The sequence below is a fragment of the Anolis sagrei genome, chromosome 2, assembly GCF_037176765.1.
Source record: "Anolis sagrei isolate rAnoSag1 chromosome 2, rAnoSag1.mat, whole genome shotgun sequence".
NCBI classification, from domain to species: domain Eukaryota; kingdom Metazoa; phylum Chordata; class Lepidosauria; order Squamata; family Dactyloidae; genus Anolis; species Anolis sagrei.
In genome coordinates this window covers 90883-376797 of record NC_090022.1, presented here as the reverse complement: position 1 = coordinate 376797, position 285915 = coordinate 90883, and the positions used below count along the sequence as shown (strand labels likewise).

Here is a 285915-nt window from a genome sequence, read left to right as displayed (position 1 = left end):
GTGCTGATCACGGTGGGCTAATGGCAGCCTTCCCCTTTGCCTCAGGCAGGCCAGGGTTCGTTTTTTCTTTCTTTATGGCTCCCTCCCTCCCTCCCTGCCACCCACCCGGGAAGGGCCTCCTTCCACGGGGATAGATAGAGAGGTCTCGACTGACCCCACCGGCCTCCCTCGCTCGCTCCCAGGGAGAGAGGCCCCTTCTCTTCCCCTCTGGAGCCGCCTGACTGCCTGATGGAGAGACATAGAATCCTAGAATCAAAGAGTTGGAAGAGACCTCGTGGGCCATCATCCAGTCCAACCCCATTCTGCCAAGAAGCAGGAATATTGCATCCAAATCACCCCTGACAGATGGCCACCCAGCCCCTGTTTCAAAGCTTCCAAAGAAGGAGCCTCCACCACACTCCCTCCGGGGAAGGCAGAGAGTTCCACTGCTGAACGGCTTTCACAGTCAGGAAGTTCTTCCTAATAATGTTCAGGTGGAATCTACTCCCTTGCGTCCTAGTCTCCAGGGAAGCAGAAAGGAAGCTTGCTCCCTCCTCCTCCTCCTCCCTATGACTTCCTCTCACATATTTATACATGGCCCTCATCATATCTCCTCTCAGCCTTCTCTTCTTCAGGCTAAATACACCCAGCTCCTTAAGCCGCTCCTCATAGGGCTTGTTCTATGTAGGCCAAGAAGCCTCAGGAGAGGAGAAGGCTTCGGGAAGAGCGTGGCCAAGCTGCCCCACGGAACACTCAGGAGAAGTCAGTGTGCACTGGGCAGGAAGGAAGGAAGGAAGGATGGAAGGCGCAATCCTCCTCATCCTCCTCCTCCTTCTTCCCCCTGACAGGAGGAGGAAGAGGGGCGGGACCAGGGGCGGCGGCGGCGCCAATCAGGGGCCGGGTGGCCAGCCGGGCCCCGCCCCTCCCTCTGTTGCCGGGCAGACTGCGCCTCAGGGCTCCTCCTCCTCCTTCTTCCTGCCCGCCCGCCATCTTGCTTCCTTCGGAGGGGCGGGGCCATGGGCAGCGGCGCCAATCAGGGGCCGGGAGGCCAGCCGGGCCCCGCCCACTCCCTCCCTCTGTTGCCGGGCAGACTCCGCCTCAGGGCTCCTCCTCCCGCCATCTTGCTTCCTTCCGAGGGGCGGGGCCAGAGGCGGGGCCAGGGGCGGCAGCACCAATCAGGGACCGGGAGGCCAGCCGGGCCCCGCCCACTGCCTCCCTCCCTCCCTCTGTTCCCAGGCAGACTCCGCCTCAGGGCTCCTCCTCACGCCCTCTTGCTTCCTTCCGAGGGGCGGGGCCAGGGGCGGCAGCACCAATCAGGGACCGGGAGGCCAGCCGGGCCACGCCCCCTCTTTCCCTCTCTCGCTCTTTTGCCGGGCAGACTCCGCCTCAGGACCCCCTCCTCCTCCTCCTCCTCCCTGCCCGGGAGATATCTTGCCAAGGGGGGCGGCGGCGCCAATCAGGGACCGGGAGGCCAGCCGGGTTCCGCCCACTCCCTCCCTCCCTCTGTTGCCAGGCAGACTCCGCCTCAGGGCTCCTCCTCCTTCCTTCCTGCGCGCCACTCTCTGACAGGAGGAAGAGGAGGGGCGGGGCCAGGGGCGGCGGCACCAATCAGGGACCGGGAGGCCAGCCGGGCCACGCCCACTCCCTCCCTCCTCCCTCTGTTGCCGGGCTCCTCCTCTTCCTTCCTGCCTTCCTCTGCTGCCGCCGCCGTCGCTCTTCTCTTGGTGAAACAAGGCAGCCGCCAAGGCCTCCCTCCCTTCCTCTTTCCTTCCGGCGAAGCTCCGTTGGGGCGCCAGGTGAGGAGGAGGAGGAGGAGGAGGCCTCTGCTTCGGGGGGGGGAGGGGAAAAGGGGGGGGTTCGCGAGGGGAGCCCTCCCTCCGTACCCCCCTCCCTCCCATAATGCCCGGCTTGGGTGGCGGGGAGGGGGAGGCCATAAAAATCTCCAGGGAAGAGGCCAAGAATGAGGAAGTAACAGCGCCCCTGGTGGCCAGAGCGCCTGCCTCTAGGTGTGGGGTGTTGTGCCTATGTGGAGTGCCTATGGCAGCAGGGGTCCCCAAACTTTTTAAACAGAGGGCCAGGCCACAGTCCCGCAAACTGTTGGAGGGCCGGATTATAATTTGAAAGAAAAAGCCATGAATGAATTTATTGTCGAAGGCTTTCATGGCTGGATTCACTAGGTTCTTGTGGTTTTTTTCGGGCTATAGAGCCATGTTCTAGAGGCATTCTCTCCTGACGTTTTGCCTGCATCTATGGCAAGCATCCTCAGAGGTGTGAGGTCTGTTGGAATTAGGACAATGGGTTTATATATCTGTGGAATGGCTGGGGTGGGGCAAAGAGCTCTTCCCTGCTGCAGTTAGGTGTGAATGTTTAGCTGATCACCCTCATTAGCATTTGAAGGCTTGCCTGAGCCTGGGAAAATCTCTTGCTGGGAGGTGTTAATCTGTGCCTGGTTGTTTCCTCTCTGCTGTTTTGCTGTTGTAATTTTAGAGTTTTTTAATACTGGTAACCAGATTTTGTTCATTTTCATGGTCTCTTCCTTTCTGTTGAAATTGTCCACATGCTTCTTGTGGACTTCAATGGCTTCTCTGTGTAGCCTGACATGGTGGTTGTTGGTGTGGTCCAGCATTTCTGTCTTCTCCAATAATATGCTGTGTCCAGGCTGGTTCATCAGGTGCTCTGCTGTGGCTGACTTCTCTGGTTGAAGTAGTCTGCAGTGCCTTTCATGTTCCTTGATGCGTGTCTGGGCATTTCTGCGTTTGGTGGTCCCTCTGGAGACTTGTCCACAGCTGCATGGGATACAATGGTAGACTCCTGCAGAGGTGAGAGGATCCCTCTTGTCCTTTGCTGAACGTAGCATTTGTTGGATTTTCTTGGTGGGTTTGTAGATTGTTTGTATGTTGTGTTTCCTCTGGGTGGATCTTCATGGGCAGGAAAAGTGTTCCTGCCATACATCAAGGGAACACCCAACTCCAGATACTTTTTTTTGTCATGACCCTGCTTCTGTCTTTTTTGAATGCAGCGATGTCTAGAGGCAGCTGATCCCATCTCCACAGAATGCCCGTTGATCTATCCATGGGTCATATCATCATTCTTAGTTTTGGCCCCAAAACCTGCCCTCAAGTTACACATGAACATATATGGTGTGTGTTTCTACAACATCCGGCTCAAACCCAAGTACCTGGCCCAGGTCTTACGGATACAAATTTATTAAGTGGATTTAAGGGGAAAAATTATTCTCCTTGCCATATTGTACAATCTAAGGGTGGTCACATCACTTATAGGAGAGACTGAGAAATGGCTGATTGCATTTTGAGGGTCCTTAAACAAACAGTCCCCAGAAATAACTAATTAGTTGTGATTAGTTTTTTTCCCCTAGTGACAGAATCAGATTTCTTCTTTTGCGGAACGCTTCTGGCTTCTTGGGACTTTGATTTTTATCCTGATTTTTCAGAGACCTTGGTTGTCTGTCATGTACGCTTGTTTGACCAATGCTAAGGGACTATGCTTCATATTATTTGCCTTTGGATCTTGGGAACTTTGCCTTTGCATTTGAGACTCTGTTTTGCCTATTGAACTTTTGCATCTTTATTCCTCTGTTTTGATTTTGCTTTTTCTCAATAAACTACAAAACTTACAGCCCTGGTGTGTGCTGGTGTCTTGAGCAAGGTGAAACTATCCTGAGTTGCGACAGAGAAGCTGTTCAGTAACACTCTCTGTGTCACTATAGTGTTCCTAGAGGCTGCTGCAAACTGTATTTGAATAAGGCTTTGACCACAAAGGTATTCACACTGAGGCTTGTATAAATTGGTAAAAAGAACAAGAACATTTATTTCACAGGCTAGAATTATTCAGGTAAAAAAGCTTAATGGTTGCTGTAATAGACTGGTATAGAACTTGTGGTTGCGTTTAGGGTCAAGATCTTAAAACTTCTGGGTTACCAGTCTTAGAAGTTTCAACACAGAAAATTACTTCAGGAAATGAATCTCTGAAAGTATAAATATGTGAGAGAAAGCCACAGGGAGGAGGGAGCAAGCTTGTTTTCTGCTTCCCTGGAGACTAGGATGCGGAACAATGGCTTCAAACTACAAGAAAGGAGATTCCATCTGAACATTAGGAAAAACTTCCTGACTGTGAGAGCCGTTCAGCAGTGGAACTCTCTGCCCTGGAGTGTGGTGGAGGCTCCTTTTTTGGAAGCTTTTAAGCAGAGGCTGGATGGCCATCTGTCAGGGGTGCTTTGAATGCAATATCCCTGCTTTTTGGCAGAATGGGGTTGGACTGGATGAAGGCCCACGAGGTCTCTTCCAACTCTTTGATTCTATGATTCTAAGTAACTCCCAAAAATCCGCCTTAGGAATCTAGCCAAAACCCCGAACAAGCCTTCCTTAGGAAGTGAACAGACCACTAACAGGGTTCTGTTCCACACAGTAGTCTAGCTGTATTCTCTATAGCTATTCTGAATACTCCTCAAAAGACTGACCCAAAATCCTTCTTCAAAACCCAAACTGCTCTCACTAACGCCAACACTTCTTCTCCAAACCCACACACTGGCAAACCGGAACCTCAAACCTCAGTTTAGAAGTCACTTTTTTCTTCATCCCACTTACGCTCCGCCCCCATCTTTCTAACCAATCCTAGCCTTCTAACTTTCCCCCAAGACTAGAACACGCCCCCTTGAGGCATACCTAACCTAAGATGGTGTCTCCCTGTCTCCCTTCTCTAAGATGGATGCCGTGGCTTCGGCAGGCCCACCTCCTTGGGCTTTTGCCAGCTAGTTAGTGTAAGGGAATCATTACGGAACACTTCTTATGTTGTTTTCCTGTCTCCATTTTAGGAGGTTGCAACTGAATGTTGGATTTCTTCTTTAAGCGCTTTTATCCCATCAATGTCGCATTTTGGTAAGTTTCCAAATGAATGTCTTTTGCAAACATGCTCCTATATTTGGCAATGCTTCCTCTTTTCTCTCTGATCCAGAAAATGACAAATCATGATTGCACTGAGACTGGGCCTCTTTCGTCACAAGAAGAACGGCACTTTTGTTTTCTATTTCAAAAATCAAGCTTGTCCATCCATTTCTTGTTTCTCCTCCTCTTCCTTCCTTCCTTTCTGTTTTCTGGGTTATCTCTTTGTCTATATCGGTTAGATATTCCTGCTTGTATGCAATAGGGTAACAGGGTGTATCATTATAATCAAAGACTTGCCGGTAGAGAGTCACTCCTTCGTTGTCTCCTTTCCTCCTCCTCCTCTAAATAGTCTTTGATTCCAAAAGGAGATCTTGAGGGAAGGTCATCAGGTTGGGAAAGTGGAGAGGAGAGAGGAGCTGCGTGCCGAATTCGGAGGGAGATCCGAAGACCTTGACTTTTTCCTGACGATAGTGAGAGGATACTTGGAGGACAACGCGCACGCTTTCAGGTCGGAGGCTAGCCGAGTGAGAGCTGTGGGCGCAACGCTGAGGGGAGGCGCAGCAAGCTGGTACGTCCAGCTCCACGCCCGGTGCGACCCATGCTTGGGGTCAGCGAGGGCGTTCTTAGCGGCCCTAGAAACACGCTTCTGGGACCGCTTAGAGCGCATCAAGGCGAGGGACAGGCTGAAAACAATAACTCAAGGCCAGAGAACCGTGTCGGAATTCGCCGAGGAATTCCAGTTGCTTGCCGAAAGAGTCCCGGAGTGGTCGGCCCAAACAAAGGTCGTGATCTTTAAAGAGGGCCTGAGGAAGGAGCTACTAGCCTGGGCGCTTCACCGCGACGACCCGGGGATGATCCAAGGGTGGATCCAACTAGCCGGGCGTGTCAAGACAACGTTGGCCCAGGTCAAAAGGCATCGAGGAGCGGCAGCGCAGCCCGGACCGCCAAGGACGGAGAGCCAGAAGCCTGGAGGGGAGCCGCCCGGGAAAGAACCCGCAAGCGGAGAGAGAAGCTGGCAAAACGGGTGCTTTATTTGCGGCCGTTTGGGCCACAGAGCATCCGGGTGTTGGCAGAGGAAAGGGGGGGAACCCCCGCGGCCCAAAACGAAAGCCGCTGCCGGAAAGAAAGCGGAGGAATGTTTCCCCCTTGAGGCCCCAATGGGATCTTTGGTGAGTCACAACCCTGGAATGTTAGTCTTCCCCATCAGGCTAGAGGGGAAGCCTTTGTAGACTGCGGGTGTTCCAGGAACATAATGACTCCTGAACTAGCAGAGGAATTAGAATGCGAGAAGATAACTTAGCAGACCCCCATAGCCTTCACTCAATTAGACGGATCAATGGCATCAGGCGCCCCAGCAAGGTTTGAAGTTAGGGGAGTGAAGTGCAAAGTGGGCGACTGGGAGGGTGAGATATCATTCGTTGTCTCCCAATTAGCAACATACAACGTAATCCTGGGCATGCCATGGCTACGAGGAGCAAACCCTTATGTAAATTGGGAGGAGAGGAGCCTGAGATTCCCAAAGACACCAACGGGAATGGGTGGCCGAGGTGAGGAAAGCAAGCCAAGGGATTGGGTGCAGGACATTCCCCCCCAATATCGAGACTTTGCTGATGTTTTTGATGAGAAGGAAGCTGACAGACTACCTCCCAAAAGGAGGGTTGAGGTGAAAATTGAACTGCACAAGGACGCTACACTCCCTAAAGCCAAAATCTACCCGATGTCGGCTAGGGAGATGGACGAGTTGAAACAGTATATAGACAAAAACTTTGCGCGGGGGTTCATTGAGCCTTCCGATTCCCCCCTCGGGGCCCCTGTGCTATTTAGACGGAAAAAGGACGGTTCACTACGGCTGTGTGTAGATTACAGGGGGCTAAACGCCGTGAGCACAACCACCTGTTACTCCCTACCCCTAACCAAGGACTTGCTGTCCAGACTGGCGGAGGGAAGGGTGTTCACGAAACTGGACTTGGTCGAGGCTTACCACAAACTCCGGTGAAGCCAGAGGATAGGTGGAAAACTGCATTCTCATGTGCGTTAGGACTATTCCAATTTTGTGTGTGTCCTTACGACCTAAAAGGAGGGGGAGGAGCATTCATGCAAATGATCAACGAAGTGTTACACCCACTGTTATACCGTGGGGTCTTTTGTTTTATTGATGATGTAATCATTTTTAGTAAAAATGAAACAGACCACATCCAATTGGTAAGGGAAGTGCTCCAAAGGCTAAGGGAGGCAAAATTGTTTGCCAAACTAGCCAAATATGAATTTAATAGGAAGCAAATTGACTTCTTGGGGTATAGGATCTCCCACAGGGGTATAGCCATGGACCCCACGAAGGTGGAGGATGTGAAGGTATGGGAGCCACCAACCACACGCAAGCAGCTACAGTCATTCTTGGGGTTCGCAAACTTTTACCGGACATTCACAAAGGACTTTGCCCAGCTCACATTGTCACTCACAGAACTGCTGAAAACAAAAGGGAGGGGGGAGACGGCCAAAACACGATCCCCGGGGGCTAAGCTAGTGTGGTCAGAGGAGTGTCAGGATGCCTTCGAAAAACTGAAGTGCAGATTCACAGAGGAACCACTTTTAATTCACCCAGATACGGCCAAGCAATTTGTGCTTCATTGCGACGCCTCCAATTGGGCATACGGGGCAGCGCTTATGCAAAGAGATTCTGAAGGAACCTTGAAACCTTGTGGGTTCCTATCCAAAAAATTTACTGAGACAGAATGCAATTGGCCGATTTGGGAGAAGGAAGCACTTGCAATAATGAAGGCACTGGAATGTTGGAGGCACCTGTTAGAAGGGAGCAGAGTCCCATTCGAGGTGTGGACTGACCATAGAAACATACAGTACCTAACATCTCCCCGCAAATTGTCAGCCAAACAAATTCAGTGGCCTCAGTTCTTCTCCTGTTTCCAGTTCGAATTAAAATTCCACAAAGGAAAAGTGAACGTGGTCGCAGACACGCTCTCTCGTATGCCTAAACAGGAGGGGAAAGAAGAGCAGGTGCTCGAGAGCCTCATATCAGTGCAGCGAGGGGGGATGGCAGTCGTGACCAGGGCACAAGCAGAGCACAGCAAAGAGCTTGTTGGAGTAGGAGGAGGGGGAGAGAGTTGGGAGGATGAACTGAAGCAAGCGTACAAGGAAGACAAATGGCTCCAGGAGAATAAGGAAAAGGTGGAGTGGAATGGCAGATTGGGGTTCGTGAACAGAAAACCATACATTCCCAAAGTCTTGCGGGAGGAGATGAGGAGGAGGTGTCATGACAATAAAAGTGCGGGTCATTTTGGGGTCACAAAAACTACCAAACTACTAGCACGGCAATGTTGGTGGCCAGGAATGAGGGGTGACACCAAATTATATGTTGCAAAATGCGACACTTGTGCTAGAAACAAAACCCCCACAACGAAGCCCTCAGGTCTGTTACAAAAGGTGGCTGACCCCACGAAACCGTGGAGCTCGATCGCCTTCAACTTTGTTGGGGAACTCCTACCCAGCAAGGGCCAACGGTACGTCTGGATGGTCCTTGATCTATTCTCCAAGCAGGCACATTTTGTTGCACTCCCTAAACTCCACTCAGCGGAGAAACTAGCGGAGTTGTTTGTAAAACATATTTACCGTCTGCATGGGTATCCAGAACAAGTGATCAGTGACAGAGGGGTTCAGTTTACTGCGAAATTCTGGAAGGAATTCATGCAACTACTAGGGGTGGAGAGAACGTTAAGCTCCGCATTCCACCCCATGACAATTGGGGGGTGGGGGGGGGGTGGAACGCACTCAGCAAACTTTAGGGACATTCCTCAGATCATACACCAACCAACGTCAGTCAGACTGGGTGGATCTTCTCCCTTATGCAGAATTGGCGTACAACGCAGCCCCGCACTCCACAACTGGGGAGTCCCCATTCAAAGTGGTTTACGGCCAAGAGGTTTCCCCCCTTCCAAAGTTGCCGGAATGGGAGGAAGGAGAGCAAAGGAGGGAGGAGGATTGGGCAGATAGAATGAGGGCCAGCTGGGAAGGAGTGGTCACATCACTGCGGGAAGCCCAAAAGAAACACAAACTATTCGCCGATCGTAAACGGAGGGAGGGGGACAAGTTAGAGAAAGGCGAATTAGTCTGGCTGTCCGCAAAAAACATCAGGTTGGACGCGCCGTCTAGAAAACTCACCCCACGTGATTTGGGTCCATTCAGAATTTTGAACAAAATAAATGATGTCATGTATAAGTTGAAGCTACCCAAGAGTTTGGGGAAAGTCCACCCCGTGTTCCACTGTGGGTTACTAAAAAAATATCACGGGCCTCTCGACCCAGAAAGCGTATAGAGATGTGTCCTATTTTCATTGCAGGAGGAAGAAGAGGAGGAGGACGTCATGTCAGGATCCAGTTTCCGGAGCCCAGACTTTGGCGCCGAAAACTAGACTCCTGGCGTCTTACCCTGATAAGGATCTTGCAGCTGGTGGCCTTGAAGGAAGGCAGTTGTGTGGTGGTGGGAAACTTTTACGCGGGATTCTGGCTTTGGCGGGAGTCTGCCTTTCAAACAAGTGGGAGTGTATATTTATTTATTTATTTATTTGCTATATGGCCACGGTGGTACACGCTTTGGTCACATCCCGCCTCGACTACTGCAACGCTCTCTACGTGGGGCTGCCCTTGAAGACGGCCCGGAAGCTTCAGCTAGTCCAACGCGCGGCAGCCATGGTGTTAACGGGAGCAGGACGCAGAGAGCATACAACGCCCCTGCTGTCCCAGCTCCACTGGCTGCCGATTCGCTACCGGGCCCAATTTAAGGTGCTGGTATTATCCTACAAAGCCCTAAACGGTTCCGGCCCAAAATACCTTGCAGACCGCATCTCGGCCTATGAGCCCACGAGGGCCTTGAGATCTTCCGGGGAGGCCCTTCTCTCGGTCCCGCCTGCCTCACAGGCACGTCTGGCGGGGACGAGAGAGCGGGCCTTCTCGGTGGTGGCCCCCCGGCTGTGGAACACCCTCCCTGTTGAAGTTAGACAGGCGCCCTCCTTGCTGGCCTTTCGTAGGGGCCTGAAAACATGGCTCTTCGAGCAGGCCTTCAACTGAGAGCATCTTGAACGACACTGGAATGGACTAGGATTACGAAATTTGGCTATGACCCCAGGACTTGACGAAGCGGATTTTTTAGTTTAAGTATATGTCATGTTGTATTGTCTAGGTTGTATTGTCTTGATTTATTGTACATTGTCCTTTTTGTTGCTGTTCACCGCCCCGAGTCGCCCTCGGGCTGAGAGGGGCGGTCAATAAATGCAAAAAATAAATAAAATAAATAAATAAATAAATAAATAAATAAATATATTTGTATACCGCCGTTTCTCAGCCTAGCCGGCGACTCAACGCGGTTTACAACATAATATAACAATCTCAGTATACGGTTACTGAGATTGTTATATTACTTTTTCTGTGTCTGAGTATCTGATAGTAAAGTTCTTTGTTTGATTACGATGGAAGTCTCGTGTCATCATTGAGCCCAGCTGTCGTGAGCTGACACATCTGTCTCCATTTTTGTGGTCTTGGTGTAGAAGTTCGCTTTGTTGTTGTTTTTTTTTTTTTGCAGTTGTTCTACCTGAGGTCAGGAAAAAAATTGCTTCAAGACTGACCACTTGGGATTGTCTGCCTGTACAGGTGGTCACTCACGTTCTGAGTTGGGATGTGAGGAAGCGGGATCTATGCAGGAAACGCTTTGCAACCTGAGCCCTTTCTGTGCTGACCGTATTGTTAGAGGTCTTCCTTTGCAAAGATTGGATCTTTACAAAGTTCTGAACACACTGCAGTGAAAGTAATCTCATGCAGAGAATCGTGGGCCACTCTCCCCTTTGCAGGGCTTGCTCTTTGTTGGGCAAGTGTTAAAGTACTTCTCAGCAGGCAGAGGCTCTTCTCAATAGGACCGCTCTTTCTCCCTTCTTCTCCGGCATTGGCTACAGCACCAAGCTATTCTTATTGTTCAAGGTGAGATTTCTGTGCTCTGCTCCTGATAAGTTTTCCCTCTTATTTCTCTGGCAGGTAACCTCTGAATGAACCTTCTGAAGAACACTTCCCTTTGGCTTAGGACAGGAATGAAATTACACAGCACTCACAAGAAATAAGTTGGAGAAATTATATTTCAAGCTCCATAGCTGTGTATTCAAGGAGGAAAGGGAGGATTGTGCTGTAAACAGTGGGGCTTGGTAATTTATTTATTCAAATGCACTAGAGCAATACAAAGACTGAGAAGAGGAAATCAGGAGAACATATCTGTGACCTTCTGGCATAATACTTGAATAATAAATTGAAAAGAATGGAAAATCTCAATTCCTTGTCAAAATCCCACACAGAGGAGAAGAGACATAACTGTATGGACTGTGGGAAATGTTTCTTTGAGAGAAGTTCTCTTACTAAACATCAACGAACTCACACAAGAGAGAAGCCATATAAATGTGTGGAATGCGGAAAGCGATTCAGTCAGAGTGGGACTCTGCATATCCATAAAAGGACCCACACAGGGGAGAAGCCATATAAATGCATGGAATGTGGAAAGAGCTTCAGTCACAGTTCGAATCTGCGTATCCATCAAAGGACACACACAGGAGAGAAGCTGTATAAATGCGTGGATTGTGGAAAGAGCTTCAGTCGGAGTGACAGTCTGCATATCCATCAAAGGACCCATACAGGGGAGGAACCACATAAATGCATGGAATGTGGAAAGAGCTTCAGTCAGCGTGAACATCTGCATAGGCATCAAAGAACCCACACAGGGGAGAAGCCACATAAATGCATGGAATGTGGAAAGAGCTTCAGTCAGAGTGAACATCTGCATAGGCATCAAAGAACCCACACAGGGGAGAAGCCACATAAATGCATGGAATGTGGAAAGAGCTTCAGTCACAGTGTAAGTCTGTGTAACCATCAAAGGACCCACACAGGGGAGAAGCCACATAAATGCATGGAATGTGGAAAGAGCTTCAGTCAGAGTGGGACTCTCCGTTCCCATCAAAGAACCCACACAAGGGAGAAGCCACATCAATGCATGGAATGTGGAAAGAGCTTCAGTGTAAGTGGGACACTGCGTAGGCATCAAAGAACCCACACAGGGGAGAAGCCACATAAATGCATGGAATGTGGAAAGAGCTTCAGTCAGAGTGGGACTCTCCGTTCCCATCAAAGAACCCACACAAGGGAGAAGCCGCATCAATGCATTGAATGTGGAAAGAACTTCAGTGTAAGTGGGACTTTGCGTAAGCATCAAAGAACCCACACAGGGGAGGAACCACATAAATGCATGAAATGTGGAAAGAGCTTCAGTCACAGTGTGAGCCTGCGTACCCATCAAAGGACCCACACAGGAGAGAAGCCACATAAATGCATGGAATGTGGAAAGAGCTTCAGTCACAGTGTGAGCCTGCATACCCATCAAAGGACCCACACAGGGGAGAAGCCTCATAAATGCATAGAATGTGGAAAGAGCTTCAGTCACAGTTTGAGTCTGCGTAATCATCAAAGGATCCACACAGGGGAGAAGCCACATAACTGCATGGAATGTGGAAAGAGCTTCAGTCAGAGTGGGACTCTCCGTTCCCATCAAAGGACCCACACAGGGGAGAAGCCTCATAAATGCATAGAATGTGGAAAGAGCTTCAGTCACAGTTTGAGTCTGCGTAATCATCAAAGGATCCACACAGGGGAGAAGCCACATAACTGCATGGAATGTGGAAAGAGCTTCAGTCAGAGTGGGACTCTCCGTTCCCATCAAAGAACCCACACAAGGGAGAAGCCGCATCAGTGCATTGAATGTGGAAAGAGCTTCAGTGAAAGTGGGACTCTGCGTAAGCATCAAAGAACCCACACAGGGGAGAAGCCACATAAATGCATGGAATGTGGAAAGAGCTTCAGTCAGAGTGGACATCTGCGTAGACATCAGAGGACCCACACAAGAGAAAACGCATTAGACATTAAAGAGCTCACACACAGTTAGAGGAGACCTTCCTGTATGTTTCCAAGGGTCCCAGGTAGACAAGAAATTGGGACGATGGACAGAAAAAGAAGGCTGCCAACTTGCTCTCTATCTGTCATGTGCAGAAGTTTGTGTGGTCTGGTTTACTGATTTTGTGTTCAGGACTCCCACAGAGAAGGATTCTTCTCTGTGTTGCAGCCAGTTTGGAAGGGGTTAACCTGACTTTTTCCTCCTCAAGAAAAGCATTGCAGGCTTCTGGGATGATCTGAGAAGGCTTTCTGAAATGAGCAGCAGCTGAGATCTCGTGACAAAAGGGTTCTGGAAAGGAGTTCCTTTTTAGTAGATAACATTGTGCATCTTGCCCTGGATCTTGGCTCTGCTCCCCTCAGATCTAATTCTGGACTCTGGTCTTGTTCCTATTATCCTGTTCTGGACTCAACTGATTGGTTGACTTCAAATTCTGGACTGACTAGTCGGCTTGATTTATGGACTTGGACTTCAGTTTGCATCTCTGCCTATCTGGCTTGACTTTGGAATTCTTCAGTTTGTAGTCTTGCATTCTTGGTAGTTATTTTATGAACTGTGGTGAATGCATTCCTGACATCTGACTATTGGACTGTGACCTTGGCAAGTATTTGTATATTTGTAAATTATGTGGTCATAGTTTTAATTGTAAGCCGCTTTGGGTCTCCTTCCGGAGAGATACAGTGGGGAGTAAATAAAGATAATAATAATAATAATAATAATAATAATAATAATAATAATAATAATGCCTGCTTAGAGTAAGTAAGGGAGCTGTGGGTGGTAACGGCCGACAGGGAGCTCTGGCGTGGGCTGGTCCATGAGGTCACGAAGAGTCGGAGACGACTGAACAAATGAACAACAACAGAGTAAGTCTCCTGTAATAACAACTACAACTTCTTTATTTTTATCTCACCCTATCTCTCCGAGGGGACTCAAAGGCAGTTTACAACAGGAAGATTGGCAACCAGTCAATGCCAACAAGATATAACAAAACCAATCTAATTATAAACAGTTAATAAATAGCATCAAAATATAATTATAAAATAACCAAAGAAATATGAAATAACCCAAACTAACAAGATTAAAATTTATACAACATAACATTTAAGACACATTTAATGAACAAATCAAATAATATTGAGGAATTGAATATAAAAGGTGTAAGCTGATTAGCGGCAAGTCAGCAGGGCTGAGGTAGAATTCCATTATCAGAATAGATTTAATAAAGTGCTAATAAGCTAGAGTACATAAACAAGTTTTAAAAGCTTCTTGAAGGAGAGGAGGAAAGGGGGCATTTTTAATTCTTTCAGGAGGGAGTTCCAGAGGTGGGGAATGGCCACGGAGATGACTCCTCTCTCATTCCCATCAGCTGCACTTGAGACCGGTTGGACCGAGAGAAGGACCTCCTCTGCAAACCGCAGCGCCCATGGGGCTTTGGGTTCGGAGATGCGGTTTTATAGATAGTCTGGTCCCAAACTGTTTAGGGCTTTGACCAGCACTTTGTATTTAGCCCAGAAGCAGGTTGGCAGCCAGTGGAGCTGCCGTAACATAGGAGTTGTCCGTTCCCTGTACAGTGCTCCAGTTAGTAGCCTGGCGACCAATCTTTGAACCAATTGCACCTTCTGAACTATCTTCAAAGGCAGCCCCACATTGAGTGTTGCAGTAATTCAGACGGGATGTAACTAAGATGTGTCCTACCTTGGCCAAATCTGGCGTCTGAAGGTATGGATGCAGCTGGCACAAAAGTTTTAATTGTCCGAAGGCTCTCCTGGCCACCCCAACACCTGGGGTTTCCAGGATCACCCCCAGGCTGCAAACTGTCTTCAGGGGGAGTGTGACTCCATCCAGCACAGGCTGTAATCCCACACCCTGATCCGCCTCCCAAATGACCAGGAGTACCTCCATTTTGTCTGGATTTACTCTCAACTTGTTAGCCCTCACCCAGTCCATCAGTGATGGCAGGCACTGGTTTAGGGGTAGGATGGCATCCTTGGCTTTGTGTGGAAAGGAGGAATGGAGTTCGGTGTCGTGGACATCGGGATGATCTCTCCCAGCAGTTTCATGTAAATGTTAATCAGCATGGGGTATAAAACTGAACCCTGAGGGACCCCACTGGCCAGGGAGTTGAACAGAAGTCCCCCAGCACCACCATCTGGATCCGATCTTCCAGGAAGGACCGAAGCCACTGTCAAACAGTGTCTCCAAGCCCCATCCTGGAGCGCCAGCCGAGGATACCATGGTATTTTTAAAATACCAGGGGAGAGTGAGGGATATTGGGGGGGGGGGGGGATATAGGGGCCCAAGAGGGGAAAGATATACGTAACTGTTGCAGTAGACAGCAGCCTGTCTGTTGGGACGCAAATGAGGTGGAAGAACGACGCCAGGCTAGAGCAGAGTTCCAAGTTCAAAACTTTCCTGTTCCAATGGAAAAGGGTGGGAAACCTCAGCCCGCAGCTGAATCAAGGGGTTTCCACACACCATGATTTGAACAGAGCACATATGTATATACAATTGCTTATATAACTTGATGACATTAATCAATTATTAATACATAGAAAGACATCTTAATCATCTTGATAACCATCTGGAAAGTCAGCGTGTTCAGGTCAGATTCTAATATCCCCTGTGACCTTATGCTGGTCAGCAGATCTGACGTATCCCGGGTTAAGTGATTCATTCTTCATATTTCTAAAGAATCGTACCTTCTATATAGCTTCTATTGTAATTACATTAAGACACCAGGTGGCATTCCAATATGACAGGTGCTACTCTGACCTTTGTTGGGGTCATAGGGCAGATCATGTTTATTGCCTTTTTTAAACCATCTCTTTAAAACCAAAACTTTATCATAACTTACTTTCTCAATATGAAATGTTTTCTTTTTCCAAAAAACATACATTGCCTGCTATTTACATGAAGTGGTTGGAAGATAAAGCTCTCTCACTGTATAAACATAGATGTTCTAAGTTATATTGACAAAGTTGATTTGATAAATCGATCTCTCAAGTTTGTAAGTTTACTTTGCCCGGCCAATCTGACTTATGTGTTCTATAAATACAAGCAGTTGAAACAGAACTTTTGTACCAAAAGGAGAAGTCAGTACATACTATTCTATTGAAATCGTCAGGGAGAAACGCTTTCAAGAAAAATCTGGTATTTTAAAATGTTTATATTTTAATTTTAATATTGTAATATTAATATATTTTTAAAATGCCCCCACAAAACAATAACAAAGAAGAAGAAAAAAAGAAACGCAGTAAACGCACACGCTTCGACTTCCATTCTTCTTCTTGGCGGTATTCTATACTTTGCTACGTTTTCTCCCTTCACTAATTTAGAGGATTTTTCTTTAAAGCTCCCCCCCCCCCCCCCGCCTTCATCTAGATACTGTTTTCTCTCTTACTGCTATTTCTGATATATTACATTTAAGGGTTACATATATTACATGTTTAATTGTTTTCAATGTACTCTTTGAATATTTTCCAGTCCAATTGTTTCAGTGGTCTCCCTGTGTTCTTCCTCAAAAAGTATGTTAGTTTGTCAGAAAGTTTGTCTAGCCCAGTGGTTCTCAACCTGTGGGTCCCTCCCCAGATGCTTTGGCCTACAACTCCCAGAAATCCTAACCAGTTGACCAGCGGTTAGGATATCTGGGGGTTGAAGGCCAAAACCTCTGGGGAGGGACCCACAGGTTGAGAACCACTGGGCTAGCCATTGCTCTATTTGTGGGATCTGTTCTATTTTCCAATATTTTGCATATATTATGTGTGCCAATGTAGTAATGTATGTGAATAAAATGTCCTTGTTTCTATCAAACTTTAGTTCCTTGTCTGTTATTCCTAATAAGAAATATTCTGGTTTCAGCAAAACTTTCCTTTTTAGACTCTTTTGGGCTTCTTCCTGTCTTGATCTCCAATACCTCGTGGCTTCTCTGCAAGTCCACCACATATGATATTAACTTCCTATATGTGATTGGCACTTCCAACCATTGCTCTGACGGTTTTTATACATTCAAGTAATTTTTTGGGGAGAGATATACCATCTATGGGATACCGTCATCCAGTTTTCTTTTAGGTAATATATGAATTTATTATTATTTATTTATTTACAGCTTTTATATTTGGCCCTTCTCCTCACCCCGCAGGGGACTCAGGGTGGATTACAGTGTACACATATATGGCAAACATTCAATGCCAGTTTTTGACATGCAAACATATACAGACATAGACAGAGGCTATTTAACTTTTTCTGGCTGCCAGGGGAGCTGTCGCTTTCATCGTCCATCTGCGACACTGATGAAGCACTTCCGCATTCCCCGCATGCTTCCCTGATGGAATGCTTTGCTGGAGTCTTCTTTATGGCCTCATAAATCAGTTAATTTAGCCTCCCCACACTTTTTAAGGTGGTACCTAATTTTCCTACTTGACAGATTGGTTGGAAACCCACTCTAACTCGGGCTGGCTTCGAACTCATGACCTTTTGGTCAGAGTGATCTTAATGCAGCTGACACTCAGCCAGCTGCTGGTGAATAGGTATATTTTAATTTTTTATCCAAATTTGCTGCCATTCCTGTATTTTTATTTGTCTGCCAACATTTTTTGCCCAGTTTAGCATACAGTTTTTAATTCCTTCCGTCTCTGTTGCCCATTTTAGAAGTTCATCGTATATTTTCGTGACATTTTAATTTTCTGTTTGAATCGGTGGGTTCCAAAATTCCCCCTTGTTGTTAAATCCAACGATTTTGTCCTGTTTATATATGTCCCTTATTTGTAGATATTGGAGCCACGTTAGGTTTTCATATACCTGGGCAAGTTCGTCTTGCGGTTTTAAATCGAAGTTGTCACTGCATTTTATCAGCAAATCCCTGAATGTCGGCCAGGTCCTCCGTCCCAAAAGTCTCCCTTGTTTTGCCTCTTATCGGGAGGAGTTTTTGTATTAAAAATATATATATATTTATCCCAGACTTTTATAAGGGATGATCCAATAAAATGATAACCTTCCCACCCCCCCCCACCCCATTTTTGTTTTCCCGTACCAGATATATGAGTGAGTTACCCAGTCTTTTACCCACATTAATGCACATGCTTCAAAATAGCTTTTTAAATCGGGGAGGCCAAAGCTACCATTACAATAAAGAAAAACCAAACACAAACTGAAAACGCAAACAATAAACAATAACATAAAACAAATGAATACATAACAATATACGAATTACAATATGCACAGGCACAGTAACAATAGACGGGCTACATGTAGTGATTAAAAGACAAAGTAATTAAAACTAATTAAAAACTCGGACAAGATAAAAGAGAGAAGCCGGTAGTTTACGGAGGAGGGCTCATTTTAGCGGGAGTTGTGGAATCAAGCTTTCCCACGAGGGGGAGGGAACGTCTACGCCAATGACAAAGCTCTGAGGTCGAGCAAACATGTGGGGTTATATACCTACTCATCAAAACCCTTCCTCTGGTGGACTGAAATTATACATATATATCAATATTTATATATGTATCTATATGTGTTCACCCGATGTCTGGAAGCTCTCGAACTGACTATGTGCTAGCAGACTGAAGGTGAACCCGGCGAAGACTGAGATTCTCTGGCATGGCCGCCCGGCAGGTCTGACTCCTCTGTTGCCCACCTTCGATGGTGCCGCCCTATCTCCATCGACCACTGTTAAGAGCTTAGGTGTCATCCTGGATTCGCACCTGACAATGGAAGCTCAGGTCGCTGCTGCCAGCAAACAGGCCTTTTTCCATCTACGACAAGCGAGGCAACGGGCACCCTCCCTATCTGACGAGGCTCTGGCAACGGTCATCCATGCCACGGTCACGTCTAGGCTGGACTATTGCAACACCCTGTATGTTGGCCTTCCGATGTCTACGACCCGAAAGCTTCGTATTGTTCAGAATGTGGCAGCCAGGCTACTCACAAGAACGCCCATGAAATGCCATAGAACACCAGTACTGCAACATTTACATTGGCTTCCAACTGAGTCCCGTGGCCTGTATAAGATGCTAGTTCTGACCTTTAAAACTCGTTGCGGCCAGGGTCCATCATACCTTAGGGTTCTCTCCTTCTCCCATCATCGGAGGTAGCAACGACCAGCCCAACGTGACTTACTCCATATACCGGGTCCTAGAGAAGTGCCCTTGGAAAGGACCAGGCGCAAGTGGGCTTTCTCCATTTCTGCCCCTGCCTTGTGGGATTCCTTCCCGCCCTACATGAGAGCCACGCGTGACTTCGGGCCTTTTACTCTCGCACTTAAGACACCTGGCTTTTTACTAGAGCATTCGATCTCTGTTGATTTTTAATTTTTGTATGTATGTATTTTATCTTTTGTAATTTAGCTGTAAATCGCCTTGAGCATTCTCGGATGGAGGGCAATTAATAAGTTATTAAATGATGATGATGATGATGATGTACACGATGTTTAATGAATTTATTTGCAGCAAATGTATACACACACACACACAAAACGGAGGGAAGCAGAGAGGAGAAAAGAGAAGAAGAAAAGGGTTATATCTCTCTATCTCTCTATCTAATTTCAGTCCACCAGAGGAATGCCTGGAGTGAGGCTGAAACCGGTCGTGGGCTGCGGATTTATGTTCAACTCGACGCAAGAACACACGGCGTTGATACTTTTTCGAGTGACTGTACCAAACGCATATAACATTGTTTTGTGAATGTTATGATTTTGAACTGTATAGTAAGTTTCACCAGTCACATTTTGGGCTGAACTGATTTCATTTTCCTTTTTGTGTACAAGTGGGCTATTGTGTTGTACGTATTAACTCAGGAACCCGTTCGTATTGTTCTTCTTAAGGCGCATGCCAGAAGGTGCCTGGGTCGATACCAAGGTCTCCCCGCTGGACCGTAGCTGTCTGCCAGCCTTGTACAAGGAGTCACGGTGTCTCAACAAAGCCTTTCTTCCTTCTATTATTGATGATATTTTTCTTCCCCCCCCCCCACCCTTCCTTCTTTTCTTCTTTCTTTATGGATTAATTCCCTTCTTTTAAAAATATCAGTGACTGCCATTGTTGGTGTCTGTATACGTGCTTGAGAACACATAGTATTTCCCAGGACTTGTGTTTTATGGCTTTTTTATTGTTTTATTGCTTTTATATGGTTTATATTTTATGTAATGTTTTTAACTATATTGTTTGGGGGCATTGACTGCTGACAGTAAACTGCCTCAAGTCGCCTCTGGGTTGAGGGGGGCAGTATACAAATATAGCAAATAGTAAATAAATAAATAAATTTCCATTTCCAGCATGACACATGAAGGGAATGTGAGTAAATCTTGGAGGTAAAAAAGCTTTTGGCCATCCATCCTTGACCTTTTGCTTCTTTCTTGATCAGGGAAATGAGGATTTTCTGGAACCTCCTCTTGGGCGCAGAAAGGAAACCAGGAGCATAGGAAGAAGAAGAAGAAGAAGTCCTCTCAAGGTGATGATCTTGCTGAATTCCTGACCTTACTTACAGATAAGAAAGGGAAAACAAAGAGTCAAGTATCTGTGTTGCAATTAGACACCCTCGTCACTGTTAACATGAAGGAGAAAGCATCTAAATGCCTGGTTTGTGGCAAGAGCTTCACTCGGAGGGTTCATCTGCAGCAACACGAGAGGACTCACACTGGGGAGAAGCCTTACGAATGCCTGGAGTGTGGAAAGAGCTTTGCGCAGAGTGGAGACCTACATAGACACCAAAGGACTCACACTGGGGAGAAACCTTATAAATGCCTGGAGTGCGGAAAGAGCTTCAGTGAGAATGGAACTCTCCGTTTACATCAAAGGACTCACACTGGGGAGAAGCCCTATACATGCCTGGAGTGCGGGCAGAGCTTCACTAGTAGTTCAGGTCTACGTGCACATCAAAGGTCTCACTCTGGGGAGAAACCCTATACATGCCTGGAGTGTGGTCAGAGCTTCACTGAGAGTGGAGGCCTACATTCACATCAAAGGACTCATACTGGTGAGAAACCCTATAAATGCCAGGAGTGTGGCATGAACTTCACTCAGAGTACAAATCTACGTTCCCATCAAAGGACTCACACTGGGGATAAGCCCTACACATGCTCGGAATGTGGACAGAGCTTCACCCAGAGAGTTCATCTACACAGACATCAAAGGACTCACACCGGAGAGAAACCCTATAAATGCCTGGAGTGTGGACAGTGCTTCACTGTGAATGGAAGTCTACGTAGACATCAGAGGATTCACACTAGAGAGAAACTCTCTGAACATATGTAGTGTGGAAAGAGTCTGGAGAGTTGGAATCTACGTAGACATAGAATTCACATTGGGGAGAACTGTGGTATTTGACCCCAGGCTCTCCAAGACAGAGCTTTCCAAGATTGACGTGTTGGAAACGCACTTTTTAGACACGTGGTAATTCAATTTAACTAGCAAACCGGAGGTTAAACTAACCCCATATACAATTTTCCATATATATAATATAATATAATATAATATAATATAATATAATATAATATAATATAATATACGGCGCTCCATGCAGTCATGCCGGCCACATGACCTTGGAGGTGTCTACGGACAACGCTGGCTCTTCGGCTTAGAAATGGAGATGAGCACCACACCCCAGAGTCAGACATGACTGGACTTAATGTCAGGGGACTACCTTTACCTAATATAATATAATAATATATAGAGATAAGTTTCATATAACTTTTACTGTATAAACAATTATTGTGTAGTTTCCTCTATGGGCTGCCTGGTGGTGCAGTGGATCCACTCAGTGATGTGGCGGATTTTGTCCTGCATCAATAGGAGGATAGTGTCTAGAACTAGGGAAGTCATGCGCCCCATGCTCTAGTCCGCTTTGGTTAGACCACACCTGGAATATCGTGGGCACCATAATTCAAGAGAGATATTGACAAGCTGGAATGTGTCCAGAGGAGGGAGACTAAAATGATCAAGGGTCTGGAGAACAAGCCCTATGAGGAACAGCTTAAGGAGCTGGGCATGTTTAGCCTGAAGAAGAGAAGGCTGAGAGGAGATATGATAGCCATGTATAAATATGTGAGAGGAAGCCACAGGGAGGAAGAGGGAGCAAGCTTGTTTTCTGCTTCCTTGGAGACTAGGACACAATGGAGCCATGGCTTCAAACTACAAGAGAGGAGATTCCATCTGAACATGAGGAAGAACTTCCTGACTGTGAGAGCCGTTCAGCAGTGGAACTCTCTGCCCCAGAGGGAGTGTGGTGGAGGCTCCTTCTTTGGAGGCTTTTAAGCAGAGGCTGGATGGCCATCTGTCAAGGGTGCTTTGAATGCAATATTCCTGCTTCTTGGCAGAATGGGGTTGGACTGGATGATGGCCCACCAGGTCTCTTCCAACTCTAGGATTCTATGAGTCTTTGTTCAGCAGTGGAACTCTCTGCCCCGGAGGGAGTGTGGTGGAGGCTCCTTCTTTGGATGGCCCAGGAGGTCTCTTCCAACTCTAGGATTCTATGAGTCTTTGTTCAGCAGTGGAACTCTCTGCCCCGGAGTGAGTGTGGTGGAGGCTCCTTCTTTGGATGGCCCAGGAGGTCTCTTCCAACTCTAGGATTCTATGAGTCTTTGTTCAGCAGTGGAACTCTCTGCCCCGGAGTGAGTGTGGTGGAGGCTCCTTCTTTGGATGGCCCAGGAGGTCTCTCCCAACTCTTTGATTCTAGGATTCTATGAGCGGAGGGGAAAAGAAACCCCGGAAGGAATCCATAACTTCAGTGGGGAGAGCTGAAGGGAGGAAAAGGCAAGCCGGTGCCGTGAAGTGTCAGTGAAGAAAAGAAAGATACGTTGCAGTGAAATAAGTTTAAAACCAGACTGGTTGAAGTAAAAGCCATACTGGGAGTTATATTGGAAACTGTTTAATTAAGGTAAACTGTAACCACATTTAAAGGAATGCAGAATAAATATCAAACGTGGTACCCTTGTGAATCCTTGAATAAATATTTCCTTGATCAGTTCTTTATAATTAAAGACTCATGTCCATTTATTGAAAAGAAGATTTACCTCAGAAGGTTAGCAGTAGACAATGGATGTGGGCGAAGGTATTGCAGATCCCATTCTCCATGGTCCATCCTCCCCCAAACCTCACCGTAAAGTGGGTCACGGGGGGGTGTGTTTGTGTCCCAAGTTAGGTCCAGCTCCATCAGTGGTGGGGGTGGGAGCCAATAGTATTTTGGAAACATACAGGTCTCCACACATACACATACAGACAAACATCAATGTCTATTACTACATACAAAGATTGACATTTATTACTATACTACCTTGGGGACGGGCAATATTTGAAAAAGACGTTTTTGTTTGGATGTTAGATAACATCAGTTTGGTAATCTGTCAACTCCCACATGGGTGGGTCAGTCCCCCAAACCCCTTCAGTATGTTCTCACGGCCCTGGGAGTTTTGTGTGCTAAGTTTGGTCCTGATTTGTCATTGGTGGGATTCAGGGTTCTCTCTGGATGCAGGGTAAACTACAACTCCCACGTGGGTGGAGTAGTCCCCCTACAAACCCCTCCAGTATGTTCTATTGGTCCTGGGAGCTCTGTGTGCCATGTCTGGTCAAGATACATCATTTGAGGCCTTCAGAGTGCTCTCTGGATGCAGGGGGAACTACAACTCCCACTTGGGCGGGTCAGTCTCCTCACAAACCCTTCCAGTATATTCTATTGGTCCTGGGGGCTCTGTGTACCATTTTTGGTCCTGGTCCATTGTTGGTGAATTCTGGATGCAGGGTGAACTACAACTCCCACACGAGTGGGTCAGCCCCCCTGTGATGTCTCGGCCTGTTTATTTCCTTGTTGCCTGTTGGACTGTTCCATTCTGTTAAGTTTTAGAGTAGGAGCTTAGGCTCCCCCATAGGCCGAGCTCTTTGGTTCAGCCCATTCGGCCTCTTTAGAGCCTGGTGAAAGAAGACTTTTTGGCTCCATTCCTTTTGGTCATAGTTTATAGATAGTTGCCAGAAAAGTGTCTGGTCTGGCTTGCAGTCCGTACAGGCCATCCTTATCACATATTTGCTTATAGACAGATAAATTATCGATAGATAGTTCATAGATAATATATATTTGCCATATATTTGCCTTATAGATAGATAGTCCAGATATACATGCCCCATATAGATTATAGTAAATGTTATATAGAATAGATAGTACATGCCATAGAGTATTTACCTCATAGAAATTATAGTTGTTTTTTTACCTCAGAGTTATACCATCATAATCAATCTACACCTTTGTACATTGTTGTAATTCATCTTGATTATTTAGTAAACAATTGTTGAATTTAGTTTTGTCTCTAGTGTTTATTTTTGGGGGCATTGAAGTAATTTAGGGCATACCGATGGTCACTGGGAAAATAGCCAGACACATTTAGTTTCTCATTAGATCTTCCTGGTGTGCCATCATAAACCCCAAAACCTTTCCAGTATGTTCTGCTGGTCACTGGGGCTCTGTGACAATTTTGGTCTAGCTCTATCATTCGTGGGGGGTCACAGTGCTTAGTAAAAGCAGATGAGGGTACTGCCAATCTCATCAACCGTGGCCATCCCCTCCAAAATTGCAGCAGGATGTAAAGTGGGTCACAGAGTGTCTGTGTGTCAAGTTTGTTCCAGATCCAACATTCGTGAGGTTGCAGTGGTTGTTTGAAGTCGGATCCAAAGAAGGTGAAAGTACTGCATATCTGATCAACTGTGATCCATCCTCCCCAAAACAACACCAGGATGTGAAGTGGAGCATGGGGGGGGGGGGGGGGGTTGTGTGCCAAGTTTGGTCCAGGTCCACCATTTGTGTGGGTTGCAGTGGTCTGTGGGAGCCAAATCGGGTAAAGGTACTGCAGATCCCATTATCCATGATCTGTCCTCCCCCAAACTGTACCAGGATATAAAATGGGTCATGGGGTGAGGGATGGCCTGTGTGCCAAGTTTGGTCCAGGTCCCCCATTTGTGGGGGTCACAGTGGCCTGTGGAATTGGGAGCCAATTGGAAAGCTGCCACACACACACATACATACAAACACTGACTTTTTATTATAGATTGATATAAACAATCCTAAAATTGTACAGCTCAGCAAGTGGCTCCCACAACAAACTACAAAAATAAATGAGAAAAAAACACACAGCAATAAAACACTCCTGTATAATACACAAAGTACACAAACAAATAAGCAAAAACAGTTGGGTCCAAATCTAAGAACTTCACATAGAATTGGTTGTCTTGTGGCAGCAAGTAGGAGAAAAATTATAAAAATGTATTTAAAATGAATATAGAAAAGCATACCTTGAAACACTGGCAAGAGAGATTTCTACACAAGAGTCAATAGGAGTGGTTTGTTCCATAGATGAAAGCAAATGTTGACTGAATAAGGCTTCACGGGTCAGAATCAAGGAAGTTAAATATTAATGGGACCTGACATTTGGAAACAATGGTAATTGATGTCTGATGTCATAAGCATTGTGAAGGGAATGTTCTTGGCAACGATACAGAAAGAACACCTGTGTACAAAGTAAATGTCAAGGCCACAATAGCAAGGCTGGAACAACTACAGGTTAGCACCACCTTCCGCTGCGTTGATGTAAATAGCAGGCAAAAGTTCAGACGTATTCTATAAGGAAGTCAATTCTAAGAAATACTTTGAATAAGTATGATATGAAGTTGTGATTAAGAAATCACGCACGTCATCTTGACGAAGTACTAAAGGAAAATGGGAAAACAATGCATAAATAACCTCTGTTAATAATTATTCTGTGTAAATGTCAAGACATTTCTGCGCATGCCCGCACCAGTGGATTTCTGCTATAAATAATTGTAGCCTGTCTGACTTCCAGTGCGCTTCAGATATTGCATTCGGTACGCCCTATCAACCTTGATAGTAAATTGCCTGGAATCAATTGCTGTCTCCGTCTCTTTGCCTCTCTGATTGAGCCCTAAATGATCTCGGGTAACGTATGTTCCGCAACAGTCTCTCTTACTGTTCTACTCCCCTTAGATAATTGTATGCAAATACCCTTCGGCTTTTAGCAAAACTCTTCGAATTCATAAATCCGTCAACAAACATTTGTAATCCCTTCCGTTGTAAAGCGTGATAAGGAAGTCCCTTCTTCTCTCTTGAAGGTGATCAAAGAGTTCTCTTTCATCGTCTGAGTCACTTTGTCCATCTCTGATCATTTGTGGATGTTCATCAGTCACTCTTCCTGTGGGGGGTAATAACTTCCTCCCATCTCTGAGGACAAATTATCACATATTCTAGGCATCTTCCCAATTTTTAAAAAATTATAACAGCTAAACAACAGAGAGGAAAAAACCAGGCACAGATTAACACCTCCCAGCAACAGATTTTCCCAGGCTCAGGCAAGCCTTCAAATGCTAATGAAGGTGATCAGCTAAACATTCACACCTAACTGCAGCAGGGAAGAGCTCCTTGCCCCACCCCAGCCATTCCACAGATATATAAACCCATTGTCCTAATTCCAACAGACCTCACACCTCTGAGGATGCTTGCCATAGATGCAGGCGAAACGTCAGGAGAAATGCCTCTAGAACATGGCTCTATAACCCGAAAAAACCCACAAGAACCTAGACTATACATTGTTTAGATTTAAAATATTCTTAGATAAATTGATTAAAGAAGAGCAGATGGGATTTCTTCCAAATAGACACCAAAGAGAGAATGCAAGAACAATTATTGATCTGATTGATTGATTGATTGAATATTATGAGATGAAAATTCGAAAAGAGGTATTATTTCTGGCCCTGGATGTTGAAAAGGCTTTTGATAATGTGAATTGGGATTTCTTTAAATTACTTATGAAGGAGATAGATCTGGGTTATTACTTTCAAAACATAATTGGAGCAATATATAAAAATCAGAAAGCAAAAATAATAATAAATGGTCAAGAAACTAAAACAATAGAAATACAAAAAGGAACAAGACAAGGATGCCCGCTGTCACCATTAATTTTTATACTAATATTGGAAGTCCTCCTGAATAAAATAAGAGAAGAAAAAGAGTTGAAAGGAGGAATGATAAATGGTCAATCATACAAAATTAGTGCTTTTGCCGATGACATAATATATATAATTGAGGATCCAAATATTTTTTTTAAAAAAAAATGGTTCGAGACAAACAAATTTGGAGAAGTGGAAGGATTACAATACATATGGGGAAAAAAACAAACAAATGCAATAACAAAAAACATACCAAAGAGGAAATTGGAACTATTAAAAGAAAATTGGAATATTATTTATTTATTTACGACATTTATATGTCGCCCTTCTCACCCCAAAGGGAACTCAGAGCAGTTTACAAGATATATATACATACAATATATACAAGATACATATACATACAATATATTATATTATTAGCATAGTACAATATCAGTATTAAATATTACTATTTAATATTCAGATAGTCTCCAAGATAAAATACATCGGCATCATAATTACAGCTAAGAACACACAATTACTACAGAATAAGCACGGGGAAAATTGGAATGAAATTTAAAAAGATTTGGAAAAATGGAAAAATCTAAAAATATCTTTCTTGGGTAGAATTTCAAGTATAAAAATGAATGTCTTACCCTATTTCAAAACCTATCAATAATAAGGAATCAAAAGAACCTAAAGGAATGGAATAAATATATCAAAAATATGCGTGGCAAGGTAAAAAACCAAAAATAAAAATTTTAAAAATATGATTGAGGGGGGTCTAGCTATGCCAGATCTAACCTTATATTTTGAAGCAAGCGCTTTAACATGGTTTACAGATTGGATAAAAAAGAGAATAAAACTTTTGAATTTGAGAAAAGGATGGCATGCGTATTTATGGTACGGAAAAACAAAACTGGAAAAAACACTTTGGAAACCATTTTGTCAGATCTGCCATTCTTATAGTTTGTGAGAAATATAAAAATAGGCTATGCAATAAAACCCCATTGTGGGTGTCCCCCTTACAATCCTGTCAACGAAGAGAATTAGGCTGGGATAATTGGCACACGTATAAAGATATATTAAAAAAACAAGGGAAAGAGGGAGTACTAAAGACACAACAAGAAATAAATGAGACACATAAAAACATATCGTGGTTTCAATATTGGCAAATAAAAACACTTTACTAAAGACAAAGAAGTATGCTTCTCAATGAAGGAAAACATCTAGGGGAAAATAAGGAAAACAGGAAAAAACAATAACCAAAATATAGAAAAAATTGCTAGAGTGGAGCACAAGGGAAGGAGTAAAAGAATGTATGATTAAATGGGCAAAAAACATTGGGAGATTGTGACGATGTGTAAATTTTATTCCTTTGGTTATGTGTAGTTTGGACAATGGTTTAGGGATGGTAAGTATGTAAGATTATGTTTTGTTGGAGAGAGAGTGGCTTGATGGTAGCTGAGTTGCCATAGCAACAGGGGCGGAGCCAACCGCCTCTTCAGGAGGCATCTGTTTTAAAAAGTCAGTCAGTGGCCAGAGAGCTACTGAGAGGACACTGAATCTTTTGGTGGAGATTCAGGGAATGTGTCTGTAGCCAGTGTGCTATAGGGAAAAACTGAATCTCTTGGAGATTCAGGGAATCAATTGGTGACCAAAGTGGTTGCAGAGAAGGACCCGGTACAGGGGGTTGTTGATTCTGAATTAAGAGTCCAGGTTTGGCTGGGTTTAAGCCTGTTGTGCCAGCTGTGAAACCTTATGAAGTGTTTGCCTGAGTTTACTCATGAAACCTTTCCAATGTATCCATCAAGATTTGTACCTCTTTTGAAGAACAGTTATACATTGTTATACTCCTGTTAAAATAAACTTGTTACTTTTTCCTCAAGCCTTGCCTGATACAGTTCCTTATAAGCTGAACAGCCTGCAATAGTAAAGTCAAGCCAAGACGCTATCAAGTAAATAAAGCCTTCTGTAATTAACAGTCCCTTTATAAAATAGCTCCTAGGTTGATATTGATAGTTGCCCGGCTTCCCTCATAGATAAGGTGGCAGTGGGTGCTTTACCATGCGCACCTTCACAATTGGTGGCGCGTGGTAAAATAAAATAAGAATAAAATAAGAGAAGAAAGAGTTGAAAGGAGGAATGATAAATTGTCAATCATACAAAATTAGGGCTTTTGCCGATGACGTAATATGTATAATTGAGGATCCAAATATTTTTTTAAAAAAAAATTGGTTAGAGACAAACAAATTTGGAGAAGTGGAAGGATTAAAATACATATGAGGAAAAAAACAAATGCAATAACAAAAAACATACCAAAGAGGAAATTGGAACTATTAAAAGAAAATTGGAATATTATTTATTTATTTATGACATTTATATGCCACCCTTCTCACCCCAAAGGGGACTCAGACCAATTTACAAGATATATATACATACAATATATTATATTATTAGCATAGTACAATATCAGTATTAAATATTACTATTTAATATTCAGATAATCTCCAAGATAAAATACCTCGGCATCATAATTACAGCTAAGAACACACAATTACTACAGAATAAGCATGGGGAAAAATGGAATGAAATTTAAAAATATTTGGAAAAATGGAAAAATCTAAAAATATCTTTCTTGGGTAGAATTTCAAGTATAAAAATGAATGTCTTACCAAAAAAGATCTCCCTATTTCAAAACTTATCAATAATAAGGAATCAAAAGAACCTAAAGGAACGGAATAAAGATATCAAAAATATGCGTGGTAAGGTAAAAAACCAAGAATAAAAATTTTAAAAATATGATTGAGGGGGGGTCTAGCTATGCCAGATCCACCCTTATATTTCGAAGCAGGCGCTTTAACATGGTTTACAGATTGGATAAAAAAAGAGAATAAAACTTTTGAATTTGGAGGGTGTGGATTTGAGAAAAGGATGGCATGCGTATTTATGGTACGGAAAAACAAAATTGGAAAAAACACTTTGGAAACCATTTTGTCAGATCTGCCATTCTTATAGTTTGTGAGAAATATAAAAATAGGCTATGCAATAAAACCCCATTGTGGGTGTCCCCCTTACAATCCTGTCAACGAAGAGAATTAGGCTGGGATAACTGGCACACGTATAAAGATATATTAAAAAAACAAGGGAAAGAGGGAGTACTAAAGACACAACAAGAAATAAACGAGACACATAAAAACATATCGTGGTTTCAATATTGGCAAATAAAAACACTTTACTAAAGACAAAGAAGTATGCTTCTCAATGGAGGAAAACATCTAGGGGAAAAATAAGGAAAACAGAAAAAAATCAATAACCAAAATATACAAAAATTTGCTAGAGCGGAGCACAAAGGAAGGAGTAAAAGAATGTATGATTAAATGGGCAAAAAACATTGGGAGATCAATTGTAATAGAAGAGTGGGAGATCATTTGGAATTTAAAAATGTACGTACAATCTAAAAGAAAACTGGGTAAAAATGATGTGCAGGTGCTACACGACACCACATAAATTAGAAAAATATTATAGAAATACAAATTCGAAATGCTGGAAATTTGGGGAGGTGGAAGGACCCTTTAGCACATGTGGTGGTCATGTAAAAAAGCAAACATATTTTGGAAGAAAATAATGATAATATACAAAAATGAAAAACTGTGGTTGCTTACCTGTAACCATGGTTCTTCGAGTGGTCGTCTGTGGAATCCACACAGAAGGTACTCTGATGCCTCGAGGCAGCAGGTCCAGAAGTATCTAGAAATGATTAACCTAATATGGCCCCACCCTTCTACTCCTAGCCACGTGCCCAGCGCTAGTTCCCTGCCCGAGAAGCGGCAGAGAAAAAAGGCATGAGCAATGTGGGGAGGAAGGGCGGGGTTGTGTGGATTCCACAGACGACTACTCGAAGAACCATGGTTACAGGTAAGCAACCACAGTTTACTTCTCGTGGTGTCTGTGGAATGCACACAGAAGGTAGATTAAAAAGCCACTCACCGTGGACGGAGGGAGTCATGCCACAGTCGAGAAGAGGACCACTCTCCCAAAGGCTGCCTGGCGCTTGGACAGGTCGACCTTGTAGTGCTGGACAAACGTCAGCGGCGAGGCCCATGTAGCAGCCCGGCAGATGTCGGCGAGGGAACGCCCCTGGCGAAGGCAGTGGAGGCCGCGACAGCCCGGGTGGAGTGAGCCTTGAGGCCAGGCGGAGGGTCCTTGCCAGCCAGGCGGTAGGCAAGGCGGATGGTCACCAGGACCCACGAGGCGAGGCGTTGGGGGATATAGGGGTTCCCCTGGTGTCCGACCTGTATTGGAGGAAAAAAGTGGGGACTTCCGAAAGCCCCTGGTGTGGTCCAGGTAGAAGAGGACCGCCCTCCGGACATCAAGGAGGTGGAGAGAGCGCTCCAGCGGAGGCGGGGTTGCGGAAGAATGTCGAGAGGACGACATCTTGGGCCGAGTGGAACAGGGAGGAGACCTTAGGGAGGAAGGCGATAGCTGTCCGCATGACCACCTTGTCGCTGTGGAACCGGATGTAGGGCTCATCGGAGCGGAGGGCGCAGAGCTCGCTGGCCCGTCAGGCAGTAGTGATGGCAAGGAGAAACGCCGTCTTCCAGGAGAGGTGGGAGAGGTCGGCGAAAGACATCGGCTCAAACGGGGGTTTGGTAAGAGCAGAGAGGACTAGGCGGAGGTCCCACGCCGGGGGAGGGAGCACCCAGGGCGGGAAGGCGTTCTTGTAGCCCTGAAGAAACAATTGGACAAGCGGGTCCTGGAAAGGAGAGGCGGTATCTCTTCCTATACGCCACAATAGCCGCCAGGTAGCACTTAAAAGACATAAGGGCGAGGCCCTTGTGAGCCAGAGAGGCCAGGAAGTCGAGGAGAACCGAGGCGGGGGCCATCAGAGGGTCCATTCCGCGGGCGGAAGCAAACGTAGTGAAGAGGGCCCACTTGCTCGCATAGGACCGCTGGGTGGAAGGACGATGGGCCGTGGCCAAGATGGCCCTCACCGCAGCGGGGAGCTCCGCGGTCAGATCCGCCAAGTGGTCAGGTGGAGCCAGGGGACGTCCGGGTGGCGGATTGTCCCGGACAACGTTGTCAGAAGGTCCAGGCACCCTGGTAGTGGATGATGGTGGCCGGACGCAAGTTGGGACAACAGAGGGAACCAGGGTTGCCGAGGCCACCACGGCGCCACTACAATGGCATCAGCATTGTCATGGTAGAGTTTGGACACCACCCGTGGGAGGAGAGGAATGGGCAGGAAGACGTAAAGGCGGGGGGCCCCCCAGTGGAACAGGAAGGCATCGCCCAGGCAGCCTGCTGTTGACGGCGCCGCCCCCCAGGCGCAAAAGAGAGAGCACTTCGCGTTGTCCAGCGCAGCGAAGAGATCGATCGCCGGGGCACCCCAAAGGGTGAAGAGGGATGTTGAGACGTTGGGGTGGAGAGACCACTCGTGGCCCGACGAGAGAGACCTGCTGAGAAGGTCGGCCCGATCGTTGGAGCGACCAGGGACATGGACGGCAATGATGAAAAGGCCGTTGGCGATGCACCACTCCCAGATAGACAGGGCAAGCTGAAGAAGGGAGCAAGATCTCATGCCCCCCTGCTTGTTGAGATACCACACGATGGAGACCTGGATGGTATGGTTGGAGAGGAGGTCGCGGAAGACCTTGAGGGCCTTGAAGAGGGTGGGCATCTCCAGGCGGTTGATATGGAGGAGCCGTTCTGCCAGGGACCAGACGCCGCGGGTCGTGAGGGGGCCAGTGTGAGCCACCCAGCCTGTCAAGGAGGCGTCGGTGGTGAGGGCGTGGGACAGGTGCTGAGGTCGGAATGGCATGCCCGTGCAGACCATCGCGCGGCGGAGCCACCACCTGAGAGAACGGCGGATGGAATCCGGAAGGACGAGGGAAGTCTTCGGGTTGTCCTGGAGCAGGTCGAAGTGACGGAGGAACCACGCCTGGAGCGGCCGCAAGCGCAGGCGCGCGAAGGGGGTCACCGCTGTTGTGGACTCCATGAGGCCAAGAACGGACTGGATGTGCAACACGGGAACCGACGGGAGGCGGATGGTGAGGACCGCGGTGCGGAGAGCCCGGAAGCGGTCCTCGGGGAGAAAGGCGGTGCTGGAGGTAGAGTCGAGAACTGCCCCAATAAACTGGATGGTCCTCGCAGGGATCGCATCGGCGCGGCCTACCCGGCAGGCGCCCATCCTGGGCCTCGAGGGCACAAAGGCCGGGCCCGCAAGATGGTGGCATGCGGCTGCCCCCGCATCGGGGGGCGGGGCGGGCCCGATGACCCCGCCAGGCTCGGCGTGCTCCGCGGCAGCTGGGCCGGCGTAGGCGGGTCCAGGGAGCCCTGCGCCAAAGGGGCGAGGCCAGCGGTGGCGGACTCCTCCTTCCTTCTCTTCTTCGGCTTCGCCGCGGCCAACCGCCCGGCAGAATCCTCCCTGGGCCGCTTGGAGGAGGAAGGCTGGACGGAGGAGGGCGACAGGCGGGGAGACGGAGGAGAGGTAACGGCGGGCAGAGCACCCTCAGCCGAGGGCGCCGCCGGGGGAGGAAGGAAAGGAGGCGCGGGGAAGAGTGCGCGCTCGTAAAGGAGCGCCTTGAGGCGTGTATCTCGCCACTTGCGTGCCTGGGGAGTCAGGGCCCTGCACGCCAGGCACGAGGCGACCGGGTGCCCCTCGCCAAGACAGAGAAGGCACTGGTCATGGGCATCGGAGTCGGGGAAGGACCCCCTGCACTCCGAGCACTTTTTAAAACTAGAGGCCATCATAGGCCAAAGGGAGGGAAAGGGGAGAGAAAACAGGGAGAAAAGGGACAAAAATGGATAAACTTGCGAAGAGAGACTTCGAGACGCTGCCGCTTCTTGAGGCGGAAAAAAGGGAACTAGCGCTGGGCACGTGGCTAGGAGTAGAAGGGTGGGGCCATATTAGGTTAATCACTTCTAGATACTTCTGGACCTGCTGCCTCGAAGCATCGGAGTACCTTCTGTGTGCATTCCACAGACACCACGAGAAGTAAATAAAGATACCACTCAAACCATAAATATTTCAATTAGGAATTAATGAACAAAAAGTAGACAGTAACATAGACAAACTCTATGTGAAACTCCTCTTCCTATCAACAACAGCAGCAAGAATATCCTATGTGAGACTATGGAGAAAAAGTGAAATACCTAAAATGGAAGATTAGGGACATAAGAAATATGGATAGACTAACCTACCTGATACAAAAAACTAAAGAAAAGACAGACAAAAAACAGACTGGACGTTGATAACTATTTAAAATAAATAATAGTAAGATAATTATAAGAAAGGAAAAATACTCGCCCACCAGAAGTAGGTTTTAAAGGAGAAAGGGAGATAAGGGATAAGAAGAAGGAAAAGAAAGAAGAAGAAGGAAAAGTGGGAAAAACTCCAGGAAGAAGCCTGGAAGTGGAATCATATATCTCACTTGTTATTGCACTTGTTTATTTATATACAGCATGTATATTCCGCCCTTCTCACCCCGAAGGAGACTCAGGGCAGATAACATATCTACGGCAAACAGGTTGTGCTCGATTCCGACTATGGGGGGTGGGGGGGTGTCGCTCCCTCCTCCGTGCCAAAGAGTTCACAAAAAGCACAAGCTTCCCCCTTTTTGATCACTGGCATTTTTCGGCTGTTACTAGAAAAATTAAGCGGTATCTATTTTATCTACTCACGGCTGTTTTCAAACTACTAGGTGGGCAGTGAGGTGGTCTGATAGTTAGGCGCTCACCCTGACCCGGACTTTGAACTGCCAGTCTTTCGATTGGTAAGTTTTATAGCAGCTGGTGGTTAACCAGCTGTGCTAATCTGATCAGCCCGCTCTCTCCTGTCCTTCAGAAGGATGGTCAAAACCTTGGCTGTGGGACCAAGCTTTTGGGACAGCGCAATAAGGTCAGCAAGAGGAGACGGTTTTTAACAGTGGAGTTTAATGTTGAGATAAATGATTTTATTGCTTATACATGTGTATTTCTGTCCCAGCATTGAATGTTTGCCAATTATATATTGTGCTCCGTCCTGAGTCTCCTTTGCCCCCCCCCCCTTTGGGGTGAGAAGGGCGGAATATAAATGTTTAAATTAATTAATCTTCATAAGCCATTCTTCTTGCATTGGAATAAGAAATCCAACTGACCTTAAGGCCCTGGTTGTTTAGTCTAGCCCACACACCGATGTCAAAGTCAATTCTTATTGTAGTTAGTAGGCTGGGCGGTTTCGTTTCATTAATTCGTAATTCGTTAATAATTCGTTAATTTTTCCAATTACAAAACGATAACGAACCATTCTGGTGCAATTATTAAAAAAAACGAATTTTTAAATGCGTTTTGTAAATGCTTCGTATTTCGTTATTGTATTCGTTTCGTTATTGTTCTGAGGTCGTTTCGTTATTATTTCCGCATGTCTGGGCCAGTTTTATGGTTTAATTAGTGAAAAAAAAATATAATATCACACCAACAGTCAAGAACAGAGGGAGAGGGAAGCTTCAGAAGTTTTTGGAGGTTTTTTAGCGTATTTCACGGTCGCGTCCACCATTAACAAATCGATTCGTTATTGTTTCGGAAATCGATTAGTTAATTTTTTACCATTTACGAAATTTCGTAAATATCGAACTTTTTAAAAGGAAAATTTTGTAATTATTTTAAATAACGAAACGCAAAACCCCCCAAAAAACGAATCGATTTTAGAAACAAATTTTTCCGTTGTTACCCAGGCCTAGTAGTTAGGTATTTCAGTAAGTATCCTTGTTTTCTTTCTACTTGATTGCCCAGCATTCTCAACAAATCAAACTCTGGTTTAATTTAACCCTAATTACTTCCAAGATAGAACGTGTTTTAGTTCAGTCTTTCTACAATACACCACATGTGATGAAATGTCCCAAATTTCCAAAATTTACAAGAGTTGTTTTTGTACCTGTTAGAAAGACACTCTGCTGTCAATTAACACCATTCTCTCCAATGTGGATTCTATGATGTCTATGTAGAATGTCGCTCCGTGAAAAGCTCTGTCCACACTCCATGCACTTAAAGGGTTTCTCCCCAGTGTGAGTCCTGTGGTGTGAATGTAAATTTCCACTATGAGTGTAGCTCATTCCACACTCTAGGCATTTATAGGGTTTCTCCCCAGTGTGAGTCCTCTGATGTCTACGTAGATTTGCAGTCTCACTGAAGCTCTGTCCACACTCTAGGCATTTATAGGGTTTCTCCCCAGTGTGAGTCCTCTGATGTCTACGTAGATTTGCAGTCTCACTGAAGCTCATTCCACACTCTAGGCATTTATAGGGTTTCTCCCCAGTGTGAGTCCTTTGATGTCTACGTAGATTTGCAGTCTCACTGAAGCTCTGTCCACACTCCAGGCATTTATAGGGTTTCTCCCCAGTGTGAGTCCTCTGATGTCTACGTAGATTTGCAGTCTCACTGAAGCTCTGTCCACACTCCAGGCATTTATAGGGTTTCTCCCCAGTGTGAGTCCTCTGATGTCTACGTAGATTTGCAGTCTCACTGAAGCTCTGTCCACACTCTAGGCATTTATAGGGTTTCTCCCCAGTGTGAGTCCTCTGATGTCTACGTAGATTTGCAGTCTCACTGAAGCTCATTCCACACTCTAGGCATTTATAGGGTTTCTCCCCAGTGTGAGTCCTTTGATGTCTACGTAGATTTGCAGTCTCACTGAAGCTCTGTCCACACTCCAGGCATTTATAGGGTTTCTCCCCAGTGTGAGTCCTCTGATGTCTACGTAGATTTGCAGTCTCACTGAAGCTCTGTCCACACTCCAGGCATTTATAGGGTTTCTCCCCAGTGTGAGTCCTCTGATGTCTACGTAGATTTGCAGTCTCACTGAAGCTCATTCCACACTCTAGGCATTTATAGGGTTTCTCCCCAGTGTGAGTCCTTTGATGTCTACGTAGATTTGCAGTCTCACTGAAGCTCTGTCCACACTCCAGGCATTTATAGGGTTTCTCCCCAGTGTGAGTCCTCTGATGTCTACGTAGATTTGCAGTCTCACTGAAGCTCTGTCCACACTCCAGGCATTTATAGGGTTTCTCCCCAGTGTGAGTCCTCTGATGTCTACGTAGATTTGCAGTCTCACTGAAGCTCTGTCCACACTCCAGGCATTTATAGGGTTTCTCCCCAGTGTGAGTCCTTTGATGAGAATGTAGAAGTTCCCTTCGAGTAAAGCTCTGACGACACTCTGGGCACGTATAAGGTTTCTCCCCAGTGTGAGTCCTTCGATGTGAATGTAGATGTCCCCTTCGAGTAAAGCTCAGACCACACTCAGGGCACGTATAGGGTTTCTCCCCAGTGTGAGTCCTTTGATGTGAACATAAATTTCCACTCTAAGTGAAGCTCCTTCCACACTCCAGGCATTTATAGGGTTTCTCTCCAGTGTGAATCCTTTGATGTGAACAAAGATATCCACTTGTAGTGAAGTTCCTTCCACACTCCGGGCATTTATAAGGTTTCTCCCCAGTGTGGGTCCGTTGATGTTTACGTAGTCCTGAACTTTGAGTGAAGCTCTTTCCACACTCCAGGCATGTGAAGGGTTTCTCCCCAGTGTGAGTCCTTTGATGTGAATGTAGATTTCCACTATGAGTGAAGCCCTTCCCACACTCCAGACATGTGTAGGGTTTCTCCCCAGTGTGAATACTTTGATGTGTCTTCAGATGTTCATGCTGACTAAAGCTCTTTCCACATTCAATACATTGATAACATTTCTCCTCCATGTCAACAGCTTTGGGTAAATATAATTGCAATATGGACACCTGAATCTTGTTTCTCCCTTTCTGATCCAAAGTGAGTTTAAGAATTTAGCAAGGTGAGCACCTGGAGGGGATTTCTTTTCCTTATTGCACTTTGGTTTTAAAATTCTTCCACATCCACTAGAAGCTGGTTTGTTTCTTGTCTTGCCGGAAGTGGCTCCATAAAACCCTCATGTCCCTGGTCAAGAAAGAAGAAGCAAAAGGTTAAACACGAAGCCCCAAGCCTTCTTTACCTCCAACATTATCCTCTTTTTCCCTCCATGGATCACGTTGAAAATGGAAATACCAAGAAATAGAGGCATGAATTGCCTCAAGGGTGTCTATAGAAACCAACAAACTCAATCACAAATCCATACACAACAAGGAACGGATTCAGATGCTCTGCATGAAAATAACAGAGACACATGTTCCTGGTCCAAAGGCGATTCAGCAAATGCAGAACGAGGAAGGAGGAAAGAAAAGAAGAGGGAGGGAAAGATAGATGGGTGGAAGGAAGGTGTGTAGGAGGGACAGAAGAAAGGAAAATAAAAGGACGATGAAAGGGTGGCTGGAAGGAAAGGCAAGATGGAGGTAAGGAAAGCAAAAATAAAAAAGACAGAAGAAAGAAATAAAAGAATGAAGGAGAGAGAAAAAGAGCAGGAAGGGGATCCAGAGGGCAGGGGGTAATCCAATGCTGACAGAGATGCGAGATGAGATCCTATCTTCTTTTCTTATATGTTAACGGTTTTCTTATATGTTAACAGTTCCGGCCCAAGCTACCTATCCGACCGCATCTCTGCCTATGAACCCACCAGGACTTTGAGATCTTCCGGGGAGACCCTGCTCTCGATCCCGCCTGCTTCTCAAGCTCGGCTGGCGGGGACGAGAGATAGGGCCTTCTCGGTGGTGGCTCCTCGGCTGTGGAACGCCCTTCCTACGGACAGTAGACTAGCACCATCTCTAATTGTATTCCGCAAAAAAGTGAAGACCTGGCTGTTTGAGCAGGCGTTCCAATAATTAGTGCAATGATTGGTTAATGAACACTGGAATAGAACAATGGACGACGAATTTGGAACATGTATTTGATGACGAGACGACAGTGAATGGGAATTGTAGTGACTGTTTATTAATTGTGTAATGTGTTAGGTTGTTAACTGTTTCTATACTGTAGCACTGGATTTTTGCTGTTCGTATTTGTTGTGAACCGCTGTGAGTCGCCTTCGGGCTGAGAACAGCGGTATATAAGTCAGGTAAATAAATAAATAAATAAATATGATGTTAGTGTTTCTTGGTTTTTTTTTTTATGTTAATATGTTATTGTTCGCCTTTTCGGTTTGTGTTTTGGTTTTTTCTTTATTGTAATTGTTGTTTGGGCTTGGCCTCATGTAAGCCGCTCCGAGTCCCCATCGGGGAGATGGTGGCGGGGTATAAAAAAAGTTTATTATTATGTAATATTATTAAAGGAGGAGGAGGAGGTGGCCCAGGTGTCCTGAGAGAATTCTCAGCCCTTGGGCCACCAGCAGCCACAAATAGTCTGCGTAACCAAGATGGCAGGTTGAAAGTCCTGCTGTTTAATGCCAGGTTGGTAAATGGGAAAACAACGACCATCCAGGATTTAATCCTGGATGAGCTCGCTGACCTGGCTTGCATTACTGAGACTTGGTTGGATGAAGGAGGGGAAGTGAATCTCTCGCAACTCTGCCCACCAGGTTTCAGTGTGCAGCAGCAGGCAAGACCCAGGGGCGGGGAGGAGGAGTTGCAGTGGTCTATTTGAGCTTCCATCCTCCTTATCAAGTGTCCCATCTCAGTCGACCACATTTGAGAGTATCTAAGGGTGAGAGGCTGGGACAGACAGAGATTCTGTTAGTGTACTGTCCACCCCGCAGCTCAACAGTATCCCTTCCTGAGCTAGCCAGGGTGGGCTTTGGCCAGATGTTGGAGTCCCAACGTCTAGTCATGCTGGGGGACTTCAACATCCATGCAGAGACCTCCCTGTCAGGAGTGGCTCAGGACTTCATAATAAATAATAACAACTTTATTCTTATAACCCGCCAACTATCTTCCCGATGGGACTCTGGGTAGCTTATATGTGGAACAGAATGCCCAAAAGGCATAACAGCAAAACAACCAAAACAAAAGAAAACACATCAAATGAGAACATAGTAAGTTGTTCAAATCAGTGGGGTCCAAAGAACTTCTGACTGGGCTAAGACTCAAAAGAGACATGCACAAGAAATGGAAAAAGGGAGAAATCACCAAAGAAGAATTCAAACAAATAACCAACTCCTGTAGGGAGAAGTTTCACAAGGCTAAAGTGCAAAACAAGCTCAGGTTTGCCAGGGACATTAAAAACAATAAAAAGGGCTTCTTTTCTTAAGTCAGTAGAAAAAGGAAGAACAAGGAGGTGACAGGGCCTCTTCGAGGAGAAGATGGGGCAATGCTGACAGGGGGTAGGGAAAAGGCAGAACTACTTAATGCCTTCTTTGCCTCAGTCTTCTCACAAAAAGAAAGCCAGCCACAACCTTGGCAACATGGAATGGATGAAGGATTAGGGGAAATCCAACCCCAAATAGGAAAACAAGACATCCAGGAATACCTGCCCGCTCTAAACGAAGTCCCCCAGGCCCAGATCAAGGACACCCAAGAGTATTGAAGGAACTAGCAGAAGTCATTTTGGAATCTCTGGCAATCATTCTACTGTTCTTGGAGAAAAGTAGAAGTCCCAGCAGATTGGAGTAGAAGTCCTAGCAGATTGGAGGAGGGCCAATGTGGTCCCAATCTTCAAGAAGAGGAAAAATGGACGACCCAAACAATTATGTCCGGTCAGCCTCACGTTGATACCAGGCAAGATTCTGGAAAAGATATTTAAGGAAGTGGTCTGCAAACACTTAGAAACAAAAGCGGTCATTGCTAATAGTCAACATGGATTTATCAAAAACAAGTCATGCCAGACTAATCTAGTCTCTTTTTTCGATAGAGTTACAAGCTGGGTAGATGCGGGGAATGATGCCGTGGATGGAGTGTACCTGGATTTCAGTAAGGCCTTCGACAACGCCCCCCATGACCTTTGGGCAAGGAAACTAGTCCAATGTGGGCTAGGCAAAACTACGGTTAGGTAGATTTGTAATTGGTTAAATGAACGAACCCAGGGGGTGATTCTCCCCAATGCTTCCTCTTCATCCTGGAAAGAAGTGACGAGTGGAGTACCATCAGAAGGGTTCCCTCCTGGGCCCGGTCCTGTTCAGGATCTTTATTAATGGCTTAGATGAAGGGTGAGAAGGAACGATCAAGTTTGCAGACAAGACCATATTGGGAGGGATACTCAATACCCCAGAAGACAGGAGCAGAATTCAAAACGATCAGAGAGATGGGCCAGAACTAACACAATGAAGTTCAACAATGACATATGCAAGATACTCTACCTAGGCAGAAAAAATGAAATGTAAAAATACAGAATAGATGATGCGTGGCTCAATAGCAGTACATATGAAAAAGATCTTCCTCGTGGACAGCAAGTTAAATATGAGCCAACAATGTGATGCTGCAGCTAAAACAGCCCATGGGATTTTGGCCTTCATAAATAGGAGTCTAGTGCCTTGATCCAGGGGAAGTCATGTTACCAATCCATAATGCCTTGGTTAGACCGCTTTACCTGGACTATTGTGTCCAATTCTGGGCACCACAATTGAAGAGATATTGACAAGCTGGAATGTTTCCAGAGGAGGGTAACTAAAATGATCAAGGGTCTGGAGAACAAGCCCTATGAGGAGCAACTAAAAGAGCTGGGCATATTTAGCCTGTAGAGAGAACATTGAGAGGAGACATGATAGCCATGTATAAATATGTGAGAGGAAGCCACAGAGAGGAGGAGGGAGCAAGCTTGTTTTCTGCTTCCCTGGAGACTAGGACGCAATGGAACAATGGCTTCAAACTACAAGAGAGGAGATTCCATCTGAACATGAGGAAGAATTTCCTGACCGTGAGAGCTGTTCAGCAGTGGAACTCTCTGCCCCGGAGGGAGTGTGTTGGAGGCCCCTTCTTAGGAGGCTTTTAAACAGAGGCTGGATGGCCATCTGTTGGGGATACTATGGATGACATTGTCCTGCTTCTTGGCAGAATGGGGTTGGACTGGATGGCCCAAGAGGTCTCTTCCAACTCTATGATCCCATGGTTTCTGGAAGCCACAAAATAGGTTTCTGGAGTAGAACAAATACTTTCAAGGAGGCACCACACAATTAAACAGAAAATAATACTTTCAACCCAGGAACAGGAAATGGTTACATCTATATCTATGTATATAATAAAAGTCAGTGTTTGTATGCAGAGGAAGGACAGGAGGTGTATGTGGCAGCGTTCTGATTGGCTGTTGCATATGGTCTCTGATTGGCCAGCCACAACACTCCAAGATGGCTGAGAAGGGGAAGGAAATTTGCATATGGTTTCTGATTGGCCAGCCTCAACAGGAGCCCGTGGTGGCGCAGAGGGTTAAACCCCGGTGCCGGCAGGACTGAAGACCCACAGGTTGCGGGTTCGAATCCGGGGGGAGCGCGGAGGAGCTCCCACTTATCAGCTCCAGCTCCTCATGTGGGACATGAGAGAAGCCTCCCACAAGGATGGTAAAAGATCAAAACATCCTGGCGTCCTCTGGGCAACGTTCTTGCAGACGGCCAATTCTCTCACACCAGAAACTACTTGCAGTTTCTCAAGTTGCTCCTGACACGACAAAAAACAAAACAAAACATCCTAACATTCTCAAGTGGATAAGAAGAGGGATTTGCCTAAGGGATTTGCAGTACCTTCACTCACTCTACATCCTACTGCCGGTTGGAGGAGGATGGGCCATGGACGATGGGACTTGCAGTACCATTACTCACTTTCTGAGACCGCTGTAACCTTCATCCAATCAAGACCAAACTTGGCACATAGACCTCTCATGACCCACTTTACGCCCTGGTTGATTTAGCCGGGGATGGACCATGGATTATGGGACTTGCAGTACCTTTCATCAATTCCTGAGATCACTGCAACCCCCATCCAATTACCGATAAAGACCAAACTTGGCACACTGAGTCTGCATGACGCACTCTACATACTGCTGCGGTTTGGAGGAGGATGCACCATGGACAATGGGACTTGCAATACTTACATTCCCTTCCTGAGACCATTACAACTGCCAACAATGATGGATCAGGATCACAATTCACACAGAGAGCCTGCATGACCCACTCTACATCCTGGTGCGGTTTGGAAGAATTTGGAGATGGATGATGGGACTTGCAGTCACTTCACTCACTTCCCGAGACCACCGAGACCCTCTCCAATGACTTATCAAGACCAAACTTGGCACACAGAGCCCCCATGACCCACTCTACATCCTGGTGCACTTTCGGGGAGGACAGACCATGGATGATGGGACTTCAACTACCTACATTTCCTTCCCAAGACTGCTGCAACCCTCATCTAATAACCGATCAAGACCAAACTTGGCACACAGAGACCCCATGACCCACTCTACATCTCGGTGCTGTTTGGAGGAGGAAGGACGATGGATGATGGGACTTGCAGTACCTTCACTCACTTCCTGAAACCACAGCGACACTCATCCAAATACTAATAAAGACCAAACATGGCACAGAGAGCCCCCACAGCTAACTCAACATTCTGGTGAGGTTTGTGGAGGACAGACTATGGATGATGGGACTTCAAGTACCTCCACTCACTTTCCAAGACTGCTGCAACCCTCATCTAATAACCGATCAAGACCAAACTTGGCACACAGAGCCCCCATGACCCACTCTACACCTTGTGCAGTTTGGAGGAGGATGGACCACAGATGATGGAACTCGCAGTACCTTCACTAACTTCCTGAGACCACTGCGAGCCATAAAACTGATAAAGACCAACCTTGATACACAATTCCTTTCTCAAATAACCCGGGCAGCGCCGGGTCCTCAAGCTAGTAGTGTTATATATTTTAGTAATCGTACACAGTTTCTTTCTAGATTATCTAGCAGTATTAAGACACAAAACTCTGTAAACTGAACCGTCTTGAGTCGCATTTAGGCTGAGAAAAGCAGTATACAAATATAGTAAATAAATAAACAAACCCTATTGTCGAAGGCTTTCATGGCCGGAATCACTGGGTTGTTGTTGGCTATATCGCCATGTTCTAGAGGCATTTTCTCCTGACGTTTTGCCTGCATCTATGGCAAGCATCCTCAGTGGTAGTGAGGTCTGTTGGGAGTAGTAAAATGGGTTTATATATCTGTGGAATGACCAGGGTGGGACAAAGGACTTTTGTCTGCTGGAGCTAGGTGTGAATGTTTCAACTGACCACCTTGATTAGCATTTAATGGCTTGGAAGTGCCTGGGGGAATCTTTTTTTGAGAGGTGATTTGATGTGCCTGATTGTTTACTCTCTCCAGCAGACAAAAGTCCTTTGTCCCACCCTAGTCATTCCACAGATATATAAATCCATTTTCCTACTTTCAACAGACCTCACTACCTCCGAGGATGCTTGCCATAGATGCAGGCGAAACGTCAGGAGAAAATGCCTCTAGAACATGGCCATATAGCCCGGAAAACCTACAACAACCCAATAAACAAACTATTTCCTTCCTGTCATTTATAAAGTTTCTTCCCAGTATGAGTCCTTTGATGTGAATGTCGATGTTCCCCCCGAGTAAAGCTCATTTCACACTCCAGGCATTTATAGGGTTTCTTACCAGTATGAGTCCTTTGATGTGAATGTAGGCTTCCACGCTGAGCGAAGCTCTTTCCACACTCCAGGCATGTATAGGGTTTCTCCCCAGTGTGAGTCCTTTGATGTGAATGTAGATTTCCACGCTGAGCAAAGCTCTTTCCACACTCCAGGCATGTATAGGGTTTCTCCCCAGTGTGAGTCCTTTGATGTGAACGTAGAGTTTCACCATGAGTGAAGCTCTGTCCACACTCCATGCATTTATAGGGTTTCTCCCCAGCATGAATCCTTTTATGTTTATTTAGACTTCCATTTTCAGTGAAGTTCAATCCACACTCCAGGCATTTATAGGGTTTCTCCCCAATGTGAATCCAGTGATGTTTACGTTGTGCTGAACTTTGAGCGAAGCTCTTTCCACACTCCAGGCATTTATAGGGCTTCTCTCCAGTGTGAGTCCTTTGATGTAAACGTAGAGTTCCACGCTGAGTGAAGCTCTGTCCACATTCCAGGCATTTATAGGGTTTCTCTCCAGTGTGAATTCTTTGATGTGAACATAGATTTGCACTACGAGTGAAGCTCTGTCCACACTCCAGGCATTTATAGGGTTTCTCCCCAGTGTGAATCCTTTTATGTGAATGTAGATGCGCACTCTGAGTGAAGCTCTTTCCACACTCCAGGCACGTATAAGGTTTCTCCCCAGTATGAATCCTTTGATGTTTATGTAGAGTTGACCTATGAGTGAAGCTCTGTTCACACTCCAGGCATGTATAGGGTTTCTCCCCAGTGTGAGTTCTTTGATGTGAACATAGACTTCCAAGCTGAGTGAATCTCTGTCCACATTCAAGGCATGTGTATTGTTTCTCCTCAGTGTGAGTCGCTTGATGTGAAGGTAGATGTTCACTCTGAGTGAAGTTCTGTCCATACTCCAGGCATTTATAGTGTTTCTCCCCACTATGAGTCCTTTGATGTTTATGTAGTCCTGAACTTTCAGTGAAGCGCATTCCACACTCCAGGCATGTAAAAGGTTTCTCCCCAGTGTGAGTCCTTTGATGTGAATGTAGATTTCCACTATAAGCAAAGCTCTTTCCACACTCCAGGCATGTAAAGGGTTTCTCCCCAGTGTGAGTCCTTCGATGTGAATTTAAATTTCCACGCTGAGTGAAGCCGTGTCCACATTCCAGGCATGTATAGGGCTTCTCTCCAGTGTGGATCCTTCGGTGTTTATGTAGACTTCCACTCTGAGCAAAGCTCTGTCCACACTCCAGGCATTTATACGGTTTCTCCCCAGTGTGAATTCTTTGATGTGAACGTAGACTTCCACACTGAGTGAAGCTCTGTCCACATTCAAGGCATGTATATTGTTTCTCCTCGGTGTGAGTCCTTTGATGTTTACGTAGTCCTGAACTTTGAGCGAAACTCTTTCCACACTCCAGGCATGTGAAGGGTTTCTCCCCAGTGTGAGTCCTTTGCTGTAAATGGAGAATTCCACTTGTAGTGAAGCTCATTCCGCACTCCAGACTTGGATAAGGCGTCTCCTCCATTCTGACAGTTATGTATATAATTAATTGCAATACGAAGACTTGAGTCTTCCTTTTTCCTTTCTGATCAATAGTGAGTTTCACAAGATCAGCACGTAGAGAGGATTTCTTTTTCCTCCAGGATTTCTTTCATTATTGCAGTTTGGTTTCCAAATCACTAAATCCCCACGAGATGCTGATATTTCCTTATCATGCCAGAGGTGCCTTCATAGGGTCTTCATTTCCCTGGTCAAGAAAGAAGCCAAAGATTAAACATAAAGCCACAAACCTCCTTTCTTTCCAAGATTATTCCCTTTTCCCTTCATGGCTCACGTTGAAAATACCAAGAAATGGGGGTATGAAGGGTCTCAAGGACAGGCACAGAAACCAGCAAAGGTGGTCACAGGTTTATAAACAACTAGCAGTCCCTTGCCACGCGTTGCTGTGGCCCAGTCTGGTGATCTGGAAAATAAAGGAACGAGAAAGTGTTGGTTTCTAATACATTTAATTTCTTTCTGCTTGTGGGTAAATAGTATTTCTTGCTTCTTTGTCAGTGTTGAAGTTAAGATTGTCTGATTTACCTATTCTAGAACATGCAACATACAATTGTTCTTCTTTAGGGGTCCCTTTCAAATCTATGATACTATATATATGTCTGTGTATGAATAATATATATATATCTCTATGGCTGGATGGCTCTTTGTCAGGAGGGCCTACTACAGGGAAAACCAGCTGATCCCTAATCCATCTAAAACACAGACATGTGCCTTTCATCTCAAGAACAGAGAAGCATCCCGAGCTCTGAAGATCACCTGGGAAGGAACCCCACTGGAGCATTGCAGCGCACCCAAATCCCTGGGAGTCACTCTGGACCGTGCTCTGACCTACAAGAAGCACTGCCTGAACATCAAGCAAAAAGTGGGCGCTAGAAACAATATCATAGGAAAGCTGACTGGCACAACCTGGGGATCACAACCAGATACAGTGAAGACATCTGCCCTTGCGCTATGCTACTCTGCCGCTGAGTATGCATGCCCAGTGTGGAACACATCCCACCACACTAAAGCAGTAGATGTGGCTCTTAATGAGACATGCCGCATTATCATGGGGTGCCTGCGCCCTACACCACTGGAAAAATTACACTGCTTAGCCGGTATTGCACCACCTGACATCCGCCGGGAAGTAGCAGCCAATAGTGAAAGGACCAAGGCAGAGACATCTCCAGCTCATCCCCTGTTTGGGTATCAGCCAGCACGTCAACGACTTAAATCTAGACATAGTTTTCTAAGATCGACAGAGACACTCGCTGGAACACCCCAGCAAGCGAGAGTCCAAAAGTGGCAGGCTCAAACCCAGAACCTCAACCAATGGCTGATACCAAATGAGAGACTCCCTCCTAGGCACACAGAGGACTGGGCGACCTGGAAGGCGCTGAATAGACTGCGCTCGGGCACCACGAGATGCAGAGCCAACCTTCAGAAATGGGGCTACAAAGTGGAATCCTCGACATGCGAGTGTGGAGAAGAGCAAACCACTGACCACCTGCTGCAATGCACCCTGAGCCCTTCTTCCACATGATGCACAAGGGAGGACCTTCTTGCAGCAACACCAGAGGCACTCCAAGGGGACAGGTACTGGTCAAAGGACATTTAATCAACTCTCATACTCACAAATTTTGTAATCTGCTTGTTTGCTTTGTTCTGTTAGAAATGTAATATAATTTGACTGATTGTTCTGACACGATAAATAAAAAGGAGGGCTTTGATTATGTTTTCTTGCCTTGGTGAAGGGAGTTGGACTGGGTGGCCTTCAGCACTTTCTGTTGGCCATGGGGGTTCTGTTTGGGAAGTTTGCCCAATTCCATCATTGGTGGGGTTCAAAATGCTCTTTGATTGTAGATGAACTCTAAATCCCAGTAACTCCCAAATGTCAAGATTCTATTTCCCCCAAACTCCATCTGTGTTCATATTTGGGCATATGGAATATTCGTGCCAAGTTTGGTCCAGATCCATCATTGTTTGAGTCCACAGTGCTCTCTGGATGTAGGTGAACTACAACTCTCAAACTCAAGGTCAATGCCCACCAAAACCTTCTAGTGTTTTCTGTTGGTCTTGGAAGTCCTGTGTGCCAAGTTTGGTTCAATTCCATCGTTAGTGGAGTTCAGAATGCCCTTTGATTGTAGGTGAACTATAAATCCCAGCAACTACAACTCCCAAATGACAAAATCATAATTTTTGGTCACTCCTTGTGTTCTGAGATGTTTTGTTGCCAAATTTGGTGTGATTTCGTTCATTGTTTCTTTTGTTTTTAAGGTACTCATTAGGCACAGAGCATTTTTATATATATAGATTGGGGATGGATTCAGAAGAGGAAAAGGGAGGGAGGAGGATTATTATTATTATTATTATTATTATTATTATTATTAACTTTATTTGCACCCCGCTAACATCTCCCGAAGGACTTGGTGCAGCTTACAAAGGCCAAGGCCCTCAATAACAATGATGAAAAGAATGAATAATGGAAAGAAGGACGAATGGAAGAAAACAGTCCTTTCATACCTCCATTTCTTGACATTTTCAACATGAGACATGAAAGCCAAAGAGGATAATCCTTGTCCAATACTGAACAGCTACATTGATTTTGTTAGCTTGAATCATAGAATCCTAGAATCAAAGAGTTGGAAGAGACCTCATGGGCCATCATCCAGTCCAACCCCATTCTGCCAAGAAGCAGGAAAATCACATTCAAAGCACCCCTGACAGATGGCCACCCAGCCTCTGTTTAAAAGCCTCCAAAGAAGGAGCCTCCACCACACTCCCTCCGGGGCAGAGAGTTCCACTGCTGAACGGCTCTCACAGGAAGTTCTTCCTCATGTTCAGATGGAATCTCCTCTCTTGTAGTTTGTAGTTTGACCCTAACTAAACATGACCATAGGGAGGGTGTCATTCACTCTGATTAATGGGTTTACGCGAATGACCAGTGTAAACTTAAATATTCCTTTATTGATTATTTGATGAATTTCTGGGTCCCCTTTCAGGTCACAAAGGATTCCAGGTCTGGTTCCTGGGCATTCCAAATTAGACCCGGCAAATTAGTGGCGGCAAAAAAAAGCCAATGGGATTTTGGCCTCCATCAATAGGAGCCTAGTGTCTAGATCTAGGGAAGTCATGCTCCCCATGCTCTATTCCGCTTTGGTTAGACCACATCTGGAATATTGTGTCCAATTCTGGGCACCACAATTCAAGAGAGAGATTGACTCTAAGCTGGAATGTGTCCAGAGGAGGGTGACTAAAATGATCCAGGGTCTGGAGAACAAGCCCTATGAGGAGTGGCTTAAGGAGCTGGGCATGTTTAGCCTGAAGAAGAAAAGGCTGAGAGGAGATATGATGAGAGCCATGTATAATAAATATGTGAGAGGAAGCCACAGGGGGGAGGAGGGAGCAAGCTTGTTTTCTGCTTCCTTGCAGACTAGGACACCATGGAACAATGGCTTCAAACTACAAGAGAGGAGATTCCACCTGAACATTAGGAAGAACTTCCTGACTGTGAGAGCCGTTCAGCAGTGGAACTCTCTGCCCCAGAGGGAGTGTGGTGGAGGCTCCTTCTTTGGAAGCTTTTAAGCAGAGGCTGGATGGCCATTTGTCAGGGGTGATTTGAATACAATATTCCTGCTTCTTGGCAGAATGGGGTTGGACTGGATGATGGCCCAGGAGGTCTCTTCCAACTCTAGGATTCTAGGATGCTATGATTCTATGACCCCAATTTTTCTACATTTCCCCAAGGAATCCCAAATTCCCAAATGCGTTGCTTTCCTGCCTGGCAAATTCAAAATTCAAGACACGCTTAGATGTTCATAGAACTGGTCTCTTCTGAACCAAGTCCCCGTTGGGCTGGCCGCTCCCTATGGTTGGGCCAAAGGGTGGTATGCCCATACAGGCACAGCCCAATCGGGACAGCCTCCTCCCTGCCCAGCCTTTTCCGCCCCAGTCCACTTCCCTCTCTTGCTCTCTGTCCTCTGTCACAGGGAAAGGGTTTTCAGCAGGTGAAGGTGATTGAGACAGACACAGGCAGAGCGCAATATTGTCCTGTCCCGTCCCCCCCACGTTGCTTAACATATACATGAAGTTGCCGGGGGAGATAATCGGGAGTTTCCATCTCTGGGAGGGTAGAGACTTTGGGCCAGGGAGATGTCAGGATTAATTCAGTTACATATGTGTTTTTCAATGTGTTTCTATGTATCACAAAGATGGATGCCACTGTTAATTGGAAATACTCTGCAAGATTGTTTACACTTTGAGGCCGTGATTAAGTGAACTTGAAAATGTGAGATAAGACAGGTTCTGCTGAGAACAGAAGGGAGTTACCAGTCTCAGCAGGAGAAGATAAGCAAATGTGCAGAGGCTTTCGGTTTTGTCTAAGTTTCCTGTTTGTAGGTCGCTGTAGTAAGACGTGTGTTTGATGTACTTAGTAAAACTTAGTTTATTTTGTAACTCAAAGCCTGCAGAGTCCTTATTTTTGCAACTCAGTGTCTGTGTGATCTGGCATTCCTTTCGCTGGCAACCATCAACACTCTGACAGGAGAGACCATCCAGGTAGTGTGGGGGAGAAGAAGATGTGGTCAAATTTATCAACCCAGGGAGAAGCGCAATAAAGTTCTTGTGACTCTGAGGAAGGATAGCTTAAGACAGACCCCCCTGGGCTTAAGGTTCTGCTGTTAAACGCTAGATCGGTCAATGGTAAAGCAACAGTTATCCTGGAAGAAAAGGCCAATCTTGCCTGCATTACTGAAACCTGGTTGGATATGCTGGGGTGTGTATGTGTGTGTGTTTAATCTCACCCAGCTTTGTCCACCGGGTTTCGGGTGCATCAGGAGGCCAGGCCTGGGGGACGGGGAGGTAGGGTTGTGGTAGTCTATCATGAATCCATCCCTCTGACCAGATGCCCCATTCCGCAGTCTGCTGGGTTTGAATGTGTCCACTTGAAGGTGGGTAACTGGGACAGTTTGCTTGTGTACCGATCATTCTGCAACACAGCAGTCTCTCTGCCTGAGCTTGCAGAGGTGGTCTCTAGCGTGGTGATGGTCTCTCAGCGACTGGTAATGCTGGGGGTCTTCAATATCCATGCAGAGGCCACCTTATCTGGCACAGCTCAGGACTTCATGGTTGCCATGACGACCATGGGACTGTCCCAAATGATATCTGGACCCACTCATCAAGCGGGACACACAGCAGACCTAGTGTTTGTAGTGAATTGAAATGATGTCGGTATGGAAGAGCAAAAAATTCTTCCATTGCCATGGACTGACCACCATCTGATCAGTGTTAGATTGACAGTTGCCTTCAAGCTTTGCAGGGACCTACAAAGATGGTCCGCCCCAGGAGACTTATGGATCCAGAAGGACTCCTGATGCCTCTTGGGGATCTTTCTGTCATGTTGACTGATGATCCTGTCGAAACCCTGGTTGATCTCTATAACAGGGCGTTAGACACGATTGCCCCCAAGCGTCCCCTCCCGTTGCGCAGTTAATCTGACTCCTTGGTTTTCTGAGGAGTCGGCATTGATGAAGTGTGCAAGGAGACTAGAGTGTCGGTTTCTGTATTTTGGGTTATGTAGTAGATTTCCAAAATGTGATTTAATGCTGTAAGCATGTGTATGAAATAATGTTCAGCAGGGATAGTGTTAAGTGCGTTAGTTCCTGCTTCCTGTATGGGATGTATAATGCCTTGTATGGAATGTGAATAGGCGTGTTCCACTGAGTATGAAGTATGGGCTATGATTTTCGGATTATGTGATTTTAATGTGTATATTAATATGTTTTTACTGCCACGATTTAATGTCTGTTGGAGGTGCTTTGAATGTGATTGTGCTGCTTCTTGGAAGGGCGTTGGACCAGATGGCTCACGAGGTCTCTTCCAACTCAATGAATATATGATTCTATGGAAAGATGGCCATGTTTAGGATGCCTCTGTTTAGGAGCCTCCAAGGACAAGTCTACATACGGAACCCGAAACACGGCAGCACTGCCCAAAACACGAATCAAGGAACATGAAAGCCATTTCAGACTAATTCAACCTGAGGAGTCAGCCATAGCAGAGCACCTGATGAACCAACCTGGACACAGCATATTATTTGAGAAGACAGCCACTCTCACAACCACCATGTCAGGCGACACAGAGAAGCCACTGACATCCACAAGAAACATGTGGACAATGTCAACACAAAGGAGGAAACTATGAAAATGAACAAAATCTGGCTACAAATATTTAGAAAATCAGGACAGGCTAATCAAGGTGACCAATTGCACCATTTGGACTTGCCTCAAACAGACAAGAGTTCTTTCTCCCACCCTGGACATTCCACAGATATATAAACATCACTTGCTTAGTTTCCAACAGACCTCACAACCTCTGAGGATGCCTGCTATAGATGTGGGTGAAACGTCAGAAGAGTCTGCTCCATAGCTTGGGGGTCCTCCTGGGCTCAGTGCTGTCACTTGATGCTCAGGTGTCGGCGGTGCCCGAGAGGGTCTTTGTACAATTAAAACTTCTGCGCCAGCAGCTGCCATATCTCGTGTAGTCTGACTTGGCCAGGGTGGTCCACGCCTTGGTTACATCCAGATTGGACTACTGCAACGCGCTCTACGTGGGGCTGCCCTTGAAGATGGCCCGGAAATTCCAACTAGTACAATGGGTGGCCCCTCATATCCAGGTTTGCACGAGCCCAGTCCAGCCCTTCTTAATTGCCTAGGCCCATTTCTGAAATCTTGGCCCTAATAGTATGCACGAAGAACAGGCGGTATTATTTTTTATATATATGTATCATTTTGACAATTTTATGGTGATGTTGTTTTGATAATTCTATGTTTATGTTGTTTATTTGGTATGTTTTGGTGTTTGTTACTTGAGTCCTTTTGGGGAGTTAGAGTGGTATATAAATACAATTTTATTATTATTTGAAACACAACAAGATGAGTCCACAGCAGACAAGATCACTCTGCTGGCTGTTGTACTGGATCACACGTCGGACCCTTCCCAAGTGTCTAGGACTGTGTGATGTATCGGCGAATAATGCGTGCAGATCCCAGTAAGGTGGCCTTTTGCACCTGGCAGGTGGTAATTTTGTCAGTGCTGATTGTGTTTAAGTGCAGGACAGGGTCTTTAGGCACTGCACCCAGTGTGCTGATCACCACTGGGACCCCCTTGACTGGCTTGTGCCAGAGTCTTTGTAGTTCAATCCTCATATTGTGTCAGCTTTTCCAGTTGCTTCTCTTCAATCCTGCTGTCACCTGGGATTGCAACATCAACAATCCATACTTTGTTTTTTAACACAATCATGAGCTGAGGAGTCTTGTGCTCCAAAACTCTGTCTGTCTGAATCCGGAAGTCCCAGAGGAGTTTGGTGTGTTCATTTTCTGTAACTTTTTCTGGTTGGTGATCCCATCAGTTCTTTGTCGCAGGCAGATGGTGTTTGTGGCACAACTTCCAATTAATCATACGAGGAACAGTGTTGTGCCTCTGCTTGTAGTCTGTCTATGTGATCTTCTTGCAGCAGCTGAGGATGGGATCTACTACTTCATCTGCTTCCTTGCAGAGTGCACACGTCGGATTTGTCATAGACTTTTCAATTCTGGTTGTGATGGCATTGGCTCTAATGTCTTTGTTGTCATTGTTGTTATTATTGTAGACTAGCCATCATGGAGGAGCCGCAGGATGTTCACAAATTTGCTTGGGCACCCGATGTTTTGGAGGATGGTCCAGAGAGCGCTGCGATTCACTGTGTCAAATGCCTTTGCAAGGTCGATGAATGCCATGTACAGGGGTTGGTTTTCCTCCCTGCCTTTTTCTTGGAGCTGTCGTGCAGAGAAGATCATGCCCACGGTTCCTCTGGAGGGGCGGAAGCCGTTCTGGGATTCTGGGAGGGGGTCTTCTGAGAGGGGCAGAAGGCAGTTTGCAAGGATTCTTACCAGGATTTTCCCAGCAGAGGTTAGAAGGGAGAGAACTCCATAGTTTCCGCAGTCTGTTCTTTCCCCTTTTTTGAAGAGGGTGATGATGGTGGTGGCATCCTTGAAGTCTGCCGGGTTTTTCTTGGTCACCCACACTTTTTCTATGAGCTGGTGGAGTTGGTGTGTCAACTCAGGTCCTCCCTCTTTAAAGATCATAGAATCCTAGAGTTGGAAGAGACCTGGTGGGCCATCCAGTCCAACCCCATTCTGCCAAGAATGAGGAATGTTGCATTCAAATCACCCCTGACAGATGGCCATCCAGCCTCTGCTTAAAAGCTTCCAAAGAAGGAGCCTCCATCACACTCCCTCTGGGGCAGAGAGTTCCACTGCTGAACGGCTCTCACAGTCAGGAAATTCTTCCTCGTGTTCAGATGGAATCTCCTCTCTTGTAGTTTGAAGCCATTGTTCTGCATCCTAGTCTCCAGGGAAGTAGAAAACAAGCTTGCTCCCTCCTCCTCCTCCCTGTGGCTTCCTCTCACATATTTATACAAGGCTATCATATCTCCTCTCAGCCTTCTCTTCTTCAGGCTAAACATGCCCAGCTCCTTAAGCTGCTCCTCATAGGGCTTGTTCTCCAGACCCTTGATCATTTTAGTGGCCCTCCTCTGGACACATTCCAGCTTAGAGTCAATATCTCTCTTGAATTGTGGTGCCCAGAATTGGACACAATATTCCAGATGTGGTCTAACCAAAGCAGAATAGAGCATGGGGAGCATTACTTCCTTAGATCTAGACACTATGCTCCTATTGATGCAGGCCAAAATCCCTTTGGCTTTTTTGAGATTTCATGATGGAAACAGTCTTGGACAGCAATGTTTATTTTATTTCCCGCATTTCTATCCCGTCCTTCTCAACCCCTGAGGGGACCCATTTAAGGTGGAATCGGGTGTCAAACAGGAATGATGTCTTATTATTGCCCCAACTCTATTCTCCATCTTCATCACTATGATACTTCACCTTGTTGATGGGAAGCTTCCCACCAGAGTGGAAATCATCTATCGGACAGATGGCAAGCTATTCAACCTCAGCAGACTGAAAGCCAAAACCAAGGTTACAACAACATCTGTTATAGAACTCCAGTATGCTGATGCATACTGGTGCAGTGGGTTAAAGCCCTGTGCCGGCAGGACTGAAGACCGACAGGTCACAGGTTTGAATCCGGGGAGAGGCGGATGAGCTCCCTCTATCAGCTCCAGCTCCTCATGCGGGGATATGAGAGAAGCCTCCCACAAGGATGATAAAAACATCAAAATCATCAGTGTCCCCTGGGCAACGTCCTTGCAGACGGCCAATTCTCTCACAACAGGACACTCCTGACATGACAAAAAAAGTATGCAGATGACAATGTCGTCTGTGCGCATTCAGAAGAAGACCTACAAGCCACTCTAAACACCTTCGCAGAAGCACACGAGAAGCTTGGCTTGTCACTGAACATCGAGAAAACCAAAGTACTCTTCCAACAGAAGGCACCAGCCATCCCCTCCCCAATGCAAGAGATACAGCTTAAAGGTGTAACATTAGAAAATGTTGACCATTTCCGCTCCTTTGGCAGCCCCCTCTCCACCAAAGTCAACATCGACACCGAAATACAACACCGCCTGAGCTCTGCAAGTGCAGCATTTTCCCGAATGAAGCAGAGAGTGTTTGAGGACCAGGACATCCGTAGGGAGACCAAGGGGCTTGTTTATAGAGCTATTCCCCTCCCAACCCTGCTGTACGCCTGCAAGACGTGGACTGTCTACAGACGCCACACTGGAACGATTCTATCAGCACTGCCTCCGGAAAATCCTGCAAATCTCTTGGGAAGACAGGCGGACAAATGCCAGCGTGCTGGAAGAAGAAGCAAAGACCACCAGCATTGAAGCGATGCTCCTCCGCCATCAACTCCGCTGGGCCGGCCACGTTGTCCAGATGCCCGACCACTGTCTCCCAAAGCAGTTGCTCTACTCCGAACTCAAGAACGGAAAACGGAATGTTGGTGGGCAGGAAAAGAGATTGAAAGACGGGCTCAAAGCCAACCTTAAAAATTCTGGCATAGACACCAAGGGAGAACTGAACGCATCTATCTATCTATCTGAATGCATCTCTCCCTACGAACCCCCCAGGAACCTAAGATCGTCTGGGGAGGCCCTGCTCTCGATCCCGCCTGCTTCACGGGCACGTCTCGCGGGGACGAGAGACAGGGCCTTCTCTGTGGTGGCTCCCCGGCTGTGGAACTCCCTCCCCAGGGATATTAGATCAGCCCCCCCCCCCTCCTGACTTTCCGAAAAAGAGTAAAAACTTGGCTCTTCGAGCAAGCGTTCGGAACCCCGGAGTAAACAGACAAACTAGAGTTGGCAATTGACCCAGTAATGGCCAAGACAATGTAAATGGATGAAGATTTGAACAGAGGACATCGTTTCTTTTTAAATTGGTATTATGCACTGTCGTTTATGTTTAATTGCACTGAATTATTATTATTATTAAACTTTATTTGTCCCCCGCTAGCATCTCCCGAAGGATTCGATGTGGCTTACAAAGGCCAAGGCCTCAAAACACAACACAACAATACAAAACCTGAAGCAAATTAAAACAATTAAAACAATATAAACAAGAAGCAATAAACAATACACTAAGACACAATAGAACTGGGCCGGGCCAAAGTAATGGGTACAGGATTAAAAGTGCTGCTGTGACAGGTGGGATATAAGGCATTATAGGGCAAGTGCAGAGTGCAATGTGCAGCAATCTTAGTTCCAGTGAAGTGCGTCTGGGACTTGGTATTGGAGATTTCCTAATCGGGAAAGGCACATCGGAACAGACAGGTCTTCAAGTTCTTTCTGAAGACTGCCAATGTAGGGGCCTGCCTAAGATCTTTGGGGAGGGTGTTCCAGAGTCGGGGGGCCACCACGGAAAAGGCCCTGTCTTGTGTCCCCACCAAGCGCACTTGCGACGCAGGCGGGATCACAAGCAGGGCCTCTCCCGATGACCGAAGTGAACGCGTGGGTTCGTAGACGGAGATGCGGTCACGCAGGTAGGGTGGTCCCAAACCGTTCAGGGCTTTGTAGGTGAGCACCTGCACCTGGAATTGGTCTCAGAAGATAAAGGGCAGCCAGTGGAGCTCCTGTCCCTTCGTCCCGGGGGCAGGTGGCCCCTCGCCCTCCCTCCTCCTGCCCTCCCTCCCACCCAAAGAGATCGAGACCTTACCTACCTACCTGCCTGCCTGCCTGCCTCTCTCTCTCTCGGCTTCAACGGCCGCTTTCCCTCCTCACGCAACAATGGCGGACGCAGAGGTTCTGGCTGAGACCGGCCGGACAAGAAGCCCCGCCTCCTCCTCCTCCTCTAGCCGGCCCTCGCCGTCCCATTGGCTGAGTGCCTCACGCCCCGCCCTCCGGGGGGCCCCCATTGGCTCTGCAGCTTTGACTGACAGATTGGCAACCCGTCAATCCGAGCCGGAGTGCGTCAGGAAGGCAGGCAGAGCAGCCAATGGCGGCCTCCGGTGGGCGGGGCGTCCCGGGCTCAGCCAATGGGAGAGCGCAGAAGGCGGGCTTCTTCTTCTTCAGAGCCTGTCCGTCCGCCATTGCTGCCTGAGGCGGAGGCTGAAGGACACGCACGCAGAGAGAGAGAGACAGAGAGAGAGAGAGGTAGGTAGGTAGGTCTGTATCTCGATCTGTCTCGCCTGGGGGAGAGAAGCGGGCGCGGCCGGCCTCCTTCCTTCCTTCCCTGGAGAGAGAAGGGCGAGGCCTCACTGGAGGCCCAGGCCCCACTCCTGCCCCGTTTCCCAGCATGCCCCGCGGGCCCTCCCCCCTCCCTCGGCCTTCCTTCCCTCCCTCCTCCCTCCCTCCCTTCCTTCCTTCCTTCCTTCCCTTCCCTTCCTTCCTTCCTTCCTTCCTTCCTTCCTTCCTTCCTTCCTTCCTTCCTTCCTTCCCAGCTCTCCCTGCCTGGCTCGGGGCTGGTGTTCCCCGCTGATAGTCTTCTACTTATGGGCTCCATTGGCCCTCTACATTGAACCTCTTGCGGGGCAGGAAGGCAGTTCCAACTGGCCCCCCCCCCTTCTTATGCTCATAACACACTTTATAGACATATAATGTTTATAATATAATCTAATGCAATATCTATCTATCTATCTATATGCATACACATGCACAGTTACATACACACATATATGCATATACACACACATATAGACATAGAATCCTAGAGTGGGAAGAGACCTGGTAGGCCATCCATCCAGTCCAGCCCCATTCTGCCAAGAAGCAGGAATATTGCATTCAAAGCACCCCTGACAAATGGCCATCCAGCCTCTGTTTCAAAGCTTCCAAGGAAGGAGCCTCTACCACACTCTGGGGCAGAGAGTTCCACTGCTGAACGGCTCTCACAGTCAGGAAGTTCATCCTAGAGTGTGAAGAGACCTCCTGGGCCATCATCCAGTCCAACCCCATTCTGCCAAGAAGCAGGAATATTGCATTCAAAGCACCCCTGACAGATGGCCATCCAGCCAGTGCTTAAAAGCCTCCAAAGAAGGAGCCTCCACCACACTCCCTCCGGGGCAGAGAGTTCCACTGCTGAACGGCTCTCACAGTCAGGAAGTTCTTCCTCAAGTTCAGGTGGAATCTCCTCTCTTGTAGTTTGAAGCCATTGTTCCCTTTCGTCCTAGTCTCCAAGGAAGCAGAAAGGAAGCTTGCTCCCTCCTCCTCCCTGTGGCTCCCTCTCACATATTTATTATACCTGGCCCTCATCATGTCTCCTCTCAGCCTTCTCTTCTTCAGGCTAAACATGCCCTGCAGCTCCTCAAGCCGCTCCTCATAGGGCTTGTTCTCCAGACCCTTGATCTGCTCCCTCCTCCTCCCTGTGGCTTCCTCTCACATATCTATACATGGCCCTCATCATGTCTCCTCTCAGCCTTCTCTTCTTCAGGCTAAACATGCCCGGCTGCTTAAGCCGCTCCTCATAGGGCTTGTTCTCCAGACCCTTGATCATTTCAGTCGCCCTCCTCTGGACACATTCCAGCTTAGAGTCAGCATCTCTCTTGAATTGTGGTGCCCAGAATTGGACACAATATTCCAGGTAAAGTGGTCTAACCAAAGCAGAAGAGAGCATGGGGAGCAGGACTTCCCTGTACCTAGACACTAGGCTCCTCTTGATGCAGGTCAAAATCCCATTGGTTTTTTTTTTTTTTTTTGGTTTTTTTTGCCACCACATCACATTTCTGGCTCATGTTTAACTTCCTGTCCACGAGGACTCCGAGATCTTTTTCACACGTCCTGCTTTCAAGCCAGGCATTGTCCCCCATTCTGTCTCTATTTCCCAGTTGTCAATCATTCTTGTTGCCATAATCTTGGTTTTATTTTTTTATGTTTAGCTGCAACCCAGCTTTTGCGCTTTCTTCTTTCACCTTGACTAGAAGGCTCCTCAGCTCCTCGCTTTCGGCCATCAAAGTGGTGTCATCTGCATATCTAAGGTTGTTCATGATTCTTCCAGCAGTTTTCACCCCAACCTTGCATTCGTCAAGCCCCGCATGTGTCGCATGATGTGTTCTGCATACAAGTGGAATAGGTTGGGGGAGAGTATACAACCCCGCCGGACGCCTTTTCCAAATCATCTGTCAGGGGTGATTTGAATGCAATATTCCTGCTCTTGGCAGAATGGGGTTGGACTGGATGGCCCATGAGGTCTCTTCCAACTCTTTAATTCCAGGATTCCATGATTCTATCTTCTGTCAATGAGGGACCAGTCTGTTGTTCCATGGTCAGTTCTTCCTGTTGCTACCTGGTCCTGCCTTTCTCCATTCTCCAGCATCCGGATATTGGCAATCTGGTCTCTCGTTCCCCTGCCTTTTCTGAACCCAGCTTGTGCATCTGGCAACTCTCGCTCCATGTCTTGCTGGAGTCTTCCTTGCAGGTATTATAATTATATATTTTATATTACATGTAATATTACTAATAATATTACAGTATAATGGTATAGTACAATATAGTAATATATAATACTGATATTGTGCTATGCTAATAATATTTGTGTATATGTGTGCTCATATACACACATACACACAATATACATATACACATCTAAACACACAAATATACGTATACACACATATATACATGCACACACATCTATACACACACACACATATATATACACACACACACATACATAAACACATTTATACATAGACTGTGCCACAGCAATGCGTGGCAGGGAACGGTTAGTAATAGTAATAATAATACGGTATTATAATTATATATTGTATACTACATGTAATATTACTAAGAGTATTACAGTATAATGGTATAGTACAATACAGTAATATATAATACTGATATTGTGCTATGCTAATAATATTTGTGTATATGTGTGTATATGTGTGTGGCCCTTCCAGACGATCTTAGTGGTCTTGATGGTTCGTAGGGGAGAATACGTTGGGAGAGGTAAACAGGGCCGGAGTCGTTTAGGGCTTTATAGATTAACACCAGCACTTTGAATTGTGCTCGGAAGCTAATCGGCAGCCAGTGGAGCTGGTGTAGCAGCGGAGTGGTGTGCTCCCTGTACCCAGCCCCGTTAGTAATCTGGCTGCCGCGCATTGGGCTTGCGGCAGCTTCCGGGCAGTCTTCAGAGGCAACCCCACGTAGAGAGCGTTGCAGTAGTCTAAGCGGGATGTAACCAAAGCGGGTATTACCATGGCCAAGTCAGCCTTCCCAAGGTACGGGCGCAGCTGGCGCACAAGTTTTAATGGTGCGAATGCTCCCCTGACCACCGCTGAGACCTGGGGTTCCAGGCTCAGCGATGAATCCAGGATCACTCCCAGACTGCGTACCTGTGCTTTTAGGGGGAGTGTGACCCCGTCCAGCACAGGCTGTAACCCCATACCCTGTTTGGCCTTACGACTGACCAGGAGGACCTCTGTCTTGTCTGGATTTAGTTTCAATCTGTTGTCCCTCATCCAGTCCGTCACAGCGGCCAAGCACCGGTTCAGGACTTCAACAGCCTCCTTAGTAGCAGGTGGGAAGGAGTGATAGAGTTGGACATCATCTGCATACAGATGACATTCAAGCCAACATTCATGAGCATTGCTATCTAAGTATTACTCCTATTTTGTTCAGCTACAAAATGCCTTGAGTTCATATTATCTTTTCATCTCCTGCAATTTAGATTGTAATCTAACACATCTGGGGAAAGTTGAATTGAGGAAGCCGATATACAGGGTGAGGCAGCATAACTTCCTTTTTAAAATGCGCGCCATTCAGTCGGTTGAAGACATAGCAGAGCGCTAGTGGTCTCGTTTGAGAGGCGGGAGGATAAAGTTTTGTCCCAACACAGTCCAGTCGCCATCCTGCGTTGGAACTGTGAGGAGTGTGCTTTTGCCGTTGTTCCGTGTCCTAATCTCCAGGGAAGCAGAAAACAAGCTTGCTCCCTCCTCCTCCCTGTGGCTTCCTCTCACATATTTATACATGGCTCTCATCATGTCTCCTCTCAGCCTTCTCTTCTTCAGGCTAAACATGCCCAGCTCCTTAAGCCGCTCCTCATAGGGCTTGTTCTCCAGACCCTTGATCATTTTGGCCACCCTCCTCTGGACACATTTGAAGACCAACATCCAGGAGGAAAGTGCCAACGTAATGCCTGCAATGCTGGCAAGAGTAATGACAAACGCCAGAAATCGGTTTACTCAGTGTATGGAGAATGGGGGACGTCACCTACCTAATTTGATCTTCAAAACTACGTAAAACAAAACTTTAGGTATGCGCCTACATTATTAAAAAAATCTGATTCATACAATGGGTTTTATTAAGTTTTGAAAAAAGGAAGTTATGCTGCCTCACCCTGTAGTATAAAGCAGGCAGTTTTCTTGGTAAGACAGTATTTGGCTCGGGTAAAACAGAGTGAGAAATCGGCTCCTTGCCCGGCCTACCATAAAACAATGCTGCTTCATGTTGAGTATCACTTATCTGCATTTCCAAAACCTGAAAATACTCATAAATCATCCACAGGGGTGTTGAGGTAGAAATACCTTTGTCTTGTGATGTCTCCATGTGCACAGACTTCGTTTCATGCACAAGATTATTATAAATATTGTTTCTAAAAAGTAGGTACATTCAAGCTACCGTATTTTCTGATCTATAAGACGACTTTTTAAACCTGGAAAATCCTCTCAGAAGTCAGGTGTTGTCTTATATGCCGGTATAAAAGTTGGGATACCTTATATGAGTCTACACTGACCATAGTTTGAGTCTACACTAACCAGACTATAGTTGTTGTTTTTGTTATGTGCCTTCAAGTTGTTTCAGGTTTAGGGAACCTCTTTCGCTTAATTTTCTTATCAAGATGGATTCAAAGGGGATTTGGCTTTGTCTCCATCTGAGAGAGAGTGTCTTGTCTAATGTCTCACATTGGGCTCAAGATTCAAACCATTACACCACGCTTTCTGAATACTTTCCCTCTTTTTCCTGCCTGCCTTTCTTCCTTTTCTCCTTGCCTCCTCCCGCTCTCCATTTTGGAGAGAGCAAGAATGGGGTGGAGAGGGTTCCCTCCGTTTTGGAGGAAAATAGGGAGAGGAAAACAAAGCAAAGGACAGTTAGCGCAAGAACGGGTGCAGAGGATCCCTCCATTTGGGAGAGACAGAGGAAAGCAATGCAATGGAGGGTTCTGGAGGAAGAACGGAGTACACAGGATTTCTTCATTTTGCAGTGAGATAGAGAGCAAAGCAAAGGAGGGTTAAAGAGCAAGAAGGGGTGGTGAATGGCAATGGTGTGAATGGCAATGGTGGTGTCAGGAGTCAATTTCTGAAGGCATGAAGACATCACAAATTCCCTCCATGACATCCTGACTGAATCATCCTGACTGAATCAATTCTCTCTGTGATATTCTGAAGCCAGCAGAGGCTTTCATATTATGAAACTGAGAAGAGGGAGAGATGGGCAGGAAAGGTGTATAAAAGGAAGTGATGGTGGGAAAAAGTCAGGAGTGTCTTTTTTGCTGCAGAGATACAAGCAATATATCCATTTCAAAGCAAGCCGGCTTGTGAGTGGTTATTTACTATTGCTATTTAGATCTTACAGTTTGACAGGTGGGGATCGACCCAATGAATTCAGTGTGATGTTTCAGTATTGGAAGCAGTTCTCCTTCCTCTTCTATCATTCATTCTTTTCTGTCTCCCACTGTCCCCCGCCCTCCCTTCTTTTCTTCCTTCTTTCTGGATTCATCCCCTTGTTTTTTGAGAATCAGTGGTTACCTTTACTAGGGGGGTTTTTTGTATGTGCTTGAGACCTTGATGCTTGCATTTCTTGATATTTCCATTTTCAACATGACCCATGAATGGTAAAAGGGGAAATCTTGGAGGTAAATAAGGTTTCCGGCTTTCATCCTTAATCTTTTCCTTCTTTTTTGACCAGGGAAATGAGGATTCTGTGGAGCCACTTCTTGGATGCAGCGAGGAAGCCAATAGAACAGGAAGACACAATCCTCTCAAGGTGATAATCTTGCTGAATTCAGATAAAAAGGAAGGAAGGAAGAAGAGTCAAGTATCTGTATTGCAATTAGGCACCAATATCACTGTTAACATGAAGGAGGAGGCATTTAAATGCCTGGTGTGTGGCAAGAGTTTCACTCGGAGGATTCACCTGCAGCAACACGAAAGGACTCACACTGGGGAGAAGCCTTACGAATGCCTGGAGTGCGGAAAGAGCTTTGCTCAGAGTGGGACTCTACATTCACATCAAAGGACCCACACTGGGGAGAAGCCCTATACATGCCTGGAGTGTGGACAGAGCTTTGCTCGTAGTACAGTTCTGCATAGACATCAAAGGATTCATACTGGGGAGAAACCTTATACATGCCGGGAGTGTGGACAGAGCTTCTCTCAGAGTTCAGGTCTACATTCACATCAAAGGACTCACAGTGGGGAGAAACCCTATACATGCCCGGAGTGTGGACAGAGCTTTGCTGATAGTACAGTTCTACGTTCACATCAAAGGATTCATACTGGGGAGAAACCCTATCCATGCCTGGAGTGTGGGCAGAGCTTCATTCAGAGGGGGCATCTACGTAGGCATCAAAGGACTCACACTGGGGAGAAACCCTATCCATGCCTGGAGTGTGGAAAGAGCTTCACTCAGAAGGGACATCTAAATTCACACAAAAGGATTCACACTGGGGAAAAACCCTATAAATGCTCGGAGTGTGAGCAGAGCTTCACTCATAGTTCAAATCTACGTTCACACCAACGAACCCACACTGGGGAAAAACCCTATACATGCTTAGAGTGTGGACAGAGCTTCACTTATAGTACAGGTCTCCGTTTGCATCAAAAGATTCATACTGGGGAAAAACCATATACCTGCCTGGAGTGCGGACAAAGCTTCAGTCTTAATTCAGGCCTACGTTCACATCAGATGACTCACACTGGGGAGAAACCCTATACGTGCCAGGAGTGTGGACAGAGCTTCACTAAGAATTCAAATCTACGTTCACATGAAAGGACTCACGCTGTGGAAAAACCCTATAAATGCCTGGAGTGTGGAAAGAGTTTCACTCAGAGTGGAAATCTGCGTTCACATCAAAGGACTCACACAGGAGAGAAACCCTATACGTGCCTGCAGTGTGGACAGAGCTTCACTGACAATTCAGGTCTATATAGACATAAACGCATTCACACTGGGGTGAAACCTTATACTTGCCTGGAGTGTGGACAGAGCTTCACTCGTAGTTCAAGTCTACTTAGTCATCAGTGGACTCACTCTGGGGAGAAACCCAATACATGCCACGAGTGTGGAAAGAGCTTCACAGACAGTGGAAATTTACATAAGCATCAAAGGACTCACACTGGGGAGAAACCCTATAAATACATGGCATGTGGAAAGAGCTTCTCTGAGAGTTCAAGTCTATAGACATGGAGTTCACATTGGAAAGAACAGTGGTATTTAACCCCATAGAGATTCTCCAAGCCAGAGTTTTCCAAACTTTTCATGTAGGTGACATACTTTTGCAGCACAATAATTCAGTTTGACTAGCAAACCAGAGGTTAAGACAACCTCATATAACATTTTCAATATATATTATATAGTGCAATATCATAATATAGAGAGATAAGTTTCATATGGTCTTTACATTTTAACTTGCGTATTGTCACGTTGCCAGGGCTCTGCCAATATTTAGGCAGAGATGAACCAAACTCCCAGTTTGTGTTAAACAATTTAATTAAAACAGCACTTACTTTCTGGATGTTTTAATAGTCCAAAACATAAAACACAAGGATAACACTCAGCCACAGAATATAAAACAAAAACAGCAAACACTGTTGCAGGTTCAAGATAACTCTGTAGTCAAAAGGTCCAGTCCAGTGGTCAGATGCTGAGAGTTCAATAAACTCAAGAGGACCAGGAGTCTATACTGTAGTCAAAAGTCAGTCCAAAGATTCAAGGTTCCAGGATTCCAAGGAGACAGGTCAGGACACCGAAAATCCACAAACCTGGGGGAAAACCAGCAGCATCTACCACCAAAATAAGACAAATACTTTTCTCCCGAAGATCAGTCCCAAGGTTTGCTCCTTATATCCAGAAAATTTCTGTAAATGCCAAAACACAAATTTTGCAAGCTTGGTAGTTGATTAAATGTCCTTCGACTAGTATCTGGCCCCTTGGAGTGCCTCTGGTGTTGCCGCAAGAAGGTCCTCCATTGTGCATCATGTGGCAGGGCTCAGGTTGCATTGCAGCAGGTGGTCAGTGGTTTGCTCTTCTCCACACTCGCATGTCGAGGATTCGCCTGTGTGGCCCCATTTCTTGAGATTGGCTCTGCATCTCGTGGGGCCAGAGCGCAGTCTGTTCAGCGCCTTCCAAGTCGCCCCGTCTTCTGTGTGCCCAGGGGGGAGTATCTTTCTACTAATCTCCTATGCTAGTTATTTGTTATGTATGTAATTGTGTTTGCTTACTATATTGTACGTATATGATTTAGTATGCAGTTTCCCTTAACTCTGTGTTGTTTGAGGTTGTGGGAGGGACTGCAGACCATGTGTCCAGATCTGGGACTATTCAGACTAAGACTCCATTTTAGAAGCCAGTTTTGTACCGTATGGTGTGTGTGTCAGAGTTTTACCCTTCAGAAGCAGTACAGTTTAGAAGTTACTCAGTGTCAGTATGCTGCAGGGTATAGTCAGTCTTTGTTGAGTCAATGTTCAGTAGTGTATTAGAACGAAGAGAGTGTTAGTCTGCATGCAACAATGCAATTGGACAATGATTTTAATAAGGAGATGTCCAAGATTTCATTTTTACAGGCTGTATTGTTTTTAGATCACATTCTAAATGTTTTAATTGTATTTATAATTGTTTTAACTGTATCTTTATGATGGTTATGGCATCGAATCGCTGCCGACTGTGAACTGCCTTGAGTTGCCTTTGGCTGAGAAAGGCGATATACAAATGCGGTAAATAAGTAAATAAATAAATAAGAGATTAAAACAGAATGCTTTAGAGAACGAGTTGTTTAAATTATTTATTATTTACAGTTTTGAAGGCAACTGTATGTGAACACCTGTTTTTCATCTGTTAATGATTATACTCAGTAAACCTCTAAACTTCTATAAATCCCTAAACGACTGTTAATGATTATACTGAGTACTTCTAAACTTCTATAAATCCCTAAACGACTCCGGCCCAGTTTACCTGTCCGAGCGGATTCTCCCCTATGAACCATCAAGGTTGCCTTGCTCTCGTTCCCACCTCCTTCGCAATCGCGTCTGGTGGAGACGAGGGACAGGGCCTTCTCGGTGGTGGCCCCTCGGCTTTGGAACTCTCTCCTGTTGGAGATTAGATCTGCCCCTTTCCTCCTGACTTTCAGAAAGCTGGTAAAATCTTGGCTTTGGAACATAGCATTTACAGAATGATAATTGAGTCAATAACCGCTGACCACACTGACGGATGGTGATGAATTTGTGATTTTACTCTGATGACCTGGCTTTTGTAATTGTATAATCTGTATTTTAATGTATTTTATGTATTAATGTATTATTATGCTATTACGTTTATTCTATGTGTGTCTGAATTTTCTGCTGTTAGCCAGCCTGAGTCCCTCTTCGGAGGTCGAGAAGACCGGGTTATAAAAGCTCTAAATAAATAAATAAATAAATGTCAGATACTATCTGCGCATGTGCGGGAAGGTTGATTCTCTACTATATATACTGGAGCGATTGAGACTTGAAGGCGTGACAGCCCTTTGTAAGCTGTTCACCCTATTTTTGCAAAACAGTAAAGGCCTGGAAATCGATCTGCTATCTCCATTCTCTTCCTTCCTGATGCACTCGAATGAATCGGGTAACGTCTGCCGCAACACTTTGACTATTGACTCTGGAGGTCAGAGTTTCAATCTGTTCAGCTAGGGAATCTCGGGTCTGACCTTGGCCCAGGCACACTCTCTCAGCCTTACAAGCCGGCCATCGGCAACCAATCTGCTTAATTAATTAACAAATCTATGGCTAACTCTTAAAAGGCTTTGCTGCTTCGTGGTTGATAGCAAGCTCTTATTTATTTATTATTTACAGTTTTGAAGGCAACTGTATGTTTTTCATCTGTTAATGATTATACTGAGTAAACTTCTATAAATCCATAAACGACTCCGGCCCAGTTTACCTGTCTGAACGGATTCTCCCGTATGAACCATCAAGGTTGTTAGGATCTTCTGGAGGGGCCCTGCTCTCGTTCCCACCTCCCACGCCTTCAAGTCTCAATCGCTCCAGTATATATAGTAGAGAATCAACCTTCCCGCACATGCGCAGATAGTATCTGACATTTATTTATTTATTTATCAACTGCCTCACTCAGGGCAGAAGCAGCATGGCTCTCAGTTCCCTTTTTATTGCTTAGATCTTATGACCCTGTCTCCCAAAGTTCACATGGCCAAAAATGATATCTTACCTGACATTAACAAAGCCAACATCTTGAAATATGTGGGTCTGCCACACTCAAAATGGCCATATTTTTCTCCTTTTGCTGTTTGACTTCTAATGTTCCTGCCTAACAACCCAGCGGAAGTTTGAAATCTTGCAGGGTGTAGCGAGGGAGAGGGCCTCCTCGGTGGTGGCCCCTTCCCCAGCTCTGGAATTCTCTTCCTATGGAGATCAGGATGGCACGCACTCCATCCATGTACCTAAAAACATGGATGTTCTGCTGTGCCTCTGATTAGGCAGTTTACCAGATAATTTGGGTCATAGAGGATGGAGCAACGGCACCCCCTTGTGGCTGGACCCAACCTTCCATGGCATTGAAACAACACACCTCCTTTCTGTTCTGTCTGTCTGTCTGTCTGAGTCCTCTCTATCCCAGTGTTTCTCAACCCTCCTAATGCCGCGACCCCTTAATACAGTTCCTCATGTTGTGGTGACGCCCAACCTTAAAATTATTTTCGTTGCTACTTCAAAACTGTAATTTTGCTACTGTTATGGCTCGTTGCGTAAATATCTGATATGCAGAATGTATTTTCATTTACTGGACCAAATGTGGCACAAATACCTGGTGAGGTTGCGGGGTGGTGGGGTGGTGGTGGTGATGTATTGATTTTGTCATTTGGGAGTTGTCGTTGCTGGGATTTATAGTTCACGTACAATCAAAGAGCATTCTGAACTCCACCAATGATGGAATTGAACTAAACATGACACACAGAACTCCCATGACCAAGAGAAAATACGAGAAGGGTTTGGTGGGCATTGACCTTGAGTTTTGGAGTTGTAGTTCATCTAAATCCAGAGAGCACTGTGGACTCAAACAATGATGGATCTGGACCAAACTTGGCACAGATCCTCAATATTTCCAAATGTGAACACTGGTGGAGTTTGGGAGAAATAGAGCTTGACATTTGGGAGTTGTAGTTGCTGGGATTTATAGTTCACCTACAATCAAAGAGCATTCTGAACTCCACCAATGATGGAATTGAACTAAACATGACACACAGAACTCCCATGACCAAGAGAAAATACGAGAAGGGTTTGGTGGGCATTGACCTTGAGTTTTGGAGTTGTAGTTCATCTAAATCCAGAGAGCACTGTGGACTCAAACAATGATGGATCTGGACCAAACTTGGCACAGATCCTCAATATATCCAAATGTGAACACTGGTGGAGTTTGGGAGAAATAGAGCTTGACATTTGGGAGTTGTAGTTGCTGGGATTTATAGTCCACCTACAATCCAAGAGGATTCTGAACCCCACCAACAATAGAATTGGGCCAAACTTTCTACACAGAACCCTCCATGACCAACAGAAAATACTGTGTTTTCTGATGGTCTTTGGCGACCCCTCTGACACCCCTTCGCGACCCCTCTGACACCCCTTCGCGACCCCTCCAGGGGTCCCGACCCCCAGGTTGAGAATCGCTGCTCTATACAAAGCGGCACTGACTGCTTGTTGTGTATGTGTGCTGTGATTCACCCTGAGTCCCCTTTGGGGTGAGAAGAGCAGAATATAAATAAAGTATGATGGTGATTATTATTATTATTATTATTATTATTATTATTATTATTATTATTATTATTCTGGTCGCTCTCCAAAGCTCTGGATGCTCTTGCTGCCTATTACAGGGGAAACCAGAGTCCCTAATCTGTCTAAAACACAGACATGTGCTTTTCACCTTAAGAACAGGCAAGAATCAGGAGCTCGGAGGATGACCTGGGAAGGAATCCCACTGGAGCATTGCAGCGCACCCAAATACCTGGGAGTGACCCTGGACCGTGCTCTGACCTACAAGAAGCACTGCCTGAACATCAAGCAAAAAGTGGGCGCTAGAAACAATATCATACGAAAGCTGACTGGCACAACCTGGGGATCACAACCAGACACAGTGAAGACATCTGCCCTTGCGCTATGCTACTCTGCTGCTGAGTATGCATGCCCAGTGTGGAACACATCTCACCACGCTAAAACAGTGGATGTGGCTCTTCATGAGACATGCCGCATTATCACGGGGTGTCTGCGCCCTACACCACTGGAGAAATTACACTCCTTAGCCGGTATTGCACCACCTGACATCCGCCGGGAAGTAGCAGCCAATAGTGAAAGGACCAAGGCAGAGACATCTCCAGCTCATCCCTTGTTTAGATATCAGCCAGCACGTCAACGACTTACATCAAGAAATAGTATTCTAAGATCTACAGAGAAACTCGCTGGAACACCCCAGCAAGCGAGAGTCCAAAAGTGGCAGGCTCAAACCCAGCACCTCAATCAATGGCTGAGACCGGATGAGCGGCTTTCCGCTGGGCAAGCAGAAGACTGGGTGGCCCGGAAGGCGCTGAAAAGGCGGCACTCTGGCATCACAAGGTGAAGGGCCAACCTTAAGAAACGGGGCCACAAAATGGGGTCCACGACAGGCGGGTGCGAAGAAGAGCAAACTGATGCATCAGCCAGGCTACAAGGCTTTAAATATTGATATATAAATATTGATGGCTTTGAGAGTATATAGACAGTCCAGGTGGTTACAGTGATGAGATTATTCCCTTACGAAATAGTACCTGTGTGACTTCCGTTTGTGTATTCCTTCCGCCTTCCCTTCACAAAAGGCTTTTATAATATTACTCCTAAAAACGGACTCCTGGAAGTGACCCTACAATCCTCAACCGGATGCTGCAATCCCGTCTATTCTGCACATTAAAACCTCTTTACGACTAACTGTACCACCCGAGCTCCTCGATACCAGCTAACTGCAGGAGCCACCCCAGCTAACTGAACTGCCACCTCTAACTGCCGTTCTTGACTCCGCCCATCTCTCGTGCCTCAGCACCTGCTCACTCGCATCTGGCCAATCAGGCCGCTCCTATGCAAATAGCTCCTTCCCCGGCTCTGCTGCACGATGAGAGCCACAAAAGGGCTGCCTAACTTCCCAGTTTTCAAAATGGTGCTCACATACTAACCCTTCGAGGTAGGTCACATACCAATTTTCCCACGTAAGTCAGATCCGTCACACTATCCCATATCAATTTTTTTCATTTGCAGTTGGAAAAAGTCCCAATTTATGTCTTCGAAGGCTTTTTCATGCATCTAAAGCTATCAAGGCCAATTCTTTCTGATTATTAGCCTCAAAATATTCAATTATAGCCATAATTTTATATGTTTTTAAGTGTTTATGAGAGAAATCCGGGACTGTGGCGCAGCTGAGTGGGAGTCACCTGCATCTTCGGAGTTGGCAGCTGAGTGGGAGTCACCCGCCCGGCAGGTCTGACTCCTCCATTACCCACCTTCGATGGTGCCGCTCTCTCTCCTTCGCCTACCGTTAAGAGCTTAGGCGTCATCCTGGATTCGCAGCTGACAATGGAAGCTCAGGTCGCTGTTGCCAGCAAACAGGCCTTTTTCCATCTACGACAAGCGAGGCAACTGGCACCCTACCTATCTGACGAGGCTCTGGCAACGGTCATCCATGCCACGGTCACGTCTAAGCTGGACTATTGCAACGCCCTGTATGTGGGCCTTCTGATGTCTACGACCCGAAAGCTCCGTATTGTTTAGAACACGGCAGCCAGGCTACTCACAAGAACGCCCATGAAATAATGCCACATAACACCAGTCCTGCAACATTTGCATTGGCTTCCAACTGAGTCCCGTGGCTTGTATAAGATGCTAGTTCTGACCTTTAAAACTCGTTGCGGCCAGGGTCCATCATACCTTAGGGTTCTCTCCTTCTCCCATCATCGGAGGTAGCAACGACCAGCCCAACGTGACTTACTCCATATACCGGGTCCTAGAGAAGTGCCCTTGGAAAGGACCAGGCACAGAGCTTTCTCTACTTCTGCCCCTGCCTTGTGGGATTCCTTGCCGCCCTACATGAGAGCCATGTGTGACTTAGGGCCTTTTACTCTCGCACTTAAGACACCAGGCTTTTTACTAGAGCATTCGATCTCTGTTAATTTTTAATTTTTGTATGTATGTATTTTATCTTTTGTAATTTAGCTGTAAATCGCCTGGAGCATTCTCGGATGGAGGGCAATTAATAAGTTATTAAATGATGCTGATTAAGATCACTACTGACCGAAAGGTCATGAGTTCAAAGCCAGCCCAGGTCAAAGTGAGTGTCCGGCCCATTTGTGTAGCTTGTTGTCGACCTTTGCAACCTGAAAGACAGTTGCATCTGTCAAGTAGGAAAATTAGGTACCACTTATGTGTGGGGAGGCTAATTTACGAGGCCATAAAAAATCTCGAGGAAGCATGCGGGGAATGAGGAAATACTTCATCAGTGTCGCAGATGGACGGTGAAGCAACAGCTCCCCGGTGGTCAGAAAAAGTTGGAATGTTAATATTACAGTATAATTGATATAGTGCAATATAGCAATATTTAAAACTGATATTGTACTATGTTAATAATATATTGTATGTATATATACCTTGTAAGCCGCTCTGAGTCCCCTTCGGGGTGAGAAGGGCGGCATATAAATGTCGTAAATAAATAAATAGCCTCTGACTGCCTGTCTATATGTGTTGTGTGTCTGTGGCATTGAATGTTTGCCATTTATGTGTACATTCTAATCCACCCTGAGTTTTATTTATTACTTATTATTGTAAATAATAAATAAATATAAATACTGTAAATAAATATAAATAAATAAATCTGGTTTGTTCACCCTTAATCCATTTGTTCAGAAAGACATTTTACCCATTTATCGTTCATGAACTGCCAACCTAGCAGTTTGAAAACATGCAAACATGAGTAGATCAATAGGGACCACCTTGGTGGGAAGGTAACGGCGCTTCAGGCAGTCATTTATTCATTAATTGATTTATTTATTATTCGAACTTATATGCCGCAACTCCCCTCGGAGCGACTTACAAGAACAGGCTAAAATCTAACACAATTTAAAAACAATTTAAAACAATTTAGAAACAGCAATATCAAAAATCAAAGACCTGTCAAAACTGGTATGTCTTACATGCCCTACGGAAAGCTGATAGGTCCCACAAGGCACAGACTTCAGGTGGCAGAGTATTCCAGAGCGATGGTGCCACTGCTGTGAAGGCTCTGCATCTGGTTGCTGTTAGGCACAAGGTCTTGACACTGAGAATTTCCAATAAGTCTTGGTCCTCAGAACGGAGGGATCTCTGGGGTTGTGAGGGGGTCCCTCAAGTACATTGGGCCCAGACCATGCAAGGCCTTCAAGGTGAGTACCATCACTTTGAAAGTGATCCGGTGCTCAATTGGTAACCAATGCAGCTGCAGTAAGATTGGGGTGATGTGGCATCTCATCGGAATTCCCGCAAGAAGCCGAGCAGCTGCATTTTGTACCAACTTGAGCTTCCAGACCACCAGTAGAGGAAGGCCAAAGTAGAGGGCGTAACAGTAGTCCAGCCTTGAGATGACCGTGGCCTGGATCACCGTAGCGAGGTTGTCCCTGGACAGGGAGGGGGCCAGCCGTCTAGCCTGCCGCAGGTGAAAGAAGGCAGGTCTGCTCACAGCAGAGACCTGGGCCTCCATCGTCAGCAGAGGGTCCAAAAGGACTCCCAGACTCTTGACCAATGGTGACGGGCATAGCGCCTCACCATCCAGGGTAGGCAGCTGGAGATCCCCACTGCCCGGGCAACCCAGCCATAGGATCTCAGTCTTTGCTGGATTCACCCTCAACCTGCTGGCACGCAGCGATCCACTCACGGCCTCAAGGCACTGATTTATTTTTATTTATTTATTTAAAAGTTTTGTATACCAGCCTTCTCACCTTTCTTGAGGGACTCAGACCGCTTAACAACCATAATATCACATACAATCAATAAAACATCATAATACATATTACAGTAAAATATTAAAATAGCAATTACACTCAATAACTATAATGGTCAGTCGTCACACTAAAATCGTTGCTCATCATCCTCCATCCATATCTCAGGGTGTTGGCTCTCTCGTCGAATGCCTGTCTCCATAACCAAGTCTTCACCTGTTTCCTAAATGTCAGGATAGACGGGGCGGTTCTGATCTCCAGTGGGAGAAGAGTTCCACTGGTGGAAACAATCGGGTACAGAGTCCGGTCGGCCTTCCATCTTCAGCACAAGCTGAGTGTCATCGGCATACTGATAACACTCCAGCCCAAAACCTCGAACCAGCTGAGCAGGTGGTCACATATAGATGTTAAACAACAGAGGGGAGAGAATGGCCCCCTGAGGAGGAACCCCACAAGAGAGAGAGAGGGGACCTCTCAGAGACCAGGCCTCCCCTCTCCACTCGCTGTCCACGGTTGTGAAGAAAGGAGGGGAGCCAGTTTAAAGCTCTCCCCCTGACTCCAGCAACAGCAAGGCGGTGGGTCAAAAGATTGTGGTCGACTATGTCAAATGCTGCTGTGAGATCCAATAACACAAGCAGCACTGACCCGCCCTGGTCAAGCTGGCATCGAAGGCGATCCGTGATGGAGAGCAGCACAGTCTCTGTCCCGTGCCCCGCACGGAAGCCGGACTGGAAGGGATCTAGTCCGGCTGTGTCGTCTAGGAATTGCTGCAACTGCTCCGCTGCTGCCCTCTCCATCACCTTGCCCAGGAGCAAGAGGTTCAAAACTAGGCAGTAACTGGAGGGAACCGAGCAATCTAAGTCTGGTTTCTTCAGCAGGGGAGAGAGAGACCACCGCCTCTTTTAAACCCTCTGGAAAAACTCTTTGCTCAAGGGAGCTGTTTATAATCTTCAACAGAGGGTCGCGTAATCCCTCCAAGCAGGATTTCACCAACCAAGAGGGACACGGATCGAGGGAGCAGGTGGTCGGTCTAGCTGCAGCTATGAGCCTATCGACAGCCTCTGTGTCCAGCGGGATGAACCGGTCGAGGATGGGCCCAGCAAGTGGCCACGGAGTCTCAAGTTCTCTCACTGTATCAATTGTGGCAGTGAGGTCCCGGCGAAGTAGCGAGATCTTGTCTGCAAAATAGCTCTGAAAAACCTCGGCTGGAGGGGCCTGATCACCGCTTTTTGGGCCGGTAGGAACCGTCGTTAGAGATCGAATTATTTTTTTGGAATTTTATTTTTATTTTATTTAAGTAAACATACATTTGCAAGTGTTTGTTGCATACAGTGCAATACTTTCTATCTATTAATGTTCTATAATCCTTTATCTCATAATGTATTTCTATTAAGGGTTCACAGTCTACTATCTAAATATTACATAGAAAGATATCATAGATTCTTCCTTGTCTACAGTCTTATAGGATCATCTATATACATTTTTAATTTAACTTTACATTGAGGTGTTGAATCATTGGTTGCCATTCATTAACGAAGTTGTCTAGTATTTCTCTTCTTAATAATACAGTTATTTTGTCCATTATCAGCATATCTATAATATATTTTTCCCATTCTTCTAAAGGAGGTATATCTGGGGTTTTCCAAGTATACACTATTCTAGCTGCCACTGTTGTGTAAAACAAATTTTTTTCCAAATTTTCTTTCTAATTCTTCCTCGGGCATATTCAAGAGGTACATTTGAGGTGCCATTTTGAAATTTGAATTATTTTGAACAGTTTTGCCGGGCGTGAGCTAGCAGACGCTATCAAAGAAGCATAACATACTCGCTTTGCCTGGGTGATAGCATGCTCATAGGACTCCCTAAATGGCCCATAAGCTGATCTCGATGCTCCGTCACGGAGTTCTCGCCACACGCCCTCCAGCCGTCTCTTTTCCCGCTTCATCGGTCGAAGTTCCTCGGTGAACCAAGGAGACCGATTTCGGTGGGGTCGGAGAGGGCGTCTCGTCGAGTGCATTGGATAGCCTGATGTTCCATGTGTCCACCTGCACATCGATCGAGTCGCTGGCAGGCTCCAGATCCCTCAGAGCATTCCGGAACCTACTGGGTTCCATAAGTCTCCTTGGGCGAGCCCAAATTTAAAACTTTTATATCCTGATCTTCTCGACCTCCGTAGAGGGACTCAGACCGACTCACAGCAAGGATTCAATGCAGTAATACAATCTAAAACATCATACGACAATAAAAAAGATTAAAATACAATTATATATAAAATACATGTAAGCCAAACTGTAAAAATAAAATCATATGCAACTCAGTCCGCATGTGATCGATAACTTGGTCTGTAGTCAGTCTCAGCCATTCTTCTAGAAATGCTTCGTTCCATAGCCAGGTTTTCACTAGCCTCCTAAATGTCAGGAGGGAGGGGGCAGATCTGATCTCAATTGGGAGGGAGTTCCATAGTCGAGGGGCCACCACAGAAAAGGCCCTGTCTCTCGTTCCCAGGGCCCCGCTCGAAGATCTTAACGGCCTTGATGTTTCATAGGGGAGAATACGTTCGGACAGGTAAACCGGGCCGGAACCGTATAGGGTTTTGTAGGTTAAGACCAGCACTTTGAATTGTGCTTTGAATTGTGAACTGGCAGCCAGTGGAGCTGGCGCGACAAGGGAGTTGTGCGCTCCCTGTACCAAAGGAAAACAATCAACTCCAAACCTTAAAAGACAAAATAAATGACACAATAAACCTCATTATGGCCTAAAACCAGGTCTATCAGTGACTCCAGTTTCAGCATTTTTAAGCTTTCTAAATTTGCCACCTTTTTAGAAACTATTTTAATTTTTTAAAGTAAAAAAGCAGTATCTAAATATATATATATATATATATGTTGTAATGCATAATGCTATAATAATACAGCTAACGGAGCCCTGTGCCGACAGGACGCAGGTCCAAATCCGGGGAGAGGCGGATGAGCTCCCTCTATCAGCTCCAGCTCCTCATGCGGGGACATGAGAGAAGCCTCCCACAAGGGTGATAAAACATCAAAATCATCCGGGCGTCCCCGGGCAACGTACTTGCAGATGGCCAGTTCTCACCTGACACTCCTGACACGACAATACAGCTAACTAACTCAATACTACAACAAAGTACAAAACTAAATTAGAAACAAACACACAAACAAAACACACAAACAAATTAGACATGAGTCTAATTCTACAAACCTTCGTTACTTTTTATACCTTATTATCTTACTCCATTTAGACCAGTGGTTCTCAACCTTCGTAATGCCGCGACCCCTTAATACAGTGCCTCACATTGTGGTGACACCCAACCATAAAATTATTATTATTGCTACTTCCTAATTATTATAGTTGTGTTACTGCTATGAATCATAATGTAAAAATCTGAAATGCAGGATGTATTTTCATTCACTAGACCAAATTTGGCATAAAAACCCAAAAATAGCACTCCATGCCGTCATGTCAGCCACATGACCTTGGAGGTGTCTATGAACAACACCGGCTCTTTGGCCTAGAAATTGAGCACCAACTCCCAGAGTTGGACACGACTGGACTTAATGTCAGGGGAAAACTTTTACCTTACGTTATCCAATATGCCCAAATTTGAACACTGGTGGGGTTGGAGGGAAAATTGATTATGTCATTTGGGAGTTGTCGTTGCTGGGATTTATAGTTCACCTACACTTAAAGAGCATTTTGAACTCCACCAATGATGGAATTGGACCAAACTTGGCACACAGAACTCCCTCAACCAACGAAAAATACTGGAAGGGTCTGGTGAGCACTGACCTTGAGTTTGGGAGATGTAGTTCACCTGCATCCAGAGAGCATTGCAGAATCACACAATGATGGATCTGGACCACACTTGGCACAGATACTCAATATGCCCCAATGTGAACACTGGTGGAGTTTGGGGAAAATAGACCTTGACATTTGGGATATGCAGTTGCTGGGATTTATAGTTCACCTGCAATGAAGAGCCCTCGCTTGCTCCGCACCCCTGCCAGCCGGCGGGAGAGTGGAGCAGGCGAGGGGCGCCTGGAGCAAGGCCTTGCTCCAAAGGCCCTCGCCTGCTCCGCACCCGCACCGGCCGGCGGGAGAGCAGAGCAGGCGAGGGGCGCCCAAGGAGCCCCTCGCCCATCCTTCACCTCCTTCTGCCATCAGAAGGAAGCGAGGGAGGGGTGGATGGCTTCGCGCGTGGCCTAGCCGCCCGCGGGGCTGCTCGCCCGTCCCTCGCCTCCTTCTGCCATCAGAAGGAGATGAGGGACAGGCGGATGGCTTCGCGCGCGGGAATGCCACTGGCGCAGGGGGTCGGCCGCCATTTTGGAGGGGGCGTGGCCAGCCAATGCAGCTTCGCGACCCCCAGAAAATGGCCAAACGACCCCCAAGGGGTCGCGACCCCCAGGTTGAGAACCGCTGATTTAGACAATCCTATATAAGCACACTTCTGCCTTTGTCACCACTCTTCTAATTCATAAATCCTACACTTGACATATACCCCAAAGGTTGTCATGAAAAAGTGATTTCAAAGTTCCAATGTTTCCTGAAAGGGGTCAAAGATCTCTCCTTAATTGGCAGACTCCGGTTTCCCCTATATGCTAGTCTGCGGTTCTTTATCGCTCAATTTCCTAGAGTTGGGATGCCTTCTTCCTTCTATCTCTGAGGATACAGGATTCTTTCTGCAATTATCATATATTTCAGTAATCGTTCAAATTTTCTTTCTAGATTACGCACCATTCTTAAGAAAGAAAACTCTGGTGTCACTGTAAATGTAACCTTAACAATTCCCTTCCAGGCGTGTATATGGTTTCTCCCCAGTGTGAGTCCTGTGATGTGAGCGTAGAGATGCACTCCATGTGAAGCTCTTTCCACACTCTAGGCATTTATAGGGTTTCTCCCCAGTGTGAGTCTTGTGATGGGAACATAGATGTGCACGCTGAGTGAAGCTCCTTCCACACTCTAGGCATTTATAGGGTTTCTCCCCAGTGTGAGTCCTGTGATGGGAACGTAGAGCTGCATTACAAGTGAAGCTCTTTCCACACTCTAGGCATTTATAGGGTTTCTCCCCAGTGTGAGTCTTGTGATGGGAACGTAGATGTGCACGCTGAGTGAAGCTCATTCCACACTCCAGGCATTTATAGGGTTTCTCCCCAGTGTGAGTCCTGTGATGGGAACGTAGCTCTGCACTCCAAGTGAAGCTCTTTCCACACTCTAGGCATTTATAGGGTTTCTTCCCAGCGTGAGTCCTGTGATGTGAACGTAGAGCTGCACTCTGAGAGAAGCTCTTTCCACACTCCAGGCATTTATAGGGTTTCTCCCCAGTGTGAGTCCTGTGATGGGAACGTAGATGTGCACGCTGAGTGAAGCTCTTTCCACACTCCAGGCATTTATAGGGTTTCTCCCCAGTGTGAGTCCTGTGATGGGAACGTAGAGCTGCACTCCAAGTGAAGCTCCTTCCACACTCCAGGCATTTATAGGGTTTCTCCCCAGTGTGAGTCCTTTGATGGTTCCGTAGTTTTGCACGCTGAGTGAAGCTCTTTCCACACTCCAGGCATGTATATGGTTTCTCCCCAGTGTGAGTCTTTTGATGTCTACGTAGATGTTCACTCCGAGCAAAGCTCTGTCCACACTCCAGGCATTTATAAGGTTTCTCCCCGGTGTGAGTCCTTTGATGCAATCGTAGACCTGAACTACGAGTGAATCTCTTTCCACACTCCAGGCATTCATACGGCTTCTCCCCAGTGTGAATCCTTTGATGTAAACATAGACTTGCATTCTGGGTGAAGCTCTGTCCACACTCCAGGCATGTATAAGGTTTCTCCCCAGTGTGAGTCCTTTTATGTGAATTTAGATGTCCCCTCTGAGTGAAGCTCTTTCCACACTCCAGGCATGTATATGGTTTCTCCCCAGTGTGAGTCTTTTGATGTGAACGTAGAGCTCCACTCTCAGTGAAGCGCTGTCCACACTCCAGGCATTTATAGGGTTTCTCCCCTGTGTGAGTCCTTTGATGTGAACGTAGATATTCACTCAGAGTGAAGCTCTTTCCACACTCCAAACATGTATAGGGTTTCTCCCCAGTGTGAGTCCTTTGATGTGAACGTAGATATTCACTCAGAGTGAAGCTCTGTCCACATTCCAGGCATTTATATGGTTTCTCTGCAGTGTGAGTTCTTTGATGGGTACGTAGATTTGCACTCTGAGTGAAGCTCTTTCCACACTCCAGGCATTTATAGGGTTTCTCCCCAGTGTGAGTCCTTTGATGGGAACGTAGACTTCCACTCTGACCAAAGCTCTGTCCGCACTCCTGGCATTCATAGGGCTTCTCCCCAGTATGAGTCCTTTGATGTGTACGCAGAACTCCACTATGAGCAAAGCTCTTTCCACACTCCAGGCATGTATAGGGTTTCTCCCCAGTGTGAGTTCTTTGATGTGAACGCAAATGTCCACTCCAAGTAAAGCTCTTTCCGCACTCCGGGCATTTATAGGGTTTCTCCCCAGTGTGAGTCCTTTGATGGGCACGTAGACTTCCACCTTGAGCGAAGCTCTGTCCACACTCCAGGCATTTATAAGGTTTCTCCCCAGTGTGAGTCCTTTGATGGGACCGTAGATGACCACTCTGAGTGAAGGTCTTTCCACACACAAAACATGTATAAGGTTTCTCCTCCATACTGACAGTTAATTGAAATATGGACACTTGAATCTTTCCTTTTCCTTTCTCATCAAAAGCGATCTACAAAATGAGCACCGTGAGAGGATTTCTTCTTCTTATAGGATTCCTTTCAGTATTGCACTTTGGTTCCCAAATTTCTAAATGTTCACTAGATACTGATATTTTCTTTTCATGCCAGAAGTGACTTTATGGGGTCTTCACTGCCCTGGTCAAGAAAGAAAAAGCAAATTAGACATAAAACTTTAAATCTTCCAAGATTATCACCCGTTCCCTTCACGACTCACGTTGAGAATGGAAATCCCAAGAAAAGGAGGTATGAAGGATGTCAAGGACATACACAGAAACTAGCAAAGATTATCACATGTTCATAAACAATAAGGGATGGATTCAGAAGGAAATAAGAAAAGGAATGTAAAGAATGAGTGCTAGAATGAAGGAAGGAATAACGGATGGAAGAAAAATAATGGACTTTTGTCCAATACTAAAGAGCCATATTAATTTTGTTGGCTTGACCCAAAACATGGCTAAAGAAACATTAAGACAGACAGTCATACAGACCATAGACAGGGCATAAGTTGTTACAGTAGGTTGTAGCAGGAATGTGTGTGTGTGTTTGTTGAAGAAAAACCTTATGGTGGTCATTATAATGTGCAGCTGGTAATGTAGGTCAACCAGCAATCTTGGACCACACCCGATAGGGTATGACTGTATGGGTTTTTGGAATACAGTTCTGGAGAGTTTTCTCCTACGAGGAGATCTATGCTCCAAGGCTCTGCTCTGAGGAGCAGGTTGGAGAGAAGCCGTTGTATGCTTTGTAATGTTGTTGTTTTCTGGCTTTTAAGTCTCTTCTATTGTGTTTTTCAGTGTTTTATGAGTGATGGTCGTTCGTTAGACTAATAGGTGTCTTGTGGCCAACTTTGGTGTCAATTTGTCCAGTGGTTTTTGAGTTATGTCAATCCCACAAACGAACATGACATTTTTATTTATATAGATTATGATGATGATGATGATGATGATGATGATGATGACTATTAAATACGTAGCCTTTGTACCAGTATCCAGGTACATTGCTTTTTGGTTCAAGGTCTCAACAGCCTGTTCTTTGGCCTTCCGTTTCAGTGTCTTCTCTCTCACTCCCGGTTCTGATGATGCATACGGCACTCCACTAACTTGGAAGGCATACTGACTCAACTATATACTGCACATACTGACTTCTATACGAGAAGGCAAAGCTAAAGGACATTAAGTCTAGTCGTGCCCGACTCTGGTGCTCATCTCCATTTCTAAGCCGGCGTTGTCCGTAGACACCTCCAAGGTCATGTGGCCGTGGGCAGGACTGTACGGAGTGCCGTTACCTTCCCGCAAAAGCAGTACCAAATTGCTCTACTCACATTTGCATGTTGGCAGAAGCTGGGGCTAACAGCGGGAGCTTACCCTGCTCCCCAGATTTGAACTGCCAACCTTTCGGTCAGCAAGATCCGCAGCTCAGCAGTTTAACCTGCTATGACACCAGGGCGCCCCAATACTGATTTCTAAAATGGAGTCTCAGTCTGAAGAGTCCCAGATCTAGTCCCCCCCGCCCACAACCTCAAACAACATAGAGCGAAGGGGGAAATTTCATATACATACACACAGAGAGAGAGAATATAATAAGTCATATGAAATATAGACATAACAAATAACGAGTATCGGAGGCTTGTAGAAGGTTGCTATTCCCAACAACCCCTTCTGCTTCCCAGAGACCCTGCTCGGTTTCCAAGATCAAATAGGACTTGTCTTGTCCCACTTTAAAACTTCCTGCAAAACTCGGGACTTGTAGTTTAGTGAGGCCCAGGACTTCCCTGGCCGAGAGGGTTTTTTTTGGGGGGAGGGGTTGTGTCAGGAGCGACTTTATTTATTTTATTTATTTATTATTCAAACTTATATGCCGCCACTCCCCTAGGGCTTGGAGTGGCTTACAAGAACAGACTAAAATCTAAAACAATTGAAAAACAATTGAGAAACTGCAAGTTGCTTCTGGTGTGAGAGAATTGGCCGTCTACAAGGACGTTGCCCAGGGACACCCGGATGTTTTTACCATCCTTGTGGGAGGCTTCTCTCATGTCCCCTTTGCATGAGGAGCTGGAGCTGATAGAGGGAGCTCATCCGCACTCTCCCCAGATTCGAACCGGGGGCAAAAGCCCGTCTCTAAACTACAAGTCCCAGGGTTCTGCTGGACTCAGCCACAGGACTGAAAGCAGGCACAGGCTCTAAATCCTTCTTTTTTTTTAAGTGGGATGACCTTTGCAGAACGGACTGGCCTGTGGCGCAGCTGCAATAAGTCACTACTAAGTTCGAAGCCAGCCCGGGCCGGAGTGAGCTCCCCATCATTAATAGTCTAGCTTGCTGTTGTCTTATGCTGCCTGAAAGTTGCATCTGTCAAGTAGGAAATTCAGGTACCACTTTATGTGGGGAGGCTAATTCAACTAATTTACGACATCATAAAACCTTCCAGCAGCATGCGAAAGAATGAGGAAGTGCTCCATCAAGAACTTGGTGTCACAAGTGGACGGTGAAGCTGCAGCTCCCCCTGTGGCCGGCATCGAGCATACCCTCGTGAAGCTGGGAAGCTGGAACATTGCCTCTGTGTCTGTCTATATATGTTGTATGTGTGACTGGCATTGAATGTTTGCCATGTGTATGTGCATTGTAGTCTGCCCTGAGTCCCTTGTGGGGCGAGAAGGGTGGAAGATAAATACAGTGTTCCCTCGCTACTACGTGGTTCGCTTTGAGCAGACTCGCTATTTCGCGGGGTTTTGGAAATATTCCTATAAAATATAAAATATTAACGTCCGGTGTATAAATATTGAAATTAATATGGTGCCCCTACTTTGCGGATTTTCACTTATGGCGGGTGGTCCTGGAACAGAATCCCCGTGGAAAGTGAGGGAACTCTGGACTGTAAATAAATAAGAAATACCCCCCCCCCCCACCCCACAATTACTTCCAGGAGGTCAGAGGAGTTTTTCATGCGTTTTGCTTGGGGGCAAAGGTCCAGGGACTCCGCACAGGTCGAAGGCTTGCAGGAATCTCAAGGGATCCATTCGCCTTGGAGAGTGGATCATATTAATAGGGTTTTCATCCTTGCGGGGGTCGGTTGTAGCCGTGACGCTAGCAGCACGGACCAGAAAGAGCTCTGCCTGGGAACACTCCACCCACAGGTCCAAGCCAAAAGCCACGCCAAGGGCATGATCTGCCTCGTGCATGGATCCAGAATGCAACTGGGACAAGCTCCAGGCTGTACCTGGCCAACTGGCCTCCACTGGTCCACCGAGGTCCCCCAAAAGCAAAAGCCCGGGCAAATCCAGCCATGCCTCCGACACCAGTCCCGTAAGGAGGAGTCTCTGCCAAGGAAGCACGGGAAGGGGAGGTCGCATTGAGCACCTTTCTCTAGATCAGTGTTTCTCAACCTGGGGGTCAGGACCCTGGGGGGGGGGTCATGAGGGAGTGTCAGAGGGGTCACCAAAGAAGATCGGAAAACACAGTATTTTCTGTTAGTCGTGCGGGTTCTGTGTGAGAAGTTTGGCCCAATTCTATCATTCGTGGGGTTCAGAATCATAGAATCATAGAATCATAGAATCCCAGAGTTGGAAGAGACCTGGTGGGTCATCCTCCAGTCCAACCCCATTCTGTCAAGAAGCAGGAATATTGCATTCAAATCACCCCTGGCAGATGGCCAGCCTCTGTTTAAAAGCTTCCAAAGAAGGAGCCTCCACCACACTCCCATTGGGGCAGAGAGTTCCACTGCTAAACGGCTCTCACAGTCAGGAAGTTCTTCCTAATGTTCAGATGGAATCTCCTCTCTTGTAGTTTGAAGCCATTGTTCCATTGCGTCCTAGTCTCTCTCCAAGGAAGCAGAAAACAAGCTTGCTCCCTCCTCACACCTAACTGCAGCAGGGAAGAGCTCCTTGCCCCACCCCAGCCATTCCACAGATATATATAAACCCATTTTCCTAATTCCAACAGACCTCAGTACCTCTGTGGATGCTTGCCATAGATGCAGGCGAAACGTCAGGAGAAATGCCTCTAGAACATGGCTCTATAGCCCGAAAAAACCCACAAGAACCTACAGTATTTTCTGTTAGTCATGGGGGTTCTGTGTGGGAAGTTTGGCCCAATTCTATCATTCGTGGGGTTCAGAGTGTTATTTGATTGTAAGTGAACTATAAATCCCAGCAACTGCGACTCCCAAAGGTCAAGGTCTATTTTCGCCAAACAACACCAGTGTTCACATTTGGGGCATATTGAGCATTTGTATGTTTGTATGTATGTTTGTATAACTGATATAGGCATTGTACTGTGCCTTCGTCTGTAAGCCGCCCTGAGTCCCCCTTCGGGGGTGAGAAGGGCAGGGTAGAAGTAACTAAAATAAATAAAAATAAATAATAAATTTGTGCCAAGTTTGGTCCAGATCCGTCATTGTTTTGAGTCCACAGCGCTCTCTGGATGGAGGTGAACTACAACTCCAGTGGGGCCCGTGGGGGGGGGGGCGGAGGGGGAGGGCTTCTGGGGGTGGGGGCTACTCTGTGGGTGCCGCCCCTCACCTCCCTCCCTCTGTCCTCCACCCCCCCCCCCCCCAATTATGGACATAGTACAGCATATGCCCACAGTGCTACAGAACTCGCTCCAACTTTCCGATGGAGAAGCCTTTGTAGGGCAGTCCACTCACACTGAAAGATCCCAGACTGATGGGGTTGGCGGCTACCTCTTTCCCGCTGCCCTTTGGCCTGGTCACTCTTCTGCATTTTCCCTGGTGTTGTCCTTATTTTATATATTTATATAAATAAAAATGTAACGTTCGTTTGTGGGATTAACAGAACTCAAAAACCACTTGATGAATTGCCGCCAAATTTGGACACAAGACACCTACTAACCCAACGAGTGACCATCACACACACACACACACACACAATTAAATTTGTCATTTGGGAGTTGTAGTTGCTGGGATTTATAATTAACCTACAATCAGAGAGCATTCTAAATGGAATTGAAATGGAATGGAATTGAACCCATGTTGACTCCCATGGTCGACATAAAACACTCAAAGGGTTAGGGAGTTGTAGTTCACCTACATCCAGAGAGTACTGTGGACTCAAACATTGATGGACCTGGATCAAACTTGACATGAATACTCCATATGCCCAAATATGAACACCGGTGGAGTTTGGGGGAAACAGACCTTTACATTTGGGAGTTGCAGTTACTGGGATTTATAGTTCACCTACAATGAAAGAGCATTCTGAACCTCACCAAGGAGAGAATTGGGGCAAACTTCCCAACGAGTGACCATCACTGATAAATAATAATAATAATAATAATAATAATAATAATAATAATCCTGTATTTATACCCCGCTAACATCTCCCGAAGGACTGGGTGCGGCTTACAAGAGGCCAAGGCCAAATACGTCAGTAAAACAACAAACATAACAAATACAACAATAAATAAACTCATAAAAACAAAGCAGTAAACACAAACCAATAACAATAAACATTACACATAAAAACACATAAAAACACAGAAGGAAACCTAAAAACTCAAAAAACAAAAAAACACATTACAATGAATGCACAAAGCCACATGCATATATACACAAACACACATATACACAAATATATACGCACACATATACACACACAAAACACATATACACAGACTGGGCCACAGCAATGCGTGGCAGGGGATGGCTAGTGTGTGTGCGTGTGTGTGTATCTATATAAATAAAAATGTCATGTTCGTTTGTGGGATTAACAGAACTCAAAACCACTGGACGAATTGACACCAAATTTGGACACAAGACACCTAAACAACCCCATGTATGTCCTTCACTCAAAAAAACTGATTTTGTCATTTGGGAATTGTAGTTTCTGGGATTTATAGTTCACCTACAATCAAAAAGCATTCTGGACTCCACCAACAATGGAATTGAACCAAACTTGGCACACGTTCTCCCATGACCAACAGAAAATACTGGAAGGGTTTGGTGGGCAGGGTTTTGGAGTTGTAGTTCACCTAGATCCAGAAATCACTGTGGACTCAAACAATGATGGATCTGGACCAAACTCTACACACATACTCAATATGCCCAAATGTGAACACTGGTGGAGTTTGGGGGAAATAGAATCTTGACATTTGGGAGTTGTAGTTGCTGGGATTTATAGTTCACCTACAATCACAGAGCATTGTGAACCCCATTGACGACAGAATTAGGCCAAACCTCCCACACAGAACCCCCACGGGGGCCACAGCAACGTGTGGCAGGGACAGCTAGTGTGTGTATATATATATATATACACACACACACAGACACAGACTAACGTTTTGTGATGGACGAATTGGACTTTGCAGGAATTGTGCCATGGGTGTAGAGAGATGCCACTGAGTCCAGGGATTCACTGCCCACCCCACCCCTTGGCAGCAAGTCCTATCTCTCACCAGCCCCGCATGCAGGCAGGCAGGGACCACGCCCGGGGGGGGGGGGGGGAGGAGGGTGTGGCACTGAAACAGGCATGGGGGGTGACCTGGTGTGTGACATGGACTTGAGGGGAAATGGGGCTCCTTCAGGCGCATGCAGAAACAGCTCCAGCCATTATTCATCATTATTCACCTGTTGATAGGCTCTACAAGCTACCTGGCATTGCCCCCCACCCCACCCCAGACGTGCGATGGGAAGTTTCCGCTAATTGGGAGAGAAATAAGGCTGAACCCTGTGGGAGCCCCCCTCTGCATGTCCTCCCCGTGGACTCAAATCAAGGGCCACCACCCCACTTAATGTTCTCCCAGCAACAGCAGCAGGAGTCTCCCTCTGGATGCCCACCCCCACCCCCCACCCCAATACGAGGGAGGGTCTGCCTCCCCTCCAAACCAAGAATGGGCAACGTGGATGCAGAGTGGGCAGATCAAGAAGGGAGCCTGGCAAAATGGCCCCACCTAGAAGGATCCCCCCCCCCCCCCGGCACCTTGTGTGACTGTGGAGCAGAACAGACCACTCTGCGCCTGCCTGCTTGCCCACGGCGCCCTGCCCCACGCACAGAGGAAGAACGGTTTCAAGCGACAGGCAAGGCCGTCCCCCATTTTTGGTCCAAAGATACTATGCCACTTGGGCTCCTTCTATTTATATCCTTTTATGCTAATTTATGCCACGTCATTATCAACAAGTCATTATCCTTTCCTAGGCCTATTCTTATTCTGTCCCGGGGGGGGGGGGGGGGGGGCTTTGAAGTTGATGTTCCTGTCCCTTGGCAGGAAGGGTTTGGCCTGAGGAATGGCACACTAGGGAGTCTCTTCCCACTCAAGGAGGATGATGACGATTACTATTATTATTATTATTATTATTATTATTTACGGTATTTCTATTTGGCCCTCCTCACCCCACAGGGCCAATAGTGAAAGGACCAAGGCAGAGACATCTCCAGCTCATCCCCTGTTTGGGTATCAGCCAGCACGCCAACGACTTAAATCTAGACATAGTTTTCTAAGATCTACAGAGACACTCGCTGGAACACCTCAGCAAGCGAGAGTCCAAAAGTGGCAGGCTCAAACCCAGAACCTCAACCAATGGCTGATACCAAATGAGAGACTCCCCCCTGGGCACACAGAAGAAGACTGGGCGACTTGGAAGGCACTGAACAGACTGCGCTCGGGCACCACGAGATGCAGAGCCAACCTTCAGAAATGGGGCTACGAAGTAGAATCCTCGACATGCGAGTGTGGAGAAGAGCCAACCACTGACCACTTGCTGCAATGCAACCTGAGCCCTGCCACATGAGGCACCAGGGAGGACCTTCTTGCAGCAACACCAGAGGCACTCCAAGGGGACAGATACTGGTCAAAGGACATTTAACCAGCTACCAAACTCACAAGTTGTGTATTTTTCTGTTTGTTTGCTTTGTTCTGTTAGACTGGTTGTTCTGACACGACAAATAAAAAAAACCCCACAGGGGACTGGGGGAGGGGGGGGGCACAATGCACATATAAATGGCAGACATTCAACGCCACAGACCAGGGGTCCTCACACTTTCTAAACAGAGGGCCAGGTCACTGTACCTCAAACTGTTGGAGGGACGGATTATAATTTGAAAAAAACATGAATGAATTCCTATGCACACTCTGCACAGATCTTGTTTGTAGTGTAAAAAAACACTTTAAAACAACACAATAAAATTAAGAACAATTATAACAAATATAAACTTATTAGTCTTTCAATGGGAAGTGTGGGCCTGATGAGATAGGGTTGTTGTTGTTGTTGCTGTTGTGTGCTTTCAAGTCATTTCAGACTTAGGTTGACCCTGAGTGAGGGCCAGGTAAATGACCTTGGAGGGCCGTATCTGGCCACCGGGCCTTAGTTTGAGGACCCCTGCCACAGACACACAACATAGAGAGACAGAGACACACAGGCTATTTAACTTTTCCAGCTTCATGAGGGTATGCTTCGAAGTCTGGCCACCGGGGGAACAGCTGCTTCACCGTCCACTTGTGACACCGAGTCCTTGATGGAGGTACTTCCTCATTCTTCTGCACAGTGCTGGAAGGTTTTATGGCGCCGTAAATTAGTCAAATTAGGGTTAGGTAAGTCCAGTCGTGTCTGACTCTGGGGTGTGGTGCCAAAGAGCTGGTGGTGTCCGTCGACACCTCCAAGGTCATGTGGCCAGCATAAGTGCACGGAGCACCTTTACCTTCCCGCTGGAGCGGTACCTATTGATCTACTCACATTCGCATGTTTTCGAACTGCTATGTTGGCAGAAGCTGGGGCTGACAGCGGAAGTTTACGCCGCTCCCCGGATTTGAACCTGTGACCTTTTGGTCAACAAGCTCAGCGCATTAACCCACTGCGCCACTGGGGGCTCCAAATTAGGAGTTAGGGTTACCTAAATTTCCTACAGGTGCAACTGTCTTTTGGGCTGCAAAGGTCGACAGCAAGCTAGACAAATAGCCGGGAGCTTACTCTGACCTGGGCTGGCTTCGAACTCATGACCTTTTGATCAGTGGCGATTTAGTGCAGCTGACTGTCAACCAGCTGCTAAACACTATCCCAGAATACTTGTAGGAGGTCAAAATAATCTATGTAAAGAAAAATCAATAATACTCAAGGTGCATAAAGTATATAACATTCAGCACATAGTTCCGTATATTCACATAAAGTGAAGAAAAAAGTAGCAGCTGCTCTCCAACCTCACACTTACAATGCAGTCTATAAAGTGTATTTTAAATACATGCGCTATTGTGGTTTTTAATGCTTATATTGTCTTGTTAATTCTAAGTTTGGCCGAAGGCTTTCATGGCCGGAATCACTGGGTGCTGTAGGTCCTTTCGGGCTATCTGGCCATGTTCGAGAGGCATTCTCTCCTGACGTTTCGCCTGCATCTATGGCAAGCATCCTCACCTCACCACCTCTGAGGACGCTTGCCATAGGTGGAGGCGAAACGTCAGGGCAGAATGCCTCTCGAACATGGCCAGATAGCCCGAAAAGACCTACAGCAATCCAATTTTAAGTTTGTGCTGTTTTCTTTGTATGTATTGATTATGTTAAGGGGAAACTGCTCTGAGTCCCCTCAGGGAGAGAGAGAGAGTGGTATATCAATGAAGTTTTGCTGTTGAAATCTGTCTACATTGGGATCTTACTGTTGTGATGTTGGAGAGCGGCGGTGGCTCCTTTTTAGGTCACTTGATGTGGATAGACTGCACTATGCACTGAATATTACACATTTTAGGCACCTTGAGCATTATTGTTTTTTCTTTACATAGACTATTTGGTGTGTCTCAACCAGCTGCGCCACAGCCCGTGGCCTAAGGGAGGGAGAAAGGAAGGGAGGGAGGAGATGCCCCCTGTGACGATGTGTAATTTTTATTCTTATGGTTATGTGTTGTTTAAACAGTGGTTAATAAATGGTAAGTATGTAGGATTATATTTTGTTAGAGTTCTCTCTAGTGGGAGAATCAGGGGAAAGTCTGTAAGCCGGTGAGCTACAGAGAACACTGAAATCTCTAGGTGGAGATTCAGGAAATTAGTCTGTGACCATTAGAGTTGCAGAAAGGACTGATTTCTCTAGTGGGAGAAACAGGGAAGAGTCTGTGACCAAAGAGTCACAGGAGAGGTAGTTGATCCTGTGGTGTGTGGGAAACCAGCAGGAATCCTATAGTTAGAGAACTATAGGGAAGACTGGTTATTTAATATTAAGAATCAGGGTTTGGCTGTGAGCCAATATAGTTAGATAAGTCAGGTGGCTTATTTGTAGTCAAAATACGCTAGTTGAAGAAAGATATATCTCTTAAAGTCTGTACTTAAAAGTTACTCATGAAACCTTACTATTGTAACCAACTAAAATTTGAAACCTTGGATTTGGGACCAGGCATTTGGACATTCTGGCAGCTAAAGAAAGGACTTGACGATGGAATTGACAAAATGGAATGGAACTATGGAACTCTGAACGCTGAACATGAGATTAGTTTTACTGATTGTGTCATGTACTGATTATTTTAATTCGCTAATTGTTTTAACTGCTGTTTTGTATGTATGTACCTATCTGTTGTTTTGCTGCTGTAATTTTTGAGTTTCTTTAATCCTGGTAGCCTTCTGTAATTAGTAGTCCCTTTATAAACCAACTCTTAAGCTGATACTGATCATTGCCTGGCTTCCTCACAAATTGGGTGGCAGTAATTTTACGCTCCTTTACACCCCCTGAACGGGAGGAGGAGGAGGAGCAGCCTGGCACTCTCTCTCTCTCTCTCTGCCTTCCCTGGAGGGAGGGGAGTGTGGGGGAGGCTTGGGAGCTGAGGCTGGCTGGCTGGCCATCTATTAGGGGGGCTTTGAAGGCCCGGAAGGGAACTCTCGCCAAGACCTTCCCCCCCCCCCCGGCCACCCCCTTCGAGGCCTGGCGTGCCCCCCCCCCCTCCGTCCCTTGCTGGCTTGTCCCCCTCCCCGGCCGGGCATTCTGGGAAAGGGAGGGAGCGAGGGAGGGAGGGAGCACTCACCGGAGGAGGAGGCCTCGGAGGAAGAGAAGACAGAGAGAGAGGGAGCGCCGGAAGGAGGGCTCCGCGTGGACACCCTCCTGCCCGGAAGAGGAAGGCCTTTCTCTCTGGACGGCGGGAAACGAGGGGCAAGAAGGCAGGGTCTGCCTAGCAACAGGGGAAAGGGGCGGGGCCCCGTGGCCTGCTCCTGCTCCCTGATTGGTGGCGCCTCGCTCCCTCCCTCCCTCTCTCCGGGGTCTGCCTGGCAACAGAGAAAGGGGAGGGGCCCCGTGGCTTGCTCCTGCTCGCTGATTGGTGGCGCCTCCCTCCCTGCCTGACCTGAGGCGGGGCTTCGGAGGGGAGGAGGGAGGAGAAGGCGGAGCCTGCCTGGCAACAGGGGAAAGGGGCGGGGCCCGGTGGCCTTCTCCTGCTCCCTGATTGGTAGCGCCTCGCTCCCTCCCTTCCTTCGGGGTCCGCCTGGTAACAGAAAAAGGGGCGGGGCCTAATGGCCTCCTCCTGCTCGCTGATTGGTAGCGCCTCCCTCCCTGCCTGCCCTGAGGCGGGGCTTCGAAGGGGAGGAGGGAGGAGAAGGCGGAGCCTGCCTGGCAACAGGGGAAAGGGGAGGGGCCCCGTGGCTTCCTCCTGCTCGCTGATTGGTGGCGCCTCCCTCCCTGCCTGACCTGAGGCGGGGCTTCGGAGGGGAGGAGGGAGGAGAAGGCGGAGCCTGCCTGGCAACAGGGGAAAGGGGCGGGGCCCGGTGGCCTTCTCCTGCTCCCTGATTGGTAGCGCCTCGCTCCCTCCCTTCCTTCGGGGTCCGCCTGGTAACAGAAAAAGGGGCGGGGCCTAATGGCCTCCTCCTGCTCGCTGATTGGTAGCGCCTCCCTCCCTGCCTGCCCTGAGGCGGGGCTTCGAAGGGGAGGAGGGAGGAGAAGGCGGAGCCTGCCTGGCAACAGGGGAAAGGGGAGGGGCCCCGTGGCTTCCTCTTGCTCGCTGATTGGTGGCGCCTCCCTCCCTGCCTGACCTGAGGCGGGGCTTCGGAAGGGAGGAGGGAGGGAGGAGAAGGCGGAGCCTGCCTGGCAACAGGGAAAGGGGCGGGGCCCGGTGGCCTTCTCCTGCTCCCTGATTGGTAGCGCCTCGCTCCCTCCCTTCCTTCGGGGTCCGCCTGGTAACAGAAAAAGGGGCGGGGCCTAATGGCCTCCTCCTGCTCGCTGATTGGTAGCGCCTCCCTCCCTGCCTGCCCTGAGGCGGGGCTTCGAAGGGGAGGAGGGAGGAGAAGGCGGAGCCTGCCTGGCAACAGGGGAAAGGGGAGGGGCCCCGTGGCTTCCTCTTGCTCGCTGATTGGTAGCGCCTCCCTCCCTGCCTGACCTGAGGCGGGGCTTCGGAAGGGAGGAGGGAGGGAGGAGAAGGCGGAGTCTGCCTGGCAACAGGGAAAGGGGCGGGGCCCGGTGGCTTCCTCTCTCTCCCTGATTGGTGGCGCCTCCCTCCCTCCCTCCAGCAGAGGGTTCTTCTGCCCCTGAGCTCCTCCTGAGGGAGGTCCAGGAAGGCCCGCTCCTCCTCCTCCTCCCCACGCTCCCTTCTCTCCTGCCTCGGCCTGGAATCACACTGCGTCCAGTTCTATCGAAGGGAGGCGTTGACTCAGATGGAAGACTGCTGTGTCCAGGGAAAGAGGGCGACACAAAGGATCAAGACTCTGGAGAACAAGCCCAGTGAGGAGCGGCTGAAAGAGCTGCAGAATCATAGAATCAAAGAGTTGGAAGAGATCTCCTGGGCCATCATCCAGTCCAACCCCATTCTGCCAAGAAGCAGGAATACTGCATTCAAATCACCCCTGACAGATGGCCACCCAGCCTCTGTTTCAAAGCCTCCAAAGAAGGAGCCTCCTTCCACCACACTCCCTCCGGGGCAGAGAGTTCCACTGCTGAATGGCTCTCACAGCCAGGAAGTTCTTCCTCATGTTCAGGTGGAATCTCCTCTCTTGTCGTTTGAAGCCATGGCTCCATTGTGTCCTAGTCTCCAAGGAAGCATGTTGAGCCTGAAGAAGAGAAGGCTGAGAGGAGGCAAGATGAGGGCCATGTGTAAATACGTGAGGGGAAGTCACAGGGAGGAGGAAGGAGCGAGCTTCCTTTCTGCTGCCCTGGAGAGAGACTAGGACGCCACGGAGCCATGGCTTCAACCTACAGGAAAGGAAGGAGATTCCACCTGAGGAAGAGCTTCCTGACTATGAGAGGCTGTTCATCAGTGGAACTCTCTGCCCCTTGTGGAGTGTGGTGGAGGGAGCCTCCTTCTCTGGAGGCTTTGAAGCAGAGGCTGGGTGGCCATCTGTTGGGGGTGCTTTGAAGGCCGAAGGGGGTTGGGCTGGATGATGGCCCACCAGCAGGATTCTAGTGAAGGAGATGTAGTTTCAAAAAGGAATTAGAATAATAGAATCCTAGAGTTGGGAGAGGCCTGCTGGTGGGCCATCATCCAGGCCCCCACCCCCTTCGGCCAAGAAGCAGGGAAATCACCCCCGAGAGATGATCATCCAGCCTCTGCTTCAAAGCCTCCAAAGAAGGAGACTCCACCGCACTCTGGGGAAGAGAGTTCCACTGCTGAACAGCTCTCTCTCACAGTCAGGAAGTGCTTCCTCATGTTCAGGTGGAATTCTTGTAGTTTGAAGCCATTGTTCCACTGCGTCCTAGTCTCCAGGGAAGCAGAAAGGAAGCTCCCTCCCTCCTCCTCCTCCCTGTGGCTTCCTCTCACATATTTATACATGGCCCTCACCCTATCTCCTCTCAGCCTTCTCTTCTTCAGGCTAAACATGCCCAGCTCCTTAAGCCGCTCCTCATACGGTTTGTTCTCCAGACCCTTGATCCTTTGAGTCGCCCTCTTTCTCTGGACTCTTTCCAGCTTGTCTACCTCTGCCTTCAGTTGAAGGTCCAGAACTGGACACATTGGCCCCGCAGCTGGCCTCGCTTTCTCCTTCCTAGCAGGAGGGTGGCCGTGTCTCCTGGGCGGCCCTTCTTCCTCTGCATCTGGGGCCTCTTCGCCCTGTCTGGGGTCAGAGGGAGCCCCCCCCCCTACACACCCACACACGCATGTTGGCAGCCTTGGGGGACTTGGCCACGGATGTGGGGTGAGCCCTACCATTGAGTCCCTCCTGGAGGCCCTTCCTCCCTGCCGGCCCCATGGCCTGAGAAGGGGCAAAAGTGCGGGAGAGGGTCCTTCCCAGGAGAGAGTCTGCCTGTGGTGGGGAGGCCCCTTCCCTTCCCTTCCGTGGGCCTTTCTGTGGCAAACCCCAGGCAGGGGCCGCAGTCGCACAGCAGGTCAAACCGTTCGTTGCAGAACACTTGCCGCTGCAGTTCAAAGCCGTGGATGGGGATGAGCTCCCACTGTTAGCCTTAGCTCCTGCCAACCTATGCATTTATTTATTTATTTGCTGTATTGACACCCGCCCTCTCTCACCCCGAAGAGGACTCAGAGCAGCTTACAAGGAGGCAACAGTCACTACCTCTGAGGATGCTTGTCGTAGATGCAGGCGAAACGTCAGGAGAAAATGCCTCTAGAACATGGCCATATAGCCCGAAAAAACCTACAAGAACCCAGTTGCAGCAACAGTTTGAAAACATGCAATGTGAGTACATCCATAGAGTGGCCACCGCCTCGGAGGGAGGCGCAATGCGTCCAACCCTTGTGCCGCCAGGACTGAAGACCAACAGCTTGGAGGAACGAATCCAGAGAGAGTATGGACGAGCTCCCTCTGTCAGCTCCAGCTCCCCATGCGAAGGGACCATGAGAGAAGCCTCCCTCCCACAAAGATGGTCAAACCTGAAAACATCCAGGCAACGTCCCCTGGGCAACCTCCTTGCAGACGGCCATTCTCTCACACCAGAAGCGACTTACAGTCTCTCAAGTCGCTCCAGACATGAGAAAACCAAAAACCCTCGGAGGGCAGGTGAAAGGCACCCACACAGCCATGCTGGCAAACATGACCAGAGGGTCGATGGACAAGAGGCCCTGACGGGACGGGACCGCCCCGACCCCTCCTCCTCCTCCTCCTCCTCCTTCTGAGCTGAGAATTAACAGACAAGCTGGGCACGGGGGGGGGGGGGGGGACAGGCAAGGAGGGGGAAGGGTGGGGCTTGTGCTGGCAGGGCTGCTGACTGAGTGGGGTGAGCTCCCACCTGCGAGCTCCAGCTCCCCGTGTGGTGGGACATGAGAGAGAGAAGCTGCCCTCCCACAGGGGGTGACCCATTCCTTCCCATTCCCAGATCTCACTGCAGAGTGTGTTCCATAAACGTGGGGGAGGGACCCCAAAAAGGTCCTGTCTCTCATCCCTGCTAATTAGGAGCCCCCGGTGGCGCAGTGGGTTCAACCCCTGTGCAGGCAGGACTGAAGACCGACAGGTCGCAGGTTCGAATTTGGGGAGAGGCGGATGAGCTCCCTCTATCAGCTCCAGCTCCTCATGCGAAGGAGACATGAGAGAAGCCTCCCACAAGGATGATACAAACATCAAATCATCCTTGCAGACGGCCAATTCTCTCACAACAGAAGCGACTTGGGCTCCTGACACGACAAAAAAAAAATCCCCGCTAATTGCGCTTGTGAGGGTGACCAGATTGAGAGCAGAGCCTCCTCTGATTATCTGAGGTGGATCACAGAGGGAGATACGTTCAGACATGAGAGACGCTAACCACAGCATGGTAACCCATGGGGGCCCATTCTCTCACACCAGAAGGAGTCACCCTGGTCTCACTGGGGGGGAGTGCGCTCCATAGACTTAGGGGGGCCACCGCCAAGAAGGCCCTCTCTCTCACCCCTGCAAATTGCGCTTGCGAGGGTGGCTGGATCATAGAGGGAGGTAAGTTGACCCTGAGAGAAGCCTCCCACAGGATGGGAACCCATCGGGACCCATTCTCTCACCCCAGAAGCCCCCCCCCCCCCCACCGCAGTTTCTCCACTTGCTCCTGACACGAGGGAAACAACACTTCGGGCTAGTTTGAGGGAGGTGGAGGGCGGGCGGGGCTAGGGGGAGGGCGGGCGGGGCTAGGGGGAGGGCGGGCGGGGCTAGGGGGAGGGCGGGCGGGGCTAGGGGGAGGGTGGGCGGGGCTAGGGGGAGGGTGGGCGGGGCTAAGGGGAGGGTGGGCGGGGCTTCTTCCCCGACGGAGTGACAGAGAGAGAGAGAGAGAGAGCGAGGATGGAGGGCACGGTGCGGGCTGCGTGGGTGGTGCTGGGCTTGTCCCTGGTGTGCTGGGGGCCGGGACCCTCGGGGGCTTCTGAGGCCGGAGAGGGTAAGGCCGACCTCCCCCCCTGTCTTCCCCTTCCCCTCCTTGACCCTTCGGTGCCCCCCCCTTGCCTTCTTCCTCTGCACCTGGAAAGGAAATTGGGGGGGGGGGGGGGGGATAGAGTCCCTGGCTCCTGCCTCAGGGGGAGAGGGTTGGAATGGGGGGGCTGGGGGCAGGTGCCTGTAGGGCGCGAGGAAGGAAGGGATCCCTTGACAGGCCCTGCAGCCCTTTCTCCCGTCCTTCCCCACTCCCCTCCCCCCAATTCATTCCTTCCTCCCTCCCCCCTCCCCTGCAGGCAGAGACCCCTCCCCTCCCTTCTCTCTCTCCCTGGGAATCTTTTGGGTTTCATCCCTGGGCTGCGGGGAGGGGGGGCTGGGTCCTGCCTCCCTCTGGGGTGGGAGGGGGGAGGCAAGGGGGCAGGTGCTGTGGGGTGAGGGGGGGGGGCGAAGAAGGAGTGGGTCCCTCGCCAGGCCCTGCAGCCCTCCCTCCATGGCCCCCCTTCTTTCCAGACCCCCCTGCTGTCTGAGACCCACCCTCCACCCCCTCCCCCCCCCCCCCCCCGGGAGCCTGCCCTCTCGGTGCCTGGGTCCTTCCTTCCTTCCTTCCTTCCTTCCTTTGGGACTGGCCTCCCCCCGCCCCCTCCTTCCATTACCCAGCCGGGGGGGCCCAAGTCTCCCCCACCCCTGGGCGCAACTGGGCAGGGCAGGACCCATTGCCCAGCACGGAAGCGGAGGACAGGGCATTTGGGGGAGGGGGAGGCGAGGGACAGGGCATTTGGGGGGTGGACCTGCCCCTCCAGCCAGACCCTCTTCCTTCTTTCTCCCCAGGGTTCATCCCAGGCCAGGGCCAACTTCAGCCCTCCCTCCCTCCAGGTGTTTGGACTTCCATAACTCCTAAGGGCTGGGAGGCTGTGAGGAATTCTGGGAGTTGAAGTCCAAAACACCTGGAGGGAGGGAGGGAGGGAAGGCGGGAGAGAGGGCCCAAGTTGGCCCCGGCCTGGTTTACGGGGATTCAGAAGCCAAGCCTTTCAGGTCTGCCATTCTGCACTTGCTGGAACCTGACCACAAGCCTGGTGGGCCAATATGTGCCGGGTGGGGCCAAAGAAGTGTGGCCTGTGATTGACAGCAGCCCCGCCTGACACTCCTTGCAAAGTTTATCACCTTGTTACCCAGGGCGGGAGCTCGACCTTGACGGTTGTGCTGGATACACAAAAGACTTATTTATTTACTTCTTTATTGCCCTTCGAGGCGGCTGGTGGGGGCTCAGGGCGGTTTGCAACATCCTCAATGGCCAGATTCATTGCCGCCCATCAATAAAACGTCCCGTATCAGACGGACATCATAGGGCAAGAGATTAGGACCATTCAAGCGATGGCACTCTGACAACAACCACAGGCCCAGCGCCAAACCTTTGGACTTTGCCTCGATCCCGGGGCGCCTTGAACTCCTTCCTTATCCAAAGGCTCCCTCTTGCCTTCAGCCTGGGGGTGCAGGGGGAGTCAGGCCGGGCCAGGAGGCGAGGGAGGGGCGGCCCAGGGCCCAGGCCGGGAGGGGGTGACCCTTGCTCCCTGCCCCCTCCCACCCCCACCCCCACCCCTGGTCGTGGCCCCATGCTTTTTGGAACCAGGTCCTTCCTCTTGCAATTCCCCAGTGAGGGAGAAAGGGTGGGTCAGAACTTTTGCAGAACTTTTTACTTTTACAAAGAATGGCATTGGACAGACAGGCAGGTTCTGCGTAACTACATTGGGTTCAAAAACAGCTTACAGCTACATTGCCTAACAAACAACAACGGTGGTACCTGTACGCAGATGACGTCCAAATCTGTCACTCCTTCCCACCTGTTGGTCAGAGCACAGTCCTTGAACCGGTGCTCGGCTGCTGTGTCGGACTGGATGACGGCAAACAAATTGAAATTGAACCCAGACAAGACAGAGGTCCTCCTGGTCAGTCGCAAGGCCAAACAGGGCATCGGGTTACGGCCTGTGTTGGATGGGGTCACGCTCCCCCTGAAGACGCAGGTTCGCAGCTTGGGAGTGATCCTGGACTCATCGCTGAGCCTGGAAACCCAGGTCTCGGTGGTGGCCGGGAGAGCTTTCGCACAATTAAAGCTTGTGTGCCAGCTGCGCCCAGAGTACCTTGGTAAGTCTGATCTGGCCACAGTGGTCCACGCTCTGGTTATGTTATGAACCCAAAGAGGTTCCTGTTCTCTTGCAGAGTGTTCAAGGATAGTGGGGCAGTTTAGATCAATAAGACACCTTAGAGACCAAATTTGGCTTTGACACTATTCATGTAACTTTTATTGAAATGCAATCATCACAGAATCACATCAAGGAGAGCTCTCATACACACACACATTGACACACATTCACGCATACACAGGCCTTCTCCAGACAGAGATGATCAGCTTTCCTCTGAGAAGGTGTGGACGTTCCCGTTGCCGCGGATCAGGAAGCGTGCATGTTGTCGGGGTCCCCTGCATTTACAGGCCAAAATCCATTTTTCTTCGTTTCAATAATCAGGTTGTTCTGTTCTCTTTCAAGTCCTTTCAAGTCCTTGTTCTCCCCAAAGTTCAGGACATTGCATTCCAGGCCTCATGACTTATGGGGTACCTCCTGCATGCATCCTGCCCTCCTTACATGCTTGGCCGCACACCTTATTGTGCATTGTCACTCAGTTATGCCTTCCTGCCTCCTCGCTTCAACGGCCAAGGCCGTCCCACATAATGCTTTGCGAGAACTCCATGTTGGTTTTCTTCAGGCCTGTTTCTTCTCTTCTACATGCATTCAAAACATTCATTCTTTACAGTTACATCCCGAATAGACTACTGCAATGCACTCTATGTGGGGCTGCCTTTGAAGACTGTTCAGAAACTTCAACTAGTCCAATGGTTGGCAGCCAGATTACTCACTGGAGCTTCGTTCAGGGAGCATACCACCCCCCTGTTACATCAAATCCACTGGCTGCCGGTCCATTTCCGAGCACAATTCAAAGTGCTGGTCTTGGCCTATAAAGCCCTATACAGTTCCAGCCCAGCCTACCTGTCCAGACGTATCTCCCTCTACATCCCGCCTCAGAGTTTAAGATCATCCGGAGAGACCCTGCTCTCGATCCCACCTTCATCACAAACACATTTGGCAGGGATGAGGGACAGGACCTTCTCAGTGGTGGCTCCCTGCCTGTGGAACACCCTCCCCAGCAAGATTAGGTCAGCTCCATCCCTCCTTCCCTTTAGGAAGAAGCTTCAATCATGACTTTTTGTAACTGTCTTTTATGTGTACTGTACACCGCCATGAGTCGCCCTTATGGGCTGAGAATGGCGGTTAATAAGTGCATCAAATAAATAAATAAAATAAATAATTCCGGGGCCAGGCATTTGGGGAGCAGATTTGATAGCGACTGCAGTGTTGACGTGAAGTGCCAGTGGAGAGGCTCTGACAAAGTCTTGGGATGCTGAAGTGGATTGGATTTGGCCACATGGTTGTTAGTAATGTTTTAAAATGGATTTTAACTTGATGGTTTTATTTAATGTGTAATGTTGTGATGTATTGTGTATGTGGCATATTGTGTATGTATTATGTGTGTGTTGGCATCGAATTGTGGCTGTTGTAAGCCGCCTCGAATCCCCCTGTTGGTAACGAACCATTGTGTTCTGGGTTTGGCTTGAAAGAGCGTTCTCTTGGGCGAATGTAAGCAGAGACCATTTTCTGTTGACAGATGTAAACATTTCTCTTATCACTGTCACAGTTCTTATCACAGTTTCCCATTTCAGTTCTCATTAGCAGGTTTTAATTACAGTCCACGAAACAGGCAGTTAAAGATTTAGACATTGAAAGCCTTGATCTTTAGAACGGTGTCTCCAAAATAACTAACTGTGATTCATTGATCGTTCATACAATTCCATTCATACCCACACATATCAATTCCACATTTGTCGAATCTGCGCATTGTATGTCATCGTGTCATCGTGACCTCTTGCCTCCAGGTCCAGAGAGCGCCCGTCCAACGGTCTCCACCCGACTGGGGCGCCTGCGTGGGACGCTGATGAGCGTGGAGGGCGCCTCGGCCCCCGTGAAGGCCTTCCTGGGGGTCCCGTTCGCCAAGCCCCCCCTGGGCGCCCTCCGCTTTGCGCCGCCTGAGCCGGCCGAGCCCTGGACCCACCTGAGGGAGGCCGCTTCCCTGCCCCCCATGTAAGCAGCCCACGAGTGGGTGGTCCTCTGTCCACCAGGGGACACCTCACCCCCACTCTCCCCCTGAAGTCCAAGGGTTTTGAGGGGCACCTCAAGGCTCCCCACCTTGGCCTGCGGAACAGGAGCCGGGTGGGCAGCAGGGCCAGGAACCCACACATTTGGGGTGCCTTTTGTGGGGACAAGGGAGCCATTTTGAGGGCGGTGGGGCGGTTGGGGTCGAGCCAGCCCCCAAAGCGATGCAATGGGTGAAGAAGCTGCAGGAAAGCCACAGTTGGAACTCCACAAAGAGCCTTCCCTGTAGTAGGAGAGCCATTGCGTGCTTCCTTCAAGGTATCAAAAATGGACTCATGATGATTAGGTGTGCTGAATCGGGAAAGAATACAACAAACATTAAGCTGAACTATTATCCCGAGATATCCCATTGCTGGACATGATGCAGTTCCTTGCTTGTTGTCTTTCAAATGAGGGAGTGTGGCCCTCCCTCGGCTGACCTCCCGTCCCCTGGGAAGAAAGGAAGGGTCACTCCAGGCCAGCCGGCCATTAGGCCTCTTCCTGTTCTTCAAGAGGAGTGGGCAAGGTCGCCTTCAGCCCTGGGAGCCACTTTCAAAGGATCCATTCACAGCAGCGTTTCTCAACCTGGGGGTCGGGACCCCTAGAGGGGTCACGAGGGATGCCAGAGGGGTCACTAAGGACCATCAGAAAGCACACTATTTTCTGTTGGTCATGGAGGTTCTGTGTAGGAAGTTTGGCCCAATTCCATCGTTGGTGGGGTTCAGAATGCTCTTTGATTGTAGGTGAACTAGAAATCCCAAATGACTAAATAAATCCCCCTCCCCAACCCCAGCAGTATTCAAATTTGGGCGTATCGAGCATTTGTATCGAGCATTTTTTAGTGTAGTCTGTAATTGTTGTATAGTTTAGATGTTGTTGAAACTGGCTTTTTGTAATTGTCTTTTATGTGTACTGTACACCGCCATGAGTCGCCCTTATGGGCTGAGAATGGCGGTTAATAAGTGCATCAAATAAATAAATAAATAAATAAATTTGTGCCAAATTTGGTCCAGGCAATGAAAATACATCCTGCATATCCGATATTTACAATTAATAACAGAAGCAAAATTCCAGTTATGAAGTAGCAACAAAGAGAATATTATGGTTGGGGGTCAGCACAACATGAGGAACTGTGTGAAGGGTCGTGGCATTCAGAAGACGGAGATACACTGACTGACCGGATGCCTCGCTGGAAGGAGAACGGAAGGGGCGAGGAAGGCCTGGGGGAGCAGGGCAGGTTCCTCCGGGTGGCTGGCGAGACCGGGCCTGTTCTTCTTGTGGCTCCTTGTGTCACGGGGCCTCAGCAGGAGGAACATGGAGAAGTCCTGAGTCCCCCTCCTTCGGGGAGAGCCTGGCCCGCTCTGCAGGGAGCCAAGGGTGGGAAGGGCCTGGCCGGCCTCACCGGGCCCCTTTCTGCCCTGTTTGCAAGGTGCCTGCAGGACGTGGCCTGGCTTCAGGAGCTGAATGTGACGCTGCCCAACGTGCCCGTCTCCGAGGACTGCCTCTACCTCAACGTCTACACGCCGGACACAGAGGCCAAATTGCCGGTGAGGCAGGCACTGCTCCCCTGACCACCGCTATGGCCTTTTTGGGAATGGGTCACCACTGGTCCTTGGGGGTGGTGTTGGGGCTCCTCTGTTTTGATCCTGCCCTTTGGCCCCAAAGAGCTCTGGCCCTTCGTCCGTTTAGGGACCCTGCAGCCTTAGGGCCGAAGATGGCCAGGAGGGCAGGAAGGTGCTCGGTAAGGACCGCCTTGTTTGGCCGCAAGCCCCATCCTCATCCTCCTCCTCCTCCGCTGTGCCCTCTCCCTCCGCAGGTGATGGTCGGGATCCATGGCGGGGGCCTGGTCTTGGGCTTCACCTCCCTTTACGACGCGCCCGGCCTCTCTGCCCTCGAGAACGTGGTGGTGGTGATCCTTCAGTACCGGTTGGGGATCCCAGGCTTCTTCAGGTGAGAAAGCTTTGGACCCTTCCACTGGCCCGTTGCCTCTTGGCCATTCCCTGGCCTCAGGTGTCTCTGAGAAAGGCCTTCCGGTTGCTCTTTGCTTGACCGGCCGGTCTCGGCTCATTCTCGCCTTCCGCTTCTCTGTGGCTTTTCGGAAAGAGCTCGTAGTGCTCACTTACCACAAGTATTTCTAAAATATCTTTGGATGCTTCACCTTCTGAACGATGAAGATGTTGCTAGAAGGTTTGGAATTGATTAATTCCGCTTATCCTCATTACCAAACCCTCTTTTTGCTTTCCAGGAGAGTCTCGCTTAACCGACCTTCGCTTTTCCGACATTGTGTCTTCTCTGACAGATATGGAAGGCCTTATTCGAAAACTTTGGGGAAAAGGGAATGAAGGGGGTCCTCCTGGAGGGAGGGAGGGCCCCCCTTGTCTTCTTGCCCCCTCCCCAATTGTTAAGCCCCTCCAAAAGCTTGCAAACCCTTCCCCAAAGAGAGAGACCCACACACTTTCCCTTGGTGCGCCTTCGGTAAAAGGATGGCGCATGGCTTTCAGATGGAAGAAAGAAGCAGGAGGGATCCAGGAGGGGACCTGGTCTCCAAGGGAGGGGGCTCCTGACCGGGGGTGGGGCCCACTTGGGCGTCCATCTCTGCCGCCATTGTTGCAACCCAAGGAAGGAGAGCGAGGGACCGGCTTCCCATCCGCATTGCAAGGAAATCCCAGGCTGGAGAGGCCGGGAAGGGAGGCAGAGGAGGAAAGGAGCGGGGCTGCCCTTCGGGGAGGGCGTGAAGCCCCCACCGGCGGGCCAGGAAGGAGGGGAGAAGGGGAGAAGAGGGGAGACGAAGTGGGGTCAGGCAGGAGGCCCCTCTTTAGCCCCCCCAAAAAGAGAGGCGCACGCGTTTACTATCTCTCCGTACTATCCCAACATGCTTGTTTATTCGACGTTCTGTCGGCCCATTTATGTCGGATAAGCGAGACTCTCCTGCCTTCTGCTAATCATGGGCCTGTTTTGGCTTCAATTTAGGAGTATTTTTCCCAGCTTCCTCATCCCTCTGCTTCAGATCCGTTCTCTCTTCAGAAGTCATCATTTGGTGTTGCTAATTACCTGTTGCAACAAAACAGCGGAGGCAAACCTCCAGGCCCCACAATCCCTGCCTTCCTCCCCCTTTCCCCACTGGACTGTTGCACTGACTTGGTCTGGTCACTCCTTGACCGTCCCTCCTTGGCACCATGTCTTCCAGCACCGGGTCCAAGGAGGCGCCTGGCAACTGGGGCTTGCTGGACCAGGTGGCCGCCCTCAGGTGGGTCCAGGAGAACATCGCGGCCTTCGGAGGAGACCCCACTTCGGTGACCATCATGGGAGAGTCGGCCGGAGGGTTCAGCGTGGGGGTCCAGGTGGGTCAGGAAGTTGCAAAGGTCTTGGCCAGAGAGAAGCCCCGGGGACACCTTCTCTGGGGTGCCTCTGACACCTTGCTTCTGTCTACCAAGACAAAAACAGAAACTATAAAACAGCAAAGGCAAAGGCGGTCACACTCTCTGCAAGACCCCATTGGGTGCCATTGTCATTTTGGTTTGTTTCATGCCTCAAGGTGGGAAGGAGACACCAAGGAGCTCTAAGGCACAAGCCCACCCGCCCTTCCCTTCCCTTGCCCCACTCTCTTCCCTTTCTCCGGTGCAGGTTTTGTCGCCATTGTCCAGGGGCCTCTTTCACAGAGCCATTTCCCAGAGCGGAGCCGCCCTCCTGCCCTACATCTTTGTGAGGAGCCCTGGAGCCATGGTCCAGGTGAGTTCCATGCTCCAGGTGAGTCCATGGCCCAGGTATGTTCATAACCCAGGTGAGACTATGGCCCAGTTGAGTCCATAGCCAAGGTGTGTCCATGATCCAGGTGAGATTATGGCCCAGGTGAGTCCATGCCCCAGGTATGTTCATAACCCAGGTGTGAGATGTATTGAGAGGTGGGTAGAGTGTACGAGAAGCTGTGCTGAGGACATCATCAAGGGATTAAAAACTATTGAGTTTCCATGGATGAGTCCTGTCTATATGAGACACAAACCCCTGATTGTGGAGGAGATGGTTTGAGATGAGAAGGAACCTGAGATGAGGGCTCCTGGGCTGAGCAGGTGTCGGGGAAGGATACGGCCTGCCATCGATACAGCTTCTGCTGAGGCTTCCCATTGTACACAGTGGTTGTTGTTGTTCTTGTCTGTCTCCTTGAAGACGGTGGCCAATGTCTCTGGCTGTGAGTCCAGCAGTCCAGCTGCCCTGGTGCTTTGTCTGAGGAGCAAAACGGAGGAGGAAATGGCCGCCCTGAATATCCCGCTGTGCCGGGTAAGGAGCCAGGGGGCCCAGGAGCCACGGCCCTGACATTTTAGCCCACTTTTGGGGCAAATGGGATGGGGAGGAACTATGGAGGTCACTGGAGGCGACAAGGCCCCAACCTTCTGCCCATTGAATGGCCTCCAGACCCTTTCCACTCCCAAGGGATGGCTCCCTAAGACACCCTGCGCATGCCTGGAGACGGCCCTGCAAGTCCACTCTCTCGGCTGACCCACCAAAGCAGACTCTTCTTCCTTGGGATTCACACTGGTGAACGCTTCCAACATTCCCAGCTTGGCTTCATGTGGCCACCTTGCCATTCATTTTAGGAAGAAACCACAAGTAAAAGATTATATCTATCTATTTATCTACCTATCTACCTTGAACCCAACCCAACAGGCCTTTGGAGCTGTCCCTGCGGTGGTGGACGGGGAGTTCCTTCCAAAGGCACCGGAGGAGCTGCTGGCCGCCAAGGAGTTCAACCACGTTCCGTATCTGATCGGCATCAATAACCACGAGTATGGGTGGGTTCTCTCTAAGGTGAGTGGGACAGTCGCCATGTTTACATTATGCTTATGTTTTGGGCCAAGGGTTCAGATTCCTTCACTTGGCAATGGAAACCCACTGGGGGACCTTGGACAAGTCACACTCTCTCCGCCTCAGAGGAAGGCAAGGACAAGCCTCCCCTGAGCAAGCTGCTGAGGAAACCCTGGGAGAGGGTTGCGAAGAACCCTGACCTTAGTGACAGCCAGGATGCAGGGCCAGGAAAAGCCTGCAAGCCTAGAAAGATAGGGCATGGGCAAGGCGAAGCATCAGCAGCCATTTTGGAGAAGGGAGACGCCATCTTGAGTGTAGTTCAGAGCAGGGGGCGTGTCTTAGGCATTAGACAGCAGGGAATGGCAGGGATTGGTGTAGAGAAAGGGGGCGGGGCTTAGGAGCAGCTGAGAGGAAAAGAGGGGCATTTTGAAATCCTGAGGAGAGAGTTGGGATGAAGAGTTCGAGAGAGCAGTTGTAGCTGAAGAAGAGCAGTGAAGATTTAGTGAGAAGTCTAACTTAGAAATAGATTTAGGTAGTTACTTCAGAAGAAGAACTGGTTCTAGACAGACCCTGTCTATTGGGCTGTTTGGAGGGAAGAATCTATTCTAGGAGAAGATACAAACTCTCACTTTGAAAGTTACAACTGGAACTGAATACAAGCACTGTACGATTTTCAACGAAACCAATAAGCACTCTGTGCCTGAAGATTTCTTTCAAGATTGTTTAATAAACGTTTCATTCTGTGTTCACACTACTACAGACTGTGTGTGAATACTTTAGTTAAGCATTTAATCTCTCTGAAGAACAAACTACATTACAACACCAAAGATTGTGTTGCTGGGTTTCCTCAGTTCTAAAGGTAGAAAAGCGTCAGCCAAGCAGAAGAAACAGTTTCAACAACTCTGAGTAGTTGTACAGCCTTAGCTTACTCAGTTTATGTTTCTCTCTATTAAACATACGAAGAATTAGGTTCTTGTGGGTTTTTTCGGGCTATAGAGCCATGTTCTAGAGGCATTTCTCCTGACGTTTCACCTGCATCTATGGCCATGAAAATGAACATAATCTGGCTACCAGTATTAAAAAAACTCTAAAATTACAACAGCAAAACAGCAGAGAGGAAACAACCAGGCACAGATTAACACCTCCCAGCAAGAGATTTTCCCAGGCTCAGGCAGGCCTTCAAATGCTAATGAAGGTGATCAGTTGAAACATTCACACCTAGCTCCAGCAGAGAAGAGCTCTTTGCCCCACCCCAACCATTCCACAGATATATAAACCCATTTTTCCTACTTCCAACAGACCTCACAACCTCTGAGGATGCTTGCCACAGATGCAGGCGAAACATCAGGAGAAATGCCTCTAGAACATGGCTCTATAGCCCAAAAAAACCCACAAGAACCTAGTGATTCCAGCCATGAAAGCCTTCGACAATACATACGAAGAGTTCTTTCATGAATAAAAAGCCGAATAAATCTGGTTAGCCCTTACAAATTAGTGGCTGCTCTACACATTGGTGTCCATCTATTGAACGGTGATCGTTACATATTTGATTTGGCAGCTGGTGAAATCCTTTATTGATCCGGTCTAAAATATTGGTGGCAGCTTGAGTGATCGTTTGACCAAAACGTTATAGTTTGAACGGTCATTTGATTGCCCCGTTCTTTATAATTGGTGGCAGCGATGCGGGATTGATTTATCGGATTCATTATAAGGGTCAGCTTAGGCCCGCCATAAACTGGAAAGGACTCAAAGCACACAAACTGTGTGCTAAATTTGGTCCTGATGCCTCATGTGTGGCGGTCGTAGTGATTTCTGGAAATGAGTGCAGATCCCATCGTCCCTGGTCCATCTTCTCCCAATCCCCACCAGGTCAAAAAGTGCATCATGAAAAGTCTGTGTGGCAAGTTTGATCCAGGTCTATCATGTGTGCGGGATTGCAGTGCTCTGTGGGAGCTGAATTGGGTGAAGGTACTACAAATCCCATAACTTGTGGTCTGTCCTCCAAACTTCACCAGGACTTATAGTGGATCATTGGCGGGGGGGGGGGGTGTCTGTGTTCCAAGTTTGTCCTGGTCCATCATTCGTGGCGGCCGCAATGGTCTCTGGAAGTGCGTGAAGGTACTGCAAATCCCATCATCCATGGCAAGTTTGGTCCAAATCCATCGTTGGTTGGGTTCACCGTGCTCTCTGGCTGTAGGTGAAGAACAACTCCTATCAATCAAGGTCAGTTCCCCCCAAATCTGGTCATGGGGGTTCTGCGTGCCAAATGTGGTTCAGGTCCATTATCGAAGGGGGTCACAGTGCTCTGCCTTGATGCAGGGTGAACTACAACTTCCATCCTGTTGAGTGAGTCCCCCAAACCCCTCCAGTCTGTTGAGTTGCTGATCAATTCCTCTCTGTTTGCTGTGTGCCATAGGAAAGGGTTAACAGAGAGGCAGTGGGTGGGGTCATGCAAATTCCACACAAGGAACCCTGGGATGCCTGCCTGTGGTGGAGCTGACATGTCAAATCTAGGGCGGAACAGTCCCCGAATGGAAGCATTCCTTGGGAGGTGGCCCGTAGTGTTTGGGGAGGACATCGGCAGCGTTTGGGCTACACCAGTGGTTCTCAACCTTTCTAATGCCGTGACCCCTAAATAAAGTTCCTCATGTTGGGGTGACCCCCAACCATATTTTCGTTGCTATTTCATAACTGTCATTGTGCTACTGTTATGGATCTTAACGTAAATATCTGATATGCAGGATGTATTTTCATTGTTATGAATTGAACATAACTACAGCACAAAAACAATATGTTTGGGGGAGTCTGGACAATGGATGGTGGGATTTGTAGTACCTTCAACCAATTCACCTCTGGCTTCCACAGACCACTGAGACCCCCAAGAATTATAGAACTGGAACAAACTTGGGACACAGGACCCCAGTGACCCATAGAAAATACGGGAGTTGCTGGGAGTGATTGACAGTGATTGACGGGTGATGTAGTTCACCTATATACGGAGAGCACTGTGAACCCAAAGGACTGTGCATTTGGACCAAACTTGGCACAAATATTCAATATGCCCAAATTTGAACACTGGTGGAGTTGGGGAAAATAGACCTTGACCTTTGGGAGTTGCAGTTGCTGGGGTTTATAGTTAACCTACAATCCAAGAGCATTCTGAACTCCACCAGCGATGGAATTGAACCAAACTTGGCACACAGAACTCCCATGACCAACAGAAAATACTGGAGAGGTTTGGGGGAAAATACACCTTGGCATTTGGGAGCTGCTGGGATGTGTAGTTCCCCTCCCATCAAAGAGCATTCTGAACTCCAACAATGGAATTGAACCAGATTTGGCACACAGAACTGCCATGACCAACAGAAAATGTTTGGGGAAAATATGCTTCGACATGTGGGAGTTACAGTTCCTCCTGCAATCAATGAGCATTCTGAACTCCACCAAAGATGGTATTGGACCTAACTTGGCACACAGAACCCCCGTGGCCAGCAAAAAATACGGGAGGTCTTGAGGGGAAATCACCTTGACTTGGGAGTTGTAGTTGGCCTACACCCAGGCAGCACTGTGAACCAGAACACGGATGGATCTGGGCCAAACTTGGTACACATACCTGATACGCAGACACTGGATTGCTGGAGGGCTTTGGGGGGAACTGACCTCTGTTTCTGGGAATTGTAGTTCACCCACAAACAAACCGGCCTCCAGCGATGATGAGCAGCTCTGCAAGGGGTGAGAGCTGGGAGGCAAAGGCCCATGCGGGAGTCCTCCTCCTGGCTCTGCCCCTCCTGAGCTCAGCAAGGGGTGAGGGCCTTGCAGCCCTCCAGGCCAGTCTTCTTGACCCCTAAGCGCCTCCTCCTGACTCCCCACAGCCCTGGGGGAAGGGCAGGAGGGGGGCCGACCAGGAGGGCCTAGCGGTTTGGCTGGCACAGGAGGTCGACAGCCATTTGGGAGAGGGCGGGGCCAACCAAGGTGGTTTCGCGACCCCCCAAAAATGGCCCAACGACCCCCCGGGAGTCGCGATCCGCAGGTTGAGATACACTGGGCTACATGTTCATGCTGCTCGCTGTAACCTGCAATGGGAGGCTTCTCAGCCTTTGGAACTAGAGCCTGTTTGTGGAGTCGGGAGGCTGTCTGCGTAAGTGGCACCTCCGCCACAGACACACATTTCCACTGTTATTGCCTATAGATAGAGATGTAGAGGAGTTCATGATGGTGAGGGCTGGACCCCGCAGACTGGAAGCAAGCCCATGCGGTTGGCAACCACTGGCCCATCAGATTGATGCCGAAATGGGAATGTTCTGGAGAAGGCTGTGAATCCATCACTCAAGAGATGTTCAGGAGAAGCTGGCTTTGAAGCCTGTGTTAGGAGGGCAGGAAGCGTGAAGTGTGAAGTCACCCCGCCAGAGGCCCAGCCCTTTAGCTTCCCGCTTATGAACTGTGTCTTGCAGATATGTTGAGATATGTTTGATTTATTGGGAGATTCCAAAGTGTATGTTTTTAAAGCTGTGAACATGTGTTTGTAAAACTGCCTAGCATGTGTAGAGTTCACAGACCACAGAGGACAAATGTGAAATGATTTCCTACTTCTTCTGACGATACCGGACTTTGGTCACCAGAAAACTCTTTGAGAGGCGTGCCGTTACTGATAAGGAGAAGACTGTAACCGCCATCTTGCCGAGATGTTTTGCCGGAGCAGACAGGCTTGCTCTGAGATGTGTTGAGCTTTGTGTATATAGTGTAAATAAAGCTAGTTACTTTATGGCTGCAATCCATCCAAGTTTATTACCACACGGTCATTTCCTCTCTCAGTCAGGTATCTTCCTTCCCATCATGGAAAGCATGGACCGGCCGGCCGTGACGGCTGCCTTCCGGAAATCAGCTTCCGTCCTGGTAAGAGGGCGCTTGGACCCTTCTGCTAGGCTTAGGGATCCTCCATCCTGGAGTGGGAGGACTCAGGCCCACTCCTCCCCAAAGAACGATTGGACACAGTGACCCTCCCTTGAGCCAGACTTCAGTGGCCTCCTGCCAGGAAGACCACGGCCACTGCGCCACAGCCGTGGCTGTCAACAGGAGGCCAAAGGTGAAGGGGGCGAGGGGCGGGGCCCGTGGGGCAGTGGGTGAGGCCTCCGCTTCTCTCTCCTCCCACAGAAGCTGCCAGTGGAGGCCACGCAGAGGGCCCTGGAGGAGTATGTCGGGGAAACGGAAGACCCCCAGGAATTAAGGGGGCAGTTTCAGGATTACATGGGGGACGTCCTCTTTTTCCTTCCTGCTGTTCGGGCAGCGAGAGCTCATAGAGGTGAATCCGCACACAAAGCACATGGTACTGGTGTGGCATCTGATGTTGGAGAGGGAATCTATCAGACCACAGCGGGATAGGGGCAAGGGCTGTGAGGAAATAGGTGCTTGAACTCCCTGAATGCCTACAAAGGTGACCCCCAAGGACCGGATCCCATGGGGCTCCAAAGAGCCCCCTTCAGTGGCCGGGAGCAGAGAAGGCGCCTGGGGCCAGGCCTTGTCTCCCTGAGGACGTGGGGCATCCCTGTCTGAGGTGGGAGCCCAGAGATCTCACCCAAGGAACGCGTCCAAGGAAGCTTCCTCCTGCTTGTTTGGATGTTTGAGGTCTTCTTAACTCCAGGCACTGACTTCCCCTCTACCTCTCGCTTTCCTCTCAAAAAAGACTCGGGTGACCCCGTCTACTTCTACGAATTCCAGCATCGCCCTTCCATCTTCAGAGACACCAGGCCGGCTTTTGTGAAGTCCGACCACGCAGACGAAGTCATCTTTGTTTTGGGAATGCTGTTCTCAAGCAGCAAGGATTCCCCGCTTGGTGAGGCCTCCGCAAGGGAACGAGTGCCTTTTGGGTGGGTGGGAGCAGCAGCGAGGAGGTTTCGGACAGTGGTTCCCAACCTATGGTCTGTGGGCCACCAGTGGTCCACAAGAACTAAAATATGGTCCATAGACTCACCGCTACTACACCGCTCCAACGAGAGGGACTGGTCTTGTGAAACCCTTCTGTAGTGCCGATGCTGATTAAGTATGGTTTTCTGCAGGACAGCAGATGGCGATTACTGGGAGGCCTATGTTCTGTATCAGAAACTAGAGCTGATGTGGTCTACCCGATGCAGTTTTCTGAATCAGCACCCCAAATAACCAAACCAAATCTAAAGTTGACCACAAGCTGATTCATAACCCTTTTGGTACTAATGTTGGATAGTGGTCCCTGGTCAAAAAAGGTTGGGAACCACTGGTTTAGGGGGTCTCTCTTCCGTTTTTGGCTTGAGAGGAGGCAGGTAAGCTGAATGGCTGCTCCACTTCACGAAGGAGCATTCAAAGGTTGACAAGACACCAGCAAGCACAGCCTATGCCACAGGTCCCCCCACCAAGTCATTGGGCGCAAGGACTCCCAGCAGCCCCTTGATGGCCAAGGGTCCCAGAGAGAAAGGGCCCCGCAAACACTGGGTCGGAGTGCCTTGGGCCCCACAAAGCAGCCAAAGGGGCCCCTCCCGCCCTGCTCCAGAGCGGCCCGTGCCAAGGCAATCCAGGCGGACCCTGTGCCTGTTAGGGAGAACTACCCTAAAATATGGCAGAGCACCCAAAACTCAAACAGGATACTAAGAGTTGAGCATTGGCTCTTGAGCTAGCAGAGCTGTAAAGAATTCAGAGCTTAGGCATCCAAAGACACAGAGCCCAGTCTTAAACATCACTAAGGTTTATTTGCAATAGTAATAAGCCATAACCTCGTTTCCTGAGAATGAAGGAACTGGGTCTGAGCCACTCCCACGCCCATCTCGTCTTCGGTTCCAAAGAGAGGGGGAAATCCTCCCAGACATACACGCAGAGAGAGAGAGATCTCTAAGCACACAGCACATACTCGGGAGGAGGAAACAGGAGTCAGATTTCAGAAGGGTTGCAGTTGAAGAGTGTCCATTGTACACAACCAATCCAAAGGAGAGCAGACACAAAGAGGAGAGAAGAATCCTGAGATGCACGCCAACTGTCATACGGGAGACATGGAGGAAGGACAACCCTTGGCCTATTCTTACTAGCTAAACGGTTCCTCATTGAGACTTGGGCAGTGTGGGGGTGAATTCCAATGATGCCACGCGGGCCCTGAGCAGGGGCAGGCTCCTCTCCCATTCTCCTCCCCACATCTGTGGGTCCCCCTTGGCCCCCCACTCCCTGAGAAACATGCTCAGGGCCCCTTCCTTCTTTCCTTCCTTCTTCCTTCTGGCCTTTTCAGGGGGATACACTGAGGAGGAGAAGCGGCTGAGCAAGATGGTGATGCGATACTGGGCCAACTTTGCACGCAGCGGGTGAGGCTCCCTCTTGGCTCCGCGCGGCCCTGATGTTGTGGTGAGCCAGGTTGCGCAAGGCCTCACCTCTGCCTGCCTCTGGTGCTTCCAGGAACCCCAACGGCCACGGGCTGGTGGAGTGGCCCCGCTACGACCAGGAGGAGGGCTACCTGGAGCTGGGCTTGGAGCCGAGAGGAGCCCACAAGCTGAAGCAGAGCAAAGTCGACTTCTGGCTGAAGACCCTGCCGGAGAAGATGAGGAAGGAGAAGGAGGAGGAGGAGGAGAGGAAGACACACCAAGAGCTGTAGGCAAGGGAGGGGTGGCCACAGAGGAGAACATGGTGTCTCTAGAGAGAAGGAGGAGGAGGAGGAGGAGGAGGAGGAGGAGGAGACAGCAGCTTCAACAGCAGAGCAGATCACCTGCCTCTCAGTCTCAAGGAAGCAGAGCCTGGTGATGTGATGGGGAAATTGACGTTGAGCAAGAATTTGGGGGTCTTTGCCAGGAAGCAGAGACCAATAACACCCTGGCGAGACAAGCGAAGCACCCCAGATTTTTCCCTAATTTTTCCCAAATAAAGTCTCAAAGTTGAACAAAGTTGAAGAAAAGCCACCGCGTTGTCTTTATTTCATCCCAGCTGGTACGGATGTCAAACCTCAATCCCTTGCCAAAGTCGACATGCTTGGCAGGGCAGAAAAGGGTACGTTTTACAGAAAATACAGAACAACAAATTCAAACTCCCCCCCCCCCCCCGCCCCTTTGCCAGCTTCGAGCTGATTGGCTGGAGTTGTCAGCTGAAGGGAGGTGCGGTTGACTCAGGCGCACCTCAGCCAATGGGGAAGCCAGTGCCGCTTCAGCTTCTTACCCAATGGGAATCGAGGAGGCGGTGCAAGCAGGAAACAATGAATCGAGAGGATAAATGAGTGGATTATTGTGACTTAATGTGTTGTCCGATGGCCGGTGATAATCCGGAGATTTCTCAAGCTGTCCTTGCACTGTCTTGAGAGGTTGAAATATGCAAAAGTGGCTGGCACGGCTGCCAAGCCTTGATAATCTTCAGTTCAGGATATGGGATCAATTGATACTATCTGTGCATGGGTTTCAGCCGAAGGTGTAAGACAACGAGTGAGGCGGATGGGACATCCCAATCTTCCCTGAAGGCAGGATGTCCCATTGTTGACAAGTGACCAGGTTCACCATGAGGTGCCTTTCTGTGTGGTCATGCTCCGAGACCCAGGATGCACCGCTGTTATTATCATGCAATAAGTCTTTGTTGAGAGTCCTTATGTCAATGGGGAATTCACCTCAGGAAATAGGAAATAATTTCCCAAGGGTTTGTCATGCTGGGGTCACGAAAAGGTGGCTTTCCATATTTTTATACATAGACACACATGTGGGGTTCATAAAGCATGCACAGGGGAAAAGGGGCAAAAGGAAATTCATATAAACCCATCCCACCCACCAAAGTCCATAGAGAGTCCAATGTCATGAAATCATATAGTCCCTAACTAATAAAAGGGAGTCCATGGGGATTGGGGAAAGAGTTCCAGAAAGTTTCCAAAAGTTCTTAAAAGTTGTCAATAGCTGATAAAAGTTGTAAAATCCATGGGAGGCAAGTTGGAAAAGGTGTCCAAGAGTCCATAGAGTTCTTATGAGGTGACTGCCAGCGCTGGAGATCAAGATCCATGGAGAGAACTACAGATCCCTCCTCACCAAGGTCTAAGGCAGCCCACCAACATCTTGGGGATCCTATCGGGTGACTGCGACAGTTTCCCAGGATCGGCAGGCTCCCTGGGCATCTACAAAATGGTGGCGATGAGGCAGTATCTTCAGGGAAACAGGTGGGCTCCAGTTTGAGGTTTTGGAGGCAAAAATGGTTATTCCCGAAGCAGAGAGGTTAGGGGAATGAAACTGAGATAGCCATTAGACTTAGAATTCCCCCAGGAGAAGAATGGCTTCGATTTTGGAGCGATGCGTTGCCTCGCGGATACGGAGGCCCAATGGGTTTCTGCATCCGCAGTTCAGAGGAGGGCAGTTTTGGCCCCCCCGGGACACAAAAATCGCATCCCGGGCAAGCCAGCAGCCATCTGCAGCCTGGGAGAGGAAAGATTTATGCAGAGAAGAGTTTGGAGGCAGTAAAAGACACAAAGTAACACTAGTGAGAGAGAAAAGTTACAGTTAATTGATACTTTATTGGGGGGACTAGTTACAACGTTAGGAAGGGGAAGAAAGTGAAGTAATGGAGAACTGAGGAACTCCCTGCTGCAGGTCAGATCAGCTTGAAAGCAGGGAGTTCTGGGTTCAACCTTAAAATAACTGGCAATGCCTTGGGTGCAGAAGAGTCCTGGGCCTACCGGGAAGGGGGTCCACCAGAATACCCTTCTGTTGCTTGGGAAGCCCTTCCTTCCTTCCGGTTGGTCAGGCAGCACATTCCCATCCTGCATGTCCTTCGAAGCCGACTGACCCGTGACCTCTGCTGCCCGAGAAGGCCAAAGGGAACGCTTCCCCCTCTGTGCCCTCATGGAACCCTAGACGAGGTGGAAGAGACCTGGCGGGCCATCGTCCAGTCCCACCCCCTTCTGCCAAGAAGCAGGGAAATCACATTCAGAGCACCCCTGACAGATGGCCAGCCAGCCTCTGCTCCAAAGCCTCCACCACACTCCCTCCGGGGCAGAGAGTTCCACTGCTGAACAGTTTTTCTCTGTGTCGGGAAGCTCTTCCTCATGTTCAGGTGGAATCTCCTTTCCTAGACTTTGGAGCCTTTGTTCCATTGTGTTCTAGTCTCCAGGGAAGCAGAAAAAGAAGCTTGGTCCTCTTCTCTGCCCCACACGGACTGGCCCCTGGGGAAGCCCTTTCCCTTCCAGGGCTCTGTCCCACCTCGGGCCCACTCCTCCCCAAAGAATGACAGGACACAGTGACCCTCCCTTGGGCCAGACTTGAGTGGCCTCCTGCCATGAGGACAGCGCCTGCCTGTGCCGCAGGTGTGGTTGCCAAAGGGAGGCCAAAGGAGAAGGGGGCGAGGGACGGGGCCCGTGGGGCGGCTGGCGAGGCCTCCCCTTCTCTCTCTTCCCACAGAACCTCCCGGTGGAGGCCACGCAGCGGGCCCTGGAGGAGTATCTGGGGGAGATGGAAGACCCCCAGGAACTACGGGAGCAATTTCAGGATTTCATGGGGGACGCCATCTTTCTCCTTCCTGCTCTTTGGGCAGCGAGAGCTCATGGAGGTGAATCCTCACACAAAGCACATGGTACTGGGGTGACAATTGGTGTCTGGGAGGAGCAAGGGCTGTGAGGAACTAGGTGGGTGAACTCCCCAAATGCCTACAGAAGTGACCCCCAAGGACCGGATCCCGTTGGGTCCCAAGGAGGCCCTTTCAGTGGCCTGGGAGCAGGGAAGGCACTTGGGGGCAGGCCATCACCCTCTTCAAAAAAAGGGGGGAAAGAACAGACTGCGGAAACTATCGAGATATCTCCCTCCTAACCTCTGCTGGGAAAATCCTCGCAAGAATCCTTGCAAACCGCCTCCTGCCCCTCTGAGAAGACCCCCTCCCAGAATCCCAGAATGGCTTCCGCCCCTCCAGAGGAACCGTGGACATGATCTTCACTGCACGACAGCTCCAAGAAAAATGCAGGGAACAAAACCAACCTCTGTACATGGCATTCACCGACCTTGCAAAGGCATTCGACACAGTGAACCGCAGCGCTCTCTGGACCATCCTCCAAAAAATCGGGTGCCCTAACAAATTTGTGAACATCCTGCGGCTCCTCCGTGATGACATGATGGCAACAGTCTTGGGACAGCAATGGCTCCCAAAGTAACCCATTTAAGATGGAATCGGGTGTCAAACAGGGGTGTGTTATTGCTCCAACTCTATTCTCCATCTTCATCGCTATGATACTTCACCTTGTTGACGGGAAGCTTACCACCGGGTGGAAATCATGGCAAGCTATTCAGCCTCAGCAGACTGAAAGCCAAAACCAAGGATACAACAACAGCTGTTATAGAACTCCCGTATGCTGATGACAATGTCGTCCGTGCGCATTCAGAAGAAGACCTACGAGCCACTCTAAACACCTTCGCAGAAGCATACGAGAAGCTCGGCCTGTCACTGAACATCGAGGAAACCAAGGTGCTCTTCCAGCAGTCACTGGCCAATCCCTCTCCAATGCCAGCGATACAGCTTAATGGTGTCACACTAGAAAACGTGGACCATTTCCGCTCCCTTGGCAGCCACCTCTCCACCAAAGTCAACATCGACGCCGAAATACAACACCGCCTGAGCTCTGCAAGTACAGCATTTTCCCGAATGAAGCAGAGAGTGTTTGAGGAGGGATACCAAGGTGCTTGTCTATAAACCTCTTCCCCTCCCAACCCTGCTCTATGCCTGTGAGACGTGGACTGTCTACAGACGTCACATGCAGCTCCTGGAATGTTTCCATCAGCGCTGCCTCCGGAAAATCCTGCAAATCTCCTGGGAAGACAAGCGGACAAACGTCAGTGTGCTGGAAGAAGCAAAGACCACCAGCACTGAAGCCATGGTCCTCCGCCATCAACTCCGCTGGACCGGCCACGTTGTCCGGATGCCCAAAGATCACCATCTCCCAAAGCAGTTGCTCTACTCCGAACCCAAGAACGGAAAACGGAATGTTGGTGGGCAGGAAAAGAGGTTGAAAGATGGGCTCAAAGCCAGCCTTAAAAACTGTGGAATAGACACTGAGAACTGGGAAGCCCTGGCCCGTGAGCGCTCCAGATGGAGGTCAGCTGTGACCAGCAGTGCTGCAGAATTTGAAGAGGCACGAATGGAGGGCGAAAGGGAGAAGAGTGCCAAGAGGAAAGTGTTACTTTGTGTCACTTACAAAGATTACGTCGGTGTCTTTCACTGTTCGTTTTTTGTGTGCAACATGGCAAGTGTGTGTTTCCTCTCTGCGATGAGGAGCAAAGATGTCTCTCTGTCCATTTCCACTCTGGTCTGTGTGTCTTGGGCACGGGGCGCGGAGAAGGTCCACTGGCTGCGCAACGAAGGAGACCTCTGGCGTCTTCAGTGGCGGGACCCCCGGACCCCCAAACCCCCCCCTCCTCCTCGTTCTGAGCCCAGAATTAGACAAAGGAGGAAAGGGAGCCCCTGGGGGGGGGGGGGAGAGGTGAGGAGGGGGCAGGGCTGGGGGGAGGGGAGGGCAGAGCTTGTGCCAGCGGGACTGCTGACCCGAGCAGGGTGAGCTCCCACCTGCCAGCTCCAGCTCCCCGTGTGGTGGGACATGAGAGAGAGAAGCCTCCCTCCCACAGAGTGGTGACCCATTCCCTCCCATTCCCAAATCTCACTGTGGAATGTGGGGGGGGGACACCACCGAGAAGGCCCTGTCTCTCCCCGCCAATTGCGCTTGCGAGGGTGGCCGGATTGAGGTGGATCTTAGAGGGAGATAAGTTGGCCCTGAGAGAAGCCTCCCACAGGGTGGTGGGAACCCATCACGCCCTTTCTCTCACACCAGGTGGGGGCGGGTTCAGGGCCAGGTGAGGGAGGGAGGGAGGGAGGGAGGGGCCAGAGGGAGGGGCGGGGCTTCTTCCCCGACGGAGTGACCCAGAGAGAGAGAGAGAGAGAGAGCGAGAGAATGGAGGGCGCGGTGCGGGCTGCGTGGGTGGTGCTGGGCTTGTCCCTGGTGTGGGGCTGGGGGCCGGGACCCTCGGGGGCCTCCCAGGACGGAGCGGGTAAGGCCGAGCCCCCCCCTGCTTCCCCTTCCTCCCTCCTTGACCCTTCGGTGCCCCCCCCCCTTGCCTTCTCCCTCTGCACATAGAAGGGAAATAGGGGAGGGTCCTGCCTGGAGGGGGAGGGCAGGGGCCTGTGGGGCGCGGGGGGGGGTCGAGGAGGGAAGGGGTCCCTTGCCAGGCCCTGCAGACCTTCCTCCCTCCCTCCCCCCTCCCTTCAGCCAGAGACCCCCCTTCTCCCCCCCCCCCCCGGGAATCTCTGGGGCTTCCTCCCTGGACTGCCCGAGTCTTGGTGCCGCCAAGTTCCCAGTCCTCAAGGAGGAGCCGGGCTGGGTGGTTGTAGGCTGTCCGGGCTGCCTGGCCATGTCCTTCCAGAAGCATGCCCTCCTGACGCTTCGCCTGCATCCTCAGGGACGGTGAGGTCTGTGGGAAAAGGAGGCAAAGGGGGTTTCAATCTCTGTGGAATAACTTCCCGGGTGGGAGAAAGAACTCTTGCCTCTTGGAGGGAGGGGTGGATGTTGGCATTGGCCACCTTAGCTAGCATTTGATAGCCCGACAGTTTTTAGGTGTGGGTTGTCATAAGGTTTTTCAGGCTACATGGTCATGCCCTGAGGCATTTTCTCCTGACGTTTTGCCTGCATCTATGGCAAGCATCCTCAGAGGGAGTGAGGTCTGTTGGAACTAGGGAAATGGGTTTATATATATCTGTGGAATGATGTCCAGGGTGGGACAAAGGACTCTTGTCTGTTGGAGCTAGGTGGGAATGTTTCAACTGACCACCTTGATTAACATATAATGGCCTGACAGTGCCTGGAGCAAACTTTGGTTGAGAGGCGATTAGACGTCCTTGTTTGTTTCCTCTCTGTTGTTGTGCTGTTGCAATTTTAGAATTTTAGAGTAATTTTTAAGTCTGGCTTCTTGCTGCCCGGGGGAATCCTTTGTTGGGAGGTGTACAGGGTGGGAGAAAGAACTCTTTGTCTGTTGGAGGCAAGGGTGAATGTTGCCATTGGCCACCTTGGTATGCACTGAACGGCCTAACAGTTTCAAGGTCTGGCTTCTTACTGCCTGGGGGAGTCCTTTGTTGGGAGGTGATTAGCTGCCCCTGGTTGTTTCTTGTCTGGAGTTCCCCTGCGTGTAGCTAGGCTGGAGGCAGGGCCAAGCTCAGGGGCGCCCTTCCTGCATGTTTGTCAAGGACATGGCCTCCCCCCCCCCCCCCGTCCCCCTCCGCTTTGATCAGGTAGCCACGCCGTTAAATGAATTTATTAATGAATGTTTATAATGTTTTAAGTTGAGTTTTACTGTTTGAATTGCAACCTGTGTGGGGCACGGGGGGGGGGCAAGGAAGGGGTCCCTTGCCAGGCCCTGCAGACCTTTCTCTCATCCTCCCTTTCTCCCCCCCCTCCCCTGCAGACAGAGACCCCCCCTCTCTCCCTGGGTTTCATCTCTTTGTTTTCTAAGTTCCCAGTCCTCAGTGAGTTGCTCACTGGGATGAAGGCAGGGCTTCTGGGACTGCCTTCCCCCCCACCCCGGGTGCCACCCAGGGCCAGCCAGGGGTCCCAAGCCTCCCCCACCCCCACTCTTGGGCAGAAGTGGGCAGGGCAGGACCCACGCCCAGCATGAAAGTGGAGGACACGCGGGGGATTGGGGGGGGGGGGCTTTGGGAGGTATATCTTGTTGCGCTTAAGCGGAATGTAGTCTGGCCCAAAGCAGAAGACACCATAGCATTGCCCCCAGGCAAGAGGACAAAGAACAGAAAAACTTGACTCTTATCAGCAGAGATAAAACATAAATGTTGTCAACAAAAACAAAGAGTGCAACAGACTTACACAGTCCTTGCGAGCACTGCAGAGTAAGGCTTCTCATCTTTGTCCAAATGAGAGAACAGTAGAGCAGAGCAAAAGCCGAACTGTATTCCTAAACCCATACAGTTACACCCCACCCGGTGTGGTCCAAACTTACTTGCTGACCTACATTAGCAGCTGCACATAATAATCAACAGTATACGGTTTTCTTTGACACACACACACACACACACACACACTTGATCCTGTTACGACTTACTGTAACATATCTGCCCCTCAAGCCAGGCCCTCTCCCTTATTTCTCCCCACTCTTTATCGCAGGCCTGGCCCAACTTCGGCCCTCCTTCCCGCCCTCCCTCCCTCCCTCCAGGTGTTTGGACTTCAATAACTCCTAAGGGCTGGGAGGCTGGAGATTCCATCTGAACATGAGGAAGAACTTCCTGACTGTGAGAGCCGTTCAGCAGTGGAACTCTCTGCCCCGGAGGGAGTGTGGTGGAGGCTCCTTCTTTGGAAGCTTTTAAGCAGAGGCTGGATGGCCATCTGTCAGGGGTGATTTGAATGCAATATTCCTGCTTCTTGGCAGAATGGGGTTGGACTGGATGAGGGCCAAGGAGGTCTCTTCCAACTCTAGGATTCTGTGATTCTAAACCCTCCGATTCTTCTCCCCCTCCAGTCTCAATCTTCCACATTAGGAAGATCCTGACTGTGAGAGCCGTTCAGCAGTGGAACTCTCTGCCCTGGAGCGTGGTGGAGGCTCCTTCTTTGGAAGCTTTTAAGCAGAGGCTGGATGGCCATCTGTTGGGGGTGCTTTGAATGCAATATTCCTGCTTCTTGGCAGAATGGGGTTGGACTGGATGATGGCCCAGGAGGTCTCTTCCAACTCTCGGATTCTAGGATTCTATGAGTTGAAGTCCAAAACACCTGGAGGGAGGGAGGGAGGGAGGGAGGGAGGGGGGCCGAAGTTGGGCCAGGCCTGGTTGATGGGGGTCCGGAACCCAAGCCTTGGGGGTCTCTCATTCTGTGCCTGCGGGAACCTGACAACCAGCCTGAAAGAACTTCAGGGCCAAGCCGGGCCAAAGAAGCCGGGCCAAGGATTGACAGCAGCCCCGCCTGACCCTCCCCGCAAAGCATATCTCACCTTCTTAGGCAGAGCGGGGGGGGGGGGGGGGGGCTTGGCCTTGACAATCTGGAAAATATTTGCATGAGACTGATGGTCATTGCATGGAAGGGAAGAAGGGGGGGAGGGGGCCCTGGGTCCTGCCTCTGGGGTGGGAGGGGCGTTGGAAGGAGGGCAGGTGCCTGTGGGGCGCGGGGGGGGGGGCAGGAAGGAAGGGGTCCCTTGCCAGGGCCTGCAGGCCTCCCTCCCTTCTTCCCCTCAGAGACACCCCCCCCTATTTCTCCCCTCCCTCCTGGGCCTCTCCCCCCCCCCCCCCCGATACCACCCAGGGTCCTTCCACTGCCCACCCAGGACCACAACATCCTCAATGGCCCAATTCAACGCCTCCCGTCTATCAAAGTCACATATGAAATGGTCGACATGGGGCGAGAGATTAAGACCATTCAGAGGAGAGCACGATGACCACAGTCTCAGACCCAGCGTCCAACCTTCGAACTTTGCCCCGATGGCGGAGTGTCTTTGCCGGCTTCCTTCTTCCCTCTCTCCTGTCTCATAGAATCATAGAATCAAAGAGTTGGAAGAGACCTCATGGGCCATCCAGTCCAACCCCATTCTGCCAAGAAGTCTCTCCTTCCAAAGACTCCCTGTTGCCTTCAGCCTGTGGGGAGTCAGCAGGGGGGAGTCAGGCCGGGAGCTGAGGGAGGGGCGGCCCTTGTCCCCTCCCTCCCCCTCCCCCTTCTGCTCTGGACCCCCAAGGGTGTGTGTGGGGGGGGGGGGGGCTCGGGGCTCTCCTTTCAGAACCAGGGTCTTCCTTCTGCAGTTTCCCAGGTGAGAGAGAAAGGGTGCATCAGAACTCTGACAGAACTTTTGCACAAAGAATGACACTGGACAAACAGGCAGACACATTCGATGTACCTCCATTGGATTCCAAAACAGCCGACAGTGACATGGTCTAACAAACAAACAACAGAGGTGTTATCTGTACGCAGATGACGACCAACTCTGTCACTCCTTCCCACCTGCAACCGAGGAGGCTGTCCAGACCTTGAACTGGTGCTTGGCAGCAGTGACAGTCCGGATGAGGGCAAACAAATTGAAACTGAATCCAGACAAGACAGAGGTGCTCCTGGTCAGTCGCAAGGCCAAACAGGGCATAGGGTCACAGCCTGTGTTGGACGGGGTTCCGCTCCCCCTGAAGACGCAGGTTCGCAGCTTGGGAGTGATCCTGGACTCATCGCTGAGCCTGGAACCTCAGGTCTCAATGGTGGCCAGGGGAGCATTCGCACAGTTAAAACTTGTGTGCCAGCTGCACCCGTACCTTGGGAAGTCTGATCTGGCCACGGTGGTCCACACTCTGGTTACATCCAGGATAGACTACTGCAACGCACTCTACATGGGGCTGCCTTTGAAGACTGTTCAGAAACTCCAGCTTGTCCAACGGGCAGCAGCCAGATTACTCACGGGAGCGACATACAGGGAGCATACCACCCCCCATTGTGGCAGCTCCACTGGCTGCCGGTCCACTTCCGAGCACAATTCAAAGTCGTGGCCTATGAATCCCTATACGGTTCTGGCCCAGCTTACTTGTCCGAATGTATCCCTCTATGGTCCACCTTGGAGTTTACGATTGTCAGGGGAGACCCTGCTCTCGATTCCACCACCCTCACAAGCACATTTGGCGGGGATGAGGGACAGGGCCTTCTCGGTGGTGGCTCCCTGACTGTGGAACACCCTCCCCAGCGAGATTAGGTCAGTTCCATCCCTCCTTCCCTTTAGGAAGAAGCTTAAATCATGGTTCCGGGGCCAGGCATTGGCATTGGGGGAGCAGGCTTGATAGCGACTGCAATGTTGACGTGAAGTGCCAATGGAGAGGCTCTGACAAAGTCTTGGGATGCTGAAGTGGATTGGATTTGGCCACATGGTTGTTAGTAATGTTTTAAAATGGATTTTAACTTGATGGTTTTATTTAATGAGTAATGTTGTGATGTATTGTGTATGTGACATATTGTGTATGTATTCTGTATGTGTGGCATCGAATTGTGGCCGTTGTAAGCCGTCTCGAATTCCCCTTTGGGGATTGAGAAGGACAAAGTAGAAATATTGGAAATATTAATATCAATTAACGATAGACGTCTTCCATCCTGGCTCCATCTCAGTTTCTTGGCAGATGTTGACTCTGCGTCATTGGTGTTGGTAACGAACCATTGTGTTCTGGGTTGGACTTGAAAGAGCGTTCTCTTGGGCGAATGGAAGCAGAGACCATTTTCTATTGACAGATGTAAACATTTCTCTTATCACTATCACAGTTCTTATCACAGTTTCCCATTTCAGTTCTCATTAGCAGGTTTTAATTACAGTCCATGAAGCAGGCAGTTAGTGATTTAGTCATTGAAGGCCTTGATCTTTAGAGCGGTGTCTCCAAAATAACTAACGGTGATTCATTGATCTTTCATACAGTTCCATTCATTCCCACACAAATCAATTCCACATTTGTCGAATCTGCGCATTGTATGTCATCGTGTCATCGTGACCTCTTGCCTCCAGGTCCAGAGAGCGCCCGTCCAACGGTCTCCACCCGACTGGGGCGCCTGCGTGGGACGCTGCTGAGCGTGGAGGGCGCCTCGGCCCCCGTGAAGGCCTTCCTGGGGGTCCCGTTCGCCAAGCCCCCCCTGGGCGCCCTCCGCTTTGCGCCGCCTGAGCCGGCCGAGCCCTGGACCCACCTGAGGGAGGCCGCCTCCCAGCCCCCCATGTAAGCAGCCCACGAGTGGGTGGCCCTCTGTCCCCCAAGGGACACCTCACCCCCACTCTCCCCCTGAAGCCCAAGGGTTTTGAGGGGCACCTCAAGGCTCCCCACCTTGGCCTGCAGGACAGGAGCCAGGTGGGCAGCAGGGCCAGAAACCCACACATTTGGGGTGAGCCATTTTGGAGTGGTGGGGGGTGGTTGAGATCAAGCCCGCCCCCCAAAGTGATGCAATGGGTGAAGAAGCAGCAGGGAAGCCACAGTTGGAACTCCACAAAGAGCCTTCCCAAGCTCTGTAGTAGGAGAGCCATTGTGTGATTCCTTCAAGGTATGAAAGTGGAGTCATGAAATATGTGCTGAATCGGGAAAGAATACAACAAACATTAAGCTGAACTATTATCCCGATATATCCCATGGCTGGACATGATGGAGTTCCTTGCTGGTTGTCTCTCAAACGAGGAAGTGCGCGCACCCCCCCCCCCCTCGGCTGACCTCCCTTCCCCTGGTCAGCTGCCAGGCTGGGGAGAAAGGAAGGGTCACTCCAGGCCAGCCGGCCATTGGGCCTCTTCCTGTCCTTCAAGAGGAGTGGGCAAGGTCGCCTTCAGCCCTGGGAGCCCCTTTCAAAGGATCCATTCACAGCAGTGTTTCTCAACCTGGGGGTTGGGACCCCTGGAGGGGTCGCGAGTGGGGGGGGGGTGCCAGAGGGGTCACTAAGGACCATCAGAAAGCACACTATTTTCTGTTGGTCATGGAGGTTCTGCGTAGGACGTTTGGCCCAATTCCATCACTGGTGGGGTTCAGAATGCTCTTTGATTGTAGGTGAACTAGAAATCCCAGCAACTACAACTCCCAAATGTTAAAGTCTCTTTCCCGCAAAGTCCACCAGTGTTCACATTTGGGCATCTTGAGTATCCGTGCCAAGTTTGGTCCAGATTGGCTCCACAGTGCTCTCCGGATGTAGGTGAACTACAACTCCCAAACTCAATGCCCACCAAACCCTTCCAGTATTTTTTGTGTTGGTCATGGAGTTCTGTGGGCCAAGTTTGGTTCAGTTCCATCGTTGGTGGAGACCAGAATGCTCTTTGATTGTAGGTGAACTATAAATCCCAGCAACTACAACTGCCAAATGACTAAATCAATCCACCCCCCAGGCCAACCACACCAGTATTCAAATTTGGGCGTATTGGGTATTTGTGCCAAATTTGGTGAATGAAAATACATTCTGCAGATCAGATATTTACAATCAATGACAGGAGCAAAATGACAGTTGTGAAGTAGCAACACAAATAATATTATCAGCACAACATGAGGAACTGGCCGGCCTCACCGGGCCCCTTTCTGCCCTGTGACCAGGTGCCTGCAGGACATGGGCTGGATCCAGGGGCTGAATGCGACGCTGCCCAACATGCCCGTCTCCGAGGACTGCCTCTACCTCAACGTCTTCACGCCGGACACGGAGGCCAAATTGCCGGTGAGGCAGGCACTGCTCTTCTGACCACCGCTATGACCTTTTTGGAAATGGGTCACAACTGGTCCTTGGGGGATGGTGTTGGGGCTCCTCTGTTTTGATCCTGCCCTTTGGCCCCAAAGAGCTCTGCCCCTTGGTCCATTTAGGGACCCTGCAGCCTTAGGGCCGAAGATGGCCAGGAGGGCAGGAAGGAAGGTGCCCGGCAAGGACCGCCATGTTTGGCCGCGAGCCCCATCCTCCTCCTCCTCCGCTGTACCCTATCCCTCCGCAGGTGGTGGTTGGGATCCATGGCGGGGCCCTGATCGTGGGATTCGCCTCCCTTTACGACGCGCCCGGCCTCTCTGCCCTCGAGAACGTGGTGGTGGTGGTCCCTCAGTACCGGTTGGGGATCCCGGGCTTCTTCAGGTGAGAAGGCCTTGGGCTGTTTCATTGGCCCGTTGCCTCTCGGCCATTCCCTGGCCTCAGGTGTCTCTGAGAAAGGCCTTCTGGTTGCTCTTGGCTTGACCGGCCAGTCTCGGCTCGTTCTGGCCTTCCGCTTCTCTGTGGTTTTTCGGAAAGAGCTCGTAGTGTCCGCTTACCACAAGTATTTCTAAAATATCTTTGGATGCTTTACTTTCTGAACCATGAAGATGTTGCTAGAAGGTTTGGAATTGATTAATTCCTCGTTACCAAACCCTCTTTTTGCTTTCCAGGAGAGTCTCGCTTAACCGACGTTCGCTTATCCGACATTTTGTCTTCTCTGATGCATATGGAAGGCCTTATTCGAAAAATTTGGGGGAAAGGGAATGAAGGGGGTCCTCCTGGAGGGAGGGAGGGAGGGCCCCCCTTGTTTTCTTGCCCACTCCCCAATTGTTAAGCCCCTCCAAATGCTTGCAAACCTCTCCCCAAAGAGAGAGAGAGACCCACACACTTTCCCTTTGGTAAAAGGATGGCGCATGGCTTTCAGTTGAAAGAAAGCAGGAGGGATCCAGGAGGGGACCTGGCCCCCAAGGGAAGGGGCTCCTGACCGGGGGTGGGGCCCACTTGGGCGTCCATCTCTGCTACCGTTGCTGTAACCCAAGGAAGGAGAGTGAAGGATCAGCTTCCCTCCTTGACGGGGGCCCCATCCGCATTGCAGCGAAATCCCGGGCTGGAGGGGCCGGGAAGGGAGGCAGAGGAGGAAAGGAGGGGGGCTGCCCTTTGGGGAGGGCGTGAAGCCCCCACCGGCGGGCCAGGAAGGAGGGGAGAAGGGGAGAAGAGAGGGGACAAAGTGGGGTCAGGCAGGAGGCACCTCTTTAGCCCCTAAAAAAAGAGAGGCGCACGCGTTTAACATCACTCCCTATTATCCAACATTTTGTTTATCCGACATTCTGTCGGCCCCTTTATGTCGGATAAGCGAGACTCTTCCGTCTTCTGCTAATCATTGGCTTGATTGTATTCTTCCTTTGGGCTTTATTTTCCCCAGCTGTGTAATCCATCTGCTTCAGATCCGTTCTCTCTTCAGAAGTCTCCATACTGTGTTGCTAATTGCCTGTTGCAACAAAATGGTGGAGGCAAACCTGCCTTCCTCCCCCTTTCCCCACTGGACTATTGCACTGACTTGGCCTGGCCACTCCCTTGACCGTCCCTCCTTGGCACCATGTCTTCCAGCACCGGGTCCAAGGAGGCGCCTGGCAACTGGGGCTTGCTGGACCAGGTGGCCGCCCTCAGGTGGGTCCAGGAGAACATCGAGGCCTTCGGAGGAGACCCCACTTCGGTGACCATCATGGGAGAGTCAGCTGGAGCGTTCAGCGTGGGGGTCCAGGTGGGTCAGGGTCAGCCGGGCCACAGAAGTTGCAAAGGGCCATGGTTTTGGCCAGAGAGAAGCCCCATGGACACCTGCTCTGGGGTGCCTCTGACCCCTTGCTTCTGTCTACCAAGACAATAATAGAAACTATAAAACAGGAAAGGCAAAGATGTCCACACTCTCTGCAAGACCCCATTGGGTGCCATTGTCATGCCTCAAGGTGGGAAGCAGAAACCAAGGAGCTCTAAGGCACAAGCCCACCCGCCCTTCCCTTCCCTTGCCCTGCTTTCTGACCTTTTCCGGTGCAGGTTTTGTCCCCGTTGTCCAGGGGCCTCTTTCACAGAGCCATCTCCGAGAGCGGAGCCGCCGTCATGTCCTGCCTTGTTGTGGAGAACCCCAAAACCATAGTCCAGGTGAGTCCATGGGTCAGTTGTGTCTATGGGCCAGGTATATTCATAACCCAGGTGAGACTATGGCCCAGTTGAGTCCGTGGCCAAGGTGTGTCCATGATCCAGGTGAGATGATGGCCCAGGCGAGTCCATGCCCCAGGTATGTTCATAACCCAGGTGTGAGATGTATTGAGAGGTGGGTAGAGTGTATGAGAAGCTGTGCTGAGGACATCATCAAGGGATTAAAAACGATTGAATCTCCACGGATGAGTCTTGTCCCTCTGAGACACAAACCCCTGATTGTGGAGGAGATGGTTTGAGGTGAGAAGGAACCTGAGATGAGGGCTCCTGGGCTGAGCAGGTGTCGGGGAAGGATACGGCCTGCCATCGATACAGCTTCTGCTGAGGCTTCCCATTGTACACAGTGGTGGTTGTTGTTCTTGTTTGTCTCCTTGAAGACGGTGGCCAATGTCTCTGGCTGTGAGTCCAGCAGTCCAGCTGCCCTGGTGCTTTGCCTGAGGAGCAAAACGGAGGAGGAAATGGTCGCCCTGAACATCCAGCTGTGCCGGGTGAGAAGCCAGGAGGCCCCGAAAGCCCCATGGCCCTGACATTTTAGCCCACTCAGGACCCAACTATCCAAATGGGATGGGGACAAACCATGGGGGTTGTTGAAGGCAAAAAGGCCCCAACCTTCTGCCCATTGAATGGCCTCCAGACCCTTTCCACTCCCAAGGGATGGCTCCCTAACAGACCCTGCGCATGCCTGGAGATGGCCCTGCAAGTCCACTCTCCCGGCTGACCCACCAAAGCAGACTCTTCTTCCTTGGGATTCACATTGGTGAATCCTTCCAACATTCCCAGCTTGGCTTCATGTGTCCGCCTTGCAAATCAATTTAGGAAGAAACTACAAGTTTCCTCTGAAGGGTTTCCACTTAGTGAACTGTCCCAAAGGCATTGAGTGGGGGATCTGAGTGGCCAATGGAAGATATCTAACCCAACCCAACAGGTCTTTGGAGTGGTCCCTGCGGTGGTGGACGGGGAGTTCCTTCCCAAGGCACCGGAGGAGCTGCTGGCTGCCAAGGAGTTCAGCCACGTTCCGTATCTGATCGGCATCACTAACCACGAATATGGGTGGGTTCTCCCTCAGGTGAGTGGGACAGTCACCATGTTTACATTATGCTTATGTTTTGGGCCAAGGGTTCAGATCCCTTCACTTGGCAATGGAAACCCACTGAGGGGCCTTGGGCAAGTCACACTCTCTCAGCCTCAGAGGAAGGCAAGGACAAGCCTCCTCTGAGCAAACCACTAAGAAAACCCTGGGAGAGGGCCAGCTTAGGGCCACCATAAACTTGAAAGGACTCAAAGCACACAAACGGTGTGCTAAATTTGGTCCTGATGCATCATGTGTGACGGTCGTAGTGATTTCTGGAAATGAGTGAAGATACTGCAAATCCCATCATCCCTGGTCCATCTTCTCCCAATCCTCACCAGGACAAAAAGTGCATCGTGGAAAGTCTGTGTGGCAAGTTTGGTCCAGGTCCATCACAAGAATCCAACGCTGTGGGCAGGGCCAACTGTCATAGATTAAAAATTTAAAACACTGGGTGTGAGCAGAGATGGAGTATATCTAAGCCGGGGTTTTAGGGGGTAATATAGGGCAGTTACTCCAACGGGCTTGTCAAGTGCTTCAGAGGACCGATTGCAGATGTTGGTCAGATCAGGGCGTTGTTTCCTCTATTCAGGGAAGGCACACTGGACAGCCATGTTTTCAGGCTCCTCCTAACGACTGCCGATGTGGGGGTGTGGTGAAGTGTAAATTTTAATCTACTGTTGTGTATAGTTATACACAACTATACACAACAGGAGCCCCCATAGAAGTCGTGGTGGGGAGGGGGAGAGGCGGAAAAAGGAGACCATTAATTCGGCCTAGGGATCGTATAACTACACTAGCAATTCCAAACAGGTCTCCCAATATGGTAAATTGGTGTAACCGGGGTGGCGGTCCCTCTGGATTGAGGGTGGTGCTGTTGAACGCCAGATCTGTCAACGGGAAAACCACTGCCATCCAGGATCTAATCCTGGACGAGCGGGCAGATCTGGCGTGCATCACGGAGACCTGGTTGGACGAAGCTGGAGGCATGAATTTGACCCAGCTTTGCCCACCAGGTTTTTCCGTGCAGCATCAGCCGAGATCCGGAGGGCAGGGAGGTGGGGTCGCAGTGGTCTATAGAGATTCCATCCCTCTGACCAGGAACCCCATCCCGCAGTCAACAAATTTTGAATGCGTTCACCTGAGGGTGGGTGACCGGGACAGAATAGGAATTCTGCTAGTGTACCGTCCACCTCGCTGCACTACAGTCTCCCTACCTGAGCTAGCGGGGGTGGTCTCGAGCCTGGCATTGGAGTCTCAACGGCTCCTCGTGCTGGGAGACTTCAATGTCCATGCAGAGGCGACCCTCTCAGGAGCAGCTCAGGACTTCATGTCTGCCATGGCAACTATGGGGCTGTCCCAACAAGTATCTGGCCCCACCCACTGTGCTGGACATACATTGGACTTAGTTTTCTGTCAGGGATGGGAGGAAGGTGACGGTGTGGAGGAGTTGACGATCTCTCCGTTGCCATGGACTGACCACTTCCTGGTGAGATTTAGGCTCACTGTGCCCCCCAACCTCTGCAGAGGTGGAGGACCCACTAAGTTGGTCCGCCCCAGGAGGCTTATGGATCTGGATGGATTCCTGACGGCTCTTGGGGATTTTCCCGCCACTTCGGTAGGTGATCCTGTTGATGCCCTGGTGGCTCTCTGGAATGGGGAGATGACTAGGGCAATTGACACGATCGCTCCGTAACGTCCCCTATCAAGTAGCCGAGCTAAACCAGCTCCTTGGTTCTCTGAGGAGCTGGCAGCGATGAAGCGAAGGAAGAGGGAACTAGAGAGCGTGTGGCGATCGGATCCGAGCGAGCCAAATCGAACACGGTTTGTGTCCTTTTTAAGGGCATACGCCGCGGCAATAAAAGCCGCAAAGAAAACTTTCTTTGCAGCCACTATTGCATCTGCAAAGAACCGTCCGGCTGAGTTGTTCCGGATTGTCAGAGGCCTTTTAAACCCCGCCGCTCTAGGCGGGGTCCCTGACAACTCGGCAGCCCGCTGCGAAGCTTTTGCTCGGTTCTTTGCAGACAAAGTCGCTTTGATCCGTTCTGGTCTGGACACCATATTAAGGGCAGTCTCTGAGGATGTAACATGAGCACCTGCTTGTCCTATTTTGATGGATTTATTTCAATTGGTGAAACCCGAGGATGTGGACAAGGTACTTGGAGGAATGAGGTCTACCACATCCATCCTACACCCCTGCCCATCCTGGCTTCTAAAGGAGGCCAGAGGGGGATTGGCTGAGTGGGTTGAGGTGGTGGTTAACGCCTCCCTTCGGGAAGGCAGAATTCCAGCGAGCTTAAAACAAGCTGTAATAAAACCGCTGTTGAAAAAACCATCACTGGACCCCACTAAATTTGACAACTTTCGGCCAGTTTCCAATCTTCCCTTTTTGGGCAAAGTCCTGGAACGCGTGGTGGCCTCACAACTCCAGGTATTCTTGGGAGACACGGATTATCTGGATCCGGCACAGTCTGGCTTCAGACCGGGACATGGTACCGAGACAGTCTTGGTTGCCTTAGTGGATGATCTGCGTGGGGAGCTCGACAGGGGGAGTGTGTCCCCTTTGGTGCTGCCGGACCTCTCAGCGGCCTTCGATACCGTTGACCACGGTATCCTTCTGGAGCGCCTTGTAGGGATGGGTCTCGGGGGCACTGTTTTACAGTGGCTCCGGTCATTCCTGGAGGGTCGCTCCCAGAAGGTGTTATTGGGGGACACCTGTTCAACCCCACAACCCTTGTCGTGTGGGGTTCCTCAGGGCTCAATACTGTCCCCCATGCTGTTTAATATCTACATGAAGCCGCTGGGTGAGATCATCCGGAGTTTCAGGGTACAGTGTCATCTGTACGGTGTCATCTGTATTGCTTATATGTGAGTTATATTAATTGTACTGTTTTATTTGCTTGCTGTCTTGTTGTTTTACTGCTGCATTGTTCGGCTTGGCCTCGTGTTAGCCGCCCCGAGTCCCCTTGGGGAGATGGTGGCGGGGTATTATTATTATTATTATTATTATTATTATTATTATTACATCAGATGGATGCCCATCAGATGGATGCCAAACCTGGGAATGTTCTGGAAAAAACTGTGAATCCATCACTCAGTGGATGCTTCGGAAAAGCTGGCTTTGAAGCCTGTGTTAGGAGTGCGGGAAGCGTGAATTCACCCCGCCAGAGGCCCAGCTGACCAACGGGAGCCCTTTAGGTCCCCGCTTATGAACTGTGCCCCAAAGGCATTGAGTGGAGGGTTTCAGTTCTCAATGGAGTCTTGCATTTCCTCTCTCAGTCAGGTCTCTTCCATCCCGTCTTGGGAGGCGTGGACCGGCCAGCAGTGATGGCTGCCTTCCAGAAATCGACTTCCCTCCTGGTGAGAGAGCGCTTGGACCCTTCCGCTAGGCTTAGGGCTCCTCCATCCTGGAGTGGGAGAAGGGGGGAAGGAAGAGGGGGCCAGGAGGTGGGAGATCTCTATCTCAAATGCTATCTTAAATTGTAAGTCACTTGGAGCACCTTGGTGGAGAGCGACTAATTAAGAAATAAAGTGGAGATCTCCCTGCGAGGAGGAGGAGGAGGAGGAGGAGGGCTCTGGCCTGAGGCTAGGCTATGGGCTCCCTGCATCTGCACCTGGCGCCAGGGGGGCCCTTGGGAGCCCTTTGGGAGCCCTTTGGGGCGTCCGGCACATGAAGGACAGTCCCTCCCCAAGGCGCAAGGAGGGCATCCCGCCTGGAAGAAGGAGGGCACGGGCGCTGCCTGACTGGGTCCCCAAAAGGTGTCCCAGAAAGCTCTCCAGAGTGACAGAATGCGGCGTTCCTTTCCAACTCAGGTGAGAATGGCAGGGAGAGGTCTTCCTTGGTTTTGCCTTTGTTACGGGAAGCAATGGTCTCCTCTTGGCGGCCTTGGAAACGTCCCCCCTCCACCAGGATTAGCGGAAGGAAGGCCGAGCAGACCAGGTTTGAGGACCGGAGAGACCCGGGTCCACTCCTCCCGTGGCCCTCCCAGGGCTGGGGGCCTTGCCTGCCCCGCTCCCCCTCCCAGGCCCCTCCTCTTCTGGGGGATTCTGGGAGAATCGTAACATCCTAGAGTTGGAAGAGACCTGGTGGGCCATCATCCAGTCCAACCCCATTCTGCCAAGAAGCACCCCTGACAGATGACCACCACCCAGCCTCTGCTCCCAAGCCTCCACCACACTCCCTCCGGGGCAGTGAGTTCCACTGCTGAACAGTGTCTCTCTGTGTCAGGAAGCTCTTCCTCATGTTCAGGTGGAAGCTCCTTTCCTAGACTTTGAAGCCATTGTTCCATTGTGTTCTAGTCTCCAGGGCAGCAGAAAAATAAGCTTGCTAGAAGAAGGCTCCTCCCTGGTCCTCTTCTTCAGTGTCCCATTGCTCTGCCCAGGCCCGTAGCCAGGATTTCGTTTCGGGGGGGGGGGGGGGCTGAATTTTTTTCAGGGGGGTTTTTGGGGGGGGGGCTGAGTTTTGGGGGGGGGGCTGAGTCTGAGTGAAAGAGGGTCTAGCCTAGCAAACCTTTTGTATCATTACCCCAATACGCCCATGCATATGGGGTATATTGAGTATGGTGATCAGATCATGATATGAATAAACATAACAGTTTAAATAATGCACCAGGAAGGCCTTTTCGCGAACCACCATGAGAATTTCGGGGGGGGGGGGGCTGAAGCCCCCCGAGGCCCCCCCCCCCCCCCGGCTACATGCCTGGCTCTGCCCCACGTGGATTAGCGCCTGGGGAAGGCCTTTCCCTTCAAGGACTCTGTCCCAACTCGGGCCCACTCCTCCCCAAGGAATGACAGGACACAGTGACCCTCCCTTGGGCCAGATTTCAGTGGCCTCCTGCCATGTGGACAGTGTCTGCGCCACAGCTGTGGCTGCCAAAGGGAGGCCAAAGGAGAAGGGGGCGAGGGACGGGGCCCGTGGGGCGGCTGGCGAGGCCTCCCCTTCTCTCTCTTCCCACAGAACCTCCCAGTGGAGGCCACACAGAGGGTCCTGGAGGAGTATCTGGGGGAGACGGAAGACCCCCAGGAACTACGGGAGCAATTTCAGGATTTCATGGGGGACGCCATCTTTCTCCTTCCTGCTCTTCGGGTAGCGAGAGCTCATAGAGGTGCATCCACACACAAAGCACATTGAACTGGTGTGCCATTTGGTGTTTGGGGGAAAACATCAAATGGGGGAGGGGCTGAGGATGTGAGGAAATAGGTGCTTGAACACCCTGAATGCCTACAAAGGTGACCCCCAAGGACCGGATCCCGTTGGGCCTCAAGGAGCCCTCTGAGTGGCCTGGGGGCAGGGAAGGCGCCTGGGGCCAAGCCTTTTGCCCCTGAGAACATGGGACTTCTCTGTCTGAGGTGGGAGCCCTGGGATCTCACCCAAGGATTGGGTCCAAGGAAGCCTCCTCCTGCGTGTTTGTTTGTTTGGGGTCTTCATAACTCCAGGCACTGACTTCCCTTCTACCTCTCACTTTCCTTTCTTCAAAGACTCGGGTGCCCCCGTCTACTTCTACGAATTCCAGCATCGCCCTTCCATCTTCAGAGACACCAGGCCGGCTTTTGTGAAGTCCGACCACGGAGACGAAGCCATCTTTGTTTTGGGAACGCTGTTCTTAAGCAGCAAGGATTCCCCGCTTGGGAATGAGCACCTTTCAGGTGGGTTGGAGCAGCAGCGGGGAGGTTTCGGGGGTCTCGCTTCAGTTTTTGCCTTGGGAAGAGGCGGCTCAACTGAATGGCTGCTCCACTTCACGAAGGAGCATTCAAGGGTTGACAAGACACCAGCAAGCAGAGTCTATGCCACAGGTCCCCCCACCAAGTCATTGGGCGCAAGGACTCCCAGCAGCCCCTTGATGGCCAAGGGTCCCAGATAGAAAGGGCCCCTCAAAGACTGGGGCGGAGTGCCTTGGGCCCCACAGAGCAGCCAAAGGGGCCCCTCCTGCCCTGCTCCAGAGCGGCCCGTGCCAAGGCAGGCCAGGCGGACCCTGTGCCGGTTAGGGAGAACTACCCTAAAATATGGCAGAGCACCCAAAACTCAAACAGGATACTAAGAGTTGAGCATCAGCTCTTTAGCTAGCAGCGCGTGAAGTGCCATGTGATGTGGCTGTAAAGAACGTAGAGCTTAGGCAGGCAAAGACGCAGAGTTCAGTCTTAAACATCACTAAGGTTTATTTACAAGAGTAATAAGCCATAACCTCATTTCCTGAGAATGAAGGAACTGGGTCTGAGCCACTCCCACGCCCATCTCTTCTTAGGTTCCAAAGAGAGGGGGAAATCCTCCAAGCGCTGCATCTCCCAGACACACACGCAGAGAGAGAGAGATCTCAAAGCACACAGCACATACTAAGGTGGAGGAAACAAGAGTCAGATTTCAGAAGGGTTGCAGTTGAAGAGTGTCCATTGTACACCACCAATCCGAATGAGAGCAGACACAAAGAGGAGAGAAGAATCCTTAGATGCACGCCAACTGTCATACGGGAGACACGGGGGAAGGAAACCCTTGGCCTATTCTTACTAACTAAACGGTTCCTCATTGGAGGACTTGGGCAGTGTCGGGGTGAATTCCAATGATGCCCCGCGGGCCCTGAGCAGGGGCAGGTTCCTCTCCCATTCCCCTCCCCACATCTGTGGGTCCCCCTTGGCCCCTCCCTCCCTGTGAAGCATGCTCAGGGCCCCTTCTTTCCTTCTTCCTCTTAGCCTTTGCAGGTGGATACACCGAGGAGGAGAAGCGGCTGAGCAAGACGGTGATGCGATACTGGGCGAACTTTGCACGCAGCGGGTGAGGCTCCCTCTTGGCTCCGTGTGGCCCAGATGTTGTGGTGAGCCAGGTTGCGCAAGGCCTCACCTCTGCCTGCCTCTGGTGCTTCCAGGAACCCCAACGGCCACGGGCTGGTGGAGTGGCCCCGCTACGACCAGGAGGAGGGCTACCTGGAGCTGGGCTTGGAGCCGAGAGGAGCCCACAAGCTGAAGCAGAGCAAAGTCGACTTCTGGCTGAAGACCCTGCCGGAGAAAATTAGGGAGGAGGAGAGGAAGACACACCAGGAGCTGTAGGCAAGGGAAGGGGGGGGGGCACAGAGGAGAACATGGCACCTCAAGGCAGGAGGAGGAGGAGGAGGAAGAGGAGGAGGAGGAGGAGGAGGCAGCAGCTTCAACAGCAGAGCAGATCACCTGCCTCTCAGTCTCAAGGAAGCAGAGCCTGGTGATGTGATGGGGAAATTGATGTCGAGCAAGAATTTGGGGTTCTTTGCCAGGAGGCAGAGACCAATCAGGCCCAACAAGGAGAGTCTGGAACCCTGGCGAGACGAGCGAAGCACCCCAGATTTTTCCCTAATTTTTCCCAAATAAAGTCTCACCAAAGTTGAAGAAAAGCCACCGCGTTGTCTTTATTTCATCCCAGCTGGTACGGATGTCAAACCTCAATCCCTTGCCAAAGTCGACATGCTTGGCAGGGCAGAAAAGGATACATTTTATAGAAAACACAGAACAACCAATTCAAACTTCCCACCCTCCGCCCTTTTGCCAGCTTCGAGCTTATTGGCTGAATTCGTCAGCTGGGGTGAGATGCGGTTGACTCAGGTGCGCCTCAGCCAATGGGGAAGCCAGTGCCGCTTCGGCTTCTTAGCCAATGGGTATCGAGGAGGGTAACAATGAATCGAGAGGATAAATGAGTGGATTACTGTGACTTAATGTGTTGTCCGATGGCCGGTGATAATCCGGAGATTTCTCAAGCTGGCCTTGCATTGTCTTGAGAGGTTGAAATATGCAAAAGTGGCTGGCACGGCTGCCAAGCCTTGATAATCTTCAGTTCAGGATATGGGATCAATTGATACTATCTGTGCATGGGTTTCAGGTGTAAGACAATGAGTGAGGCGGATGGGACATCCAAAGGTGTAAGACAATGAGTGAGGCGGATGGGACATCCTAATCTTCCCTGAAGGCAGGATGTCCCATTGTTGACAAGTGACCAGGTTCACCATGGGGTGCCTTCCTGGGTGGCCATGCTCCGAGACCCAGGACGCAGTGTTGTTATTATCATGCAATAAGTCTTTGTTGGAGTCCTTATGTCAATGGGGAAATCACCTCAGGAAATAGGAAAGAATTTCCCAAGGGTTTGTCATGCTGGGGTCACAAAAAGGTGGCTTTCCATATTTTTATACATAGATGCACATATGGGGTTCATAAAGCATGCACAGGGGAAAAGGAAATTCATATAAACCCATCCCACCCACCAAAGTCCATAGAGAGTCCAATGTCATGAAATCATATATTCCCTAACTAATAAAAGGGAGCCTATGGGGCTTCGGGAAATAGTTCCAGAAAGTTTCCAAAAGTTCTTAAAAGTTGGCAAAAGTTGATAAAAGTTGTAAAATCCATGGGAGGCAAATTGGAAAAGGTGTCCAAGAGTCCATCGAGTTCTTATGAGGTGACTGCCAGCGCTGGAGATCAAGATCCATGGAGAGAACTACAGATCCCTCCTCACCAAGGTCTAAGGCAGCCCACCAACATCTTGGGGATCCTATAGGGTGACCGTGACAGTTTCTCAGGATCGGCAGGCTCCCTGGGCATCCACAAAATGGTGGCGACGAGGCAGTATCTTCAGGGAAACAGGTGGGCTCCAGTGTGATGTTTTGGAGGCAAAAATGGTTCTTCCCGAGATGGAGAGGTTAGCGGAATGAAACTGAAATAGCCATTAGACTTAGAATTCCCCCAGGAGAAGAATGGCACCGGTTTTGGAGAAATGTGTTGCCTCGCGGATACGGAGGCCCAATGGGTTTCTGCATCTGCGGTTCAGAGGAGTGCAGTTTCGGCCTCCCTGGTACACGAAAATCGCATCCTGGGCAGGCCAGCAGCCATCTGCAGCCTGGGAAAGATTTATACTGTTTGGAGGCAGTAAAAGACACAAAGTAACACTAGTGAGAGAAAAAAGTTACAGTTAATTGATACTTTATTGGGGGGACTAGTTACAATGTTAGGAAGGGGAAGAAAGTGAAGCAAGAAGAAGGCTTCTGGGGTGCAGCTGCTGCTGTGGCCACATTCATGGAGGTTGGCCCAAGCGGGACAATGGAGAACTGAGGAACTCCCTGCTGCAGGTCAGATCAGCTTGAAAGCAGGGAGTTCTGGGTTCAACCTTAAAATAACTGGCAATGCCTTGGGTGCGGAAGAGTCCTGGGCCTGCCGGGAAGGGGGTCCACCAGAATCCCCTTCCATTGCTTGGGAAGCCCTTCCTTCCTTCTGGTTGGTCAGGCAGCTCTTCGGGCAGCGAGAGCTCATAGAGGTGAATCCTCACACACAGCACATGGAACTGGGGTGACAATTGGTGTTTGGGATGAGGGGCAAGGGCTGTGAGGAAATTGGTGCTTGAACTCCCTGAATGCCTAGAAAGGTGACCCCCAAGGACCAGATCCCCTTGGGCCCCAAGGAGGCCCTCTGAGTGGCCGGTGAACAGGGAAGGCACTTGGGGCCAGGCCATCACCCTCTTCAAAAAAAGGGGGGAAAGAACAGGCTGCGGAAACTATCGAGGTCTCTCCCTCCTCACCTCCGCTGGGAAAATCCTGGCAAGGATCCTTGCAAACCGCCTTCCGCCCCTCTCAGAAGACCCCCTCCCAGAATCCCAGAATCTATGAGGTGGATCATAGAGGGAGAGAAGTTGGCCCTGAGAGAAGCCTCCCACAAGGTCGTGGGAACCCATCTGAGCCAATCTTCTCACCCCAGGAGTTACCCTGATATCACCTGGGAGTGCATGCCATAGACGTGGGGAGGGGGGGGCACCGCCAAGGAGATCCTCTCTCTCGTCCCCGCCAATTGCGCTTGCGAGGGTGGCCGGATGGAGGTGGATCATAGAGGGAGAGAAGTTGGCCCTGAGAGGAGCCTCCCACAGGGTGGTGGGAACCCATCAGGGCCCATTCTCTCACCCCAGAAGCCCCCCCCCCCCGCAGTTTCTCCACTCGCTCCTGACACAACGAAGGGAAACAACACTTCGGACAAGTTTGGGGGCGGTCAAGAGGGGGCGGGGCTAAGGGGAGGGGCGGAGCTTCTTCCTCGACGGAGTGACCCAGAGAGAGAGAGAGAGAGAGAGAGAGAGCATGGAGGGCGCACTGGGGGCTGCGTGGGTGGTGCTGGGCTTGTCCCTAGTGTGGGGCTGGGGGACGGGACCCTCGGGGGCTTCTGAGGCCGGAGAGGGTAAGGCGCCCCCCCCCGCTTCCCCTTCCCCTCCTTGACCCTTCGGTGCCCCCCCCCCAGCCCGCTTGCCTTCTTCCTCTTCCCTTGAAAGTGCCTCTGCGCCTAGAAAGGAAATGGGGGGGGGGGGAGCGGAATAGAGATGGGCCCTGGGTGCTGCCTCAGGGGGAGGGGGGGTTGGAATGGGGGGGCAGGTGCCTGTGGGGCGCCAGGAAGGAAGGAAGGGGGGCCTTTCCACCGTCCTTCCGCACTCCCCCCCCCCCAGTTAATTCCTCCCCTTCCTTCCTTCCTCCCCCCTCCCCTGCAGGCAGAGACCCCCCCCTTCTCTCTCTCCCTGGGAATCTCTTGGGTTTCATCCCTGGCCTGCGGGGGGGGGGGAGGCTGGGTCCTGCCTCCCTCTGGGGTGGGAGGGGGGAGGCAAGGGGGCAGGTGCCTGTGGGGTGAGGGGGGGTGAGGAAGGAGTGGGTCCCTTGCCAGGCCCTGCAACCCTCCCTCCATGCCCCCCCTTCTTTCCAGACCCCCCTGCAGTCAGAGACCCACCCTCCACCCCCATTTCCCCCCCCCCCCGGAACATGCCCTCCCAGTGCCTGGGTCCTTTCTTCCTTCCAGGACTGGCCTCCTCCCCCTTCCATTGCCCAGCCAGGGGCCCCAAACCTCCCCCACCCTTGTGCGCAACTGGGCAGGGCAGGACCCATTGCCCAGCATGGAAGCGAGGGACAGGGCATTTGGGGGGTGGACCTGCCCCTCCAGCCAGACCCTCTTCCTTATTTCTCCCCAGGGTTCAACCCAGGCCAGGGCCAACTTGGGCCCTCCCTCCCTCCAGGTGTTTGGACTTCCATAACTCCCAAGGGCTGGGAGGCTGTGAGGAATTCTGGGAGTTGAACTCCAAAACACCTGGAGGGAGGGAGGGAGGGAGGGAAGGAGGGAGGGAGGGCCCAAGTTGGCCCCGGCCTGGTTTACGGGGATTGGGAACCCAAGCCTTTCAGGTCGGTCATTCTGCACCTGCCGGAACCTGACCGCAAGCCTGGTGGGACAATATGTACCGGGTGGGGCCAAAGAAGTGTGGCCCGTGATTGACAGCAGCCCCGCCTGACACTCCTTGCAAAGTTTATCACCTTGTTACCCAGGGCGGGAGCTCGACCTTGACGGGTTGCGCTGGATGCACAAAAGAGTTATTTATTTGCTTACTTATTTATTGCCCTTCGAGGCGGCTGGTGGGGGGGGGGGGCAGGGGGGACTCAGGGCGGTTCGCAACATCCTCACTGGCCAAATTCAGTGCTGCCCATCAGTAAAACGTCCCGTATCAGATGGGCAACATAGGGCAAGAGATTAGAACCATTCAAGCGATGGCACTCTGGCAACAACCACCGAGCCAGCGCCAAACCTTTGGACTTTGGATCGATCCCGGAGTGCCTGGAACTCCCTCCTTATCCAAAGACTCCCTCTTGCCTTCGGCCTGGGGGTGCAGGGGGGAGTCAGGCCGGGCCAGGAGCCGAGGGAGGGGCGGCCCAGGGCCCAGGCCGGGAGGGGGTGACCCGTGTTCCCTGCCCCCCACCCCTGGTCGTGGCCCCGTGCTTTTTGGAACCAGGTCCTTCCTCTTGCAATTTCCCAGTGAGGGAGAAAGGGTGGGTCAGAACTTTGACAGAACTTTTCACTTTTACAAATAATGGCATTGGACAGACAGGCAGGTTCTGCATAACTACATTGGATTCAAAAACAGCTTACAGCTACATTGCCTAACAAACAACAACGGTGGTACCTGTACGCAGATGACGTTCCAATCTGTCACTCCTTCCCACCCGTTACCAAGCAGGCCGTTCAGACCTTGAACCGGTGTTTGGCGGCTGTGTCAGACTGGATGACGGCAAACAAATTGAAATTGAATCCAGACAAGACAGAGGTCCTCCTGGTCAGTCGCAAGGCCAAACAGGGCATAGGGTTACAGCCTGTGTTGGATGGGGTCACACTCCCCCTGAAGACGCAGGTTCGCAGCTTGGGTGTGACCCTGGACTCATCGCTGAGCCTGGAACCTCAGGTCTCAGCGGTGGCCGGGAGAGCTTTTGCACAATTAAAACTTGTGCGTGAGCTGCGCCCGTACCTTGGGAAGTCTGATTTGGCCACGGTAGTCCACGCTCTGGTTATGTTATGAACCCAAAGAGGTTCCTGTTCTTTTGCAGAGTGTTCAAGGATAGTGGGGCAGTTTAGATCAATAAGACACCTTAGAGACCAAATTTGGCTTTGACACTATTCATGTAACTTTTATTGAAATGCAATCATCACAGAATCACATCAGAATCACATCAAGGAGAGCTCTCATACACACACACATTCACACATACTCACGCATACACAGGCCTTCTCCAGACGGAGATGATCAGCTTTCCTCTGAGAAGGTGTGGACGTTCCCGTTGCCGCGGATCAGGAAGCATGCATGTTGTCGGGGTGCCCTGCATTTATAGGCCAAAATCCATTTTTCTTCATTTCAATAATCAGGTTGTTCTGTTCTCTTTCAAGTTCTTTCAAGTCCTTGTTCTCCCCAAAGTTCAGGACATTGCATTCCAGGCCTCATGACTTATGGGGTACCTCCTGCATGCATCCTGCCCTCCTTACATGCTTGGCCGCATACCTTATTGTTCATTGTCACTCAGTTATGCCTTGCTGCCTCCTCGCTTCGACTGCCAAGGCCGTCCCACATAAAGCTTTGCGAGAACTCCATGTTGGTTTTCTTCAGGCCTGTTTTTTCTCTTCTACATGCATTCAAAACATTCATTCTTTACAGTTACATCTCGAATAGACTACTGCAACGCACTCTATGTGGGGCTGCCTTTGAAGACTTCAACTAGTCCAATGGTTGGCAGCCAGATTACTTACTGGAGCATCGTTCAGGGAGAATACCACCCCCCTGTTACATCAAATCCACTGGCTGCCGGTCCATTTCCGAGCACAATTCAAAGTGCTGGTCTTGGCCTATAAAGCCCTATACAGTTCCAGCCCAGCCTACCTGTCCAGACGTATCTCCCTCTACATCCTGCCTCAGAGTTTAAGATCATCCGGAGAGACCCTGCTCTCGATCCCACCTTCATCACAAACACATTTGGCAGGGATGAGAGACAGGGCCTTCTCAGTGGTGGCTCCCCGCCTGTGGAACTCCCTCCCCAGTGAGATTAGGTCAGCTCCATCCCTCCTTCCCTTTAGGAAGAAGCTTAAATCATGGTTCTGGGGCCAGGCGTTTGGGGAGCAGGCTTGATAGCGACTGCTCTGACAAAGTCTTGGGATGCTGAAGTGGATTGGATTTGGCTACATGGTTATTAGTAAAGTTTTTAAATGGATTTTAACTTGATGGTTTTATTTAATGTGTAATGTTGTGATGTATTGTGTATGTGACGTATTGTGTATGTATTCTGTATGTGTTGGCATCGAATTGTGGCCATTGTAAGCCGCCTCGAGTCCCCCTTCGGGGGTCGAAAAGGACAGGTAGAAATATTTGAAATATTAATGTTTTCTGTTGACAGGTGTAAACATTTCTCTTACCACTGTCACAGCTCTTATCCCAGTTTCCCATTTCAGTTCTCATTAGCAGGTTTTAATTACAGTCCACGAAACAGGCAGTTAAAGATTTAGACATTGAAAGCCTTGATCTTTAGAACGGTTTCTCCAAAATAATTAACTGTGATTCATTGATCTTTCATACAGTCCCATTCATACCCACACAAATCAATTCCACATTTGTCGAATCTGCGCATTGTATGTCATCGTGTCATCGTGACCTCTTCCCTCCAGGTCCAGAGAGCGCCCGTCCAACGGTCTCCACCCGACTGGGGCGCCTGCGTGGGACGCTGCTGAGCGTGGAGGGCGCCTCGGCCCCCGTGAAGGCCTTCCTGGGGGTCCCGTTCGCCAAGCCCCCCCTGGGCGCCCTCCGCTTTGCGCCGCCTGAGCCGGCCGAGCCCTGGACCCACCTGAGGGAGGCCGCCTCCCAGCCCCCCATGTAAGCATCCCACGAGTGGGTGGCCCTCTGTCCTCCAGGGGACACCTCACCCCCACTCTCCCCCTGAAGCCAAAGGGTTTTGAGGGGCACCTCAAGTCTCCCAACCTTGGTCTGCAGAACAGGAGCTGGGTGGGCAGCAGGGCCAGGAACCCACACCTTTGGGGTGCCTTTGATGGGGACAGGAGAGCCATTTTGAGGGTGGTGGGGTCGGTTGGGGTCGAGCCAGCCCCCAAAGCGATGCAATGGGTGAAGAAGCAGCAGGAAAGCCACAGTTGGAACTCCACAAAGAGCCATTGCGTGCTTCCTTCAAGGTATCAAAAATGGACTCATGAAATATCTCTTGGTAAGATCGGGCGTGCTGAATCGGGAAAGAATACAACAAACATTAAGCTGAGCTATTATCCCGATATATCACATTGCTGGACATGATGGAGTTCCTTGCTGGTTGTCTCTCAAACAAGGAAGTGCGCGCACCCCCCCCCCCTCGGCTGACCTCCCTTGCCCTGGTCAGCTGCCAGCCTGGGGAGAAAGGAAGGGTCACTCCAGGCCAGCCGGCCATTGGGCCTCTTCCTGTCCTTCAAGAGGAGTGGGCAAGGTCGCCTTCAGCCCTGGGAGCCCCTTTCAAAGGATCCATTCCCAGCAGCGTTTCTCAACCTGGGGGTCGGGACCCATGGAGGGGTCGCGAGAGGGGTCACTAAGGACCATCAGAAAGCACACTATTTTCTGTTGGTCATGGAGGTCCTGTGTAGCAAGTTTGGCCCAGTTCTATTGTTGGTGGGGTACAAAATGCTCTTTGATTGTAGGTGAACTAGAAATCCCAGCAACTACAACTCTATTTTCCCCAAAGTCCACCAGTGTTCACATTTGGACATATTGAGTATCCGTGCCAAGTTTGGTCCAGATCCGTCACTGTTTGGCTCTCTGGATGTAGGTGAACTACAACTCCCAAACTCAATACCCACCAAACCCTTCCAGTATTTTTTGTGTTGGTCATGGAGTTGTGTGGGCCAAGTTTGGTTCAGTTCCATCGTTGGTGCAGACCAGAATGCTCTTTGGTTGTAGGTGAACTACAAATCCCAGCAACTACAACTCCCAAATGACTAAATTGGGTATTTGTGCCAAATTTGGTCCAGGCAATGAAAATACATCCTGCCTATCCGATATTTACAATTAACAACAGGAGCAAAATTCCAGTTATGAAGTAGCAACAAAGAGAATATTATGGTTGGGGGTCAGCACAACACGAGGAACTGTGTGAAGGGTCATGGCATTCCGAAGACGGAGAAACACTGACTGACCGGATGCCTCGCGGGAAGGAGAACGGGAGGGGCGAGGAAGGCCTGGGGGAGCAGGGCAGGTTCCTCCGGATGGCTGGTGAGACCGGGCCTGTTCTTCTGCCCCAGAGGCACAGGGTGTGGTCAGAGGCGGCCCTAGGTAATTTTCAACGGTAAGCAAACAGTATTTTGGCACACCCCCCCCCCCCCCAACCAATCATTGATATATATTTTCTGTTTATCGTGGGAGTTCTGTGTGCCATATTTGTTCAATTCCATCATTGGTGGAGTTCAGAATGCTCTTTGATTGCAGGTGAACTATACATCCCAGTAACTACACTTGCCGCACTTGCTCCCTTGCCTGCCCACTTTGGGTCTGGAGGCGTGCCTGAAGACCCCGGCGTGTGCACCAAAAGTCACCTCTTCTCCTGACTTTCTCCTCAGCCATTGGGACCAAGAGAGAGAGAGAGAGAGAGAGAGAGGTGATGCCCACCTTTCCTGAAGGTAGGCGCAAAAACAAAGGAGGGAGCGGAGGTGGGAGATACCTCCAGCCGGAGGGTCTCTCTCTCTCTCTCTCTCCCTCTCTCTCTCTCTCTCTCTTGGTCCCAATGGCTGAAGAGAAAGTCAGGAGAAGAGGCGACTTTTGGTGCGCACGCTGGGGTCTTCAGACACGCCTCCGGACCCGAAGCGGGCCAGGCACGGCGGCTCCGCCCCTTGGCCCACCCGAATGGGGAGAGGAGAGGAGGCGAGTGGAGCGCCGGGGGATCGGGAAAGGGAGCCGGTCATGGGGAAGGGATCAAATGTGGAGAACGATTGAGCGCCGGCTCTGCTCGCACACCCGGTGGCCGGGTGGAGCAGGAACGAGAGGGGCGAGGCGAGGCTCAAGGGCCCGGCCCCTTTGGGAAGAGGATCGCCCGGCAGCGAGGCAAGAAAGCCGAGGCTCCCCCCAGACTGCTAGGGCTGTTGTGAGCTGAGGGGGGGGGGCGCTCCTCAAGTGGCGGTCGAGGGGCATTAGCAGAGGCGCCCCTGCGCCCCTGGCAAAAAAAAAAGTGTTCTGCGACCGCTTACTTCGCGTAATGGACGAGCCGCCCATGGGTGTGGTCCAGATCCATCTCTGTCATGGGGCCTCAGCAGGAGGAACATGGAGAAGTCTTGAGTCCCCCTCCTTTGGGGAGAGCCTGGCCCGCTCTGCAGGGAGCCAAGGGCGGGAAGGGCCTGGCCGGACTCACCGGGCCCCTTTCTGCCCTGTTTGCAAGGTGCCTGCAGGATGTGGCCTGGCTTCAAGGGCTGAATGCGACGCTGCCCAACGTGCCCGTCTCTGAGGACTGCCTCTACCTCAATGTCTACACGCCGGACACGGAGGCCAAACTGCCGGTGAGCCAGGCACTGCTCCCCTGACCATTGCTATGGCCTTTTTGGGAATGGGTCACCACTGGTCCTTGGGGGTGGTATTGGGGCTCGTCTGTTTTGATCCTGCCCTTTGGCCCCAAAGAGCTCTGCCCCTTGGTCCATTTAGGGACCCTGCAGCCTTAGGGCCGAAGACGGCCAGGAGGGCAGGAAGGTGCCCGGCAAGGACTGCCATGTTTGGCCGCGAGCCCCTTCCTCATCCTCCTCCTCCTCCGCTGTGCCCTCTCCCTTTGCAGGTGATGGTCGGGATCCATGGCGGGGCCCTGATTGTGGGGTGCGCCTCCTTTTACGATGCGCCCAGCCTCTCTGCCCTCGAGAACGTGGTGGTGGTGGTCCCTCAGTACCGGTTGGGGATCCCGGGCTTCTTCAGGTGAGAAGGCCTTGGACCGTTCCACTGGCCCGCTGCCTCTTGGCCATTCCCTGGCCTCAGGTGTCTCTGAGAAAGGCCTTCCGGCTGCTCTTGGCTTGACCGGCCGGTATCGGCTCGTTCTGGCCTTCTGCTTCTCTGTGGCTTTTCGGAAAGAGCTCGTAGTGCTCACTTACCACAAGTATTTCTAAAATACCTTTGGATGCTTTACTTTCTGAACAATGAAGATGTTGCTAGAAGGTTTGCAATTGATTAATTCTTCTTATCCTCGTTACCAAACCCTCTTTTTGCTTTCCAGGAGAGTCTCGCTTAACCGACCTTCGCTTATCCGACATTCCGTCTTCTCTGATGGATATGGAAGGCCTTATTCAAAAACTTTGGGGGAAAGGGAATGAAGGGGGTCCTCCTGGAGGGAGGGAGGGAGGGAGGGCCCTCCTTGTCTTCTTGCCCCCTCCCCAATTGTTAAGCCCCTCCAAAAGCTTGCAATCCCCTCCCCAAAGAGAGAGACCCACACACTTTCCCTTGGTTCACCTTCGGTAAAAGGATGGCACATGGCTTTCAGATGGAAGAAAGAAGCAGGAGGGATCCAGGAGGGGACCTGGCCCCCAAGGGAGGGGGCTCCTGACCGGGGGTGGGGCCCACTTGGGCGTCCATCTCTGCCGCCGTTGCTGCAACCCAAGGAAGGAGAGCGAGGGACCGGCTTCCCTCCTTGACCGGGTTCCCGATCCGCATTGCAAGGAAATCCCGGGCTGGAGGGGCCGGGAAGGGAGGCAGAGGAGGAAAGGAGGGGGCTGCCCTTTGGGGAGGGCGTGAAGCCCCCACCGGTGGGCCAGGAAGGAGGGGAGAAGGGGGGAAGAGGGGGGACGAAGTGGGGTCAGGCAGGAGGCCCCTCTTTAGCCCCCCAAAAAAGAGAGGCGCCCGCGTTTACTATCTCTCCGTACTATCCAACATTTTTGTTTATTCGACGTTCTGTCGGCCCGTTTATGTCGGATAAGCGAGACTCTTCTGTCGTCCGCTAATCCTTGGCCTGTCTGTATTCTCCCTTTCGGCTTCAATTTAGGAGTATTTTCCCCAGCTGTGTAATCCCTCTGCTTCCCCTTTCCCCACTGGACTGTTGCACTGGCTTGGCCTGGCCACTCACCTGACCGGCCCTCCTTGGCACCATGTCTTCCAGCACCGGGTCCAAGGAGGCGCCTGGCAACTGGGGCTTGCTGGACCAGGTGGCCGCCCTCAGGTGGGTCCAGGAGAACATCGCGGCCTTCGGAGGAGACCCCACTTCGGTGACCATCATGGGAGAGTCGGCCGGAGGGTTCAGCGTGGGGGTCCAGGTGGGTCAGGAAGTGGCAACGGTTTTGGCCAGAGAGAAGCCCCGGGGACACCTGCTCTGGGGTGCCTCTGACCCCTTGCTGCTGTCTACCAAGACAATAACAGAAACTCTAAAACAGCAAAGGCAAGGACGGCCACATTCTCCTCATTGTGTGCCATTGGCATTTTGGTTTGTTTCATGCCTCAAGGTGGGAAGGAGACACCAAGGAGCTCTGAGGCACAAGCCCACCTTCCCTTCCCTTCCCTTGCCCCACTCTCTTCCCTTTTTCCGGTGCAGGTCTTGTCCCCGTTGTCCAGGGGCCTCTTTCACAGAGCCATCTCCCAGAGCGGAGCTGCCCTCATGTCCAGCCTCTTTGTGAGGAGCCCTGGAGCCATGGTCCAGGTGAGTTCCGTGTTCCAGGTGAGTCCATGCCCCAGGTATGTTCATAACCCAGGTGAGACTATGGCCCAGTTGAGTCCATGGCCCAGGTGTGTCCATGATGCAGGTGAGACAATGGCCCAGGTGAGTCCATGCCCCAGGCATGTTCATAACCCAGGTGAGACTATGGCCCAGTTGAGTCCATGGCCCAGGTGTGTCCATGCTCCAGGTGAGACTATGGCCCAGGTGAGTCCATGCCCCAGGTATGTTCATAACCCAGGTGAGACTATGGCCCAGTTGATTCCATGGCCCAGGTGTGTCCATGCTCCAGGTGAGACTATGGCCCAGGTGAGTCTATGCCCCAGGCATGTTCATAACCCAGGTGAGAATATGGCCCAGTTGAGTCCATGGCCCAGGTGTGTCCATGCTCCAGGTGAGTTCCATGCTCCAGGTGAGTCCATGCCCCAGGCATGTTCATAACCCAGGTGTGAGATGTATTGAGAGGTGAGTAGAGTGTACGAGAAGCTGTGCTGAGGACATCATCAAGGGATTAAAAACGATTGAGTTTCCACAGATGAGTCCTATCCCTATGAGACAAAAACCCCTGATTGTGAAGGAGATGGTTTGAGGTGAGAAGGAACCTGAGATGAGGGCTCCAGGGCTGAGCAGGTGTCGGGGAAGGATACGGCCTGCCATCGATGGGCTTCTGCTGAGGTGGTGGTTGTTGTTCTTGTTTGTCTCCTTAACGCTGGAAGACGGTGGCCAATGTCTCTGGTTGCGAGTCCAGCAGTCCAGCTGCTCTGGTGCTTTGCCTGAGGAGCAAATCGGAGGAGGAAATGGCTGCCCTGAACGTCCAGCTGTGCCAGGTGAGAAGCCAGGAGGCCCACGAGCCACGGCCCTGACATTTTACCCAATTGTCTCCCGCAGTCACTGCACTACGGTCTCCCTACCTGAGCTAGCAGGGGTGGTCTCGAGCCTGGCATTGGAGTCCCAACGGCTTCTTGTGCTGGGGGACTTCAATGTACATGCCGAGACTACCCTAGTAGGAGCGGCTCAGGACTTCATGTCTTCCATGGCAACCATGGGGCTGTCCCAACAGGTATCTGGCCCCACTCACAGTGCTGGACACACATTGGACTTGGTTTTCTGCCAGGGATGGGAGCAAAGTGGCGGTGTTGAGGAGTTATCCATCTCTCCGTTGCCATGGACCGACCACTATCTGGTCAGCTTTAGACTTGCTGCACCTCCTAACCTCTGCAGAGGTGGAGGACCCATTAAGTTGGTCCGCCCCAGGAGGCTTATGGATCCGAATGGATTCCTGACGGCTCTTGGGGATTTTCCCACTTCCTCGGTTGGTGATCCTGTTGATGCCCTGGTGTCTCTCTGGAATGGGGAGATGACTAGGGCAATAGACACGATTGCTCCAGAGCGTCCCCTCTCAAGTAGCCGAGCTAAACCAGCCCCTTGGTTCACCGAGGAGCTGGCAGCGATGAAGCGAAGGAAGAGGAGACTAGAGCGCGTGTGGCGTTCAGACCCGAGCGAGTTAAACCGAACACGGTATGTTGCCCTTCTTAGGGCATATGCCGTGGCAATAAAGGCGGCAAAGAAATCTTTCATTGCGGCCAATATTGCGTCCGCAAAGAACCGTCCGGCTGAGCTGTTTCGAGTTATCAGAGGTCTATTAAATCCCACCACGCCGGATGGGAACCCTGACAACTCGACGGCCCGCTGTGAAGCATTTGCTCGGTTCTTTGCGGACAAAGTCGCTTTGATCCATTCTGACCTGGACACCATGTTAACGGCAGTCTCAGAGGATGTAACACGAGCATCTGCTTATCCGATTTTGTTGGATTCATTTCAATTGGTGAAACCTGAGGATGTGGACAAGATACTTGGAGGAATGAGGGCAACCACATGCATCCTAGACCCCTGCCCATCCTGGCTTCTAAAGGAGGCCAGAGGGGGATTGGCCGAGTGGGTGAAGGTGGTGGTTAATGCCTCCCTTCGGGAAGGCAAAATTCCAGCCAGCTTAAAACAAGCTGTGATAAAACCGCTGTTGAAAAAACCATCACTGGACCCCACTCAATTCGTCAACTATCGGCCTGTTTCCAATCTTCCCTTTTTGGGCAAAGTCCTGGAACATGTGGTGGCCTCACAACTCCAGGTATTCTTGGTAGACACTGATTATCTAGATCCGGCACAGTCTGGTTTCAGGCCGGGGCATGGTACCGAGACAGCCTTGGTCGCCTTAGTGGATGATCTGCGCAGGGAGCTAGACAGGGGGAGTGTGTTCCTGTTGGTTCTGCTGGACCTCTCAGCGGCCTTCGATACCGTCGACCACGGTATCCTTCTGAGACGCCTCGCGGGAATGGGCCTTGGTGGCACTGCTCTGCAGTGGCTCAGGTCCTTCCTAGAGGATCGTACTCAGAAGGTGTTGCTGGGGGACAACTGCTCTACCTCACAACCATTGACTTGTGGGGTTCCGCAGGGCTCAATATTGTCCCCCATGTTATTTAACATCTACATGAAGCCGTTGGGAGAGATCATCCGGAGTTTCGGGGTGCGGTGTTATCTGTACGCAGATGACGTCCAACTCTGTCACTCCTTCCCACCTACTACTAAGGAGGCTGTTCAGGTCCTGAACCGTTGCTTGGCCGCTGTATCGGACTGGATGAGGGCGAACAAATTGAAATTGAATCCAGATAAGACAGAGGCACTCCTGGTCAGTCGAAAGGCTGAACAGGGCATAGGGTTACTGCCTGTATTGGACGGGGTTACACTCCCCCTGAAGACGCAGGTTCGCAGCTTGGGTGTGATCCTGGACTCTTCGCTAAGCTTGGAACCCCAGGTTTCGGCGGTGTCCAGGGGAGCATTTGCACAACTCAAACTCGTGCGCCAGCTGCGCCCGTACCTTGGGAAGTCGGATTTGGCCACGGTGGTCCACGCTCTGGTTACATCCCGGATTGATTACTGCAACGCGCTCTACGTGGGGTTGCCCTTGAAGACTGCCCGGAAGCTCCAGATGGTCCAGCGCTCGGCAGCCAGGTTGCTAACGGGAGCGGCACTCAGGGAGCACACCACTCCTCTGCTGAGCCAGCTCCACTGGCTGCCAATCCGCTACCGGGCACAATTCAAGGTGCTGGCTTTAGCCTATAAAGCCCTAAACGGTTCTGGCCCCGCTTACCTCTCCGAACGCATCTCCACCTATGAACCGACTAGAACATTAAGATCGTCTGGGGAGGCCCTGCTCTCGATCCCGCCTGCGTCACAGGCGCGCTTGGCGGGGACGAGAGACAGGGCCTTCTCAGTGGTGGCCCCTCGGCTATGGAATGCCTTGCCGGCAGACATCAGACAGGCACCTTCGTTGCTGACGTTTCAGAGAATGGTCAAGACCTGGCTTTACGAACAAGCGTTTGGCTAAGCAATGCAACTAATTAAGGAAGTCGGTAAATGGAACATAGGAACGGCACAACGACTATGAGAACGGATCTGATTTCAATTGAGACGCTATGTATGTTGTTTGTTGATTTGTCCTGTCTGATTGTTAATTGTTGTGGATCACCGTCGCCGATCCTGTTGTTGTACTGTCGTGTTTTAATTGCACTGTAAACCGCATTGAGTCGCCTGCTAAGGGCTGAAAAATGTGGTATAAAAATGAAGCAAATAAATAAATAAATAAATAAAAAGTGGGGGAAGGAACCATGGAGGTCACTGGAGGCGAACGTTGCTTCCAACGTTCCCAGCTTGGCTTCATGTGGCCGCCTTGCAATTCATTTTAGGAAGAAACCACAAGTAAAAGATTCTATCTATCTATCTATCTATCTACCTGGAACCCAACCCAACAGGTCATTGGAGTTGTCCCTGCGGTGGTGGACGGGGAGTTCCTTCCAAAGGCACCGGAGGAGCTGCTTGCCGCCAAGGAGTTCAACCACGTTCCGTATCTGATCGGCATCAATAACCACGAATATGGGTGGGTTCTCCCTCAGGTGAGTGGGACAGTCACCATTTTTACATTATGCTTATGTTTTGGGCCAAGGGTTCAGATCCCCTCACTTGGTAATGGAAACCCACTGGAGGGCCTTGGACAAGTCACACTCTCTCAGCCTCAGAGGAAGGCAAGGACAAGCCTCCTCTGAGCAAGCTGCTGAGAACACCCTGGGAGAGGGCCACCTTAGGGCCACCATAAACTGGAAAGGACTCAAAGCACACAAACTGTGTGCTAAATTTGGTCCTGATGCATCATGTGTGGCGGTCATAGTGATTTCTGGAAATGAGTGCAGATCCCATCATCCCTGGTCCATCTTCTCCCAATCCTCACCAGGACAAAAAGTGTATCATGGAAAGTCTGTGTGGCAAGTTTGGTCCAGGTCCATCATGTGTGGGGGGCGCGGTGGTCTGTGGGAGCTAAATTGGGTGAAGGCACTACAAATCCCATAATCTGTGGTCTGTCCTCTTCCAAACTTCACCAGGACTTATAGTGGGTCATGGGGGGTGGTCATCTGTGTGCCAAGCTTAGTTCTGATCCATCATTTGTGGGGGCCACAATGGTTTCTGAAAGTAAGTGAAGGTACTGCAAATCCCATCATCCATGAACCCACCGTTGGCCGCATCTCCAGTCGCCACCATCATTACTCTAGCTCCGGCAAAGTCCGACGCTCCACCACCACGGCGTCCTCCTCTGCTGAAACCCCCTCTGGCGTGGCTGCCTCTGGGTTGATTCCTCCTTGCCTTGCAGTCTCTGGCCAGATGACCTGGTTTATTGCAGGCATAACACCTCCGTACAGCCGCGGCTGCTCGCACGCGTGCAGGGACAGGCTCTGTCTGTGTGGGCTCCCCCTCATCCCTGCAGCCTCCATGCTGTTCTTTCTCAAACGACCGACCGTCTGTCTTCCTCCTCCAGGATCCCGGAACAGACTAAATACAACGTGAGATCTTGAGCTCTCACAGCTTGTAGAGAAAATAACAAATGATCCCATTCATCACTCAGTGAGGACATCATTATGTAACTTTGATTCTCACTGCTGATCACGACGCCTCTGGTTTGGCATTCCAAGAACAAGTCTTTCATCCTTTGAACATGTGCTCTTACATCTCCGCCTTCCTCCAGCTTAGCACGATACAGCCTCTTAGTCCAGATCATCTTGCCAAGTGTGCTCTCTCTCTGATGCACATTGCGAAGAGCATCCCAATCTTCCTTGGCAGTTTGCAGATTTTGCACATGAACCAGTTGGTCCGGCATTAAGCAAAGAATCAGCCTCGCTAGCTCCCTCTGATTCTTATCCTGGTCCACTTCTGTGCCCAAAATAGTCCTTTGCAAGCCAGCAAACGCTGCATAAACACAGACCATTGTTTATAATTATGGTCATTGAGTTTTTCAATCACCGTCAACGGACTTGAAGCAGCCATTCTCACCTCAGGAGACCCTCACAATCCGAATGTAAGCCCAGCCACTGATTCACACCGTCAGTGGCATCCGACAGTCTCCCCTCTGGTTTCCAGCTTGATGGCTTTACGGCTTCATGCTTCCGATCATCAAACTGGGTCCAGCACGCCCTGCTCACAACTCTGCTTACTCCCGGAATCAGTCTTCCACCGAAGACACTCACCAACTCTCAGTAGAAGCAGGCTCTCCAGTCCAAACACAGAGCTTCAATCGCAGCCTCAAGCCTGGTCAGCAGCTCTGCAGTTCAGCAGGACCAGGTCAGCAGGGCCGGTCAGCTGGGCCCATAACCCTATTGTCAGCGATAGCAGAGTACAGCAGAAGCTTTCAAAGCTCAGAATAATGGACTCTGGAGTCTCCGGTAAAAGCAGGTTCTCAGCTTTACTAAAACAGCTCAAACAACACACCATACACGATCAGCAGACAGACACGAAGAACAAACCAAAAGAGAGAGGAACGAATACACAAACTGTAGCTGAAGAGAGTTATCTCTGTTCACTCCCTAATCTCTCAAGGCAAGAACTCAGGGTCACATTTTCACAGCTTGCGAACTCTGCTGTTTAACCCTTTTGAGTAAAAATACATTCTGGCAATACAATCCTTTCACAATCACAATCCTATTACATAAAATTACATTTAACACTCATCATACATAGAATCATAGAATCATAGAATCCTAGAATCAAAGAGTTGGAAGAGACCTCATGGGCCATCCAGTCCAACCCCATTCTGCCAAGAAGCAGGAATATTGCATTCAAATCACCCCTGACAGATGGCCATCCAGCCTCTGCTTAAAAGCTTCCAAAGAAGGAGCCTCCACCACACTCCCTCCGGGGCAGAGAGTTCCACTGCTGAACGGCTCTCACAGTCAGGAAGTTCTTCCTCATGTTCAGATGGAATCTCCTCTCTTGTAGTTTGAAGCCATTGTTCCATTGCGTCCTAGTCTCCAAGGAAGCAGAAAACAAGCTTGCTCCCTCCTCCTCCCTGTGGCTTCCTCTCACATATTTATACATGGCTATCATATCTCCTCTCAGCCTTCTCTTCTTCAGGCTAAACATGCCCAGCTCCTTAAGCCGCTCCTCATGGGGCTTGTTCTCCAGACCCTTGATCATTTTAGTCGCCCTCCTAAATCATAAATCATACACTGACAGATTTCAGTTCTCAATGGAGTCTTGCATTTCCTCTCTCAGTCAGGTCTCTTCCATTCCATCTTGGAAGGCATGGACCGGCCGGCCGTGACAGATGCCTTCCAGAAATCGGCTTCCATCCTGGTGAGAGAGCGCTCGGACCCTTCTGCTAGGCTTAGGAATCCTCCATCCTGGAGTGGGAGAAGGGAGGAAGCGGGTGCCAGGAGGTGGGGGATCTCCCTGCGAGGAGGAGGAGGAGGAGGAGGAGGAGGAGGAGGAGGAGGAGGAGGAGGAGGGCTCTGGCCTGAGGCTAGGCTATGGGCTCCCTGCATCTGCACCTGGCACCAGGGGGGCCCTTGGGGGCCCTTTGGGGCGTCCGGCGCGTGAAGGACAGTCCTTCCCGGAGGCCGCAAGGAGGGCATCCCGCCCGGAAGAAGAAGGGCACGGGTCTCTCCTCCCTCCCTCCTGCAGCCGATGAGGGGTCAAGGGACCCTGGGCCAGAGGGCAGAGGAGCCTCCCAGGCAGGCAGAATGGGGCACAAGGGAGGCCTTCCAGTTTGGGGGTGCAGAGGGGGGCCCGTCCTGGTACCAAGCGCTGCCTTACTGGGTCCCCAAAAGGTGTCCCAGAGAGCTCTCCAGAGTGACAGAATGCGGCGCTCCTTTCCAACTCAGGTGAGAATGGCAGGGAGAGGTCTTCCTTGGTTTTGCCTTTGTTATGGGAAGCAATGGGCTCCTCTTGGCGGCCTTGGAAACCTTCCCCCTCCACCAGGATTAGCGGAAGGAAGGCCGAGCAGACCAGGTTTCAGGGCTGGAGAGACCCGTGTCCCCTCCTCCCGTGGCCCTTCCAGGGCTGGGGGCCTTGCCTGCCCCGCTCCCCCTCCTAGGCCCCTCCTCTTCTGGGGGATTCTGGGAGAATCGTAGCATCCTAGAGTTGGAAGAGACCTGGTGGGCCATCATCCAGTCCAACCCCATTCTGCCAAGAAGCACCCCTGACAGATGACCACCCAGCCTCTGCTCCCAAGCCTCCACCACACTCCCTCTGGGGCAGAGAGTTCCACTGCTGAACAGTGTCTCTCTGTGTCAGGAAGCTCTTCCTCATGTTCAAGTGGAAGCTCCTTTCCTAGACTTTGGAGCCATTGTTCCATTGCGTTCTAGTCTCCAGGGCAGCAGAAAAAGAAGCTTGCTAGAAGAAGGCACCTCCCTGGTCCTCTTCTCTGCCGCACACGGACTGGCCCTTGGGGAAGGCCTTTCCCTTCCAGGGCTCTGTCCCACCTCGGGCCCTCTCCTCCCCCAAAGAATGACTGGACACAGCGACCCTCCCTTGGGCCAGACTCCAGTGGCCTCCTGCCATGAGGAGAAGGGGGCGAGGGACGTGGCCCGTGGGGTGGCTGGTGAGGCCTCCCCTTCTCTCTCTTCCCACAGAACCTCCCAGTGGAGGCCACGCAGAGGGCCCTGGAGGAGTATGTGGGGGAGATGGAAGACCCCCAGGAACTACGGGGGCAGTTTCAGGATTACATGGGGGACGCCATCTTTGTCCTTCCTGCTCTTCGGGCAGCGAGAGCTCATAGAGGTGAGTCCGCACACAAAGCACATGGTACTGGTGTGGCATTTGATGTCTGGGAAGAAGTCTATCAGACCGCAGTGGGGTAGGGGCAAGGGCTGTGAGGAAATAGGTGCTTGAACTCCCTGAATGCCTACAAAGGTGACCCCCAAGGACCGGATCCCGTTGGGCCCCACGGAGACCCTCTGAGTGGCCTGGGAACAGGGAACAGGGAACAGGGAAGGCGCCTGGGGCCAGGCCTTGTCTCCCTGAAGACATGAGACATCTCTGTCTGAGTTGGGAGCCCAGGGATCTCACCCAAGGATTGGGTCAAACTAAACTTCCTCCTGCTTGTTTGTTTGTGTGGGGTCTCCATGACTCCAGGCACAGACTTCCCCGCTACCTCTCGCTTTCCTTTCTTCAAAGACTCGGGTGCCCCCGTCTACTTCTACGAATTCCAGCACCGCCCTTCCATCGTCAGAGACATCAGGCCGGCTTTTGTAAAGTCCGACCACGGAGACGAAGTCACCTTTGTTTTGGGAACGCCATTCTCAAGCAGCAAGGATTCCCCGCTTGGTGAGGCCTCGCAAGGGAATGAGCGCCTTTCGGGTGGGTGGGAGAAGAGGCAGGGAGGTTCTGGACAGTGGTTCCCAACCTATGGTCTGTGGGCCACCAGTGGTCCGCAAGAACTAAAATATGGTCCATAGACTCACCGCTACTACACCGCTCCAACGAGATCGACTGGTCTTGTGAAACCCTTCTGTAGTGCCGATGCTGATTAAGTATGGTTTTCTGCAGGACAGCAGATGGCGATTACTGGGAGGCCTATGTTCTGTATCAGAAACTAGAGCTGATGTGGTCTACCCGATGCAGTTTTCTGAATCAGCACCCCAAATAACCAAACCAAATCTAAAGTTGACCACAACCTGATTCATAACCCTTTTGGTACTAATGTTGGAGAGTGGTCCCTGGTCAAAAAAGGTTGGGAATCACTGGTTTCGGGTGCCTCGCTTCCGTTTTTGTCTTGAGAGGAGGCAGCTCAACTGAATGGCTGCTCCACTTCACGAAGGAGCATTCAAGGGTTGACAAGACACCAGCAAGCAGAGCCTATGCCACAGGTCCCCCCACCAAGTCATTGGGCGCAAGGACTCCCAGCAACCCCTTGATGGCCAAGGGTCCCAGATAGAAAGGGCTCCGCAATCACTGGGGCGGAGTGCCTTGGGCCCCACAAAACAGCCAAAGGGGCCCCTCCTGCCCAGCTCCAGAGCGGCCCGTGCCAAGGCAGGCCAGGCGGATCCTGTTCCTATTAGGAAGAACTACCCTAAAATATAGCAGAGCACCCAAAACTCAAACAGGATACTAAGAGTTGAGCATTGGCTCTTGAGCTAGCAGAGCTGTAAAGAATGCATGGTTTAGGCAGGCAAAGACTCAGAGTCTATCATAAAAGGTTATTTTCAATAGTAGTAAGCCATAACCTCGTTTCCTGAGAATGAAGGAACTGGGTCTGAGCCACTCCCACGCCCATCTCGTCTTCGGTTCCAAAGAGAGGGGGAAATCCTCCCAGACATACACGCAGAGAGAGAGAGATCTCTAAGCACACAGCACATACTTGGGTGGAGAAATAAGAGTCAGATTTCAGAAGGGTTGCAGTTGAAGAGTGTCCATTGTACACAACCAATCTGAATGAGAGCAGATACAAAGAGGAGAGAAGAATCCTGAGATGCACACCAACTGTCATACGGGAGACATGGAGGAAGGAAAACCCTTGGCCTATTCTTACTAGCTAAACAGTTCCTCATTGAGACTTGGGCAGCGTGGGGGTGAATTCCAATGATGCCCCGCTGGCCCTGAGCAGTGGCAGGCTCCTCTCCCATTCTCCTCCCCACATCTGTGGGTCCCCCTTGGCCCCTCCCTCCCTGTGAAGCATGCTCAGGGCCCCTTCCTTTCTTCCTCTTAGCCTTTGCAGGGGAATACACCGAGGAGGAGAAGCGGCTGAGCAAGACAGTGATGCGATACTGGGCGAACTTTGCACGCAGCGGGTGAGGCTCCCTCTTGGCTCCGTGCGGCCCAGATGTTGTGGTGAGCCAGGTTGCGCAAGGCCTCACCTCTGCCTGCCTCTGGTGCTTCCAGGAACCCCAACGGCCACGGGCTGGTGGAGTGGCCCCGCTACGACCAGGAGGAGGGCTACCTGGAGCTGGGCTTGGAGCCGAGAGGAGCCCACAAGCTGAAGCAGAGCAAAGTCGACTTCTGGCTGAAGACCCTGCCGGAGAAGATGAGGAAGGAGGAGGAGGAAGAGGAGGAGAGGAAGACACACCAAGAGCTGTAGGCAAGGGAGGGGCGGCCACAGAGGAGAACATGGCGTCTCTAGGAAGGAGGAGGAGGAGGAGGAGGAGGAGGAGGAGGAGGAGGAGGAGGCAGCAGCTTCAACAGCAGAGCAGATCACCAGTCTCTCAGTCTCAAGGAAGCAGAGCCTGGGGATGTGATGGGGAAATTGATGTCGAGCAAGAATTTGGGGGTCTTTGCCAGGAAGCAGAGACCAATCAGACCCAACAAGGAGAGTCCGGAACCCTGGCGAGACGAGCGAAGCACCCCAGATTTTTCCCTAATTTTTCCCAAATAAAGTCTCACCAAAGTTGAAGAAAAGCCTCCGAGTTGTCTTTATTTCATCCCAGCTGGTACGGATGTCAAACCTCAATCCCTTGCCAAAGTCGACATGCGGATACGGAGGCCCAATGGGTTTCTGCATCCGCGGTTCAGAGGAGCGCAGTTTCGGCCTCCCTGGGATACGGAAATCACATCCCGGGCAGGCCAGCAGATATCTGCAGCCTGGGAGAGGAAAGATTTATGCAGAGAAGAGTTTGGAGGCAGTAAAAGACACAAAGTAACAGTATTGAGAGAAAAAAGTTACAGTTGATTGATACTTTATTGGGGGGACTAGTTACAATGTTAGGAAGGGGAAGAAAGTGAAGTAATAAGAAGGCTTCTGGGTTGCAGCTGCTGCTGTGGCCACATTCATGGAGGTTGGCCCAAGCGGGACAATGGAGAACTGAGGAACTCCCTGCTGCAAGTCAGATCAGCTTGAAAGCAGGGAGTTCTGGGTTCGACCTTAAAATAACTGGGTGCAGAAGAGTCCTGGGCCTGTCGGGAAGGGCCGGGCCTCCTGGCGATCCAGCAGAATTATTATTATTATTATTATTATTATTATTATTATTATTAACTTTATTTGTACCCCGCTAGCATCTCCCGTAGGACTCGATGCGGCTCACACAGGCCGAAGCCCCAAAACACAGTACAACAGAACATAATACAACAGCAATACCAGAAGCAAATCAAAACAGTTAAGCAAAATAAACAACAACAGTAACAATACATCAGGACACTTTAAAACTGGGCCGGCCAGAGCAGTGGGTACAGGAATTAAAAGTGCTGAAGTGGCCGGAGGAACGTAGGATTATAAAATAAGTGCGGTGTGCAGCGATCTTAATTCTACTAAAGTGCTTCTAGGACTTGGTGATGGGATTCCTAATCTGAAAAGGCACATCGGAACAGCCAAGTTTTTAAATTCTTTCTGAAAACTGCCAAAGTAGGGGCCTGTCAGATCTTTTGGGAGGGCGTTCCAAAGTCGGGGGGCCGCCACAGAAAAGGCCCTGTCTCGCGTCCCCACCAAGCGTGCTTGCGACGCGGGTGGGATCACGAGCAGGGCCTCTCCAGATGACCGGAGTGAGCGTGTGGGTTCGTAGACAGAGATGCGGTCACGCAGGTAGGGTGGTCCCAAACCGTTCAGGGCTTTGTAGGTGAGCACCTGCACCTTAAATTGTGCTCGGAAAATAAATGGCAGCCAGTGGAGCTCCTTGAACAGAGGGGTAGACCTCTCTCTATAATGAGCACCGGTTAGCATCCTAGCTGCTGCCCGCTGGACCAATTGGAGTTTCCGAGCCGTTTTCAAGGGCAGCCCTACGTAGAGCGCATTGCAGTAATCCAATCTAGAGGTGACCAAGGCATGGACCACCCCGGCCAGATCTGCCTTCGTGAGGTACGGTCACAGCTGGCGCACAAGTCTCAGTTGTGCAAAGGCCCTCCCGGACACCGCCGACACCTGAGCCTCAAGTGTGAGCGATGAATCCAAGAGGACTCCCAAACTGCGGACCTGTGGCTTCAGGGGGAGTGTAACCCCGTCCAACACAGGTTGCCACCCTATACCCCGATCCGGTTTGCGATCGACCAGGAGGACCTCTGTCTTGTCGGGATTGATCTTCAGCTTGTTCCTCCTCATCTAGATAGACACAGCAGCCAGCCACTCGTCCAGCACCCGAGAGGCCTCCTTGGAATTAGATGGAAAGGAGTAGTAGAGTTGTGCGTCATCTGCATAGAGATGGCACCCAACTCCAAAACTCCGGATGACCTCTCCCAGCGGTTTCATGTAGATGTTAAAGAGCATGGGAGACAAGATAGATCCTTGCGGGACCCCACAGGTCAAAGGCCAGGGGTCCGAGCAGGCGTCTCCCAGCTTCACCATCTGGGTTCGTCCCTCCAGGAAGGACTGGAGCCATGACAGAACCGTGCCCCCAAGGCCCATCCCAGAGAGACGACCCAGAAGGATACCATGATCAATGGTATTGAAAGCCGCTGAGATGTCCAAGAGAACCAACAGAGTCACACTCCCCCTGTCCAGCGCTCTGCGGAGGTCATCCACCAAGGCGACCAAGGCTGTCTCGGTGGCGTGACCAGGCCTGAAACCAGACTGTGACTGATCTAGGTAGTTGATATCATCCAAAAAGCCCTGGAGCTGGGAGGTGACCACCCGCTCCAGCACCTTACCCAAAAAAGGGAGGTTGGAGATTGGTCTGTAATTGCTCAGCACCGTGGAGTCAAGGAAAGCCTTTTTGAGGAGTGGGCGAACCACAGCCTGTTTCAGATTAGATGGAAAAATCCCTTGCTCCAACGATGCGTTAACGATCAACACAAACCAACCAGCCCCTCCTTGGCCGATTTAATGAGCCAAGATGGGCACGGGTCTAGAGACGAGGTGGTCGCCCTCACAGCCCCAAGAACCTCTTCCACAGTTTCAGGAAGAACAAGCCTAAAAGAATCCCACAAAATTGGACAAGCAGATACCTCCGTCACCTCTTCTGGTGCTGCGATGAAATTGGAGTCGAGCTCAAGGCGTATCTGAGCAACTTTGCCTGCAAAATGGTGTGCGAAATCGCGACACCGAGCTTCTGGGTCGTCAAAGACCTCCTCCGCCGCAGGTGGGTGAAGGAGTTCTCCCACAACCCGGAACAGCTCCGATGATCTATTTGCTGCAGACGCTATACGGGTGGTCGTGAATGATTTCCTGGCCACCCGTATAGCCACGGAGTATGCCCTAAGAGAGGCTTTAGCCCGTGCTTGATCAGACACGTCCCGAGATTTCCTCCATTTGCGCTCTAGCCCCTTCTCGTATGCTTCATCACAGCCAGCTCCCCGGTGAACCAGGGAGATGGCCTGTCATGACGCAACGAGATGGGGCGTTCGGGAGCGATCGTATCTATCGCCCTGGACATCTCCCTATTGTAGAGAGTCACCAAGGCGTTGATAGAATCGCCAGGCTCCAAGGCAGGAAGAACCCCAAGATTCCTCAGGAATCCATCCGGATCCATCAGTCTCCTAGGGCGGACCATTTTAATCTGTCCTCCACCCCTGCGGAGGTTAAGGGTCGCAGTGAGTCTAAAACTGATCAGATAATGGTCAGACCATGACACCGGAAGGATATTTTGTTCTTCCACTCTGATCATTTCGCTGTCCGCCACGAAAACGAGGTCAAGTGTATGTCCAGCCTGATGGGTGGGTCCAGATATTATTTGTGACAGTCCTATGGTCGTCATGGTGGCCATAAAGTCCTGAGCTGCGCCAGAGAGGGTGGTCTCAGCGTGGATGTTAAAATCTCCCAGCACCACCAGGCGCTGGGAAACCAAGGCCGAATTAGAGAACACCTCCGCTAGCTCAGACAGGGAAGCTGCTGGGTCGCGGGGTGGGCGGTACACCAGCAGGAACCCCACACTGTCACGGCTCCTCAGGTGGACACACTCAAACCGAGAAGCTTGCGGGACAACGCATCTGATCACGGCGATGGATTGCCGAAAGACTACTGCGACCCCTCCTCCCCGCCCCCCCCGTCTGGCCTGCTGATGCACTCCGAAACCTGGTGGACACAGCTGAGTGAGATTTACTCCCCCCAGCTCATCCAACCAGGTCTCAGTAATGCACGCCAGATCCGCCCTCTCATCCAGAATCAGGTCCTGAATGGCCGCGGTCTTACCATTAACGGATCTAGCATTAATCAGCAGGACCTTGAGACCGAGGGGACTGCCATGGAACCTACCACTTCCCACCTTCTCCAGGGTCGCAAGAACTCTGTTGCGCTTCTCCCTGGTATGTTGGTGACCCGCAAATCTCCTCCCCCACACGACCTGGATGGCACCCCCTTCCTCCGGGACCCCCTCCCCCCCTACATGGTTGGGATCTATGGCTAGTCAGCTCTCAGAAGAAATAGGGCTGAGGAATAATCTCCCTTGGGCGTCAGGTAGGGATGCTTCTGATGTTGAGGTAGACAGTGAAACATCAAGGGAGCTGAGTGGGCTGAACAGGGGAAGTGTTCTCGAGCGGAGGAGTGTGGCTGGTTGAGTGGGGGCGACCGGGGCAGATGGGGTCTCAAAATGATACGAACCAGGAGGGGGGGCCCTAACCGGGGAGCTGTCTGTGGAATTCTCACAGGGACCTGATGGAGTAAGGCGGGAAGGTACCCCGGAGTCAAAGAGGGGGCGTATATGAGGGTCCACAACTACCCTTCTGATGGTAATGCCCCATTTCTTTAGGCAAGATCGCATTGCCATTAGCTCGCCAAGCCATAAGTTGTCTTCTGGTGTAATTAGAAGACGAGTGGAGCGGTCAGATGACTGATAGTCCCTCCACAGCCATACTATGGCTTCCAGTCTTATTTCCTGTGATCTTTTACCTAGGATTTGGGCCAAGGAGTTACAAACCGCCCTCTTAGAGGTCCATCTGCCTCTGTTTACCATTAGGTCAGCAATGTCCACCGCAAAATTGTCTGTTTGGAGATGTTGGTCTTGGGCGCAAACTGCGGTTGGCTGAACCATAAGATCTGATGTTGTATTTTTGGTCGTCCTCTGAGCAGCCATCACAGTCCGCTGCCACTCCAAAAGAAGCCCCTTCCGTTGCCTGGGAAGCCCTTGGCCAGGCAGCACATTTCCATCCTGCATGTCTTTCGAAGCCGACTGACCCGTGACTTCTGCTGCCCGAGAAGGCCAAAGGGAACGCTTCCCCCTCCGTGCCCTCATGGAACCCTAGAAGAGGTGGAAGAGACCTGGCGGGCCATCGTCCAGTCCCACCCCCTTCTGCCAAGAAGCAGGGAAATTGCACTCAGAGCACCCCTGACAGATGGCCAGCCAGCCTCTGCTCCAAAGCCTCTTCTGGGTCATGGCTCCTGGCCCAAGCAACCAACCCAGAGACACTAGGGTGGAGGGTCTTTGTTCTGGGGAGTGGGGGTGGGGGTGGGGGCCTCTCGGGGATCTTTCCATGGTTCTGCTGCATTGTGTGCTGAGTTCCTTTCCCTCCCTGAAGGCATGTTTGTACTCGCGAAATGAATAAACACCTTTCCTCTTGGCTGGCAGGAGAGTCTGGGCACACAATGCTCCGTCCTGCGGAAAAACATGCCTGCAAACACAGGGCTATGCACACACACACACACACACACACACACCCCGCCTCTAGAGCCAAAGTCCCGAATGGCTGAGCAGGGATGGGGCGACCCCAGGGAGAAGCCGGGCGCCCCTGATGGTGCCGGCAAAGGCCAAGGTCCTCTCCCATTGTGTTCCCGGCTCCACCCTCTCTGCCACTCTTTGATGACAAGGGGGGGGGGGGGTGTCCCTCCTGGCCGGCCTCGCCTTCGGCCCCTCCCTCCTGAGTGTTCTCTGAGAGCTGCCTGGAGAGCAGGCCCCTGAGCATGGGCAGAGTGCTTGGCCAGCCCCCTAGGAACAACACTGTGCGCAAGTGCGGCCATTCATCAGCCGAGAGGCTCCTCCAACCTGGTCTTGTCTGCGGATGGCGCTCTTCCAGCAAAGCTCCAGGTGTGTTTCTCGGGGGGGGGGGGAGGTGTAGAATGACCTTGGGGGGTGCCGGGCTTTGTAGTTCCCGATGAAGGTGGCATTCCCGAGGGCGCATGGGGTGCATTTATTTCATTATTGATTTATTTCAAATATTTGTACCCCGCCCTTGTCTATCCGTGAAGGGGGGGGGGCCTCAGAGCGGCTTACAGCCGGCAACAATTTCATGCCCCCCAGATACAAACAACAGTGACATAATAAGTAAAACATTAAAATTAGATTAAAAACCATGGAAAATAGTGCAAATTGAATTAGGTGTGTGGGGGCAGTTTAATATATATATATATAGAGAGAGAGAGAGAGAGAGAGAATATTAATATTACAATACTAAAATTACAATATAAACCTTTTACTATACCTGATTTTTTTCCTGCAAGGGTTTCTTTGTGGAAAATTTCAACAGAACAGCATGTATTGATTTTTCCTGCGTGAACTGCCCGTGTACGTCAGATCTGCCGACCGGCACAAGGTCACGGGAGAGAGGACCTGAACACGCGGACTTTCCAGGTGATTAAGACGTTTTCCTATGTATTCATAATTATTTATTTATCATGTCAGGGCAACCAGTCAATTATATGACATTTCTAACAGAACAAAGCAAACAGACAGACAAAATACAAAATTTGTGAGTTTAGTAGTTGATTAAATGTCCTTTGACCAGTCTCTGGCCCCTTGGAGTGCCGCCTCTGGTGTTGCCGCAAGGAGGTCCTCCCTTGTGCATCATGTGGAAGAAGGGCTCAGGGTGCATTGCAGCAGCTGCTCTTCTCCCCACTCGCATGTCGTGGACTCCACTTTGTGGCCCCATTTCTTGAGGTTGGCTCTGCATCTCGTGGTGCCAGAGCGCAGTCTGTTCAGCGCCCTCCAAGTCACCCAGTCTTCTTCTGTGTGCCCAGGGGGGAGTCTCTCATCTGGTATCAGCCATTGGTTGAGGTGCTGGGTTTGAGCCTGCCACTTTTGGACTCTCGCTTGCTGAGAGTCCAGTTTTTTTATCTTGTTTGATGTATTGTTTATTGCTTGTGGTTCTTGTTGTTTAATACTGCTTTAATTGTTTTTAATTTGCTTTTAGTGTATTGTTATGTTGTGTATTGAGGCCCTAACCCTAACCCTAACCCGAGTCCTTCGGGAGATGCTAGTGGAGTACAAATAAAGTTTAATAAAAGGCGTTCCAGTGAGTGTCTCTGAGCATGGGCAGATCTCTAAGATCTAAACAGCCTTGCTCTCACAGAGGCTCCTCTCACACCAAACTTACACAGGAGCTTCACACAGTAGCTTCACACCTGAGGCCTTCAACCTGGGGTTTCTCTCACACTGAGGCCTTCTCTCACTGAGGCGTTCTCTCACTGAGGCCTCCTCACACTGAGGCCTGCTGAGCTTCAGGCAGACCTAGAATCATAGAATCAAAGAGTTGGAAGAGACCTCATGGGCCATCCAGTCCAACCCCCTGCCAAGAAGCAGGAATATTGCATTCAAATCACCCCTGACAAATGGCCATCCAGCCTCTGTTTAAAAGCTTCCAAAGAAGGAGCCTCCACCACACTCCGGGGCAGAGAGTTCCACTGCTGAACGGCTCTCACAGTCAGGAAGTTCTTCCTCATGTTCAGATGGAATCTCCTCTCTTGTAGTTTGAAGCCATTGTTCCGCGTCCTAGTCTCCAAGGAAGCAGAAAACAAACTTGCTCCCTCCTCACTGTGGCTTCCTCTCACATATTTATACATGGCTACCATATCTCCTCTCAGCCTTCTCTTCTTCAGGCTAAACATGCCCAGTTCCCTAAGCCGCTCCTCATAGGGCTTGTTCTCCAGACCCTTGATCATTTTAGTCTCCCTCCTCTGGACACATTCCAGCTTGTCAATATCTCTCTTGAATTGTGGTGCCCAGAATTGGACACAATATTCCAGATGTGGTCTAACCAAAGCAGAATAGAGGGGTAGCATGACTTCCTTAGATCTAGACACTAGGCTCCTATTGATGCAGGCCAAAATCCCATTGGCTTTTTTTGCCGCCACGTCACATTCCTGGCTCATGTTTAACTTGTTGTCCATGAGGACTCCAAGATCTTTTTCACATGTACTGCTCTCGAGCCAGGCGTCCCCCATTCTGTATCTTTGCATTTCGTTTTTTCTGCCAAAGTGGAGTATCTTGCATTTGTCACTGTTGAACTTCATTGTGTTAGTTTTGGCCCATCATCTCTCTAATCTGTCAAGATCCCTTTGAGTCCTGCTCCTGTCCTCTGGAGTCTTGGCTCTCCCTCCCAATCTGGTCCCGTCTGCAAACGTGATGATCCTGCCTTCTAGCCCTTCATCTAAGTCATTAATAAAGATGTTGAACAGGACCGGGCCCAGGACGGAACCCTGCAGCACTCCACTTGTCACTCCTTTCCAAGATGAAGAGGAAGCATTAGTGAGCACTCTCTGTGTTCGTCCACTTAACCAATTCCTGATCCACCTCACCGTAGTTTTGCCTAGCCCACATTGGACTAGTTTCCTTGCCAGAAGGTCATGGGGGACCTTGTCAAAGAAGGCCTTCCTGAAATCCAGACACGCTCCATCCACGGCATCATTCCCCGCATCTACCCAGCTTGTAGCTCTATCGAAGAAAGAGATCCGATGAGTCTGGCATGACTTGTTTTTGATAAATCCATGTTGACTATTAGCGATGACTGCATTTGTTTCTAAGTGTTTGCAGACCGCTTCCTTAACAATCTTTCCCAGAATCTTGCCCGGTATCAACGTGAGGCTGACCGGACGGTAGTTGTTTGGGTCATCCTTTTTTCCCTTCTTGAAGATTGGGACCACATTGGCCCTCCTCCTGCTTCTATTGAAGTGCACCCATTTCACCTTTTCAGAGCTTGGCTTGCATTTTTCTCATTAAGTCTGCCTAGTGAATGTTTGATATTTCTGACACACACAGAGAGAGAGAGAGAGAGAGAGAGAGAGAGAGAAGGGGAGCGGAACAGAAGCCCAACAGGCAGGCAGGCAGGCAGGGAGGGGGGGCGGGCTGGCTTGTGGACTGGGTTGAGGGGTCCTTGGGTGAGAGTGTGGCCAACATCCGGGAATGGCTGCCTGGCCTCCCTCCCTCCCCCCCTCCCTCTCTGTCTCTCTGAATGGCAGGAATGGGAGAGGGAGCCTCAGCCCGGGAGGCCGGGTCTGCCTGGAGACTGGTGACGCCGCCAGCGGAGGCCCATTCCCATTGGCGCATCCCAATGGGAGGGAAGGAAGGAAGGCCCTCCCTCTCTCTCGGAGTGGCAGAAGAAAGAGGAAGGGCGGAGGAAAGCGCTCGGGGCGAGTTTCTGCCCGGAGACCGGTGACGCAGAAAAGGAGGCGAGTTCCTATTGGCGGGCGGGCGCTGAGCCTTTCAAAGAGAAGGAAGGATGGAAGGGGGCGCTCTTGCTCCTGACTGGCCAGCGCTGCCAAGAAGCCCCGCCCCTCTCTGGGCACCCAGCCCCCGCGCGGCCGCCATGGCCATGTTTGGCCTTGGCGGAAGTGCAGCGAGAGGGGCCGGCCTGCGTGTCCTAGAGAGGCGGGGAGGCTGGGGCTCGGCCTTCCCCCGTGAGGAGCCCCCTTCGAGTGCGGGTGAGTGGCGCAGGCCTGCGTGGCCCTTGGCGTGGTGGCCTTCTTGGGGGCGGCCTCCCCCTCCTCCCCCTCCTCCTCCTCGGCCTCCTCTCAGCCCGCCCCTCCCTCCCTCGCCCCCACCCCACCCCCCGAGGAGGAGGAGGAGGAGGAGGAGGGAACCCAGGCTGCGAGCGAGCGAGCGAGCGAGAGAGAGAGAGCGGCCTCCTCCTCCTCCTCCTCCTCCTCGGGCTGGGCCCTCCCGTGGCAAGCAAGGGAGGCTCGCCTTCCCCACTCCACAGCACGGGCCAGCCTTCTCTCTCTCTCTCTCTCTCTCTCTGTGCCTGGTGGGGTCAGGATGGATGGCCTTTGGGGTCCCCCCCCGACTGCCTGGGAGTTCGGAGGAGCTCCCTTCCTTCCTTCCTTCCTTCCTTCCTTCCTTCCTTCCTTCCTTCCTTCCTTCCTTCTCTGGAGGTTTTAAGCCGAGGCTGGATGGCCATCTGCGAGGAGGGATCGGGTGGTGCCTTCCTGCTTGACAGAAGGGGGTTGGGATGGATGGATGGCCTCGCGGGTCTCCTGCCCTGACCACCCTGGACACTGGGGAGGCTTTCCTGGGGGTCTTCTCGGGAGGTCTCTCAGCAGAGGCTGGGTGGGCATCTGCCGGGAGGGCTTGTGTGGTGTCCTCCTCCTTCCTGGGCTGGGGGACCTTTGGCGTCTCTTCCAACTCTATGTCTCACCATCTATTCATTCATTTACGACATCTCCATGCCGCCCTTCTCACCCCGAAGGAAGGAAGGAAGGAAGGAAGGAAGGAAGGGGACTCCTCAGAGCGGCTCACAAGAGGCATTTACATGCAATATATTATATTACTCACATAGTAAAATATCAATATTACATTGTATTGTAATATTATTAGTAATATTACATGTCCTATAACATATATATTTACAATATCTTATTATTAGGATTATATTGTATTACATTATAACATTATAAATATTAGATGTATACACAATATGTTACATTATATTATATTATTCGCATAGTACAATATCAGTATTATATTACTAAATTGTACTATCCCAATGTATTGTAATATTACATGTCCTATAAAATATGTATTTATAATACGTCATTAGGATTATATTGTATTACGTTATAATGTTATAAATATTATACGTATTCACAATATATTACATTATATTGTGCCCTAAACATAGTCTGCCTCACTTATCCCTGACTGGACTGCAGAAATGATCTGATGAAACATCTGTCCGAAGCACCCACTGGCATCAACGAACGACTCTCCACCCTCCGAATTGATCTTGCCAAAAACCAACGGGCAACCATCATAAGTGCCTATGCACCAACACTAGATGCTGATGAAGACATCAAGGAGAAATTCTACTGTCAGCTGGACACCGTCCTATCGGGGATACCTAAGGAGGACAAAATCATCCTCCTGGGGGACTTCAATGCAAGAGTCGGGCGGGACTTCGACCTGTGGCCAGGCACCATAGGAAAAGACGGGGTTGGAAACAGCAACTCAAATGGCATCCTGCTTCTCACCAAATGTGCGGAGCACAACCTTGTCGTCACCAACACGCTCTTCCGCCAGAAAAACAAGTTCAAGACATCATGGAAGCACCCCCGGTCAAAGCATTGGCACCTCTTAGACTACATAATCACACGTGCCAGGACCGCCGTGACGTGCTCCTCACAAGAGCCATGACAGGTGCTGACAATTGCTGGACCGACCACAGGCTAATCCGATCCACGATGGCTATCAAGATCGCCCCCAAGCGCAGACTCCAAGGAAGGAAGACAAGGCACAAAATGAACAGCCAAGCCCTTCAGGAGCCCTCCAGACGAGCCCATCTCCAAACAGCACTCAAGGACCATCTACCCACAGAACACCCCGAAAATGTTGAGGAACATTGGAACAAACTGAAGACCTCCATCATCCAAGCCTGCGAAGAAACTATTGGATACCAAGCCAAGAAACATCAAGACTGGTTTGATGAAAATGACATCGAGATCCAACAGCTAATCGACAAGAAAAGGAAAGCCTTCCAAACATGGCAGAGAGACATCAACTGTGCTGCTAAGAAAAAGATCTACGCCAGTGCAAAAGCTGAGGTCCAGAGAAGGACAAGAGAACTCAAGAACATCTGGTGGACAAAGAAGGCTGAAGAGATCAGGGAAAATACACAGACCAGTTAGATATGATCTCACCAACATTCCTAGCGAATATACAGTGGAAGTGAAGAACAGATTTGAAGGACTAGATTTAGTAAACAGAGTCCCAGAAGAACTATGGACAGAAGTCCGAGACATTGTTCAGGAGGCGGCAACAAAGTACGTCCCAAAGAAAAAGAAAACCAAGAAGGCAAAATGGTTGTCTGCTGAGACACTGGAAGTAGCCCAAGAAAGGAGGAAAGCAAAAGGAAACAGTGATGATAAGGGGAGATATGCCCAGTTAAATGCGCAATTCCAGAGGTTAGCCAGAAGAGATAAGGAACTATTTTTAAATAAGCAATGCATGGAAGTGGAAGAAGACAACAGAATAGGAAGGACAAGAGACCTCTTCCAGAAAATTAGAAACATTGGAGGTAAATTTCAGGCAAAAATTGGTGTGATAAGAAACAAAGATGGCAGGGACCTAACAGAAGCTGAAGAAATCAAGACAAGGTGGCGAGACTATACAGAAGATCTGTATAGGAAGGATAATAATATTGAGGATAGTTATGACGGTGTGGTGAATGAATTAGAACCAGACATCCTGAGGAGTGAGGTTGAATGGGCCTTAAGAAGCATTGCTAACAACAAGGCAGCAGGAGACGACGAGATCCCAGCTGAACTGTTTAAAATCTTAAAAGATGATGCTGTCAAGGTGATGCATGCCATATGCCAGCAAATATGGAAAACACAAGAATGGCCATCAGACTGGAAAAAATCCACTTATATCCCCATACCAAAAAAGGGAAACGCGAAAGACTGCTCAAACTTCCGTACAGTGGCCCTTATTTCTCATGCCAGTAAGGTAATGCTCAAGATCCTGCAAGGAAGACTCCAGCAATACATGGAGCGAGAGTTGCCAGATGTTCAAGCTGGGTTTAGAAAAGGCAGAGGAACCAGAGACCAGATTGCCAATATCCGGATGCTGGAGAATGGAGGAAGGATGGGAGTTTCAGAAAAACATCTACTTCTGCTTCATTGACTATTCTAAAGCCTTTGACTGTGTGGATCATCATAAATGATGGCAAGTTCTTGGTGGGATGGGCATCCCAAGCCCCCTTCCCTCTCTCCTGAGGAACCTGTACAAGGACCAAGTAGCCACAGTCAGAACTGACCACGGAACAGGAGACGGGTTCCAGATTGGGAAAGGCGTCCGGCAAGGCTGCATCCTCTCACCCAACCTTTTTAACTTGTATGCAGAACACATCATGCGATGTGCGGGGCTCGATGAATGCAAAGCTGGGGTGAAAATTGCTGGAAGAAACATTAACAACGTCAGATATGCAGATGACACCACTCTGATGGCCGAAAGCGAGGAGGAGCTGAGGAGCCTTCTCATCAAGGTGAAAGAAGAAAGCGCAAAAGCCGGGTTGCAGCTAAACGTCAAAAAAACCAAGATTATGGCAACAAGAATGATTGACAACTGGGAAATAGAGGGAGAAACCGTGGAGGCCGTGACAGACTTTGTATTTCTAGGTGCAAAGATGAGTGCAGACGCAGACTGTGGCCCGGAAATCAGGAGACGCTTCCTTCTTGGGAGGAGAGCAATGTCCAGTCTCGATAAAATAGTGAAGAGTAGAGACATCAGACTGGCAACCAAGATCCATTGCGTAGTCAAAGCCATGGTCTTCCCTGTAGTCACCTACGGATGTGAGAGGTGGACCTGAGGGAAGGCTGAGCCAAGGAAGAGAGATGCTTTTGAGCTGTGGTGTTGGAGGAAAGTGCTGAGAGTGCCTTGGACTGCGAGAAGATCCAACCAGTCCATCCTCCAGGAAAGAAAGCCCGGCTGCTCACTGGAGGGAAGGATACTGGAGACAAAGTTGAAGTCCTTTGAATGCCACATCATGAGGAGACAGGAAAGCCTAGAGAAGGGAATGATGCTGGGGAAAGTGGAAGGCAAAAGGAAGAGGGGCCGACCAAGGGCAAGATGGATGGATGGCATCCTTGAAGTGACTGGACTGACCTTGAGGGAGCTGGGGGTGGTAACGGCTGACAGGGAGCTCTGGCGTGGGCTGGTCCATGAGGTCACGAAGAGTCGGAGACGACTGAACGAATGAACAACAATGAACAACAACATTCACAATATATTACATTATATTATATTATTATTTATTTATTTATTTATTTATTATTTGCATTTGTTAACCGCCACTCTCAGCCCGAAGGCGACTCGTGGCGGTGTACAGAACATAGAACATAAAGACAACAATTACAATAGATTAGGACCATAACACACATCTTACTAACACACAGCTAATTAAGGATTATATTGTATTACATTATAAATATTATATGTATACACAATATATTACATTATATTATATTATCTGCATAGCACAGGAGACAAGGTGGAGCTGTCTTCTGGCCCCTCTCTCTTCACTCTGGCCCAGAGCAGCGGTTGGGGCCCTGCGGTGATCGTGGGGGCCAGAGGGCAGGGCCAAAGGGGCCCCCTCCCTCCCTCCCTCCCCCCTCCCCCCCCCCTCAGGCAGGCACTCACTCGGCAGGCCTTCATTCCTCCCCCTTGGAGCCCCCCGCCCTCCCCTCCTTCCTTCCCTGCCCAAAGCAGACCCTTCAGGGAGGGGGGGAGAGGGAGGAGTGGACCCAAGGAGGGAGGCTGGTTGCGGGGGAGGGAGGGAGCCCCTTCCCCCAATTAGGGGGCCAGGGCAAAGTCGCCCCAGGCTGAGAACAGCGGTATATAAGCAAAGTAAATAAATAAGAGTGAGGCCTGCCTGGTGTGCCCACAGAGAGGAGACAGGGAGAGGCTGGCCTTCCACTCTTCAAGGAAACCATTGGGAGCCCTGTCGCTGGAACCGAGGCTCACGGGACTGGCTTTGCCCAGCTTGGAATGCTGAAGCCTCGGCCTAAATCCGCACTTCCTTCTCTCCCAGGATCTGGCGCCACATCCTCTGCCTTGAACTGGATTCTGTGAGTCTGCGCAGCCAAATCACCCGGGATCAGATCCGGAGAGACAGGGCGTGTGGACGTTGCCTGAGACACGCAGCTCGAATTCTCCGCCCTGGGAAGCCAGAACAGCCCTCCTCCCCCCCCCTCCCTCCCTGTTGTCCTTCTGGCTAAAACTTCTTCATTCGGACAGGCTTTTGAGGATGGAGGTTTTGAAGATCAAGTCAGGGAGTGTTGTGGTGTTTGAATATTTTTAATGGATGTTACTTGTGGATTTTTTGAGTGCTGTTTGTGTCTAATTCTGTTTTGATGTTTGAATATTTCTATATTTTGAATTGCATACTAATGCTTTCATGTCAAGCCGCTTTGACTCCCCTTTGGGAAGATACGGCAGGGGAGAAATGTAACCACAACAAATATCTCTAAGCGGTTTTGGTACTTGGTTAGTGGACGGAGTGATTCAAGCCCAGCATTCACCTCTTCCAAGCAGATCTGGTCCTTTTCCCTCCCTCTCTCAGGCCGGTGAGAGAGAAGCCCAGAGCTGAGCGAGAGATTCTCCTGACTGGACTGACCGGTCCCCTCTTTCAGGACGGAAATGGCAGGCCTCTCGCGCCTTGACTGGAGGCCTCTCTTGTTCCAGCTGGACTTCTGCCTGGCGTCCGTTCCGTCCTGGTTCCCTCTGGATTCCTTCTTCATGGCCCTTTGTTGACCTTCCGTTTCTCCTTCCGTTTTTCCTTCTTCCTTGGCCCCCCCCCCCTCTTCTCATCCTGCTTTCCCAGTTTCCTTCTTTGGGGGCCGCTAGAGATCTCTTCAAAATGGCGTTTAGTTGATCCAGCTTGCCATTGGCACTAGGGATTAATCCATTCAGAATTTCCAGTGGTTTCATAACTTTTGTACCTCCAGCCAAGATCTTCTTATGTTGTTTTCCTTTCTCCATTTTAGGAGGTTTTGACTGAACGCTGGATTTCTTTAAGCGCTTTTCAATGTCATATTTTGGTAAGTTTTCAAATACATGTCTTTTGCAAACAAGCTCCTATATTTTGATAAATCAGTATTTCTTTATTGTGTCAGGAACAACCAGACAGTTGTATTACATTTTTAACAAAACAAACAGACAAAACACAAAGTTTGCAAGCTTGGTAGTTGATTAAATGTCCTTTGACCAGTCTCTGGCCCCTTGGAGTGCCTCTGGTGTTGCCGCAAGAAGGTCCTCCATCGTGCATCATGTGGCAGGGCTCTGGTTGCACTGCAGCAGACGGTCAGTGGTTTGCTCTTCTCCACACTCACATGTCGTGGATTCCACTTTGTGGCCCCATTTCTTAAGGTTGGGTCTGCATCTCGTGGTGCCAGAGCGCAGTCTGTTCAGCGCCTTCCAAGTCGCCCAGTCTTCTGTGTGCCCAGGGGGGAGTCTCTCATTGGGTATCAGGCATTGGTTGAGGTGCTGGGGTTGAGCCTGCCACTTTTGGACTCTCGCTTGCTGAGGTGTTCCAATGAGTGTCTCTGTAGGTCTTAGAAAACTATTTCTTGATTGAAGTCGTTGACGTGCTGGCTGATACCCAAACAGGGGATGGGCTGGAGATGTCTCTGCCTTGGTCCTTTTACTATTGGCGGCTACTTCCCGGCGGATGTCAGGTGGTGCAATACTGGCTAAGCAGCGTAATTTCTCCAGTGGTGTAGGGCGCAGGCACCCCGTGATAATGCGACATGTCTCATTAAGAGCCACATCCACTGTTTTAGCGTGATGAGATGTGTTCCACACTGGGCATGCATACTCAGCAGCAGAGTAGCACAGCGCAAGGACAAATGTCTTCACTGTGTCTGGTTGTGATCCCCAGGTTGTGCTAGTCAGCTTTCGTAGGATATTGTTTTTGGCACCCAGTTTTTGCTTGATGTTCAGGCAGTGCTTCTTGTAGGTCAGAGCACAGTCCAGAGTGACTCACAGGTATTTGGGTGCGCTGCCATGCTCCAGTGGGATTCCTTCCCATGTAATAATCCTCAGAGCTTGGGATGCTTGTCTGTTCTTGAGATGGAAAGCACATGTCTGTGTTTTGGATGGATTTAGGGATCAGCTGGTTTTCCCTGTAGTAGGCAGTAAGAGCACCTAGAGCTTCGGAAAGCTTCTGTTCTACCATCTCAAAGCTCCCTGCTTGAGCAGTGATGGCACGATCATCAGCATAGATGAAGCTCTCTGTCCCTTCTGGCAGTGGCTGGTCATTTGTGTAGATGTTGAACATGGATGGAGCAAGCACACTCCCCTGAGGCAGGCCGTTCTTCTGTTTCCGCCATCTGCTTCTCTGGTCCTGGAACTCAACAAAAAAGCTCCTGTTTTGTAGCAGGTTTCCTATGAGGCGAGTGAGGTGGTCGTCCTTTGTGATATTATACATTTTTCTCAGAAGGAGGCAGCGGTGGTTCACAGTCTCATAAGCCGCTGACAGGTCTATGAAGACAGCTCCTGTGATCTGCTGCCTTTCAAAGCCATCTTCTATGTGCTGAGTGAGGTTCAACACTTGCGATGTGCAGCTTTTGCCTTTCCTGAAGCCAGCTTGCTGTGGAATCAGACAGGGGTCTATTTTTCTCCATAATTCTATGCAAAATAAGTCTCTCCAGAACTTTGTAGAGGTGGCACAACAGGGAGATTGGTCTGTAGCTTTTTGGATCATTACGGTCTTTGCCTGGCTTCAAGATGGCAATGACTCTTGCTTTCCTCCAGATTTTGGGGATCTGACAGGATGCAGTGCAGTTGTGCATCAGCTCCAGCAGCCAGCGCCTTGCTTTTGGGCCAAAGTTCTTGATTTGTTCCATCCGTAGATCATCCAGGCCAGCTGCTTTGCCATTCTTACTTTTCTTGAGAGCCATGTCCAATTCAGTAGATGTAAAGGGTTCGTGAAGGTTGTTGTTCTCAATCTCTGGTTGTCTGGCTGTTGGTTTCTTTCCTACTTTGGTGGCAAGGTTGGGTTTCCCGTTCTTCAGGAGTTGGTGTGCGATCTGATCTGCCTTTATGTTGGCATGGGTATTAGGTAAATCAGTGAGCTGCGTTGACTTCTCTTCGATTCAAGGCCACACTGAAATCCCTTCCTCCTTTCCTTCCTCTTTTCTCTCTGATCCAGGAAATGACAAATCACTAGCCGTCCCCTGCCAGGCGTTGCTGTGGCCCAGTCTGGAGATCTGGAAAATAAGTTAGAAAGTATTGGTTTCAGATCTATGTAATCTCTTTCTGCTTGTGGATAAACAGTATTTCTTGCTGTTTCTTTGTCAGCGTTGATGTGGAGAGTGTCTGGTTTGCCCACTCTGGAACATGCAACATAGAATTCTCCTTCTTTAGGGGTCCCTTTCCAATCTATGATACTATATCTTCCTGTGCGTGAATCATATAGATCTATCTATATCTATGGCTGGATGGCTCTTTGTCAGGAGGGCTTTGATTACAGTTTTCTTGCCCTGGTGAAGAAGGGAGTTAGACTGGATGGCCTTAAGTATGGGGGTTCTGTGTGGGAACTTTGCCCCAAGGCTGTTGTTTGTAGGGTTCAGAATGCTCTTTCACTGTAGGTGAACTATAAATCCCAGTAACTGCAACTCCCAAATGTCAAGGTGTATTTCCCCTAAACTCCACCAGTGTTCAAATTTGGGCATATTGAGTTTTCACACCAAGTTTGTCCAGATCCATCATTGTTTGAGTCCACAGTGTTCTCTGGAAGTAGGTGAACTACAACTCTCAAATGCAAGGCCAATGCCCACCAAACCCTTCCGGTATTTGCTGTTGGTCAGGGGAGTTCTGTGTGCCAAGTTTGGTAGAATTACCGTAAAAACCGGGGTAATAGACAACTTTTTAAACCTTTAAAATCCTTTGAAAACTTGGGGGTCGTCTTGTCTTCCGGACATATTAGATGACGGATGGCAGCGGAGCCGAGGCAGCGGAGGAGAACATCCTTCCTTCCTCACGCTGCCTCTCTCCTTCCGGGACCCAATTGAGGTCAATGGAGCATCTGGCCCATGCCGCGCTGCTGCAGGAGCCTGTAGACATGCTGGAAGCCTTTCCGGAAGCAGCAGGGGTGAGCGCGCCCACCAGCGCAGGTCTCCCTCCTCCGCCCTCGCCCCGCAGATGCCTTCCTTGGCGGCGGAGGCGCACACGGGACGAGAGAGGAGGGAAAGGTATGCGCCAGCTGCGGAAGTCAGCGCAGGCCTCCGCAGGGTGCATCTTTCCCTCCTCTGACGTCGCTCCGCAGATGCCTTCCTGTGGTGGAGGCAGGAAAGGCGCGCGAGGCAGGAGGGAAAGGCGCGCACCTCTCCCCCTTCTCTCTCGCCCCGTGCGCGCCTTTACCACCGCCGCCACCAAGAAAGGTGCACACAGGATGAGAGAGAAGGGGGAGAGGTGCGCGCCTTTCCCTCTTTCACCCCATGCATGGCTTTTCTGCTCCTTGCACCACTGCCCCGCGGCCGTGCGGGGGCCGAGGGAGGAGGAGAGCAAGGCCATGGAAAACCCTGCCACCGGGGCTCCCTTCTCCTCTGCCGTCGCTGCCGCCGCCGAGGAAGGCAAGGGGGGAGCAGGGAAAGACAGAGGGGGTTGGACTAGATGGCCCTTGGGGTCTCTTCCAACCCTTTACTAGCATGAATCTTATAATTGTTTATATTATTATTGAGAATGGCAGTCTGTCCGTCAGGGGTGCTTTGATTGTGCGTCTGCTGCATGAAGGCAGAAGGGGGTTGGGCTAGATGGCCCTTGGGGTCTCTTCCAACCCTTTACTAGCATGAATCTTATAATTGTTTATATTATTATTGAGAATGGCAGTCTGTCCGTCAGGGGTGCTTTGATTGTGCGTCTGCTGCATGAAGGCAGAAGGGGGTTGGGCTAGATGGCCTAAAGGATATCTTCCAACTTTTTATTATTATTAATGTTATTGTTGTTATTGAGGCTGGGTGGCCATCTGTCAGGGCTGCTTTGATTGTGCTTTCCCTGTATGAAGGCAGAATGAAGGGGGTTGGACTAGATGGCCTTTAGGGCTCCCTTCCAACGCCATTATTAATATTAATAAGACTAGATAGCCATTTGTCGAGAGTGCTTTGATTGTGCTTTCCCCGCAAGAAGGCAGAATGAAGGGGGTTGGACTAAATGGCCTTTAGAGGTCCCTCCCAACCTTAGGATTCTGTGAAAGGAATCTTTGTCGAACATGAGCCAGTAGGATGATGCTGCAGCTAAAAAGGCCAATGCTGTTTTAGGCTGTGTCAATAGGAGAAGCCTGAGAGAAGGCAAAAGGGAACTGATATGACACTTTACTTTGGCTGGTTTTTATAATTGCTTTAAATGAGAATTATTTCATGCAACAGTTTATTTTAACTTGTTGCCAGCATGATGTAAAGGACCCGGAGTGTAAATGAAATTCAAGGGAGAAAGAGCAACTGTAATGTAAGGTACCATGTCCCTCTCAGGGGAACCTGCATGTCAGAAGCATTTGAATTCAAATCTGATTTTTAATTTTTTTTCTTTAGTGTGCATTGGAAGAGGGGTGGTCTTATACGGCGAGTAAATCCCAAACTATATTTTAACTGAAAAAATTGGGGGTCGTCTTATACGCCCAGTTGTCTTATATGCCGGAATATACGGTATATCATTGGTGGAGTTCAGAATGCTCTTTGATTATAAGTAAACTATAAATCCCAGAAACTACAACTCCCGAATGACAAAATCAGGGTTTTGTTTTGTTTTTTTGTTTTTTTGAGTGATGGCCACTCCTTGGGTTAGTAGGCGTCTTGTGGCCAAATTTGGTGGCAATTGGTGCAGTGGTTTTTGAGTTATGTTAATCCCACAAACATTACATTCGTACTTATATAGACTAGCCGTCCCCTGCCACACGTTGCTGTGGCCTAGTCTGGTGATCTGGGAAATAAAGTAGTGACAAAGTGTTGCTTTGACCACAGAAGGGGGCCTTGTTTTTTAAAAATTTGTAGGCAACTCTACAGATGGCAGAGGGTTCAAATCCCCCTTTGCCCCTCTTTGTCCCCCTGCGTGCCTTCTGCCGGTCCCTTTGCCCTGCTCCGGTGCCTCTTCCGTGCGAGGCCAGGCATGGCGGACCCTCCGTGCCCCATCTGGCCGTGCCAGGGGTCAAAGGGGATAGTCGCAAGGGTCAGCAAAGGCCAAAGGGGTTCAGAAGGCAAGGGCCCAGCCTTGCAATTTACAGGGTTATCATCATCATCGTCTCATCTGTCCTGCTTCCTGCTAACAATAAAAGCAATACAGGATATAATTTAAAGCCAAAAAACGCACACATTAAAATTAAAGATTGACACTATTTAAAGTAAACAGTGAAAACCAATTAGAAGCCTATTCTGAGCCATTCCAAGAAAGGCAATCAGGCCCAACCCGTCACCTTGTTGGCCATTAAAGCCGTAATCCAGGTGTTGCTGAGGCACCTGCTGGACGCTCTCAGTTGGGCCAAGACGTTGGAGGGCAATAATAAGCAGGACTCAGAGGTGGCCGTACTCCCAGGAGACTGAAGAGCCCTCCCCAAAACTAGGAGGCAAAGTGGGCCCCGCAATCTGCATTTACTGTGATGAGAAAGCCATGGTAGTTGTGGATGTGATCAATAAACTCTCTGGTGAATTGGGGGACCGTTTACCTGGTGGCACAAGCTATGCAATGTCCTGCTTGGGAAACAAGCCTGGCACTACCCAGGAGACAGCCTCAGCTCACCTGGCAGGTGATCCTCAATGAAACCCCTACAAAAGGGCTCCGCGGGCCGAAGAGGGGCACGTAGTGGATGCGGTGAACTGGATGGCTTCCCTCCTCCCCCTTGAGCCAGAGCAGAAGCATCATCTTTAGCACTGGGAATCCACCTACCCACCCTCCCTCTACCCCTTCTCTCGTGTCCTGCTGCTAGGCTGAGTGCCTCCCACCCTGTGTTCTGCATCCCTATCTCCGTTTTGTGGTCTTGGTGTAGAAGTTTGCTTTGTTTGTTTCCTTTGCATTTGTTCTGCCTGATGTTTCACACCTTTGTGGTTTAGGTTTTGTAAGAATGCAATATGTCAAGGGACTTTGTGGCCGAATGTGCTCTCCATGTGTCCAGGTTCCTCGCTTTAGAAACGTGGGGCAGGGATCGCACTGCAGGGAAAGAGAGGGTCAGGAAAAAATGTGCTTCAGTTGGAAGAAATGAAGTATTTTTCTCACGAGACTGACCACTTGGGATGGTCTGCCCATACAGGTGGTCACTCAAGTTCTGAGTTGGGATGTGAGGAAGCGGGATCCAGGCAGGAAACGCTTTGCAACCTGAGTCCTTTCTGCGCTGACCGTATTGTTAGAAGTCTTCCTTTGCAAAGGTTGGATGACACTCTGAACACACTGCAGTGAAAGTAATCTCATGCAGAGAATCTTGGGCCACTCTCCCCTCTTTGCAGGGCTCGCTCTTTGTTGGGCAAGGGTTAAAGTTCTTCTTGGCAGGCCGAGGCTCTCCTCAATAGGACCGCTCTTTCTCCCTTCTTCTCCGGCATTGGCTACAGCACCAAGCTATTGTTCTTGTTGTTCAATGAGGTATTTCTGTGCTCTGCTCCTGATAAGATTTTCCTCTCATTTCTCTGGCAGGTAACCTCTGAATGAACCTTGTGAAGAACACTTCCCTTTGGCTTAGGACAGGAATGAAATTACACAGCACTCACAAGAAATAAGTTGGAGAAGTTATATTTCAAGCTCCATAGCTGTGTATTCAAGGAGGAAAGGGAGGATTGTGCTGTAAACAGTGGGGCTTGGTAATTTATTTATTCAAATGCACTAGAGCAATACAAGGACTGAGAAGAGGAAATCAGGAGAACATATCTGTGACCTTCTGGCATAATACTTGAATAATAAATTGAAAAGAATGGAAAATCTCAATTCCTTGTCAAAATCCCACACAGAGGAGAAGAGACATAACTGTATGGACTGTGGGAAATGTTTCTTTGAGAGAAGTTCTCTTACTAAACATCAACGAACTCACACAAGAGAGAAGCCATATAAATGTGTGGAATGCGGAAAGCGATTCAGTCAGAGTGGGACTCTGCATATCCATAAAAGGACCCACACAGGGGAGAAGCCACATACATGCATGGAATGTGGAAAGAGCTTCAGTCAGAGTGGAAGTCTGCGTACCCATGAAAGGATCCACACAGGGGAGAAGCCACATAAATGCATGGAGTGTGGAAAGAGCTTCATTCACAGTGGAGATCTGCATACCCATCAAAGGATCCACACAGGAGAGAAGCCACATAAATGCATGGAATGTGGAAAGAGCTTCAGTCACAGTGGAAGTCTGCGTACCCATCAAAATACCCACACAGGGGAGAAGCCACATACATGCATGGAATGTGGAAAGAGCTTCATTCACAGTGGGGCTCTGCATACCCATCAAAGAACCCACACAGGGGAGAAACCACATAAATGCATGGAATGTGGAAAGAGCTTCAGTCAGAGTGGACATCTGCGTACCCATCAAAATACCCACACAGGGGAGAAGCCACATACATGCATGGAATGTGGAAAGAGTTTCAGTGAAAGTGGGACTCTGCGTAAGCATCAAAGGATCCACACAGGAGAGAAGCCACATAAATGCATGGAATGTGGAAAGAGCTTCAGTGAAAGTGGGACTCTGCGTAAGCATCAAAGGATCCACACAGGAGAGAAGCCACATAAATGCATGGAATGTGGAAAGAGCTTCAGTCAGAGTGGAGATCTGCGTAACCATCAAAATACCCACACAGGGGAGAAGCCACATAAATGCATGGAATGTGGAAAGAGCTTCATTCACAGTGGGGCTCTGCATACCCATCAAAGAACCCACACAGGGGAGAAACCACATAAATGCATGGAATGTGGAAAGAGCTTCAGTCAGAGTGGACATCTGTGTACCCATCAAAATACCCACACAGGGGAGAAGCCACATACATGCATGGAATGTGGAAAGAGTTTCAGTGAAAGTGGGACTCTGCGTAAGCATCAAAGGATCCACACAGGAGAGAAGCCACATAAATGCATGGAATGTGGAAAGAGCTTCAGTGAAAGTGGGACTCTGCGTAAGCATCAAAGGATCCACACAGGAGAGAAGCCACATAAATGCATGGAATGTGGAAAGAGCTTCAGTCAGAGTGGAGATCTGCGTAACCATCAAAGGATCCACACAGGGGAGAAGCCACATAAATGCATGGAATGTGGAACGAGCTTCATTCACAGTGGGGCTCTGCATACCCATCAAAGAACCCACACAGGGGAGAAACCACATAAATGCATGGAATGTGGAAAGAGCTTCAGTCAGAGTGGAAGTCTGCATTACCATCAAAGGGACCACACAGGGGAGAAACCACATAAATGCATGGAATGTGGAAAGAGCTTCATTCAGAGTGGAGATCTGCGTACCCATCAAAGGATTCACACAGGGGAGAAGCCACATAAATGCATGGAATGTGGAAAGAGCTTCAGTCAGAGTGGAGATCTGCGTACCCATCAAAGGGTCCACACAGGGGAGTAGCTACATGTCGTATATACTTGAGTATAAGCTGACCGAATATAAGACGAGGCACCTAATTTAGCACAAAAGCTGGGAAAACGTATTGACTTCAGTATAAACTGAGGGTGGGAAATGCAGCAGCTCTTGATCAATTTCAAGAATAGAAATAAAAATAGATACCAATAAAATTACAATAATTGAGGCATCTATAGGTTAAAAATATTTCTGAATATTTGCATAAAACGGTAATTTGAGATAAGAGTGGCGAACTCTGATTAAATCATTATTTTAACCTACTTCATTGTAAATGTGCTTACGTATCCTTCCAATAATAATAAATAGGGTAAAATATTAAATGTATTATTAATAATAAATAGGGTAAAATAATAAATGTAATAATCTTTATTTATCGTGTCATCTGCCACCAGAACATTGTATTACATAGCGACAGAACCGGCTGTGAGAATGTATCCAAGTTAGAGAAGCCAAAGGGGCGGAGCTAACTGCCACTCGGCCGGGGCAGGCGTTTGGAAAGAGCGCGTTCCTTTTAGTCAGCGGACAAGAGTGGAAGTTGGGTTCTGGTGTGTGGAGACCCTGAACCCGGGGGTTTAAGTCTTCAGCCTGCGTGTTTACAGAGTCAATTGGGCCTCTTTAAATTAGGAATTGGCTTGTGAGCTCAGGGGAAAGCGGAAGGGAGAAAAAGGCAAGTGAGTGAATCCTTAAATAAATATCTCCTTGATTGGTTCTTTATAATCAAGACTCATGTCCATTTATTGAGAAGAAGATTTTCCTCAGAAGAAGGCGGCTGAAGATACTAGAAGAAAGGATTCTCGTTGGGGTAAGAATGAGTTCCTCCTTTTTGTAAAAAAGTGCCTCAAGTAAAGACATTTTAAACGTCAAACCTCGGCTCCACGCACCATCACGACTTTAGTCTCCTCGTTGCCCTGGTTATGTATTTGTTTATTTCGAACACTTTTACCCCGCCCTTCTCAACCCGTTGGGGGGGGGGGAGGGGAATCAGGGCAGCTTCCAATTGGCAACAATTCAATGCCGCATAATAAAATACAAAACAGCAATTATAACAGTTAAAAGCATAAACATTAAGATATAAAGATTAAAATAGTATACTTACAGTCCACTGAGCTATTACCAGTCTGGTGGCCATTTATCTAGCCGTATACTATGACTGAGTACTCCGTTTAACTTACCCATAATCTGCTTCCAAGCCATAGTCAACATTGTCAATTGTCCTTTTAACCTAATTGCCCGAAGGCCTGGTCCCACATCCACGTTTTTACCTTCTTTCTAAAGGTGAGGAAGGATGAGGGAGAATGTAACACGAGCATCTGCTTGTCCAGTTTTGATGGATTCATTTCAGTTGGTGAAACCCAAGGATGTGGACAAGATACTTGGAGGAATGAGGCCAACCACATGCATCCTGGACCCCTGCCCATCCTGGCTTCTAAAGGAGGCCAGAGGGTGATTGGCCGAGTGGGTGAAGGTGGTGGTCAATGACTCCCTTCGGGAAGGCAACATTTCAGCGAGCTTAAAACAAGCTGTAATAAAACCGCTGTTGAAGAAACCATCACTGGACCCCACTCAATTTGTCAACTATCGATCGGCCTGTTTCCAATCTCCCCTTTTTGGGCAAAGTCTTGGAACGTGTGGTGGCCTCACAACTCCAGGTATTCTTGGAAGACATTGATTATCTGGATCCGGCACAGTCCGGCTTTAGACTGGGACATGGAACCAAGACAGCCTTGGTCGCCTTAGTTGATGATCTACACCGGGATCTAGGGGGAGTGTGTCCCTGTTGGCTCTGCTGGACCTCTCAGCGGCCTTTGATACCGTCGACCACGGTATCCTTCTGGGACGCGTCGCCGGAATGGGCCTGGGGGACACTGTTTTACAGTGGCTTCGGTCCTTTCTTGAGGTTCGCACTCAGAAGGTGTTGTTGTTTTGTGGGGTTCCTTTGTCTTGTGGGGTTCCTCAGGGATCAATACTGTCTCCCATGTTGTTCAACATAAAGCCACTGGGGGAGATCATCCTGAGTTTTGGGGTGCGGTGTCATCTGTACGCGGATGATGTCCAACTCTGTCACTCCTTTCCACCTGCTACTAAGGAGGCTGTCCAGGTCTTGAACCGGTGCTTGGCCGCTGTGACGGTCTGGATGAGGGCGAACAGATTGAAACTGAATCCAGACAAGACAGAAGTCCTCCTGGTCAGTCGCAAGGCCAAACAGGGTATAGGGTTACAGCCTGTGCTGGATGGGGTCGCACTCCCCCTGAAGACGCAGGTTCACAGCTTGGGTGTGATCCTGGACTCATCGCTGAGCCTGGAACCTCAGGTCTCGGTGGTGGCCAGGAGAGCATTTGCACAGTTAAAGCTTGTGCGCCAGCTGCGCCCGTACTTTGGGAAGTCTGATTGGCCTCGGTAGTCCACACTCTGGTTACATCCCGTATAGACTACTGCAACGCTCTCTACATGGGGTTGCCTTTGAAGACAGTCTGGAAAGTTCAGCTAGTCCAACGCTCGGCAGCGAGGTTGTTAACAGGAGCAGCGTTCAGGGAGCATACAACCCCCTTGTTGCGCCAGCCCCACTGGCTGCCAGTTTGCTACTGGGCACAATTCAAAGTGCAAAGGGCCTATAAATCCCAAAACGGTTGTGGCCCAACTTACCTGTCTGAACGTATCTCCCCTTATGAACCATCGAGGCCTTTAAGATCATCTAGGGAGGCCCTGCTCTCGGTCCCGCCTTTGTCACAAGCACATTTGGAGGGGACGAGAGACAGGGCCTTCTCAGTGGTGGCTCCTTGGCTATGGAACGCCCTCCCTGGGGAGATGGGATCTGTTCCCTCCCTCTTGACATTTCGGAGGCAAGTTAAAACGTGGCTGTTTGAGCAAGCGTTTACAAATACAGAGTAGCTAATACAGGGAATCGAATGACCTGAAAATGGAATTGGACAATGCTTGAGAATAATGAGATGCTGATGATGTTGTTTTTATTGCTTTTGTGATGTCTTATACTGATTAATGTTTTATGTATACTGATTTGTTGGAAACCGCCTTGAGTCGCCAATTGGCTGAGAAGGGCGGTATACAAATACAGTAAGTAAACAAACAAACAAATAAATAAAATGGGCCGAATTGAGCAGAACTGGGTAGGAATCGTGCCTCCCATCCCACCCCAGTGTTGCTGGACGGCAATCCCCAGTATCCCTGTCTTTCTGTGTGGGAAGGGTGGATGGGAGTTGGAGTGCAGAACATCTGGAGGGCATCAGGATTCCCGCTCACCCTGGGGGTCCGTCCGTCTGTCTCCTCCCCAGCCGCCCCCTCCTCTCCTCCTGCCAGGCCGAGGGCCTCCCACCCTGAGCTTCTGCCTCCCTTTCTCTGATTTCTTGGCGTCAGCGGAGACGTTGGCATTTCCCTTTCTTTTTCTCTTTGCATGTGTTCTGCCTGAGGTTTCACACTTTTCTGGTCTAGGTTTTGTAAGGATGTCTATGTCAAGGAACTTTGCCGCCCAATGTGCTCTCAGTGTCTCCAGGTGCCTTGCTTTAGAAACGTGGGCAGGGATCACGCTGCCAGGAAAGAGAGGGTCAGGAGAATGTTTTTTTTCCTGAGTTGGAAGAAATCTACACAAGACACTGAAGTATTTTTCTCCCAAGACGGATCACTCGGGATAGTCTGCCCGTACAGGTGGTCACTCAAGTTCGGAGTTGGGGTCTGAGGAAGCGGATCTAGAGTTAAAACGCTTCACACAGTAGCTTGACACCTGAGGCCTTCCAGATGGGTTTTCTCTCATTGAGGCTTTCTCACACTGAGGTCTTTTCACACTGAGGCCTTCTCTCACTGAGGCCTTCTCACACTGAGGCCATCTCACACTGAAGCCTGTTGAACTACAAGTACTGGTGCCTATATTGAACTGCATCCACGTAACCTTTTCAGAGCTTGACTTACACTTTTGTCATTAAGTCTACCTAGTGAACATTTAATATTTCTGAGACACACACACAGAGAGAGAGAGAGACTGAAGGGGAGCAGAACAGATAATAATAATAATAGTAATAATAATAATAATAATATAATACAATAATAATAATCTTTTATTCATACCCCTCCACCATCTCCCCCCCAATGGGGACTTGGAGCAGCTCACATGAGGAGGCCAAATCAGAGCAGCAGAACAGGGAAAAGGCAGGCAGTAAACAAGAACAGAAGCCCAGGACGACAGGCAGGGAGGTAAGGGAGGGAGGGCCAGGCTTGTGGATGGGGCTGAGTAGGCCTTGGGTGAGGCTGTGGTCCATCTCTAGCCTGGCTGGCCTCTCTCTCTCTCTGAATGGCAGGCATGGGCAGCAGCAGCAGCAGCAACCGCCAGAGGGAGCATCCTCCCAGGAGGCCGGGTCTGCCTGGAGACTGGTGACGCGGAGAGCGGAGGCCCATTCCCATTGGCGCATCATCCCAATGGGAAGGAAGGAAGGAAGGAAGGAAGGAAGGGCGGAGAAAAGCGCTCGGGAGGGGGAGTTTCTGCCCGGAGACCGGTGACGCTGGAGAGGGAGGCGAATTCCTATTGGCGGGTGGGTGCTGGACCTTTGGAAGAGCAGGAAGGAAGGAGGCGCTCTTGCTCCTGACTCGCCAATGCCGCGAACAAGCCCCGCCTCTCTCTGGGCAGCCAGCTCGCGGCCGCCATGTTTGGTGTTGGCGGAAGTCCAGCGGGAAGGGCCGGCCTAGAGAGGCTCGGGCGAGGCCTTTCCCTGTGAGGAGGGAGAGAGAGAGAGAGAGAGGAAGGGGAGGAGCCAAGGGCGGCGTCTAAGGGCCTGTTGACGAGGGAGGGAGGAGGAGGAGGAAGCCTTCTTCCGGTCAGAGAGAGAGGGACGGAGGTGAGTGTCCGTGGGGTCAGCCTGGGGCCTTCTCGTGGCCCTTCCTTCCTTCCTTCCTTCCTTCTCGGCCTGGACTCGGCCTCTGCTCGCAGGCAGGCAGGCAGGCAGGCAAGCAGGACTTGGCGGGCGGCCTGCCCGGAAACGCCGCCGCCTCCTCCTCCTCCTCCTCCTCCTCCTCCTTTTCTGCGTCGGCGTCCGAGCCCGCCTCTCCCTCAAGATTTCCCATTCATTCTTGTTTCTCCCCTCCTTCCTTCCTCCCTTCCTCCCTTCCTTCCTTCCTTCCTTCCTCCCTCCCTTCCTTCCTTCCTTCTCTGGAGGTTTTAATCGGAGGCTGGATGGCCATCTGTGAGGAGGGATTCGGTGGTGCCTTCCTGCTTGACAGAAGGGAGTCGGGATGGATGGCCTCGAGGGTCCCGCCGGACTCCCTCCTGCCCTGACCACACTAGACGGGGAGGCTTTCCTGGGGGTCCAGCGGGGGGGGGGGGCTCCTTCTCGGGAGGGCTCTCAGCAGAGGCTGGGTGGACATCTGTCGGGAGGGCTTGTGCTGTGTCCTCCTCCTTCCTGGGCTGGGGGACCTTTGGAGCCTCTTCCAAGTCTATGTCTCTCCATTGATTCATTGACGACATCTCTCTGCCGCCCTTCTCACCCCGAAGGAAGGAAGGAAGGAAGGAAGGAAGGAAGGAAGGGGACTCAGAGCGGCTCACAAGAGGCATTGACACACAATAGATTATATTATTCACATAGTAAAATATCAGTATTACATTGTATTGTAATATTATTAGTAATATTACATGTCCTATAAAATATATATTTATAATATCTTATTATTATTAGGATTATATTGTATTACATTAGAACATTATAAATATTATATGTATACACAATATATTACATTATATAATTCGCAAAGTACAATATCAGTATTATATATTCCTATATTGTACTATGCCGTTGTATTGTAATATCATTTGTATATGTGTATACACAATGCACTACATTATATTATATTATTAGGATTATATTGTATTACATTATGATATTATAAATATTAGATGTATACACAATATGTTACATTATATCGTATTATTTGCATAGTACAATATCAGTATTATATATTACTATATTGTACTATACTATTCCATTGTAATATTATTAGTAATATTACACGTACTATAAAATATATATTTATAATACCTTCTGATTATTATGAGGATTATATTGTATTACACCAGTGGTTCTCAACCTGGGCTCCCCAGATGTTTTTGGCCTACAATTCCCAGAAATACCAGCTATTAGGATTTCTGGGAGTTGAAGGCCAAAATATATATTTATAATATGTCATTAGGATTATATTGTATGACGTTATAATGTTATAAATATTATACGTGTTCACAATATATTATATTATTAGGATTATATTGTATTATAATATTATAAATATTATACGTATACACAACATATTACATTATATTATATTATTCGCCTACCACAGGAGACAAGGTGGGACTGTCTTCCGGCCCCTCTCTCTTCACTCGGGCCCAGAGCAGCGGTTGGGGCCCTGCGGTCATCATGGGGGCCAGAGGGCAGTGCTGAAGGGGACCCCTCCCTCCCTCCTTCAGGCAGGCAGCCCTTCATTCCTCCCACCTGGAGCCAGCCTCCCCTCCTTCCTTCCCTGCCCAAAGCAGACCCTTCAAGGGGGGGAGGGGGGTGGCCTCAGGAAAGGAGCCTGGTTGGGAGGGAGGGAGCCCCTTCCTTCAATTAGGGGGCCAGGGCCAAGAGTGAGACCCGCCTGGTGTGCCCACAGAGAGGAGACAGGGAGAGGCTGGCCTTCCACGCTCTTCAAGGGAAACATTGGGAGCCATGTGGCTGGAACCGAGGCTCACGGGACTGGCTTTGCCCAGATTGGAATGCTGAAGCCTCGGCCTGGATCCGCACTTCCCTCTCTCCCAGGATCTGGCCCCACATCCTCTGCCTTGAACTGGATTCTGGGAGTCTACACAGCCAAATAACCCGGGATCAGATCCTGAGAGACAGGGCGTGTGGACGTTGCCTGAGACACGCAGCTCGAATTCTCTTCCCTGGGAAGCCAGAATGGCCCCCTCCCTCCCTCCCTCCCCCCCCCCCCCCCCCCGTTGTCCTTCTGGCTAAAACATTTTCCTTCGGACAGGCTTTTGAAGAGGGAGGTTTTGAAGATCAAGTCAGGGGGTGTTGTGGTGTTTGAATATTTTTGATGGATGTTACCTGTGAATTTTTTTAGTGCTGTTTTGGTCTAATTCTGTTTTGATGTTCGTATATATCTATATTTTGAATTGCATACTAATGCTTTTATGTCAAGTCGCTTTGAGTCCTCTTTCGGGAAATACCGCAGGGTAGAAATGCAACAACAACAACAACAAGCAGCTCTGAGCAGTTTTGGTACTTGGTCAGTGGACTGAGTAATTCAAGCCCAACCTTGCCCTCATCCAACCAGATCTGGTCCTTTTCCCACCCTCTCTCAGGCCGGTGAGTGAGAAGCCCAGAGCTGAGCGAGAGATTCTCCTGAATGGACTGACCGGTCCCCTCTTTCAGGACGGAAATGGCAGGCCTCTCGCGACTTGACTGGAGGCCTCTCTTGTTCCAGCTGGACTTCTGCCTGGCGTCCATTCCGTCAGGGTTCCCTCTGGATTCCTTCTTCGTGACCCTTTGTTGACCTTCCCTTTCTCCTTCCATTTTTCCTTCTTGCTTGCCCCACCCCCCCTCTTCTCATCCTGCTTTCCCATTGTCCTTCTTTGGGGCCACTAGAGATCTCTTCAAGATGGCATTTCATTGATCCAGCTTGCCTTTGGCACTAGGGATTGATCCATCCAGAATTTCCAGTGGTTTCATCACTTCTGTCCCTTCAGCCAATATCTTCTTATGTTGTTTTCCTTTCTCCATTTTAGGAGGTTTCAACTGAACGCTGGATTTCTTCTTTAAGCGCTTTTATCCCATCAATGTCGTATTTTGGTAAGTTTTCAAATAAATGTCTTTTGCAAACAAGCTCCTCTATTTGGCAATGTTTCTGGAGGATGTTTGATAAATCCGTGAGCTGTGCTGACTTCTCTTGGATTCAAGGCCACGCTGAAATCCCTTCCTCCTTTCCTTCCTCTTTTCTCTCTGATCCAGAAAATGACAAATCAAGATGGCGCTGAGACGGGGCCTCTTTCGTCACAAGAAGAACGGCACTTTTATCTTCTGTTTCAAAAACTAAGGTCTCCCATTCATTCTTGTTTCTCCTCCCCTTCCTGCCTTCCTTCCTTCCTTCCTTCCTTCCTTCCTTCCTTCCTTCCTTCCTTTCTGTTTTCTGGGTTATCTCTTTGTCTATATCGGTTAGAGATCCCTGTCTGTATGCAATATGTTAACAGGGTATTATATTGTTATAATCAAACACTTGCCGGTAGAGAGTCGCTCCTTCGTTGCCTCCTTTCCTCCTCCTCCTCCTCTAAATAGTCTTTGGTTCCAAAAGGAGATTTTGAGGGAAGGTCATCAGGTTGGGAAAGTGGGTCGGGGGTTGGCAGTAGAGATGAAAACACCTTCAGCTATTATGTGCGTGCACGTCTCTCCTCCTTGCTTCCCCCCAGTGGCCATCCATCTAGGGCAGTGGTTCTCAACCTGGGGGTCCCCAGATGTTTTGGCCTTCCACTCCCAGAAATCTTAACAGCTGGTCAACTGGCTGGGATTTCTAGGAGTTGTAGGCCAAAACACCTGGAGGGACACAGGTGGAGAACCACTGATCTAGGGAGCGGGAATCCCCCAGGAGACCCCCAAAACATCACGCCTTCCCCCATCAACACCACTGTTGCCAAGTTTGCAAAGGTCCACACTTCTCCTGGGCTTATTTTTGTGTAGCCAGGTGAACTCCTGTCCTCATTTTGAGCTCGTTGGAGGCACTAATCTTGCTAACAACTACGGACAGAACTTTTCATGATTTAGTCTGCCGCCATTCCTAAACTGAAAGTCTAAGTTGAGGTCTTTGAATATCGAATGTTTCTAATTAGACATCCACACATCAATATTTTTTACTAAATTGGATGCGCAGAGGAAGGCCACGTGACTTGCAGGACTGGTGCCACATGTGGCGTCAAGCCGGGCTGCGCACTGGCTAAGTCGTGTTCTCGTTTTGTAATTGCACAAGGGGGAGGAGCTTCCAGGGCCCCTTTCTCCCTCGTTTTTTGAGCTGTCAGGATGAAACTTGCAACAATGGAAGAACACATTGACCACTGTTAGCCCCCCCCCCCCCCCCAAGTTTCAGAACGTTCATCTCATTCATTGATTTTGGGGAATGTTAACCAACATAAACTTAACAATACTATTTCACTGGAAGACCCCAGAGGCCATCCAGTCCAGCCCCCTTCTGCCAGGAAGGAAAAGCACACTCAAACCACTCCCAAAGATGCCCATTAATTTATTTATGACATTTATAGCCTGCCTTCTCACCCTGAAGGAGACTCATTCAGTCTTTGAAACAACAGCAATAATAGAAAACCTATTGGGTAAACTTTGGAGTTAGTGCCCCTCAACTTTGTTTACCGCACAGAGTTGATTCAACCCCCAGCAATCCCTTTCTATCTCTCAATCCCTTTACAGAATGAACACGATGGTTGCTAATTAGACATCCATACATCAATATTGTTTACCAAATTGGATGCCAATGTCCTGCCAGATGGAAATCCAGTTTGATCTGGATCAGAGAATGGATTGCGCTTTTGACCAATATATTTGGGGGGGGGGGGGGTGGTTTTTTAAAATTTGTAGGCAACTCTACAGATGGCAGAGGGTTCAAATCCCCCTTTCCACCTCCTTCTCCCCCTGCGTGCCTCCTCCCAGTCCCTTTGCCCTGCTCGGGTGCCTCTTCTGTGCGAGGCCAGGCATCGTGGACCCTCCATGCCCAATCTGACCATGCCAGGGGTCAAAGGGGATGGTCGCAAGGGTCGGCGAAGGCCAAAGGGGTTCAGAAGGCAAACACCCAGCCTTGCAATTTACAGAGTTTCATCATCATCTCATCTATCCTGCTTCCTGCTAACAATAAAAGCAACACAGGATATCATTTAAAGCCAAAAAACGCACACATTAAAATTAAAGATTGACACTATTTAAAATAAACAGTTGAAGCCAATTAGAAGCCTGTTCTGAGCCATCCCAGGAAAGGTAAGCAGTCCCAACCCGTCACCTTGTTGGCCTTTAAAGCAGTAATGCAAACGTTAATGGATCACCTGCTGGACGCTCTCAGTTGGGCCAAGACGTTGGAGGGCAACAAGCAGGACTCAGAGGTGGCCGTACTCCCAGGAGACTGAAGAGCCCTCCCCAAAACTAGGAGGCAAAGTGGGCCCCACAATCTGCAGTTATTGTGAAGAGAAAGCCATGGTGCTTGTCAATGTGATCAATAAACTCTCTGGTGAATTGGGGGACCATTTACCTGGTGGCACAAGCTATGCAATGTCCTGCTTAGGAAACAAGCCTGGCACTACCCAGGTGACAAATTCAGCTCAACTGGCAGGTGATCCTCAATGAAACCCCTGCAAATGGGCTCTGAGGGCCAAAGAGAGGCCTGTAGTGGATGCGGTGAACTTGATGCCTTCCCTCCTACCCCTTGAACCATAGCACAACATCATCTTTAACACTAGAGGTCCATCCATCCGTCTCCTCTACAGCCGCTCTCTCATGTACTGCTGCTAGGCTGAGTGTGCTTCTGCATCCCTATCTCTGATTTATTGGTGGTCAGTGTAGAAGTTTGCATTTTCCTTTGTTTTTCTCATTGTTTCTTCTGCCTGATGTTTCATACCTTTGTGGTATAGGTTTTGTAGGAGTGCAATATGTCAAGGTACTTTGCAGCCTAATGTGCTCTCAATGCCTCCAGGTGCCTTGATTTTTGAAACGTGGGGCAGGGCTCGCACTGCAGGGAAAGAGAGGAGCAGGAACATATTTTTTCCTGCGTTGGAAGAAATGAAGTCTTTTCTCCCAAGACGGATCACTTGGGATGGTCTGCCCGTACAGGTGGTCACTCAAGTTCTGAGTTGGGATGTGAGGATGTGGGATCTAGGCAGGAAACGCTTTGCAACCTGAGCCCTTTCTGCGCTGACCGTATTGTTAGAAGTCTTCCTTTGCAAAGATTGGGTAACACTCTTAACACAGTGCAGTGCAAACAATCTCCTGCAGAGAATCGTGGGCCACTCTCCCCTCTTAGCAGGGCTTGCTCTTTGTTGGGCAAGTGTTAAAGTTCTTCTCAGCAGGCAAAGGCTCTTCTCAATAGGACCGCTCTTTCTCCCTTCTTCTCCGGCATTGGCTACAGCACCAAGCTATTGTTCTTATTGTTCAAGGAGAGTTTTCTGTGCTCTGCTCCTGATAAGGTTTTCCTCTCATTTCTCTGGCAGGTGACCTCTGGATGAACCTTGAGAAGAACACTTCTTAGGTCAGGAATGAAATTACACGGCACTCACAAGAAATAAGTTGGAGAAATTATATTTCAAGCTCCATAGCTGTGTATTCAAGGAGGAAAGGCAGGATTGTGCTGTAAACAGTGGGCCTTGGTAATTTATTTATTCAAATGGACTAGAGCAATACTAAGACTGAGAAGAGGAAATCAGGAAAACATATCTGTGACCTTCTGGCATAATATTTGAATCATAATTGTAAAAGAATGGAAAACCTCAATTCCTTGTCAAAATCACACAGAGGGGAGAAGTTACATAATTCTATGGACTGTGGGAAATGTTTCACTGGGAAAAATTCTCTTACTAAACATCAAAGAACTCACACAGGGGAGAAACCACATACATGCATTGAATGTGGAAATAGCTTTGGTCGCAGTGCAAATCTGCGTACCCATCAAAGGACTCACACAGGAGAGAAGCCGTATAAATGCATGGCATGTGGAAAGAACTTCAGTCGGAGTTCACATCTGCATTCCCATCAAAGGACCCACACAGGGGAGAAGCCACATAAATGCATTGAATGTGGAAAGAGCTTCAGTCAGAGTTCAAATCTGCATACCCATCAAAGGACCCACACAGGGGAGAAACTACATAAATGCATTGAATGTGGAAAGAGCTTCAATGGGAGTGGAAAGCTGCGTTCCCATCAAAGGGTCCACACAGGGGAGAAACCACATAAATGCATGGAATGTGGAAAGTGCTTCAGTGAAAATGGGACTCTGCGTAACCATCAAAGGATCCACACAGGAGAGAAGCCACATAAATGCATGGAATGTGGAAAGAGTTTCAGTGAGAGTGCAAATCTGCGCAATCATCAAAGGACCCATACAGGGGAGAAACCACATAAATGCATGGTTTGTGGAAAGAGCTTCAGACTGAGTTCTCATCTGCATTCCCATCAAAGGATCCACACAGGGGAGAAGTCACATAAATGCATGGAATGTGGAAAGAGCTTCAGTCAAAATGGGACTCTGCGTACCCATCAAAGGACCCACACAGGAGAGAAACCACATAAATGCATGGAATGTGGAAAGAGCTTCAGTCGAAATGGGACTCTGCGTGACCATCAAAGGACCCACACAGGAGAGAAACCACATACATGCATGGAATGTGGAAAGAGCTTTAGTGAAAATGGGACTCTGCGTAACCATCAAAGGACCCACACAGGAGAGAAACCACATAAATGCATGGAATGTGGAAAGAGCTTCAGTGAAAGTGGACATCTGCGTACCCATCAAAGAATTCACACAGGAGAAAAGCCACATACATGCATGGAATGTGGAAAGAGCTTCAGTAAGAGAGGACATCTGCATATCCATCAAAGGACCCACACAGGGGAGAAGCCACATAAATGCATGGAATGTGGAAAGAGCTTCAGTCAGAGTAACAGTCTGCGTACACATCAGAGGACCCACACAGGGGAGAAGCCACATAAATGCATGGAATGTGGAAAGAGCTTCAGTGAAAGTGGACATCTGCGTACCCATCAAAGAATGCACACAGGAGAAAAGCCACATAAATGCATGGAATGTGGAAAGAGCTTCAGTCACATTGGACATCTGCGCACCCATCAAAGAACCCACACAGGGGACAAACCACATAAATGCATGGAATGTGGAAAGAGCTTCAGTCAGAGTGGACATTTGCGTATCCATCAAAGAACCCACACAGGGGAGAAGTCACATATCACATATACTTGAGTATAAGCTGACCAAATATAAGAAGAGACACCTAATTTTACCAAAAAAAATTGAAAACTTATTGACTTGAGTATAGGCCGAGGGTGGGAAATGTAGCAGCTATTGGTAAATTTCAAGAATAAAAATAAAAATAGATGGCAATAAAATTACATTAATTGGGGCATCTATAGGTTAAATGTTTCTGAATAATTGCACAAAACTGTAATTTAAGATAAGACTGTCCAACTCTGATTAACTCATTATTCTAACCTTCAGTGCTTATGTATCCTTCCAATAATAATAAATAGGGTAAAATAATAAATGTAGTAATAATAATAACAATGGAATGATGTATTACATGTTTTAATAATAATAATAATAATAATAATAATAATAATAATAAACTTTGTACCCCGCCACCATCTCCCCAGTGGGGGCTCGGAGCGCTTTACATGGGGCCAAGCCCGGACAACATATTACAGCAAAATAAAACCAAAACATAAACAACAAGCAACATCATCAAATTACATAGAAAAAAAGAGAGATAAACACAGTAGCAAAATAACATTCCAATAAACACAATCACAATAATAATGGGCGGGTCACATGTACAGGATAAAACGATTAAAAGATTCTAATGAGATAAAATGTATCCTTCCAATAATAATAAATAGGGTAAAATAATCAATGTAATAATAATAATTGAATAATTTATTAAATGTATTAATAAATAGCGTAAAACAATAAGTGAAATAATAACAACAATGACAGCGTAAAATAATAGATGTAATAATAAGAACACACACTCTACGCGGGGCTGCCTTTGAAGACTGTTCGGAAATTACAACTAGTCCAACGGGCGGCAGCCAGATCATACACCGGAGCATCGTACAGGGAGCATACCATCTCCTTGTTGTGCCAGCTCCACTGGCTGCCGATCCACTTCTGAGCTCAATTCAAAGTGCTGGTTTTGACCTATAAAGCCCTGTACGGTTCTGGCCCAGCTTACTTGGCCGAACACATCTCCCTCTACGTCCGCCTCGCAGTTTAAGATCATCGCAGTTTAAGATCACCCTGCTCTCGCTCCCGCCAGTGTTGAAAATACGTCTGGCAGGGCCAAGAGACGGAGCCTTCTTGGCTGTGGCCCCTGCCTGTGGAACTTGCTTCCTGCTGAGATAAGATGGTCTCCATCCCTCCTCTCATTTAGGAAGAAATTGAAGTCGTGGTTCTGGGACCAGGCTTTTGGACAACAGGCATAGATAGCATTTTAGAGATAAGATTGGATATGGAATTGACTGGATACGGCTATCAATGCTGTTTTTTACTGTTTTAATGAATGTTTTACTTATTGTTTTAATTGTTATTATATTTCTTTGTTATATGTAGTGGCATCAAATTGCTGCCAAATGTAAGCGGTCCTGAGAAGAAATGGGATAGAAATACCGGAAATAAATAAATAGAGAAAAACAGTAGTATTAACAGAATAAAATAAATGTAGTAATAGCTATAGAGTAAAATAATAAATGTAATAATAATAACAGAGTAAAAGAAATATAATAATAATAGAGTACAATAATAAATGTAACCGTAACAACAAATACAACAGTAATAATCAACTTATCGCCATAGTTTATTGTAACTACAGTATACATTTTTGGGGAAATGCTGTACGTATATGAATAATAAAAAGTGGGAAAGACTGACTTGGGAAGAGGGTGAGAAAGAAGTCCTGGAAGCGGGAATAGTTGGAATGGGAAGGAGTGTTTGGAAAAGTGGGAAAGTGAGGTGGAAAGGGGGTCTCTGGAAAAGTAAGACTGAATGGGATAGGAAGGGGGCAACTAGAAAAGGGGAAGATTGGAGTACGAAAAGTGTGTGGGAAAAGTGGAGGAAAGACTGAGATAGGAAGGGAGGAAGGTGTCGCCTGTCCCATCCAAGGAGGGACGAAGCCCTGGGTCCCCTCCTCCTCTCCACCTGAGCACTGGAGTCCTGGCCATGGATATACAAATAAGACATCCCCTGAAAATAAGCCATAGCATGTCTTCTTGAAAAAGAAATATAAGACAGTGTCTTATTTTTGGGAAAACACGGAAGGAACAACTTTGTTTACTAGGACGCAGTGGAGCCATGGCTTCAAACCACAAGGCAGGAGATTCCACCTGAACATGAGGAAGAACTTCCTAACTGTGAGAGCTGTTCAGCAGTGGAACTCTCTGCCCCGGAGGGAGTGTGGTGGAGGCTCCTTCTTTGGAGGCTTTGGAGCAGAGGCTGGATGGCTATCTTTATGGTGTGCTTTGAATGCAATGTTCCTGCCTCTTGGCAGAATGGGGTTGGACTGGATGATGGCCCAGGAGGTCTCTTCCAACTCAAGGATTCTATGAAATGAGATTGGGACCCACTAATAATTCACAAGTTATAACAATGAGGGGACATTTGTTTATTGTGGGTTTTAGGAATGAGTTTATTTAGAAACATTTACTATATTTAGTTTACTATATTTAGAAAGAGTAAATATAGAACAACATTTAAAGTGAGTAAATACAGGTAAAAATCCCTGTGCGGCAAGAGTTGTGTTGATTGGTTGTTATATTAGTTTTCTTACTATGTCGTTGTGTGTTGTTCAGTCTTTCATGTTTGTTAAGGATTCCTTTCCAAAAATCCCAATATTGTAATTTGTATAGACATGCCTTTCTTTCTTGCCTTTGAATAAAAACTATTTTGAAAAACCAGAGTGTGATGTGGCAGCCACAAAAGCCAATGTGATCCCAGGCTGTGCCAAGAGGAGACGTGGTGTCTTCGTCCAAGGAAGTCACAGCCTCCTTTCTCCTGCTTTGCTCAGACCTCACCTGCAATCGCTCTGTCTCCCGTTCTGGGCAGCACAACTCAAGGCGGATATGGACAAGCCAGAATATCTCCAGAGACGGGCTGTAGGGAATGTCTCAAAAGAGCTGGGTGTGTTTAGCTTAGAGCAGTGGGTCTCGCCCTGTGGGTCTCTCCCCAGGTGTTGTGGCCTACAACTCCCAGAACTCCCAGCCAGTTGACCAGTTGTGAGGATTTCTGGGAGGTGAAGGCCAAAACGCATCTGGGGAGAGACCCACAGGTTGAGAAGAGAAGGAAGGGCTTCTTCCTCGGCAGGGAGGGAGGGGAGGGGGCAGCCACAGAATGGTTTTTTGGGGTTCATGTGACCCCACGACTGTCATGTAGAAAAAGATGGAATGCATGACACTCACCTCCAATGTCTCATGAGACAGTTCAGAATAGACACGTGTTCACAGCAGAACAATCTAAAGGGTTAAGAAAACAGAGAAGATGGCGTGACAGGGACGGAATCTGGAGAGAAGGATGGGAGCGGCTTGTATGTGCCCGTCCTTCTCTGCCACGCGGCTTGCTATCTGCCATTGGTTAGAGGCTGTAACGATATAGCTAATTATAATGTATGTTTCAAAAATGTTGATTAATGTTACGATGCAAGTGCAGGCCAGGTGATGTGTCGCCTGAGCTGAGGCGTTGCCATAGCGACGGAACCGGCTGTGAGAATGTATCCAAGTGAGAGAAGCCAAAGGGGCGGAGCTAACTGCCACTCGGCCGGGGCAGGCGTTTGGAAAGAGAGCGTTCCTTTTAGTCAGCGGACAAGAGTGGAAGTTGGGTTCTGGTGTGTGGAGACCCTGAACCCGGGGGTCTAAGTCTTCAGCCTGCGTGTTTACAGAGTCAGTTGGGCCTCTTTAAATTAGGAATTAGCTCGTGAGCTCAGGGGAAAGCGGAAGGGAGAAAAAGGCAAGTCAGTGAATCCTTAAATAAATATCTCCTTGACCAGTTCTTTATAATCAAGACTCATGTCCATTTATTGAGGAGAAGATTTACCTCAGAAGAAGGCGGCTGAAGATATTGGAAGTGGAGGGGACATGATTTTAAAAGGGAATTTTCATATATTTCCCCAATGCCCATATGTCATGATTTACTGCCATATTGGCCTATTTCTGCAGTAGGCCTTTGTTCACAGAAAATGCTGATTGTTTGAGAAATCAGTGCTCCGAAGAAGAAGTTACTATTCAAGGGTAACAACATATCTGGACAAAACCAGGTAGCTGTTGGCTAGATAGAACCCCCCAGTTTCCCAGTCGCTCTGAAGCCATGTTTGCAACAGACTCACAGATAAGATACAGTCATGGTCAGAGAACAATGGACTAGAGTTATGTTATAGTTGTGCCATTGTTAGGATCCCACGTGTGCTATAATGTCAATCAAAATCATAAACAACTAATGAACAACTGCATAGCTAGCTTAGACCAATGAAATGATTTGTCCTTGGGAACCAATGAGATGATTGATTTCTATGTACCAATCAAACTGTTTTAATGAAAGTCATAAATAATCAATGCAACCAACTTTAGGTTGGACAAACCCCTTGATTGCATTTCCATGTGCATGTTTGTCACTATTGCTTCAGCTATTGCGCAATAAATAGCATTTTGCAGTTTTAAAGATTCAACTTTCGTGGTGTCCTTCCTCGCCCTCCTTGGGAAGGGGCAATCTGCTCTTGGATTTTGGATTTGTGGATTATCTTGATCGCTTTTGCCCCTACAGAAGAAAGGATTCTCGTTGGGGTCATCATGAGTTCCTCCTTCAAAAAAGTGCCTCCAGTTAAAACATTTTCAACGTCATATCTCGGTTCCACATACCACCACAACTTTAGTCTCCTCGTTGCCCTGGTTATTTATTTGTTTATTTCCAAAACTTTTGCCCCGCCCTTCTCAACCCCTCCGCGGGGGGGGGGGGACGGGGGGGACTCAGGGCGGCTTCCAATTGGCAACAATTCGATGCCGCAGAATAAAATACAAAACAGCAATTATAACAGTTAAAAGCATAAACATTAAGACATAAAGATTAAAACAGTATACTCACAGTCCATTGAGCTATTGCCAGTCTGGTGGCCATTTATCTAGCTGTATACTATCATCATCATCATCTTTAATTACTTATTAATCGCCCTCCATCCGAGATGCTCCAGGCGATTTACATAGCAGAAATTATACAGGATAAAACACAAATGCTAGGAGGATGAAATGCCCTGAGTCACGCACGGCCCATCTCAAAGAGGGAGGCCATAAGGAATTCCGCCATAAGGCAGGAGGGGCAGGAACAGGGAAGGCCCACCTGCGCCTGGTGCTTTCCAAGGGCACTTCCCGAGGACCCGGTATTTAGAGCAAATCGTGTTGGGATGGTCGTGGCGACCTCCGATGATGGGAGAAGGAGAGAAGGAGGTCTCTAAGATACAATGGACATCCCTGGCCATATAAGGTTTTCAAGGTCAGGACCAGCATCTTATACAAACCACGATGCTCAATTGGGAGCCAGTGTAGATGCCGCAGCACTGGTGTTATATGGCATTTCATGGGCATTTTTGTGAGTAACCTGGCTGCAGTATTCTGGACAATACGAAGCTTTCGGGTCGTCGAAATAGGAAGGCCAACATACAAGGCGTTACAATAGTCTAGCCTAGCATGGATGACGGTGACCGTGGCATGGATGACGGTTGCCAGAGCCTCATCCGACAGGTAAGGTGCCAGTTGCCTCGCTTGTCGTAGATGGAAAAAGGCCTGTTTGCTGGCAGCAGTGACCTGAGCCTCCATCGTCAGCTGCGAATCCAAAACGACACCCAAGCTCTTAACGGTAGGCGATGGAGATAGAGCAGCGCCATCAAGGTAGGTAACGGATGGGTCGGACCTATCGGGTGGCCATGCCACAGGATCTCAGTCTTCACCGGATTCACCTTCAGTCTGCTAGCACGTAGCCAGTTCGACAGAGCCTCCAGGCATAAGGTGAAATTGTCAGGGATTGACGTTACTCCAGGCTCCAAGTGCAACAGGAGTTGGGTGTCATCCGCATATTGATAGCAGTCCAGGTAATGTGTTCCAAAGTTGGGGAGCCACAGAGGAGAAGGCTCTCTCCCTTGTGCCCACAAGACGAGTTTGTGAGATTGGTAGGGGTGAAAGGAGGGCCTCCCTTGAAGATCGAAGGGCCCGGGTTGGTACATAGAGAGAGATACGGTCACAAAGGTAGGCGGGTCCCAAACCGTTTAGGGCTTTGTAGGTGATAACCTGTACCTTGAATTGGGACCGGAAAATAACCGGCAGCCAGTGGAGCTCCTTAAACATGGGAGTCGCCCGCTCCCTATAACTAGCCCCAGTTATTAATCTGGCTGCCAAACGTTGGACAAGTTGTAGTTTCTGTGCCGTCTTCAAGGGTAGCCCCACGTAGAGTGCATTGCAGTAATCCAGTCTAGAGGAGTGGACCACCATGGTCAAGTCAGACTTCACGAGGTATGGTCGCAGCTGGCGCACAAGTTTTAACTGCGCGAAGGCCCTCCCGGCCACCGCCGACAGTCTGTCCCATTGTGTAGCTGAAGGAGGCTTTGAGAGGATTGCATTCACGTGCCTGCCTAGTGACAGCGTTGTGTGTGTTTTGACTCGGCTTCTCCTTGTCTTCCACCCTCGCTCAGTTGTGCAGGCCTCACCTAAACAAGAGAAAGACTGTCCTGATGGGAAGAAGAGCTGTTCAGTGGTGGAGTCTGCTCCTCCCGGGAGTCCAGAAGAGTCTGTTGGGGGTTCATGGGTTGTTTATTCCTACACGGTCTGATGATGATTCGCCCATCAGCACATAAGCAATACTGGCTGCGAGGAGGAGGTGTGTGTTCTTTAGCCGATAAGCCATTGATCCGTTGGGTCATGGAGTCCGGCCCCATTCTGCTTCAAGCAGCACCACCAGACACAGCATCCTCCATGGGTTGCCCTCCAGCCTCTTTTTGAGGTCACCCAGAGAGAGGACACACACCCCCAATCTTTCGAGGCCCTTGCCTAGATGCAACTTTTTTTTTTGGGCTGCAAAGTTCAACAACAAGCCACACAATTTTGGTCGGGAGCTCATTCCGACCCAGGCTGGCTTTGACCTCCTTCTTTGGAAGCTTTTAAACAGCGGCTGGATGGCCATCTGTCAGGGGTGATTTGAATGCAATATTCCTGCTTCTTAGAATCATAGAATCATAGAATCAAAGAGTTGGAAGAGACCTCATGGGCCATCCAGTCCAACCCCCTGCCAAGAAGCAGGAATATTGCATTCAAATCACCCCTGACAAATGGCCATCTAGCCTCTGCTGGATCAATTTTGCTCCCTTTAAGAGCCACAGAGCACCCTTTAAGAACTGCTAATCTAGACCCTATATACTCCATACAGCCCAAAGTCCCCTTGCTGTTTTTGCTGTTGGCGTGATATCGAGCTACTTTCAGCAGGGAGAACCCGAGGACCGCGCCAAAAGGGTCCTGGATACCTTGGTGAGGCCAGCGAAGCCAATCTCAAATGTTTAAAGTATTAAAAATAATAATACCTCACCAAAGTGGAAGAAGATTTATCAAGCGACCGAGGCGTTTATTAGCGATTCAGCTGATATCAGATGCATTGCAGGAATCATTCCACCACAAGCATAGCAATACAAAGAATACAGGCGTATTTATAGCAAAAATACAAAGGAAAACAATTTAAACAGCTGGGAGGAGGCTGGGCGGCCCGCCCCCACTCTGAACCAATCAGTTTGCTTCTCCGCCTCTAGGGGGCCTATGAGCGCCCTCTGCTCACCTCTCAAGATGGGCGAATCAGGGAAGAGGAGGCAGGATGGCTGCCGGCAATGGAGGAGATGAGGGGATTAGGAACTTGCCAGCCAGCTGGAATGTGAGCCCATTGTTTGGCTGGCAAGGGGCAATCATCATTTGAAAGGCTTTCCTGTTATGAAGGATTTGGAGGAGGAAGAAAAACAGGCTTGGGGGGGAGAAACAACTGGGTCGGACAGTGGACCTCAAAAAGGGATCAACGCTGTCCTTTGTAAATTTAATCATCCTTTTTTCCAGATTTCTGTAGACTTCCTCATTCTTGCTAGTCAAGCTCAGAGGGCGAGATGAGGGAATCAACAGGTATTGTTCCATGCAGATAAGTCAATCAGGGATGAGCAGAGAATTTCCCTCAAGCATTGCAACAGTTTCTGGTCACTTTTTGTAGGGCAAAAGTCAAAGGAGAGGCAGGGGGACATGTTACATTTCATACAATATTTTCTTATACACAGTTCATAAGGGAAACCCCATCCCCAGCCCATATCCCAGTAAGTTTTATTGCAATATTTGATCTTTATTATAACACAAACTAGAAATCCCATGCTCTTAGGAAGGGCGTGTGGAAACGGAGGTTGCTAGCAGTTCAAATCAAGCATTGATAGAAAGTTCATGGCCAGGGTTGTGGCAAACAGTCCAGTCCACGCAGCAGAGAGTCATGGTTTCAGGCTGGAATCAGCAGATGGGCGCTGAGTTGAAAAACAACAAAATCCATCGCTCTGTCCTTGGTGAACTATGTCTCCCGTCCAAGGACTGGGCCTCCTGCTCGGCCCCCTTTCCAGGGCCTCCTGCGGGCATCCAAAACAAGCCCCCCCCCCCCCCCGCTGCAGGGCTGAGCAGGGACGAGCGGCAGCAAGGAGAAAATGAGCTGCTTTGTGTGGAGCCGGCAGAGTTTGGCGACCAGCTGTTTCCTGTCAAATTATATTACTTAGAACAAAATGATTATTTCTCGGGCGTAGGGATCCAAAATGGGGAAAGCGAGATAGCAGTTAGGCTTAGAATTAACCATGGAAAAATATGGCACCAAAATGGAGTTAGCTTGAGGCAGGGGAAGATACAATGTGTCAAGCGGGAAAGTTTAAAAGTTGCAAGTTTCAAGTGCCTCCATTTGAGAGTTGATACAAAGTCAGGGCTAGAGGGAAAGCGAGAGAGGCTGAGTGCATTCTTAGCTTCAGCTGCCTGTTGGGTCACATTACACCAGTTCTTTCCAATTTTTCCAATTTTTGGTGGCCAGGAACTGCGGAACTCTCCGCTGCAGTGCGGAGCAATTACTGGGCGGGGGGGGGGGGTCCCGCCATCAGGCGCATCACACCGTTGCCTAATGTTCAGCTTGTTGTGCACTCAGACTCCGAGATCTTTTTCACATGTTGCTGATGGAATCTCCTTTCTTGTAGTTTGAAGCCATTGTGTCCATTGCGTCCTAGTCTCCAGGGCAGCAGAAAGGAAGCTTACTCCCTCCCAGTGAGTTCCTCTCACATAATTATCCCTGGCCCTCATCATGTCTCCTCTCCGCCTTCTCTTCTTAAGGCTAAACATGCCCAGCTCTTTCAGCCGCTCCTCATGGGGCTTGTTCTCCAGACCCTTGATCCTTTGAGTCATCTTCCTCTGGACACTTTCCACCTTAGAGGCAACATCTCCCTTCCATTGTGGTGCCCAGAAGTGGACACAGTGGTGGGATTCCAAGTAAAGCGGTCTGACCCTGGCAGAATTGGGGGTGGGGGTGGGGGTGGGGAGAGAGAGTGAGACTGAATTGGGAGCAGAACAGAAGCCCAACCCAGGAGGGAGGGAGGGAGGGAGGGAGGGAAGGGGGCCAGGCTTGTGGATTGCCTTTAGTAGGCATTGGATGAGAAGGTGCTCCATAGCCAAGACTGGTTTAAGATCAGATCTTAGTGATGGAGGTGGGAGAGTGGAGTCAGTTCAGTTTGAGATATCTCATGGGGAAGGGGCCTTCCCTCCACCTCCTCCCCTCGGGAATATTGTGGAGTGGGCTCTGCCCCCTCCCTCTCCCCTCCACACAGACTTCCTCTTGTCCTGCTTCTGAGGGAGGCGGGCGTCAGCCTTTCCCACCTTCAGGAGTATGACCTTGGGACCCTTTCCATGGGCTTCCCTTTCCTCCCACCCTCACAGGCCTTCCCCTTCCTTCCTTCCTTCCTTCCGTCCGTCCTGGCCTAACAGGCTATTCCTGGGCTTCTTCCTCATGCAGATAAACAGCTTTGCCCTCACAGAGCCGCCTCCTCCTCTCACAACAAACAGACACAGGAGCTTCACACAGGAGATTGACACCTGAGTAAATTGTGGTGCCCAACCTGGGGCTTCTCTCACTGAGGCCTTCTCTCACTGAGGCCTTCTCACCCTGAGGCCTTCTCTCACTGAGGCCTGCTGAGCTACAGGCACACTTGCTTATCTTGAACCTTTCCAGAGCTTGGCTTGCATTTTTGTAATTTAGTCTACCTAGTAGTGATATCGAGCTCTTTTGGGGGGTTCTCCCAGCGAGGGGAGGCCCAAAGGACCGCAAATGGGGTCCTGACCTTGGCGAGCGACCAGCGGAGGCCAATTCAAAAAGACGCAAAAACGTTGAAAATTAATCTCACCAAGGCTGAAGAGGAGATCTGCGACCGAAGCGTTTATTTTGCGATTCAGCTGAAAAGGATGCGTTACAGGGATGAATCCTCAAGTAAGCATGCAGTACAGTAATTTTCAGGCATATTTATACAGTCAGAACAAAGAAATCCGGGTTTGAATCTCCCGCCCGCCTCCTGTCAGTTCCCTCTGTCCTGATTGGCCGGCTCCGGAACAGCTGGGAGGAGGCTTGGCCGCCGGTCCCACCCCCCCTCCAATCGCCGGCCGCTGCCACCTCTAGAGGGCCAATCAGAGCCCTCAGAGCGCCTCCAGAGATTGTCCAATCAGCGGCCAGGAGGCGGGCTCTGGTTTGACAGCGCAGGGGGGCAGAACGCCCGGGAGGCGTCCGCCAGCTGATTGAACACCTTTTGTCTGCTCACAGCAGGGGAGGCGGATGGGAGAACAAGGGATTTCCTGGGTCCTGATAAAAGATGTGTATAGGCAAAAAAGGGTGGCTATGGGTGGTGTCTGGATCTTCAACCTTGCGGGCAAAGGGTCCTTTGTCACAAGGGAGCATGCACAAACACCGTACTTGATGCAATCAGTCTGTTTTTCCGGGCTTCTGGCTGATAAAATCTCTGGCTTTTTTCTGTCTGAACTCTGAAAGACAAAGCCACAGATTTGCCAGTATTTTCCATGCAATGTCAATATGGATGGAGTTCCTTCCAAGGAAATTGAATTTCCTTAACTGTAATCCCCGGGTCGCATATTCTTTTATAGGGTAAAGTTCAAGAGGGGAAAGACAAGGAAGGGGGGAGGCGAGGATACACCTTATTTCATTTCATATTACACATACTTCATACATACATTCTTTACAGTCTATCATAATTCATAGATTTCATAGGAAAGATCCCCATCCCAGCAAAGTTTTATTAGAAAACCCCACAGCAATCAATAAAGGCAATCATCAGAGTTCCTGAGGTATGATCCTTTGCAACGAGGGCATGCACCCACAAGCGGGGGCCATGCTTTTCAAGCGGCTGGTTTGGAGTTCATAGAGGAAGTCCGTGGCGCTAGGGCACCAAGTCAGTCAGAGAAGGCAGAAAAAGTCCGTAAAAGAATCTGTGAGTGGCGGCAGGCGGGCCAATGTCCTTTGGAGAACTGCATCTCCCAGCCAAGACCTGGGACTCATCTGGCCTCCCTCCCCGGGGCCGCTGCGGTCGGCTGCTGCAGATCCCAGGCGGCCTGAATCCACGTGGAGCGAGGGCTGCCGCGGAGAAGCGGGGAGCCCCGGTTTGACAATCAGCTGTTCCTCTGCAAGACAGAAGTTCTAAAAACAAACCTAATTTCTTCCCGGGAGGAGCAGCCCAAAACAGAGAAACTGGGATGGCAGATAGACTTAGAATTAGTCACTGAACAAGGCAAAATTGGAACGGCGGCGATCCGCCATGTTAAATGTTTAGTGGATAGCGGGGTCCGAAATGGCGGTTTCCTTATCCGCGTTTTGGTCGAACGCAGATTCGGGGTCCGGGGAGCACCTGGAGGTGCCCCCCGCGGGCTCACGGCTCTCCGGAGCCCAGAAAGGAGTTTATGGAAACGTTTATGGAGTGCTGAGCCAGGAAGGGATACAAAAGTATCATGCGGAAAGACAAAAAGTTTCAAGTTTCAAGTGGTTTATTAGGGAACGATACAAAGTAAGGAGAGGGGAAAGTTAGCTGAGGTTTGCAGGCATTCCTGGTCTTGGAGCTGGCGGCTGAGGCACATTCCATCTGCTGGCCTCAAAGTTCGGCCCAGGAACTGCGGAACTCCCTGCTGCAGTTCAAATTAAAGTAAAAGCCGGGCTACCAACAGCGTCAGCTGTCAGTAGTGAATGTATAATATTTCCAAAACAGAGAGAGAGTGACACTGCAGCAGGGGAGGAGGACAGGAGCCCAACCCAGCAGGCAGGGAGGGAAGGCCAGGCTTGAGGATTGGGTTCGGGTAGTCCTTGGGTGAGGCTGTGGCCCATCTCCCAGTCTGGCTGGCCTCCCCCCCCCCCCCCCCCCCTGAAAGGCAGGAATGGGCAGCAGCAGGCACCAGAGGGAGAATCCTCCTGGGAGGCCGGGTCTGCCTGGAGACTGGTGACGCCGCCAGCGGAGGCCCATTCCCATTGGCGCATCCCAATGGGAGGGAGGGAGGGAGGCGCTCCCTCTCTCTCGGAGTGGCAGTAGAAGGAAGGAAGGAAGGGCGGAGGAAAGCCTTCGGGGGAGTTTCTGCCCGGAGACCGGTGACGCGGAAAAGGAGGCGAATTCCTATTGGCGGGTGCTGGGCCTTTGGCAGAGCAGGAAGGAGGCGCTCTCGCTCCTGACTGGCCAGCGCCGCCAAGAAGCCCCGCCTCTCTCTGGGCACCCAGCCCCCGCGCGGCCATGGCCATGTTTGGTCTTGGCGGAAGCCCAGCGAGAGGGTCCGGCGTGCGTGTCCTAGAGAGGCGAGGGAGGCGAGGGCGAGGAGGCCTTCTTCCCCCGTGAGGAGGAGAGCCCTTCGAGTGCGGGTGAGTGAGTGAGGGAGTGTGAGTGGGGCAGGCTTGGGCCCTTGGCGTGGTGGCCTTCTTGGGGGCGGCCTCCTCCTCGGCCTCCTCTCAGCCCGCTTCTCCCTCCCTTCCAGGCTGCCCCCCCCCCTCCCGAGGAGGAGGAGGAGGAGGAGGAGGAGGAGGAAACCCAGGCTGTGAGCCAGCGAGCGAGCGAGCGAGAGCGGCCTACTCGGCCTGGGCCCTCCTGTGGCAAGGGAGGTTCGCCTTCCCCACTCCACAGCACGGGCCCTCTCTCTCTCTCTCTTCCTTTGTTGAGGACCTTGATCAGCCGCCCTTCTCTCTCTCTCTGTGCCTGGTGGGGTCAGGATGGGTGGCCTTTGGGGTCTCCCCTGAATGCCTGGGCGTTCGGAGGAGCTCCCTCCCTCCCTCCCTCCCTTCCTTCCTTCTCTGGAGGTTTTAACCCGAGGCTGGATGGCCATCTGTGAGGAGGGATCGGGCGGTGCCTTCCTGCTTGACAGAAGGGGGTGGGAATGGATGGCCTCGAGGGCCCCGCCCGCCTCTCTCCTGCCCTGACCACCCTGGACGGATAGGCTTCCCTGGGCGTCCAGCGAGGGGGGGGGGCTCCTCCTTCTCGGGAGGGCTCTCAGCAGAGGCTGGGTGGGCATCTCTGAGGAGGGCTTGTGTTGTGTCCTCCTCCTTCTTTGGAGTCTCTTCCAACTGAGTCTCACCATTGATTCATTTACGACACCTCCATGCCGCCCTTCTCACCCCGAAGGAAGGAAGGAAGGAAGTGGATCACAAGAGGCATTGACACACAATGTATTATATTATTCACATAGTAAAATATCAGTATTACATTGTATTGCAATATTATTAGTAATTTTACAGGTTCTTGTGGGGTTTTTTTCGGGCTATATGGCCATGTTCTAGAGGCATTTCTCCTGACGTTTCGCCTGCATCTGTGGCAAGCATCCTCAGAGGGAGTGACAATACAGTAATATTACATGTCCTATAACATATACATTTATAATATCTTATTATTATTATTAGGATTCTATTGTATTACATTATAACATTATAACTATTATATGTATACACAATATATGACATTATAATATTCGCATAGTACAAGATCAATATTATATATTACTATATTGTATTATGCCATTGTATTGTAATATCATTAGTAATATTACATGTATATATATACACACAATGCATTACATTATACTATATTATTAAGATTATATTGTATTACATTATGATATTATAAATATTAGATGTATACACAATATCTTACATTATATCGTATTATTCACATAGTACAATATCAGTATTATATATTACTATATTGTACTCTACCATTCTATTGTAATATTATTAGTAATATTACACGTCCTATAAAATATATATTTATGATATCTTATGATTATTATTATGAGGATGATATTGTATTACACCAGTGGTTCTCAACCTGGGGTCTCCAGATGTTTTTGGCCTACAATTCCCAGAAATCCCAGCTGTTAGGAGTTCTGGGAGTTGAAGGCCAAAATATATATTTATACTTTGTCATTAGGATTATATTGTATTACATTTTGATATTATGAATATTATATGTATACACATTATATTATATTATTCACATAGTACAATATCAGTATTATGTTACTAAATTGTACTATACCGTTGTATTGTAATATTACATGTCCTATAAAATATATATTTATAATATGTCATTAGGAGTATATTGTATGACTTTATAATGTTATAAATATTATACGTATTCACAATATATTATATTATTAGGATTATATTGTATTATAATATTATAAATATTATACGTATACATAACATATTACATTATATTATATTATTCGCCTACCACAAGAGACAAGGTGGGACTGTCTTCCGGCCCCTCTCTCTTCACTTTGGCCCAGAGCAGCGGTTGGGGCCCTGCGGTCATCATGGGGGGCAGAGGGCAGTGCCAAAGGGGCCCCCTCCCTCCCTCCCTCAGGCAGGCACTCGGCAGCCCTTCAGTCCTCCCCCTTGGAGACCCCCTCCTCTCCTTCCTTCCCTCCCTGCCCAAAGCAGACCCTTCAAGGATGGGCAGTGAGGGAGGAGTGGACCCAAGGAGGGAGACTGGTTGGGGGGGGGGGGGGAGGGAGCCCCTTCCCCCAATTAGGGGGCCAGGGCGAAGAGTGAGACCCGCCTGGTGTGCCCACAGATGGGAGACAGGGAGAGGCTGGCCTTCCACGCTCTTCAAGGGAACCATGGGGAGCCATGTCTCTGGAACCGAGGCTCACGGGACTGGCTTTGCCCAGCTTGGCATTCTGAAGCCTCGGCCTGGATCTGCACTTCCTTCTCTCCCAGGATCTGGCCCCACATCCTCTGCCTTGAGTTGGATTCTGTGAGTCTGCGCAGCCAAATAACCCGGGATCAGATCCTGAGAGACAGGGCGTGTGGACGTTGCCTGAGACACGCAGCTCGAATTCTCTGCCCTGGGAAGCCAGAATGGCCCCCCTCCCCCCTCCCTGTTGTCCTTCTGGCTAAAACTTTTTCATTCGGACAGGCTTTTGACGATGGTTTTTTTTAGTGCTGTTTCTGTCTAATTCTGTTTTGATGTTTGTGTATTTCTATATTTTAAGTTGCATACTAATGCTTTCACATCAAGCCGCTTTGAGTCCCCTTTGGGAAGATACGGCGGGGTACAAATGTAACCACAACAACAAACAGCTCTAAGCGGTGTTGGTCCTTGGTCAGTGGACTGAGGGATTCAAGCCCAACCTTCCCCTCCTCCAAACAGATCTGGTCCTCTTCCCACCCTCTCTCAAGTGAGAAGCCCAGAGCTGAGCGAGAGATTCTCCTGACTGGACTGACCGGTCCCCTCTTTCAGGACGGAAATGGCAGGCCTCTCGGGTCTTGACTGGAGGCCTCTCTTGTTCCAGCTGGACTTCTGCCTGGCGTCCATTCCGTCAGGGTTCCCCCTCTGGATTCCTTCTTCGTGGCCCTTTGTTGACCTTCTGTTTCTCCTTCCGTTTTTCTTCCTTCCTTCGCTCCCCCTTCTCATCCTGCTTTCTCAGTTTCCATTGTCCTGCTCTAAGCAGTTTTGTTACTTGGTCAATGGACTGATTAATCCATCCAGAATTTCCAGTGGTTTCATAACTTTTAGCCAATACATTAAAATTGAACAGTGATGCCATTACGTTCAGCCAATATCTTCCTTCTTATGTTCTTTTCCTTTCTCCATTTTAGGAGGTTTCAACTGAACACTGGATTTCTCCCTTAAGCACTTTTATCCCATCGATGTCGCGTTTTGGTAAGTTTTCAAATGAATGTTTTTTGCAAGCAAGCTCCTGTATTTGGCAGTGTTTCAGGAGGATGTTTGATAAATCCGTGAGCTGTGCTGACTTCCCTTTGATTCAAGGCCACGCTGAAATCCCTCCCTCCTTTCCTTCCTCTTTTCTCTCTCATCCAGAAAATTCCAAATCACTAGCCGTCCCCTGCCAGGCGTTGCTGTGGCCTAGTTGGGAGATCTGGAAAATAAGTTAGAAAGTGTTTGTTTTACATATATGCAAAGTCTTTCTGCTTGTGGATAAACAGTATTTCTTGCTGTTTCTTTGTCAGTGTTGATGTGGAGAGTGTCTGGTTTGCCTTCTCTGGAACATGCAACATGGAATTCTCCTTCTTTAGGGGTCCCTTTCAAATCTATGATACTATATCTCCCTGTGCATGAATCATATAGATCTATCTATATCTATGGCTGGATGGCTCTTTGTCAGGAAGGCTTTGATTATGTTTTCTTGCCCTTGTGAAGGGAGTTGGACTAGATGGCCTTAAGTATTGGGGGTTCTGTGTGGGAAGTTTGCCCCAATGCTTTTGTTCATAGGGTTCAGAATGCTCTTTCATTGTAGGTGAACTATAAATCCCAGTAACTATTACTCCCAAATGTGAAGGTCTACTTCCCCCAAACTCCATCTGTCTTCACATTTGGGAATATGGAGCGTTTGTGCCAAGTTTGGTCCAGATCCATCCTTGTTTGAGTCCACAGTGCTCTCTGGATGTAGGTGAACTACAACTCCCAAACTCAAGGTCAATGCCCACCAAACCCTTGTAGTGTTTTCTGTTTGTCATGGAAGTCCTGTATGCCACGTTTGGTTCAATTCCATCATTGGTGGAGTTCAGAATGGTGAAGTTTGGGGAAAATAGACCTTGGCATTTGGGAGTTACAGTTGCTTGGACCTGCCATCAAAGAGCATTCTGAACAACTAAACTGAACCAAACTCGGTATGAAGAACTCCCTTGACCCACAGAAAATACTGGAGAACTTTGGGGAAAATAGACCCTGACATTTGGGAGGTGGAAGTGGCTTGGATTTATAGTTTACCTGCCATCAAAGAGCATTCTGAGCACCACCAACCATGGAACTGAACCAGACTTGGCACGCAGAACTCCCATGACCAACGGAAAATACTGGAAGGGTTTGGGAGAAAGTAACAGTGATTGGAGGTTCCCAAATGGAGAGAAGGAGGAAGAAAAGCCCAGAGGAGAACGAGGAGGAAGGCAGGAGTTCAAATTTGGTCGTATTGAGTACTTTTGCCAAGTGTGGTCCAGATCCATAGTTGTTTGGGTTCACGGTGCTCTCCAGATGTAGGTGAACTACGTCTCCCCCAAATCACTGTCCATTCATCCCAACCCCCTCCAGTATTTCCTGTCGGTCATGGGGTTCTCTGGGCCACGTTTGGTCCAGGTCTGCAATTCGTGGGGTTCTCAGCAGTCTGTGGCAGTCAGAGCTGAATTGGGTGAAGGAACTGCAAATCCCTTCATCCGTTGTCCGTACTCCCGAAACACATTGTTGTTGTGATTAATCGCTATGCTTTAATGATGTTCAGTTTGTAACAATACAAATCCATCCTGCATATCAGATATTTACGTTGCAATTCGTAACAGTAGCAGTTATGAAGTAGCAACGAAAATATGTTTGGGGGTCTCCACAACATGAGGAAGTGTATTTAGGGGTCACGGCATGAGAAAGGTGGAGCACCACTGATCTGGATGAAGGGATATCATTTCCGAGGAGGTCCAGTTCTGCAGCTAGAGAATGGATTGCGCTTTTGACCACAAAAACAAAAAACAAAACTATATTTGGGAGCCTTGTTTTTTAAAAAATTGTAGGCGACTCTAGAGATGGCAGAGGGTTCAAACCCCCCTTTGCCCCTCCTTGTCCCCCTGCATGCCTTCTGCCCGTCTGTTTGCCCTGCTCCGGTGCCTCTTCTGTGCGCCCAATCTGGCCATTCCGGGGGTCAAAGGGGAAGGTCGCAAGGGTCGGCGAAAGCCAAAGGGATTCAGAAGGCACAGAAGGCCCATCCTTGCAATTTACAGAGTTATCCCATCATCGTCATCATCATCATCATCATCATCTCATCTGTGCTGCTTTCTGCTAAACAATATAAGCAACATTGGATATAATTTAAAGCCGAAAAACGCACACATTAAAATTAAACATTGACACTATTTAAAATAAACATTTGAAGCCAATCAGAAGCCTGTTCTGAGCCCTGCCAGGAAAGGTAAGCAGGTCCAACCCGTCCCCTTGTTGGCAATTAAGGTAGCAATGCAAACGTTAATGGATCACCTGCTGGACGCTCTCAGTTGGGCCAAGACGTTGGAGGGCAATAAGCGGGACTCAGAGCTGGCCGTACTCCCAGGAGACTGAAGAGCCCTCCCCAAAACTAGGAGGCAAAGTGGGGCCCGCAATCTGAAGATATTGTGAAGAGAAAGCCATGGTACTTGTGGATGTGATCAATATACTCTCTGGTGAATTGGGGGACCATTTCCCTGGTGGCACAAGCTATGCAATGTCCTGCTTGGGAAACAAGCCTGGCACTACCCAGACGACTGTCTCAGCTCCCCTGGAAGGTGATCCTCAATAAAAAAAAACCCAGCAAATGGGCTCTGAGGCCAAAGAGGGGCCTGTAGTGGATGCGGTGAACTTGATTGCTTCCTTCCTACCCCTTGAGCCAGAGAACAACATCGTATTAGGCACTGGGGGTCCACCCTTCCCTCTCCCCTAGACCCCTTCTCTCGTATACTGCTACTAGGCTGAGTGCCTCCCACCCTGTGCTTCTGCATCCCTATCTCCATTTTTGGGGTCTTGGTGTAGAAGTTTGCTTTGTTTTTCTCCTTGCATTTGTTCTGCCTGATGTTTCATACTTTTGTGGTATAGGTTTTGTAAGAGTGCAATATGTCAAGGAAGTTTGCGGCCGAACATGCTCTCAGGGTCTCCAGGTGCCTTGCTTTAGAAACGTGGAGCAGGGATTACGCTGCCGGGAAAGAGAGGAGTAGGAACATATTTTTTCCTGAGTTGGAAGAAACGAAGTATTTTTCTCCCAAGACGGATCACTTGGGATGGTCTGCCCATAGAGGTGGTCACTCAGGTTCTGAGTTGGGATGTGAGGAAGCGGGATCTAGGCAGGAAAAGCTTTGCATCCTGAGCCCTTTCTGTGCTGACCATATTTAGAGAGCTCTTCCTTTACAAAGATTGGGTTGCAATATTAACACAATCTCATGCAGAGAATCGTGGGCCACTCTCCCCTCTTTGCAGGGCTTGCTCTTTGTTGGGCAAGTGTTAAAGTTCTTCTCAGCAGGCAGAGGCTCTTCTCCATTGTACCGCTCTTTCTCCCTTCTTCTCCGGCATTGGCTACAGCACGAAGCTATTGTTCTTGTTTTTCAAGGAGATAATTCTGTGCTCTTGATCCTGATAAGATTTTCCTCTCATTTCTCTGGCAGGTAACCTCTGAAGGAACCTTGAGAGGAACACTTCCCTTTGTCTTAGGTCAGGAATGAAATTACACAGCACTCACAAGAAATAAGTTGGAGAAATTATATTTCAAGCTCCATAGCTGTGTATTCAAGGAGGAAAGGGAGGATTGTGCTGTAAACAGTGGGGCTTGGTAATTTATTCAAATGGACTAGAGCAATACAAAGACTGAGAAGAGGAAATCAGGAGAACATATCTTAGATCTCCTGACATAATATTTGAATCATAAATGTAAAAGAATGGAAAATCTCAATTCCTTGTCAAAGTTACACACAGAGGAGAAGAGACATAACTGTATGGAATGTGGGAAATGTTTCACTATGAGAAGTTCTCTTACTACACATCAACGAATTCACACAGGAGAGAAGCCATATACATGCATGGAATGTGGAAAGAGCTTCAGTCGGAGTGGAGATCTGCGTATCCATCAAAGGACGCACACAGGAGAGAAGCCACATACATGCATGGAATGTGGAAAGAGCTTTGGTCGCAGTGGACTTTTGCGTTCCCATCTAAGGACCCACACAGGGGAGAAGCCATATAAATGCATGGAATGTGGAAAGAGCTTCAGTCTGAGTGGACATCTGCGTTCCCATCTAAGGACCCACACAGGGGAGAAGCCACATACATGCATTGAATGTGGAAAGAGCTTCAGTCAGAGTGGAGATCTGCGTATCCATCAAAGGACGCACACAGGAGAGAAGCCACATACATGCATGGAATGTGGAAAGAGCTTTATTCGGAGTGGACAGCTGCGATCCCATCAAAGAACTCACACAGGGGAGAAGCCACATAAATGCATGGAATGTGGAAAGAGCTTCAGTCACAGTGGGACTCTGCATATCCATCAAAGAACCCACACAGGGGAGAAGCCACATAAATGCATGGAATGTGGGAAGAGCTTCAGTCAGAGCGGATATCTGCGTATCCATCAAAGAACCCACACAGGGGAGAAGCCACATACATGCATGGAATGTGGAAAGAGCTTCAGTGAAAGTGGGACTCTGCGTTCCCATCTAAGGACCCACACAGGGGAGAAGCCACATCAATGCATGGAATGTGGAAAGAGCTTCAGTCACAGTGGACATCTACGTACCCATCAAAAGACCCACACAGGGGAGAAGCCACATAAATGCATGGAATGTGGAAAGAGCTTCAGTCACAGTCGGAATCTGCGTATCCATCAAAAGACCCACACAGGGGAGAAGCCACATAAATGCATGGAATGTGGAAAGAGCTTCAGTCACAGTCGGAATCTGCATATCCATCAAAAGACCCACACAGGGGAGAAGCCACATAAATGCATGGAATGTGGAAAGAGCTTCAGTCACAGTGGACATCTACGTACCCATCAAAGGACCCACACAGGGGAGAAACCACATAAATGCATGGAATGTGGAAAGGGCTTCAGTGAAAGTGGGACTCTGCGTATCCATCAAAGAACCCACACAAGGGAGAAGCCACATAAATGCATGGAATGTGGAAAGAGCTTCAGTCACAGTGGACATCTACGTACCCATCAAAGAACCCACACAGGGGAGAAGCCACATACATGCATGGAATGTGGAAAGAGCTTCAGTCACAGTCGGAATCTGCGTATCCATCAAAAGACCCACACAGGGGAGAAGCCACATCAGTGCATGGAATGTGGAGAAAGCTTCAGTCAGAGTGGACATCTGCATACCCATCAAAGGACCCATACAGGAGAGAGACCACATAAATGCATGGAATGTGGAAAGAGCTTCAGTGAAAGTGGGACTCTGCGTATCCATCAAAGGACCCACACAGGGGAGAAGCGACATAAATGCGTGGAATGTGGAAAGAGCTTCAGTGAAAGTAGGACTCTGCATATCCATCAAAGGATCCACACTGGGGAGAAGCCACATAAATGCATGGAATGTGGCAAGAGCTTCAGTCACAGTGGGACTCTGCGTATTCATCAAAGGATCCACACTGGGGAGAAGCCACATACATGCATGGAATGTGGAAAGAGCTTCAGTCACAGTGGAACTCTGCGTATCCATCAAAGAACCCACACAGGGGAGAAGCCACATAAATGCATGGAATGTGGAAAGAGCTTCAGTGAAAGTGGGACTCTGCGTACCCATCAAAGGACCCACACTGGGGAGAAGCCACATACATGCATGGAATGTGGAAAGAGCTTCAGTCAGAGTGGACATCTGCGTATCCATCATAGAACCCACACAGGGGAGTAGCTACATGTCGTATATACTTGAGTATAAGCCAACCGAATTTAAGACAAGGCACCTAATTTAGCACAAAAGCTGAGAAAACTTATTGACTTGAGTATAAGCTGAGGTTGTGAAATGCAGCAGCTATTGGTAAATTTCATGAATAAAAATAGATACCAATAAAATTACATTAATTGGGGCATCTATAGGTTAAATGTTTCTGAATAATTGCATAAAACTGTAATTTAAGATAAAACCGTCCAACTCTGATTAAATCATTATTCTAGCCTTCTTCAGTGTAAATGTGCTTACGTATCCCTCCAATAATAATAAATATTAAATGTATTAATAATAATAAGTAGGGCAAAATAATAAATGTAATAATAAGAACAATAAATAGAGTAAAATAATAAATGTAATAATAATAAATAGAGAAAAATAAATGTATGAATAACAATAAATAGAGAAAAATAATAAATAATAACACAATAAAAATGTAGAAACAGTGATAGAGTAAAATACTAAATGTAGTAATAGCGATAAAGTAAAATAATAAATGTAATAATAATAGAGTACAATTTTAACTACATATACATTTTGGGGGAAATGCTGTGTGTATATGAATAATAAAAAGTTGGAAAGACTGACTTGGGAAGTGGGTGGGAAAGAAGGACTGGAAACGGTAAGTAGTTGGAATGGGAAGGAGTGTTTGGAAAAAGTGGGAAAATGAGGTGGAAAGGGGGTCTCTGGAAAAGTAAGAGAGATTAGGGTGAGAAGGGGCAACTGGGGAAGGGGAAAGATTGAGGTGGGAAAGGGGTGCTGGAACCTCGGAAAGGCTGGGATGGAGAGTGGAGAGAGGGGGGAATGGGATAGTAAAGACTGGGATAGGACGGGGGAACTAGAAAAAGGGAAGGCGGGGGTGGGAAAAGTGTGTAGGAAATGTGGGGGAAAGACTGAGGTAGGAAGGGAGGAAGGCGTCGCCTATCCCATCCAAGGAGGGACCAAGCCCTGGGTCTCCTCCTCCTCCTCCTCTCCACCTGAGCACTGGAGTCCTGGCCATGGATATACAAATAAGACATCCCCTGAAAGTAAGCCATAGCGTGTCTTCTTGAAAAAGAAATACTGTCTTATTTTGGGGGGAAATGGAGGGAGCAAGCTTGATTTCTGCTCCTCTGGAGACTAGGACGTGGAACATTGGCTTCAAAATACAAAAAAGTAGGTTCCACCTGATCATGAGGAAGAACTTCCTGACGGTGAGAGCTGTTCAGCAGTGGAACTCTCTGCCCCAGAGTGTGGTGGAGGCTGATTCTTTGGAGGCTTTGGAGCAGAGGTGGATGGCCATCTATAGGGTGTGCTTTGAATACAATTTTCCAGCTTCTTAGCAGAATGGGGTTGGACCGGATGATGGCCCAGGAGGTCTCTTCCAACTCAAGGATTCTATGAAATGAGATTGGGACCCACTAATAATTCACGAGTTATAACAATGAGGGGACATTTGCTTATTGTGGGTTTTAGGAATGAGTTTACTATATTTAGAGACGGAAGAGTAAATATAGAGCAGCATTTAAAGTGAATGAATACAGATGAAAATTGGCATGCGGCAAGAGTTGTGTTGATCTGTTTTTCTCTTAGTTTTCTCCTTATTGTGTCGGTGTGTGTTGTTCAGTCTTTCATGTTTGTTAAGGATTCCTTTTTTAAAATTCCAAAATTGTAATTTGCATAGACATGTTTTTCTTTCTTGCCTTTGAATAAAAATTATTTTGAAAAAACCAGAGTGTGATGTGGCAGCCACAAATGCCAATGTGATCCCAGGCTGTGCCAAGAGGAGACGTGGTGTCTACGTCCAAGGAAGTCACAGCCTCCTTTCTCCTGCTTTGCTCAGACCTCACCTGCAATCGCTCTGTCTCCCGTTCTGGGCAGCACAACTCAAGGCAGATATGGACAAGCCAGAATATCTCCAGAGACGGGCTGTAGGGAATGTCTGAAAAGAGCTGGGTGTGTTTAGCTTAGAGCAGTGGGTCTCGCCCTGTGGGTCTCTCCCCAGGTGTTGTGGCCTACAACTCCCAGAAATCCCAGCCAGTTGACCAGTTGTGAGGATTTCTGGGAGGTGAAGGCCAAAACGCATCTGGGGAGAGACCCACAGGGTGAGAAGAGAAGGAAGGGCTTCTTCCTCGGCAGGGGGCGGGGAGGGGTCGGCCACGGAATGGTTTTTGGGGTTCATGTGACTCCACGACTGTTGTGTAGAAAAAGATGGATAGGAATGCATGACACTTACCTCCAGTGTGTAATGAGACAGTCTTAATAGACACGTGTTCACCGCACAATAATCTATAGGGTTAAGACAACAGAGAAGATGGCATGACAGGGACGGAATCTGGAGAGAAGGGTGGGAGCGGCTTGTATGTGCCCGTCCTCCTCTGCCACGCGGCTTGCTATCTGCCATTGGTTAGAGGCTGTAGCGAAATAGCGAATTATAATGTATGTTTTAGAAATGTTGATTAATGCTGCGATATAAGTGCAGGCCAGCTGATGTGTCGCCTGAGCTGAGGCGTTGCCATAGCGACGGAACCGGCTGTGAGAATGTATCCAAGTGAGAGAAGCCAAAGGGGCGGAGCTAACTGCCACTCGGCCGGGGCAGGCGTTTGGAAAGAGAGCGTTCCTTTTAGTCAGCGGACAAGAGTGGAAGTTGGGTTCTGGTGTGTGGAGACCCTGAACCCGGGGGTTTAAGTCCTCAGCCTGCGTGTTTACAGAGTCAATTGGGCCTCTTTAAATTAGGAATTGGCTCGTGAGCTCAGGGGAAAGCGGAAGGGAGAAAAAGGCAAGTCAGTGCCTGGAATTGTCAGTGAATCCTTAAATAAATATCTCCTTGATCAGTTCTTTATAATCAAGACTCGTGTCCATTTATTCAGAAGAAGATTTACCTCAGAAGAAGGCGGCTGAAGATATTGGAAGAAAGGATTCTGGTTGAGTTCCTACTTTTTGTAAAAAGGTGCCTCCAGTAAAGACATTTTAGAAGTCAAACCTCAGCTCCACGCACCACCACGACTTTAGTCTCCTCGTTGCCCTGGTTATTTATTTGTTTATTTCGAACACTTTTACCCCGCCCTTCTCAACCCCTCCGGGGGGGGGGGGGGACTCAGGGCGGCTTCCAATTGGCAACAATTCAATGCCGCATAATAAAATACAAAACAGTTAAAAGCCTAAACATTAAGACATAAATATGAAAACAGTATACTTACAGTCCACTGAGCTATTACCAGTCTGGTGGCCATTTATCTAGCCATATACTATGACTGAGTACTCTGTTTAATGTACCCATAATCCACTTCCAGGCCATAGTCAACATTGTCAATTGTCCTTTTAACCTAATTGCCCGAAGGCCTGCTCCCACATCCATGTTTTTACCTTCTTTCTAAAGGTGAGGAAGGATGATGATGACCTAATTTCCCCGCGAAGTGAATTCCACAGGCGGGGGGCCACCACCAAGAAGGCCCCGACCCTTTCCCTGCCAAATGTGTTTGAGACAGAGGTGGGGTCAAAGCAGGGCCTCCCCAGAAGATCTTAAACTCCGAGGTGGGACGTAGGAGATACGATCGAACGCTGGACCGGAGCCGTATAGGGTTTGTGCTGGTACAGCTGTACCAGGAGCTCCTATTTTGTTTGCTTTGCAGTTAATGTTTGTTTGTAATCCCAGGCTTGGGATTTTGCAGCAGGGTGGCTTCCTGTTATATGCTGCAATCATAGGGTAAGCCACTTGCCAATTATAGTTAGGATCCCTGGTCCCGCCCCCTGTTTTGCCTTTTGGAGGGAAAGTGCCATTTTTTAGTTAGTCACAGCAAAGGTAGCCAAAGGCAGAGGATGCGTACAGACGTTCCTCCTGTGCAAAGGCTTTGTCTTTTAAGAGTTCCTGGGGAAGAACCACTTCCTGGGGAAGAACAGATTGAAGGCCTCTACGGATTCCCAAAGGGTTCCAGGGAACAGCTTCACAGCCCTGAGGACCTCCGGAGGGAATAACAGTTCTTCATCTTCAGCTAAGTGATTTCAAGCCTGATGGTACGTCTGCTTCGGTTCTGAGACGCAGTTCAGCCGGTAGCAGACTCAAACCAGTTAGGTTTAAGTTCACAGCAGCTTGGGAGGAGCTTTAAAGGGGAATTTTTCTGTTAAAGTTTTCTTGAAGATAGTGCCTGTTTCCTGCAAACAAGACTGCAAAGCCAATAGACTATTTAGAAATTTTACAATTCCTGCTTGTTCCTTAATAAAGACTGTTGTATTTAAGTTTAAGTCTCCTAAAGCCTGCTTACTAGGAAAGGTTCCTCCAAAGGCTCCTTCTCGGGCTTCCCGCTGGACGCAAGCCTTGCATCCTCTCTTAAAAGCATTTAATTTTAGCTCCAGCGGCGACAGAACAGGGTTGTATAGGTCAAAACCAGCACTTTGAATTGTGCTTAGAATTGGATCGCCATATGGAGCTGACATATATGTATTTGTCATTTGTTTGTCGTATTTTACAGAGGCCTTGCCATAGTTGTCTGCATATGCAATCCATCCCCATCCTTGTTGTGTGAACTGATTCTGTTTGAGGGTGTCTTAATATATTAAAAGAAGACCTGTAAATATTTACAATTAGCAAATAACTCAAGAATCAAACCCCCTCAAGAGTGTTGCTTCCTCAGACCTCAAGAGTGTTGCTTCCAAGAAATGAGCTCCTTTACAAGGCCAGAGGCCGTGACACTGTGACCAGGACTCTGCGCTGGAAAGCGGGCCATTCTAGAGAGGAGGGGGCTCCCCACCCACGGGCTCCCCATCCCAGCGTGCGCTTCCCTTCCTCTTACTTGCCACCTGCTGTTTCTGCTCTAGAGTAAGAGGCGCTCACAACCTGGGGATCACAACCAGACACAGTGGAGACATCTGCCCTTGCGCTTGGCTACTCTGCTGCTGAATACGCATGCCCAGTGTGGGACACATCTCACCACGTTAAAACAGTGGATGTGGCTCTGAGTGAGACAGGGCGCATTATCACAGGATGCCTACGCCCCACTCCGCTGGAGAAATTATACTGTTTAGGCGGTATTGCACCGCTGGGAAATGTCTGTGTGTGTCAGGAGTGACTTGAGAAACTGCAAGTCCCACAAGGATGGTAGAGTATCAAAACATCCGGGTGTCTCCTGGGTGTCGTCCTTGCAGATGGCCAATTCTCTCACACCAAAAGTGACTTGCAGTTTTGCCGGGAAACAGCAGCCAACAGTGAAAGGACCAAGGCAGTGGCACCTCCTGCCCATTCCCCGTAGATAACCCCATGATGTCTCCCCCCCTCCTTGCCCCGCTCTCTCTCCTGGGCCCACCCCCTCCTGGGCCCACCCCGCCCAGCAATCCCTCTTCCTGGCCCAGCCTCAGACATGTTCCATAGCCGAGGCTGGTTTGTGGCCAGAGGCTGGTCTTAGTGATAGAGAGGGGAGAGCAGTGTCAGTTCAGTTTGAGACACCTCCCTCTTCCCTCCACACAGACTTCCTCTTGCCCTGCTTCTGAGGAAGGCAGGGCTCAGCCTTGGGACCCTTTCCTTCCACACTCCCAGGCCTTCCCCTTCCTTCCTTCCTTCCTTCCTGGCCTAACAGGCTATTCCTGGGCTGCTTCCTCTTGCAGATCAACAGCTTTGCCCTCCCAGAGGCTCCTCTCACTCCAAACTGACACAGGAGCTTCACACAGTAGATTGACACCTGAGGCCTTCAACCTGGGGCTTCTCTCACACTGAGGCCTTCTCACACTGAGGTCAACTAACACTGAGGCCGGCTAAGCTACAGGTCCAGATGCCTATATTGAGCTGCATCCATTCAACCACTATTTCTGATCCAGAGAGAGAGAGACTGAAGGGGAGCAGAACAGGAGCCCAGCCCAACAGGGAGGAGGGAGGGAGGGCCAGGCTTGAGGATGGGGCTGAGTGGTCACTGGGTGAGAGTGTGGTCCATCTCCAGCCTGGCTGGTCTCCCTCTACCTCTCTCTCTTTCTCTCTCTCTCTCAATGGCAGGAATGGGCAGCAGTCGCCAGAGGGAGCATCAGGGGCCGAGTCTGCCTGGAGACTAGTGACGCGGCCAGCGGGGGCCCATTCCCATTGGCGGATCCCGGGAATTCTCTTCAGGAGGGGCAGAAGAAGAAAGGCAGGGCGGAGGAGTTTCTGCCCGGAGACCGGTGACGCCGGAGAGGAGGCGAATTCCTATTGGCGGGCGGGTGCTGGGCATTTGGAAGAGAAGGAAGGCGGCTCTCTCTCTGGTTCCTCTGTTCCTGACTCCACAGCCGCCAAGAAGCCCCGCCCCTCTCTGGGCCCTCTCCACCCCGCGGCTGCCATGCCTGGTCCGGGCGGAAGTCCAGCGAGAGGGGCCAGCCTGGGTTTCCTAGAGCGGCGAGGGAGGCTCGTGCGCCGCCTTTCCCGTGAGGAGCTCACTTCCGGAGGAGGGAAAGGGGCGGGGCTTGGGTGTGGGGCTTCCTGTTGACGAGGGAAAGAGAGAGAGAGAGAGGGAGGGAGGTGAGTCCTGGCTGTGGGCGCCCTCATCCCTAGGGCCTGGCCTTCCCCTCAGGCTTCTGCCTCCTCAGGAGGCCGGGCTTTGGGCGCTCCCTTCTCCCGCCTCCTCCTCCTCCTCCTCCTTTGCGGCCTAGGCTTGGAAGGGAGCGAAGAAGAAGGCCTGCCTGCCTGCCTGCCTGCCTGTGGAGGGGGCGCCTCCTCCTCCTCCTCCTGCTGGGCCCTCCCTGGGAGGCTGCTCATGGCGCCTGCCTGCCTGCCTGCCTGCCTCTTGGCCTCCCTCCCCTTCCCTCCCCCTCCCTTCCCCCCCTCCCCTTCCCTCCCCTCCCTCCTCCTCCCCTCCCCCTGCCCTCCCCCTCCCTCACCTTCCCTCCCCCTCCCTTCCCCCCTCCCTCCCCCTCCCTTCCCCCCCTCCCCTCCCCCTCCCTCCCTTCCCTCCCCTTCCCTCCCCTCCCTCCCCCTCCCCTCCCTCCCCCTGCCCTCCCCCTCCCTCACCTTCCCTCCCCTCCCCCTCCCTTCCCCCCTCCCTCCCCCTCCCTTCCCCCCCTCCCCTTCCCTCCCCTCCCTCCCCTCCCCCTGCCCTCCCCCTCCCTCACCTTCCCTCCCCCTCCCTTCCCCCCCTCCCCTTCCCTCCCCTCCCTCCCCCTCCCTTCCCCCCCTCCCCTTCCCTCCCCTCCCTCCCCCTCCCCTCCCCCTGCCCTCCCTCACCTTCCCTCCCCCTCCCTCCCCTTCCCTCCCCCTCCCTTCTCCCCCTCCCCTCCCTCCCCCTCCCTTCCCCCCCTCCCCTTCCCTCCCCTCCCCCTCCCTCCCCTTCCCTCCCCCTCCCTTCCCCCCCTCCCCTTCCCTCCCCTCCCTCCCCCTCCCCTCCCTCCCCCTGCCCTCACCTTCCCTCCCCCTCCCTCCCCTCCCCTCCCCTCCCAGCAGCAGGCGAAAGTGTCTGGTTTCTCCACCCTGGAACATGCAACATATCATTGACCTTCTTGAAGGGTCCCTTTCCAATCTAGGATACTATACTTGTGTGTGTGTGTGTATGTGAATCATATCTATCTACATCTAGATCTCTCTATATCTATAGCTGGATGGCTCTTTGTCAGGAGGGCTTTAAGTTTTCCTGCCCTGATGAAGGGAGTTGGACTGGATGGCCTTAAGTATTTTGTGGTGGTCATGGGGTGTCTGTGTGGGAAGTTTGCCCTGATTCTGCTGTTTGTGGGGTTCAGAATACTCTTTGATTGTAGGTGAACTGTGAATCCCAGTGACTACAACTCCCAAATGTCAAGGTCTATTTCCCCCAAACTCCATCTGTGTTCATATTTGGGCGTATTGAGTGCTTGTGCCAAGTTTCGGCCAGATCCATCATTGTTTGAGTCCACAGTGGTCTCTGGATGGAGGTGAACTACAACTCCCAAACTCAAGGTCAATGCCCACCAAACCCTTCCAGTATTTTCTGTTGCTCTTAGGAGTTCTGTGTGCCAAGTTTGGTTCAATTCCATCGTTGATGGAGTTCAGAATGCTCTTTGATTGTAGGTGAACTATATATCCCAACAACTGCAACTCCCAAATAACAAAATCCTAAGTTTTTGAGTGATGGTCACTCCTTGAGTTGTGAGACGTTTTGTTGCCAAATTTGGTGTGATTTCGGTCATTGCTTCTTTTGTTTTTAACGTACTCATTATGCACAGAGCATTTATATATATATAAATAGATATAGATAGATAATAATATGATATTATAATTACATAATTAATATTACATGTAAGATTACATGTAATATATAATACTAATATTGTACCATGCTAATAGTATAAAATATTGTGTGTCTATATATATCTTGTAATCCGCTCTGAGTCCCCTTCAGGGTGAGAAGGGTGATATATATAATATTAATAATAATATTTATAATAATATATAATATAGTATATAATAATATGATATTATAATTATATATTCCATATTACATGTAAGATTACATGTAATATATAATACTGATATTTTACTATGCTAATAGAATTATATATTGTATTTCTGTGTAACTTGTGAGCCGCTCTGAGTCCCCTTCGGGGTGAGAAGATCAATATATATAATACTGATAATAATATTTATTATTATAATATATAATAATAAAATGATATTATAATTATATATTTTATATTACATGTAATATTACATGTAATATATAATACTGATACTGTGCTATGCTTACAGTATAATATATTGTATTTCTGTATATATCTTGTAATCCACTCTGAGTCCCCTTCGGAGTGAGAAGGGTGATATGTATAATATTAATAAAAATATTTATAACAATATATAATATAGTATATAATAATATGATATTATAATTATATATATTATATTACATGAAACATTACATTTATTATATAATACTGATATTCTACTCTGCTAATAGTAGAATATATTGTATTTCTGTATATGTTGTAAGCCGCTCTGAGTCCCCTTCGGGGTGAAAAGGGCGGCATAGAAATGTCATAAATAAATACATAAATAAGTAAATGTCATCCAGCACATGGCAGACAAGATGGATTCTCTGATCTCTAATAATCTGGATGGTGTGGCAGTGTAGAAGGGGCCTCAAGCAAGACACTCAGCAGCCATTCCTTCCCTCCTTACTCCTCCTTCCCCGCCAGAGATGCCCCTGCCCTGCGGCTCTTGCCTCCTCCTCCTCCTCCTCCTCCTCCTCCTCCTCCTCCTTCTTCTCCTTCAGCTCCCTTATCCGACCATAAGAGACTCGGATCCTTTGGAGAGCCAGAGAGCCCTGCCCTGCCTCTTGACTTCTGGCCTCCGTTTCCCCTCCTGCATCTCTGGCCTTCACAGGCTGGAATTCCTTTGGGATAGCCAGAGACTCCAAGAATCCTAGAGATGGAGGAGATCTCGGGGGCCATCATCCAGTCCAACCTCTTTTACCCAAGAAGCAGGAAATCGCCTTCAAAGCCCCCCTGAAAGATGGCCAGCCATCCTCTGCTTCAAAGCCTCCAAAGAAGGAGCCTCCGCCACACTCTGAGAAAGATCCTCTGCTGATGGGCTCTCCCTCACAGTCAGGAAGTTCTTCCTCAGGGTCAGGTGGAATCTCCTTCCCTTCCTGTATTTTGAAGCCATTTCTCCATTGGGTTGTTGTAGGTTTTTTCGGGCTATATGGCCATGTTCTAGAGGCATTCTCTCCTGACGTTTCGCCTGCATCTATGGCAAGCATCCTCAGAGGGAGTGAGCTCTGTTGGAACTAGGAAAAGGGGTTTATATATCTGAGGAATGACCAGGGTGAGACAAAGGACTCTTGTCTGCTGGAGCTAGGTGTGAATGTTTCAACTGACCACCTTGATTAGCATATAGTGGCCTGACAGTGACTAGAGCAAACTTTTGTTGAGAGGTGATTAGATGTCCTTGTTTGTTTCCTTTCTGTTGTTGTGCTGTTGTAATTTTAGGGATTGTTCTCCCGACCCTTGGTCATTGTAGTCACCCTCCCGCTTTCTCTCTCTTAAAAGAAGACCGAAACCGCTTACAGTCAAAGCAACACAGGATATCATTGAAAACCGAAAAACACACACATTAAAATTAAACAGTGACGCTAATAAAAAATATAAACAGTTGGAACCAGTGAGAAGCCTCTTCTGAGCCATGGCAGCAAAAGGAAGCCAGCCCAGCCAGTCCTCTTGTTGGCAATTACAGTCGCATTTGTCTATTTATTTGGGGCATTGATGGGACTCGGGGTCTCGAGGCGGCTGACAACAAAAGCATCAACATACATCTTAGATAAAAACAGTATAAAACATTCTAAACACATCATACGGCATTTCTCATAAAGTAATGCAAGTCTTTGTTTATTATTGACGATATTCCTCCCCCGCCTTTCTCAAACCCGAAGGTGACTCCAGGCGGCTGTGGCTGAAGCCCCTGCTTGACGCTTTGAGTTGGGCTTGGTCTCAGCTCCACTGGCAGGGGACCCTCAAGGAAACTCCCGCAAAGGGGCTCCCAGGGCCAAAGAGGGGCCCGTAGTGCGTGCAGTGGATGCGATGGCCTCCCTCCTCCCCCTTGAGCCATACCACAAACATCATCTGTGGCACTGGGGGTCCATTCTTCCGTCTCCCCTAGACCCCTTCTCCCGTGTCCTGCGGCTAGGCTGAGTGCCTCCCACCCTGTGCTTCTGCATCCCTATCTCCATTTTTGTGGTCTTGGTGTAGAAGTGTGCTTTGTTTTTTTCTTTGCATTTGTTCTGCCTGAGGTCAGGAAAAAAATTGCTTCAGTTGGAAGAAATGAAGTATTTTTCTCCCAAGACTGACCACTTGGGATGGTCTGCCCATACAACTGGTCACTCAAGTTCTGAGTTGGGATGTGAGGAAGCGGGATCTAGGCAGGGAACGCTTTGCTACCTGAGCCCTTTCTGCGCTGACCATATTGTTAGAAGCCTTCCTTTGCAAAGATAGGATGACACTCTGGACACACTGCAGTTCAAATAATCCCATACAGGGAATCGTGGGCCACTCTCCCCTCTTTGCAAGGCTTGCTCTTTGTTGGGCAAGTGTTAAGGTACTTCTCAGTAGCCTGAGGCTCTTCTCAATAGGACCGCTCTTTCTCCCTTCTTCTCCGGCATTGGCTACAGCACCAAGCGATTGTTCCTATTGTTCAAGGAGAGACTTGAACTCTGCTCCTGATAAGATTTTCCTCTCGTTTCTCTGGCAGGTAACCTCTGAAGGAACCTTGAGAAGAATACTTCCCTTTGTCTTAGGACAAGAATGAAATTGCCCAGCACTCACAAGAACAAGAAATAAGTTGGAGAAATTATATTTCAAGCTCCATAGCTGTGTATTCAAGGAGGAAAGGGAGGATTGTGCTGTGAAAAGTGGGGCTTGGTACTTTATTTATTCAAATGGACTAGAGCAATACAAAGACTGAGAAGAGGAAATCAGGAGAACATATCTGTGACCTTCTGGCATAATATTTGAATAATAAATTTAAAAGAATGGAAAATCTCCATTCCTTGTCAAAATCCCACACAGGGGAGAAGCGACATAACTGTATGGAATGTGGGAAATGTTTCACTGCAAGAAGTTCTCTTACTACACATCAACGAACTCACACAGGAGAGAAGCCGTACAAATGTGTGGAATGTGGAAAGAACTTCAGTCAGAGCGGAAACTTGCGTTCCCATCAAGGGACCCACACAGGGGAGAAGCCACATAAATGCATAGAATGTGGAAAGAGCTTCAGTGACAGTGGACATCTGCGTATCCATCAAAGAACCCACACAGGGGAGAAGCCACATACATGCATGGAATGTGGAAAGACCTTCAGTCGGAGTGAAAATCTGCGTATCCATCAAAGAACCCACACAGGGGAGAAGCCACATACATGCATGGAATGTGGAAAGAGTTTCAGTCGGAGTGACAGTTTGGATATCCATCATAGAACCCACACAGGGGAGAAGCCACATAAATGCATGGAATGTGGAAAGAGCTTCAGTGAAAGTGGACATCTGCGTATCCATCAGAGAACCCACACAGGGGAGAAGCCACATACATGCATGGAATGTGGAAAGAGCTTCAGTGACAGTGGACATCTGCGTATCCATCAGAGAACCCACACAGGGGAGAAGCCACATACATGCATGGAATGTGGAAAGACCTTCAGTCGGAGTGAAAATCTGCGTATCCATCAAAGAACCCACACAGGGGAGAAGCCACATACATGCATGGAATGTGGAAAGAGTTTCAGTCGGAGTGACAGTTTGGATATCCATCATAGAACCCACACAGGGGAGAAGCCACATAAATGCATGGAATGTGGAAAGAGCTTCAGTGAAAGTGGACATCTGCGTATCCATCAAAGGATCCACACAGGGGAGAAGCCACATACATGCATGGAATGTGGAAAGAGCTTCAGTTGGAGTGGAAATCTGCGTAAGCATCAAAGAACGCACACAGGGGAGAAGCCACATAAATGCATGGAATGTGGAAAGAGTTTCAATCGGAGTGACAGTTTGGATATCCATCATAGAACCCACACAGGAGAGAAGCCACATAAATGCATGGAATGTGGAAAGAGCTTCAGTGAAAGTGGGACTCTGCGTATCCATCAAAGGATCCACACAGGAGAGAAGCCACATAAATGCATGGAATGTGGAAAGAGCTTCAGTGAAAGTGGACATCTGCGTATCCATCAAAGGATCCACACAGGGGAGAAGCCACATACATGCATGGAATGTGGAAAGAGCTTCAGTTGGAGTGGAAATCTGCGTAAGCGTCAAAGAACGCACACAGGGGAGAAGCCACATACATGCATGGAATGTGGAAAGAGTTTCAGTCGGAGTGACAGTTTGGATATCCATCATAGAACCCACACAGGGGAGAAGCCACATAAATGCATGGAATGTGGAAAGAGCTTCAGTGAGAGTGGACAGCTGCGTATCCATCAAAGGACCCACACAGGAGAGAAGCCACATAAATGCATGGAATGTGGAAAGAGCTTCAGTGAGAGTGGACAGCTGCGTATCCATCAAAGGACCCACACAGGAGAGAAGCCACATAAATGCATGGAATGTGGAAAGAGCTTCAGTGAAAGTGGGACTCTGCGTACCCATCAAAGGACCCACACAGGGGAGAAACCACATAAATGCATGGAATGTGGAAAGAGCTTCAGTGAAAGTGGGACTCTGTGTAAGCATCAAAGAACCCACTCAGGGGAGAAGCCACATAGTGTATATACTTGAGTATAAGCCGACCAAATATAAGAGGGAAAAATTGGGAAAACTTATTGAGTTGAGTATAGGCCGAGGGTGGGGAATGCAGCAGCTATTGGTAAATTTCAAGAATAAAAATAAAAATAGATAGCAATAAAATTACGTTAATTGAGGCATCTGTAGGTTAAATGTTTCTGAATAATTGCATAAATCTGTAATTTAAGATAAGACTGTCCAACTCTGATTAAATCATTATTCTAACCTTCTTCATTGTAAATGTGCTTGTGTATCCTTCCAATAATAATAAATAGGGTAAAATAATAAATGCAATGATAGCTTGAAATAATAAGTGTAATAATAACAATGATAGCATAAAATAATGTAATAATAATAAATAGAAACAATAACATAAACAAAAACAATAACAGAATAAAATAATAAATGTAGTAATAGTGATAGAGTAAAATAATAAAGGTAATAATAATAGAATAAAATTATAAACAACAAAAAATTTATTAATTATTTATTTTATTACAGTTACTTTTACCCCGCCCTTCTCAACCCCCTGAGGGGGACTCAGGGCGGCTTACAAAAAAGGCACAATTTGATGCCTGCAAAGGTACAAATATATAAAAACAACAATCAACATTTATCACAAATTAACATTAACAAACCATAATCAATTAAAAACTAATCATACAACTCCGCGCACATTATCCAGTGTTCCTTAATTCCATTCCGTATATCAGTTCCATTCCATTGCCACGTCCTTTTTCATCTGCCTGGTGGTCCGAAAGCCTGATCCCAAATCCACGTCTTCAACTTTTTCCTAAATGAAAGGAGGGATGACGCTGCTTCCCCCGGGAGTGAGTTCCGTAAGTCGGGGGCCACCACCAAGAAGGCCCTGCTCCTCGTCCCTGCCAATCTCACTTGTGATACAGGCGGGGTCGTGAGCAGGGCCTCCCCAGAAGATCTCAGATTCCGAGGTGGGATGTAGCGGGAGATCCGTTCGGACAGATACACTGGGCCAGAACCATATAGGGTTTTGTAGGTTAAGACCAGCACTTTGAATTGTGCTCGGAATTGAATCGGCAGCCAGTGGAGCTGACATAACAGGGGGGTTTGTGTGCTCCCTGTATGACGCTCCTGTTAGTACTCTGGCTGCCTCCCGCTGGACTAGTTGGAGTTTCCGAACAGTCTTCAAAGGCAACCCACGTAGAGTGCGTTGCAGTAATCCAGTCGGGATGTAACAAGAGCGTGGACCACCATGGCCAGATCTGACCTCCCAAGGTACGGGTGCAGCTGGCGCACAAGTTTTAATTGTGCAAAAGCTCTCCTGGCCACCGCCGAGACCTGGGGTTCCAGGCTCAGCGATGAGTCCAGGATCACTCCCAAGTTGCGAACCTGCGTCTTCAGGGGGAGTGTAACCCCGTCTAACACAGGCTGTAACCCTATGCCCTGTTTGGCCCTACGACTGACCAGTAGGACCGCTGTCTTGTCTGGATTCAGTTTCAATTTGTTAGCTCTCATCCAGTCCGATACAGCAGCCAAGCACCGGTTCAAGGTCTGGACAGCCCCCTTGGGGCAATGATAATCAAATTATTGTCATAGTTTATTTTAACTACAGTATAGATTTTGGGGAAAAGGCTGTGTGTATATGAATAATAAAAAGTGGGAAAGACTGACTTGGGTGAGAAAGAAGGACTGGAATCGTGGAAAAGTTGGAATGGGAAGGAGTGTTTGAAAAAGCGGGAAAGTGAGGTGGAAAGGGGGTCTCTGGAAAAGTGAGAAGCCGTACAAATGTGTGGAATGTGGAAAGAGCTTCAGTCAGAGTGGACATCTGCGTACCCATCAAAGGACCCACACAGGGGAGAAGCCATATAAATGTGTGGAATGTGGAAAGAGCTTCAGTCACAGTGCGATTCTGCGTAGCCATCAAAGGAGCCAGACAGGGGAAAATGCATTAGACAGCAAAGAGCTCACGCACACCTAGAGGAGACCTGCCTGTATGTTTCGAAGGGTCCCAGGTAGACAAAACATTGGAGCGATGGACAGAAAAAGAAGGCTGCCGACTTGCTCTCTATCTGTCATGTGCAGCAGTTTGTGTGGTCTGGCTTGGTTCCTAGCTATATTTTTGGATTACATGAAACTCAAGATTTTACCTGTATGATCACCTTCATACATGATTTGTGAGTAAACTGTTTTATTGTATTATTCTGGTGTTCTCGAGTTGGTTTTTGCTTGCATGTGTTTGGATTTGGCGAGGTTGTATTGTTTTGAATCAGCAGACTGGCCTAAAAAGTTTTAACGACCTTTGCCTGCGTTATTCTCCAGTCTCACTCTTTCTCTCACTCTCTCAGGGAACCCGCTAGCTTTTCGCAGCACTCTGAAGCCGTGTCTTTGCATATTCATGCATTAGCATTATACAAAACTAACAGAATAGATTTCATAAAGTGCTCCTCCTCCTCCTCTTCTCCATAAACTAGATCTCATAAATAAGTTTTAAAAAGATTCCTGAAGGAGAGGGGGAGGGGCCATGTTTACTTCTTTCAGGAGGGAGTTCCACAGGTGGGGAGCGGCCACGGAAAAGACCCCCTCTGCCATCATCACCAGCCACGCTTGAGATGAGGGTGGGACTGAGAAAAGGGCCTCCTCTGCGAACCACAGCGCCCAGGGCGGTTTGTATTTGGAGATGCGGCTTTGTAGATAGTCTGGTCCCGAACTGTTTGGGGCTTCCTGGGTAATGACCAACACTTGTATTTAGCCCAGAAGCAGATAGTGGAACTGCCCTAATGTAGGAGTTGTCCGTTCCCTGTTCGGTGCTCCAGTACCTGGCTGCAGATCTTTGGACCAATTGCAGCTTCTGTACTACCTTCAAAGGCAGCCCCACGTAGAGAGCATTGCCGTAATCCAGACGGGGTGTAACTAAGATGTGTACTACCATGGCCAAATCTGGCGTCTCAGGGTATGGGTGCATTGGCACACAAGTTTTTATTGTGCTCAAGCTTTCCTGGCCACCCCCAATACCTGGGTTTCCAGGGTCAGCGATGAGTCCAGGATCACCCCCAGACTGCGAACTGTGTCTTCAGGGGAGTGTGACTCCATCCAACACCATCTCCACCTATGAACCGACTAGAACATTAAGATCGTCTGGGGAGGCCCTGCTCTCGATCCCGCCTGCGTCACAGGCGCGCCTGGCGGGGACGAGAGACAGGGCCTTCTCAGTGGTGGCCCCTCGGCTATGGAATGCCTTGCCGGCAGACATCAGACAGGCACCTTTGTTGCTGTCGTTTCGGAGAATGGTCAAGACCTGGCTTTACGAACAAGCGTTTGGCTAAGCAATGCAACTAATTAAGGAAGACGGTAAATGGAACATAGGAACGGCGCAACGACTATGAGAACGGATCTGATTTCAACTGAGGCGTTATATATGTTGCTTGTTGATTTGTCCTGTCTGATTGTTAATTGTTGTGGATCGACGTCGTCGATCCTGTTGTTGTATTGCTGTGTTTTAATTGCACTGTAAACCGCATTGAGTCGCCTGTCAAGGGCTGAAAAATGCGGTATAAAAATGAAGCAAATAAATAAATAAATAAATAAACACAGGCTGTCATCCCACACCCTGATCCGTCTCCCAACTGACCAGGAGTATCTCTGTTTTGTCTGGACTTACTCTCAACTTGTGAGCTCTCACCCAGTCCACTTGCTGTCCACTCAGACTCTTCCGAGATCTTTTCCGCGTGTCACTCTGTTGCCGAGCCAGGCACAACCCGTCCTGTCTCTGTGGATTTCCCTTCTTTCTTCCCGAGTGAAGTCTTCTCCTGGTTGGAGTTCATTCTGTGAGTGTTGCCCAGCGTTCTCCTCTGTTGCGGTCACTGTGGATTCTGGTCCTCCTTCTGGAGTCCTCGCTCTCCACCCTTTGGGGCCGATCACTTCCCTCATCACAAACCCACCTCACATTAGCATTCTCTAGCCCATGTTTGACTCTTGTGTTTGCCAGAAGAAGATCATGGGGGACCTTGTCAAAGGCCTTACTATTCTTGTATCATGTCAGAAGCGACATACTGCAAATCCCTTCTGGCGTGAGAGGATTCACCGTCTACAGGGATGTTGCCAGTGGATGCCCAGATGTGTTTCACCTGGGCAACGTCTCTGCAGACAGCAATTTCTCTCACACCAGAAGTGACTTGCAGGGAGGCTTCTCTCATGTCCCCGCAAGCTAGAGCTGATAGATGGGAGCTCACCCCATCTTGCAGGTTCGAACTGGCAACCTTCAGGCCAGCAACTCATCTTTCTGGTCAGCAGTCCAGCCAGCACAAAGGCTTGATCCATTGCACCACTGCGGCTCCACAAAGGCTTTATTGACATCAAGAAATTCCCTCTCACGAGCTTCAACACAGTAGCTTGACTCCTGAGGCCTTCAAATGGGGCTTCTCTCACTGAGGCCTCCTCACACTGAGGCCTTCTCACACTGAGGCCTGCTGAGCTACAGGCACACCTGCTTATATTGACCTGCACCCATGTAACCTTTTCAGAGCTTGACGTACACTTTTGTTACTTAGTTAATGTTAAATATTTCTGATACAGAGAGAGAGAGAGAACAGAAGCCCAACCCAATAAGCAGAGAGGGAAGGAGGGCCAGGCTTGTGGATTGGGTTGAGTAGTCATTGGATGGGAAGGTGTTCCATAGCCGAGGCTGGTTTCTCTCATTTCACCACAAGCTAAAGCTGGCAGACGGGAGTTCATCCCATCTTGTGGATTCAAATTGGCAACCTTCACGTCAGCAGTCCAGCCGGCACAAGGGTCCAGCCCCCTGCTCCACCATAGTTCCATGAAGTCCTGACTGAAATCAAGATATCCTGTAACCAAGACATTCCTCCTAATATTCTGACCACGTCTCTTCTCTCTTCTTGATGCCAGAGAGGCTTTCTCCGATGTCTGGGGGAAGTTCTAGTAAACATTGGAAACGCGAGTATAATGTTGGGACACTTCACCCTATGTGGTGGTCAGGCAAAGAGCCCAGGAATCTTGGGACCGAAAGAGGTGAGGTAGGAAAGGTCGGGATCCTAACGAGAGCAGAGAGTTCCTTGCTGGGGATGCTGGGTGAGGAACTGGGCGAGGGGCCTGGATGAGGGCAGCCCACCCCTCTCTGCCCAGCGATGGGAAGGACCTGCGACTCTGAGGCAATGGGTGCATTGGCACACAAGTTTTTATTGTGCTCAAGCTTTCCTGGCCACCCCCAATACCTGGGTTTCCAGGGTCAGTGATGAGTCCAGGATCACCCCCAGACTGCGAACTGTGTCTTCAGGGGAGTGTGACTCCATCCAACACAGGTGGTCATCCCACACCCTGACCCGCCTCCCAACTGACTAGGAGTATCTCTGTTTTGCCTGGACTTACTCTCAACTTGTGAGCTCTCACCCAGTCCATCCCTGGTGACAGGCACTGGTTCAGGAGCAGGGTGGCATCCTTGGCTTTGGGTGGAAAGGAGTGATAGAGTTGGGTGTCGTCGGCATACATTTGACACCAAACTCCAAAACTCTGGATGATCTCTCCCGGCGGTTTCATGTAAATGTTAGATAGCCTGAGGGAGAACCTTCAACCCTGAGGGACACCCCCGGCCAGGGAGTCGAACAGGAGTCCCCCCCCCCCCCCCAGCACCACCACCTGGGTCTGACCTTCCAGGAAGGACGGCTTGCTATCTGACATTGGTTAGAGGCCTTGCCATCATTGTCTGCATAAGTAATCCACCACCATCCCTGTTGTGTGAAGGTTCCATTGTGTTTGTGAGTATATGAAGAGAAGACCTGTAAATAGTTCTAAGTAGCAAATACATCAAGCCTAAAACTTCCATGGACTTTGGATGAAAGTATATATGACTGTACAATTAATGTTATTGTTTATGGTTTTAGATTGTTGTTATTGTGATATTGTGGCATTGAATTGTTGCCAGTGTTAGCCACTCTGAGTCCACCCTCAGGCGTTGAGAGGAGCGGGGCAGAAATGTTGTCAATAAATAAATAAACGTCAGAACACAAGAGTGTTGATTCCAAGAGATGAGCTACTTTACAAGTCCAGAGGCTGTGACACTGTGACCAGGACTCTGCGGTGTTTTGGGGGTTGGAATGAACTACTTGCCTATGAGACAGTCTGTCCTATTGCAAAGCTGGAGGAGGCCAGGAGAGGATTGCATGCACGTGCCTGCCTAGCAGGGGTGTTGTGCGAGGATTCACCGTCTACAGGGATGTTGCCAGTGGATGCCCAGATGTGTTTCACCTGGGCAACGTCTCTGCAGACAGCAATTTCTCTCACACCAGAAGTGACTTGCAGGGAGGCTTCTCTCATGTTCCTGCAAGCTAGAGCTGATAGACAGGAGCTCACCCCATCTTGCAGGTTCGAACTGGCAACCTCCAGGCTAGCAACCCATCTTTCTGGTCAGCAGTCCAGCCAGCACAAAGGCTTGACCCATTGCGCCAGTGTGGCTCCACAAAGGCCTTAATGACATCAAGAAATTCCCTCTCACGAGCTTCAACACAGTAGCTTTACACCTGAGGCCTTCAAATGGGGCTTCTCTCACTGAGGCCTTCTCACATTGAAGCCTTCTCACACTGAGGCTTCCTCACACTGAGGCCTGCTGAGCTACAGCCACACCTGCTTATATTGAAGTGCATCCATGTAACCTTTTCAGAGCTTGGCTTACACTTTTGTCATTAAGTCTACCTAGTTAATGTTTACTATTTCTGATAGAGAGAGAGAGAGAGACTGAAGGGGAGCAGGACAGAAGCCGAACCCAATAAGCGGAGAGAGTGGGAGGGAGGGCCAGGGTTGGGGACTGGGTTGAGTAGTCCTTGGATGGGAAGGTGTTCCATAGCCGAGGCCGGTTTCTCTCATGTCCCCACAAGCTGAGGCTGGCAGACGGGAGTTCATCCCATCTTGCGGATTCAAACTGGCAACCTTCAGGTCAGCAGTCCAGCCGGCGCAAGGGTCCAACCCCCTGTGCCACCGTGGTTCCATGAAGACCTGACTGAAATCAAGATATCCTGTAACCAAGACATTCCTCCTAATCTTCTGACCACGTCTCTTCTCTCTCCTTGATGCCAGAGAGGCTTCCTCCGATGTCTGGGGGAAGTTCTAGTGAACGTTGGAAACGCGAGAGGAGAATGTGGGGACACTTCACCCCATGTGGTGGTCTTGCCAAGAGCCCAGGAATCTTGGGACTGAAAGAGGTGAGATGGGAAAGGCCGGGATCCTCACGAGAGCAGCAGGGCGTGACTTGCTGGGGATGCTGGGTGAGGGACTGGGCGAGGGGCACGGGTGAGGGCAGCCCACCCCTCTATGCCCAGCGATGGGAAGGACCGGCCACTCTGAGGCAAGCCAGAAGAGGGGCCGAGGGAGGGGCGTGACCCCGTGGAGAGGGACAGGCGGAGGGCGAGGGTCAGGGAGGAGAAGGAGGCCTGGGCTCATCCCAGGAGAGAGAGAGAGACTGGGGGGTCTGGGTCTCTCCTTCCAGCAAAGGTGGAGGGAGGGAGGGATGGGGACACACTCCCACTGGTGGTCCAGGAGAGAGGCCAAGGGGGAGAGGCACAGAATCCTGGAGGTGGAGGAGACCTGGAGGGCCATCACCCAGCCCAACCCCCTTCTGAGACCAAGAAGCAGGACAATCGCATTCAAAGCACTCCCGACAGATGGCCACCCAGCCTCTGCTGAAAAGCCCCCAAAGAAGGAGCCTCCCTCCACCACACTCCCTCCGGGGCAGAGAGTTCCACTGCTGAACAGCTCTCTCCCACAGTCAGGGAGTTCTTCCTCGTGTTCTGGAGGAATCTCCTTCCTTTCCTGTAGTTGGAAGCCATTGTTCTTCCCTTGCGTCCTAGTCTCCAGGGCAGCAGAAAGGAAGCTCGCTCCCTCTGCCTGGAGACTGGTGACGCGCCGAGCGGAGGCCCATTCCCATTGGCGCATCCCGGCAAATGCCCTCCCTCTCGGAGGGGCACAAGAAGGATGGAAGGAAGGGAGGGCGGAGAAAGGGGTTCGAGGGAGTTTCTGCCCGGAGACCGGTGACGTCAATGACGACGGCGAATTCCTATTGGCCGGTGCTTAGCCTTTGGCAGAGAAGGAAGGAGGCTCTATTGTTCCCTACTCCGCAGGGCCGCCAAGAAGCCCCGCCCCTCTCTGGGCACCCAGCCCGCGGCCGCCATGTTTGGTCTTGGCGGTAGCCCAGCGAGAGGGGCCGGCCTCCGTGTCCTAGAGAGGCGAGGGAGGCTCGGGCGAAGCCTTTCCCCGTGAGGAGCTCCTCACTTCCGGAGGAAGGAGGGAGAGAGGGAGGAAGAGGAGGAGCCAAGGGTGGCGTCGGGCCTGTTGACGAGGAGGAGGCCTTCCGGCGAGAGAGAAGCCCGAGTGCGGGGGAGTGAGTGTCCGTGGGGTAGGCCTCGATCCTTTGCGTGGAAGGCCCTTCCTTCCTTCCTTCCTTCCTTCCTTCTGGGCCTGGGCTCCGTCTTCTGGGGGGCGGCCTCTCTCTCTCTCCGGGAAACGCCCCCTTCTCCTCCTCCTCCTCCTCGGCCTCGGAGCCCGCCTCTCCCTCCCTCCCTCCCTGGCTCCCCTTCCTTCCATGCTGCCCACCCCCTTCCCGCCAGGTGAGCGCGGCCTTCTCCACTCCAGAGCGGGCCATCCTTCTCTCTCTCTCTTTCTTTGTTGACCACCTGGATCAGCCGCCCTTCTCTCTCTCTCTCTCTCTCTGTGCCTGGTGGGGTCAGGATGGATGGCCTTTGGGGTCCCCCCAGACTGCCTGGAGTTTCGGAGGAGCTCCCTCCCTCCCTCCCTTCCTCCCTTCCTTCCTTCCTTCCTTCCTTCTTTCTCTGGAGGTTCTAAACCGAGGCTGGATGGCCATCTGTGAGGAGGGATCGGGTGGTGCCTTCCTGCTTGACAGAAGGGGGTGGGGGTGGATGGCCTCGAGGGTCCCGCCGGACTCTCTCCTGCCCTGACCACCCTGGACGGGGGCTCTTTCCTGGGGGTCCAGCGGGGGGGGGGGGCTCCTCCTTCCTTCTCGGGAGGTCTCTCAGCAGAGGCTGGCTGGGCATCTGTCGGGAGGGCTTGTGCTGTGCCCTCCTCCTTCCTGGGCTGGGGGACCTTGGGAGTCTCTTCCAACTCTATGTCACTCCATTGATTCATTTATGACATCTCCCTGCCGCCCTTCTCACCCCAAAAGGAACTCAGAGCCGCTCACAAGATGTATTTACGTACAATATATTATATTATTTGCATTATATATTACTCTATTGTACTATTTATTTATTTATTTATTTATTTCTTGCATTTATTAACCGCCGCTCTCAGCCCGAAGGCGACTCGTGGCGGTGTACAATACAAAAAGACACTTTACAAAGCATTCAAGATGTATTGTAATATCATTAGTAATATTCCATGTTCTATAGTATATATATGTATAACATATTATTATTAATACTAGAATTATGTTGTATTACATTATAATGTTATAAATACTATATGTATACACAATATGTCACATTATATTATATTATGCCCATAGTACAATATCAGTATTAAATATGACTCTATTGTACTAGACCATTGTATTGTAATATCATTAGTAATATTACATGTCCTATAAAATATATATATTTATAATATCATGTTACTATTATTAGGATTGTATTGTATTACATTATAATAGAATCATAGAATCAAAGAGTTGGAAGAGACCTCATGGACCATCATCCAATCCAACCCCATTCTGCCAAGAAGCAGGAATATTGCATTCAAATCACCCCTGACAGATGGCCATCCAGCCTCTGTTTAAAAGCTTCCATATTATATGTATACACAATATATTATATTATTATATTGTTAGGATTATATTGTATTACATTATAATATTATAAATATTATATGTATACACAACATATTATATTATATTATTCGCATACCACAGGAGTCAAGGTGGGACTGTCGCGGTTGGTGCCCTGCGGTGATCTTGGGGGCGAGAGGGCAGTGCCAAAGGGGCCTCCCCCCCCCTCCCTCCCTCCCCCCTCCCTCAGGCAGGCACTCACTCGGCAGCCCTTCATTCCTCCCCCTTGGAGGCCCCCTCTCTCCCCTCCTTCCTTCCTTCCCTGCCCAAAGCAGACCCTTCAAGGAGGGGGAGGGAGGGGGTTGGCCCCGAGGAAGGAGGCTGATGGAGGGGGGAAGGAGGGAGAGAGACCCTTCCCCCAATTAGGGGGCCAGGGCGAAGAGTGAGGCCCGCCTGGTGTGCCCACAGAGAGGAGACAGGGAGAGGCTGGCCTTCCACGCTCTTCAAGGGAAAAATTGGGAGCAATGTCGCTGGAACCGAGGCTCACGGGACTGGCTTTGCCCAGCTTGGAATTCTGAAGCCTCGGCCTGGATCCGCACTTCCCTCTCTCATAGAATCAAAGAATCATAGAATCAAAGAGTGGGAAGAGACCTCCTGGGCCATCCAGTCCAACCCCATTCTGCCAAGAAGCAGGAATATTGCATTCAAAGCACCCCTGACAGATGGCCATCCAGCCTCTGTTTCAAAGCTTCCAAAGAAGGAGCCTCCACCACACTCCCTCCGGGGCAGAGAGTTCCACTGTTGAACGGCTCTCACAGTCAGGAAGTTCTTCCTCATGTTCAGATGGAATCTCCTCTCTCATGATTAATCCATTCAGAATTTCCAGTGGTTTCATAACTTTTGTACCTTCAGCCAACATCTTCTTATGTTGTTTTCCTTTCTCCATTTTAGGCGGTTTCAACTGAACGCTGGATTTCTTCTTTAAGCGCTTTTATCGAATCGATGTCGCGATTTGGTAAGTTTTCAAATGAATGCCTTTTGCTCTTATATTTGGCAATGTTTCAGGAGGATGTTTGATGTGAGCTGTGCTGACTTCTCTTGGATTCAAGGCCACGCTGAAACCCCTTCCTCCTTTCCTTCCTCTTTTCTCTCTGATCCAGAAAATGACAAATCAAGATGGCGCTGAGACTGGGCCTCTTTCGTCACAAGGAGAACGGCACTTTTATCTTCTGTTTCAAAAAATCAAGCTTTCCCATTCAGTCTTGTTTCTCCTCCTCTTCCTTCCTTCCTTCCTTTCTGTGTTCTGGGTTATCTCTTTGTTTATATCGGTTAGATATCCCTGCTCGTATGCAATAGGTTGGCAGGGTATTATATCGTTATGCTCAAATACTTGCCGGTAGAGAGTCACTCCTTCGTTGTCTCCTTTCCTCCTCTAAATAGTCTTTGATTCCAGAAGGAGATTTTGAGGGAAGGGGATCAGGTTGGGAAAGTGGGTTCGGGGTTGGTAGTAGAGCTGAAAACACCTGCAACGATGATGTGCATGCATGTCTCTCCTCCTTGCTTCCCCCCAATGGGGATCCATCTAGGGCAGTGATTCTCAACCTGGGGGTCCCCAGATGTTTTGGCCTTCGACTCCCAGAAATCTTAACAGCTGGTCTAGGAGTTGTAGGCCAAAACACCTGGACGGACACAGGTTGAGAACCACTGATCTAGGGAGCTGCAATCCCCCAGGAGACCCTCAAAACATCACGGTTTCCCCCATCTACACCACTGTTGCCCAGTTTGCAAAGGTCCGCACTTCTCCTTGGCTTATTGATGTGTAGCCAGGTGAACTCCTGCCCTCATTCTGAGCTCGTTGGAGGAACTACTCTTGCTAACGACTACGGACAGAGCCTTTCATCATTCAGTCTCCCGCCATTCCTAAACCGGAAGTCCAAGTTGAGGTCTTTGAATATTGATTGTTTCTAATTAGACATCCATACATCAATCATGTTTGCCAAATTGGATGCTCTGAGGAAGGCCACGTGACTTGCAGAACTGGTGCCACACGTGGGGTCAAGCCGGGTTGCGTTCTGGCCAAGTCATGTTCTCGTTATGGAATTGCGCAAGGGGGAGGAGCTTCCGGGGCTCCTTTCTCCCCCGTTTTTTGAGCTGTCAGGATGAAACTTGCTTCAATGGGAGAGCACATTGACCACTGTTAGCCCCCCCCCCCCCAAGTTTGAGAACGTTCATCTCATTCACTGATTTTGGTGAATTCTAACCAACATAAACTTAACAATACTATTTCATTGGAAGACCCCAGAGGCCATCCAGTCCAGCCCCCCTCTGCCAGGAAGGAAAAGCACACTCAAACCACCCCAACAGATGCCCATTCATTTATTTATGACATTTATAGCCCTCCTTCTCACCCTGAAGGAGACTCATTCAGTCTTTGAAATAACAACAACAACAGCAGTAATAGAAAACCTGTTGGGTAAACTTTGGAGTTCCTGCCTCTCAGCGTGGCTTTCCTCACAGCGTTGATTCAACCCCCAACAACCCCTTTTCATCTCTTAATCCCTTTAGAGAACGAACACGGGTTTTCCCCCAGCACGACTTTTAGGGAGGAGTAGGAGGTGGCACAAGGCAGTCAGGGGAATTCTGGGAAATGTAGTTTGTGGAAGGCTCCGCCCTAAACTACATTTCCCAGAACTCTGCTCACTTCCTGTGTTGATGCCTCAATGTGAATGTGGGCCAGGGACCCCTCTCTGCCTCTGATGAACGAAGGAATGGCAGGGATGGGCGGGCTGGATCCGTCCCCCCGGAAGAAGAGCGGAGAAGAGGGACCCGGGGATGGGCAGCCCTTCCCAACACCAGCCTTTCTCCCCATCTGAAGATCCAAGTTCTGTTCCTCCCCCATTGAGGAGGGGGCCGTGAAGGGGGCATGTGGGAGGGAAGAAGGAGGGGCCCCAAAGGAGGCCCCAATGATCCTCTTGGAGGGGGAAGAGGAGGGGGGGGTCCTTGATTCAGACCAGGGAGGGAAGGGGAAAGGAAGACCCCCCCCCCATCCAAAGGACTGACTCTGAGGCATTAGGCGTCATGCTCTCCATGTGGAATCTGCCCATGTCCTGCCTGACAGAAAGCCAGCTTGATCTGGATGAAGGGATATCATTTCTGTGGAGGTCCAGTTTGGCAGCAAGGGAATGGATTGCGCTTTTGACCACAGAAGGAACAATATATTTGGGGGCCTTGTTTTTCTAAAAATTCTAGGCAACTGTACGGATTGCAGAGGGTTCATTTCCCCCTTTGCCCCTCCTTGTCCCCCTGCGTGCTTTCTGCCAGTCCCTTTGCCCTGCTCCGGTGCCTCTTCCGTGCGAGGCCAGGCATCGTGGACCCTCCGTGCCTAATCTGGCCATGCCAGGGGTCAAAGGGGATGGTCGCAAGGGTCGGCAAAGGCCAAAGGGGTTCAGAAGGCAAAGGCCCAGCCTTGCAATGTACAGAGTTATCTCATCATCACCTCTATCCCGCTTTCTCTCTCTTCAAAGGAGACTCATCCCAGGAAAGGTAAGCAGTCCCAACCCATCACCTTGTTGGCAGTTAGAGCCGTAGTCCAGGTGTTGCTGAAGCCGGACTCAGAGCTGGCTGTACTCCCAGGAGACTGATTTGCATTGTCCCATAGTTATAGGCAATAGCATCCTTTGGCATTTCTCCCAGGGTTGCTACAGTCTCAGCAGCACCCTGATAGTTAACCATTAACAGAGGCTGGAAGCCAGCCTGCAAAGCCTTTGCTGCTATTGGCTTGGAAAAGTGTCTTTTTGGTCTAGAGACCGCCCTTTTTCCTGGGGATGAGATCTCCATTTTGAGAAGCTCTCCTGCCTTCTTCAGTATAGCAAAGGTCTCAGATGGGGTCAAGCCAGGCCAGCTCAGACAAGCGATCGTAAGTACTTACCCTCTTGCCTTTGAAACTGGGACTGAGTTTAGATAGGGAAAGGCCTGCTCTTTCTAAAAATAGCAGCTCAGCACCAGGGCAGAGAATATTCCAGGATTTTTCTGCCATTGGAGGAAGTTAACCCAGCAGCTGAAGGGAAAGGTAAGAAAGGAACATCCACAGGAATTCACAAGTTGACTGTATTTGTAACCTCAACAAGCTGTGCCAAGTCTGTCAAGGACTTTGAGAAAATAAAAATCTTGTTTGATGTTCAAATCTGGAGTGGCCTTAGTTGCTGGGCATTCCGAGCTTCTTGAGATCAAGAAAGAAGCACATCATAGATTCCACTTTAGAGTGTCTGGCTGTGACGGCACAAGCCCTCTCCAAAACTAGGAGGCAAAGTGGGCCCCGCAATCTGCAGTTATTGTGAGGAGAAAGCCATGGTGCTTGTGGATGTGATCAATAAACTCTCTGGTTAATTGGGGGACCATTTGCCTGGTGGCACAAGCTATGCAATGTCCTGCTTAGGAAACAAGCCTGGCACTCCCCAGGTGACAGTCCCAGCTCACCTGGCAGGTGATCCTCAATAAAACCCCTGCAAATGGGCTCCAAGGGCCAAAGAGGGGCCTGTAGTGGATGCGGTGAACTGGATGGCTTCCCTCCTGCCCCTTGAGCCATAGCACAAATGTCATCTTTGGCACTGGGGGCCCATTCATCCAGCCACCCATCCATCTCTACACAGGCTCTCTCGTGACTGCCTTCCACCCTGTGCTTCTGCATCCCTATCTCCATTTTTGTGCTCTCAGTGTCGAAGTTTGCAATTTCCTTTGTTTTTCTCCTTGCATTTGTTCTGCCTGATGTTTCATGCCTTTGTGGTATAGGTTTTGTAAGAATGCAATATGTCAAGGAAGTTTATGGCCAAACGTGCTCTCAGTGTCTCCAGGTGCCTTGCTTTAGAAACGTGGAGCAGGGATCATGCTGCCGGGAAAGAGAGGAGTAGGAACATATTTTTTCCTGAGTTGGAAGAAATGAAGTCTTTTTCTCCCATGACGGATCACTTGGGATGGTCTGCCCATAGAGGTGGTGACTCAGGTTCTGAGTTGGGATGTGAGAAAGTGGGATCTAGGCAGGAAACGCTTTGCAACCTGAGCCCTTTCTATGCTGACCATATTTATAGAGCTCTTCCTTTACAAAGATTGGATTGCAATATTAACAATCTCATGCAGAGAATCTTGGGCCACTTTCCCTTTGCAGGGCTTGCTCTTTGTTGGGCAAGTGTTAAAGTACCTCTCAGCAGGCAAAGACTCTCCTCAATAGGACCGCTCTTTCTCCCTTCTTCTCCGGCATTGGCTACAATGCTAAGCCATTGTTCTTATTGTTCAATGAGATAATTCTGTGCTCTTGATCCTGATAAGATTTTCCTCTCATTTCTCTGGCAGGTAACCTCTGAATGAACCTTGAGAAGAACACTTCCCTTTGTCTTAGGTCAGGAATGAAATTACGCAGCACTCACAAGAAATAAGTTGGAGAAGTTATATTTCGAGCTACATAGCTGTGTATTCAAGGAGGAAAGGGAGGATTGTGCTGTAAACAGTGGGGCTTGGTAATTTATTTATTCAAATGGACTAGAGCAATACAAAGACTGAGAAGAGGAAATCAGGAGAACATATTTATGACCTTCTGGCATAATATTAGAATCATAAATGTAAAAGAATGGAAAATCTCAATTCCTTCTCAAAATCACACACAGGGGAGAAGCGACATAACTGTATGGAATGTGGGAAATGTTTCACTGCGAGAAGTTCTCTTACTACACATCAACGAACTCACACAGGAGAGAGGCCATATAAATGCGTGGAATGTGGAAAGAGCTTCAGTCAGAGTGGGAATCTGCACTCCCATCAAAGGACCCACACAGGGGAGAAGCCACATACATGCATGGAATGTGGAAAGAGCTTCAGTGAAAGTGGACATCTGCGTACCCATCAAAAGACCCACACAGGGGAGAAGCCACATAAATGCATGGAATGTGGAAAGAGCTTCAGTGAAAGTGGGACTCTGCGTAAGCATCAAAGGATCCACACAGGAGAGAAGCCACATAAATGCATGGAATGTGGAAAGAGCTTCAGTCGGAGTGGACATCTGCATATCCATCAAAGAACCCACACAGGGGAGAAGCCACATAAATGCATGGAATGTGGAAAGAGCTTCAGTCAGAGTGAACATCTGCATATCCATCAAAGAACCCACACAGGGGAGAAACCACATAAATGCATGGAATGTGGAAAGAGCTTCAGTCACAGTGGAGATCTGCGTACCCATCAAAGGATCCACACAGGGGAGAAGCCACATAAATGCATGGAATGTGGAAAGAGCTTCAGTCAGAGTGGAAGTCTGCGTTACCATCAAAGGATCCACACAGGGGAGAAACCACATAAATGCATGGAATGTGGAAAGAGCTTCAGACAGAGTGGAGATCTGCGTACCCATCAAAGGATCCACACAGGGGAGAAACCACATAAATGCATTGAATGTGGAAAGAGCTTCAGTCAGAGTGGATGTCTGCGTACCCATCAAAGAACCCACACAGGGGAGAAGCCACATAAATGCATGGAATGTGGAAAGAGCTTCATTCAGAGTGGACATCTGAGTATCCATCAAAGAACCCACACAGGGGAGTAGCTACATGTCCTATATACTTGAGGATAAGCTGACCGAATATAAGACGAGGCACCTAATTTAGCACAAAAGCTGGGAAAACTTATTGACTTCAGTATAAGCTGAGGGTGGGAAATGCAGCAGCTCTTGGTCAATTTCAAGAATTGAAATAAAAATAGATACCAATAAAATTACAATAATTGAGGCATCTATAGGTTAAAAATATTTCTGAATATTTGCATAAAACGGTAATTTGAGATAAGACTGGCGAACTCTGATTAAATCATTATTCTAACCTTCTTCAGTGTAAATGTGCTTACGTATCCTTCCAATAATAATAAATAGGGTAAAATATTAAATGTATTATTAATAATAAATAGGGTAAAATAATAAATGTAATAATATTTATTTATTGTGTCATCTGCCACCAGAACATTGTATTACATTCATTCACTCCCCGGGGAGATTAGATCGGCGACTTCCCTCTTGTCATTTAGAAAAGAATTGAAAACTTGGATGTGGGACCAGGAGGCATTGGGACGTCCTGGCAGCTAGAGGAAGGACCTGGATGATGGACAGGAATGGACTGAGCGGAATGGATTTGTGGAACTCTGAACACTGAGCGTGAGATTAGTTTACTGATTGTGTTATGTACTGATGATTTTAACCTGTTAATGGTTTAATTGCTGTTTTGTATGCATGTATAGTTGACATCGGCATCGAATTGTGCCTTCTTTGTAAGCCGCCCTGAGTCCCCCCTCGGGGGTGAGAAGGGCGGGGTATAAGTAATCGAAATAAATAAATAAAAATACATTTCTAGCAGAACAAAACAAACAAACAGATTTAAAAAACCACACATTTTGCAAACTTGGTAGCTGATTAAATGTCCTTTGAGCCATACCTGGCCCCTTGGAGTGCCTCTGGTGTTGCCGCAAGAAGGTCCTCCATTGTGCATGTGGCAGGGCTCAGGGTGCATTGCAGCAGGTGGTCAGTGGTTGGCTCTCCTCCGCACTCGCATGTCGTGGATTCCACTTTGTGGCCCCATTTCCTAAGGTTGGCTCTGCATCTCGTGGTGCCAGAGCGCAGTCTGTTCAGCGCCTTCCAAGTCGCCCAGTCAGAAATTCTGTGTGCCCAAGGGGGAGTCTCTCATTTGGTATCAGCCATTGGTTGAGGTGCTGGGTTTGAGCCTGCCACTTTTGGACTCTCGCTTGCTGAGGTGTTTCAGCGAGTCTCTGTAGATCTTAGAAAACTATTTCTTGATTTAAGTCATTGACGTGCTGGCTGATACCCAAACGGGATGAGCTGGAGATGTCTCTGCCTTGGTCCTTTCACTCTTGGCTGCTCCTTCCCGGCGGATGTCAGGTGGTGCAATACCGGCTAAGCAGTGTAATTTCTCCAGTGGTGTAGGGCACAGATGATGGACAGGAATTGACTGAACGGAATGGATTTATGGAACTCTGAACACTGAGCGTGAGATTAGTTTACTGATTGTGTTATGTACTGATGATAATGCGGCATGTCTCATGAAGAGCCACATCCACTGTTTGAGCGTGGTGAGATGTGTTCCACACTGGGCATGCGTACTCAGCAGCAGAGTAGCATAGCGCAAGGGCAGATGTCTTCACTGTGTCTGGTTGTGATCCCCAGGTTGTGTAATAATAAGAACAATAAATAGAGTAAAATAATAAATGTAATAATAATAAATAGATAAAAATAATACATAATATTAACACAATAAAATAAATGTAATAGTGATAGAGTAAAATGATAAATGATATAATAATAGAATACAATTTTAACTACAGTATATATTTTGGGGGAAATGCTGTGTGTATATGAATAATAAAAAGTGGGGAAGACTGACTTGGGAAGGGGGTGAGAAAGAAGGACTGGAATCAAGGAAAAGTTGGAAAGGGAAGGAGTGTTTGGAAAAGTGGGAAAGTGAGGTGGAAAGGAGTCTCTGGAAAAGTAAGACAGAATGGGATAGGAAGGGGGCAACTAGAAAAGGGGAAGACTGGGGTGGGAAACGTGTGTGGGAAAAGTGGGGGGAAGACTGAGGTAGGGAGGGAGGAAGGCGTTGTCTGTCCCATCCAAGGAGGGACCAAGTCTTGGGTCGCCTCTTCCTCCTCCTCCTCCTCCTCCTCTTCCCTTGAGTCCTGGCCATGGACATACAAATAAGACATCCCCTGAAAATTAGCCATAGCGTGTCTTCATGAAAAAGAATATAAGACAGTGTCTTATTTCTGGGGAAACACGGAGAGAGCAACTTTATTTACTAGGACGCAATGGAGACATGGCTTCAAACCACAAGGCAGGAGATTCCACCTGAACATGAGGAAGAACTTCCTGACTGTGAGAGCTGTTCAGCAGTGGAACTCTCTGCCCCGGAGGGAATGTGGTGGAGACTCCTTCTTTGGAAGCTTTTAAACAGGCTAGATAGCCATCTGCCAGGGGTGCTTTGAATGCAATTTTCCAGCTTCTTGGCAGAAAGGGGCTGGACTGGATGATGGCCCACAAGGTCTCTCCCAACTCAAGGATTCTATGGGACCCACTAACAATTCACTACTTGTAACAACGAGGGGACATTTGTTTATTGTGAGTTTTAGGAATGGGTTTACTCTATTTAGAAACGGAAGAGTGAATAGAGAACAGCATTTAAAGTGAATGAATACAGATTAAAATTGGCATGAGGCAAGAGTTGTGTTGATCCGTTGTTCTATTAGTTTTGTTGTTATTGTGTAGGTGTGTGTTCTTCAGTCTTTCATGTTTGTTAAGGATTCCTTTTTTAAAATCCCAAAATTGTAATTTGTATAAACATGCTTTTCTTTCTTGCCTTTGAATAAAAATTATTTTGAAAAACCAGAGTGTGATGTGGCAGCCACAAAGGCCAATGTGATCCCAGGCTGTGCCAAGAGGAGACGTGGTGTCTTCGTCCAAGGAAGTCACGGCCTCCTTTCTCCTGCTTTGCTCAGACCTCACCTGCAATCGCTCTGTCTCCCGTTCTGGGCAGCACAACCCAAGGCGGACATTGACAAGCCAGAATATCTCCAGAGACGGGCTGTAGGGAATGTCTGAAAAGAGCTGGGTGTGTTTAGCTTAGAGCAGTGGGTCTCACCCTGTGGGTCTCTCCCCAGGTGTTGCGGCCTACAACTCCCAGAACTCCCAGCCAGTTGACCAGTTGTGAGGATTTTTGGGAGGTGAAGGCCAAAACGCATCTGGGGAGAGACCCACAGGGTGAGAAGAGAAGGAAGGGCTTCTTCCTCGGCAGGGAGAGGAGGGCGGCCACAGAATGGTTTTTGGGGTTCATGTGACCTCCTGACTGTGGTGTAGAAAAAGATGGATAGGAATGCATGGCGCTTACCTCCAGTGTGTAATGAGACAGTTCTTAATAGACACGTGTTCACAGCACAACAATCTCAAGGGTTAAGACAACAGAGAAGATGGCGTGACAGGGACGGAATCTGGAGAGAAGGGTGGGAGCGGCTTGTATGTGCCCGTCCTTCTCTGCCATGCGGCTTGCTCTCTGCCATTGGTTAGAGGCTGTAACGAAATAGCTAATTATAATGTACGTTTTGAAAATGTTGATTAATGTTACGATGTAAGTGCAGGCCAGCTGATGTGTCGCCTGAGCTGAGGCGTTGCCATAGCGACGGAACCGGCTGTGAGAATGTGTCCAAGTGAGAGAAGCCAAAGGGGCGGAGCTAACTGCCACTCGGCCGGGGCAGGCGTTTGGAAAGAGTGCGTTTCTTTTAGTCAGCGGACAAGAGTGGAAGTTGGGTTCTGGTGTGTGGAGACCCTGAACCCGGGGGTTTAAGTCCTCAGCCTGCGTGTTTACAGAGTCAGTTGGGCCTCTTTAAATTAGGAATTGGCTCGTGAGCTCAGGGGAAAGCGGAAGGGAGAAAAAGGCAAGTGAGTGAATCCTTAAATAAATATCTCCTTGATCAGTTCTTTATAATCAAGACTCATGTCCATTTACTGAGAAGAAGATTTACCTCAGAAGAAGGCGGCTGAAGATATTGGAAGAAAGGATCCTGGTTGGGGTCATAATGAGTTCCTCATTTTTGTAAAAAAGTGCCTCCAGTAAAAACATTTTAAACGTCAAACCTCGGCTCCACGCACCACCACAACTTCAGTCTCCTCGTTGCCCTGGTTATTTATTTGTTTCAAACACTTTTACCCTGCCCTTCTCAACCCCGGGGGGGGGGGGGGACGGGACTCAGGGCAGCTTCCAATTGGCAACAATTCAATGCCGCATAATAAAATACAAAACAGTTAAAAGCATAAACATTAAGACATAAAGATTAAAACAGTATACTTAAAGTCCATTGCGCTATTACCAGTCTGGTGGCCTTTTAAATAGCCGTATACTATGACTGAGTACTCCGTTTAACGTACCCATAAACCACTCCCAAGCCATAGTCAACATTGTCAGTTGTCCTTTTAACCTAATTGCCCGAAGATCCGCTCCCACATCCCACATATTTACCTTCTTTCTAAAGGTGAGGAAGGATGAGGGAGAATGTAACACGAGCATCTGCTTGTCCAGTTTTGATGGATTCATTTCAGTTGGTGAGACCCGAGGATGTGGACAAGATACTTGGAGGAATGAGGCCGACCACGTGCATCCTAGACCTCTGCCCATCCTGGCTTCTAAAGGAGGCCAGAGGGGGATTGGCCGAGTGGGTGAAGGTGGTGGTTAATGCCTCCATTAGGGAAGGCAACATTCCAGCGAGCTTAAAACAAGCTGTAATAAAACCGCTGTTGAAGAAACCATCACTGGGCCCCACTCAATTCGTCAACTATCGGCCTGTTTCTAATCTTCCCGTTTTGGGCAAAGTCCTGGAACGTGTGGTGGCCTCACAACTCCAGGTATTCTTGGAAGAGACGGATTATCTGGATCCAGCACAGTCTGGCTTTAGACCGGGACATGGAACTGAGACAGCCTTGGTCGCCTTAGTTGATGATCTATGCCGGGAGCTGGACAGGGGGAGTGTGTCCCTCTTGGTTCTGCTGGACCTCTCAGCAGCCTTTGATACTGCCTCGCCGGAATGGGCCTGGGGGGCACCGTTTTACAGTGGCTCCGGTCCTTTCTCGAGGGTCGCACACAGAAGGTGTTATTTGTCTTGTGGGGTTCCTCAGGGATCAATACTGTCTCCCATGTTGTTCAACATCTACATTAAGCCGCTGGGGGAGATCATCCGGAGTTTTGGGGTGCGGTGTCATCTGTACGCAGATGACGTCCAACTCTGTCACTCCGTCTCACCCGCTACTAAGGAGGCTGTCCAGGTCCTGAACCGGAGCTTGGCCGCTGTGACAGTCTGGATGAGGGTGAACAAATTGAAACTGAATCCAGCCAAGAGAGAGGTCCTCCTGGTCAGTCGCAAGGCCAAACAGGGCATAGGGTTACAGCCTGTGCTGGACGGGGTCACACTCCCCCTGAAGACGCAGGTTCGCAGCTTGGGAGCGATCCTGGACTCATCGCTGAGCCTGGAACCCCAGGTCTCGGTGGTGGCCAGGGGAGCTTTTGCACCAGCTGCGCCCTTACCTTGGGAAGTCTGATTGGCCACGGTAGTCCACACTCTGGTTACATCCCGTATAAACTACTGCAACACTCTCTACATGGGGTTGCCTTTGAAGATGGCTCGGAAGCTTCAACTAGTCCAACGAACGGCAGCCAGATTGTTAACAGGAGCGGCGCACAGGGAGCATACAACCCCCTTGTTGCGCCAGCCCCACTGGCTGCCAGTTTGCTACCGGGCCCAATTCAAAGTGCTGGCTTTGGCCTATAAAGCCCTAAACGGTTCTGGCCCAACTTACCTGTCCGAACGTATGTTCCCTTACGAACCACTGAGGACTTAAAGATCAGTAAATAAACAAACAAATAAATAAAATGGGCTGAATTGAGCAGAACTGGGTAGGAATCGTGTCTCCCATCCCACCCCAGTGTTGCTGGACGGCAGTCCCCAGTATCCCTGTCTTTCTGTGTGGGAAGGGTGGATGGGAGTTGGAGTGCAGAACATCTGGAGGGCATCAGGATTCCCGCTCACCCTGGGGGTCCGTCCGTCCGTCTCCTCCCCAGCCGCCCCCTCCTCTCCTCCTGCCAGGCCGAGGGCCTCCCACCCTGAGCTTCTGCCTCCCTTTCTCTGATTTCTTGGTGTCAGTGGAGGAGTTTGCATTTCCCTTTCTTTTTCTCTTTGCATTTGTCCTGCCTGAGGTTTCACACTTTTCTGGTCTAGGTTTTGTAAGGACGTATATGTCTAGGAACTTTGCTGCCCAATGTGCTCTCAGTGTCTCCAGGTGCCTTGCTTTAGAAACGTGGGGCAGGGATCACGCTGCAGGGAAAGAGTGGGTCAGGAAAACGTATTTTCCTGAGTTGGAAGACTACACAAGACAATGATGTATTTTTCTCCCAAGACGGATCACTCTGCCCATACAGGTGGTCACTCAAGTTCGGAGTTGGGATGTGAGGAAGCGGATCTAGAGTTAAAACACTTCACACAGTAGCTTGACACCTGAGGCCTTCCAGCTGGGTTCTCTCACACTGAGGCCTTCTCTCACTGAGGCCTTCTCACCAATGATATCGAGCTCTTTTTGGGGGGCTTTCCCAGCGAGGAAGGCCCCAGAAGACCGCAAAGGGGGTCTTTGACCTTGGTGAGCTGCCAGCAAAAGCCAATCCAAAGCGCAAAATATTAAGAATTAGTCCCACCAGAGGCTGAAGAGGTATCCAGCGACCGAAGCGTTTATTTCTGCGATTCAGCTGAAAAGGATGCGTTACAGGGATATTTCCACCATAAGCATAACATTACAGTGATTTTTTGGCATATTTATACAGACAGAACAAAGGAAAAACAGTTTGAAACTTCCGCCCGCCTTCCTTCAGCTGGCTTTGCCCTGATTGGCTGGCCCTGGAACAGCTGGGAGGAGGCTTGGCTGCATGTCCCGCCTCTCAACCAACCAGCGGGCGCTGCTGCCTCCAGGGGGCCAATCGGAGCCTCCCTAGCGCCTCCGAAGATGGTCCAATCAGCAGCCCGGAGGCGGGACATGGCTAGACAGCTCAGAGGGGGCGGAATGCCCGGGAGGCATCCTGCCAGCTGATTTCCGAGCCTTTGTGTCTGTCAAGGGGTGGCAGACAGGGGGGACAAAGGATTTCCTGATTTCTGATTGCAGATGCGTATAGACATGAAAAGGGGCTATTGGTGGCATTTGGATCTCAAAACTCTGTGGACAAGGGGACCCTTAATCACAAAGGAGCTTACACAAATACCATGAGTTGAGTTAATCAATCTCTTTTCCGGGTTTCGGCTGTCTTATCTCTGGGTCATTGTCTGAACGCTGAAAACGAGCCTCGAGATAAGAATCAACCCCAGTCCATGCAAAATGTCAATATGAATGGGTCTTTTCTGAGGAAATTGGATTTCCCCCAACTGTAACCTCAGGTCACATTCCTTCTTAGTGGGGCAAAGTTCAGAGGGAGAAAAGGTGGGGGAGAGGGTCAGGGTACATTTCATATGATAGATTTCCATTATATACATTTCACCATGCTTCATATCCTTCATACATTCCATAAATGAATCCCCATCCCCAACCCAGCAGAGTTTATTAAAGAACGTATTTCATTCTTGTTGGAATCATAGTCTCCTTGGTGAAGGCGCATGTAGGCTAGAGGCAGCTTGTCCCTCCCAGCTAGCCTGGTCTGAGGTTTGAGTCCAAAAGTGTGGCTGAAAACAGTCCGGGATGTGGAGCAGAAAGTCAATAGGAGAGGGCAAGCAAGAGAGTTCAAAAGGGGGGCTTCCAGGTTGCGATCTGTGAAGCAGTGTCCTTTGTGAAACTACATTTCCCTGATCAGGGGTCAGGGTCCAGTGCACAAGCCAGAGAATTCACAGAGAGGAAACAGGAACCCAGTTATGTGTGCTGGGTCAGGAAGCGGCAGAATCCATCGTCCGGCCCTTGGCGAACTACAAATACTTGGGGAGGAAGATGCTCCGCATCACCCTGAGGCCTTCTCACACTGAGGCCTGCTGACCTACAGGCACTCCTGCATATACTGAACTGCATCCACTTAACTTTTCAGAGCTTGACTTACACTTTTGTCATTAAGTCTACCTAGTTAATATTTCTGACCGAGAGAGAGAGAGACTGAAGGGGAGCAGAACAGATAATAATATAATAATAAACCTTTATTCATAGCCCTTCACCATCTCCCCAATGGGGACTCGGAGCGGCTTACATGAGGCCAAATCACAGCAGCATAAAACTGAAAACGCAACCTGAAAATGCAGACAGTAAACAAGAACAGAAGCCCAACCCAACAGGCAGGCAGGGAGGGCCAGGCTTGTGGATTGGGCTGAGTGGTCATTGGATGAGCAGGTCTTCCATAGCCGAGGCTGGTTTGTGGTCAGAGGGTGGTCTTGGTGATCGAGGGGGGAGAGCGGTGTCAGTTCAGTTTGAGGTACCTCCTGGGGAAGGCACCTTCCCTCCTCCTCCTCCTCCTCTGGGGAGTATTGGGGGGGGGGTGGTCCCTGCCTCTTCTTTCCCTCCCTGCCCCCTCTTTCCCTCCCGAGGGACCCTCCCTCTCCCCTCCAAACAGACTTCCTCTTCTCCTGCTTCTGAGGGAGGCAGGGCTCGGATTTCCTGTCCTCAGGAGTATGGCCTTGGGACCTTTGCCCTTTCCATGGGCTTCCCTTTCCTCCCACACTCACAGGCCTTCCCCTTCCTTCCTGGCCGAACAGGCTATTCCTGGTCTTCTTCCTCATGGAGATAAACAGCTTTGCTCTCACAGAGGCTCCTCTCACACAACAAACTTACACAAGAGCTTCACACAGGAGCTTCACACCTGAGGCCTTCAACCTGGGGCTCCTCTCACACTGAGGCCTTCTTACAATGAGGCCTTCTCACACAGCTTTCTCCCCCTGAGGCCTGCTGAGCTTCAGGCAGACCTGCTTATATTGACCTGCATCCATTTCACCTTTTCAGAGCTTGACTTGCATTTTTGTCATTAAGTCTGCCTAGTTAATGTTTGATATTTCATAGAATCATAGAATCCTAGAATCAAAGAGTTGGAAGAGACCCCCTCCTGGGCCATCATCCCGTCCAACCCCATTCTGCCAAGAAGCAGGGATATTGCATTCAAAGCACCCCTGACAGATGGCCATCCAGCCCCTGTTTCAAAGCCTCCAAAGAAGGAGCCTCCACCACACTCCCTCTGGGGCAGAGAGTTCCACTGCTGAACGGCTCTCACAGTCAGGAAGTTCTTCCTCGTGTTCAGGTGGAATCTCCTCTTTTGTAGTTTGAAGCCATTGTTCACTTGCGTCCTAGTCTCCAGGGAAGCAGAAAGGAAGCTTGCTTCCTCTCACATATTTATTCATGCCTCTCATCATATCCCCTCTCAGCCTTCTCTTCTTCAGGCTAAACATGCCCAGCTCCCTAAGCCGCTCCTCATAGGGCTTGTTCTCCAGACCCTTGATCATTTGAGTCGCCCTCCTCTGGACACATTCCAGCTTAGAGTCAACATCTCTCTTGAACTGTGGTGCCCAGAATTGGACACAATATTCCAGGAAAAGTGGTCTAACCAAGGCAGAAGAGAGCATGGGGAGCAGGACTTCCTTAGATCTAGACTGACACAGAGAGAGAGAGAGAGACTGAAGGGGAGCAGGAGAGAAGCCCAACAGGCAGGGGGGGAGGGGGGAGGGGGGCAGGCTGGCTTGTGGACTGGGTGGAGGAGTCCTTGGGTGAGACTGTGGCCAACATCCGGGGATGGCTGCCTGCCTGGCCCCCCTCCCTCCCTCCCTCCCTCCCTCTCTCTCTCTGAATGGCAGATTGAATGGGAGAGGGAGCCTCAGCCCGGGAGGCCGGGTCTGCCTGGAGACTGGTGACGCGGAGAGCGGAGGCCCATTCCCATTGGCGCATCCCAATGGGAGGGAAGGAAGGGTTGGAGTGGCAGCAGAAGGAAGGAAGGGCGGAGAAAAGCGCTCGGGGGAGTTTCTGCCCGGAGACCGGTGACGCCAGAAAGGGCGGCGAAATCCTATTGGCGGGTGCTGGGCCTTTGGCGGAGCAGGAAGGGGGCGCTCTTGCTCCTGACTGGCCTGCGCCGCCAGGAAGCCCCGCCCCTCTCCGGGCGCCCAGCCCGCGGCCGCCATGTTTGTTGCTGGCGGAAGCCCAGCGAGAGGGGCCGGCCTGCGTGTCCCAGAGAGGCGAGGGAGGCTCGGGCTCGGCCTTCCCCCGTGAGGAGAGCCCTTCGAGTGCGGGTGAGTGAGTGAGTGAGCGTGAGTGGCGCAGGCCTGCGTGGCCCTTGGCGGGGCCTTCTTGGGGGCGGCCTCCCCCCCCTCTCTCTGTGCCTGGTGGGGTCAGGATGGGTGGCCTTGGGGGTCCCCCCTCAGACTGCCTGGAGTTCGGAGGAGCCCCCTCCCTCCCTCCCTCCCTCCCTCCCTCCCTCCCTTCCTTCCTTCCTTCCTTCCTTCTCTGGAAGGTTTGAGCCAAAGCTGGATGGCCACCTGTGAGGAGGGATCGGGTGGTGCCTTCCTGCTCGACAGAAGGGGGTGGGAGTGGATGGCCTCGAGGGTCCCTCCCTACTCGCTCCTGCCCTGACCACCCTGGACACTGGGGAGGCTTTCCTGGGCTGGGTCCAGCGGGGGGGGGGGGGCTCCTCCTTCCTTCTCGGGGGTCTCTCAGCAGAGGCCGGGTGGACATCTGTCGGGAGGGCTTGTGTGGTGCCCTCCTCCTTCCTGGGCTGGGTGACCTTGGAAGTCTCTTCCAACTCTGTGTCTCTCCATTTATTCATTTACGACATCTCTTTCCCGCCCTTCTCACCCCGAAGGAAGGAAGGAAGGAAGGAAGGGGACTCAGAGCGGCTCACCAGAGGCATTTACACACAATGTACTATATTATGCGCATAAGGTAAAGGTTGTCCCCTGACATTAAGCCCAGCCGTGTCTGACTCTGGGACTCTGGTGCTCATCTCCATTTCTAAGCCGAAGAGCCGGCGTTGTCCGTAGACACCTCCAAGGTCATGTGGCCACAGGCAGGACTGCATGGAGCGCTGTTACCTTCCCGCCGGAGCGGTACCTATTGATCTACTCACATTTGCATGTTTTCGAACTGCTAGGTTGAAGCTAGGGCTGACAGCGGAAGCTCACGCTGCTCCCTGGAATTGAACCTGCGACCTTTCGATCCACAAGCTCAGCAGCTCAGCGCTTCAACCCACTGCGCCACCCACCGGGGGCTCTGTTATGCGCATTCAATATTGCTACATTGTACTAGACCATTATATTGTAATATTATGACTAAAGTAACGGTGCTCCGTGCAGTCACGCCAATGGCCACATGACCTTGGAGGTGCCTATGGACAACGCCGGCTCTTTGGCTTAGAAATGGAGGTGAGCAGCAGAGTCCCAGAGTCTTAATGCCAGGGAACAACCTTTACCTTAGTGTTACATATCCTATGAAATATATATTTCTAATATCATATTGTCATTACTAGGATTATGTTGTATTACATTATAATGTTATAAATATTATATGCACACACAATATATTACATTATATTATATTATTTGCATACCACAGGAGACAAGGTGGGACTGTCTTCCGCCCCCCCCCCCCCCTCTCTCCTCTCTGGCCCAGAGCAGACTGCCCTGCGGTGATCATGGGGGCCAGAGGGCAGTGCCGAAGGGGCGTCCCCCCTACCTCACTTCAGTCCTCCCCCTTGGAGCCCCCCAACCTCCCCTCCTTCCTTCCCTGCCCAAAGCAGACCCTCCAAGGAGGGGGGGGGAGGGAGGATGGGCTCGAGGAAGGAGCCTGGTGGGGGGGGGGGGTAGGAAGGGAGGGAGGGAGCCCCTTCCCCCAATTAGGGGGCCAGGGTGAAGAGTCAGACCCGCCTGGTGTGCCCACAGAGAGGAAAGACAGAGGGAGAGGCTGGCCTTCCACGCTCTTCAAGGAAACCACAATTCAAGAGAGATATTGACAAGCTGGAATGTCTCCAGAGAAAGAGGGCGACTAAAATGATCAAGGGTCTGGAGAACAAGCCCTATGAGGAGCGGCTTAAGAAGCTGGGCATGTTTAGCCTGAAGAAGAGAAGGCTGAGAGGGGATATGATGAGAGCCATGTATAATAAATATGTGAGAGGAAGCCACAGGGAGGAGGAGGGAGCAAGCTTGTTTTCTGCTTCCTTGGAGACTAGGACGCAGTGGAACAATGGCTTCAAACTACAAGAGAGGAGATTCCATCTGAACATGAGGAAGAACTTCCTGACTGTGAGAGCCGTTCAGCAGTGGAACTCTCTGCCCCAAAGGGAGTGTGGTGGAGGCTCCTTCTTTGGAAGCTTTTAAACAGAGGTGGGATGGCCATCTGTCAGGGGTGATTTGAATGCAATATTCCTGCTTCTTGGCAGAATGGGGTTGGACTGGATGGCCCATGAGGTCTCTTCCCACTCTTTGACTCTATGATTCTATGAAACCATTGGGAGCCATGTCGCTGGGACCGAGGCTCACAGGACTGGCTTGGCCCAGCTTGGAATTCTGAAGCCTCGGCCTGGATCCACACTTCCTTCTCTCCCAGGATCTGGCCCCACATCCTCTGCCTTGAACTGGATTCTGTGAGTCTGCGCCGCCAAATAACCCGGGATGAGATCCTGAGAGACAGGGCGTGTGGACGTTGCCTGAGACACACAGCTCAAATTCTCTGCCCTGGGAAGCCAGGATGGCCCCCTCCCTCCCTCCCTCCCCCCATGGCACTAGGGGTCAATCCATTCAGAATTTCCAGTGGTTTCATAACTTCTGTCCCTTCAGCCAACATCTTCTTATGTTAGGTTCTTGTGGGTTTTTTCGGGCTATAGAGCCATGTTCTAGAGGCATTTCTCCTGACGTTTCGCCTGCATCTATGGCAAGCATCCTCAGAGGTTGTGAGGTCTTCTTATGTTGTTTTCCTTTCTCCATTTTAGGAGGTTTCAACTGAACGCTGGATTTGTTATGTAAACACATTTATCCAATCGATGTCGTATTTTGGTAAGTTTTCAAATGAATGTTTTTTGCAAACAAGCTCCTCTATTTGGCAATGCTTCAGGAGGACGTTTGATGAATCAGAGAGCTGTATTGACTTTGTCAGAGTGCTGCAGAAGCTTTTGAAGCTCGAAATAACGGACGCTGGAGACTTCAGTAGAAAGCAGATATTCAGCTTTACTAAGCAGCACAAATATACAGCACACACACTCAGCAGAGAGACAAGAACGAAAGACTAACACACTCACTGAAGCTGTAAGGACTTATCTCTGTATCCTCCCTGCTCGCTCAAGGCAGAACTCAGGGTCACATCTTCACAGCTTATTAACTCTACTGTTTAACCCTTTCTGTGTTAGAATCCTCTCTGGCAATACAATCCTGTTACAATCACAGTCATTGTACATCAAATTGCATTTAAACACACACTATACATTAATCTTACACTGACAGACTTCTCTTTGATTCAAGGCCACACTGAAATACTTTCCTCCTTTCCTTCCTCTTTTCTCTCTTGATTCAGAGAATTACAAATCACGATTGCACTATTGAGACTGTGCAATCTGTGTATTGTTGAAGGCTTTCATGGCTGGAATCACTAGGTTCTTGTGGTTTTTTTCAGGCTATAGAGCCATGTTCTAGAGGCATTTCTCCTGACGTTTCGCCTGCATCTATGGCAAGCCTCCTCAGTACCTCTGAGGTAGTGAGTAACCCCACTACTCTGAGGATGCTTGCCATAGATGCAGGCGAAACGTCAGGAGAAATGCCTCTAGAACATGGCTCTATAGCCCAAAAAAAACCCACAAGAACCTTGTGCAATCTATATCGGTTAGATATTCCTGCTCGTATGCAATAGGGTAAGAGTGTGTATCGTTATAATCAAACACTTGCCGGTAGAGAGTCACTCCTTCGTTGTCTCCCTTCCTCCTCCTCCTTTCAATAGTCTTTTGATTCCCAAAGGAGATTTTGAGGGAAGGTGGTCAGGTTGGGAAAGTGGGTCGGGGGTTGGCAGGAGAGCTGAAAACACCTGCAGTGAACACCTGCGTGCACGTCTCTCCTCCTTGCTTCCCCATAGTGGCGATCCATCTAGGGAGCTGCAGTCCTCCGGGAGACTCCCACCACATCACAGCTTCCCCATCTAGATCCCTGTTGTGAAGTCTGCAAAGACAACCAATGTCCTGCCTGACAGAAAGCCAGTTTGATCTGGAGGAATGAATATCATTTTGGAGGAGGTCCAGTTCAGCAGCTAGAGAATGCATTGCGCTTTTGGCCACAAAAGGAACCATATATTTGGGAGCCATGTTTTCCTAAAAATCTAGGCCACTCTACAGATGGCAGCGGGTTCAAATCCCCCTTTTGTCCCTCTGCGTGCCTTCTGCCGGTCCCTTTGCCCTGCTCCGCGGCCCCTTCTGTGTGAGGCCAGCCATCTTGGCTTTTCCAATGTGCCTTTGGAATGTGGCCATATGTTCCAGTCCTCTTGTTCCACCTACACTGTTTCCCTCCTATTGCACTTTCCCCCACCTTCTTGAAAGTCTAATTCCGCTGTTTAGTCCCTTATGAGCTCCCCCCCCCCCCCCGAACAAATGTACCTTTTCATTGCTATCTCATCCAGTGTTTTATCATTTTATGTCGTGCATTATGTCGTGCAATGTGATGTGGCGGCAAAAAAAGCCAATGGGATGTTGGCCTGCATCAATAGGAGCCTAGTGTCTAGATCTAAGCAAGTAATGCTCCCCATGCTCTATTCTGCTTTGGTTAGACCACACCTGGACTATTGTGTCCAATTCTGGGCACCACAATTCAAGAGAGATGTTGACAAGCTGGAATGTGTCCAGAGGAAGAGGGAGACTAAAATGATCAAGGGTCTAGAGAACAAGCCCTATGAGGAGCGGCTTAGGGAACTGGGCATGTTTAGCCTGAAGAAGAGAAGGCTGAGAGGGGATATGATGAGGGCCATGTATAAATATGTGAGAGGAAGCCACAGGGAGGAGGGAGCAGATCAAGGGTCTGGAGGACAAGCCCTATGAGGAGAGGTTTAAGGAGCTGGGCATGTTTAGCCTGAAGAAGAGAAGGCTGAGAGGAGACATGATGAGGGCCATGTATAAATATGTGAGAGGAAGCCACAGGGAGGAGGAGGGAGCAAGCTTCCTTTCTGCTTCCCCGGAGACTAGGACGCAATGGAACAATGGCTTCAAACTACAAGAGAGGAGATTCCATCTGAACATGAGGAAGAACTTCCTGACTGTGAGAGCCGTTCAGCAGTGGAACTCTCTGCCCCGGAGGGAGTGTGGTGGAGGCTCCTTCTTTGGAGGCTTTGAAACAGAGGCTGGATGGCATCTGTCAGGGGTGCTTTGAATGCAATGTTCCTGCTTCTTGGCAGAGTGGGGGTGGACTGGATGAGGGCCCAGGAGGGGGTCTCTTCCAACTCTTGGATTCTAGGATTCTATGCTTTGGCCCACCTGCTGTGTTTTATTTTCCATTATGTTATTTTGTACTGTTTATTTTACTTGACGGGTTTATTTATTTTGTTGTGATGTTGTTTTGTTGTTTATATTTTATGATACAAGCTGGGCTTGTATCTCATGTAAGCCGCTCTGAGTCCCCTTTGGGGAGATGGTGGCGGGGTATAAATAAAGAAGATTATTACTATTAATAATTATTATTATGATTATTATTTACCTTGGACCTTCAGTGCCCAATCTGACAATGCCAGGGGTCAAAGGGCATGGTTGCAAGGGTCGTTGGAGGTCAAAGGGTTTCCAAAGGCAAAGGCCCAGCCTTGCAATTTAAAGAGTTATCCCATCATCATCATCATCATACCTTTCCTGCTTTCTCTCAAAAGGAGATCCCAAACCGCTAAAAATAAAAGCAACATGGGATATAATTTAAAGCTGAAAAAAAACACATATTAAAAAGTAAACGGTTAAAGCCAATTAGAAGCCTATTCTGAGCCATCCCAGGAAACGTAAGCAGGCCCAACCAGTCATCTTGTTGGCAATTAAAGTAGTAATACAAGTGTTGCTGAAGCACCTACTGGACGCTTTTAGTTGGGCCAATACGTTTGAGGGCGATAAGCAGGTGTAGAAGTTTGCATTTCCCATTTGTGTTTTTCTTTGCATTTGTTCTGCCTGATGTTTCATACCTTTGTGGTATAGGTTTTGTGAGAATGCAATATGTCAAGAGCTTTGCGGGCAAACGTGCTCTCAATGCCTCCAGGTGCCTTGCTTTAGAAACGTGGGGCGGGGATCATTTTTTCCTGAGTTGGAAGAAATCTACACAAGACAATGAAGTGTTTTTCTCCAAAGTCTGACCACTCCATCCTTGGTCCAAATCCATGTTAAAGAGGAACACTGCCCCCAGTCTTGGAAATTGCCCCTATTTAGTCCCTTAAGTTCCTTAGATGACTCTCTTCTTTTGCGTCTCCTGGACCCCCCCCCCCCCATTAAACATCTGCACTAGGATATCTTTTGATTCCCTGGAATCAGAAAGCTGACTAACCCCATCAGATATTACTCCCGCCCTGGCCTACCTTGGGTGTGTGGGGAGATCCTGAGTCGGGGGGGGGGGGAGACCATTGAGGTAGTGTGGGGGAGGAGGAGAGGATCCGGTCAATTTCATCAACTCAGGGAGAAGCGCAACAGAGTTCTTGCGACCCTGAGGCAAGTTAGGCTGGTTAGCTTACATGACAGACCCCCTGGGCTTAAGGTCCTGGTGATGAATGCTAGATTGGTAAACAGTAAAACAGCTGTTATCCAGGCCTTGGTCCTGGAAGAAAAGGCCGATCTGGCTTGTATTACTGAGACCTGGTTGGACGATCTGGTTGGGGTTAACCTCACTCAACTATGTCCACCGGGCTATAAGGTACATCAACAGGCCAGAATTGCGGTGGTCTATCAGGAATCCATCCCTCTGACCAGATGCTCCATTCCGCAATCATCATCATCATCATCATCATTTAATTACTTATTAATCGCCCTCCATCCAAGATGCTCTAGGCGATTTACAAGCTAAATTGTAAAGGATAAAAATACATACATACAGATGTTGATAAAATTAACACAGATCAAAAGCTCTAGTAAAAAGCCAGGTCTGAAGTGCGAGGGCAAAAGGCCCCAACTCACGTGGCATGGCTCACCTCATCTAGGGCGGCCATAAGGAATCCCACAACAAGGCAGGAGGGGCAGAAATAGAGAAAGCCCACCTGCGCCTGGTCCTTTCCAAGGGCACCTCTCTAGGACTCGGTATATAAAGTAAGTCACGTTGGGATGGTCGTTGCGACCTCCGATGATGATGGGAGAAGGAGAGACGGTCCCTAAGGTAGGATGGGCCCTGGCCGTAAAGAATTTTAAAGGTCAGAACTAGCAATTACTGGGTTTGAATGCATCCACCTGAAAGTGGCCAACCAGGACAGATTGGGGATTCTGCTGGTGTACCGATCACCCCGCTACACAGCAGTCTCTCTGCCTGAGCTTGCCGAGGTGGTCTCTAGTGTGGTGTTGGACTCACAACGACAGGTAGTCTTGGGAGATTTTAACATTCGCGATGAGGCCATCTTGTCTGGTGCAGCTCAGGACTTCATGGCTGCCATGACAACCATCGGCCTGTCCCAAATTATATCGGGGCCCACTCATCAGGCGGGGCATACTTTAGACCTAGTATTTGTAATAAACAGAGATAATGGTCCACACTCTGGTTATATCCCGAATAGACTACTGCAACGCACTCTATGTGGGGCTGCCTCTGAAGACTGCCTGGAAGCTTCAACTAGTCCAACGTTCAGCAGCCAGGTTGCTCTCCGGGGCTGGGTACAGGGAGCGCACACGTCCTTGTTATGCCAGCTCCACTGGCTGCCTATCAGCTTCCGAGCACAATTCATCAAAGTGCTGGTTTTGGCCTATAAAGCCCTGAACGGTTCTGGCCCAGTTTACTTGTCTGAACGTATCTTTTGCTACGATCCACCTAGGGCCCTAAGATCATCCGGGGAGACCCTGCTCATTGTTCCCCCATTGTTGCAATCACGCCTGGTGGGGACAAGGGACAGGGCCTTTTCTGTGGTGGCCCCTCGGCTATGGAACTCCCTCCCAAGTGAAATTAGATCTGCTGCATCCCTCTTGACCTTCCGGAAACAAGTGAAATCCTGGCTATGGGATCAGGCCTTTGTAGATTAGGTTGACTTACTGACATGACGACGTTTATAGAATTGACTGACTGCCCCTTGGATGATGAGTCAAACCGGCGACTGCTGACTGCTTGATTCTTTTATAATGTTCTATACGGTTTTATTACTATACTGCTGCCAAATTGTATATTTCTGTTCTGGTATGGGCACCATGGGAGGTTGAAAGAGGACAGGATATAAAAGCCCGAAATAAATAATGTTGGTGCAGAAGAGCAAAAAATTCTTCCATTGTCATGGACCCACCATTATATGGTTAGTTTTAGACTATCCGCTGTCTCTAACTTCCGCAGGAGTGGAGGAGACTTGTGGATCCAGGAAACTTATGGATCCAGATGGAGCCCTGATGTCTCCTGGGGATCTGTCTGTCGTGATAGCTGGTGATCCTGTTGAATGAACCCCTGGTGGATCTCTATAACACGAGATAGCCAGGGTGCTAGACACAATCGCCCCTGAACGTCCCCTCTCGTTGCACAGAGTCAGTTCAACTCCTTCGTTTACTGAGGAGCTGGCATTGATGAAGTGCTCGAGACGGAGACGAGAGTGCATTTGGCGGAAATCTCGGAGTGTTCCCGACCGAACACGGGCTAGAGCCTCTATTAAGGCTTACTCCGCGGCGTTGGAAGCAGCCAAGAAATCTTTCTCGATCGCCCGCAACGTGTCTGCAAAAAATAGACCATCTGAGTTGTTTCGGGTTGTCGGGGAGCTCCTTCACTCTCCTGGGATGGAGGAGCCCCTCGACAATCCAGACACTCGATGCAGCAGTTTGCATCACTTTGCAGATAAAGTCCCCCGGATACGCTCCAATCTGGACGCCAACTTTCCTACAGTGTCTGGTGAGGTAACAGAGACACCTGGCAGTTTAATCTTATTGGATTCACTTCAACTGGTGCAGCCTGATCCTGCAAAGTGATCCTTGGAGCGGTGAGGGTGACCACATGCGCACTAGACCCATGCCCGTCGTGGCTTATAAAACTTGCCGGAGAAGGGTTGGCTGATTGGTTGTCAATTATAATCAGTGCTTCATTGGAGTAAGGGCAAATTCCACCATGCAGTCGTGAGACCGCTCTTTAAAAAGGCGTCTCTTGATTCATCAATATTCGTCAACCCATAATCCCCTTTGTATCGAATTGAATGCAATATTCCTGTTTCTTGGCAGGGGGTTGGACTGGATGGCCCATGAGGTCTCCTCCAACTCTTTGATTCTATGAACAGAGATTTTTCTTTCTTGGGCAGTTGCCTCTTTTGAGTTGGGCCAGTCTTTCTCCCTTCTTCCCCTGCTACAGCACTCGATTATTGTTCTTCATCTCCAGTGAGATCTTTCTTTTCTCCGCTCCTGATGAGATTTTCCTCTCATTCTTTTGGCAGGTAACCTCTGAATGAACCTTGTGAAGAACACTTTGCCCTTTGCCTTCAATGAAAGTACACAGCACTGAGAAAAACAAGAAATAAGTTGGAGAAATTATATTTCCAGCTACAAACCTGTGTATTCAAGGAGGAAAGAGGAATGTGCTGTAAGAAAAGGGACTTGGTAAAGAGGAAAGAAGACGACAGCATACAAAGACAGAGAAGAGGAAATCTTGTCCTGTTGAGGAGAACATATCTGTGAAGTTCTGGCATAATATTTGAATCAAAAAAGTAAAAGAATGGAAAATATCAATTCCTTGTCAAAATCACAGACAGGGGAGAAGCGACATAATTGTATGGACTGTGGGAAATGTTTCATCTGGAGAAGTTCTCTTACTAAACATCAACGAACTCACACAGGAGAGAAGCCATATAAATGTGTGGAATGTGGAAAGAACTTCAGTCGCAATGAACATCTGCATACCCATCAAAGGACCCACACAGGGGAGAAGCCATATGCATGCATGGAATGTGGAAAGAGCTTCAGTAATAGTGGACATCTGCTTTCCCATCAAAGGACCCATACCGGGGAGAAGCCATATAAATGCATGGAATGTGGAAAGAGTTTCCGTCAGAGTAGCAATCTGCGTACCCATCAAAGGACTCATACAGGGGAGAAGCCACATACATGCATGGAATGTGGAAAGTGCTTCAGTAATAGTGGACATCTGCTTTCCCATCAAAGGACCCATACAGGGGAGAAGCCACATACATGCATGGAATGTGGAAAGTGCTTCAGTAATAGTGGACATCTGCTTTCCCATCAAAGGACCCATACAGGGGAGAAGCCATATAAATGCATGGAATGTGGAAAGAGCTTCAGTCGCACTTCGAATATAAGTGCCCATCGTAGAACTCACACAAGGGAGAAACCACATAAATGCATAGAATGTGGAAAGAGCTTCAGTCAGAGTGGAAGTCTGCGTATTCATCAAAGGACCCACACAGGGGAGAAACCACATACATGCTTGGAATGTGGAAAGAGCTTCCGCCACAGTGGGAGACTGCATACCCATCAAAGGGCCCACACAGGAGAAAAGCCTCATAAATGCATGGAATGTGGAAAGAGCTTCTGTCAGAGTAGCAATCTGCGTACCCATCAAAGGACCCACACAGGGGAGAAGCCCCATACGTGCATAGAATGTGGAAAGAGCTTCAGTCAGAGTGGAAATCTGCGTTCCCATCAAAGGACCCATACAGGGGAGAAGCCACATAAATGCATTGAATGTGGAAACAGCTTCAGACACGGTGCGAATCTGCGTACCCATCAAAGAATCCACACAGGGGAGAAGCCACATAAATGCATTGAATGTGGAAAGAGCTTCAGTCGCAGTGGACATCTGCGTACCCATCAAAGGATCCACACAGGGGAGTAGGCACATAAATGCATGGAATGTGGAAAGAGCTTCAGTCACAGTTCGAGACTGCATATCCATCAAAGGACCCACACAGGAGATAATCCACATAAATGCGTGGAGGACTTTGTTCCCATCAAATGGCCCACACAGGTGAAGTCACATAAATGTATAGAATGTTGAAAGAGCTTCAGCCAGAGTGAGAATCTACATACCCATCAAAGGACCCACACAGGAGAGAAGCCCCATAAATGCATGGGATGAAGGAAAGACCTTCTGTCAGAGTGGGAATCTGTGTATCCATCAAAAGACCCACACAGGGGAGAAGCCACATAAATGCAAGGGATGTGGAAACAGCTTCAGTCATAGTCAACATCTGTATCGCCATCAAAGGATCTACACAGCGGAGAAGGCACATAAATGCATGCAGTGTTGAAAGAGCTTCAACCAGTGGCAATATCTGCTTTGCCATCAAATAATCCACACAAAGAAGCCACATAAATGCATGGAATGTGGAATTTCAGGCAGTGTGAACATCTGCATTTCTATCAAAAGACCTACTCGGGGGAGACACCACCTAAATGCATGGAATGTGGAAAGATTTGCACACAAGGTTCACCGGGAAAATGGGGTTTATACATCTGTGGAATGTCCAGGGTGGGAGAAAGAACTCTTGTCTGTTTGAGGTAGGTGTGAATGTTTACATTGGCCACCTTGATTAACATTTAATGGCCTGGCAGTTTCAGGCTTTTCACAGATATATAAACCCTATTTTCCTACTTCCAACAGACTTCACAATCTCTGAGGGTGCCAGCCATAGATGCAGGTGAAACATCAGGAGAGAATGCTTCTGGTACATGGCCATACAGCCCGGAAAACACAACAACAACCCACATATTTGTATATTTTTAAATTGTGTGATCATACTTTTAATTCTAACCCGCTTTGCATCTCCTTTGGGAGAGATAAAGTGTATAACCAAACAGAGTACTAGTAATAATAGTAATAATGCCTGCTTTGAGTAATCCTCCATTAATAATTGTAACTGTTCAGTCATTACCATTGATTGGCAAAGGGTCCATTAGGGTACGCAGCATCTCTCCCTAATTGTACAGAATGGAAGACAACGCATGATGACATCAGCTGACGAAGATTCTTAAGTCTTCTGAGATAGACAATTTAAGGTGATGAAGGGAAATATTTGTCTAACTACGGCGTTTCCCAAAAATAAGACATACCCATGAAATAAGCTGTGATGTTTTGCATTGTTGTGTAAACCGCTTTGAGTCGCCTAAGGGCTGAGAAAAGCAAGAATAGAAATAAAGTAAGCAAGTAAGTAAATAAATAAATAAGCTGTAGCAGGATTTCTAAGCTTTTGCACGTTATAAACCATACCCTGAAAAGAAGACATGCTGGTGGTAGGCGTTGCTATGCCGTGTTTACATTGGAGTATACGCCCCTCTCCCTTGATTCCACAAACCCCGTTTCAATGAGCCCTCCTCCACAAATAACCTGCTTCCCCTTTATCTCACCTCATTTTTTTAATCAGTTTCTAATTAGTTTTTCTTTTAATCATTACATGTAGCCCGCCCATTGTCACTGTGATTGTGTTTATTGTAATTTTATTCATAAAATAAAACAAATTGAAATTGAATGTGCGCCAGCTGCGCCCGTACCTTGGGAAGTCTGACTTGGCCACGGTAGTCCACGCTCTGGTTACATCCCGTTTAGACTACTGCAACGCTCTCTACGTGGGGTTGCCTTTGAAGACAGCTCGGAAGCTCCAACTAGTCCAACGCTCGGCAGCCATGATGTTAACAGGAGTGGAGCGCAGGGAGCATACAACCCCCCTGTTGCGCCAACTCCACTGGCTACCGATCTGCTACCGGGCTGAATTCAAAGTGCTGGCGTTGGCCTTTAAAGCCCTAAACGGTTCCGGCCCAAGCTACCTATCCGACCGCATCTCTGCCTATGAACCCACCAGGACTTTGAGATCTTCCGGGGAGGCCCTGCTCTCGATCCCGCCTGCTTCTCAAGCTCGGCTGGTGGGGACGAGAGATAGGGCCTTCTCGGTGGTGGCTCCTCGGCTGTGGAACGCCCTTCCTACGGACATTAGACTAGCACCATCTCTAATGGTATTCCGCAAAAAGGTGAAGACCTGGATATTTGTGCAGGCGTTTGAGTAATTTAGTGCCATCTGGTAATGGAACATAGGAATGGAACAATGGACGACGAACCTGGACTACGCTTGGATGATGAGAAGATTGGGTACGGTTGTTTTTCGTAATAATTGTGCACTGTAATTGCTTATTGGTAATTTATGGATAATGTGTTAAGTCAATTGTTACATGTTGTATGGAACCACTGCTGTTTCTACTGTTTTTACTGTTTGTGAACCGCCGTGAGTCGCCTTCGGGCTTGAGATACAGCCGTATAGAAGCAAAGTAAATAAATAAATAATATGTTTTATGCAATTATGATGTTGTTTATTTGCGTTTTCGGTTTTATTCTGCTGTAATTTGTTGTTTGGGTTTGGCCTCATGTAAGCCGCCCTGAGTCCCTGCTGGGGAGATGGTGGCGGGGTATAAATAAAGTCAGTCGCAAGGCCGAACAGGGCATAGGGTCACAGCCTGTGCTGGACGGGGTCACACTCCCCCTGAAGACAACGCAGATTCGCAGCTTGGGAGTGATCCTGGACTCATCGCTGAGCCTGGAACCCCAGGTCTTGTGGGCCACCTGCACCCATACCTTGGGAAGTCTGACTTGGCCACGGTGGTCCACGCTCTGGTCACATCCCAAATAGACTACTGCAACGCACTCTACGTGGGGTTGCCTTTGAAGACTGTTCGGAAACTGCAATTAGTCCAACGGGTGGCAGCTAGATTACTCACTGGAGCGTCATGCAGGGAGCACACCACCCCCCTGTTGTGTCAGCTCCATTGGCTGCCGATCCAATTCCGAGCACAATTCAAACTGTTGCTCTTGACCTATAAAACCCTATACGGCTCCGGCCCAGCGTACCTGTCTGAACGTATCTCCTTCTACATCCCACCTTGGAGTTTAAGATCTTCTGGGGAGGCCCTGCTCTCGGCCCCGTCTCGGTCTCAAACACGTTTGGTGGGGACGAGGGACAGGGCCTTCTCGGTGGTGGCCCCCCACCTGTGGAATTCACTTCTTGGGGAAATTAGGTCATCATCATCATCATCCCTCCTTACCTTTAGAAAGAGGGTTAAAACGTGGATGTGGGGCCAGGCCTTGGGGGAATTAGGTTAAAGGACAATGGATAATGTTTGACTATGGCTTGGAAGTGGATTTGGATAAGTTAAGCGGAGTACTCAATAGTATATGGCTAGTTAAATAGCCAACAGACTGGTAATAGCTCAATGGACTGTAAGTATACTGTTTTAATTTTTTATGTCTTAATGTTTATGTTTTTTAACTGTTATAATTGCTGTTTTGTATTTTATGATGTAGCATCAACCCCCCCCCCCAGGGGTTGAGAAGGGCGGGGTAAAAGTGTTCAAAATAAATAAATAATAATAAAATTATTATTACTACTACTACTGGTGTGGAGTGGTAAAGAAGGCAGCTGCCCCTTCCCTCTGCCACGTGAAAGAGTTCTTTGAGTCCTCGTGGACAACAAGCTAAACATGAACCAGGAATGTCATGCGGTGGCAAAAAACAACCGGTGGGATTTTGGCCTGCATCAATAGGGGCAGAGTGCCTAGATCCAGGGAAGCCATGCTCCCCATGCTCTATTCCGCCTTGGTCAGACCACTTTACCTGGAATCACACAGTGTCCAGTTCTGGGCACCACAGTTGAAGGGAGATGTTGACGAGCTGGAATGTGTCCAGAGGAGGGGGACTAACATCATCTTGAAGCCGCTCCTCATGGGGCTTGTTCTCCAGACCCTTGATCGTTTGATTCTCCCTCCTCTGGACACATTCCAGCTTGACAACATCTCCCTTCAATTGCAGTGCCCAGAATTGGTCAGAGTATTCCAGGTGTGGTCTGACCAAGGCGGAATAGAGCATGGGGAGCATGACTTCCCTGGATCTAGACACTAGACTCCTCTTGATGCCTGAGGCCAACATCCCATTGGTATTTTTGCCACCGCATGACATTCCCGGCTCATGTTTAACTTGTTGAGCATGAGGACTCCAAGATCTTTTTCACACGTACTGCTCTCGAGCCAGGCCTCATTGTCCCCCATTCTGTATCTTTGCATTTTGTTTTTCCTGCCAAAGTGGAGTATCTTGCATTTGTCCCTGTTGAAGTTCATTTTGTTAGTTTTGGCCCTTCATCTCTCTAATCTGTCAAGATCGTTTTGAATCCTGCTCCTATCCTCTGGAGTATTGGCTCTCCCTCCCCATTTGGTCCCGTCTGACGATCCTGCCTTCTAGCCCTTCGTCTAACCCATTGATGAAGATCCTGAGCAGGACCGGCCCAGGAGGAAACCCTCCAGATGGCCCTCCGCTCGTCACTTCTTTCCGGGATGAAGAGGAGGAAGCCTTGGGGAGAATCACCCTCTGGGTTCGTCCGCTTAACCAATTACAGACCCACCTCACCGTAGTTTTGCCTCGCCCACATTGGACTAGTTTCCTTGCCAGAAGGTCATGGGGGACCTTGTCAAAGAAGGCCTTCCTGAAGTCCAGATACTGTTGATCATATTTAGCACACACAAAGTGTGTACCTTTATTTTACCCATATATGGTGTATCAGGAACCCCCGGTGGCGCAGTGGGTTAAAGCACTGAGCTGCTGAGCTTGTTGATCGAAAGGTCGCAGGTTCGATTCCGGGGAGCGGCGTGAGCTTCTGCTGTCAGCCCTAGCTTCTGCCAACCTAGCAGTTCGAAAACATGCAAATGTGAGTAGATCAATAGGTACCGCTCCGGCGGGAAGGTAACGGCGCTCCATGCAGTCATGCCAGCCACATGACCTTGGAGTGTCTACGGACAACGCTGGCTCTTCGGCTTAGAAATGGAGATGAGCACCACACCCCAGAGTCAGACATGACTGGACTTAATGTCAGGGGACTACCTTTACCTTTTATGGTGTATCAAACCTTGAAATACGTTTTCTTTCCTTTTGCTCTTTTACAACCTTGAGTGATTTTGCATAAAACCGCAAAACTCGAAAACAATCCCTACTTTATTATGGATTCCAAAGTCATGAACAGTAATATCCATGAAAACTAAAATCAAAACAATATGAAGGGCCAATTGTATTTAAATGCTGGATTAAGATAAATAGAAATGCAAACCAAAGACAAGTTGTTTTTCTTTCTTTATTTACTTGATTTCTCTCTGGCTCCATCCCGCCCCGAGGGAACTCATAGCGGCGTACGTCTTGGCAAAATTCAATGCCGCATTATACGCAAGACAGATAATACATAACATCCCTCACCATATCCAAAAGAGGGTGATTAAAGATTTATTGAAATAATAAACACGATGGCGAGAAGCAACAGACGATGATCCAAACCGTGCGTAGACGTGGCACGAAGCAGAAGAGTAAGAATCGCCACGGAAGGACAACAAGCCACTCCAGAGCTGCGCGGCACCGTCAAATAGGCCTCAAACCCCGTAATGGTCTAGGGTCAAGTGTGTCGGCTACTCCCGTCTCAGACATTTTGAACTTCCTAAATTTCTGACCTTTTTATTTTTTAAAGGGAAAAAGCAATATCACAAAAAGAAGCAGAAATTTTATAATGCATAATGTTAAACTAGGTGTAAAGATCCCTTACCTTTCCAGCCTGGATGGCAGGGCCTAGAGGAGGCAGGCTAGTTAGTTGCAGCTCTGGTAGGCCTGGCAGAGGGCAGCAGTAGCCATTTTAGTTCAGGGAAAACACCATTTTAGAGAGGGGGAGTGTCCTAGGCCTGAGTCAGCATTAGAACAGCCAGGATTGGTTTAGAAAAGGGGGCGGAGTTTAGCAAGGTTTGGAGGGAAAGAAGAGGGCTTTTTCAGTCAGTCGGTTGTTGTTGGTGATTAGAGTAGGAATAGAGAGATAGGTTTAGGAGTTGGTGTTTTGAGATTAGTTAAGAGAAGGCAGTTTGCCTTAGGTTTGGCAGCGAAGTAAGCTGTAGCAAACTGGAACAGCTATCAGGGAGGGATAGCTGGAGTGTAGTTAGCTAGGCCACAGTTTAGGGTAGCTAAGCTACAGTTGTATCTTGACAGAGATTCAGTTCCTGTCAAGTGTACTGGTTTATAAAGAGAAGAAAATCTCTGTATCTGTAACAAAGAAAGAGCCATTACATGTAACCATCACGCTTTGAAGACCAGAACCAAAATTTCTATGTAACAGCCAAGATTATTAAACAGCATTTACTTCCTTATGTATTCCATCAATAAACTTTCCTTGATTATTTTTAAAACCTAAAAAGCCTGAGTCAAGTGTGCCTTTGTGGCTATAGTTTTTTTTTTCCAATCAACCTCAACTGTTTTGTTTTAAAGAAACAAATAAGAAGACACAGTGCTTGGTGGTCCTAAAAGTACTTTTAATATTTTGAGCAGCTGGAGTGTTCCTGTATTTTGTAGTTTATGGTGGCAGCGGAAGTTAATCAGAGAGACATCCCCTCATAACAGTTATATTGATGGCAGTGTTGCATTATTGATTATTTGCAATCGACTTATCCTTTATACTAGGCAGCTAACGAACTAGCTACTACAACAAAGTACAAAACGAAAATAGAAACAAACACACCAACAAAATACACACCTACATAGCCAAAGACATACACAAACTAAGAAACAAACAAGCAGATGTTCTACAGACCTCTCTCCATTGGCCTTCATACCTTTTCATTCCACTCCATTTAGACAATCTATACAAACACACGCCTGCCTTTGGTATCACTGTTCCACTATTCCAATCTTGTACTGGACCCAAGACCCTAGTGTTGTCATGAAAAAGCCATTAAAAGGTTCCAGTGTTTCCTGGAAGTGATCAGAGAGTTCTCCTTAATCGGCAGAGCCACTTCCTCCCTCTGTGCCAGTCTGCAGATCTTTATCTGTCAGTTTCCTCGAGTTGGAATAACTATTTTGTTCCATCTCTGATGATAAAGGATTATTGCTGCAATTACACTATATAAAACATTTTACTGGGTTGTTTTAGGTTGTTCGGGTTATATGGCCATGTTCTAGAAGCATTTTTCTCCTGACGTTTCGCCTGCATTTATGGCAAGCATCCTCACGGCCTCTGAGGGTACCTGAGATAGATGCGGGCAAAACGCCAGGAGAGAATGCTTCTAGAACATGGCCATATAGCCCGAACAACCTACAACAACCCAGTGATTCTGGCCATGAAAGCCTTCGACAATACCTTTAACACATTTAACTCTATAAAACTTTTTAAAATGGTTTTTATCTGGACATCTTGCAGCACATTTTGCTAGTTTTCAATGAAGATCTCATGGAGTCTCAACCAATTCAACATAATTTGTGGCGGCCACAAAAAAGGTTCCTGGAGCATAAGAACTACAGTCACACTAAGAGCTGCACAATTAAACAGGAAATGAAACATTCAAACCAGGAACAGATTTTTTTCAATTTTTTTCTACATAATGTTATCATATATTTGAGTAATGTTACACATTTCCTTCCTAGATTATCACTCAGCATTATTAAGAAACAAAACTCTGGTGTCATTGTAAATGTAAACTTAACAATTTCCTTCCAGGCATGTATTGAGTTCTTCCCCAGTGTGAGTCTTCTGATGCGAACGTAGATTTGCCCTCCGAGTGAAGCTCTGTCCACACTCTGAGCATTTATAGGGTTTCTCCCCCATGTGAGTCTTTTGATGTGATCTTAGACTTCCACTCTGAGTGAAGCTCTGTCCACACTCCAGGCATTTATAGGGTTTTTCCCCAGTGTGAGTCCTTTGATGTGCGCGTAGGTCTCCACTCTGAGTGAAGTTGACCAAACAGGCACAGAAAAGAGATGTAGTAGTCATGGGCGATTTCAACTATCCCGATATTTGCTGGAAAACAAACTCGGCCAAGAGTACAAGGTCCAACAAATTCCTCGCTTGCCTTGCAGACAATTTCATGGTCCAGAAGGTAGAAGAGGCAACAAGGGGATTGGCTACTCTTGATCTCATCCTAACAAATGCGGAGGACCTGATCGATGCGGTCGAAGTGGTAGGATCCTTAGGGGCAAGTGACCATGTGCTCCTGCAATTTGAGGTACAAAGGAAGGCCGAAACTAAGACAAGTCAAACCCGCATTTTGGACTTTAGGAGAGCTGATTTCCAAAAAATGAAGGAAACGCTGAGCAGCATTCCGTGGACACAGATACTAAAAGACAAGGGAGCTACGGATGGATGGGAACTTCTCAAGAGTGAAATACTCAAGGCGCAATTGCAAACCGTGCCAACAAAGAGAAAAAATAGGACAAGTGCAAATAAGCCAGAATGGATGTCCAAAGAACTTCTAACTGTGCTAAGACACAAAAGAGACATGCACAAGAAGTGGAAAAAGGGAGAAATCACCAAAGAAGAATTCAAACAAATGGCCAACACCTGTAGGGAAAAGGTCCGCAAAGCTAAAGCAAAAAACGAGCTCAGACTTGCCAGGGACATTAAAAACAATAAAAAGGGCTTCTATTCTTATGTCAGTAGAAAAAGGAAAAACAAGGAGGCGATAGGACCTCTTCGAGGAGAAGATGGGGCAATGCTGACAGGGGATAGGGAAAAGGCAGAACTACTTAATGCCTTCTTTGCCTCGGTCTTCTCACAAAAAGAGAGTCTTCAACCTCAGCAAGATGGAGTGGATGAGGGATTGGAGGACATCCAACCCCAAATTGGGAAAGAAGTCGTCCAGGAATACCTGGCCGCTCTTAATGAGTTCAAGTCCCCAGGACCAGATCAACTACACCCAAGAGTATTGAAGGAACTAGCGGAAGTCATTTCGGAACCATTGGCAACCATCTTTGAGAGTTCTTGGAGAACGGGAGAAGTTCCAGCAGATTGGAGGAGGGCCAATGTGGTCCCAATCTTCAAGAAGGGAAAAAAGGACGACCCAAACAACTACCGTCCGGTCAGCCTCACGTCGATACCGGGCAAGATTCTGGAAAAGATTGTTAAGGAAGCGGTCTGCAAACACTTAGAAACAAATGCAGTCATCGCTAATAGTCAACATGGATTTATCAAAAACAAGTCATGCCAGACTAATCTGATCTCTTTCTTCGATAGAGCTACAAGCTGGGTAGATGCGGGGAATGCCGTGGATGTAGCGTACCTGGATTTCAGTAAGGCCTTCGACAAGGTCCCCCATGACCTTCTGGCAAGGAAACTAGTCCAATGTGGGCTAGGCAAAACTACGGTGAGGTGGATCTGTAATTGGTTAAGTGGACGAACACAGAGAGTGCTCACTAATGCTTCCTCTTCATCTTGGAAAGAAGTGACAAGTGGAGTGCCGCAGGGTTCCGTCCTGGGCCCGGTCCTGTTCAACATCTTTATTAATGACTTAGATGAAGGGCTAGAAGGCATGATCATCAAGTTTGCAGACGACACCAAATTGGGAGGGATAGCCAATAGTCCAGAGGACAGGAGCAGAATTCAAAACGATCTTGACAGATTAGAGAGATGGGCCAAAACTAACAAAATGAAGTTCAACAGTGACAAATGCAAGATACTCCACTTTGGCAGAAAAAATGAGATGCAAAGATACAGAATGGGGGACGCCTGGCTCGAGAGCAGTACGTGTGAAAAAGATCTTGGAGTCCTCGTGGACAACAAGTTAAACATGAGCCAACAATGTGATGTGGCGGCAAAAAAAGCCAATGGGATTTTGGCCTGCATCAATAGGAGCATAGTGTCTAGATCTAAGGAAGTAATGCTACCCCTCTATTCTGCTTTGGTTAGACCACATCTGGAATATTGTGTCCAATTCTGGGCACCACAATTCAAGAGAGATATTGACAAGCTGGAAAGTGTCCAGAGGAGGGCGACTAAAATGATCAAGGGTCTGGAGAACAAGCCCTATGAGGAGCGGCTTAGGGAACTGGGCATGTTTAGCCTGAAGAAGAGAAGGCTGAGAGGAGATATGATAGCCATGTATAAATATGTGAGAGGAAGCCACAGGGAGGAGGGAGCTAGCTTGTTTTCTGCTTCCTTGGAGACTAGGACACGGAACAATGGCTTCAAACTACAAGAAAGGAGATTCCATCTGAACATTAGGAAGAACTTCCTGACTGTGAGAGCCGTTCAGCAGTGGAACTCTCTGCCCCGGAGTGTGGTGGAGGCTCCTTCTTTGGAAGCTTTTAAACAGAGGCTGGATGGCCATCTGTCAGGGGTGATTTGAATGCAATATTCCTGCTTCTTGGCAGGGGGTTGGACTGGATGGCCCATGAGGTCTCTTCCAACTCTTTGATTCTATGATTCTATGAAGCTCTTTCCACACTCCAGGCATGGATAGGGTTTCTCCCCAGTGTGAGTCCTATGATGTGAGCGTAGATTTTCACTCCGAGTGAAGCTCTGTCCACATTCCAAGCATGTATAGGGTTTCTCCCCAGTGTGAGTTCTTTGATGTGAATGTAGATTTCCACTATGAGTGAAGCCCTGTCCACAATCCAAGCATTTATATGGTTTTTCCCCAGTGTGAGTTCTTTGATGTGAGAGTAGCTCTCCACTCTGAACGAAGCTCTTTCCACACTCCAGGCATGTATATGGTTTCTCCCCCGTGTGAGTCCTATGATGTAAATGTAGATGTCCACTCTGAGTGAAGCTCTGTCCACACTCCAAGCATGTATAGGGTTTTTCCCCAGTGTGAGTCCTTTGATGTGAGCATAGGTCTCCACGCTGAGTGAAGCTCCTTCCGCACTCCAGACATGTATAGGGTTTCTCCCCAGTGTGAGTCCTTTGGTGTGAACGTAGATGTCCTTTCTGAGTGAAGCTCTGTCCACACTCCAAGCATGTATAGGGTTTCTCCCCAGTGTGAGTTCTTCGATGTAAATGTAGATTTCCACTATGAGTGAAGCTCTGTCCACACTCCAAGCATGTATAGCGCTTTTCCCCAGTATGCGTCCTTTGATGTGAGCGTAGGTCTCCACTCTCAGTGAAGCTCTTTCCACACTCCAGGCATGTATAGGGTTTCTCCCCAGTGTGAGTTCTTTGATGTGAACGCAGATGCCCACTCCGAGTGAAGCTCTGTCCACACTCCAGGCATTTATAGGGTTTCTCCCCAGTGTGAGTTCTTTGATGTGAATGTAGAGTTCCACTCCGAGTGAAGCTCTGTCCACACTCCAAGCATGTATAGGGTTTTTCCCCAGTGTGAGTTCTTTGATGTAATTGTAGATTTCCACTATGAGTGAAGCTCTTTCCACACTCCAGGCATGTATAGGGTTTCTCCCCAGTGTGAGTTCTTTGATGTGTACGTAGATTTCCACTATGAGTGAAGCTCTGTCCACACTCCAGGCATTTATAGGGTTTCTCCCCAGTGTGAGTCCTTTGATGTGTCTTCAGATTTCCTTGCTGTTTAAAGCTCTTTCCACATTCAATACATTTATATGCTTTCTCTTCCATGTCAGTAGTGTTATGTTCATATAATTGCAATATGGACACTTGACTCTTGTTTTCCCTTTCTGATCTAAATTGAGTTTAAGAATTCGCCTTGAAATGATTTCCTTTTCCTATTGGATTGGTTTCTTTACTACACTTTAGTTTCCAAGTTCTTCCATTCCTGCTGGAAGTGGGTTTGTTTCTCATCATGGAAGGGGTGACACCATAGAGCCTCCATCTATGATTCAAGAAAGAAGAAGCAAAAGGTTAAACATGAAGCCCTAAACCTCCTTTGCCTCCAACATTATCCTCTTTCCCATAGAGGGATCATGTTGACAATGGAAATACCAAGAAATAGAGGCATGAAGTGTCTCAAGGATGTACACAGAAGCCTTGAAAGGCCACCAGAGATTCATGAACAAGGAACAGATTCAGATGTTCTGAGGGAACATAAGAGACAAAGGTTCAAAGATGATTCAATAAACACATGACAGCGAAGGAAGGAAGAAAAGAAGTTAGGAAGGAATGAGGGAGAGAAAGACAGACGGGTTTAAGGAAGTATGTAGGAAGGACAGAAGAAAGGAAAGGATGATGATAATAAAATGGATAGAAGAAAAGGACAGGGGGAGTGAGATAAGGAAGGCCAAATAAGGGCGGAAGGAAGGAAGGAAGGAAGGAAGGAAGGGAGGAAGGAAGGAAGGAAGGAAGGGGAACCATTTCCTATCTTAGAGGGTCACACTGAATTTATTGGATCAATCCCAAATGTGGTTTAAGTAACAGAACAGAGTCAATGATTCATTCTGGATAATTTACTTCAGTGATGTGCTAAATGTGTTATGAACGCCAAAAGTTCTTTTGAGCAGAGTTCTCAAGGAATAGTAAGGCAGCTTAGATCAATGAGACACTTCAGAGACCAAATTTGGTTTTGACACTATTCATGTTACATTTATTGAAATACCATCACCATAGAATCTCATCAGAATCGCATCAAGAGACAGCCCTCGTGTACACATTCCAAACATTCACACATATTCCCACACACACAGGCCTTCCCCAGCGAAGGTGATCAGTTTTCTCCGAAAAGGTGTGGACGTTCCCGTTGCTGCGGATCAGGAAGCATGCAACGAGATCCAACAGCTAATTGACAAGAAAAGGAAAGCCTTCCAAACATGTCAGAGAGACATCAACTGTGCTGCTAAGAAAAAGATCTACGCCAGCACAAAAGCTGAGGTTGAAAGAAGGACAAGAGAACTCAAGAATATCTGGTGGACAAAGAAGGCCGAAGAAATCCAACACCTGGCAGATACCCATGATGCTCAGGGATTCTTCAAAGCCACAAAGGTCATCTATGGACCAAGAAACCATGGCATACAGCCTCTACGCTCATCAGGTGGAACCACACTCCTGAAGGACCAAAAAATCAATTGCCCCACTCTGAACACTTTCGCAGAAGCACACGAGAAGTTCGGCCTCTCCCTGAACATCGAGAAAACCAAAGTGCTCTTCCAGCACTCACCAGCCAACCCCTCTCCAATGCCAGAAATGCAGCTTAATGGCGTAACATTAGAAAATGTTGACCATTTCTGCCACCTTGGCAGCCACCTCTCCACCAAAGTCAACATTGACTCTGAAATACAACACCGCCTGAGCTCTGCAAGTGCAGCATTTTCCCGAATGAAGCAGAGAGTGTTTGAGGACCGGGACATCTGTAAGGATGTCAAGGTGCTTATGTATAAAGCTATTGTCCTTCCAACCCTGCTCTACGCCTGCGAGATGTGGACTGTCTACAGACATCATACGTAACTCCTGGAACAATTCCATCAGCGCTGCCTCCAGAAAATCCTGCAAATCTCTTGGGAAGACAGGCAGGGAAATGTCAGCGTGCTGGAGGAAGCGAAGACCACCAGCATTGAAGTCATGGTCCTCCACCATCAACTGCTGGACCACCATGTTATCCAGATGCCCGACTACCATCTCCTCCCAAAGCAGTTGCTCTACTCCGAACTCATGAATGGAAAACGGACTGTTGCAGGACAGGAAAAGAGATTGAAAGATGGGCCCAAAGCCAACCTTAAAAACTCTGGCATAGACACTGAGAACTGGGAAGCCTTGAGTGTTCCAGCTGGAGGTCAGCTGTGTCCAGCAGTGCTGTCGAATTTGAGGAGGCACGATTGGAGGGTGAAAGAGAGAAAGGTGCCAAGAGGAAGGCGCGTCAAGCCAACCCCGACCGGGACCGCCTTCCACCTGGAAACCGGTGCCCTCACTGTGGGAGAAGATGCAGGTCAAGAAGAGGGCTCCACAGCCACCTCCTGACCCACCGCCAGAAGACAATCCTACTCGGAGAACGAGGGATCGACTAAGTAAGACTTATGAGGCACCTCCTTACACATGCCTTACATGCTTGGCTGCACACCTCATTGTCCATTGTTGTTCAGCTTTGCCTTACTGCTTCCTCTCTTCGTCTGCCAAATCCGACCCACATCATGCTTTGCGTGAACTCCATGTTGCATTCTCCAAGCCTGTTTCTTCTGCTCCTCTCCATGCATTCACACATTCACTCCTTAGAAATGCTCATTTCATTATAACTACATTTATGCAAATCTGAAGGCCACTTTTCATAGAATCCGAGAGTTGGAAGAGACCTCATGGGCCATCATCCAGTCCAACCCCATTCTGCCAAGAAGCAGGAAAACTGCATTCAAAGCATCCCCGACAGATGGCCATCCGGCCTGTTTCAAAGCTTCCAAGGAAGGAGCCTCCACCACACTCCAGGGCAGAGAGTTCCACTGCTGAACGGCTCTCCTTACAGTCAGGAAGTTCTTCCTAATGTTCAGATGGAATCTCATCTCTTGAAGTTTGAAGCCATGGCTCCATTGCGTCCTAGTCTCCAGGGAAGCAGAAAACAAGCTCCCTCCCTCCTCCTCCCTATGACTTCCCTTCACATATTTATACATGGCTATCATATCCCCCTTTCCAATGGGGAGGGCAAGGATGGACACCACGGAAGTGGAATCTTTTAAACTGCAAATAACTATTTATTGCGTGGCCATAGCAATAACGACAAACAAGCACACGGGGATGCCACCCAAGGGTTTGTCGCCACTCCCGAGGGGGCTGCAGAGCATTCATAGTAAATGGAATATACCTTCTCATCGATTCCCAAAGACAAATCATTTCATTGGTCTAAGTTAGCTATACAGTGGTTTATTTGTTGTTTATGATTTTGATTGACATGATAGCACACGTGGGATCCTAACAATGGCACAACTATGACACAACTATAGTTCTCTGACCGTGACTGTATCTTCTCTGTTGTTGTTGTTCATTCGTTCAGTCGTCTCTGACTCTTCGTGACCTCATGGACCAGTCCACGCCAGAGCTCCCTGTCGGCCGTCACCACCCTCAGCTCCTTCAAGGTCAGTCTTCTTCTCTGTTAGTCTCTTGCAAACATGGCTCCAGAGCGACTGGGGGGTTCTGACTAGCCACGTGCTAGCTGGCTTTGTCCAGCTGGGCTGTTCTCCTTGGAGAGTCCCTTCTTCTTTGGAGCGCTGATTTCTCAAACAATCCGCATTTTCTGTGAACGGAGGCCTCCTGCAGAACTAGGCCAATACGGCAGTGAATCAGGACATAAGAGCATTGGGAGGATCTCTGAAAATTCCCTTTTTAAAACCACGTCCCCTCCATTGCATTGTTTTGTAACGTCTTCATGAAAGAACATTGACCTCATTTGCAACCACCAAGCATCTAGACTTCTGGAACCACCGCGCTTTTGTTATACAAAGGAAGCCCATCAACCAAGAGCGACTGTTTTACGTTACGCCAAGTCTCTCTCTCCTTTCTCGCCTCTTCTTTGAAGGAACAGAAAAGGCAGCCAAGAGACCCGGACCGCCCCCGCCTGGCGCATTCCTTCCTTTGCTTTGCACGGCGGCAGCAGCACTCAACACGGTTTATATTTATTGGGGGGACATCAGAGAACGGTGGGGTACCTTAAGATAGCGGCCAGGGAAGAGGGAGGCCCTTTGGCCCTGAAGCGTGTACGGCAGTGTTTCTCAACCTGGGGGTCAGGACCCTGGGGGGGGGTCACGAGGGGGTGTCAGAGGGGTCGCCAAAGACCACCAGAAAACACAGTATATTCTGCTCATCATGGGGGTTCTGTGTGGGAAGTTTGGCCCAACTGTATCATTGGTGGGCTTCAGAATGCTCTTTGATTGCAGGCGAAGTATAAATCCCAGCAACTACAGGTCCCAAATGCCAAGGTCTATTCCCTCAAGCTCCATCCGTGTTCTTAGTTGGGCATATGGAGTATTCATGCCAAGTTTGGTCCTCATCCATCATTGTTTGAGTCCACAGCGCTCTCTGGATGTGGGTGAACTACAGCTCCCATGTTTTCTGTTGGGCATGGGAGTCCTGTGTGCCAGGTCTGGGTCATTTGCATCGTTGGTGGAGTTCAGAATGCTCTCTTAATTTAAATGAACCATAAATCCCAGCAACTACAACTCCCAAATGACAAAATCACCACCCCCCCCCCCACAACCCCACCGGTATTCAAATTTGGGCGTATGCTTGGTGGTTTCAAATTTGGGACCACCCTACCTGCGTGACCGCATCTCCGTTTATGAACCCACGCACTCACTTCGTTCATCTGGAGAGGCCCTGCTCGTGATTCCGCCAGCGTCGCAGGCACGTCTGGTGTGGACACGAGACAGGGCCTTTTCTGTGGTGGCCCCCCGACTCTGGAACACCCTCCCCAAAGACATTAGACAGGCCCCTTCGCTGGCAGTCTTTAGGAAGAACTTGAAGACCTGGCTGTTCTGATGCGCCTTCCCAGAAGAGGAAAACTCCAACAACAAGTCCCTGAAGCACTTTAGTAGAATTGAGATTGCTGCACTCTGCACTCGCCCCATAATCCTTACATACCACCTGCCACACCAGCACTTTTAACCCTGTACCCATTACTCTGGCCCGGCCCAGTTTTATTGTGTCTTGGTGTATTGTCCATTCCTTGTTGTTTAATAAGACAATAGGAGCCTAGTGTCTAGATGTAAGGAAGTCATGCTCCCCATGCTCTATTCTGCCTTGGTTAGACCACTTTACCTGGAATCACATTGTGTCCAATTCTGGGCATCACAACTGAAGAGAGATATTGACCCTAAGCTGGAATGGGTCCAGAGGAAGAGGGCGAATCAAATGATCAAGGGTCTGGAGAACAAGCCCCATGAGGAGCGGCTTAAGGAGCTGGGCATGTTCAGCCTGAAGAAGAGAAGGCTGAGAGGAGACATGATGAGGGCCATGTATAATAAATATGTGAGAGGAAGCCACAGGGAGGAGGAGGAGGGAGCAAGCTTGTTTTCTGCTTCCCTGGAGACGAGGACGCAATGGAACAATGGCTTCAAACTACAAGAGAGGAGATTCCATCTGAACACGAGGAAGAACTTCCTGACTATGGTAGAGAGCCGTTCAGCAGTGGAACTCTCTGCCCCGGAGGGAGTGTGGTGGAGGCTCCTTCTTTGGAAGATTTTAAGCAGAGGCTGGGTGGCCATCTGTCAGGGGTGATTTGAATGCAATATTCCTGCTTCTTGGCAGAATGCGGTTGGACTGGATGATGGCCCAGGAGGGGGTCTCTCCCAACTCTTTGATTCTAGGATTCTATATTGCTTTAACTGTTTTTTAATTTGCTTTAGGTGTTGTATTGTTATGTTGTGTTGTTGAGGCCTTGGCCTGTGTAAGCCGCATTGAGTCCTTCGGGAGATGCCAGCGGGGGACAAATAAAGTTAATAATAATACTAATAATAATAATAACAATATTGGGCATTTGTGCCAAATTGGGTTCTGTGAATGAAAACACACCCTGCCTATCAGGCATTCACACGATGATCCATGTCATGGGCAGAATTACAGGGATGAAGTCACAACAAGAATAAATGATGCTGTGGTTGGGGGGGGGGGGGGTGGGCACCACAGGAGGAGGAGGGGGAGGAGGAGGAGGAGGAGGGGCTTCCGCATTCAGGGGTCCCGCAGGAGGGGGGCGGCGGGTGGAGAGACCCTGGCCCAGGGCGAGGGAGGCCATCACTGCCGGCGCCGGGACTGAGCCCCGACACGGGGGGGGGGGGGAGGGTGTGTGTGTGTGGGGGCGTTCCCTCGGCCGGCTCCACCCCCCCCCCCTTGGCATCCGGCCTGGGACCGCCTCCCCCTCCGCCCTTCCCGCCCTCCCTCCCTCCCTCCCTCCCTCCGTCTCTTGGCAGGAATACTCCAAAACACACCCAGAACACGCGCGGAGAGAAGGATCCCCGCAGGCAGCCCCCCCCCCCCCCCGATCCACACACAGAGGCTCCTGAGGAAACAGTAACACAGCGATGCGATGAACCAACCACGGAAAGACTCGCCTGGCGTCCTCTCTCTCGCTCTCGCTCTCTCTTTGTCCCTCTCGGGCCCCCGTTCCCTCCGCCTATACCGCCAAGCCCCGCCCCTCTTTGGGCGCCTGCCTGCCTGCGTCCGCCATGTCTGGCCCGGGCGGAAGTCCCGGGAGAGGAGAGGAGAGGACTGCGCTCCTAGAGGGGCTTCCTCTGAGCTGCTCACTTCCGGAGGAGGGGGCGGCCAAGGGGGGGGTGGCTGAATGGAGGCGGGAAGGAGAGCGGAGGGGGCCGTGGGCGTGGGCGTGTCCCTGTTCTGTGGCAGAAGGGCACGCACACTTTGTGAGCAGAGGGCCAGCTGGCCGAAGCCCCTCAGGCTGTGGGAGGGCCCGGTTGTAGTTTGGAAAACCAACCACGAATGAATCCCCATGCGCACTCTGCACATCTCTTATCTGTAGTGCAAAAGACACTTGAAAACAGTACAATAATTAAAGTGAAGAACAATTTAAACAAGTGTAAACCAAGGGCAAGATGGATGGATGGCATCCTTGAAGTGACTGGGCTGACCTTGAAGGAGACCCTGAGGGTGGTGACGGCCGACAGGGAGCTCTGGTCACGAAGACTCGGAGACGACTGAACGAATGAGCAACAAACTTATTAGTATCTCAATGGGAAGTGTGGGCTTGCTTTTGGCTCATGAGATAGGGTTGCTGTTGTTGTTGTCGTCGTTGTCCTTGTTGTTGTGATGGGCCTTCAAGTCTTTTC

General features: G+C 49.2%; 8 protein-coding genes and 5 pseudogenes across 13 annotated transcripts in view; 9 read left to right on the top strand and 4 right to left on the bottom strand.

Moving 5' to 3' along the window:
* LOC132766262 (zinc finger protein 135-like) overlaps positions 1-66420 on the top strand; it is a 457616-nt gene extending 391196 nt beyond the window's left edge. Inside the window, exons 1-3 of one of the 4 annotated variants that reach the window (XM_067464909.1) lie at positions 1691-1775; positions 4811-4874; positions 10916-15145. In XM_067464909.1, the coding sequence (XP_067321010.1) occupies positions 11190-12863 (1674 nt within the window). In that variant the 5' untranslated portion in view covers positions 1691-1775; positions 4811-4874; positions 10916-11189 and the 3' untranslated portion in view covers positions 12864-15145. Of the gene's footprint in view, positions 1-1690; positions 1776-4810; positions 4875-10915; positions 57361-59434; positions 59618-63105 lie in introns of those variants that run through there. The other 3 variants (XM_067464911.1, XM_067464908.1, XM_067464910.1) reach the window with 3 other exon arrangements.
* Positions 35663-37503, bottom strand: LOC132766320 (zinc finger protein 160-like; annotated as a pseudogene).
* On the bottom strand, positions 37633-46000 carry LOC132766232 (zinc finger protein 420-like). The gene is made up of 2 exons (XM_060760607.2): positions 44244-46000; positions 37633-37717 (listed from the first exon to the last, which is right to left on the bottom strand). Exons 1-2 carry the CDS (start codon positions 45757-45759, stop codon positions 37710-37712), a joined length of 1524 nt encoding a protein of 507 aa, XP_060616590.2. The 5' UTR covers positions 45760-46000; the 3' UTR covers positions 37633-37709.
* A 12101-nt stretch (positions 66421-78521) lies between the features above and the next one.
* On the bottom strand, positions 78522-91320 carry LOC132766205 (zinc finger protein 135-like; annotated as a pseudogene).
* A 4897-nt stretch (positions 91321-96217) lies between these two features.
* On the top strand, positions 96218-113234 carry LOC132765859 (cocaine esterase-like). Its single transcript, XM_067464995.1, has 13 exons — positions 96218-96328; positions 100304-100508; positions 101989-102106; positions 102376-102509; positions 103747-103900; positions 104184-104288; positions 104724-104834; positions 105222-105362; positions 110172-110252; positions 110511-110658; positions 111040-111189; positions 112603-112675; positions 112767-113234. The coding sequence occupies exons 1-13, from the start codon at positions 96235-96237 to the stop codon at positions 112960-112962; spliced, it is 1710 nt and encodes a 569-aa protein (XP_067321096.1). The 5' UTR covers positions 96218-96234; the 3' UTR covers positions 112963-113234.
* A 5001-nt stretch (positions 113235-118235) lies between these two features.
* On the top strand, positions 118236-136137 carry LOC132766370 (cocaine esterase-like; annotated as a pseudogene).
* A 2690-nt stretch (positions 136138-138827) lies between these two features.
* Positions 138828-158412, top strand: LOC137094777 (cocaine esterase-like; annotated as a pseudogene).
* A 5271-nt stretch (positions 158413-163683) lies between these two features.
* On the top strand, positions 163684-197810 carry LOC137096240 (zinc finger protein 91-like). The gene is made up of 5 exons (XM_067464994.1): positions 163684-163895; positions 164309-164438; positions 180189-182099; positions 193295-193298; positions 193828-197810. The coding sequence occupies exons 3-5, from the start codon at positions 180463-180465 to the stop codon at positions 195106-195108; spliced, it is 2922 nt and encodes a 973-aa protein (XP_067321095.1). The 5' UTR covers positions 163684-163895; positions 164309-164438; positions 180189-180462; the 3' UTR covers positions 195109-197810.
* On the top strand, positions 167449-249240 carry LOC137096234 (zinc finger protein ZFP2-like). 3 transcript variants are annotated; one of them, XM_067464970.1, is made up of 4 exons: positions 167449-167503; positions 189881-189944; positions 190104-190189; positions 245158-249240. In XM_067464970.1, the coding sequence occupies exon 4, from the start codon at positions 245432-245434 to the stop codon at positions 246398-246400; it is 969 nt and encodes a 322-aa protein (XP_067321071.1). In that variant the 5' UTR covers positions 167449-167503; positions 189881-189944; positions 190104-190189; positions 245158-245431; the 3' UTR covers positions 246401-249240. The 3 variants fall into 3 exon arrangements, with proteins under 3 accessions (XP_067321071.1, XP_067321072.1, XP_067321073.1); XM_067464971.1 differs by lacking the exon at positions 190104-190189; XM_067464972.1 differs by lacking the exons at positions 167449-167503; positions 189881-189944; positions 190104-190189 and adding an exon at positions 242340-243354.
* Positions 207772-217150, top strand: LOC132766299 (zinc finger protein 268-like). Its single transcript, XM_067464877.1, has 3 exons — positions 207772-207828; positions 211060-211123; positions 214594-217150. The coding sequence occupies exon 3, from the start codon at positions 214864-214866 to the stop codon at positions 216838-216840; it is 1977 nt and encodes a 658-aa protein (XP_067320978.1). The 5' UTR covers positions 207772-207828; positions 211060-211123; positions 214594-214863; the 3' UTR covers positions 216841-217150.
* On the top strand, positions 207816-230277 carry LOC137096219 (zinc finger protein 420-like). The gene is made up of 2 exons (XM_067464904.1): positions 207816-207828; positions 228017-230277. Exon 2 carries the CDS (start codon positions 228297-228299, stop codon positions 230040-230042), a length of 1746 nt encoding a protein of 581 aa, XP_067321005.1. The 5' UTR covers positions 207816-207828; positions 228017-228296; the 3' UTR covers positions 230043-230277.
* Positions 249241-256530: 7290 nt separating the features above from the next.
* On the top strand, positions 256531-267653 carry LOC132766199 (zinc finger and SCAN domain-containing protein 2-like). The gene is made up of 3 exons (XM_067464939.1): positions 256531-256620; positions 259311-259374; positions 265910-267653. Exon 3 carries the CDS (start codon positions 266188-266190, stop codon positions 267322-267324), a length of 1137 nt encoding a protein of 378 aa, XP_067321040.1. The 5' UTR covers positions 256531-256620; positions 259311-259374; positions 265910-266187; the 3' UTR covers positions 267325-267653.
* Positions 267654-277650: 9997 nt separating this feature from the next.
* LOC132766255 (zinc finger protein 214-like) lies at positions 277651-279042 on the bottom strand (annotated as a pseudogene).
* Between the last annotated feature and the right edge of the window lie 6873 nt (positions 279043-285915).

Coding starts and splice junctions, on each gene's coding strand:
- LOC137096240 (XM_067464994.1), top strand. CDS start 180,463: ATGGAAAATCTCAATTCCTTGTCAAAATCCCACACAGAGGAGAAGAGA.
- LOC132766199 (XM_067464939.1), top strand. CDS start 266,188: ATGGAAAATATCAATTCCTTGTCAAAATCACAGACAGGGGAGAAGCGA.
- LOC132766232 (XM_060760607.2), bottom strand. CDS start 45,759: ATGGAGGAGACGCCTTATCCAAGTCTGGAGTGCGGAATGAGCTTCACT.
- LOC132766299 (XM_067464877.1), top strand. CDS start 214,864: ATGGAAAATCTCAATTCCTTGTCAAAGTTACACACAGAGGAGAAGAGA.
- LOC137096219 (XM_067464904.1), top strand. CDS start 228,297: ATGGAAAATCTCCATTCCTTGTCAAAATCCCACACAGGGGAGAAGCGA.
- LOC137096234 (XM_067464971.1), top strand. CDS start 245,432: ATGGAAAATCTCAATTCCTTCTCAAAATCACACACAGGGGAGAAGCGA.
- LOC132765859 (XM_067464995.1), top strand. CDS start 96,235: ATGGAGGGCACGGTGCGGGCTGCGTGGGTGGTGCTGGGCTTGTCCCTG. Junction 100,509..101,988: donor GCCGCTTCCCTGCCCCCCAT/GTAAGCAGCCCA, acceptor CCTGTTTGCAAG/GTGCCTGCAGGACGTGGCCT. Junction 103,901..104,183: donor GGTTCAGCGTGGGGGTCCAG/GTGGGTCAGGAA, acceptor TCTCCGGTGCAG/GTTTTGTCGCCATTGTCCAG.